Genomic DNA, 288358 nt, shown 5'->3' with positions numbered 1-288358 from the left:
CATGAGGTCAGAAACATGGACACTCCATTGCAAGATTGCACAATCGAAGAACAATGTGCAGTAGTGCGCTTTTTATGGGCAGAGGGAGTGAAACCTCTGGAAATTCACCGTCAGATATTGATTCAGTATGGACACAGCACCATGAACCAATGAACTGTTTATGAGTGGATAAACAGGTTTTAAAGTAGGAAGAACAGGTGTAACTGACAAAAGTTGTTCTGGTTGCCCATTAGAGAAAACCGAGGAATAATGGTGTCTCAATTGACTGCAAATTTGGATAACAGCTATGGATCTACACTTGCCATAATGCATGAAGACTTGGGATACAGGAAAGTCTGCACACTAGATTTAGTGTGCCCCGGTACAAAAAAGTTTGCGAGACACTGGTATAGAGGAATGGGTTAGATTGTTATGAGGTTTGATTAAGACAGTATACTTAAATAAAATCAAATAATATTTTAACAGGAAAATAAATTGCTTAATCTATCTCAAGTACCGGTACTCAATTTATCTAAAGGATCCAATATTAAATCAGAGTGATAAAACAAACAAGGGATAATAACCCTAGCAAGTAATCTGTAGTTTACTGTTGAGTGGGATTCTTACTCATTCAGATATGCTGTTATTACTCTTCTCTTCTGAGTTAAAAGGGGATAGATTCCGTACAAACGTAAGGAAGTTCTTCACCCAGAGAGTGATAGAGAACTGGAATGCTCTTCCGGAGTCTGTTATTAGGGAAAACACCCTCCAGGGATTCAAGACAAGGTTGGACAAGTTCCTGCTGAACCAGAACGAATGCAGGTAGGGCTGGTCTCAGTTAGGGCACAGGTCTTTGATCTGGGGGCCGCCGCGTGAGCAAACTGCTGGGCGCGATGGACCACTGGTCTGACCCATCAGCGGCAATTCTTATGTTCTTAAAACTTAGTTTAGAGACTAATATTGCAAGGAAATCTTAAGTGGAAAACACCTCCTATCTCAGTTACTGCTGGTCTCAAAATCAAAAACTGTTGTCTCCTTTTCTTTATCTCCCTGGAAACATTTGGATTTTATGTCCCAAAAATCCTTAGATCTATTCTGGAAAAATATCTTCAACATCCATTCTTTATCCGGTAAAAGAGCTACCATCAACAAACGTGTAGCATCAGATGCTTCCAATAAGTTTGAAATGTCTAGTGGGGTCTCATTGATTTTCACTTTCAAGTTGTTGATCTTTTTCCTTAGGAAGATAATAGACCTGAACATAGGGGGGTGGGGTATGGATTGCTCCGGTACATTTAAGATCTCTATAAAGTACCTCTTTAACATTTCTAATGGAGTAACAATAGGAATCTTTGGGAAATTCAGTATACATAAATTATTAGCTCTACTTTGGTTTTCCAATATTTCAAATTTCTTCCTTAGGAACATATTATCTGTTACCAATATTTCCTGAATTTTCTTAACTGAAGTACACTTCTCCCTCGTCATTCGTGGGGGATACGGGCAGAGCCGGACTGCGAATGGCGAAAAACCGCGATTATCCAACTCTGACCCACCCCCACCTCCCTGCCACCTTCCCGGCCTTATCTGGTGGTCTAGAGGGCTTTCGGGGCAGGAGCGATCTTCCTACGCTCCTGCCCCGTGCAGATCGCCATGAGGAAATGGCTGAAGGGAGTTCCCGACGTAGTCTTGAGAGACTATGAGAACTCACAGCAGCCATTTCCTCATGGCGATCTGCACGGGGCAGGAGCATAGGAAGATCGCTCCTGCCCCGAAAGCCCTCTAGACCACCAGGTAAGGCCGGGAAAGCGGCAGGGAGGAAAAAATATGGGTTATTTTAAAATTAAGACTGCTTTTTTTATTTTCCCCCTCCCCAGAAAAAAATCGCGATTATATGAAACCGCAAATGGAGAAACCACGAATGGGGAGGGGGAAGTGTAACCACCGTAGAAATTTTTGTAGTTCATTTTTAGTTGTTAAAGTATCTTGTTTGAAAGTAGAAAGTTCTTATGCCTGCACTTTTAGCTTCTCCCCTAGTTCATTAACTTGAGGTGCAATTGATTTTCCCAAGTTAACAACAAGATCTCACAGATCGGCCAAAGTAACCTCAGGTGGTTTAGTTGTTGTTGAAAATGTATCAAGTGGCAAAGAAGCTCTTTCAGTTTCCAGACCTACCTCAAAAACATGGGTGATTTCGTTTATCGGGTACTGCAAAATCAGGCTGCAACTGATAATGTAGAGGCAATGTGGTCAGCTCTGAAATCTACTCTACACGAAGCAACCAACCTCTATATAAAAACAGTAAGTAAACGGCAGAGGGAACAATAAACCTCAGTGGTTCTCTGCGGAGATCTTGGACCTCGTAAAAAAGAAGAAAAAAGCATTTATCTCCTGCAAACAATCAGGAAAACGAGAGACCAAAGAAGACTACCTGGCCAAGTCTAGAGCCGTCAAAACAGCAGTCAGAGAGGCCAAACTCCGGATGGAAGAGAATCTAGCAGAGAACATTAAAAAAGGGGATAAATCCTTATTCAGGTATATCAGTTACAGAAAAAGAAATACGGATGGGATTGTGCGCCTTAAGAAACCAGACGAGAACTATGTAGAATCAGACTCCGATAAAGCCGAACTACTAAATGAATACTTCTGCTCAGTCTTTACCTACGAGGCGCCAGGATCCGGTCCATAGCTACAGACAAGGGAAAGTTCGGAAGACCCGTTTCAAGATTTTGAGTTTACGTCCAGCAGCGTCTACTACGAACTTTCAAGGCTCAAAGTGAACAAAGCCATGGGACCTGACAAACTACAACCCAGGGTGCTTAGAGAGTTGAGTGATGTCCTAGTGGAACCGTTATCCGCGCTCTTCAATCTTTCCCTGAGTATAGGAAGAGTCCCATTGGACTGGAAAACAGCTAACGTCATTCCACTCCACAAAAAGAGATGCAGGACGGAGGCTGAAAACTACAGACTGGTGAGTCTCACATCAATAGTGTATAAAATTATGGAAACACTAATCAAACACAAATTAGATACGATCCTGAATGATGAGAATCTACGAGACCCCCATCAATATGGATTTACAAAGGGAAGGTCATGCCAATCCAATCTGATCAGCTTCTTTGACTGGGTAATGAAAAAGTTGGATATGGGGGAGTCCCTGGACGTCGTGTACTTGGACTTCAGTAAGGCTTTTGATAGTGTCCCCACCGCAGGTTATTGAGCAAGATGAGTTCGATGGGATTAGGAGAAATGTTAACTGCATGGGTAAAAAACTGGCTCAGTGATAGACTTCAAAGGGTGGTGGTGAACAGTACTCTCTCCGAAACATCAGAAGTGATCAGTGGAGTGTCGCAAGGTTTGGTCTTGGGTCCGATCCTATTTAATATCTTCGTAAGGGACCTGGCTCAAGGGCTCCGAGGGAAAATTGCATTATTCGCCGATGACGCCAAACTATGCAACATAGCAGGCAAAAGCACAGTGCCTGACTGCATGACGCAGGACCTACTCTTACTGGAACATTGGTCCTCAACTTGGCAACTAAGTTTTAATGCCAAAAAGTGTAAGGTCATGCACCTTGGCAACAGAAATCCATGCAGAACTTACGCCCTAAATGGTGAGACCTTAGCAAGAACTACAGCAAAACGGGACTTGGGAGTAATCATTAGCGAAGACATGAAGTCTGCCAATCAAGTGGAGAAAGCTTCATCCAAGGCTAGACAAATGAGGGGTTGTATCCGAAGAAGCTTTGTCAGCCGGAAGACCGAAGTTATAATGCCGTTGTACAGATCCATGGTGAGACCTCATCTGGAATATTATGTAAAATTCTGGAGACCGCATTATCAAAAAGATGTGCAGAGAATGGAGTCTGTTCAGCAAATGGCCACCAGGATGGTCTCAGGACTCAAGGATCTCCCGTATGAGGAAAGGCTGGGTAAGTTGCAACTATACTTACTCAAGGAGCGTAGAGAGAGGGGAGACATGATTGAGACATTCAAATATGTCACGGGCCGTATTGAGGTAGAAGAGGATATCTTTTTTCTTAAAGAACCTACGGCGACAAGAGGACATCTGTTGAAATTCAGGGGTGGGAGATTTCATAGTGACACCAGGAAGTACTTCTTCACCGAAAGGGTGGTTGATCATTGGAATAGTCTTCCACTGCAGGCAATTCAGGCCAGCAGCACGCTGGACTTTAAGAGAAAATGGGATAAGCATGTGGGATCACTTCAGGGAAGAATTTAGGGGGTGGGTCATTAGAGTGGGCAGACTTGTTGGGCCGTGGCCCTTTTCTGCCGTCATCTTCTATGTTTCTATGTTTCTATGTTATCTCTTGTCTGCCTTGGTCCACCTCCGTTAATGTTCCTTCCTCAGGCAATCTCTTAGGGGTTACCAGAATCCCTTCAGAGTCCATTAACGAGCCCTCATCGGCCTCCCGCGGCTCAAACATTGCCGCCTCGGACATGTTGAGCTCACGCGGAGAGCTTGTTCTCTGAGGCTGCGGGGGCGGTACTCTGATGTCAGGGCTCAAGGTTGCATTAAGCCCTGGGAGATCAACCATGGCATCACTCCCCACTGGCGTCTCCAGCAGGCAAAATCCTGGCAAAACTGATTCCCGTTACAGGCGCTGCATAATTTCATCAATAGCGCTGATTGAAGGTACTACCGGGCGTTGGGAGGCACTACTGACGCTCTTTCCCCTCCTTTTTGGCATAGCTTTAAGAAATTCTCGCTAGTAGAGAGAAGATTTAGCAGTATCTTTCTCAACAGCAGGCTGCCGCTGCCATCTTGGATCCTTCTCCTGGATCTTTTGGATTATTCTTCGTTTCATTAGAAAAAAAAAATCATTGCTACATCTTACTCATACTTCAGATATGCAGTAAAGCACTTGGTTCTTAAGTGTTGCCAAGACTGGGAAGAGAGAGGCTGGTGTTGCCAAGAGATGGAATGTTTTATTCATTTTCTGCTCCAGTGTTTCTTGCTCTTTTCAAGCCCAAGGCATACCTGCACACTTTCAAAAATGTGTGGCACATCAGCCTCTGCAGAGTGGGCAATGTGGATATGGGTAAGGACTCATACGATCAGAAGAGAAACCAAGGAACACACTGCAAATACCATCAGGGACTGAAAGGATCCAGAGGGCGAACTGCTGTGTGCAATGTGTGCAACAGGACCCAGGAATCCATGACCCTATATGCTGCTTTTTAATTCCTACAGTCTGAGAAGAAGAGAAACATCTGCAATTATAAATGTTCAGAAAGGAGCTCCTGCACATTTAAAAGTGATTACTGATGTTTACTCAAGATTTTTCTTCTTAGAAGGCACTATCCAGTGAATCATTTCTATTCCAGAGTTATCTTTAAACCCCTGGATTTTATATATGGCGCCCAAAGTTGTAAGCCAAACTATGGGCATACCTCCAAGATGTCTGCAAATAAATTAGATAATGAGCTCTGCAGTCTGAACCAATAATTTGGGGCTAGCAACCAACTATTGAGGTTAATTGGTATTCATTAACAACTGTGCATGCATCTGGCTATACACTATTCTATAAGATACAGCATCTTACTCCCATGGCGTGTATCTCAAAAGGGGCATGGTCATGAGCATGTTGGGGGGTGTTCAGATAAGCTGTGTATGGAATTACAAAGTGCTTCCTAACTTAAGCTCCAGCATTAACACCAGATTTTAAACAGGTGTCAGACCTGTGCCCTTTATAGAATAACCCTTAATGCTGAATTTTTTACGTGCCTAAATTAGTGTCATTTACTGAATCCAACCCAAGGTGTGTATGCGAGGAGGAGCCTCTTTATTCACTGTTCCATGTTCTCACTCTTCTCAGGAAGTCAAGATTTCAGCAGGAGCTTAGCACCTTTTCTCCATCCATTTCTCCTAAGGATTCTCGGCATCTTATCTCCCTTCACTGAAGCGGCTCACACATGCTGCTGCAAATGCCAAAATCCAACTCCAATCTGACACACTTCCTTTAGAGCAATAGTTCTTAAATATGCCCTGTTTTCTAGATCTCCATAATGACTAAGAATAGGATAAATCTGCATTTCATGCAAATTTATTTCATGCACTTCCATGGCAAATACAGTATCCCAAAAACCCAATTGACCTGTGGATCATTACCACTAGGGCTCAAATGTAAGGATTCATTCATTCTGGGGCATACCATGTAGATTGTAGAACAAATGTTACAATTATTTAATTAGTGGATTTGATAAATCTTTTTAAAATATATTGCTTTACTATGTAGTTTTCTATTTGATGTTGGGGTTTTAAAATGTGTTTCTTACCATGCAGCCTTTTCCAATTACAGCAGGAATGGTGTGGTTAGACATTTCTTTAATACATTTTGCAACAGTTATTTGTCACCAATGAATCCAGAACATCTTGTTTCAATAATCTATTGAATCTGCTGTTTCCACTGAGCTCCATTTCAACCAGTTCCATTAGCTTAAGGATTAAGGCTTGACACTTCTTTTTTGATAACTGTTGAAGTGCCTCACTGTCTCAAACTACATATCAGCTTTTAAGTGTCCTTGTAATCTTGTAGTGCATTTCATGTCATACTAATCTGATAAATAACATAATTGATTTCTTGAAACTTTCTCAGGAAAAAAAAAATGCAAACAACCATTGCAAGAAGCATTCAAGAGCTTGTGCCTGATATTTAAATTTATCTCAAAACAGCTTTTACTTGCCTTCTTTTCTTCTGTTGAGGGTGGGGGTTTTTTTTTTTCCATCTTTCAATGGTTTCAAGAAATTATGTCCTTAGGAAAATTTTGTTTTCTTCCAAAATTGTGTTTGGGAACTGCAAAATTGTGTTTGCAAAAAACATCAATTTGTCCCTATGTGTTCCGTTTGATATAACCCCCCTTTTATAAAACTATAGCGTAGTTTTTAGCGCCAGCCATGATGGTAACAGCTCTGACACTCATAGAATTCCTATGAGTGTCGTAGCTGTTACCGCCGCAGCCAGCGCTAAAAACCGCACTACAGTTTTATAAAAGGGGGGATAATTCCCCCCTTTACAAAAACCATGAAAACATTTTTTAGCGCCAGCCAGCACTCATAGAGTTTCTATGAGCGTCAGGAGCAGTGCAGAGATTTCAGCATGTCAGCTGGTGCTAAAAACTGCTTTTGCAGTTTTGAAAAGGGGGGGGGGGGTTATATTTTGAAATATTAAATTTGGTCTTTTTGAAGACTTTCCCATTAATGTCATTCTGTGCAAAGAACTTCTGTAATATCTGTTTATATCTTTAATATGACTTCCTAGTTTAACCCCCTTTAAATTTCTATGGGTTTAGGGGCCATTACCACACGGCTTTGTAGAAGAGGGGGGTAAATTTTTCTGGATTACTTAGTAAAATTTCAGAGCCAAGGAAATGGCAAAACATATGGAACTTTTTGATCCACTAGCACAAAATATGGAGTGAATTAAAGAGCTCTCAAAAAATGTATTTATATGTTTTCAAAAAGAACTCAAACACTTGTTAGTGCAAATTCATAAGAACATAAAAATAGCTTTACTGGATCAGACTAATGGTCCATCAAACCCAATAGTCCATTCTCACAATGGCCAGTCCAGGTCTCTAGTACCTGGCCAAAACCCAAGGAGTAGCAACATTCCATGCTACCAATCCAGGGCAAACAATGGCTCTCTCTTTGTCACCCCCGTCCCCTCCTTGGCTGCACAACCTTCATAGCTCACGGCTTTTGCTGGATTCAGGCCTTCCTTTCTGCTGGGTTCTGCCTTCGCAGAATTAGGAAGTAGACAGGACCCGGAAGAGAGGAAGGTCCGATGCCAGCAGACCAGCCACTGCTGGAAGAAGATCACGACGCTGGCCATCAGAGCACCCCTCACCCACCTACCCCTTGGTATGTCACTGCCCTTGAGACCAATATCAGGCACTGTTGAGAGTGGCAACTTGCTGCTGGCCAGCCTAATTGCTGGACGGCTCTCTCTGCACTTCCCTTGGCATTTAATCCTTTCACCCTCTTCTTCCCCCCATCGACATTTTTTTCCATCCCCCACCCCCATGTCTACCTTTAGATTTGTCGCAAGTTGTAGAACTTTGAAAATTCACTTAGAAAAAATAACTTGAGGTTTTTGAATTTTCTCAAATGTTCCTTCATTTCACCTGTAGAGATTGCGAGAAAATATTTTTACGAGGTTCTTGCCATTCCATTGGAAAATCTCCCTCCAATTGTTAGGGCTTATTATTTGGATATTAGGAAACCTCAAGGGGAATCTACTCCTAATGAAAAACCTAACGATAATGCTGATATGAATCTGTCTTTATTTCTGGAAAGTTCCCTTAAGGTGGTTACAGATAGACCTGGAACCGACTAACTCAATCCACCTCAACCAGACACAGGAGAACCCACACACTATTCACACACACACCAACCAAAAATGTGAAATGAAGAAAACTGTATGACAACCTACTGGCCACCAGAGCAGCAAAACTGGACAGACAACTCACCAATCTGCTGTCTTTGACAAAACCTTCAAAAAAGAAACAAAAACCCTACTCTTCAAAAAATACATATAACACAACCAGATCCATCCCAAGCTTCACCTACAATACTATCTACTCCTTAGCAAACCTAAAGTGTTCAAACTACCTCTTATGTATTTTCTAATATCATGACAATTCTTATGTAATCCGCCTTGAACCGCAAGGTAATGGCGAAATAGAAATTACTAATGTAATGTAATAGAACCACTATGATGCTGATGTTAGCCCAGGCACCTAAACACAGGAGGGGCCTAAGGCAACTGAGCCAATTCCGGTTGGCCAATGCACCTAAGGCCCCTTCTGTGGGTGGGGCTTTAGGCACCTGGGCCAATCAGGCCCTAAGGCCCACCATTCTGTGGATGGCAGGCCCGCTGGGCGGACGGACTTTGGACCCATACGTCTGTCCAACTTCTTTGAGGTAAAGGGGGGGTGTCCGGGGTGGGGGGTGTCACGGGATTGACGATTGAGGGGCTTGGGGGGCCAATCGGGAGTTGGGGGGGCACTCATTGGGGGGTTCATCATGGGCAGGAGGTCCTGGGATTCTTCCTGCCCATATCTTAGTGGGGGTAGGGGGTCGCCGGGGCAGGAGGGGTTGGGCTCCCTCCTGCCCATATCAGATCGGGGTGGGTGGGGGTTTTATCAGGACAGGAGGGGCTGGGCTCCCTCCTGCCCATATCCAATTGGGGTGGGTGAGGGCTGCATTGGTTCGGGGAGGGGGGGAGTGGATCGCAGCAGGAGAGATTGGCTATCTCTCCTGCCACGATAGCGATCTCCCCTCTATCCGAATTGCCACAAACCATATCAGGAGAGATTGGGCATCTCTCCTGCTGCGGGTTGTGGCAGTTCGGAGGTGTGCCAATTGCCATCGCGGCAGGGGAGATAAGCCATCTCTCCTGCCGCAATCGTTGCTGCGGGGTGGGGGGGAGGGGGGACGTGTGTGGATTCTGTAACCGGTGTTCTTTTTGACAGACACTGGTTACTGCATCCAGCTTTTAGGTGAAGGACTGGCTCCTCCGCCTAAAAGCTCTTGTTTTGGGCATTTGGGACTTAAGCTATTTTGATAATGTGTTGTAAGTGTAGACGTAGTGCTGGTATGGCCGTATAAACAGCTGAACGTAGGCCATTCTCAAAACAAACCTCAATATGGACATTTGTTTTGAGAATAGACATTTTCCCTGCTTCTGCTTTCAACATTTAAGGCCTAGGCCAAAAGGGGACTTAGATGGGTATTTTTTATTATGCCCCTTCACGTGTAATTATTTGATTTTTCTTTTGTGAAATTTTTCTGATCTGTTTCAAGCTATAATGCTTGTTAAACATTATAAAAGGTTATAAATAAAACATTAAAAAAAAATAATTATGATGAATGTATATCTGTCAAAAATATGTTCATAGTGTCCATTGTAAACCTTTTCCTGATCCTTGAATCTCCCACATTGTTGAAGAAAAGCTTAAATTGTTCGATATAATTGACTAATTGGGACTTTTCTGGTGAGAATATCACATTTATATGGGATGCATCTGGCTCAGTAAAAGACTGAGGCCATTTGACTGCTTGCTCACAAATCAGTTAAGTACATTTTCTTACTAGAAAATACTGAGAACTTAAGACTACATTTCTTGTTAGCAGAATATGAGAAATGCATTGTAAAATAAAATATTATTTAATAATTTAGCATTCATTATACATCTTGACTGTAACACCATGAGATGTGTTTAGGTATTGTTCTTTTCACAGGTTAATGGCAGAGCTTGAAGTGGTTCTGTAGATGAGAGGTGTTAGGATCAAAAATAACAAGTTGTCAAATGTAATGTGATCATCACACAGTGTAATCTCTGTTATCTTTTCCAAGCAGTCCCAATGCTTCCAAAAGAAAAGCTTTTGTACTAGGAAAAGCTTGCTGATATATCCTACTAAAACAAGAATCCATTTGCTTGTCATTTGTTTATCATACTTTGTCTGGCCACCTCTTCTCTGTTCCAGAAAGATTGCTGCCCTATGATCCATCCTCCGGGAAGATAAAACAATGAATTTTTGATATGCCAACCACATGGCAGACATGGAAGGTTATGGTGCCCCTGACAGATTAAGCAACTAAAAAAAAAACCCAGCATTTCATGGGAGAGATTATTTTTTTATTTTTTGCAGTATATAGACCTTTAGTAAATAGGAAAGTAAAGCGGCAATTTTGCTTACATTTTCCCTTTCAAGTTGGTCAACCTTTTTACATTTCTAATACAAAGAACAAAGGTCAGTCCAGCAAAGAGAGGTTAAATGGAGTCCCTGCTAGATACCTGTGCCAGAATATGTAATGTTGCTTATTACATTGTCTATGTGATGTGGGCAGAAATATGTCTTTCATGAAAAAATAAAAAGGCCAAATATTCAAATGATGCTGAGCACCGGACCTAGGTAACTCAGTTTTAGATACATAAATTCTGGTAAAATGTCAGCCTTACTTAGAGACATACCGGTAAATATTTTAGCCTGAAAATCATTAAACTTAACCCCCCTTTTACAAAGCTGCAGTAGAGGTTTCTACCACTGACCATCAAGGTAAATGTACATCTGCTTTTCCAATTACTGATTTAACATTGATAGAATAGCCTGTAATTGGAGCATAAGAGTCAGAATCAAAATGAGCTCTGCATGTCAATTGACATTCGGCACATTGATGTCTCTGAGATTTACATTTACAATTTTGCCTCCTTCCTGAATCATGAGTTGGAATCACCTCTATAGCTCCTGGCATCACCTGTTCACAATTTATTAAACTGTTTTGGTTACTCAATTGTAATAAATTCTCAAAAAAGATATAGCGGAACTAGAAAAGGTTCAAAGAACAACTAAAATGATAAAGGGGATGGAACTCCTCTTGTATAAAGAAAGACTAAAGAGGTTGGGGCTCCTCAGCTTGGAAAAGAGATGGCTGAGGGGAGATATGATTGAAGCCTACAAAATCCTGAGAGGTGTAGAACTGGTACAAGTGGATCGATTTATTTTTTTTTTTTTACTGCATCATGATTTACAAAGACTAGGGGACACTCAATGAAGTTATAGGAGGAAATATTTTTTCACTCAGAGAATAGTTAAGCTCTGGAATGCATTGCCAGAGGATGTGATAAGAGTGGTTAATGTAACTGGTTTAAAAAAAGGTTTGGACAAGTTCCCGGAGGAAAAGTCCATAGTCTGCTTTTGAGACAGACATGGGAGAAGCCACTGCTGGCTCTGCACCGGTAGCATGTACTACTGCTATTTGGGTTTTTGCCAGGAACTTATGACTTGGATTGGCCTTCGTGAAAACGGTATACTGTGCTAGATGGACCATTGGTCTGACCAGTAAGGCTAATTTTATGTTCTTACCCATATCTTTAACAGAAATATGGCTCTACACTTTCTATATCTAGGGGGAGGAGGGGGGAAGGGGTCCTGGATTTACACATAAAATACAATTAAAATTATTTAAAATCCCCAGAACATTTAATGCATTAGCAGCACGAAAGGGCTCTTTGGGATACACCTTCAGCATGATGCCTGAAGTGTAATGTGCCTCTTTAATAGTAGGTCACTGACATCAACAGCAGTTGACAACAGTTCCTGATGCACTCTCTCCTGATACATTCAGACCTTCAGTAGTAGATGTTATGTTCTTAAGCAGTTCTTAAGCGGTCATTTCCCTCTTAATAAGGTAGCGGGGAACATAACTATGGATCAAAGCACATATTGAAGCTAATCCATAAGCTGTTCTGAAGAAGCTCTTAGGAACTTATAGAGAGCGAAACGGAGATCTTCCGTCTGGAATTGTGGAATTGAGTGTGGGAAGTTCGTCGGGCAGTTGCTTACCCAAGTTAAGTACCACACATTTACAGCATTTAACCAGAGTGATAATTAATTCACGATAAAATTAACATCAATATAAAACATTTACTAAAAAAACAAAAAACATAAAGGCATATAGAGAAAATAAGACAGTATCCGATGATAGCTCAGTTGTGGGTCTAACGGCCATGATAAGTTCTGGCCGCTGACCTTGGGCACTTGAGGTATTTAGTCTTCGTCTCTATGTATATGTCTGTTCTACTCTTCAGTTTCATTGTTGGCTCATATTAGGAGTTTGAGTATTATTACTAATTTGATTGAGTGCATTTATGTTCTTAAGCAGGACACAGCTGTGCGAGTCTCAAAAGATAGCGAGCTATGGCACTAAATGGTACTTACCTCAGAGGAATGTTTCTCTTTAATAGTGGTTCACTGACATTGTCAGCAGTTGACAACAGTTCCCAGTGCTCACCTCTCCCGGTATGTTGGACCCTGAGTAGTAGATGATATGTTCTTCAGTATGACACAGCTGTGCATCAATAGGTAGCAGGTTAACACATACACTCTGCCCCTTCTCAATTTCCACCTGCCCTCAGCCTGTCTGCCTCTTTCAGTGTTTTTTGACTGCTGTCTCATGAGATTGGGAGTTGTAAAATCAATAGGTTTTTCATGCACTTTAACATGTTATCAGTTGTTACAAAATGTCTAAAGCCCTATCTGATGTTATGACAAACTAAAACTATTTTAACATTTTGATATCACCTCAGAAAGGCCAACACACAATTCATCCACTGCAAAACACTATGCACAAATTTGTGCAAAAAAAAAAGTTGGAATCTTACTGGGTCAGACCAATGGTCCATCTAGCACATCCCGTCTTCACGGAGGCCAATCCAAGACATAAATTCCTGGCAAAACCCCATATAGCAGCAGTCCATGCTACTGGTCCAGGGCAAGAAGTGGCTTCTCCCATGTCCCAGGATTCAAAGAACAACAAATTTATGTGTGGAAACCCCCCCCCCCCCCCCACTGTAAATATTACATCAGGTTCTAAAACAATAATGAACCACATAGAGAGAAAACAGAACAAATGAGACTGCTAAAAGATCTCTACACAGAAACTAAATGCTATCAGAATACCACACCCTGGTCACACACACAAGACACTGAAGGCCAGATTCTCAAAACTTTAATGTGGTCGGGGCGCTAGTGAGCACCGCTGTAAATGGCAGCGTAGTGATTCGGCTCCGCAGCTCAGACTACTGAAAAGTATCGAAACTCCTCTGTTAAAACTAAAATTTTATGAAACAAACCTCAGGCTTCTGTAGCTGAAGATGTCGGCATCGAAGGCAGGAAAGCGCAAGAACGCAGAGCCTGTATCTCCGCAGAAAAATGCGGCGGAAAAAGAGGAAGTGGACACGCTGCAGGCGGTAATGGCGGAATTGAGATCTCTGCGTGAATTACTGACCACCACGAATCAGAACACCGAGGACATTAAAACGGAGCTTACCTCTCTGAAAGTGGAGATGGCGGTGTGCCGCTCCCGAATAGATAAGGCCGAACAGAAAATAGAGGTAAACGAAAATAATATTAAAACGTTGCAGCGCCAATTCAAGAAGGTCGCCATCTTGGAGCAGGAGCTTGAAGATGCTCAAAATCGATCGCGTAGGAATAACCTGCGCGTATTGGGAGTCCCGGAGGCGAGAGAGGGTAGAGATACCATTGCCTTTCTACAAATGCTCCTCCCGAAGCTACTGAATATAGAATTTAAATTTGATCTGGAAATTGATCGTGCTCATCGCTCGCCGACGCACGTGCTGGACGCTCAGGCTAAATATCCAAGGCCTATCATTGCCAGGCTTCTCAGATATTCACAAGTAATGGAGATTATGAGACAAGCTAAGCTCAATCATCCTCTTAAATATGAAGGGCACACAATCCTTATTGTACCTGATTTATCCAAGCAGACGGCTACTCGAAGAAAACAACTTCTGGAGTATAGACCCAAACTGAAGCAAATCGGCGCCAAATATGGCATGTTTTATCCAGCCACTTTCCGTGTCACAGTTAACAACATCACCAAGAATTTTCACCACCCCCATGAGCTAGCTGACTTTCTTGAACTACATGCTCCAAGCAACATTGACACCACTTGAATACATGTCAAGAATCATGCTCTCTTTATATATATGGGGGTTATTCTGTGTTTAGGTGTATTTATCCTTGATACCTAAATGCATTATTGATGTGAATGGCTGTTTGCATTAATGTCCTCTAGTTCTGAGTTCTGAGTTACTTGATGCATAAAGTTAGGTTATGTAATATGCATACAGTTTTCTTACTGTTCTCTTTGACTATGTCACTGCCTTGTCTGAGCTGCGTTGAGCGGTTCGCTATCTGCCTTAGTGGCCTTACTATCCCTATGATTTATTTAGTCTTTATGTCCATTGTTATACCTTTTTTCTTTATTTGTGTTAAGACAGATACATTTCTGACTCACGTATGGTTAGCAGCACTGAATTATTACTTACTTAATATCGTTCCTCTACTATATTCTTTCACATTCCTATTTACTTTTCAGTGTGAACAGCATATATGTCATTGTAATGGACGGTTACCATTTCTGATGCCTCATGTTATTGTTCTACAGGGGTATAGGATTGTTGGATGGAAATTATTCTCTTCTTTCATTCCTACGGCACTATTTGACTCTCTCCATCATGTCCTCTTTAGACTTTGCAGGAAGGGGTTTTCTATATTCATCAGACTTGATCCATTTTCCTGCCATTACTTCAATTCACATCACAAGGATATGGATATTTTGTCAGGTCTGATAGAATTGTTAAGTTTAAGTTTGACTGTTGCCTGTCTTATGTTACAGTATGATTCCTTACTATGGGGTATAGGTATTTGATTCTCATATATCATAGGTCTTAGATATGACCCTTAAATTGTGTGCGCTAAATGTTAAGGGTCTCAATAATCCTGTCAAACTACAAAAGATTTGTGATTACATCTCAAGTCTCCAACCTGATATTGCTTTTATACAGGAAACTCATTTAACTGCAAAAGACTCTGGTAAGATATATTTCCCATGGGCACTACAGACTTTATTCTCGCCAGCTGTGGGTAAAAAAAATGGTGTCATGACTATAATTAAGCGTAGACAAGATTTGAATTTAACTTCTCATTCCACTGATATTGCAGGTAGATGGATCGTGGCGCACTTGGTAATCAATAACATTCCAATTATGTGTTTAAATATTTATGCGCCTAATGCTGACTCACCTATGTTTTTTGATGATATAGCTGAACAATTAACATTATCCTCTGGAGATTTTTATATTATAGGGGGTGATTTCAACCTTATCTTAGATCCTAAATGTGATCGTCAATCCAAAACCCAATACAAACCTTCCCGCTCTTGGCATAAGGTACAGGGCCTGATTTCACAATTCGATTTGGTTGATCCGTGGAGAGTCACACATCCAACTGTCAGTAAATACACGTACTTCTCACCTCCACACTTAACCTACTCACGTATAGACTACTTCCTTATTAGCTCTGCACTGTCCACTTATATTTCCTCTGCTGACATCAGAGAAATAGCTATTTCTGATCATGCAGCAATCCTTCTTACTTTCGCTAACATTACTAGGTCCTCGCCCTTTAAACAGTGGAGATTTAATAACTCATTGCTCTTAGACTCAGACTTTACAGACTCCATATCTTATGCAATAAAGGATTTTTTTACTATTAATAGTCCCTCCTCTACTAACTGGATTAATTTGTGGGACTCCTTTAAAGCTTATATAAGGGGGATAATCATATCAAAAGCTGCCTCGTTGAAACGTGTTAAAACAAAGGCCATTAATGATTTAGAACTACAAATTAAACAGACTGAAGAAAGACATGTCTCACACCCACACGATATTAACATCATGAATACACTCCGAAAACTAAAGATGGAATATAATCACCTCCTAAGTGAAAATGCATCCCAGCACATATTACTTAAACATGCCTCCTATTATTCGGAAAACAATCGCTGTGGTCACCAATTGGCGATGTATTTAAAAGGCAAAAACACCAAAACCTATATTGCTGCTATTTCGGATGCTAACAATTGCATTCTGACTAAGTCCGAGGACATCTTATCATGTTTTCAGGATTTCTACTCCTCCCTCTATACTTCTGAAGCCTGTAATCCTTCCGCCATACATAAATTCTTAGAAGTCCTCCCTTATACACCAATATCGCCCTCCTACCACCAAGAACTTTCTGCCCCCATCTCACGAACAGAAATTGAACTCGCCATCAATCAGCTAGCCAAGAACAAAGCTCCTGGACCGGATGGTCTTACTGCTGAATTTTACAGGGTGTTTCTGCCACAATTACTTGAACATATACACTCCTTCTTTTCTTACCTCATTCAATCAGATACTATTTCGGGTACTTTTACGGAAGCAACCATTATTGTGCTCCCCAAACCGGACAAATCTCCTCTGTTAGTTAGTAATTATAGGCCCCTATCCCTAATAAATACTGATGCTAAAATATTTGCTAAACTTATTACCAATAGGATCATCCCGTGTTTACAGACTATCATATCTCCAGATCAAACAGGCTTCCTGCCCGGACGTCTTTCTAGTGACAATACTAGATTATTGACAGATGTGCTATTTTTGGCCAAAGAATCTACAGACCCTTTACTTCTTATGGGACTAGACGCTGAAAAAGCGTTTGACCGTATGGAATGGGAGTATATGTTCCAGGTTTTGCACTGGTATGGTTTCCCGCCTAATTTCATCTCACTGATTCGTGTCTTATACTCTGCGCCTACTACTAAAATATACATTAATGATTTATACTCCACCCCATTTCACCCCACTAGGGGCACTAGACAGGGCTGCCCACTCTCCCCGTTACTGTTTAATTTAGCCTTAGAACCGTTTTTGACTGCCATACGCACTAATTCAAACATCCAAGGACTCATGACCTCATCAGTCCATGTTAAATTGTCTGCCTATGCGGACGATGTTTTACTGTATGCACAGCCGTCCTCTGTCTCTTATATCCTTCAATTGATTGCAGACTACTCGATCATTTCAGGTTATAAACTTAATCAAACTAAGACGGAAATTATGCCGATTAATTGTCCTGAAGCTAAATCTATCATTGGCAAATATGGATTTCATTGGACCCCTTCTAAAATCAAATATCTTGGCATTTTATTTGCTCCTACCATTGAGGCGACACTAGAGTATAATCTTGAACACTTATTCTCTAAGCTTAAGCTTCTGATTTCCAGATGGTCACCTTTAAAACTTACTTGGTGGGGCCGCCTAGACACTATAAAAATGATGCTTGTACCAATCATAAATTACACACTTGCCATGCTGCCTTGTATGTTACAGATGCAACAGTATAAAAAATTGGAACACATCTTGGTTTCCTTTCTTTGGAATGATAAAACGCCTAGGATTAGTTTACACAAACTTAAATGCACTAAACAACAGGGTGGAGTTAATTTTCCCAGTATATATGATTACCATGTAGCATTTCTTTTGAGGCAAAGCAAAAGATGGTTTGCCCCTACTTCCTCAGGAGCCATGCCTCTATGGATGTCTTTAGAATCAGACAATGATCCTTCACTTTTATATTATGCCCCAGGGATGTCAGGTGTCAAGAAATTGGAACAACACCCAGTGATTAATTCTACACTTACTGCTATTAGATACTATGATGCTCACACAGAATTCAAATGGGCCACATCCCTTTTAACTCCTCTTTGGAATAACCCTACTTTTAAAATACAAAATAAAATGATTTCATGGAAGTTATGGCAGGAGCATGGTATTTGGTCTGTCTCACATTTATACGATGGATCCAATTGGTTCACGTTTGATACTATTTGCAGAAAACACAATTTACCGCCATCCCAATTTTTTCGATGGCTACAGTTGACTCACTGTATCAAAAAGCTAGTAACCTCTAATAAATACACGACGAGTTTACCTTCTTTTTTAGATGCCTGTTTAACTATAGCAGACTCTGGTAAAGAGGCGTCCAAATGGTACAAATTAATTCAACTTCTCATCTATGTACCACCTACTTCGGTGAGAGATAGATGGCACGATGAATTATCCACCACTTTATCGGATTCTGAATGGTCCAATGTATGGCTTTCTGCAGGTAAGGCCCTACACTCATCTTCTATACTACAATCTGCATATTTTCTGATTCATAGGGCATACTGGACACCATATAGACTGTCTAAAATTGATCAATCTTTGAATACCTTATGCTGGTCTTGTAAGGCACATGAAGGTACCTTACGTCACATGATCCTTGAATGTCCCATGCTCAAAAATTTCTGGACATTAGTATGGTCAGATATTAGTGGTATTCTAGGAGTTAAGGAACACCTATCCTTTAAAATACTTATTGTTGGGACTAAAGACATTCGATACTCACCTGCTGATCCTAGGAGTCTACTACTGCGTGCTTTACTATTGATTGCACTTAAAGTTATATTTACTAAGTGGAAGAATTTTGCAGAAGTATCTTATGCTGAATGGTGGTCCCATTTGACTGTCATTGTTAAATATGAATCGTTATATGCACAGAAGAAGGGATCGTTAAGACGATTTCATGCTATTTGGGACCCATTACTACTTCATTGCAAACGAACAGTCTGAGGTATGCTTGGACTTATAACCCTGAATGGTGGTACCATGATACTTGATATTAGAACTGTTCTAACTTTCTCTGTATCCCAGACATATTATTTACTTAAAATGTGTTATTCATTGTACATTTGCATTTTTGCTGATAACCTACTTAATTATGCGAGTTGTTAATTTATTTGCAAGATTCAATTGTGACCTTGATCTGTCTTTTCCTTTTTCTTTTTCGTTTTATATGGACATTGGACTCTTGTTGGATACTCATCCTGTTGATACTCTTTATTTTCTGTTGTTTTTGCTTTCTTGATAACCAATAAAAAATATTGAACTGAAAAAAAACTTTAATGTGGTCACTAAACTGGTTTCCAACAGTTTAGCCTGCATGCATTTTAGTGGCAGAATATCAAAACGACTAACATTCCAAAATACATTTCCATTTCCAAATAACAAAACCATGACATCGCTCAGTTGGGCAAATATTGGCCGCAGCTTTATTTCATATTATTTTCAAACATTAATTTTCAAAACTTTTATAATCATAACTAAACTCCACACTAAACCATTTAGTATTTACCTCCAAGAGCTAATCGGTATCGACACTGGCTCCCTTATCCCAAACTTTCCCTTAACTCCCGGTGACTTAACGGTATTGTCAAGCCACCTCAACTCGTGGCGGTATCGCCCAAGAGGACATAAATACAATTCACCATTATAGGTCTTCCAATTCAATCTGCCTCTAATAAAGGCTCTGCCCTTAGCTCCCCCAACCTATTAGCTGCAACCAACGCCCTCCCCCAAATTCCCAAACCCCACCCTTCTTTCATCCTTCTCCTCGTAACATCCCAAAGCGGTGGGAGGGAGGGAAACTCGAATCCCTTTTTCTCCTCCCTTGCTCTGTCACCCGTGCTTATTTAATTTTTTACCCCCAATTTCCTTCTTTCCTTCCCCCATCTATAGCTCCACCCCTTTACTTTTCCCCCCAATCCCACAATCCCATCACCCCCCAATCAAATCATTCCCTTGTTACTATCCCCTTCACTCCTTTTTCCCCCTCCCCCCCTTTCCAACCCCTTTTTCTAATTTAAATTACAGGCTTTGATGTCGCCTACTGTTAGTGACCACCCAGATTAACTGCGTGGCCTTTTTAACATTCGGACTCATACATCAGCCATTCCAAAATACATTTCCATTTCCAAATAACAAAACCATGACATCGCTCAGTTGGACAAATATTGGCTGCAGCTTTATTTCATATTATTTTCAAACATTAATTTTCAAAACTTTTATAAACATAACCAAATTCCACACTTAACCTTTTTTATCGTGGTCTTTAACGAGCTTTCTAGCAGTCTCCAACACTGCCATGTAAATTGGCTCTTCAACATTAAAATGAGCCCTCAGGTGGATTATTAAAACTCACCGAGCCATTCTCTAAGAGTGGCGTCTGCTTTTGGTGACAAAAATCAGCAGCTGATCCAGGGGTGCCGGTACAGTGCCAACACTGTTAAATATGCATCTTGTGGCGTGTGTTTTGATAGTCGCTAATGAAAAAAAATTAAAAATTACATGGTTTACATAAATTATATATGTATATATATATATATATATATATATATATATATATTTTAGGGGAGTGGTAAAAGCATGATTCTTGAACGCGTGTAGGATACCCATGTCTTGTGTGTTTTGGGATGTGGTTCACAATAAAATTTTACACTACAAACAAATTACAAGATTTACCTGAATTATAGTAATTTTGGGAAAAGAAAGGCATGTTTTATGCACGCTTGTTAAAAGCAAATGTTGCTTCTCCCCTGCTTTTATACTGACCAATTGAAAAAGTTTGAAGCAAAATGACGAACAATGCTATATTTCTACAGCAGCCAAAATTCAGCCTTAGAAACGCTGGGCTTCTATCTGTTTTTGCAACATGAACAGTTTTGTGACCAACAGCTACAGCCACATGTGTTGCGCATGGTGACTCGTCAAAATGCGTGCAGGACATTGGCGTTCCAACAATTCCACCCTGACATTTGCGCACAGGACAAATGCACGCTGCCCCCAATGCCTTCCCATTTGCGCTCTGAGGGGGGTTGGGGGGACCCCCCAACACACTCACGCTCTTGTTGAGGGGGTGTGGGGGGAACCCCCCACTACACTTACAACTCACGGTCTCCTCCCGAAGCCTTCCTGTTTCCGCTCTTCTACTCTGAGGGGGTACCCCCCCTACAATCGCGCTGTCCTTCAGGGGGATGTTGATGCGCTCTCAATTTGAAGATTGCTGCAACTCCCACCTACACTTACAATTGTGCCTCAAAAATCCCGCTCCCTTCATGCACGCATTTGACGGAGTGGAATTGTCAGGGCACAATTGTCCTGCACGCTATTGACGGTATACCGTCGCGCACATATGATGTAAGCATATATTATGATCAAACAAGGCACCTGTTTATTGCATTGCGTTGCTTTTCCCGGCTCATGGGCACATTCATGCCTCTTTTCTTGTGTATTCTGTGCATGTGCCAACCAGCAACTCAATGCATGTAAATTTAGCAAATCTTCACTACTGTCTGCCGACCTCATTTGCATGTGTGATTTTTTAAGAATTATTCACAGTTTAAAAATTGCTACAAGAGAGCCTGCGACAGCACCCCATCGGTTTTTAACGTGGATTTTTGAGAATCCGTCCCTGACAGATCCTCAACAAATATGAAACAAAGGATCACTGATCAGATATGAAGGCAAAATGCTGAACTGGAAAATTCAAAAAGTCAATCTCAGCAAGTACATCAATATTAGAGAAATAGAAACTGAAATGCAAAATATCAGAGATATGCATTTCCAAAGCTATAATCAAATAAACAAAATTTCCAGTTCTAATGCACACTGATGGAACATGCTCAATTCCTTAACCCCTTGTAAGCATGCAATTGCAGGTTAAGTTCAAGCCAATAAAACTTAATAGGGAAACACCTCAGATGCTGCAAAGCTAACATTGCTTGAGACTTGAAAGGAGAGCTTACATTGTTCAATAGCTCCCTTTCAGCTTTCTATCACTGGAGAAAAAAATCCCTATGTTATGCTTGAAACAAAAAAAAAACAGCCCTTATCTTAACTGCCATGACTGTTACTTTCTCTTTGAGTCAGTAAGCCGATGATGGCCAGCGTTTCATGATCTACTGATCATTTCTTCAGGGCTCTGAAGTGCTATCTACACATCGATGTGTAGATTCAGTGTAGTACAGACTCGATGTGTAGATAGCACTTCAGAGCCCTGAAGAAATGATCAGTATCCTCCTTTCTTTGATTCTATTCCTGTAAAAGCAGATGTCTTTGAGTATATTGAACTCTAAGATATGCTAGTCGTATCACTTTTTTTTTCATATCCTCTTTCTAAAAATTGGTTTTGTAGAATTGCAGCCTGAGTTTTAAATTCTTTAAGTGTGGAGCAAATTCACTGTATTTACAAATACTGGCTAGTTGGTGTATTAAACTTGACTCAGCCACAGTTTCAGGGAGTCCTGCCATCTCAGCTGATTGGGGTTTCCTCTGTCATGATCAGCTGATAGCAGGTTGCAGAGTATTGTCGGGATCCCCAGCAAAAGATAGGCATCAGAAATGTAGGCCAGAGTTTTAGGCCACCTAATGCCACTTCTGGCATTGGCCACACCTACTTTGGCATTCAATGGCCTAAAGCACCTACAATTCTGGCACCTTTTATTTAGGTGGCAGTAGACATCTCAGTCTTGCCATTTCCAATAGCGTTTTTCAATTAATTTAGACATCAGTAGGGCACATGAGCCCTTATTCTTTACAAAATATGAGTGGTGGTAAGGACTCATGCGCTAATTTTTTTTTAAATAGCGACATGTGAATGTCAACATTAGCACATGGCAATTAATGCTGAAAATTGGAAATCAGCCATTTTATGGCTGTGAAAAAGTCCCATGGAAGGGTGGCTAAGGTCACTTTTTCCTGTACCTTTGTAAAAGGGCCCCTATGTGCGCATTATTTTTCAAAAATATTTTTCAGAAGAAGTGTATCATGGGTAGGGAATGGATATGGAAGCATTATTCAGGTAGTGCATTAAGATTACCATTTGCTACCTATGAGGCATCCGGGCCAATCAGAGCCTTAGGCCCCTCTCCAGTGCATCCAGGCTCTGATTGGCCCAGGTTGTATAAGGTCCCTCCTATGGGAGGGGCCTTAAACAACCTGGGCTATCACCAGCAATGGGCACATGCAAATTTAGCGAGTCTTCGCTACTCTCTGACAATCTCATTTACATGAGTGTTTTTTGGAGAATGATTCACTTTTTTAAAATTCACTACCAGAACAGCTGTGAAAGCAGCCCGTTGTTTTTTTAATACAGGTTTTTAAGAATCTATGCCTCAATGTGGATATTAGGAGGTTGTAAATACTTGTGTTAATCACTGCAGTTGCTGCTTGCTAATGACATCAGTGCACAATCTACAAATTTTAAAAAATGAAAAAGCCTTATTTTACTGATGTATTAAATACTGTAGCTTATTGTTATGATTTCAATATACAAAAAATATATTTTTGAGAATGCTTTTAAATTTTAGTCTTTGTTTCTTCTGATAGCAGCTTTTTTTCCAAATTCCCCAGATTTCTTTTGATATGCATGTATATTTTTCTTATTTAGATAGTTCCTTTGCAGAATAACTTGTAATATATGTGTATTTGTACACCACTGTTTGTGTTTGGTAGCAGTATAATAATAATTAGTAAGAGTAGGTAAAGATTCCAAGGAAGTGACAGTGCCTACCTGCAATATACCTGGTCTTGGTACATAGACATCTGATATTTAATCATCAAATTAAAGAAAATAACAGGTAGGAAAATGCTTCAGAAATAACCTTTGCTTTTTTTTCCTATGGTACTATTTTATTCTGTGTGTTCTGCATAACTGGACCTGCTTTTGCTTACAGGCATGCTTGTATTCTAATTCTTTATGCCAGGGATTTGTAAAACCTCATCACAGTATCTCCAGATGAAACTTGGAAAAGCGTCTGCAAGTGTTTTTCATTATGACTGCCTTGCACACAGCCCTGGATGACTCAAAGTTGATGAGGCAGGAAAGTCCCACTGGTGGAACCTACTCTCATTGTCTTGGCATGCAATGTCATACCTCACACATGCCTCAGTTTAATCTGTACATCCTGACAGTGTCACCGTATTAATAGTGTCCCTATGTCCTAAGTCCTTCCTGTACTGTCCTTAGAGAACATGAAACAAGAAGCCACCTAGTTACTATCCATTGCTGCTGTCTACCAGAGTCACCTGCTGTTCTGGCATCATTGTGGAAGTATGTACTGTCATATTACTGGTAGGAATGTAAGATCCATGTTTCAGATTTACACCACAGCACCCAAGCTTGAGAGAATGCTGACTTCTGGAGCCAAAGATATGCTTGGGAGCACATAAAAGCACTGTAGTCCCCAAGCTTTTTGGCACAACTTCAAGGACTCTCCCAGTGAAGAGATCTTAATGGCATACTTGTAAACTCCACAGGCCCCAGGGGCTCAAACAATAGATTATTTATGGAAGGTCTTCATTGTCAAAATAGCTTTAACATTATGCAGTCATTGGTCTCTGGATAAGAAAGAAAGTTTCTTACACTTGTTAATTGGTAGCTGAAAGCAGCTGCTGGAATTTATAAAGTTAGTAAAGAGGTAACAGAAATGTATACAAATCAGATATTTTAATCTACTATGATATTCGCAAAAACAAGAGAAGCAATAGAAAAAAAAATTAACTATAGTGAAATAGAAATATCATTCTAGATTTGTCACATTAAGAAATTACCAATAATCTATTATGCAAAATAACATCACAATCAAAATACATCTTAGAGACGCTAGATAAAGTCCTTTTGAGAATTACAAAAGGAGTATTGCATACTACTAATTCAACTAAACATTTATATAGCACTCCAAAGTGTCCAAAGCTCAGTGGAACATAATCTAGTCTACAAAAGGACACAAAGAATAGAAGGAAGTTGAGCACAGAAGAAGAATAAGGAGGAAACATGGATCTTGAAATGCTGGCATGGTTTTAGTCTACTATTTCTTATATGTCTTCTTCTTCCTCCCTTGCACCCAATAACAGATGGCTAGACTTCATATCCCAGTTAATGGTGGAATTTGGAATTTATATTAGAGGGGATATGGATCAGTCCTTGAAGGCAAACACCATTGCTATTGCTGTAAGCAGCACCAGAGGAGACACTTTTCAATCTGTGGATTTCACCATCTGGCCAGGACATGTGAACTTAGACTGTAAGCCCTCTACATAAAAGTAAAGCACCTTCAGCATACCTAAATAATAATAATAATTTTATTTTTATATACCACAATACGACAAACAGTTCAGAGCGGTTTACAGAGGGAGACTGTATACAGACAGCAACATTACCAAAAATATTTGAAATTACATTTGCATGTTAAGATTAATGACATTTATCTGGAAGTATTTTAAAGATACATCAAGGCAGGAATGCGGTCAGAGAAATTTGTCAAAGAGATAGGTTTTAATTGACTTCCTGAAAGTTTGACAGGAAAGTGCGTGTGAAATAAAGTTGGTTAAACATTTATTCCATTTGCCTGCTTGGAATGATAATGTTCTATCAAGGAATCTCTTGTATATGCAGCCCTTTGGGGATGGAAAAGCAAACAAGTAAGTACTACGTACTTACTACAAATTGTGCTTGGGAATTCGAAATGATAAGATAGATAAATTGGGGATGATCCTGTCATGGTTTTGAAGCAAAGGCAAGCAAACTTAAAAATGACCCTTGCTTCCACTGGCAGCCAGTGTAGTTTTTTGTAATACGAGCTTACATGATCCGATTTCTTGAGACCATAAATGAGACAGACTACAGCATTCTTAGTCATTTGATGGTTTTCTTAAAAGATCCCAAGTATATAATATTGCAGTAGTCTAAGATGCTTAAGATCAAAGATTGGACCAGCAATCGAAAAGATTGGACCAGAAATCAAATTAGTGTTTAAAGGTACGAAGTTTCCATAAAGTGAAAAAGCATTTTTTAACCTGAGAGTTAGTATGTTCTTCAAAAGTCAAGCTTTGGTCCAGGATGACACCAAGGATTTTGATGGTAGAATTCATTGGGTAATCTAACCCATTTAGTCTCAAAGAGGTATTCATGATCTTGTTATTTGGACTTGCCAAAAAAATCTTAGGGCTTCTTTTACGAAGGTGTGTTAGGACATTAGCGCACGGTATAGCACGATAGCACGCGTAAATGGCCGCATAGAGGCGCGCTAGGTGGTTTGTGAACTAAAGTGAGTATTAGCGCAAAGTCACCTATGCACATATAGGCGGATATAAGGGCGTGACAGAGGTGTGGTGTAGGCACGTCCAAAAAAGTAGCGCATCATATAGCATGGCTCTAATGCGTGTTTAGTACGTCTGTTTGTAACGCCACAAAAATAGGTGCAGTTAACAGTTTATTTATATCGCGCGCTGTATATAGTCACTAACGCACGTTACTGTGTGCATTGACATCACCTCATACACAACTTTCAGCCAATAAAAATAGAGAAGGAAGTAGAGTCATCCAGGAAGTGTTTGCAGTCATGTCTGTCTACAGCTATGCTGCACTACTCGCCTCGTAGGCGGGAAGAACGGCCACATCTCTTTCACATCCGAAGGCTGTTGCAAGGCCAGAGGAAAGACCAAGTGGTCAGGTTATACCGCTTCAGTTCTGCTGCCATCAGAGGGCTGTTTGATGAGCTCAGGGTGGATCTGGAGCCCCTCACTTCTAGATCATGAGCCGTCCTTGGCATCTCCAAGCTGCTCTGTGTCCTGCACTTTCTGGAGTCCGGCGGCTTTCAGCCCTCTGTGGCTGCAGTCGGAGGAATGTCTCCATCCTCATTTTCTAGGGGCCTTCACCAGGTATTCGATGCTATGATAGCCAGAGTGAGAAATTATATCTGCCTCCCTAACACCAGGGAAGCATGGGAAACCCTAGGAGCCTCGTTTCAGACTGTAGCTGGAATACCATATGTCATGGGGGCCATCGATTGTACACACGTGGCATTAGTCCTGCCCAGTGCTACGGAAGCCTGCTACCGGAACCGGAAGCACTTCCATTCCCTTAATGTCCAGGTGGTGTGCAACTCCAATATGCAGATCATGAATGTGGTGGCCAGATATCCAGGATCGACTCACGACTCATACATCCTGTGACACTCAGTCATATTCCACCAGTTTGAAGAGGGCAGGCATGGGTATGGCTGGCTCCTAGGTAAGTGTAATAGGGAAATCTTTTGTGTCTATACTCTTTAGCCCTGATTTAGGAAGCAGCACCCGGGTGCCATGCACCTGCTGTGTGTAAGGTTACCATAAGGATGGATTGAGAAATCTGGGTTTTACTTCCATTGTTTTCAATAGAAGTAAAGGCCAGATATCTCTATTTGTCCTCCTTACTTCCATTGATTTCAGTATAGGTAAAACCCAGATGTCTCAATTCCTCTTCCCTTTTTCTAGCTGTATGGCAATTGCCAGCAGGCACAGTGTCTCCACAATAATGGCTGTTTTATAAGACAGCCACCTTGAACATAGGGCCAACATTAAAACTGCTTATATTTAAGGTGGCAATCTCATGCTTACAGAGGCACATACTTAAGGGCTCCTTTGATTAGGCCAGCATAACATTTTTTTTCAGATTCAATTTTAATTTAAATTGCGTAGTCCATGTGTGTTGAGTTACTTCTAGAAAGGCATCAGCTAAATCCAGATACAAAGATAAACTGTGACAGACAGGGAATTTTGAGAGGAATAGGAGAGGCAATTTAGGGACTGAAAAAGCTGTATCAAAAATGTACTGAAGATTGAGAGACACGATTTGAATGTGGCCAGGATGGGAGCCAGACATAATGACTCAGATAGGTCATCCCAAGCATTTGGTGAAGCAAGGTGAAAGGCATGAATTTACAATCTGATGATGTAGAATGATTTAGATATTAGTAACTTACTTAAAGCAGATGGAATTTAGGGTAAAATGAAAAAATAAAACTGCAGAGTGAAGACATTTGTAAGTGAGCACAAGAATTGGAAGCAGAATAGGAGCCAATGTTATGATTTCAGAAAAGAACATATGAATTACCGGTCTAGGTCAGACCAAAGGCCCATTAAGCAGTATATAACATTCATTGGAAATTATATTTTAAAAATATATCTCTTAAATAATTATTTAATAAAGCTTATGAAACAAAAAGAATAAAAAAAGCATGAAAAGATGAATGTAAGACAATTAAAACACCACATAAAAAATAAAACTGCTTCCCATTAAACCGCTTCTTCACCTGCTATTTGCACCTCCTGTTGTTATATCTACATTCTCGGATTGATCCTTTACGCAAATTGTCTTGACCTTCTTCCCTGTACCATTTTGCCCTGATTGTACCTATTTTCGCTGACTGTCCCATTTTTTCGCCGATTGTACCACAGTTCGCTGATTGTTCCTATTTTCTCTGTTTGTACCAATTTTCTCTGGCACCTATTTTCTCTGATTGTACCTTTGTATCATTTTCGCTGATTGTCCAGCCCTTCTTCGTTGTAAATCGTCTCGAACTACTATGGCTTTGGCGGTATATAAGAAATAAAATTATTATTATTATTATTAGATATTACCTTAAAAGACAGAACTCATATCTTCAAACCTTGCCTAAATTGAACTCCAAGAGCTCAATGTGAACTGCTCAAAAGAGAGAAATTGAAAATACATACATTGCTGGCTTTAGTAACAATATTTCCTAAGCAGCACTTTATACAGTATAAAGTATATCATAGTGTCATTTAGTACAGACCTCAATGCATAAGAAAAAGAGGGATTATAGCATTTAATGTTTGCAGAGATATTAATGAAACATCTTGCAAGCATCATGTAATACATGTCTCACTGATGGTGATTTGGTAGTTGGGGCAGCCTCTGGTTATATCATGAGTCTGGGTTTGGAAATATAAAAGCATAGAGAACCCACGTGTTGTGGCTGGAGGCAAATCATTGATCACATGCATATATCCAAAAGAACAGAGCCCATGGGGTAGGGAAGGGGAAAGAGACTGCGGGCACAGAGACAAACTTTGCCCCGCGTCATTCTCTAAAAACTTGAGACTAATATCAATATGTAAAAACTTAACACATCTTAGACAACTGGCAACTGAATTCAGTGATTTAAAAAAACTACAGAATCTGCTTTTGAATTTAAATTAACTACTGCTAAATGATATCATTTGTGTCTTGTCTGCCTTTGATGTGGCAACAAGAGTCTTGTTTGCTGATCAGACTCCTACCATCTGCAATGTTCTTCCATCATATTCGTATGCCCAGCTGCTCAAGCATCTTACTGTTACTGCAGCAGATTCATCTAACGTTGCTGGCAACAAGGAATATTTTCAACATTTAATGGACACTTATTTTCCTGTTCATCCACTACACAGTTTAGGTTCTCTTCTACACCCATGCCTGAAAGACAATCCAATTACCTTCCCAGATGATGTAAAAACCTAGGCAACTGAATCTTTGTACCAAAACCAGATTGAAATGGAAGGCTCTATTTGTGATTTATAAACAGTTGTACAGAATATTCTCCCTTTTCATACTTTGATAAAAAGATTTAAATATAAAATCATATGTGTTCGAGACGTATTCAAATGAGGATAAAGTCTGTGGGGACAGGGATGGTGCCTAAGGAATAGGGATAAAACTTGTAGGGATAGGGCGGAAATGAGAACAAAACTTTGTCCCCATGTCATTCTCTAGTCATGCCTAAAGGGGAACATTCCTATGGAGCCCCTTCAGAGCACTGAGGAACAGTGGTGCAGTGGTTAGAGTACCCTGAGGTTGTGGGTTCAAATCTCACATTGCTACTTGTGACCCTGGGCAACTCACTTAATCCCCCATTGCTCCAGGCACATTAGATAGAGTGTGAGCTGACTGCGACAGATAGGGAAAAATGCTTGCATACTTAAATGTAAACCACTTAGGCTATAAGTGGTATATAAATACTAAAAATAAATAATAAGATTTTATTTTCTACATGATTTGTTTAATATGTGTAAAAAGGCTTAAATGAAGAACTAGACTTGCAAGATTGAGCATGCAGAACCCAATATACCAACACATACTAATAATGTCTTTAAGGGTGTTGGGACTCTGAACCACAAGATATTGAATGATTCCTCTAAATTTAGAAGCATCTTTAAGTCCTGGTATTAGAACTTCCTTCTACTGTTACCAAGAGTGGATCTTTTGACCTGTCTCCTATATGGGGTGGGTCTTCAACGTGAGACCTCTGGAGATGTATCTAGTAAAAGTTGTGATGAAAGGACTTTGTATAATCGTTCTATCCCTTAAGGAGTTTTGCATCCTTGAGCAGTGATTCTTCTGGTTAGAGCTATAGCCTCAGCATACTGAGGTTGTGGGTTCAAATCCTGTGCTGTTCCTTGTGACCTGGGCAAGTCACTCAATCCTCTATTGCCACAGGTACATTAGATTTTAAACCCACCAGGACAGATAGGGAAAATGCTTGAGTACCTAATTGTAAATCGCTTAGGTAACCTTGATAGTCAATATATAAATACCTAAAATAATTAAATAGGCTCCCGGTGTTCTACTTGGTCAAGATATCTCACTGAAAGATGTCTGGATGGTGGTTGCTCAGACTAAGGAACTAGTCCAAAGAACTATTTAGCCATTTATGTGATAGTTTTTCTTAAAATATTGGAGTAGTCAGCAACTCTTTTCACTGTGACTGGCTTTATGCCTGGATGTTAAATGCCAAGCCATGTTTGGGCATCAGCTTTGAATTTTGGTTATGTTCAGCTGGCCCAGCACTTAACTGGTTAAATATCAATATTCAATTTTAACCGGTTAAGTTCAACCAGTCAACAATAGGACTGCTAGTTACGCAGTCCTGTTTGACCGGCTAACTTAACCAGCTAAGAGCTAAATATTGACATTTGACCAGTTTCGGTGGCTTTAGCCAAACTCGGTCCCTGGACTGCCCATTGAATATTCAGTTTCAATTTAGGCACTTAGTCAGTGGTACTAACCAGTTAAGCAGAAACATAACAAAATGAGGCAGATAAAGACCATATGCCCTATTGTCTGTCCATCCATGCCATTAATTCTCCCTTTCACTCCCTTAGAGATCCTATGTACTTATCCCAAACATTCTTTTTTTTTTTAATCTTTATTCATTTTTAAACTTATAATAAGTGTGATAACATATCCATACAAATAACCATAAATATATTACTTAATAATCAACAATGATACATATAATATTCTCTTGTCTCTCCCCCCTCCCCACCCTTATCTATCATATAATCAATACTTATACAACATGTAACAATAAAAATACCCTCCCTCCCACCCCATAATTGAACTTGTAAATTTAAGGGAAACAAGATTTTTCTAATCATTACAATACTTTGTTAATGGCTCCCAAATATCTTGAAACATTCTTGAATTATACAGTTTTCATCTCTACCACCTCCACCAGAAGGCCATTCCATGAATTAATTACCCTTTACATAAAGAATTTCCTCAGGTTACTTCTGAGTCTATTTTCTTTCACCTTCATCCCATGCCTCATTCCAGAGCTTCTTTTTAATTGAAAGATATTTGCCTTCGGTGTATTTATGCCAGGTAGGTATTTAAACATCTCTATCATATTTCCCCCCTCCCACTTTTTTCCAAAGTACACATGTTGAGATCTTTAAGTCTGTCCACATACTTTATGACAAAGACCACTCACCACTGAATAAGTACTACTTAGTGCCACTGAATAAGTACTACTTAACATCCTAGAATATATACTGGAACATAATAAAATGAAGACAATGGAAAATCTTTTTAGGGCTAAGATTTTAAGGGGCCCTTTTAGTAAAGAACACTAAGCCCTTAGGCCTGGATTCTTTTTGCAGTGCCGATATCGTCAGTCGCCTAAAAAATGGAAATGTAAGCCAGGCCATTTCTAGTTCCTATCTTTATCATGAATCATGCCTACATAAGTACTTTATGCCATCTAATGCCACTGCTGCTGTTAACCATGCCCACAGTGGCTTTAGGCAGCCTAAAGCACCTATGGAGGTGCAATTCCAATGCAGATTTTAGATGCTAGTAAGTGCTTTAACTTTAACATTTTTCACTGTTTTAAAGTGTTTCTTAATTAACGTAGGTTCCGGTAGAATTTCCCCTTAATATGCATGTAATGTGTGCCAAAGAGCTAGCAGACAATATGTTAAATCACTTTGTGGTATTTTGTCTGTTAGCATGCAGTAATCTGTTGGTTAGCTATTTTTAAAAAATATTTTTTAGAGGGGGCATATCATGAGTGGAGACTGAGTGCTCCTGCATTATCCAGCTAGTGTATTAGGGCTTAGCGCATGGAAATGTCACGCATTAGAACATGCTAATCCAAGATGTAATCGTGCTCAAGTAAAAGGGCCCCTTAGTTATTTTGAGCATCCCAATGATCTAGTCATTATCCTTCTTGAAACATTTTAGAAAGTACCTAAAAGAAATACTGAATTTTTCTAAGCCAGAATGTTAAATATTTTCTATCCTCCAAGTAGTGCTAGGGTGAAAGATAAGGGTAAGGGGATATTAGGTCATATCACATAAGTGGATAATTTAGAATTGTCAGTTATCAGAGGTTTTTTGTTTTGCTTTTTTTTTAGAAAATTCAGAGGATGTTATTTCCACAGGTGCCACCTTCCTAGTATCTTTAGATTTTGCAAAAAATCTGAGTTGGAAAAATGTTCCATTCTTCCTCCAAACTGAAACAAAATTTGTTTTGTTGTCAGAGAATAGAGTATGGGGCTCATAATCGAAAGAGAAAAATGTCCAAAAACTGGCCTATGTCGGCACTTGGATGAACATTTCCCAAAGACGTCCAATTGCCTATAATAAAAACGTGATTTGGACGTATTTCTAAATGACCTAGGCCTTCATAGTGCTGCTGAACAACCAAAGCTAAACGGGGCGTTTCAGGAGGAGTGTCGAGGGCAGGAGTTGTTCTAAGTCACAAAAACCCACCTAATCTCACCAGATAAACACTGAAAACACATCAAACAGACCACCACACACTACCCCAGTGATCACCGACCCCTCCCCTGCCCCCATAAAAATTTTATTCACAACTTTAAAAGTCAGCCTCCAGACCATCATCACCTGGTCACCTGACATAGAAAAGCCTAGTCGTCCAGCACAGAGGCAGCTTAAGTCATCTTGGGGGTGGGTTAGGGACCCATAGAGAGGAGGACCCATGCCCATAAGCCCCTGTAATCACTGCATTGATACTGAAACATGTGCACTGCCCTATACACTCCCAAAACCCTTTTGCATTGGCATATAAGTGGCTCCTGCAGCCATAAGGGCTATTGGGGTAGTAGATAAGTGGGTCTAGGGGATTCTGGAGGTGGTTTGGGGGGCTCATCATGACCTATAAGGGAGCTGTAGGGATGAGAAGACATGGCACTCTTTTTGTGAAGTTCACAGCGGTGCCCTGTAAGATACCCCACTATTTAGGTGGCATGTCTGGATGTGCAGTCCATCACTTTGCAGACCCCTCCCACGTCCAACAGGGCTTGTTCTAGGCGTTTTGGACTTGGACAAAAAGTTGGATGAAAATGTGGTATAAGGATGGACGATTTAGTAGCTTGGACGATCAGATCGGCAGGACGTATAATTAGACGATTTTTGAAACTAAAAAAAAGTTGCACGTATCTTTCGAAAATGTGTCTTAAGCTGTTTTTTTATGTTGGACGACTTGCGAGATGGACGTAAACGGACCTTTTGATTATGCCCCTCCATACGTATATCTTTCCAGATGTAGTGAATGAAAGCTAATCAGCAGTTAAAATTTCAAGTTTTAACAGTGGGGACCACTTTTTTCTTAAATTTCCTCACAAATATTTACTTGCTCTAATAACAGGATACATATTTTTTTGCAAATTCTATGTATTTAGAATTTTTCTTGAGAGGAAAATGTAATGTTGATGTGTTTAATGATGATTCCACCTAATTTTTTGTTTTTGGCTTTCCTTTTTCCATGGTGTGTACTGGATATAATTGGTTAATGGAAGGTTTTGTTCTTTTCTTATTTCTGTGGAGATTTATACACATTTTCCTAGGATTTATGATGGTTTCTAAATCAATTAAGAAATTTTGAAAATTGCTTTGAAAATTGGTCTCTAAACTTTTTTGTGTGTTAATATCCACTTTAATGCCTCAGCCATGCTATTAAGGCAAACTTTCCTGTGTCCTTAGTGAATATTTTTGCATATACAATACAATATAGAGTAATATAATACGACTTCTTGTATCCTGCAGTTTTCTAAATGGAATCAATGCAGCTCACAGCAAAAGGATTTTACATTAATGACTTAAGGTTTAGAGATAATCAATGGATATGGCCCGAGATGAAGTCCGTGAACATCGTTTAGTAGTTACAACAGGAAAAGGGGTCTTTAACTTTTTTTCTGAAGTGACAGTATGTGGTGAGTTGCCGCAGGTGTGTAGATAGACTGTTCCAGATGTATTGTCCAATAAACTCAAAGGTGGAGTCAAGCATCTTTTTCCGACGTGCTTGCTGAGATGGTAATGGTATCTTAAAGCCCTGCATAGACCTTCAGTTGAAGAAGGTGTGTGAGACCTTAATGCTCAACATGAGACATCAGAGTTCTTTCCGTAGATAGCCTTGTAAATCATACAAGCTATCTTGTAGCAAATTCTTTATTTCACTGATAATCAATGTAGTTGAAACAGCAGAGGACTAGCCCTCTCAAAATGGCTTGAGTGAAAAATTAGCCTTGCTGCTGCGTTTTGAAGCATTTGCAGTCACTTCAGTTCCTTCTCTGTAATGCCCTAGCAGAGGAAGTTGCAATAATCTAGGTAGGGCAGTAGGACAGGTTGCACCACCTTTCTAAAGCTGTCATTGGTCAGAGCCGGCCTGATTATCCTCAGTTGTCTTATTCTGAAAAAGAACTTTTATACTAAGGATGTGATCTGGTCTTTGAAAGACAGTGAGGAGTCAAAGATGACTCCAAGCATCTTGGAGGAGTTCCTTATCATGAGCGTCTCATCTGTAGGTACTGTAGTAAGTTGTAGTCCCCAAACTAGAGTACCCTGGTCTTTTGTTTGTTGATCTTAAGGAAGTTTGTCTGAGCCCATGTACTCAGGTTGTCAGGTTATCATATTAAGTCCAGTTTTAATGGGAATGCAAAAACTTTTATAACTTGGAAGTAAAACCTTTTAGACACAAATCTACCATACTGGTCCCTGAATCACATTGTTAAGTAATTAACATAGCTCCTGTACTATTTTAGCTTGGAGGCTATTGAAAATCAGTCTGGTTTTCAGGAAACCCAAAATATGCATACTAAACTGATTATTATGCCAGATTTATGCAAATATATCTAAGAAATGTTCTCTGTGCATATCCCGAAAAACAAACTATTTTGCAACCCTCAAATATGAAGTTTATATATCTTTTCCACCCGGTTCTAGCTCCTCTGTGAGGCTCTTGTACTATTTTACGATGATAAAGCCCCTCCCCCCCTACATATGAAAGGCTGCTAAACCCACTGCAACTTATATAGGTATTTATGTACTGTAGGTTAGTGCTATTGTGAGCATTTAACAAAAATTATTTGTTTTCAGGACTTATGGCTTGTTGTATTAATAAAGTACACCTGTACTTTAACTCTTGTACAGGCTTGCATTAAAGTAATGAAAACACTCTTGTAAATGAGCTAATGGAATAAATTATATACAAACTAGACTTTAAGCCCGTTACATTAACGGTTGCTAGAATAGATGTGTCTGTCTGTCTTTCTTTCTGTCTGTCTCTCTGGCCCCCTGTCCATCTATCTTTCTTTCTCTCTCTCTCTCCTTGGCCGCTGTCTGTTTTTTTCTTTGTCTCTCTCTTTGGCCACTGTCTGTCTATCTGTCTCTCTGGCCCTCTGTCTGTTTGCCATTCTTTCTGTCTGTGTTTCTCCCTGGCCCCCTGCCTGCCTGCCTGTCTCTCTCTGTTGCACCATGCCTGCTTGTCTCTCCATGGCCCCCTTCTGTATCTCCCCCCCCTGCAGAGCAAACCAAGACATGATAGAAACTTATAAGATCATGAAGGGTATAGAGAAAGTAGAGAGGGACAGATTCTTCAGACTAGCAGGGGCAACAAAAACAAGAGGGCATCCACAAAAATTGAAAGGAGACAGATTCAGGACAAATGCTAGGGAATTCTTCTTCACTCAGAGGGTGGTGGACACCTGGAATGCGCTCCTAGAGGAGGTGGTAGGGCAGAGTATGATTCTGGGTTTCAAAATGGGATTGGATGATTTCCTGAAGGAAAAGGGGATTGAAGGGTATAGTTAGAGGGTTATTATACAGGATATTTAATGATTAGGGAATAACATGTTTTAAGAAAAAGATCACTTACGGGTTATGGACCTGGGGGGGCTGCCGTGGGAGCGGACTTCTGGGCATGATGGACCTATGGTCTGACCTGGCAGAGGCAATGCTTATGTTCTTAAGATGGCTGTCTGGCCCCCAGCACACCCCTCTCCCCCAAAGCAGACCCCTTTCTCTCTCCCCCTCCACTTCCCTGTACAGCAGTAGCAGCATTTTTCTGCTTCCTTTACATCGTGTAATTCTTACCAGCATGGGAGGACTCATTCATTTGACTAAACACCTCTTCTGACAGCCGGACGCCTCGCAGCACCTGCACCCTGTCTGCCTTGTCCAGGCTGAAGGATCCCCTCCTGCCATTGTCCTCGCCACCACCTATCAACGCCACCACACCGCAGGAGGCAAACCGCCGTGTGCGCCGCAAATTGAACATGGCCACAGAGGCACAAATCACGGAGGCAGGGATCACACCATTGTAAGTAGGCACATGCGCTTAAGGTTTTATTATAGAGGATACATTCTATATATAGCACTCAAAATTGCATATGCAAATTTGGGAACATGCCCAAAATGTGCATGCAACTTAATTGCATAATGAGCCAATTAGTGCCAATAATTGGGCACTAACAATCATTTATTGGTGCTAACTAGCAATAATTGGAATTTACATGGGCATCTTTATACGAGGGGGAGCTGAAAAGTTCTCAGCCCAACCAACCAACTTCCTAAATTCTGAGCGTTATTTTGCCACTGTAGCTGAAAAGAGTGTTATCTTATTTTATTAAGTGCCAATTTACAGAAACAAAATTCTACTTTTTGACATTGCAGAAGGATTGCGAAGACCTGCAACGTGACATAAACACGCTCGAGAAATGGGCCGCGACATGGCAAATGAGATTTAACGTGGATAAGTGTAAGGTGATGCATGTCGGTAACAAGAATCTTATATACGAATACAGGATGTCCGGTACAATACTCGGAGAGACCCCCCCAGGAAAGAGACTTGGGAGTACTGGTCGACAAGTCGATGAAGCCATCCACGCAATGTGAGGTGGCGAAAAGGGCAAACAGAATGCTAGGAATGATTAAGAAGGGGATCACGAACAGATCGGAAAAGTCATGCCACTGCACTGGGCCATGGTACGCCCCCATCTGGAATACTGCGTCCAGCACTGGTCGCCATACTTAAAGAAGGGCACGGTACTACTCAAAAGTGTCCAGATTAGGGGCAACCTTTGTTCTAAGATACCCCTGTAAGTGTGTTATGATATTTGGAGGAAATAGATATGTATTTTATGAACCACAACAGTTATCTAAGTTTATCTCAGATAGAGAGTCATCATGAGCTTCTTAGTTTTCAAGTTAGCTCAATGCAGATTGTTCAAGAGCAGTCAGATCGCCTCTTTATTATTGTCTTTTATTAATTTCCTAATTGTTTCATCTCAGTTTTTTCCTTAACTTCGTCTCCAAAATATATTGCGGACTAACAATGCTTTGTATAGTTTGATTTTCTTTAAGAATTTTGGAATGTGATCTATTTCAAACTACAGTGTATGTTTGCTTATTGACTTGTAACTATTGTCAATTATTAAAAATCAATAAATATTAAATTTAAAAAAAATAAAAAAAAAATAATGTGTGTGGCATCTCCAATACAGACATTGAAATGTTGGCATCTATGACAGTGGAAGCAGCATAGCCACGGGAGGTCTTGCTATCTCTACAGAGACAGATCTGCGTACAAAATCCAGGTAAAAAAACTCAGCCATTGTGAGAGTGAATTAAAAAAAGCGAGACATTCTACAAAAATTGTACATGCAAATGATGTCAGCGGACAGAGGGGGAGATTTGCTCAATTTACATGTGTCGGGGCGCTGACCAGCACATGCACAGAATATACAAGGAAAGAGGCGTGAATGTGCGCATGTCACTGGAAAGCAACGCAATGAAATCAGCCATAAGCAGTGTGTCAATCATAAGCATACAAGAGCTATTGGTCGAGTGGTAGGGGAGAAGCTAAGTCGACTTTTATCAATCGCACCCTGCCTTTATCAACATGCCCTGCCTTTCTCTACAAAAAAAATAATAATTCAGGTAAATCTTGTAATTGGTTTTATTAATCATGGCCCACAGCCAGAAGCACACAAGAAGAAAAGTTGATTTTTAACAAGCGCGCATGAAACATGCCTTTCTCTACAAAAAACTACTATAATTCAGGTAAATCTTGTAATTTGTTTTTTATGTAAAATTTAATCAAGACCCACAGCCAGAAATACACAAGATAAGGGTATCATACACGCACTCAAGAAGAAAAAGTTGGCTTTTAACAAGCGTGCATGAAACATGCCTGTCTCTCCCATAAACTCAAAAGAAGCGTGATCATGCTAACCTCCACTTATAAAATATATAGATACACATTTTTTTTTCAATAGCCACAGTCAAAACACAAGTGCTGGCACTGTAATGGCACCCCCGGACCAGTCGCTGCTTTTTGTCGCCAAAAGCTGGTGCCGCTCTTCAAAAATGCCTTGGCAATTTTTAAGAATCCACCGGAGGGCTCATTTCAATGTTAAATTGTGCATTTGCATGCCATTGTCGGAGACTGCTTGAAACCTCGCTAAAGACAGAGATAATCTGTCTTGATAATCCACCGCTAAAATACGTGCAGGCAAAACCACCGGAAAAAAAACAGTTTAGCGACCGCGTTAAAGTTTTGAGAATCTTGCCCTGAGAGGGTCTGGAATTAAAGGAAAGGAAAATTGTCCTGTAAAATTGGTTGCAAACATTAGACCAAAAACTAAGCTGGTGTCATGGAGAGTTAGCAGAACTCCAAAAAAGGCAGCAAAATAATGAGTTCAATTGTGCCAACAATGAAAGCAGTACAAAAACTACAGCTGTATTTCAGCCCACACAGTCTGGGATAGATACATGAGTGAAAAAGGAATGCAATAAGCCAACCCATGTTAAACCTGAAAGACATTCTCTGATGCTAGGGATTGTCAGGGGAGGGGGGGGGGGGGGTTGTTTTCTCCTGATCTTAGAGACATAGGGAGGAAGGAAGGTTTTGCCAGAAAGCAAGGGTTTGTACATACCACCTTCAACCACAAGAGAGAGCTGAAAGACAAAGAAACACCAGCTACGCTTTAAAGAAAGAGAATAGAATATAAGTCTGAACATTTTAAAAGGAGCTGGTCAAAATGATCAAATCAATGAAAATCCTGAGCCATCCTTTTGAAAATAAATAAACAAAGGTTTGATAATCCATCAGCATTTACTACAGATACATACTCCCTTCAAACCATTTGAGGTTTTATTTATTTGTTTCATATTACTAGGCAGGTTACAGTAAAACAAATATAATCCAGATACTTAAAATATCAACATGAACAAACAACCTGTACCATGGTTTCCAAAAATCTACTAGCTAAGATAAACCTATAAAAGTAAGTCTCTAAATATAGTGCAAATTTTACCAGATCAAACAACTCATATACTAATAGTAAAATAGGCCTATATAAAGTGATGTCTTTAACTGCTTTTTAAATTTGGGCAAATCAATCAAGAGTTCTAACATGTCTGGCTCTGGCAGCTTTTTCCATAATAAAGGTCCCATAATGGAGAATACTGCTTCTTTCCTATCAGCAAAACGTAGACTTGTCAATGATGGAATAACAAGCTCTCTCAAGTTATAGAGAAGGAAGAGAAATTAGAATTTCTCTGCTCAGTGCCAGCTTGAAATAAATACAATGCCAGGGAACTCTAAAAGAACCCTTGAAACATTGGAGAAAGCTCTAAATAATCTTATTAGTTATATTCTAATGCTGTCTTTTCCAAATATGCTTATGGCATGAACTGTTCCTGAGACCAGTTCCTAAAACAGCATAGGTGTAATTCTATAACTGAGCACCTACAATTGCGCATCCAGAGGGCACATAGTAAAAGCCTAGAGGGGCATAATCGAAAGGGACATCTAAATCTATTTACGTCCATCTCGTAAGTCGTCCAAAGTTAAAAAGAGCCTAAGACACATTTTCGAAAGATACATCCAACTTTTTTTTACTTTCAAAAATCGTCTAATTATATGTCCTGCCGATCTGATCATCTAAGCTACTAAATCATCTATCTTTATACCACATTTCCGTCCAACCTTCCGTCCAAGTTCAAAACGCCTAGAACAAGCCCTGTTGGACGTGGGAGGGGTCTGCAAAGTGATGGACTGCACACCCAGACATGCCACCTAAATAGTGGGGTACCTTACAGGGCACTGCTGTGAACTTCACAAAAAGGGTGCCATGGCTTCTCCTCACTACAGCTCCCTTATTTGTGACTGTGAGCCCCCATGCCACCTCCAGAATCCCCTAGACCCACTTATCTACCACCCCAATAGCCCTTATGACTGCAGGAGCCACTTATATGCCAATAAAAAAGGGTTTTGGGGGTGTATAGGGCAGTGCACATGTTTCAGTATCAATGCAGTGATTACAGGGGCTTATGGGCATGGGTCCTCCTCTCTATGGGTCCCTAATCCACCCCCAAGACGACTTAAGCTGCCTCTGTGCTGGATGACTAGGCTTTTCTATGTCAGGTGGCCAGGTGATGATGGTCTTCTAGAGGCTGAAATTTAAAGTTGTGAATAAAATGTTTATTGGGGGGAGGGGTTGGTGATAACTGGGGTAGTGTGTGGGGGTCTGTGCTATGTGTTTCAGTGCTTATCTGGTGAGTTTAGATGGGTTTTTGTGACTTAGACCATGTTTTACATGGTCTAAGTCACAACGTCCAAGTTCTGTCTAGGCTCTGTTGTTAAACTTTGGGTTATACATGCTGTATGACTAAGTCTGAGCTGGCCCACGTCCCGCCCTACTCCCACCCTCGACACGCCTCCCGAAATGCCCCGTTTAGCTTTGGAATTGAGCGGCACTATGAAGGCCTAGGTCATTTTTAAATACGTCCAAAACCCGGTTTTATTATCGGCGCTTGGACGTTTTTGAGAAATGTTCGTCCAAGTGCCGACTTAGGCCGGTTTTTGGATGTTTTTCTCTTTCGATTATGAGTCCCCTAGTCTATAATGGAATGTAGTGACTGTGACAAGCAAGCCAATGTTGCTTGTCGCTGCAGTAGAGATAATTAAGCACAATGATATATTAACCCACCTTAGCCATTTAAAAATAGAGGTTTATGTCTGGGTAAACTACATGTTCCATCTATGTGGGTGCCCAAGCATCTTCAATATTTTGGGGACCTTACGTGACCTCCCTCTCTTCCCCTCACCCAGGGCTGGAATTAAGGAGGGGGGGAAGGACAACTGCCCCCCCATTGGCCGGTATGTATCCGCCCTGTTCCAATGTTGCCCTCAGCTTCGGTCTTCTAGCTGACAAAAAACATTGTTGTTGCAGGGGACTGCCAGCTGTGGTAGTGACTATGAAGTGTTGCCTGTGGCCTCCTTCCATGCTTTCCTTCGACTGCGGTCTGACCTCAATGACGCAACTTCCTGTTTCCACCTGGGCAAATCATGGCCAAAGGAAAGCACAGAGGGAAGCTGCAGGCAACACTTCACAGTCACTACCACAGGCTCCTGCAACAAAAATGTTTTGTTGTCATCATGAAGATGACGGTAAGGGCAACGTCGGAATGGGGTAGATAGAAGGGAGAGGACATACTGGGCTGAGGAAGCCCTCTGGACCTGCTCAGTATTTTTAAATAGAATGGGGGAAGTGCCAGACTGGGGGTGGGGGAAGGAGAAAGGGAAAAACTTATGGGTTTGGAAACAGGATAGAGATAGAATGGTGGGCACTGGTCTAGAGAAAGGGAGAAGGGTGGGGTGGGGTGGAGGAAGGGGGACATATTTGAAGGGAGGATAATTGGGAAGAGAAAGGAAAAGATAGTGGACCTGCTGGTGGTGCAGAAGGAGGGAGAGATATGGGATGTGGTGTAGAGAAAGGGAGAGATGGTAGACCTGGAAAGAGAAAGGGAGAGAAGTTGGACCTGGGGATGGAAGGAAGACAGTGAGGGAGGGAGAAATGTTAAACCTGAGGGTGGAAGGGAGAGAGAGAGAGACGCAGCGTCTCTCTTTTCCCTCCATCCCATTGTTCAGCATCAAGGGTTGAAGGAAGAAGAACAGAAAAGAAAAGGAGAAATGTTGGGACCATGGGGAGAGATGGACCCATGGGAGGACAGGAGGGAAGAGATGTGGGATAAAAAGATGCAAGGGGATGGAGAGAAAAGGACAGAGATATAGCCTGACAAGGGTGGAGAGCGGGAGGGGGATTCTGGAAGTGGTGAGCCAAGTGGAAGAGATCAAAAGGGGGATGACAAGAAGATGAGTAAGAGAACAGTGAAGACAGTGGTAGTAATAGGGTGTTGATAGAAGGAAATAGGTGGTTGGGAAAGGAGTGAGATGGGAAATAGAGCTAGGGACTGAGAGGAGATGGAAAATTTATAGGCGGCTGAAAATTTAAATAGGAGAAGGGTGGGAAAGAGGATAAGATTTGAGTAGACAGAGGCAGAAAAGAAAAAAAGAGAGGAAAACTGAAAGGGAAAAATCAATGTTGGAGACAGGCAAAGTGAGGAAATGGAACAAAAGAGGAGAAAAAAAATGGACAGCAGACACTGGAAAGAGAAGATAGACAAAAAACAGAAAGAGAAACTGGGACCAAATAGATGGAAAAACAAATTGTCCAGACAACAAGGTAGAAAAAAGTGTTTTATTTAGAATGTATTAACTGGAATATGTTAGCTATAGGATATTTACATCACAAATATTTTTGTATTGTATTCAGTGGCACAGCCGCACAGCTGATTTGGGGGGGGGGGGTGAGAGGGTCTGGAGCCCATAATGAGCGGATGGGCATCAAGTTCTTCCTACCTGTATGTAAAATACTTGAGCTGGTAGAGATCCCCAAGCCCTGCCAACTGAAGACCTTTTCTTCCAGTCTGGCAACCAGAAATCTCCAAGCTTTGTGGCTAGTGGCCGTATCCTCAAGCTGCCACTGCTGTCATGCTTGCATGAAAGCCAAGTGGATGGGAGACAGCAGCAGCTCTGAAATACTGCTATGAGCTGCAGAATTTGGAAAGTTCTGGTTGCTGAATGTGAGGAGAAGGAGGAGATTGTCATCAGCTGGTAGGGTCCCTCTGAAAAGAAGATTTTGACTTTGGAAAGAGACCAAGAAGATGAGAGGAAGGGAGGGAGGAAGATGGACAGAAGAAGAGATGGGGGTCACCTTCAGCTGTTATAAGTTAGCCAAGGAGTGGCGGCAGGGAGGGAAGGGAAAGGAAAGGAAGGAGAGAGAGATGCCAGACCATGGAAGAGGAGATGCCAAGCTGTGGGCAGGAGACGAGAAATATGCTAGACCATGGAGTGGGGGGGGGAGGAGATGTCACACCACAGGAGAGGGAGAGAGAGGTAGATTTGTAAACAGGGAAGGAGGGGAAGGGGAGAGAGAGGGAGGAGATAGAAGAAATGCTTCTTATGAATAGATGGGAATAGGGAGAAGAAAGAGGGAAATAATGATACACATGGATAGATGGGAAAGAAAAGGAAGACATGGAAAAATAGATTTTGAGAAGAGAGTTGAATGTTAAAAGTTAATACCAAAGATGGATGTAGGGCAGAAAGTGAAGAAGGAGAGAAAACAGCAATTGAAAGCATAGTTAAGATCAGATAGAAAGAAGTGCATCCAGAGTCTGGGAAAAGATGGTTAGAAAAATAAAATCACCAGACAACAAAGGTAGGGAAAGCAAAGTTGCTTACCTGTAACAGGTGTTCTCCGTAGACAGCAGGGGAATGCAGCCACACTTGTTGGTGAAGTCTCTGACTGAGCCAATCGCATAGGACTTTCCCCTAGATACAGTAAGCTTTTGAGCTTACTGAGCATGTGCAGGATTGCCCTGCTTCTCGAGCCCCCTCCCCTGCTCCTGTCAGTTTTGTTCCTAGCACAAAAAAGGAGACGAGGGGATGGTGGGCAGGCAAATGTGTCTGCATTCTTCTGCTGTCTACGGAGAACACCTGTTACAGGTAAGCAACTTTGCTTTCTCCAGAGACATGCAGGGCATATGGAGCCCCACTTGTTGGTGAGTCCTAAGCTGAGTAAGCATACGGGAGGTGGAAACAGTCTATAATGCAAAGAGGTTATGTAAAACTGATTGTCCAAAGTGAACATCTTGAGCTAAACCTTGGTCTAAACAGTAGTGTTTGGTAAAAGTATGTACAGATGACCAAGTAGCTGCTTTGCAAATGTCCTGAATTGGGATGGACCATACGTTTGCAATTGAAGTTGCTGCAGCTCGCAGCCTATGGGCCCCAATGGAACCAGGAGGCTGCAGATGAACTCTTGTGTAGCAAAAATGTATGCAACGTGAAATCCAAGATGAAATTGTTCTTTTCATTGCTGGTTGACCACAGGTAGGTGAATTGCAGGAAATTAACAATTGAGATTTCCAGAGATGAAAAGTTGCTTTGAGGTACAGAAGCAGTGATCTTCTGCAATCTAAGCAATGAAGTTTTTTCCTCTGCCTCAGAGGCGTGTGGAGATGGAAAAAAGGAAGGCAATGTGGTGGTTTGGTTGAGATGGAAATCCAAAACCACCTTAGGTAAGAACTTAAGATGCATTCGTAGCTGTACTTGTTAAAATAAGGATAATACATGGCTAACGCTTGAAGCTCACTTACTCTTCTAGCTGATATGAACGCTACAAGAAAAAACAGTCTTCCAGGAAAGGAAAGTGAGAGAGGCAGAACCCAATGGTTCGGAGGGCTCTGTCATCCATTGATCTAGGACTACATTGAGGTCCCAAGATGGAGTAGAGGTCTAAGATTGTTGAGACTCATCAGGAAACATGCCATATGAGGATGCTGTAAGATTGGTTTATTGTTGACCGAGTGGTATGCTGAAATGCTGATAGATGAAATCAGAGTTAGTATGAAGCCCTGCATCAGACAAATGCAGGAGATATGTGAAGATATGGTCTAGTGGGCACTGGAGGGGTTGCAAACCGTGAACCTGAGCCTATACTGAAAAATGTTTCCATTTTGCATGATAAGATTTTCATGTAGCAGGTTGTCTTGCTGCTAGAAGAACATTTTTGACAGATTGTAAGAGCGAAAGATCAGTTAAGAGTGAGGTAAACAAGATTGGAAAAGTTTTGATAGGTGAGGGGAGGGTATTAATAAATATGAATTTTTGAGAATTTTAAGTGATGTCTATATTGTAAAATGAATAATTTACTCTGTATTTCACTTATTGTATATGTTAAAAAAATATATATATATATATATAATATATGTTATGGTAAGGGTGGGAGGGAAGGGGTTAAATTTTATGTATTACTGTTAAATATGAAAGAAATTCAACTGATGTAATTAATTTCAATTGTCAATTTATTGATACACTTGTAAGATGTAAAAATGAATAAAGATTATTAAAAAAAAAAAAAAAAGAGTGAGCTCTCAATTTCCATGCTGTGAGACTCAGACTGCGGAGATTGGGATGTAGCATCTGGCCGTTGTGTTGAGACAGAAGAGATGGATGGTCACTCAAGATTATTGGGGGTGCATCCCGTAGATCCAGAAGCAGTAGAAACCAGACTTGTCTGGGCCATCTGGCTGTAATGAGAATGAGATGTGCTTTGTCTATTAAAACTTTCTGAAGCACCTTGGAGATGAGAGGGAAGGGTGGAAATGCATAGAGCAGAGCTAGGAAAAAGTATAGCCCAGATAGAAGCTCAGCTAAGAGTTTAGAATACATGTAGGGAAACCCCCTAAGGTGGAATAGCTTTTGAAATATAGAAACAGAGAAAAATGTTATGTTAATCGGGTTTTCTATTCCACTTTTACCTATTCAATTCAAGGTCGGATTATATTACAAAAAATTGGGTCAGTTATTCAGGAAGTTACAATGCTAACATACAATGTTGCAGAAGGGTAGCATGATTTGTACACTAGGGACAGGAGCTTAAAGTTAATGCATGCTGAGAGCAGGAGCTAATTTTCTAATTTAAGCAAAGGGGGGCGGTGTCATATGGTCAAATTAAAGCGCTGAGTGAAGAAGTTTGATTGCATTGGACTGAATGAGTTGAAACCTTTTCAGAGAATTCCTGTGTATAACGAATTACAGTAGTCCAGTAGCGAGATGACTAAAACATGGGTGAGCGACTGCAGAAGATTAGTGGCTAGGAATGGCTGAACAGACCTGATATGTTGTAGTGCAAAGAACGAGGATTGAATGAGTTGATCTGTGTTTTGAAGGTCGCCTTAGTGTCAAAAATTAACCCAAGAATCCTAATTCTGTCTGAAAATGTGAGTACAGGGTTGTCTATTGACGGTGGAGATGGAGTGGTAAGTCTGGATGAAGATGGAAAATAAATGCATTCACATCTGGTGCACAGCATCAGGCAAGAGGAGTAGAAGCAGCAAGGGAGAAAAGCAGTTTTAGAAGCAAAAACGAGCAGAGGAGGGAGACAGAGGAGAGCAGGAGGCTAGGGCTGGGCGAGAGTTAGCTCCGCCCACCCCCACCGCGTCAGAGGAGTCAGCACCCGAACCCCCCATAAAAGGGGGCGGAGCCAACGGCGAACGTGGTGCACAGCATCAGGCAAGAGGAGTAGAAGCAGCAAGGGAGAAAAGCAGTTTTAGAAGCAAAAACGAGCAGAGGAGGGAGACAGAGGAGAGCAGGAGGCTAGGGGCTGGGCGAGAGTTAGCTCCGCCCACCCCCACCGCGTCAGAGGAGTCAGCACCCGAACCCCCCATAAAAGGGGGCGGAGCCAACGGCGAACGTGGTGCACAGCATCAGGCAAGAGGAGTAGAAGCAGCAAGGGAGAAAAGCAGTTTTAGAAGCAAAAACGAGCAGAGGAGGGAGACAGAGGAGAGCAGGAGGCTAGGGGCTGGGCGAGAGTTAGCTCCGCCCACCCCCACCGCGTCAGAGGAGTCAGCACCCGAACCCCCCATAAAAGGGGGCGGAGCCAACGGCGCACAGCCGTTAGGCGCGCGGCGAAGGCGAGCGGCAAAGGCGCTCGCCTTAGCGAGAGCGCCTTTGCGAAGGGCCTCAAGAAGGGCCAAGTCACTACACCCAAGAGCACAGGGAAGGACTGAAAGGTGAGGAAGTGGCAAGCAGCGCAGAAGAGACGAACACACAAGCAGCAGTAAGGTAAGGAAGAGAAAAGACAACACACACAAGAAAGCAGCAAGGCAAGAAGCAGATACAGAAGGAACAACCACACACAAGCAAAAGTTAGGCAAGGTTGTGCAAAGGCACCAGGCACAGAAAGAACAATCACACAAACAAAAGTAAGGAAAGGTAGAGCGTAGGCAGTCCATACAAAGGCAGAAGGCAGTAAAGCAAGAAGCAGGTGCAGAAGGAAGCAGGCACCGAAGGAACACGTAAACTTATCTGTTTTCTTAAAGTAGTAATCCCGATGGAAGCAGAAGGTAACCAGAAGATGAGCTTTCCAGTGTTCTGCGCGGACTGTCATATGTATGACTACCTCCCCTCGGGGAGACAGTCATACGTATGCAGTCGGTGTCAGGAGCTGAAAAGCTTGAAGAAAGAAGTCAAGCGACTTGAGGACAAGATACAGGAGCTAGAAGGACTTTACACCACGGAGGACCCTACCAGGGCATTTGAAGACTTCAGGAGTGAGAAACACATCGAGAAGGAAGTCAGGGAACTCGAGGAATTCATTGAGGAAGCATACAGGAGGAGGGTGGAAGAGAACGAACTCCAGATGAGAGATGATGCAACACCAACTTGGAAGGGGGAGCAAGAAGCAGATGACCTCAAAGAAGACACCCACAGAAGAATACCACACGAGGGGGAAGAATTGGCTAGTCGATGCCCAGAAGAAGAGAGAGCTAAGCACACCGAGGACATTGACCTGAGACCGATAAGAAAATTGAAGAAGGGAAAGTCAGCGATCCTGGTGGGAGACTCGATATTGAGGCATGTAGACAGCCACATAGCAGGAGGAAGAGAGGATCGACTGGTGACCTGCCTCCCAGGAGCGAGAACCAAGGACATCGTGGACAAAATTGAGAAGGTCTTGGAAGGAGCAGAGACGGAAGAGACCGCAGTAATGATCCACATCGGGACGAATGATGTCAGCAGGAGAGACTACAGAAGAGGCACGCTGATAGAACAGTTCAAGATTCTAGGAAGGAAACTGAAGATGAGGACCCAGAAGATAGCATTCTCAGAGATCCTACCGGTACCGAGGGCAGATGTGAAAAGGCAGGAAGAACTACAATCAATAAATGCATGGATGAGGAGATGGTGTGAGGAAGAAGGGTTCCACTTCGTGAGGAACTGGACAACGTTCTGGGGCAAGAGCAAGCTCTACAGGAGAGATGGACTGCACCTGAGCGTGGCGGGAACAAGACTTCTAGCAAACAACGTCAAGAGAGGAATAGAACAGGCTTTAAACTAAGAGAAAGGGGAAAGCCGACAGTCGACCTAGCGTCGATGATTCGGAAGAAGGTATCCCGTGAAGATACTAAGGGGAAAAAAGGCAGGGAAGAAACAAGAGACAAATTACAGGAGTCAACTAACCCAGAAGAGGAGGTTAGAAAGATTGTAGCAAAAGAGAAGACACCAAAGACTGAAGCACAGGGAAAAGAAATGAAGACAACAAAATGCCAGGATCTAAACTGCATATATACTAATGCAAGGAGTTTAAGAAACAAAATGGGGGAGCTAGAAGCCATGGCCAATGCAGAGGACATAGACATCATTGGAATCTCTGAAACGTGGTGGAATGAGGAAAACAAATGGGATACAGCACTGCCGGGGTACAAGCTCTATCGCCGGGATAGGTCAGGTCAGAAAGGAGGAGGAATAGCCCTATACGTAAAAGAAAGCATACAATCGACTAGAATGGACACAGCGGAGATGATCAACAAACTGGAATCGCTATGGGTTAAAATACCGGGTAGGAAAGGGCATGAAATAAAGATGGGCCTATACTATCGTCCACCCGGGCAAACCGGAGATAGCGATAAAGAAATGGATGCCGAGATGAAGCGAGAATGCAAAAGTGGTTACACAGTTGTTATGGGAGACTTCAACTATCCTGGGATAGACTGGAGTCTTGGAAGCTCAAGATGCGCTAGGGAGACAGAATTCCTGGAGGCTATACAAGATTGCTTCATGGAGCAGCTTGTTAGAGAACCGACGAGAGGAAATGCCACTCTGGATTTAATCCTAAATGGACTAAGGGGACCTGCAAAGGAAGTGGAAGTAGTGGGACCGTTGGGAAACAGTGATCATAATATGATCAAGTTCAAGGTTGAAGTAGGCATACCGAACGGAAAGAGAACCATAGTGACATCTTTCAACTTCAGGAAAGGAAACTATGAAGCAATGAGGGAAATGGTAAGGAAGAAACTTAGGAACACTTCCAAAAAATGGCAAACAGTAGAACATGCCTGGTCTTTTTCAAAGACACAGTGAGCGAGGCACAAAATCTGCACATCCCCAGATTCAGAAAGGGGTGCAAAAAGGGTCGAACAAAAGACCCAGTATGGATGACTAAAATAGTGAAGGAAGCGATAGGCAATAAGAAAAATTCATTCAGGGAATGGAAAAAGGACAAAACTGAAGGGAACCAGAAGGAGCACAGGAAGTATCAAAAAGAATGTCACCGTGTGGTTCGAAAAGCCAAAAGAGAGTATGAAGAGAGGCTAGCCAGGGAGGCACGAAATTTCAAACCGTTCTTCAGATATGTTAAAGGGAAACAGCCAGCTAGGGAGGAGGTAGGACCGCTGGACGAAGGAGACAGGAAGGGAGCGGTGAAGGAGGAGAAAGAAGTCGCAGAAAGACTCAACATGTTCTTCTCGTCTGTATTTACAAACGAAGACACAACCAACATACCGGAACCTGAACAAATATTCAATGGAAATCAAGCAGAAAAATTAACATCCATGGAAGTGAGCCTTGATGATGTACACAGGCAGATAGAAAAACTTAAAACTGACAAATCCCCGGGTCCGGACGGAATCCATCCCAGGGTTCTGAAGGAATTAAAGGAGGAGATAGCGGAACTACTGCAGCAAATTTGCAACCTATCCTTGAAAACAGGCATGATCCCGGAGGATTGGAAGATAGCCAATGTCACGCCCATCTTTAAAAAGGGATCAAGAGGTGACCCGGGAAACTACAGACCAGTGAGTTTGACTTCGGTTCCGGGGAAACTGACGGAAGCACTGATTAAAAAACACATCGATGAACATCTGGAAAGAAACGAACTTTTGAAAACAACCCAACATGGTTTCTGCAGGGGGAGATCGTGCCTAACGAACTTATTGCACTTCTTCGAAGGAATTAACAAACGGATGGACAGAGGAGACCCCATAGACATCATATACCTTGATTTCCAAAAAGCCTTTGACAAGGTGCCTCACGAACGTCTACTCCGGAAACTGAAGAACCATGGAGTGGACGGAGACGTACATAGATGGATCAGAAACTGGTTGGCGGGTAGGAAACAGAGGGTAGGGGTGAAGGGCCACTACTCGGACTGGATGGGGGTCACGAGTGGTGTTCCGCAGGGCTCAGTGCTCGGGCCGCTGCTATTTAATATATTCATAAATGATCTAGAAACAGGCACGAAGTGTGAGATAATAAAATTTGCGGACGATACAAAACTATTTAGTGGAGCTGGGACTAAAGAGGAATGCGAAGAATTGCAAAGGGACTTGAACAAATTGGGGGAATGGGCGGCGAGATGGCAGATGAAGTTCAACGTTGAGAAATGTAAAGTATTGCATGTTGGAAACAGAAACCCGAGGTACAACTATACGATGGGAGGGATATTATTGAATGAGAGCAACCAAGAAAGGGACTTGGGGGTAATGGTGGACATGACAATGAAGCCGACGGCACAGTGCGCAACAGCCGCTAAGAAAGCAAATAGAATGCTAGGCATAATCAAGAAGGGTATTACAACAAGGACAAAAGAAGTTATCCTGCCATTGTATCGGGCGATGGTGCGCCCGCATCTGGAATACTGCGTCCAATATTGGTCTCCGTACCTTAGGAAGGATATGGCGTTACTCGAGAGGGTTCAGAGGAGAGCGACACGCTTGATAAAAGGGATGGAAAACCTCTCATACGCTGAGAGATTGGAGAAACTGGGTCTCTTTTCCCTGGAGAAGAGGAGACTTAGAGGGGATATGATAGAGACTTATAAGATCATGAAGGGCATAGAGAGAGTAGAGAAGGACAGATTCTTCAAACTTTCGAAAAATAAAAGAACAAGAGGACACTTGGAAAAGTTGAAAGGGGACAGATTTAAAACGAATGCTAGGAAGTTCTTCTTTACCCAACGAGTGGTGGACACCTGGAATGCGCTTCCAGAGGGAGTAATAGGGCAGAGTACAGTACAGGGGTTTAAGAAAGGATTGGACAATTTCCTGCTGGAAAAGGGGATAGAGGGGTATAAATAGAGGATTACTGCACAGGTCCTGGACCTGTTGGGCCGCCGCGTGAGCGGACTGCTGGGCATGATGGACCTCAGGTCTGACCCAGCAGAGGCATTGCTTATGTTCTTATGTTATGTTCTTATGGTAGGGTTGAGTGCATGAAGATTCGCCTTTAGCCAAGATGATACTTGATTCAGACATATGTTAAGGTCATGAGAGGATATAGTGAGGTCATCAGGATCCAAAATGACTGAACCTAAAACACACAAAACAAATTGAAGAGAACAGGCAAGAGTGGTGACCCCTGAGAGGCGCCACATGGTGATCTCCAAGTATGTGATGCACTTCATTCATTCTTTATTAGGTGCCATTGATTTGTGTTCGAGTCCTAGTGACTTTATGAAACCTTTCCAATTCTGTGCCTGACACACCATAGGAGGGACCTTAGGCTCCTCCCCAGCGCATCTCAGGATGCACCGGGGGGGGGGGGGGGGGAAGGTCTGTCATTTTGAAGAGGCAGGCCTGCTGGCCGGAGGTAGGAGTTATGCTGGCCATTGTAAATAATGTAAGGGGAGTGGGGGGGGGGGGGGGTGTTGGGGCACAGGGTGGTTGTCAGGGGTTCTACGGTGGCAGCCGGATGGGGGGTGTCTGGGGGGGTTGCTTGGCGGAGGGAGGAAGTGGGCATCCCTTCTGCTGGTGGTGAGGGGTGTCACGGGGGTTTGTTTGGCAGCGGGAGGGAATGGGCATCTATCCCGCTGTTGGGGGGTGTCAGGGGTTTTGCTTAACAGCAGCAGCGGGAAGGAATGGGCATCCCTTCCGCTGCTGGGGGGTTGCTTGCTGTGGCAAAATTTTCTGGCAGGTCTGAGCTGTCAAGCCTTACTTTCCTGTCAATCCCTGAGCCAATCAGCACTCAGGCACTGACCAGAAAGTAAGGCTAGGACAGCTCAGACCTGCTGGAAAATTTTGCTTGCAAACGTAGGACAGTAAGGTTAGGGAACCACTCAACAATAATAAAAAATTGCCAGGAGTTCTTCTTTAAATATTAATGATCTCATTGCAATACATTTGCATGGCAGAATTGGAGACTGCTAGGAAGTTCAGAAAAGACCATGGTAAGCTGTTTTGATAATCCGCCACTAAACTGGCTGGAACCGGTTTAGCAAGCACATTAAAGTTTTGAGAATCTTCCCTTCTGTAATTTGTGCCCAGTTGAGCACCTCCAATCATTTTGAAAACTTAACTCCTATGCTAAAAGGTAACTGGAGAGGTAGATGGCTGTCAAGGTGTCTAATGCTCTTGTATGGACCCTGCTCCAGTATGTGTTCTGGCAGATTTTCATGAAGAATAACTGGGATATACTGCAGACATCGTTCCCTTTTCAGGGCAGGATTAACCAATAGGCCAAGTAGGCACGTGCCTAGGGCCCGAAATGGTCAGGGGGGCCTGATGTAGGAAGGCATCAACGTTTTTTCCAAACGGTGATGGGCCCATCCAGCATCGATCGGCAACGCACCCCCCCCCCCCCCGATCGGCAACGAGACCCCACCCTGATCTGCAAACCCCCCCCCCCCCCCATCGACGGAAAGTAAGACAAGCAAGCAACAGCTAAGAAAGGCAACAGGAACTGTAATTGTGCAAGCGTGCTGCTTGTCCAAAGCTTCCCTCTGATGCAGCTTCCTGTTTCTGCCTGCATGGTGGAGTGGGGCGGGGCAGGGAGCCCAGTGTACTTGTGTGCCTAGGGGCCCTTGATGAATTAATCCTGCCCTGCCCTCTTATTTCCTAGCGAAAAAACAATTAAACTAGGAACGCTGATTAATGCCCAGGCCACTGGCCTTTTCTGCCCCTAACATGAATGGTTGCAGTATAGTGTTTGGACTATACAATTAGTTTTATATTTGTCCTTAATAAATACTCAACAACATTGTGGATTCTGACTGATTTCTCCAGGCCTCCTTTCTTGTCGGTTTTTGCTTTTATTTATTTATATTATGATGTGCATAGAGCTTTTCCTGTCTCATTATTCCTCCCCACCGCCTCTTATCACCGCTGTCTAGTCCTCTTGTTGTCAAGGGCTTCTGCGAGCATCCACTCTCGGTTTTCCCAGATCACCTCAGTTCCAGTCTTCCGTTTATTGAAGTACAGTAATCTTTGTCTTTGTTTGTTAACTACAGTAAATGGAAGCTCAGTCTCGAAGGGGAAAACAAAACGCGACTGGCGGCTGAGGCGGCTTCTTCCCGCCTAATCCCTGACAGACTGCTAAAATTAGTACCAGCCACCGAGCGCTTTTAGCCCTCCATCTGGGCACTTTAATGCTTACTGAGCCTTCTTAGCTGAGGAGACAGCGGGAGAGGGCGAGAGACTGAGAGCCCTGGGGAAGAAGTGGGTGCTCGGGGCAGACGGAACTGCCGAACGTCCATCCTCCTCCCCAACGGCTTGCGCGCGACCCCAGCCCCCCTCCCCCCATTTTCTCGGCTCTCTGCCGCCTCACCCCGCCGCGCGCTGGCTCTGCCAGACCCGTTCGATTACAAAGCAGCAGAAAACTTTTCCAACTTTTTCCTCCTCTTCAGTGCACACGCAGCGCACGCAGATGTTTCTGTTTGGGGGATGGTCGCGCTTAGCGCTGCCCTGCCTGCTTCTCTTGATGGGGTTGTGCGCTTCTGGATCCAGGAGAACCATCCCACGGGAACCAGGTAAAAAACACAAAACCCCACCAACCTCTTCACCTTCGTTTTGGCCAGAGACAGTCCGGATTCTGTACTGTAGGAAGAGGAGCGAGTCGTGTGACACCACTGAGGAGTTAGAAAGATTGTTTACAACAGGGATCGAGGACCCCTCTTTATTTGCATGTTACTTTTGGCTTCTTTCGGTATTTTAATGAATGGACACACACTCACACATCACATTGCTTTTGTGAGTAAGGATCTTTCTGTAAAGTTCTGAGTGCATTTTGCAACGCCATTCTTTGATAGTGTCTTTATGAAAGAGCTTCTTCATATTTGTGCTTGAGGTGCTCCTGTCCTAACTCTTTAGTTGGTAGCGTCTATCCCAGCTGAAGCGGTATTGGCTTTTCATTAGCACAGCACTCGGGGGGGGGGGGGGGGGGGGTTGGGTTCTGTCTGTGGAGGGCATCCCTGAAATGTTCCAATTTGTCACCAGCAGTGGGAGAAAAGAGAGGAGGGGGGGGGGGGGAAAGTAGGGCAAGAGAATGTATGAAGTTAAATAGGAACCTCATCTTCATGATGTGAATCTATTGAAGAAGTAGAGGGGTTCGCTGAAAAGTTCTCAGCCCAACCAACTAATTTCCTAAATTATATGAGGGTTACTTTGTCACTGTACCCGAAAAGAGTTCTATGTGTTCTCTACATTGTTTCAGATCATTGATGGAACCATATCTATGTCAATCTCTTCTTGGTTTTCTCTCCCTCGTTTTCATCCAGCTTGTTTCTTGTAAATCAAGTTCTTTAAACACACACAAAAAGAAAAACAGACTTTATGTCAATTATCCTCTGCCATGTAGCAGATATGTAAGCAGTATTTTCCTAGCTTTGTGGTAATGAGGTAATGTAGAGTTATTGATTGTTTCAGTTTATTTAGGATACAGGTTGTGACTCCCAGTTTAAAAATCCATTCTATTCCATTTGTTTAGAGAACACAAATATGGTAAAGGATAAGATGTGCTGTGCATATTTACTGATTTGCAGCTTTGCTTAATGTTGAGTCAATATTAACATTATCTTGCACTTACAGCAGGCCAAGTAAAGACGATGGGACCTAATACACCACTTTTTCTGTGTGGTTAAGGAGATGTGACTTGATGTAAAGTGATTTACATATTTTAGATAGGTACTTATTTTTGTATCTGGGGCAATGATGTGTTAAGTGACTTGCCCAAAGTCACAGGGAATTGCAGTGGAAAATGAACTCACAACCTCAGGTGCTGAGGCATCTGCTATAACCACTAGGCCACTCTTCCACTCCATTCCACTCCAAGTAGCTTTCGTCACTAAGCACCTTGACAAATGAAAAACTTTAAGGCTTATAACAGGGATCTCAAAGTCCCTCCTTGAGGGCTGCAATCCAGTTGGGTTTTCAGGATTTCCCCAATGAATATGCATTGAAAGCAGTGCATGCACATAGATCTCATACATATTCATTGGGGAAATCCTGAAAACCCGACTGGATTGCGGCCCTCAAGGAGGGACTTTGAGACCCCTGGCTTATAACATTTCCATGTAATTTCCATCATGATGTAAAACAGAAGGAATACCATTCATTATAGTTTGTCATATTGCATACTGGCAGTGCCCTGAGCTAGCAGTAGTTGAAATACATCCAAAAATTATGCATAGAAATGTCCCTTAATTATATTCACTTAGTGCCAGGAGGATGGCAACACATGACATACCAACTGTGGTAGTCATGTGGCTAAGTTCTAAGGGTTGGGGAAAGATCTAAGTTCTAAGGGTTGGGGAAAGATCTGGTGACCTACCCCATAAAACCATCACCATGAAACTATATGGATAAGAACCAATATGCTTCAAATATGGTGTTTGACAGCATTGTTCATGTGACTGGGGAAGAGCAAAAGCGGACCCAAAGTAATCAGGACAAGGATGAAGTGAAAGGGGGGAAACCTGCATAGGAGTTCGACTGCTGATGTAGTCCATAATGAAAAGGGCTACCTGAGCTGCAAAGAATAATATACCATTGGAACATGGAACGTGAGAGGGATGAACATTGGAAAGCTGGATATTATGAAGAGGGAAATGGAAAGAATGAGCATGGTCTTAGTGGGAGTCAGTGAACTGCACTGGACTGGATCTGGGACTTCAGCTCAGATGACTATTTATTACTCAAGCAATGAGACAGAAAGGAGAAAGGGAGTTGACATTGTGGCCAACAAAAGGATTGCAAGGTGCGTACAGATCCCCCAGTATATAACTGATAGGGTCATGTTCATCTGCATCAGAGGGAAACCTCTGAATATGACCATCGGCCAAGTCTATGCATCAATAGCAGATGCATTAGAGCAGGACATTTAGGACTTCTATGCTCAGGTCTAAAGTACACTCGATAGAACCCATCTACATTATAGGCGACTTCAATGCCAAAGTTGGAGAAGGAGACCTGGGGGGCCGCCGCGGGAGCGGACTGCTGGGCATGATGGACCTATGGTCTGACTCGGCAGAGGCCATGCTTATGTGCTTATGTGCTTATGAGAGGATGCAGGAGTGGTCAGCAGGCATGGCCTAGGGGAGAGGAATGATGCTGGGGACTGCCTTGTACAATTCTGAAAAGAGAACAAGCTTAGAATCACCAATACCTTCACCCAGCTGAAGCTGCACCTCTACACCTGGACATCCCCAAATGGGCAGCATCACAACCAAATTGACATCATCTGCCAGCAAAAATGGAAGGGATCAATTTTCTCTGCAAGAAACACTACCAGGCACAGACTGTGGATCTGATCACCAACTCCTTGTAGCCAAAGTCATGGTCAAACTATGCAAGATCAAGTATTTAGACATGCAGAGGAAGTTTGATGTCAGTGAGATCCCTGTGCAGTATGCAATCGAAGTGAGAAACAGGTTCAACCTAATCAGGCAGGAAGGAGGGAGCCCAGATGAACTGTGGGCAGAGATCACAGGAATCACTGAAACTGCTCAAAAACAAGAAGCTTGTTTTGGCTCACTAACTGTTTGTCCACTTCACTTTTATTCCATAGCCTTCTGTTAATCTCCTTCATTTTACTTGATACTGTACTCTACCGACCACAATATTCTCTTCTGCCGTCTTGCTCTGAAGACCGCCACTGCCTCCACCCCCTGATTACCTCATCGGCCATCATGTTCCTTCATGTTCCAAGCAACATGAACCTTCATGTTCCAAGTAAACAGACAGCAATCCTGGCTGGGAAACCACATAAATAAAGCCAGACAGACCTACAACACATTCCGAAAATCAATTAAAACTGCCCTATTTGACCAATTTCTTGCTTAGTCAGATGACCTCTCTCAGGTATTCTTTCCCCTTTCAACCCCAATGTATTATGTAACATCTTTCTTCTCTCATATATTCTTTCCCCATGCTTCTCCAATTTACTATGTAACATCCTTCTTCTTGCATTTTGTAATTCGCTGATTGTCCAGCCTTCTTTCTATGTGAACCGCCTAGAAATCAGTTTGACTATGGCGGTATAGAAAAATTAAGTTATTATTATTATCTTTCGCAGTAATGAGAAACCTTAGATAAGTCCGAAAATTCTTTGAAAAAACACAATTTCGGCTCCTAGTACAATCTCTAATCCTAAGTATCCTAGACTACTGCAACAAACAGACTGCAGACAATGTACAAGATGCAGGCGTTGTTTATTAGTAAATGCAGTAACAAACACAACCTTATAGCCAACCAAGGGACCCGACACGGTCCGTGTTTCGAATGACACGCCTTCCTCAGGGGTCCATGGTGGTTAAGGTATAAAGCAAATTAGGAGAATGCACAAAAGGGAGAAAGAAAATCCAACGTAGTCTGCAGTAAACAACAGCAACCAGAAAACAACAAACAGACTGCAGACAATGTACAAGATGCAGGCGTTGTTTATTAGTAAATGCAGTAACATGTACAACCTTATAGCCAACCAAGGGACCCGACACGGTCCGTGTTTCGAATGACACGCCTTCCTCAGGGGTCCATGGTGGTTAAGGTATAAAGCAAACTGCGTAAAAGATAACAAACACACGCCAATCACGATCAAATGGGGTCAAGCAAGTCTTACCTTTTGTGCATTCTCCTAGACTACTGCAACATCCTCTACCTCCCCTGCCCTGCAATAATGATTAAACAATTACAGACAATTCAGAATACAGCTCTGAGACTCGTCTACTCATTGAAGAAACATGACCACATTACTGAGGCATTCATCAACTCACATTGGCTTCCAATCCAGGAAAGAATACAATTTAAATTCTACTGTATACTGTTTAAAACTATAAATGGAGACAGCCCAATCTACCTAAACGACCGCCTCATCCAAACTACCTCTACCAGGCATAGAAAAACACACACCCCATTCACTTACCCCCCAATCAAAGAAGTAAAACGGTAAAAACTATACGACGGCCTACTAGCCACTCAAGCAGCAAAAATAGATAACCAAATCTCCAACCTATTGATAACAACCCCAGACTACAAGATGTACAGAAAGGAAATAAAAATTATACTCTTCAAGAAATCCCTTAATAAAGCTTAATACCATGAATACCCCTTCTTATCATCCCCTCCCCAACCCCTGATCCTACTTATCCCTCTCTTGGAAACGAGAAGCTGCAGAACCAGCAGCTCCGCCCCTGATTACCTCATCGGTAGCCTGCATTTAAATTTAGTATTACCTGTGGCGCACGCTTACTCGCTTGTTTTGCCTCACTAACTGTTTGTCCATAGCTCACCTTTATTCTATAGCAGGGGTAGACAATTCCGGTCCTCGAGAGCCGGAGTCAGATCAGATTTTCAGGATCTCCACAATGAATATGTATGAGATGGAGTTGCATGCACTGCCTCCTTGAGATACAAATCTATCTCATGCATATTTATTGTGGATATCCTGAAAACCTGACCTGGCTCTGGCTCTCGAGGACCGGAATTGCCTACCCCTGTCCTATAGCCTTCTGTTAATCTCCTTCCTTTTACTTGACACTGTACTCTACCAACCACAATATTCTCTTCTGTGAATATTGTTTGCATTGTTAGTTCCTACCATTGTTCTAACTTTCTACATACTTTTACTTACTTTTGTTTGTGTCCTGTAATTTTGCTTATATTCCTTTGCTACTACTGCTCAAATGCTTTGCCAATATATATTTTATATGTTTGACTTATGTTTTTCTATTGTGTTTTGCCTGTTGTCTTACCTTGTGATTACTTTCTCCTTAGGCTCTCTTGCTCTAAAGACAGCTGCCGCTTACCTGATTACCTCATCGGTAGCCTGCATTTAAATCTAGTACTACCTGTGGCACGTGCCAAAGGAGCATGCTTAAGGAGCAGGTAGTGCTCCTTATTGCGCTCCTTTGTGCCCTTTAATTCTTCCTCCAACCTACAATGATACTCCATTGCCTACTCAATCTTCTTCTTTTCTTTTACCTTACCATATTCTCCTCTACCTTCACTATTTCCCCCTGTATGAGCGGTCCTATTCCTGTTCTCTGGGGACACCGGCCACTCTCTCAATCTTCTTCCTCCCCAATCACATCATGGCCTAGATCAGTGTTCTTCAACCTTTTGACACCTATGGACTGGCGGAAATAAAATAATTATTTTGTGGACCGGCACCAGTCTGCGGACCAGCAGTTGAAGAACACTGGGCTAAGTCATGCCCATCGCCACCCAATCTCCATCCCAGACCCCACCCCCATAATAGTACTAATTGTAACACCATTTTATCCATTTATTTTTCATACACACACACACACACACACACACACACACACAATATAATCATATTAACAACACATAATGGTTAACCACAAAATTAAAATACACAAAGCACACTGTATGCTTTTCAGGGACTTTGAAATCCCTGATCTAGTACATGACCTTATCCTGCAACACCAATTCCATATTCTTTGTCTCACCGAAATTTGGTTATCAGAAGGGGAGGATGCATACTTGCACCAAGTCTGTCCAAATAACTTCATTTTCAAATCTTTTTTTTCACAAATATAAGACTGGAGTTGGTATCGCCATAATCTACCACTCCTCCCTCCCACTTAACTTTGAAATATCCAACTCTGCCTGTTCATTTGCCGAGATCCTTTAATTCACCCTCTCTAATCCCTACCCTCTCCATTTTCAACTATGGTACTTACCACCTCCTGTTACCAGAGATCTATTGTCAGCCCTTCAGTCTATCATCTTTGACTTTTGTATCTCATGAAAATCTAGTTATCTTAGGCGACTTCAATCTTTACTTTGATGCCCCTAACAATCCTCGTACCTATTATATTCTCTCACTCACTTCTGACATCCTATTAACACCTCTAATTGACACTCCCACACACTCTGCTGGTCATACCAATGATATGATCTTTGCCCCAAATTCACTTTCTTCTGAATTTAAAAACCTAAAAACATTCCCCCTTCCTTGGACTGATCATTATCTAATTAGCACTAACTTGTCACAATGCATTCATGACCTCCAATCAATTCCTCAAATATATAACACCTGTGACTACAGTAAAATCACCACTAGTGGCATTACCTCTACATTAGATCTTCAAATAGATGAATTCTCCCAGCTTGCTTTTAAAGAACAATCTACAATCTGGTCCTCCAAAACCAAATTAATGCTAGACTCTCTAGCTCCTAGCCATTCTCAGACTACATCTTCCTCTTCCAAGAAAAAGCCATGGTACAATCATGACTTATCTTTAATCCGTCTTCAACTACTCTCATCAGAACGTCTGTGGAGAAAGAAACGGTCATCTTCCAAACTAAGAAAATACTAAGAACTAGCCACCTTCTATAAAAAATCATTACAGACAGCAAAAAAGAATTTTATACTAAACGCATTACACTTACCAAAAATTCATCTGCTTTATACTCCATTGTTTGTTCTCTTTCTACTTATGCCAGAAGACACACTACCAACCAAAATTGCCCCTCTGCACAAGCTCTTGCTGAACACTTTGAAGATAAACTCAAATCTGTCAATACAAAACTCAACTGCCCCTCCTCATCCCCGACCACAATTCTACACACCCCTGATCTCTCTCCCATTTAGCACCTTAGACTTTCAGTTGCCCACAATTGACAAACTGAAAAAAGTAACACACAGTCTCAATCTGCTGAACCATTTTCTTGAAAGCTTACCTCCTACTATCCTCAAAAAATACTTCTGTCTTTGGACCATCTCTATTAGACATGATCAAGAAAAGCCTATCCTCAGGCCTCATACATTCTTCATGGAAATCCGCTCTTGTTTATCTGAAACTCAAACAATTAAACATTCCAGAAAATCAAATTACTAATTATCATTGTATCACTAACTTCTCTCTCCTGGCAAAAATAACTGAGAAACTGGTATTTAATCAGCTATCCAATTTTGCAGAGAAAACTAACGCTCTTCATCCTTACCAAACAGGGTTTCGAAAAAACTATTCCACTGAATTATCTCTCGTCGGCTTGACTATCTCAATCCTCTAATACAAAGATCACCATAAATCCTCAATTCTGATCTCCCTTGATCTTACATCTGCTCTTGATATCATTGACCATTCTCTTCTCCTCAATAGACTAGAAACCATTGGCATATCAGGCACTGCCCTACAATGGTTCCACTCTTACCTGAATAATCGGTACTACAGAGTTAGTTTCAACAACTCTATCTTTTCCACAGTCACCTAAACCTTTGAGGTCCCCCAGGGCTCTATTCTCTCCCCCTTACTCTTTAATATTTTCTTGACCCCTTTACTTACTCTAGCTCAATCTATAGGCTTTACAGTTTTCACTTATGCCAGTGACATCCAACTACTTCATCCACTAAACTCCACATCCCCCAAAGAAATTTGTGAGATCAATTTCAAACTTGACCAAATTAGTTCTTGGCTCCAACAAAATAAACTTGCACTAAACATTTCTAAAACTACAGGCGTTCTTTTTCCGACCTCCACAGATGAACATCTCTGCTCCCCTATTAGCATTGATTCTTCTCCCATCCAAATGGACAGTAAAGTTAAACTTCTTGGCATTATCATGGATAAAGATCTCACATTCCATCAACAAATCAGTGCTGTAACACAAAAATGCTTTCACAAGTTACAACTCATTTGTTCTATTTCCTCCCTTCTTGACTCCCCTTCAATCAATATACTGATTCATTCCCTCGTCATCTCGATTCTGGACTACTGTAATGCTCTCTACCAAGGAATAACCCAGTAGGAAATCTGTTGCATCCAATTAATACAAAACATTGCTGTTAAACTAATCTACCATGCAAAAAAATACGATCATGTTACTCCACTCCTCTGCAAAGCTCACTGGTTGCCCATCACACACCGCTTCACCTATAAAATACTACTTCTTGCTTTCATAACAAAAATTTCCCATCAACCTGCTTTCATTGATAAACTTTTAATTCCATATGCATCTTGTAGGACCCTTCAATCCAGCAATCAAAACCTGTTTACTATCCCTTCAGTACGAGAACTCTTTTATGATACCACTCGCAAATCCATCTTCTCTGTCACAGCTCCCACACTGTGGAATGCCCTTCCCACTGATCTTCATTTAGAAAACTCTTTCATCTATAAAACGGATCATCCTTTGCATAAATCTTAAAATAAACAAAACGCTTCTTTTGAAGCGACCTCCCCAACCTAATTGTACTTCCCTTTCCTATTCTCCTCTTTATTTTCATCTTGATGTATTTATTAATCTCTCCTTCCCATTCTCTCCTAATGTACGTCAATGTGTAAATGCTTCCCTTTTTTCTTTGTTTAGATAAGTTTTTAATTTTTTAATATTTTTTATATATATTTCATTTTATTGTAAACCATTTAGATACCTGTATGATAAACGGTATATCAAAAATAAAGAAACTTGAAACTTGAAGCCAGTATGTGGTAGGAACTGGTTAACCGCAACCACCCTCCAAATCACTAATTTGAGAGAGGCAAAGGCTAAGGGTAGATTGAATGAGGCGAGGCAACTCAATGCTGATTTCCAAAGAGCAGCCAGGAAAGATAAGAACAACTTTCTGAATGCTCAATGCATGAACCTTGAAGAAGCCTATAAGAAAGGCCACACCAGTGAATCATTTGCCATGGTGAAAAAAGTGAAAAAGCCTCTCAGCACACCAATCAACCATCAAAAACTGTGATGGGAATGAAATTAGCGACCAGCAGGACATTAAGCAGAGATGGAAAGAATACACTGAGGAATTATACATCACCACCAGCACTGACTACCCTGAAGAGCTTGGGCGAGGGGGGAGGAGGTCAAGAAGAAGCAGAACCAGACTTATTGGAAAGTGAAGTGGATTGGGCACTGAGTCAGCTGTCAAACAACAAAGCACCTGGTATTAATGGGATCCCTGCAGAGCTGCTCAAACCAGTCCCAAGAACAAACACTGACAGCACTATGCCAGAAGATCTGGAGGACCTGCATATTACCAAAGGACTGGAAAAGATCAGTTTTTATCTCACTGTTGAAGAAAGGTGACGCCTGGGACAGTACCAACTATGTAACAGTTCCCCCATGCCAGCAAGATCATCCAGAGGTGCTTAGACAACATCCTTGATTGAGAACTTCCTGATGCCCAATTCCATACGCACTGAGGGACCCATGATCACATTGAAATCTTGAGGTAGATCATAGAAAAAGTGAGGGTGTACCAGAAGAAGTTCTACCTGTGCTTCATTGATTATACCAAGGCTTTTGACTGTGTTGAGCATGACAAGCTTTGAGAAGCACAGAATGAGGTATGAGTTCCAGTGCACCTGATTAGGTTAATCAGATTGATCAACTATGATCAAGAAGCTACTTCCTGATGCCCAATTCCATAAGCGCAGAGGAACCCGTGATCACATTGCAATCTTGAGGTAGATCAGGGGTGTCAAAGTCCCTCCTCGAGGGCTGCAATCCAGTCAGGTTTTCAGGATTTCCCCAATGAATATGCATGCATGCATTGCTTTCATTGTATGCTAATAGATCTCATGCATATTCATTGGGGAAATCCTGAAAATCCGACTGGATTGTGGCCCTCGAGGAGGGACTTTGACACTCTTGAGGTAGATCATAGAAAAGGTGAGGGTGTACCAGAAGAAGCTTTACCTGTGCTTCATTGATTATACCAAGGCTTTTGACTGTGTTGAGCATTACAAGCTTTAAGAAGCACAGAATGAGCTAGGAGTGCCAGCGCATCTGAGCAGGCTAATCAGATCGCTGAACTATGATTACGAAGCTACAGTGTGAACCAGGTATGGAGATACAGAATGATTTAAGATCAAAAAGGGTAGAAGATAAGGATGCGTCCTTTCTCCTATTCTTTTCAAACTCTAAGCAGAAGTAATTAAGAGGAAGCTGAATTTAGATGATTCGATTGTTGGGGTGAAAATAGGTGGAAGAACCATCAGCAATCTGGGATACGCAGATGATACTACCCTTGCTGGCAGAGAGTGAGAAGGACCTCAAGAAGTTGATCCTGAAGCTGAAAGAATAAAGCGAGAAGATGGGACTTTACCTGAACATCAAGCAGACCAAAATAATGATTACCGCAAACAAGAAAATGCACATAAAGATCAACAATGAAAAAATAGAAGTGGTTGACAGCTTTGTTTTCCTTGAGTCCCTCATTGATCACAGTGGCGGTTCGATAGCAGAGATCAAGCATCAATTAGTACTGGGGCATGCAGCCATGGTGAGCATGGACATCTCAGTCACCATCAAACAGACTGATCACTGCCTTTGTGTTCCCAATTGTAACATATGGCTAAAAGACATGGACACTCATGAAAGCAGATAGAAGAAAAATCGATGCCTTTGAGCTGTGGTGCTAGAGAAGACTTCTACAAATCCCACGGACAGATAGGATCACCAACAAAGATGTTCTTGATCCTATAAACCCATAGTTATCCCTGGAAGGAAAGATTACCAGACAGAAACGGACCTATTTTGGACATGTGATGAGAGCGAATTCACTAGAAAAGAAGGTGCTACTCAGAATGGTCAGTGACAAAAGGAAGCAGGGGAGACCAAAGGCACGTTGGATGGATATCATCAAGAATGACATGGGAATGAACATCAAGCAATTGAAAGAAGCTGTGGAAAACAGGGAAGCATGACGAGGACTGGCCTACAAAGTATCTAAGGGTTAGACACAACTGGAACTGGGACTGGGTGTAACTAATTGCATGGGTTAGGGACTGGCTTAGGGGTAGATGTCAGAGGGTAGTGGTTAACGGTACCCTCTCCGATACGATGGAGGTGATCAGCGGAGTGCTGCAGGGCTTGGTCATGGACCCGATCCTATTTAACATCTTCATAAGTGACTTGACTGAGGGGCTTCGAGGTAAAATTACATTATTCTCTGATGACGCCAAACTATGCAACATAGTAGACAAAAGCTCATCGGACGTAAACACAGTGGCCGACAAAATGCCTGACAGTATGACGCAGGACCTACTCCTGCTTGAGCATTGGTCAAAGACTTGGCAACTAAGTTTCAATGCCAAAAAATGCAAGGTCATGCACCTTGGTGGCAAAAATCCATGCAGGACTTACACCCTAAATGGCGAGATCCTAGCAGAACGCGACTTGGGTGTGATCATTAGCGAAGACATGAAGACTGCCAATCAAGTGGAGAAAGCTTCCTCCAGGGCTAGGCAAATCATGGGTTGTATCCGTAGAAGTTTCATCAGCCGTAAGCCCCAGGTTATTATGCCATTGTACAGATCCATGGTGAGACCCCATCTGGAATACTGTATGCAATTCTGGAGGCCGCATTATCAAAAGGATGTGTGGAGAGTTGAGTCGGTTCAGCGAATGGCCACCAGAATGGTTTCAGGACTCAAGGATCTCCCGTATGAGGAACGGCTGGATAAGTTGCAGCTATACTCACTTGAAGAACGCAGAGAGAGGGGAGACATGATCGAGACGTTCAAATATGTCACGGGTCGTATCGAGGTGGAAGAAGATCTCTTTTTTCTTAAAGGACCCACGGCGACAAGAGGGCATCTGTGGAAAATCAAGGGTGGGAAATTTCATGGCGATACCAGAAAATATTTCTTCACCGAAAGGGTGGTTGATCGCTGGAATAATCTTCCACAACAGGTAATTGAGGCCAGCAGCGTGCCAGATTTTAAGAAAAGATGGGATTGGCATGTCGGATCTCTTCATGGAGGTAGATAGGGGATGGGTCTTGGTGTGGGCAGACTGGTTGGGCCGTGGCCCTTTTCTGCTGTCATTTTCTATGTTTCTATGTAACTGAATGGATAGTAGTAGTAGTAGTAAATGTAGGCATGATCTTTTTGTAGTGTTTTAGATTCTGTAACATTCTGAATTCAATGTATTGTATTGTTTTCCTTTCCCTTAGTAATGACTCCATTGATTTACCCAGCACAAGGGCTAGACCAGCATGTAGTTACAGAGCTATTCCTATTTTCAGTTTTTATGAAAAGAGGCGACATTTGACTGTGGTTGTCTAGAATCATTACCATCTCCAAAGAATGATTGAACAGAACCATCACTGGAACTGACAGAACCTTTTTAATCTCCTAAAATGTATCCAATCTAGCCCAGTACCTTCTCCATTTTTAGTTTTGCTAGTGTCTTGAAACCCTCTCTTCACTAAATGGAGCAATGTTTGCTCTGTGTCTTACCATCCCAACTCTGTCGTTCTTCGTAAGTCAAATGTTTCTCCACTTCTCTTAATATGTGGCTTGGTAACGAGGAGAGTGCTAGGAAATGTCATGGTTTTATTCTGAGTATGATCAAATAGACAACGTTCATAGCATGCATGATGCTACTTGCAATGAAAAGGCCTCTCTCCATTTTAACTTATTTGTGTATGTGTTATATCAAAAATCTTGGAAAATAGAACACTGGTTGACTTTGCACAATAACAGTATGTTGATGATACTCTTTATTAATAATAATAATAATAATAATAATAAAAACAGAGTTCCAAATAACTTGCTTTGTATCTTAGCCTAATGAGGTTTATTATGTTTTGAGGCAGACAGACTGGGGCCTCCTTGTGACATACAGCTTGACTCTCTGAACTGTACAGCTTTCAGTGTACAATGGAGAATGCCAAAAGAACATGCTGGCACTATCACAGGATATACCGTAAGTGAGCAGCTGGTTTTTTGTTTTTTTTTATCAGCTTACACATTTAGCATTATTCTGTTACATCTATACAGAGGAAAGAATAACAGGACAGTTGAAACAAAGGGCAATAGGAGGTATTTAATAAGAGAATTTAAAAAGCTCCAGTGATGTAGACTAATATACTGTAGCAAATTTATCTTTTTTTTTTTTTTTTTTGCTGATGTATTTATTATATATATGCCTTATATTTTCTATTGAATATATTTTCAAAACTTTCAATAAAAAAAGTAGCAATTGACAGTTGTTAGCATTTGGTAGCTGTTTGTATGCCTGTGTAAAATGAGTTGGTGACTTTATTTAAAATATGTATTACCTGATCCTATGCCCTCTCATTGCAGAGTTTCCTTTCAAATGAAAGAAACTTGACTCATGCACATTTAAATACCTACATAATATAAATGTGCATGAATCGAGTTGAGTCTCTTTCATTTGAAAGGAAACTCTGCAATAAGAGGGCATAGGATGAAGTTAAGAGGTGATAGGCTCCAGAATAATCTGAGGAAATATTTTTTTACGGAAAGGGTGGTAGATGCATGGAACAGTCTCCCAGAAGAGGTGGTGCAAATAGAGACAGTGTCTGAATTCAAGAGGGCCTGGGATTGGCACATGGGATCTCTTGGGGAGAGAAAGAGATAATGGTTACTGTGGATGGGCAGACTAGATGGGCCATTTGGCTTTATCTGTCGTCATATTTCTAAGTAACCACAGATCTAGGCAGGGCGCAGTTGGTGATCTTGGTGCTGTACTTCAAACATTTTTGATCAGAATGAGTTGGTGACCTTATTTCTTGCTTATCATATTCATCTCTTTCTAGGTGTTTTATAGCGAGTTGGAAAACAACAAACTTACAAGACCACTATCACATGATGTTTCTCTCAGATTAGACTTACTTGATATGGTAAGTGCTTGATCTTATGCAATCAAACAGAAAAGCACAAAGGGCCTCAATGAATGGAATCAAGTCTTTATTGACTCAACATGAGCCGTGTTTTGGCACACAGTGCCTGCATCAGGAGTCAACCAAAATCTCTTATAGGCAGATATACAGTAGACGGAAAACGATGTGGTAAATAACCAAACAATAGTTTCAAGTTTATTCGGTATTTATATACCACCTATCAAGGTTTATCTAAGTGGTTTTTACAATCGGGTAGTCAAGTATTTTCCCTATCTGTCCCGATGGGCTCACAATCTATCTAGCGTACTTAGGGCTTCAGAGGACAGGGTCACAAGGAGGACAGGAGACAGGGTCACAAGGAGCAGCACGGGGTTTGAACCCACAAACCCAGGGTACTGAGGCTGTAGATCCAACCACTGTGCCACACACTAATGTGTTGAGATGCTGGATGTAAATGTTAGTGTCCCATTACATAATAATACTAATTTAAAAGTGGGGGGGAAAGGGGTATGATGTGTGAAAATATTCTTTGACTCTCCCCCACCCCTCCCAATGCCTAACTGGCTGCACTGGTGCCACTCCAAATATATCTGTCTAAAGACACCACTGGTGCAATGAAGCTACTGTGTAGTAAAAGGGCCCCAATATGCATTTATTTGTTTATTTTTACATTTCTATTCCTCACTATTCAAAGCTCTATGTGGATTACAATGGACACATGCAGCATTAATTTGAGACAATAGACAATGGACAACCAGTGAAATTTACAGTGCAGGAATCAATCCAAGATGGTTAGTATTTCCTTATATAAGAGGAGTTCCAGCCTCTTTATCATCTTGGTCACTTTTCTTTGAACCTTTTCTAGTGCAGTTATATCTTTCTTGACATAAAGAGACCAGAATTAAATGCAATACTCCAGGTGAGATTGCACCATGGAGCAATACAGAGGCATTATAATATTCTTAGTCTTGTTAACCATCCCTTTTTTAATAATTCCTAGCATCCTTGAGTATCAGGTCAAATATTTCATTATACTAGTTGTATAGACCCACCATCTTGCTATAGTAAATTACCAACAAGATACACATAATTGGAAAAAGGAGATGAGCTCATTTTAGGAGTAATTTATTAATGGTAGGCACTGACTAATGTTGTTATCACACATTATCTGCCATAGGGTTTATTTTATGCCATGGGCTCTGTGACAGACAGCATGCAATACCATTATTAGTGTGCATTAATCATTAGAAAGTGACCACCTGAATGTTCCCCAGACATTTTCACTAACATTAAATTGTTCTCCTAGCAAACTATGCATGTGTCTACAAAGAAGGGTGATTTGTGGACGTCAGGGATGTGGGTACAATTAGAAAGGTATGCCCTGTAAATATAACTTTAGTAAGAGTGGCAGGTTCAGTTGTGTCTCATAAAACACTGAGCATCATTATAAACAATGATGTTAAAAAGCAAGATTCTTGTAAGACAATTAATTTGCATATTGAGCATATTAAGCCCTCAAAGATCTGGCAGAAACAGAAGCTAAGGAGAAAGGCACCTGGCTGGAGCTGAAACAATCTTCAGTGTTGAGAGGAGTGAAAAGACAGGGCAAGAAGCTAGGTCTGTTGAACCCAGTACCTCATGCATTTATGAAAAACGTGTGGGGAGAGTGTGGTGCAGTAGTTAAAGCCTTAGCACTCAGAGGTTGAGGGTTGAAATCCACACTGCTCCTTGTGACCCTGGACTAGTCACTTAATCCCCCCATTGCCCCAGGTACAGACAGGGAAAATGTCTGAATAACTGAATAAATTCATGTAAATTGTTCTGAGCTCCCTTGGGAGAACAGTATAGAAAAATGTAATAAATAAATGACGCTCAGTAGCAACGGTCCCAAACCCTGTCCTGGAGGACCACCAGCCAGTTGGGTTTTTGTTTTAACCCTAATGAATATGAATGAGAGAGATTTGCATATAATGGAGGTGACAGGCATGCAAATCTGCTCCATGCATACTGATTAGGGCTATCCTGAAAACCTGACTGGCTGGTGGTCCTCCAGGACAGGGTTGGGAACCACTGCTCTATAGGATATATTATAGTGCAATGACCTATGCCACAGGTGTCAAAGTTGGTCCTCGAGGGCCGGAATCCAGTCGGGTTTTCAGGATTTCCCCAATGAGATCTATGTGCATGCACTGCTTTCAATGCATATTCATTGGGGAAATCCTGAAAACCCGACTGGATTACGGCCCTCGAGGAGGGACTTTGACACCCCTGACCTATGCATTCGGTGGGGCTGAAGCATACCCAGAGGCAAGCACTCAAGTTCATTAAGGTCTGTGGCTAAAATATACATCAAACCTCTCCAAAACCTTCTTTCCCAATGCACACAAATTATTAAAAGGGTTTCCTGACAGGCTTCAATAGTAGGAGGTATACTGTAATAAAGTCACAGATAAATGAAGCAGGGAGGACATTCTTATATAATTCACAGGTATTGAGCTCTCCAAATATATACAAAGGGAAAGGATAGGAAAACAATTAGGCACAGTAGGCCATATGAACAAAGTAAAATAATTGCAAAATGTATAAAAAAAAATTTCAAAAGTCTTCTCAGAGCATTGCTCCATCTCTTAAACTCATTCATCTTTCAAACCTCTTTGCAGTTATTAAAATCCTTACTTCTCTCTATTGTGCCTTATTCTTTTGTCAAGGTGGGTAGCAGCCTCTTCTCTTTATCAATCCTTCACAGTCTTATGAATACACTCCCCTCACTCTATTTTGTAGGCAAAAAGGTTCTCTATGCTCAATTACACTGTTCTCCTCAGTGCTCACTTTTTCTTAGATCAAGCAGATCTGGCAACACCCAAAACAGACTCTCAGGGTTTCAGCATTTAACATTTCACAATTCCTCATCATCCAGTACTGTTCCCGGTAAATACTATAGGCCAGCAACAGCTTCACTCTTTCTCTCTCTTCTGAGGATAAGGTTAGGATCTCTCTGATGAGCTATCCCTCTTTTTTGGCGTTCTGTGCCTCAGATGACAACTGTGGAGCAGATTGACCACCCTTGAGCTTTTTCCTTTCCCCTTAGCTCCTAGCACTAGAATAGATGAACACCAGAACAGGGTACCCACTTGTATGGTTCTACATGCATTTTTACTGCTCCATATCTGGAAGACAAGGCTCCTCCTTAAACTCGTTTTTATACATCTGTGAGGGAGTAAATGACATAGCGGCAGGTATCCCTCAGATTACTCCCTCACTGAGGTTGCAGTTTAGCCACTTATGGTGCTAACCTGCCATGTCACAGGCTGAATCAGAGGGGTGGGGCTCAAGCAAGGAAGTAGTTAAATGAGCAGAATGGATCGGAGAAGCCCTGAAAGCAGGAAAGTAGCTATAGGTGAGTCCTGCCCACCCAATCTCTCTCACAGCACGAGGATGTGGTGGCGCCTGAGCCAGGCTGCAGCACCAGTCCCACTCTGTGCAGCCCAGTGCTCTGCCTCCGATGAAGGGTGAGTCGCTGCCGCTGCCACTGCAGCCCAAGTTCTGGAGGTGGGGGACAGAAAGGGCTTGATGATGTGCTGGCTGGCTATGTTACTGCCTGAGGGAAGAGGTCTTCAGGAGTAGCTCTGAGCAAGGATCCTTCCAGGGAATGAGTGGCCCTAGCTCAGACTCTTGCATTCCTGTGTGATAAGAAGTTTTAAGTCTATGCCTCCAGGGTCATGTGATCATAAGTGAGGTAACTGAAGACTGCCAAGGTAGGCTAATTATTATTCCTTGGCTATTGGAAATGTGATTATGATAAAGGAAGATTTCCAGAAGGCTTTTGACAAAGTTCCTCATGTGAGGCTCCTGAGAAAATTAAAGAGTCATGGGATAGGAGGCAATGTTCAATTGTGGATTAAGAACTGGTTATCGGACAAAAAAACAGAGAGTAGGGTTGAATGGCCATTTTTCTCAATGGAGGAGGGTAAATAATAGTGTGCTGCAGGGATCTGTGCTGGGGCCGATGTTATATAACTTATAAATGATCTAAAAATTGGAACTATGAGCGAGGTGATTAAATTTGCAGATGAAACTAAACTGTTCAAAGTTGTTAAAACACATGTGAACTGTGGAAAGCTGCAGGAAGACCTTAGGAAATTGGAAGACAATGTGGACAAACGCAAAGTGATGCACATTGGGAAGAATAATCCAAATCATAGTTATCGGATGCTAGAGATCACCTTGGGGGTCAGCGCTCAAGAAATGGATCTGGGTGTCATCGTAGACAATACGCTGAAGCCTTCCACCCAATGTGCGGTGGTAGCCAAGAAGGCAAATAGGATGCTAGGAATTATTAGAAAAGGGATGTTTACCAAGACTAAGAATATTATAATGCTTCTGTATCACTCAATGGTGTGGCCTCACCTTGAGTATTGCATTCTGTTTTGGTCTTCTTGTCTCAAAAAAGATATAGTGGCACTAGAAAAAGTTCAAAGAAGAGCAACCAAGATGATAAAGAGGATGGAACTTCTCTTGTATGAGGACGGACTTAAAAGGTTAGGGCTCTCCAGCTTGCAAAAGAGATTGGTAAGGGGAGATATGATTGAAGTCTATAAAATCCTGAGTGGTATAGAACAGGTACAAGTGGTTCAATTTTTTTTTATTGCATCAAGATTTACAAAGACTAGGGGACACTTGATGAAGTTACAGAGTAATACTTTTAAAACCAATAGGAGGAAATATTTTTTCACTCAAAGAATAGTTAAGCTCTGGAATGCATTGCTAGATGATGTGGTAAGACCAGTGAATGTAGATGGTTTTAAAAAAGGTTTGGGCAAATTCCTAGAGGAAAAGTCCATAGTCTGCTGTTGAGACAGAAATGGGACAGTAGCATGGAATGCTGCTATTATTTGGGTTTTTAGATATTTCATAATCAATGTATATTATGATATTTTGGCATCAATATACCTTCAAACTACTTTTCTTTTTATTTAATAATATTTCTTATCCTTGTTTCTTTTTTATCACAAACCCAATTAATAAACCCTCAAGTGATGAACTAGGAGGATGAAAAGAAAAGTAGTTTGAAGGTATATTGATGCCAAAATATCATAATATAAATTGATTATAAAATATCCTTTAACCCTAGTCATTGCAATTAATTTATTCTTGGGTTGGATTTTGATTAGAAAGATCCATTTCTCTATGTTTGTAGTATTTGGGTTTTTGCCAGGTACTTATGACTTGGATTGGCCTCTGTGAAGACAGGATGCAGGGCTAGATGGACCATTGGTCTGACCCACTAAGGCTATTCTTATGTTCTTAAGAGTTTAGCCAAGCCAGAGGCAGGCTACTGTAATTGGGACTGTGTTGGTAAGACTTTAATTGGAAGTATCAATCCTGTATGGAAACAGGGTTGATTATTCTTCTTGTTTGTACATAAATAAAATGATTTTGACTTCCTACCTGCAACTTGGGTGCATGTATGCCACATGTGTGAAGTCAGACACTATCATAATGTCCCTCCAAAGTGCAGAATTTTCTGTTCGGCTACTTTCTCTGATCAGACCACCCTATTCATATTTGATTGGCATTTTTCTGGAGCAAGGGCTCAGAATGTTCTTCCTGCAAAGGCATAGGAAAGCACACGTTAACAGCCTGCTGCAATAGAATAAAGATGATTGATATTAGAAAAATTTTTTTTTTCAATAATAGTGAATTTTCTTTCAAATTTCATATACTCAGCTGCTCCCCAAACCCTGTCTGTTAAATATCAGAAAATTACAGTGGGAATGAATAGCTCCCTGACAGATTCAACTGGGGTTTGGAATATACTAGGGAAGAAATTAGCCTCATTTCCCCAAAATAAGCATTTTCTAAGAAGCAATTTTCTGCTTCTTAGGATTTATAAAACTATATTATAGCAGTGTTTACCTTGTTGGAATGTGTTTCAGCATAATGATTCCATTTAGTCTGCCATTATCTTTTTGTCTTATTTGATCTGATATTTTTTTTTTCCAGAGGCACTTTGATGGACGAGCAATCTTTGTAAGTACATTTTAGGCTTAATTCTGTTGACTTTTTTCACTCTGGCAGTATTTTGCATTACAGGAGGGGAACCTGCATTGGATGATGGGAGATGGGTGTGCTGAGGGGGGCAGCTTGAAGGAGAGAATCCTAAATGCCCCTTTCATTTGAAGGGAAGCTCCAGAACGAGAGGGCATAGGATGAAATTAAGAGGTGATAGGCTCAGCAGTCAATCAGCCAGCAGCCTCAAACGGAGCAGGAGGGCAAGAAGATCGCTCCTGCTCCGTGCACAGGCTGGCTACCAGGGGCCTGAATGGTACATGGGGGAATTGGGAGGGTGGTATGGTTGTCAATTTTGACAGGCACAGGAGGCAGAAGGGATTCCTCCTGATCCGCCCACCGTGAAGCTGCTAAGGAGTTGGGGGTGCATGGGGTTTTTATTTTATTCAGCTGGGATGAGAGACAGGGTTCCCTCATATTTTGCCCACCACTGGACCACAGGTCCCATGGCAGGCCCAGTGGAAGCCTGCAAGGTATCATGAGGGAGGGAGATGGTACAGGGCAGTGAGGGACAGAGGGAGGGGGACAGGGTGCAGAGCCTTGCAGGGAGTGAGGGGGCTGGGTGCAGAACCTGGCAGGGCAGGGAGGGAAGGGGCACTTGGAGCAGATCATGGCAGTCAACCATTTTTCTTTCTTTTTGGAGGGAAAATAGGGGTCTCGACTTATATTCGGATCGACATACTTTTAAGTATATATAGGGTACATCTCCCAAAGCTAACATATCTCAGTCAGTAAATTCAAAATAAAATGCTGAGTATACTTTTGCTGTCTGGACATTTATTTTTCCATCAAATTGGTTTCAGTTTTTCTAGCTGTCAGCCCTTAAAATGGCAGAACCTCTAGACTACTGTCTCGCAAACTTTGTTGAGCTACGTCACACTAAATGTAATGGCCGCGGCTCGAGGCATCTAGAAGTGCATGGACGTCAAAGCAATGATGTCACGTACATCACATCAGCATCCACACATGTGCGAAGGCCCTCCAGATGGGCTCTGAGCCGCCAGTGGCGGGTGCTGGAAGGGAAGACGCACAGAGAGAAGGAGAGGCACTGGCGGTGGCTGATTGCCTGCAAGATGTGCCTCTCGCTACTCCAGCCAATGGCCTCCCCTTTTTAGAGATTGACAGGAACTCGACTTGTCTCACTATTTAAAGACACAGTACCTCTTGTTCAAATATTTATGTATTTATACTGTTATTTATATTTGTATTTATACTGCTTTTTTACCATTTAAAATCCAATAAAATGTATTGAAAAAAAAATGATAAAGATAAAGACATAACACCATTGCATGCCATCATACCTTAATTAGGAAACCTGAGCTCACTATGGGGTTTCTACATGTGATGCCCCCCTCTTCCAAGTCTGATAGAGCCTTTATCTGTCACAGCTTGTAAAGATGTCAGTTCGATCAACTACTTTGCTGACATTCTTTTTAGCATATCTTAGTTAGTTCCCCCTTACTAAGATATGCTAAGAAATGGGCTTAGTGTGAGCTAATGTAGGATTTTCTTGCTTATTAAGCCATTTTTAATGCTTTCCTGAAATAGGGCTTTTTTAATTTTTCCGGTCCTATGCTAATTTTTCCATTAGTGTGCAGGACATGCAAAAAAAAAAAAAAATTTTAAATAATGTGGGAGCATCAGTGTTACTCACTTGGGGGGAAATTCTGTATAGGACGCTGGTTTCTGCAGACACCTAAGAAGTAGCTGAGAATTGCACACCAGCGTCTTATACAGAATTGCATCTGCCCTAACCGGCCCAATTCTTTAATCAGCACCCATGTCACAGGCGCCGGTTAGAGAATCGTGCCTGATCCCTTCCCATCAGCTAATCATGGCAAGGGAATCCCCCCGTGCACTCAGCCAGCAGGAGGGATTCCCAATCCCTTTCGCCGCCACCTTTGAACCCCCACCTGACACTGTCCATGATAGGAGTGATGCCCAATCCCTCCCACTGCCACCCTTGCACTCCTCCCATTACCTCCCAGTACCTTCTGTAGTTGGCCAGCTGGAGGGATGCCTGCTCCCTCTGGCTGCCAGGCCCGCCTCTTCACAATGGTGGGTCTTCCCCTTTCCAGTGCATCCTGGGAGGGACCAAAGGCCCTGGTTGGCTCAGGAGCCTAAGGCCCTCCCCATGTTAGTGGCCTGTGGTATCTGGCTAATCGGAGTCTTAGGTACTCTCAGTGCATCCCAGAATACACTGGGAAAGAGGCCTAAGACTCTGGTTGGGAGGGGCCTTAGGTGCCTGTGCCAATCAGGGCCTTAGGGCCTTCCCCTGTACATCCCAGGATGCACCAGAAAGGGGAAGATCCGCTACTGTGAAGAGGTAGGCCTGGCGGCCAGAGACAGTAGGTGTCCCTCCGGCTGACCGAACTACAGAAGGTATTGAGGGGGGTTTTGGGGTTCCGGGTGGGAGTTTCAGGTCTAGGGAGGTGCCAGGGTGGGGAGTTTGAGTCTTGGGGGTGGTGTCCTAGGTTTGGGGCAGGACCTGCTGGCAGGAAGGAGTGGGCATCCCACCTGCCTATTGTGGGTGAAGGGGATTGTTTCAGGGGCTCCAGCAGGAGGGAGTGGGCATTTCTCCTGCTGGGGGACTTCAAGGGGGGTTGGGGGTTGCAGTGGAAAAGATTGGGCATCCCACCTGCTGTGGACAGTGGCAGGGGGTTCGGAGGTGGCAGCAAGAGCGAGTGAGCATCCCTCCTGCCGGCTGACTTGTGGTAGAGTTCGGGGGTTCCCTGCTGCAGCCACTCAGCTGATCGTGGCAGAGAGATTTTCTTGTGGCTGCATCTAGTTGAAATGTAGGCCAGCATTTTAATGGCTTACATTTCAGGCACTTATCACGGCGCTAGGGAGATGCCTAGGGCCTCTTAAGCTCGCAAAAGGCCACTTTTGGGCAAACCACGCTCACGTCTAGCTTTGGGTGAGCGTAAGCATCCCTAGGTGCCTTTCTGCACTGGCAACAGACACCTATAGTGTAGGCCTGCCTCAGGGTCTTTTTTTTTAAAGAAAATGTGCATCCCGATTGGCTGGTTAGAGAGTGGTAGGATGCCTACCGCTGCCTACAATTGGGACGCCATTTATAGAATTTTCCCTTTAGTGCACACTAATTTGAATGCACTAGCTAGTTAACACTACCAGGCCTATTCACCACCTATGACATGTCCTCGCTACAATTTTTTCAGTCATAGCACCCCAGCTTTGGAACAATTTACCAATCTATCTACGTGGAGAAACCTCATTAGAAAAATTCAAAAGCACATTAAAATGCTACCTGTACAAAGATGCATTTGAGTCATAGATAGGATAATTCATCTATCATTAATCCCAGGCTCAAATATCTAATTTTACCTAGACCTTATATATAAGTCCAAACCTCCCTTATCCTCTTTTAGGCTTAGCCATATTTTTATATTCAAATATATTTTATTGAGCTCAACAAAACTAGGTAACAAGAAACCAAGCCATAACAAGCAAGCTCAGCATTTTGAATAACAAAACCCGTACCTATAAATAAGAAAACCCCCCTAAACCAACACAACCCACCCCAAAATAAATAACCCCCTCCCTCCCAGGGTCCTCCTTCCAAGTACATCTCATCCAGAGAAAATTTCTCAAAAAGCAGGTTACCAGGTAAAACAAAGGAAAACAAAATACAGAAATTCAACAATTTAGCAAGCGGCTTCGGGCCAGCGGGGTCATAGTTGTCCAGAAGAGTTCCCAAGTGCGTTGAAAGACCCGGCGTGGGAGAGAAGAAAGGTCCGACACATCTCTCCGTTCCCACATCAAAAGGGTAATCATCCGACATCGCCAAAGAGAATAATCGGGAGCTGTATCTTCAAGACAATGGGTCAAAATACATTTCAGGGCCACCAAGACAGTCCATTTCAGAAAAGCAGCAGCGCCCCTCATTCGAGGAAAAAGTGAGGAACAGTCCCAAATAATAGCAAAGGAGAACGACGAATGGAAATTTTCCAGATGTGCTCCACAAAGATAAAAACAGCATTCCAATAATCTTGAATAGCGGGGCAAGTCCAAAACATGTGTCCCAAACCCGCTTCAGGAGCTTGGCATCTCAGACAGGCTGCATTTTCACGAAGGCGGGATAAATATGCCATATTTTTTAAATATTCTTCAGTACCCTCCTGATGTTGTTTTTCCTTAAAGATTGTAGTTCACCCCTCTTCCCTTTTGTATCGCTAATTACTTGTGTTCATATATTGTATGTTTATATGTACAAATTGTTTTATTTTCTCTCTCAATTTTAAATTGTCATACATATTGAAGTATTTGATATTGCGTGTACAACAAACTTTTAATAAACTTGAAACTTAATGCTCTTTAGTTAAAGGGCTCATTGATTTGGTGGATCAACATTTTAGACAAGCAGTAGGCAACTTTCATATACAGAGGGCTGCATGAATGTCAGAACTATCCTTGGCGGGCCACAATATTATGTAAGACAAGTAAATAAAAGTGAGGAAAAGAAGGCCCTTTGGTTCTCAAAAGTAGTAGCTGAGAAGGTAAGGCATAAGAGGTTAGCTTTCATAAACTACAAAAGATCGCAGGAAGAGAAAGATAGGCAAAAATATCTGGAAAAGTTAAGAGAGGCTGGGTGTGTAGTCAGGAAAGCAAAGATGCAAATGGAAGAAAAAATAGCTGACAAGGTAAAACAGGGAGATAAGACATTTTTTCGATATATTAGTGATAGGAAGAAGTGCAAAAGTAGCACTGTGAGACTCAAAGGTAAAGGGGAAAAGTAACATAGACACTGATAAAGAAAAGGCTGAATTGCTTAACAAGTATTTCTGTTCTGTGTTCATGGCTGAAGCGCTGGGAGTGGGATCACAGAAGACAAACATGAATAGGGATGGAGGAGTGGTAGACCCTGATCGATTTTCAGAGGGTTGTGTTCATGAGGAGCTAGTTAAAATAAAAGTAGACAAAGAGATAGGGCCAGATAGTGTATATCCGAGGATGCTGAAGGAACTTAGGGAAGTTCTGGTAGCTCCACTGACTGACCTTTTCAATGAGTTTCTAGAGTCGGGAGTGATACCAGAGGACTGAAGATGGGCAGATGTGGTCCTTCTCCACAAAAGTGGAAGTAAGGAAGAAGTAGGGAAATACAGGCCGGTAGGTCTGACTTCTGTGGGAAGCAAATTAATGGAATCTCTTTTAAAACAGAGAATTGTGAAGTTTCTGGAATCCTGTGGATTACAGGATCGGAGGTAACATGGATTCACTAGAGGTAGGTCTTGTCAGACAAATCTGATCAATTATTTTGACTGAGTGACCAGAGAATTGGATAGAGGGAGTGCACTAGACGTGGTGTATTTAGATTTTAGCAAAGCCTTTGATAGTGTTCCACACAGCCGTCTAATAAATAAACTGAGTGCCCTCAGGATGGATCCCAAAGTGACGGACTGGGTCAAGAACTGGTTGAGTGGAAGGCGACAGAAGGTAATGGTCAATAGAGATTGCTCTGAGGAAAGGGATATTACCAGTGGTATGCCTCAAGGTTCTGTTCTTGGGCCTGGGCCTGTTAATATAGTAACATAGTAGATGACGGCAGATAAAGACCCGAATGGTCCATCCAGTCTGCCCAACCTGATTCAATTTAAATTTTTTAAATTTTTTCTTCTTAGCTATTTCTGGGCAAGAATCCAAAATTCTACCCGGTACTGTGCTTGGGTTCCAACTGCCGAAATCTCCGTTAAAACCTACTCCAATCCATCTAAACCCTCCCAGCCCATCCTCCCCCAAATGGCCATATACAGACACAGACCGTGCAAGTCTGCCCAGTACTGGCCTTAGTTCAATATTTACTATTATTTTCTGATTCTAGATCCTCTGTGTTCATCCCACGCTTCTTTGAACTCAGTCACTGTTTTCCTCTCCACCACCTCTCTCGGGAGCGCATTCCAGGCATCCACCACCCTCTCCGTAAAGTAGAATTTCCTAACATTGCTCTTGAATCTACCACCCCTCAACCTCAAATATGTCCTCTGATTTTACCATTTTCCTTTCTCTGGAAAAGATTTTGTTCTTTGTAACATTTTTATAAAGGTTATTACTGCAGGGCTGTCGGGTAATATTTACCTCTTTGCGGATGATACCAAAATCTGCAATAGAATAGTCATCCAGGATGGTGTGAATAACATGAAGAAAGACCTGGCGAAGCTTGAAGAATGATCTGAAATTTGGCAGCTAAAATTTAATGCAAGGTCATTCATTTGGGCTGCAAAAATCCGTGGGAACGGTACAGTTTAGCGGGTGAAGAAATTTTGTGTATGACAGAAGAGCAGGACTTGGGTGTGATTGTATGTGATGATCTTAAGGTGGCCAAACAGGTTGAAATGTTGACGGCGAAAGCTAGAAGGATGCTAGAGTGCATAGGGAGAGGTATGGCCAATAGGAAAAAGGAGATATTGATGCCTCTCTATAAGACTCTGATGAGACCTCATTTAGAATATTAAGTACAATTCTGGAGGCTGCACCTTCAAAAAGGTATAAAAAGGATAGAGTTGGTCCAGAGAAAGGTTACTAAAATGGTGTGTGGTCTTCGTTGTAAGGCATATGGGGACAGACTTAAAGATCTCAATCTGTATACTTTGGAGGAAAGGTGGAAGAGGGGAGATATGATAGAGACGTTTAAATACCTACATGGCGTAAATGCACATAAGTCGAGTCTCTTTCATTTGAAAGGAAGCTCTGGAATGAGAGGGCATAGAATGAAGTTAAGAGGTGATAGGCTCAGGAGTAAACTATGGAAATACATTTTTTACTGAAGGGGGGGTAGATGCGTGGAACAGTCTCCCAGTAGAGGTGGTGGAGACAGAGACTGTGTCTGATTTCAAGAAAGCCTGGGATAGTCACATGAGATCTCTTAGAGAGAGGAAGAGATAATGGTTACTGCGGATGGGCAGACTGGATGGTCCATTTGGCCTTTTATCTGCCATTATGTTTCTATGTAATATCAAACTGAAATGCATAGAGCTCCATAGATCTTCTGTGATAAATAAAGTAAGCATGTAACTTAAAATGATGGAAACAAACTGCTAGTGTGACAGTTCTGAAAATACCTGCAAAATACAATATTTAAAATTGCCAAAACTCTTGTCATTTTATGTATTCAAGTTCTACTGTTTATATAAAATATGGGGGAGGGGAGGGAAGTTTATAAAGCATTTTAAGAATAACTATCAGATTTTGCAAAAAGAATGCAAATTGTGACATGCACAGCACTTTGGATCAAGACTCAAGAGCACTAGATCATCCCTTGAGCTCTTTTTATTTTTTTTAATAGCATAAAGGCTGTTCTTCCTTTTTTTTAATGCCATTGAGCTTTATAACATTCTCCTCATTCTAACAGCATTACTACTACTACTATTAATTATTTCTATAGCGCTACCAGGCATACACAGTGCTGTACAGAGTCACAAAGAAGACAGTCCCTGCTTCAAAAAGCTTACAATCTAATACTCACTTGAATATGGCAATTGTGCCTTGAGGGTAAGCAGCAAAATAATGTAGGGTACAAGCATAGCAGCTAGATTGAAGACCGAACACAGCTCAGGACAATTATCCATAGGGTCAACATTGACGTGACAGCAGCTATTAATAACAACTAGCACAAATTGACTAATAGCAGAAGTATGCTAATGGTTAAGAAACAACTTCATAGTTTCCTACATTTTCAGATCAACAGGAAATGTGACCATGTCTGTGTTCTTTAGTGAGCTTACATTTTTATAAGTCCCCTTCAGTGCTGCATAAAAAACTCCAGGAAAAATGGATCAGAGATATGTGGCAGAACTCTACTACAATATGTAATTTCTCAGTCTTAAAGGCACACTTCATATTTTCCTTCTTGCCTCTAACAGGAAGTGGTCATTGGCAATTTAAAACCAGGTTCTCAGCACCGTGTCAGGGTAGGAGCCTATGACCCGGCAGGAAAAGGGCGAGCAAGTGCCCCAAGAGATGTGATGACTTTATCCCAAGGTAAAGACTTTGAAAGTGGATTTTCTGCATGATACTGATAAGCACCGTTAATTCACACTAATGAGGTTAATAGCAAGTAAACATATTACTTAAATTAAGTTCATTTTAATCATTTAGTAGCTGATGTAATAAAATAGTAGTAAAAAATCTACACTAAAACATGTAGTGCCTGATTATGGCTAGAGGGATCAGCATTTTGCTGACCAAAACAGCAGTAAAGTCAAACCTTGGATAGTGAGCAACGTGGTTTGTGAGTGTTTTGCAAGATGAGCAAAACATTTTATTAAATTTTAACTCGATAAACGAGCGTTGTAACATGGTAACATAGTAGATGACGGCAGATAAAGACCCAAATGGTCCATCCAGTCTGCCCAACCTGATTCAATTTAAATTTTTTTAAATTTTTTCTTCTTAGCTATTTCTGGGCAAGAATCCAAAGCTCTACCCGGTACTGAGCTTGGATTCCTACTGCCAAAATCTCCGTTAAAACCTACTCCAGCCCATCTACACCCTCACAGCCATTGAAGCCCTTCCCAGCCCATCCTTCTCCAAATGGCCATATACAGACACAGCTCTATAAATAGATTTAATAAAATTTAAATATAATTATAATTATTGTGAAGTGTTCAGACCAATACCCATAAATTCAGTGATCTCACCGAACTGGGGTATACTTGGGACCATCATATCACTTCTCTTGTCCCTTTGCCAGCCTCCTTCGTTTTTACAATACAATGAATCTTATTATGTATGCTTATAAGAAGATAGATTTCACTTATCTTGAAGATAACTTCAATGGGCTTGGCACCAATTTCCTTAACTTCCAGCTGCGGTGAGATTAAAGTGCATAAACCTTAAAGTGCTTTGTGCTACTTGTGCTTGCCAATGCATCCGTGCTTGCTAAAATTAGTTGACATTAAGCCCGGCCCCCCGACTCGAGTTTCGGGTCCTTCGTCAGGAGGGGTCCCTGTTAAAAACACAATTTTAATTAAAACCTAATTAAAACTTAAATTTTAAAGCGGTACTGAGTCTCTATACTTATATATGAATCCCATTCTACTTGTCACATGGACCAAACTTTATAAATCACTCTTTTACATACCTGTGAGGCTTACTACTACTGGGCTACCATCGATGAAAGAGCACGCTGAGAGTCTAACTTCTTACATGCCTTATATGTACTCCATTTTGTTTTTAGTCACTCCCCCTATTGCTATTGAAATCTAACCGGAAATGACGTATCTAGCTTACCAATGGAATTATAAGTTTAACCATTCGATTTCAGAATTAAGACCATATGGGTGCAAAGTATTTTTATTAAAGATGAGACGTTGTTCTTTTTGCAGCAAGCATTTTGTAATGTCCCCTTCATATAGGTCTATATGGATCAAAACCGTGTACTTTAATTCCTCCAGAGAGTGAGACTTTTGTAGCCAATGGGCTACCAGGGGGGCGGAGATTCTTTCTTTTCGTATATTACTTAGATGTTCTGTTATTCTTGTTTTTATTTTTCGACTGGTCTGACCAATATATGGGAGATCACAGGGGCACACTATGTAGTACACCACTCCCTGAGATTCGCAGTTAGTGCCCGTTGATAACACAAATTTTTTCTCTCTGGAGGCTGGAAACATTACTGATGATTGCTGCAAAAAGAAATAAGTCGTTCAGAAATTATTCCTTACCTCCACATAAACCATGTGGACATTGCCGTCTATGTAGTTATGTTTTGCAGCAATCATCAGTAATGTTTCCAGCCTCCAGAGAGAAAAAATTTGTGTTATCAACGGGCACTAACTGCGAATCTCAGGGAATGGTGTACTACATAGTGTGCCCCTGTGGTCTCCCATATATTGGTCAGACCAGTCGAAAAATAAAAACAAGAATAACAGAACATCTAAGTAATATACGAAAAGAAAGAATCTCCGCCCCCCTGGTAGCCCATTGGCTACAAAAGTCTCACTCTCTGGAGGAATTAAAGTACACGGTTTTGATCCATATAGACCTATATGAAGGGGACATTACAAAATGCTTGCTGCAAAAAGAACAACGTCTCATCTTTAATAAAAATACTTTGCACCCATATGGTCTTAATTCTGAAATCGAATGGTTAAACTTATAATTCCATTGGTAAGCTAGATACGTCATTTCCGGTTAGATTTCAATAGCAATAGGGGGAGTGACTAAAAACAAAATGGAGTACATATAAGGCATGTAAGAAGTTAGACTCTCAGCGTGCTCTTTCATCAATGGTAGCCCAGTAGTAGTAAGCCTCACAGGTATGTAAAAGAGTGATTTATAAAGTTTGGTCCATGTGACAAATAGAATGGGATTCATATATAAGTATAGAGACTCAGTACCGGTTTAAAATTTAAGTTTTAATTAGGTTTTAATTAAAATTGTGTTTTTAACAGGGACCCCTCCTGACGAAGGACCCGAAACTCGAGTCGGGGGACCGGGCTTAATGTCAACTAATTTTAGCAAGCACGGATGCATTGGCAAGCACAAGTAGCAAAAGCACTTTAAGGTTTATGCACTTTAATCTCACCGCAGCTGGAAGTTAAGGAAATTGGTGCCAAGCCCATTGAAGTTATCTTCAAGATAAGTGAAATCTATCTTCTTATAAGCATACATAATAAGATTCATTGTATTGTAAAAACGAAGGAGGCTGGCAAAGGGACAAGAGAAGTGATATAATGGTCCCAAGTATACCCCAGTTCGGTGAGATCACTGAATTTATGGGTATTGGTCTGAACACTTCACAATAATTATAATTATATTTAAATTTTATTAAATCTATTTATAGAGCTGTGATAAAAGTAAAAAGTGATCTAATAATCATCACAGAATAACATTGTATATCTCCCCAGTGGTTGGCATATACAGACACAGACCATGCAAGTCTGCCCAGTACTGGCCTTAGTTCAATATTTAATATTATTTTCTGATTCTAGATCCTCTGAGTTCACCCCACGCTTCTTTGGACTCAGTCACAGTTTTACTTTCCACCACCTCTCTCGGGAGCGCATTCCAGGCATCCACCACCCTCTCCGTAAAGTAGAATTTCCTAACATTGCCTTTGAATCTACCACCCCTCAACCTCAAATTATGTCCTCTGGTTTTACCATTTTCCTTTCTCTGGAAAAGATTATGTTCTACGTTAATACCCTTCAAGTATTTGAACGTTTGAATCATATCTCTCCTGTCTCTCCTTTCCTCTAGGGTATACATATTCAGAACTTCCAGTCTCTCCTCATACGTCTTCTGGCGCAAGCCTCCTATCATTTTCGTCGCCCTCCTCTGGACCACTTCAAGTCTTCTTATGTCCTTCGCCAGATACGTAACTGAACACAATACTCCAAGTGGGGCCTTACCAATGACCTGTACAGGGGCATCAACACCTTCTACTGCCTACGTCTTTCTTTATACAGCCCAGCATCCTTCTGGCAGCAGCCATTGCCTTGTCACACTGTTTTTTCGCCTTTAGATCTTCAGACACTATCACTCCAAGGTCCCTCTCCCCGTCCGTGCATATCAGCTTCTCACCTCCCAGCATATACGGTTCCTTCAGATTATTAATCCCCAAATGCATTACTCTGCATTTCTTTGCATCGAATTTTAGTTGCCAGGCATTAGACCATTCCTCTAACTTTTGCAGATCCTTTTTCATATTTTCCACTCCCTCTTCGGTGTCTACTCTGTTACAAATCTTGGTATCATCTGCAAAAAGGCACACTTTTCCTTCTAACCCTTCAGCAATGTCAATCACCAACATATTAAACAGGATTGGCCCTAGCACCGAACCCTGAGAGACTCCACTAGTCACCTTTCCTTCCTTCGAGCGACTTCCATTAACCACCACCCTCTGGCGTCTGTCCGACAGCCAGTTTCTGACCCAGTTCACCACTTTGGGTCCTAACTTCAGCCCTTCAAGTTTGTTCAACAGCCTCCTATGAGGAACTGTATCAAAGGCTTTGCTGAAATCCAAGTAAATTACATCTAGCATATGTCCTCGATCCAGCTCTCTGGTCACCCAATCAAAAAATTCAATCAGGTTCATTTGGCACGATTTACCTTTTGTAAAGCCATGTTGCCTCGGATCCTGTAACCCATTGGATTCAAGGAAGTCCACTAACCTTTATTTCAGCAACACTTCCATTATTTTTCCAACAACTGAAGTGAGGCTCACCGGCCTGTAGTCTTGCAGTACAAGCACATATTGCGCATCAAATCATCAGAACCCACAGCTGAAGCGCGCACATCTTACGCTGAGCATTGCTGAACATAATAGAAGTGTCATACTCAATTTACCCACAGTTCAAGCACGCACAACATATGCGCATCTTACACCGCGCGCAATTGAATGTAATAGAAATGTCACACCCAATTTACCCATAGCTCATGTGCTCACAGAATACAGTATTTTGTATTAAAGTTTTTGGGTTATAGAACGAATCGTTTGAGTTTCCATTATTTCCTATGGAGAAATTCGCTTAGATATACGAGTACTTTGGATTGCAAGCATGCTTCCAGAACCAAGGTTTCTTTTCTTTCTTTAAAGATTGTAGTTAATCCCCCTCACCTTCTGTACCAGTTATATATTAGTACATATATATTTTGTATTTAGTTGAATAAAACTGTTCTGTTTTGTCCCCTATTTTTAAAATGTTCTACGCATTGAAGTATTTGACATTGCATGTACAACAAACCTTAATAAAACTTGAAACTAAATCCAAAAATTCAGTACCGAGCCATGCCTGGACTTCGGCACTGAATTTTTGAGTTTAATGAACCAGCTAATGCATAGCTGGTTAAGTACAATATGCAGCACTTAACCAGGTATGGGTTACCACATAAAGATAGGACTGATTTCTATGTAGTCCTATTTATATGGTTAACCTGGCCAGTTAAGTGCTGAATACACTGCACAACAAAGTTTTTGCTTCCTGAACACTGCTGGGTGTTTCTTATAGAATTTTGGGTGCTGATCATGAATATTACATCAAAAATTACCCATCACGTACCATTTCAGAGAAATCTTCAATTTTGTCGTGATTTTTTCTTATATTTGGATGCAAACAATTTTTTCTCCCATAAGTGTCTTATCAACCAGGTATAACTGGAATATCTGTGGAGACCTCAAAGTCGTTGCTCTGTTACTAGGACTGCAGCTTGGCTATACAAAGTACTGCTGTTTCATCTGCGAATGGGACAGCCGAGACAGAGAGTCGCACTATTCTAGAAAGAACTGGCCACTCCGTAAAAAGTTAGTTCCAGGACAGAAAAATGTAGCACATGAATCGCTTGTTGACCCGACAAAGATATTTTTGCCTCCTCTTCACATTAAACTGGGACTCATGAAGAATTTTGTGAAAGCAATGAACAAGGAAGGGGAAGGTTTTCGTTATTTAAGACAGATGTTCCCAAGAATAACTGATGCCAAGATCAAAGAGGGTATTTTTGTTGGCCCCCAGATCAGACATGTTATGAGTGACAAGCGATTTGAAGATCTGTTAGTTGGGCCGGAAAAAATTGGCTGGAAAGCCTTGAAAGACGTTGTTGACAATTTTCTGGGCAATTACAGAGCCCCAAACTACATTCAGCTGGTAGACAAACTTCTCAAAGCATACAAGAGAATGAAGTGCAATATGTCACTCAAGATTCATTTCCTCCATTCACACTTGGACTTCTTCCCCGCAAATCTCGGTGCTGTGAGTGACGAGCACGGTGAAAGGTTTCATCAAGACATAGCTACGATGGAGAAACGATACCAGGGCAATTGGAATCCGTCAATGCTTGCCGACTATTGTTGGATGCTACAACGTGATGCACCAGACACTGAATATAAAAGAAACTCGGGAGCAAAACACTTTTAATTCTGTTTCATTTAGTCGCTTGTGCGAAACGTAAACTTGACTATATATTTTATTGTCAGTAAACATAAAAATGTCTATTTCTCATAGTTCTTACGTGATGCAGTAAAACCAAAACCATATTTGAGCATACCAAGTTGGTACCTGTCATAATCACCAAAAACTTTTCAGGAATCAAGACTTAACCAAAAAATTGTTGTGCAGTGATATTGGCATTTAAATGGTCTAATGCTGACTCTGCTCCTGAACATCCCCAAAATAGCTGTGTTTCAGTTTGGCACTAACTGGTTATTTTCAGCAGCACCAACTAGTTAAATTATCCCTGAACAGATGATATAATCATCAAGGAGCTATTTAAGGGCGGTTAAATTGTGTTGACTATTGACCTGGTAAATTATGTACTATCACTAATAAAATGTAAACTAACGGTATACAAAAATTCTAAAGGTGTGCTTTAACAGCAATAAAATGCATTCTAAGCTTAGCAAATCTTAGGAAAGTACACTAAAACTTCTGAGATAGATTTTCAGCCTGTGGCAGTCAATAGTTTGTAAACTTCTTAAAGCCATAGGAGATTATTACCCTCCAGTCCCAGGAACTGCAAACACGGGCTGGCAAATGGGAGAGCCATTTAACAAAGACTTTTCAACAATTCTGGCACATTTCGGTTCCCAAGTCAGCGCAGATGTAGTTAAATATCCTCTGAGACAGGGCTATTGTGAGAATATATAAAACAATGCACAAACTCAGATATTACCCAAATGTATTGTTATTGGTGCTACACTAAATACTGTAGTTCCTAGAGATATACAGTTTAAATGTATTGTTATAGGTATACCCCTGAAGTATTGTTAGAGGTACAGCTGGTATAGTCCTAAGTATATTATACTGAGGATATAGTCCTGCAGCCCTGTAACTCAAACATTGCTGCTATAGTGGCACAGTGGTTAAAGCTACAGCCTCAGCACCCTGAGGTTATGCGTTCAAACCCACACTGCTCCTTGTGACCCTGGGCAAGTCACTTAATCCCCACATTGCCCCAAGTACATTAGATAGATTGTGAGCCTGCCGGGACAGATAGGGAAAAATGCTCAAGTACCTGAATAAATTCATGTAAACCGCTCTCAGCTGCCCTGGGAGAACAGTATAGAAAATTAAATAAATAAATACCAATGCCGCAGCTTCTCTCCTATTTCTCAGCAACAAATCTCCATATCAGCATGTGTTCCTTCATTCAAGTGGTAACAGGTCAGGGCAGATATGGTGACCTGAGTCATGTCCTCCACAACAAATCCTTAGCACATAAATCCCTGAGGCCTATCTCCCTACTTGAGGCCTATCCCCTTATCCCCCCCCATCCGTACCCATAAGCCTCAAGATTTCCCTTGCAAATGTGAGATCCGTAAACAACAAAGATGTAATCCTAAGTGATCTCCTTGCAGACAAAAATTGGGATATCTTCCTACTCACCAAAACCTGGCTTAAAGACAATGACTGAGCCACTCAGGTATTAGACTTTAGCTTGCTCACGTACCAACGAAAGAGGAGAAGGTGTAGCCATCATCATCAAATCCAGCCTTAACGCTAAACGCAATAGAATGCCTCATCTTCTCTGCAGGTCACATCAGAGATCTTACCTTCACCCAGATATATGGAGCTCCCTAATCCCCTATGGCCATCCTAGATGACTTGCTATCCATCCTTGGCAAAGTGATCATCTTTGACAAAGTGGTCATCACCTACAACTATATCATCATACTTGGAGACTTTAATTTTACAGACTACCCAAATTTAACCAGATCCCCAGCAGACTTCATCATGTCACTATCAGACCTGGGCTTCTACCAAATAGTTCCCTCACAGAATCATTCTGCAGGCTATATTCTAGACCTAATCTTTATTCAGAAAGACCCATCACTCAACACAGAATCACCCAGCTTCTCCATCAAATCAGTACCCTGGTCCGGCAACCATCTGATCACATTTAACCACCTCTACACATTGAAAAAACCATAAAACATGAAGCAAGTCCAGCCTATAAAAATTTACAACAATGACGCAGTTGACCTAGGGGATCTGTCCTCAGGCCTTTCCAACCTAGCAGGAATGTTAAAACCTAACTCCAAATCCATTGATGAGGCTGCCATAGACTGGCACACCGAAGTAAAAACCCTCTACGAAGGTTTAGCACCAGTCAAAGAAATGAAATACTATCCCTACAAATTCTCTTCCCCATGGTTCACTGACAACTTGAGAACCAAGAAGAGAGAACTTATACCAGCCCAATACAGAATTCTGAATAAAAAATGTACATTGATGTTACTGAATGCAATGATTATACAGTCTGAAAAATTACAATCAAGTGCAATACATTTCTCAATTTTTTTTTCTAATAAGTAAGCTTCATTTCATTGTAATATCATTTCCCTACTACAATAATTCCCAAACATTTTTGGTTCAAGGCACCCTTAGTGTGTCAGTAATTTTTTCACCCAACCAACTGTATCATATAATTCTTTAAATCTTCAATCCTTTTTTTTAGGTCTTCAAAAGTGCCAGTATTAGCCAAGTGTTTTCAATGGCTAAAATACTGTTTTGGTACTGGCATCCTCATTAGACTCGTTTGTGTTTTCTATAAATTATTATATTAGTGCTTTAAGTGCTCCATGCTAAATCAAAGAAATTTTTACATATAAAAGCTTTAACTTATCTTTTTTTTCTTGTTTTTGCTTTGTTGCTCATATCGGGAAGGGACCTGTCATTCTGACATGTTTCGCCCATAGGCTGTATCAAGAAAAGTTCCCCCTTTTATTGTCATTATGTACCATCCCGATCAATATAAACTTCTAAACTGCATATCAGAAACTAAAAGAAATCATTATGCTTCAGAAATATTATTAGGTAAAAGTAATTCTAAAAATGATTCCAAGTCATGTATATATTCGGAGACCCATCAGAAGTGCGCAGGACTTTGGTGTGCCAACAATCCCGTGGTGACATTTGCACGCAGGACAAATGCACACTGCCGCTTCCGCCGTTCCCATTAGCCTCTTGGGGGGGGAACCCCCCACTACACTTACTACACTTAGAAGTGGTGGCGCTGCCGTGGAGGGTGTTGGGAACCCCCACTATACTGAAAACTCCTGTTCTCCTTCCCATTTTTGTTCTTTGGAAGTTTTCAGTGTAATAATAGTAGGGGGGTTCCCCACACATACCGACCTCTACGGCAGCATGAACACTTCTAAGTGTAGTGGGGGGTTCCCCCCCACACCCCCTCAGAGCACTAATGGGAATGGCAAAAACAGTGGCACGCATTTTTCCTGCACGCAAATGTCATCATGGGATTGTCAGCGCACCAAAGTCCTGCACGCTTTCGTTACGGTACCATATATTCGAATATAAGCTGAGATTTTTGAGCCAAAAAAATGACCCAATAATGGTGGTCGTGGCTTATCTTCGGGTCAACGCCCACATGCCCCCTCTGCCAAGCCTGCTGATTATGATTTTAGCATTCATTTTATACATTGTATGATATTCATATACAGTATATGTTTTTTACATTGTTTTAAATTATTTTTTTTTACTATTTTTGACAGTTACCCTGGTGCAACCTACTATTAGGCAAAACGTGGCCACATTGGACTTTGTGCTCTAACTCTGACAATAAAATTATTTTGACATTCCATACATTCTTTTGTCTTTGTGTTCCTCTTCCACTTGAGTTCTACAGATCTCAGCCCCTTGCATACATTTTACTATGGGCAGTGAAATGTTTGACATGACACTGTAGCATGCTCAGGACGTTTACCTTAATTTCAGAAATGTTTTATCTTTTCTGTTATCCTCAGTTCAGACAGTTGTTAAATTGCTGATTGGATCTTGTTGCCTTATTTTGTAGATAAATGCATGGTTCCTCTACCCCCATTACAACCTCAGGCGGTTGTTGTGTCTGATTCTGAAGTGGCAATATCCTGGGCACGAAAGGACAATGAAGGAAGCTCATCCATTGACCACTATATTGTGGAATTTATCAGGTTTGCCTGTCTAGTAGCTGCTAATTTATTTCCAATTAATCGTGTATGTGGAGGGTAATTTTATAACAGGTTACCTAGGATAAAGCAAGAATGCATTTTTTGGGCCCTATTTTATAAAGGCCCAAAAATGCTTATCAGGTTAATTCTATAAATTGGAGTGCAATGAGGGCTAGGTTCGCAAAAATTTGTGATTAAAAGTGATAGGCCACTGTCGCAGCTGTTATTGTAGTGATTTAAAAACAGCAAGTCATTCTTCAAACAACACTCATGTAAATGAAGTTAGCGGAAAGTAGCGAAGGTTTGCTAAATTTGCATGTGCCCATTAGTGCTGCCCGATTTGAATCGATTCACCGATTCACTTCGGGTGAATCTATTTAAAAACAAAAAAAATTGGCCTCCCGATTCAGTGACTGACCCTCCCCCTCGCCCCCTAAAGCAGGAGTGGCAGCTCTGCCTCTTGCTGGCCGGCCTCTGCTGCTCCTGCTTTAGAGGGCGAGGGGGGAGGGTCAGTTGGGAAGTGCTGTGGTGTCCGGCTTCCCCCATGGCCTCCTGCGCATCCATTTACCTAATTCCGGTAGTGGAGCAGCCTGCAGATCGGATCGCCAGTACTTTAGTGATCTTTGCAGGCTGCCATAGGTCTTCGGAGCTGTCTGGTCAAATCTAAAATCCATCCTGAATGAAGCATCTAGCCGCTACATAAATACGGTAAGTAAACGCCGGAGAAACAAAAAACCACAATGGTTCAACAAGGAAATTTCGGACCTCATTAAAAAGAAAAAAGAAGTATTTATCACCTACAAACATCTTGGGAAAAGGGAGGCAAAAGAAGACTATCTGGCCAGATCTAAGGCTGTCAAAAAGGCAGTCAGGGAAGCCAAACTTCGAACAGAGGAAGATCTAGCACGGAACATTAAAAAAGGGGACAAATCCTTTTTCAGGTACATTAGCGACAGAAGAGAAACAAAAATGGGATAGAACGCCTTAGGCAATCAGATGGAAACTACGCAGATTCTGATACTACCAAGGCAGAACTGCTAAACGAATACTTCTGCTCAGTATTCACCTGTGAAGCACCGGGAGCTGGTCCACAACTACAGATAAGAGACAGCCAAAATGACCTGTTTCAGGATTATGAGTTTACACCCAGTAGCGTCTACCACAAACTTTCAAGACTCAAAGTAGACAAAGCCATGGGACCAGACAATCTACACCCCAGGGTACTCAGAGAGCTGAGTGAAGTTCTGGCTGAACCACTATCCGTGCTCTTCAATCTTTCCATGCGCACGGGAAAAGTACCCCTAGACTGGAAAACAGCTAACGTAATTCCACTCCACAAAAAGGGCTGCAGAACAGAGACAGAAAATTACAGACCGGTGAGTCTTACATCCATAGTGTGCAAACTCATGGAAACACTGATCAAACAGAAACTTGACAAAACTCTAGACGAAGAAAATTTACGTGATCCACACCAACACGGATTTACCAGGGGAAGGTCCTGCCAATCTAATCTGATTGACTTCTTTGACTGGGTGACCAGTCATCTGGATGCTGGGGAGTCCCTGGACGTGATCTATTTAGACTTCAGCAAAGCTTTTGATAGCGTCCCACACCGCAGGCTGTTGAACAACTAAAATCGATGGGATTAGGGGATACATTCACTAAATGGGTAAGGGATTGGCTAGATGGTAGGCTTCAAAGGGTGATGGTAAACGGTACCCCCTCCAAAACGTCAGCAGTGACGAGTGGAGTACCTCAGGGCTCCGTCTTAGGGCCGATTCTATTCAATTTATTCATAGGAGATTTGACCAAAGGGCTTAGAGGAAAAGTATCACTGTTTGCCGACGCCGCCAAACTATGCAACATAGTAGACAAAAACAGTGTGCCTGACTTTATGACGCAGGACCTACAGCAGCTGGAACAGTGGTCATCAACTTGGCAGTTAGGCTTCAATGCTAAAAAATGTAAAGTAATGCACCTAGGCAAAAAAAATCCACACAGAACTTACACACTAAATGGTGAAACCTTGTCCAGGACTACGATGGAACGTGATTTAGGAGTGATCATTAGCAATGATATGAAGGCTGCCAATCATGTGGAGAAGGCTTCGTCCAAGGCATCCGTAGGGGTTTTGTCAGCAGAAAACCTGAAGTCATAATGCCACTGTACAGATCCATGGTGAGACCTCATCTCGAGTATTGTGTTCAATTCTGGAGACCACACTACCGGAAAGATGTGTTGAGAATTGAGTCGGTTCAGCGAATGGCTACCAGGATGGTCTTGGGGCTCAGGGAAATCACGTATGAAGAAAGGTTAAAAAAACTGCGGATGTACTCACTGGAGGAGCGAAGAGAGAGGGGGGACATGATTGAGACCTTTAAATATATCACGGGGCGTATAGAGGTGAAAGATGATATCTTCAGTCTTACAGGGCCCACGGTAACCAGAGGACACTCGCTGAAAATCAGGGGAGGGAAATTTCAAGGTGATGCTAAGAAGTACTTCTTCACCGAAAGGGTGGTCGATCATTGGAACGAGCTGCCTCAGCAGGTGATTGAGGCCAACAGCTTGTCAGATTTTAAGAGAAAATGGGATATTCAGTGGGATCTATAGGGGAGTAAGAATCAGGGAGTTGGTATGGGCAGACTCGATGGGCTGTGGCCCTTTTCTGCTGTCAATTTCTATGTTTCTATGTTTCCTCTGCCGTGGTCCCACCCCTCCTCTGATGTCAGAGGCAGGATTGCAGCAGAAGAAAGCTCCGGAGGCCGATGGTAACCTGAAAAGATCGCTAAAATACCGGCGATCCTCTCTACAGGCTGCTCCGCTGCCGGAATTAGGTAAATAGATGCAAGGGGGGTCAGGGGGGAAACACGCAGGCCTTCTGGGGGGGAGAAACAGGCCTTTGGGGGGGGTGCAGTCCTTTAGGGGGGGTCCGGTCTTTCAGGGGTGGTGGTACAGGCCTTCAGAGGCAACAGGCAGGCCTTCAGGGGTGGTGGTACAGGCCTTCAGGGGTGGGGATGCAGGCCTTCAGGGGGCAGGCTTTCAAATGGGGACAGGCCTTCAGGGGTGGTGGTACAGGACTTCAGGGTAGGGAAGGCCTTTGGGGGTGGGGGCCCTGGTATAGAAGTACACGGAAGGAGGGTGGGAAGGGGAGGTTCAAAGAGATGTGCATATGTCGGGGGAAGAAGTAATGGGTCTAAAAACAGAGGAGAGTGTGGACAATGGGATTTAGGGAGGGAAGGGAGAGAAGTTGGACACAAGGGATGGTGTGGAGGGGACGATAGAGATACTGGATAGGAGGGTAGTTGGGAAGAGAAAAGGAGAGATGGTGGACCCTGGGGTGATGAGGAAAGAGGGAGAGATGCTGGATGAAAGGGTAGTTGAGAAAAGGTGGATCTGGGGATGGAGACGAAAAAAAAGGAAATATGCCAGACCTCCGGGGGAGGGAAGGGAAACAGAAGGGGAGGACAGAGATGCCCACTTCCACCACCAAGCAATACCCCCCAACCCCCCCCCTCCCCGGCAGCAGGAGATATGCCCACTTCCACTGCCACAACCCCCCCCCCCCCCGGTGCCTCCGATGAGCTCCCTGACCCTCCCCCTTACCTTATTTATGATGGCTGCCCAGAGGATGCCTACTCCCTCTGGCCAGCAGGCCTACCTCTTCAAAATGGCAGGCCTTCCCCTCCCCAGTGCATCTTGGGATGAACCAGGGAGGGGCCTGAGGCTCTTGATTGGCCCGGGTTTGTTTAAGGCCCCTCTTATGAGAGGGGGCTTAGGTATCTGGGCCAAGCAGAGCCTTAGGCCCCTCCCCAGATGCACCGGGAGAGTACTCAGGCAATCAGTGCTCGGGTACTGATCAGAAAATAAGGAATGACAGCTCAGACCTATCAACAAATTTTGGCTACAAATGTAGCATAACGAGGTTAGAAAATCACTCAGCAATTTTAGAGAATTTCTCGGAGTGATCATTTTAATATTAATTGCTTTGTTGTACTACATTTGCATCTAGCGCACTCCCTCTATCCAATTCTCTGGTCACCCAGTCAAAGAAATTGATTAGATTTGTCTGACAAGACCTACCTCTAGTGAATCCATGTTGCCTCTGGTCCTGTAATAATAATACCGCAGGACCGTGAAGTTCTAAGTGATTTACAATAATTAAAAGATGTTACAGATTGAGTGGATTTAACAATGGTCTGCCGGTTAACATTGATTGAAAGATGCTACAAATTGAGTGGATTTAACAAAGTTAAAAGCTAGTTATTAACAGCTCTAGGGATCAGTTATTGTGGAATGAGATTGTGCAGGTTAGTTGCCTAAGTACTTTAGGAACAGTAAAACTTCCCCTTTTTTTAGATATATTTTGAATGTCTACTCTTAAATCTCTGTCCACTTCTTCCGTCTGTGAAGGAGGCCTGTATATAACACCAATGTAAATATATTCACCATTCCCTCTTTCCAAATTGATCCACAGTGCCTCTTCCATGTCCTGCAGATCCTGCAATTGTGTGGCTTTAATTTGATCTCTAGTCCTGCCTGAGAGCAACTTTCTTTAACTGAGACATCTCTGGGAGCAGAGATAAATCCTGATGTTGATGTTGGAAATTTCACATGAACTTTATAGCCCTGCCCTGCTCAAAATATGCCCAGACCATACACCCTTGCCATATGTATGCATATTTGCATTTTGGATATACATTATATATCCCTGCTTTCTAAAATCAGTGTTTAAGCATGTATGTAATATACATGTCTAAATGCCAGTTTATGCATGGTCAAATGAGAATCGGGCTTCTAAAATGACATCTAAACCTACTGATAATATGCAGTAAATGGCTTCCAGCTTTACTTAGGAAGGAAGGAAGATTAAGCCTTATATTCCAGTCTGCTTTCATTTTTCTTCAGTCTTTTTTTATCCTGTTTAACAGCCCTTCCCATATGATGTTTCCCTTCTGTAATCTTGTTTGGAGAATCAGTATCTGAGCCTTCTGTTTGAAAGTATTTGTGCTGTGGTTAGCAATGGTCAGCACAGAATGTGTTAGAAGCAATGAAGTGTCTTGGATTGTTTTATCCCCTAGAGTCAAGACCTTTGCCCATAACTTAGAAAGGAACTCTAGGGAGCTCCCACAGCCAGGAAATGCAGCTGTCTTTGGTCAGCCCAACTGGCAACTATAAAATATTGTCTGGGAAAATTACAATAATGAATTATATGTACATGTCAGAATATGATTGAGATTAGTTAGTGAACTAAATCTGACTCTTAGTTTTGCAGTAAGATTGCTAAAGAATAAAACAGGAGGTCGGTGTACAGAGGGATGGCCATCATATAACTTTAAACATGTATTTATTTTATTTTTTTTTTTTTTTATTTATTTATAAAATTTACACATTTATTGTCAAGCATATCATCTTGTACAGAAAGTGAGATCAAGAAAACATAATAATATTATTTACTCTCAAACCTGAAAGCAATTTAAAATAATAAAGAAAGTATACATCCTAACTTAATCACACACTAGTCTTCAAATTAAGATCCAAGATTAACGATAAGAGTAGATTAAATTAAAGTAAAACATTTTAACAAGAAAAATCACTTAAACTACTACTGAGAGGTGAGCTAATTATTATCACAATGGTACAGATGGTTCTACAGACTCAAGACGTTTCGCAGAAAGGAAAGTAGTCAAGTGAGCTGGATCTACAAATACATATTTCAAGGAACGGAATCTTATAACACATTTACAAGGATATCTAAGAAAAAATAAACCCCCTATTTGAGTCACTCCTGGTTTTAACATTAAGAATTCCCTTCTTCTCTTCTGAGTCTCTCTCGAGACATCAGGAAATATCTGGATATGAAACCCCAAAAAGTCCTTGGCCCTATTTTTAAAGAAAAGTTTAAGAATCCAATCCTTGTCTGGGGCCAAAGCCACAGTCAATAAGAGAGTGGCTGGAATAGCCAATTCTCTATTTGATTGCTCTAACAAAGTGGAAACGTCCAAGGGTTCTTTCTGTAGTATTCCTTCATCTTCTTTCTTTTGAGGATCCTGATTTCTTATAGGTAAATAGTAAACCTTTGTAAGAGGTGGTAAAGCATTTTCAGGTATTTTAAGAATTTCCAGAAAGTATCGCTTTATCATATCTCGTGGAGAAATTGATAATACTTTAGGAAAATTAATTAATCGCAAATTATTAATCCGAATATTGTTATCTAAAGCTTCCAATTTTCTCTGCATAATTGTATTGTCTTTAACAAATAAATCTTGGTTACTCTTAATTGTTTTTAAGTTCTTCTTTTCTTCTTGGATATCTAATTTCAGTGATACAGTCTCTTCCTTTAAAGTTTTTATCTCTTCTTTCTGGATTTGTATTTCTTTGTCCAAATTTTTTACCTGTAAGTTAAGGGCATTTCCAAAATTGGACACTAAGTCCCAGAGAGAGTCTAGAGTGACTTCAGAAGGTCTAACAGGAGAAACAAAAATTGGTTGTGTCATTAATAAGTGTTCACTCGGCTGTTTTACCTCTCCGGAGCCTTGATCCCCTTTAGCTGGAGTTGTTCCTACCGCCGGTTTTTCTAAAAGGAGTAACTCACTTTCAGCTGTCTTCAATTGCAAGCCCTCCGACATGCTGGCCTCTCGAGAGGAAAACACTTCCTCCTCCGGCGTGCTCTCCTCTCGCGGTGAGCTTGCTCCCAGCGGCAACGGCTGCAGGGGCGGTGACCTTACGTCGGGGCTCAGAGAGACTTCTAGCCCAAGGGAGTTCGCCGCGGCACTACTCTCTGCCGGCGCTCCCAGCGGGCGATTCCCCGACGAAACCTGCTCACTCATAAGACGCCTAAAAATGGCATCCACTGCAGGCAGAGGGGTCTCCGAGCGTCGGGAGGCACCACCGACGCTTCTTCCCCTTCTCTTAGGCATTTTTTTTCGAAGGTAAGCGAGACACTCGTACGCGTCTACTCAGCAGCAGCAAGCGGCAGCCACATGTATTTATTATTTATTAGCTGACTTAATGAAGAGCTTCTCCCAAGACAGTGTACAACAGGTAAAGCTTGACATAAACAACCTATATAAGCCCAAACAAGGAGATAAACTTGGAGACAGGTACATTAAATCCTAGTAACAGCAATTACATGATACAATATCAGAAATATATATATTAAAACTGCACAGTAGAACATTCATATAGCAGAAATATATTAAATATCAGCAGAATAAAAAATGATGCACCATAATAGGCAACACGCAAGAACATTCAGATACTCTAACATGGATATGCTGCTCACAATGTCAGTACAATACAATGAAACATCTGAATAGGCAGCCAAGGGCACAAGTGCAAATGCAGCTGAGACAAACAGTAAGATTAAAAAATACATTGGTATAAACAAATGAGTGGTTAAATTGAAGGCAAATTATACAGCATGTACAATTAGAAACATAGAAATATGATGGCAGATAAAGGCCAAACGGCCCATCTAGTCTGCCCATCCTCAGTAACCATTATCTCTTTCTCTGTCTGAGAGATCCCACGTGCTTATCCCACGCCCTCTTGAATTCAGACACAGTCTCTGTTTCCACCACCTCGTCCGGGAGATTGTTCCATGCATCTACCACTCTTTCTGTAAAAAAGTATTTCCTCAGTTTACTCCGGAGCCTATCACCTCTTAACTTCATTCTATGCCCTTTTATTGCAGAGTTTCCTTTCAAATGAAAGAGACTCAACTCATGCAAATTTATATTATGTAGGTATTTAAACATCTCTGTCATATCATATCTCCCATCTTTCCTCCAAAGTATACAGATTGAGATCTTTAAGGCTGTCCCCATAAGCCTTATTACGAAGACCACACACCATTTTAGTAGCCTTCCTCTGGACTGACTCCATCCTTTTTATATCTTTTTGAAGGTGCAGCCTCCAGAATTGTACAAGATGCGCAAAAATGGTCTTATTAACAAGGTGTACTCTTTGGGCTCAGGCCCCCTCCAACAATTTGGCAGTCCTACCAGCTAAGGAGTTTCCCTGCTGGAGCTAGCCCATGCTGCCTAAGCAGGGTGATCTAACGTCTGATTCCAGCACTTCTGTGTGTATTCAGTTCTGGTCTTTGAACTGAGCATGCACAGAATTGCTAGCATTGGAGGCTGGAACAACCTGCCTACTTCCTGCTTCTTGGACAACACCTGCAGGGCTCTGGCAGTGAAACTTCAGCAGGAAGGGCTTGAGCGTCTTCACTAACAAAGGTATGATTTGGAGAGGGTAGTACAGCAACAGCATCAAAGGTGGTGGAAGGAGGAGAGAGGACTGATTAAATGCTTGTTCCCCCTAGTCCAAACCCAAGACCCTCCAAAATTAAATTCTGGCTATGCCCTGAGTGTATTGTAAGCTAGTCCAGATGTGGAGTGCTTACAGATTGCTACTTATTGGGTTTCTGCCAGGTACTGTGACCTGGATTGGCCACTGTTGGAAACAGGAGACTGGGCAAGATGGACCATTGGTCTGATCCAGTATGGCTGTTCTTATGTTCTTGTGTTAAAGACTTTCACCTGCTTCCTGCAATAGAGGGAGTGAGTTCCAGAGTGGGAAAGGGCTAATCCTGAGAAAGTTCTTTGAAAGGTGTCACATCATATGAATTCCTTTGACAAGGTTACAGATAGTGAAGCTCCTTCAGTTAATCCTTGAGAAATAAGATGATAAATAAGATGGGTCCCAAAGTCCCAAACCTTTATGCTGGGGGGCCTCAAAATATCAAAGACTCCTCTTCATTTCAGCCTCAATCTGGTTCTCCTAAGGTATGGGATAGGGTAGTAAGTAAGGGTTCCAGATTGTTTATAACAGTGCTGTTCTATTCCAGCAAGGAAGTAGCCATGCTAGGCTTTAAATCTTATTTTCAATTAGTTCAATGGAAAAATATTCAGATGGAATCAGAACCAAAGCTTGCACTGATGAACCCCTATAGTTCTCCAAGGGTGCCACCAAACCTCTCTGGTAATGGCATATGAAGTTCTTGGGGCAGGTAGCCTGAAATTCATGTAAGTACTACTTTTAGGGGGGGGGGTCACATAATTCCACCAAGTGGTTGCCTCACTACATTGTTCCACTCCTAACCTGCATTATTTTACTTTGAAGATCTACAATCTCCACCCCCCTACCATTAGAGCTCTGAAGCCCAGGAGAAAATCTAGATTAGATTTTGAAGTATATATGACCACCTAGACCCTGTGACTAATGACAAGATGCTACTAATGACTGGGGAGTCAATTCAGAGCGGTTTGCATGAGCTTTAATAAAGGTGTTTCTGTACTTGAACTTCAGTAATGGTGTTACCATTCATGAGCTTCAGTATAGGTGTTACAATACATGTCCTAAATATATGTATAAGTTACATATTTATACCATCTATGTACATATACTATCATTATAGTTTCTGTATTATCATATGCTCATTTGTCTTTGTATTATTTGTGAGTTCACCCTTCGTGTTCCAAGCAGGGAATAGCCTCCTGTTTCTTATATGTTGTTATCCTCCTAAATGTTTCTTTATTTGCTAAAGTGTTCTGTGAAGAGTATCATCTTAATTCCTTTCTTGAACTTTCTGGTGTCCTTTTCTAGTTTTAATTCCTTCAGAAGGAAGTTCACCACATTGGGGCCATCACTAAGAACATTCTTTTCCTGGCGCTTTTGTATTTGAAGTCTCCGAAGGAGAGTATTTCCAGTAGGTATTCTTGGCTCAAGCTTAGGGTGCATGTTGGTTTATGGTTGTTTATTATGTTTGCTAACTATTGCGGTTCTGAAATATGAATGATTTTGTGTGTCAGCAACATGCTCTTGAATTTCACCCTGCTTTCAATCAGGAGCCAGTGTAACTCTTCCAGTAGCAGGATGGCACTCATCTGCTTCGATTTTCCCAGCAGAAATCTAGCTGCTGTGTTTTGTACTATTTGGATCTGTATGATCATGTACTTTGGAATGCCCAGGAGGATTGCATTGCAGTAGTCAAAGACTGAGAGTACCAGGGATATTACTAAGTTGGATATTGCTTGATGGGTTAGGTAGGGTTTTAGTCCTCTGACCCAGTAGAGTTTGCCATAAGCTTTTTTTCATGATGCATTGGATGTGTATTGTTATGTTGCAGTTACAGGCGGTTTATTTGTTAGGGGTCAAGCCTTGAGAAAGCTGTGTATGCGAAACATGTCGGCATCAGAATCCCTAGCCAGAGACCACTTGGTTTAAGCTAAGTATTTACTTATAACAAAAGTTAACAAAAGCTAAAAAATAAATGATTGTACTAAGTAAAAGTAAGCTCTTAAATAAGACTAAGAAGATTAGAAAATCAGATCCAGTGATGATTAGACACATAAAGCTTAAGGCAATGAGAGATATTGAGCCCTAAGTGGTGCTGCTGAGGATCTTACAAGGTTTGTGGATGTAATAGCTGAAAAATTATAGCTATTGTGGTACAAGTTTGGGTCTAGCCATACGCCTAGGTTTCTCACTCCCTCCGTGGATGATTTTATGGTGTTGCCGTTAAGAGTTCCTTGGTAACTTGGGCCATCCCACCCCCCCCCCCCCCATTTGTTAATTAGAAGTAGTTCAGTTTTTTTTTCCTTGTTGGCTACTAGTCTGCTTGTTTAGAACCAACTAAAGATTTTCTCTAGGCCTTCCTTGATTTTCTGCTTGGTCTTCACGTCCCGTTTCTTCACTGGGATGACCAGTTGGATGTCATCTGCATAGATGTAGCCTTCCCATCCTTGTTTTCTCATGAATTTCCCCAATGGTTGGAGGAAGATGTTAAACAGCATGGGTGACATGGCTGATCCCTGTGGTACTCCTATGTCAGTTTATTGCCAGTTGCTTGTAGTCCCTTGCCATTACACTCTCGTTAGTCTTGTCTCAGTGGTGACTCATCAGTCTTATCCACACAGTGGTAACATTACAAGAGGAAACAGTATCAGAGGTTAAGAAACTCTTGTCTGTGATACTGAATGACCAGTTAACCAAACTACAATCAACGGTAGCCAAAATTAAAAGGCAAGAGGTAAACTGCAGACTGCTGAGGAATGAATCCCCTGCCAAGAAGATACAGTGGAGGCTCTGGAGGCAAAAGACTGATCGGGTTGAGGACCAAGAAAATCGCGGACAAAGAAATAACATTTATTTTGTAAGTCTTCCTGAATCAGTCAAGGATCCCGAATTGTGGAAATTTGTGGAATAATGGCTGACCAAGGCTTAGGCCTTGGCCAGTATTAGTTCAAATTCTTAACTATGCAGACAAGAACAAACTTGTGAGACTTTATAAAACTAAAAGGGACCTGAATTAAAAGGGCAACAGGATATCATTCTTTCAATATTACTCTACCCAAGTATCAAAACAGAAAAAAGCAATTACACCATATTGCACAAAACTACAACACAAAAATATCAGATTTGTGTTACAATGACTTGCTAAAATCAGTTACCCATGAAAATCAGATCTTGACTTTCATGACACCGAAAGATCTTTTCTGCTTCTTGGCCCTGTTAGATTGAGGAATTTGAGAAAGAGTCCTCAGTGTATCTGGAGAGCATATTCGGGCTTTGGATATGACTGGCTTCTATTTTGTCTGCTAGAGATGTTTCCAGTAGTGGGAACATTGCTGCTGCAGATCCACTTTTTTATTTTGGAATGACAGATAACCTATTTGCACAGCCATTGCTCCGTGGGGCCCCTTGATCATACACTCTATGCCTTTGTGAAGTAATGAGGAGGAGTAATTGACATCCAATAGAATATTCTAACTTTGGATTCCAGGAGGATGAACGGGACAGAAGGGGGATCTGAGAATGAGGAGCCCCAGATGGTGCATCATTCATTATAATGGTTGATTTAACTAAACACATTAACACTGTTTTGAAGATGTGAGGAGCGGGAAGTGAGGGGGTACTGGGTGCATATGGGATTAGCTGCCTTAACTGTTTCCAGTATTGCACACTTTTCCCCCTACTATCACTCATAGTAGTCTCACTGATGTGGTCTCTGTGTGACATATGGCTCATATGTGTCTCTTATGTTCAATATATACAATGTGTATTTTGGTCTTTTAGCCACAATTCATTGTCATTGACACACATGAATACACTGTTTCTGGACATTGTGCTCTGATGGAACTAGGAACCATTTTAGGGGAGTGTGTGGCGCAGTGGTTAAAGCTACAGCCTCAGCACCCTGAGGTTGTGGGTTCAAACCTATGTTGCTCCTTGTGACCCTGGGCAAGTCACTTAATTCCCCCATTGCCCCAGGTACATTATATAGATTGTGAGCCTGTCGGCACAGATAGGGAAAAATGCTTGAGTACCTGAATAAATTCATGTAAACCGTTCTGAGCTCCCCTGGGAGAACGGTATAGAAAATTGAATAAATAAATATACTTATGGACCACTTCCCACTATCCCATGCTGCTTTTGCTCCTGACAGGTGCAATGTACTAATCTTATTAATAGTGTTTCTACTTTACTTTCTAGTCTAAGCATGGTGGGTTTGTTGATTGATTACACTGCACAACAAAGTTTTTGCTTCCTGAACACTGCTGGGTGTTTCTTATAGAATTTTGGGTGCTGATCATGAATATTACATCAAAAATTACCCATCACGTACCATTTCAGAGAAATCTTCAATTTTGTCGTGATTTTTTCTTATATTTGGATGCAAACAATTTTTTCTCCCATAAGTGTCTTATCAACAACGGTTTGTGCCGCCTGGGTATGTCCATGCATAAAATCTAGCCAGGTTGGAAGCTGTTTTATGGAAGATGACATCCTGGGCATGTCTGGGCAGGTCTGAACGAGCTTGCGCTGTCTCACCATGCTATAATGGTGGCTTCCATACACCGATCCTGCTCATTTGGTTAATATAGATAGTCCGTGTGTGTATATAGTATCAGTATAGTAAAGTATAGTAGTATAGTAGCTGTAGCAATATAACAGTAAGTAAGCTTGATGCTATAGACGTTTTGGTGTCGGGCAATATGTCTCGTCGGTGTCGTAACAGCCGCGACACATTCTGCTATATCTGTGGGGAATATACACTTACGCCTCAGAGACGTTCGATGACTGCCCTTGTAAAGAAAGCCTATCATCTGTATTTTGGCTGCAAAATAGGTGATCAAGACAAGCAATGGGCGCCTCACATTTGCTGTGCGACATGTGCTGTTAGTCTGAGAGCCTGGCTCAGAGGTACTCGAAAGACGATGCCATTTGCTGTTCCGATGATATGGCGAGAACAGAAAGACCATGTGACGGACTGTTATTTCTGTTTGACTAATGTGTCTGGTTTCTCTGCCAAAAACAAGAAGTCAATTGAATATCCTAATCTGCCTTCAGCAATGAGACCCATGCCACATGATGACAGTCTTCCAGTTCCGAAACCACCAGAGGATTGGACCTTAGACGAACCAGATGAAGAAACTGCAGTGCAGGGTTCTAACAGTGACATTGACCCGGATTTTGAACCATCCTCATCAGGCGATCCACATCTGATAACACAGTCCGAATTGAACGATTTGGTCAGAGATTTGGGTCTGTCAAAAGCAAAAGCTGAGCTGCTAGGTTCGAGACTGCAGGAATGGTGTTTGCTATCACCAGGTACGAAAATTTCTGTGTTTCGAGACCGGCATCATGATATAACCAAATTTTTTGCACAAGTCGACAGTCTCTGTTTCTGTTGTGACATTGAAGGATTGTTCTCGGTCTTTGGTTGTGATCACAACCCGGAAGAGTGGCGTCTTTTCATTGATTCGTCAATGTTAAGCCTGAAAGCTGTTCTGTTGCACAATGGCAACGTTTATCCTTCAGTACCTGTTGGCTATGCAGCACATATGAAAGAAACATATGAGAATATGGAAATGTTACTAAAGTATGTCCAGTATACCAGGTATAACTGGAATATCTGTGGAGACCTCAAAGTCGTTGCTCTGTTACTAGGACTGCAGCTTGGCTATACAAAGTACTGCTGTTTCATCTGCGAATGGGACAGCCGAGACAGAGAGTCGCACTATTCTAGAAAGAACTGGCCACTCCGTAAAAAGTTAGTTCCAGGACAGAAAAATGTAGCACATGAATCGCTTGTTGACCCGACAAAGATATTTTTGCCTCCTCTTCACATTAAACTGGGACTCATGAAGAATTTTGTGAAAGCAATGAACAAGGAAGGGGAAGGTTTTCGTTATTTAAGACAGATGTTCCCAAGAATAACTGATGCCAAGATCAAAGAGGGTATTTTTGTTGGCCCCCAGATCAGACATGTTATGAGTGACAAGCGATTTGAAGATCTGTTAGTTGGGCCGGAAAAAATTGGCTGGAAAGCCTTGAAAGACGTTGTTGACAATTTTCTGGGCAATTACAGAGCCCCAAACTACATTCAGCTGGTAGACAAACTTCTCAAAGCATACAAGAGAATGAAGTGCAATATGTCACTCAAGATTCATTTCCTCCATTCACACTTGGACTTCTTCCCCGCAAATCTCGGTGCTGTGAGTGACGAGCACGGTGAAAGGTTTCATCAAGACATAGCTACGATGGAGAAACGATACCAGGGCAATTGGAATCCGTCAATGCTTGCCGACTATTGTTGGATGCTACAACGTGATGCACCAGACACTGAATATAAAAGAAACTCGGGAGCAAAACACTTTTAATTCTGTTTCATTTAGTCGCTTGTGCGAAACGTAAACTTGACTATATATTTTATTGTCAGTAAACATAAAAATGTCTATTTCTCATAGTTCTTACGTGATGCAGTAAAACCAAAACCATATTTGAGCATACCAAGTTGGTACCTGTCATAATCACCAAAAACTTTTCAGGAATCAAGACTTAACCAAAAAATTGTTGTGCAGTGTTATGTAGAGGTGAATAACCCACTGGTTCAAGATTCATATGCCTTTCTAGAAGAAAGATTATCGAGATAAGAATCTAATCATCCCTTTAATAAAGTTGAGACATACTGTAGGGATGCCTTGAAACAATGAAAGAATCAATTTTCAATTGTTAACAAATGTCTTTATATGACACACTATTTCACAAACATCCAGTTTTTTGATGAGTTGTAGAAGAATGAAGACAGTGGGCTATGATGCACAGCTTTCACATTAACTGTTTTACCATTTCCTTCTTAATCTTAAGACTTCCTGTCACCAAACTGATTTATATTAGAGGGTATTAGCTTATGTATACCATATTAGTTCAACTCTGTTTAAAATTATACTATTAGGTTATTGTAGAAAATTGTTTCTTGTTCTGCCAATTTGACATGACCTTTTCTTACACAAAGTTACTTTGTAGAACAATCATTCCCAAATCTGTCCTGGGTGACCCCCAGTCAGTCAGGTTTTCAGAATATCTGCAATTAGATTTGCATATGATGGAGACAGTGCAAGCAAACCTAACTCATTAATATTCATTGCAGACATTCTTTGCCTGACTCAAAGTACACCTAGGTTCACAATAAACACCTGTTGCCATCAATTTTTATGCTCCTAAATTTAGAAGTTTAGTGAAATTTTGAGTATAAATTTAGGTAGTCTGTCCTAGTAGGTTTTCAAGGAGGCCAAGTTAGGAGCATAACTTTCAAAGGAGCCCTTCTCTCTAAGCTGTGTTAGATGCTAATCATGCTTAACACAGTTAAAAATGGAGTACCATAGGACATCCTAAAGTAATGTCCAAATATGAATGTGCTAATTGCAAACTAAAAAAAAAAACTGCACAAGATGCCACCTACAGAATGGGTAGTGGTAAGTACACATGCAGTAATTTTACAAAAGTGCAGTGTTCTAATATCAACATTAGCACATGGCCTTTAATACAAAAAAGGCATTTTTAGTGCTGTGGTAAAACTGGCCATAGCATGTGGGAAAAAGCTGCATAAGGCCACTTTTGCCACAACTTTGTAGGAGCATAAGTGCTATGAATATCAGGCCCCGTTTTAATCAATCAATCAATCAGTGGTCTCAAACACGCGGCCCGGGGGCCACATGCGGCCCGCCAGGTACTATTTTGAGGCCCTCGGTATGTTTATCATAATCACAAAAGTAAAATAAAACAATTTCTTGATCATATGTCTCTTTAGCTATAAATGACAATATTATTATTAAAACTTAGCCAAAAGGAAAGATTTATAAACTATTGAGTTTTATCTCATGCAAAATTGTCATTAACTGTTTTTTCTGAGACCCTCCAAGTACCTACAAATCCAAAATGTGGCCCTACAAAGGGTTTGAGTTTGAGACCACTGATCTACACCATATCCGTTTTGTAGAGATTTATGTTGCACTAAAAATCACAATAGCCTTTGTACTGTAAAGATATTGTAGTACACATGGGTTAACTGCAAAAGTTATTCCACAGCAGCTGCAAAATTTCCACTCTTAGAATGGATGTTGTGCTTTTAATGTGGGTCAAAGTTGCCATCGCACAGTAGGAATGCGGTAGAGCTGTATCTCTTAAAGTGGTATTAAGGGCTCTGGTTTGCTGCATTTACAGCTAGCTAGGAGGCAGTTCATAAAATAGGCTTACACAGAAACAAATTGAATTATCTTGCATGTTTCAGAGTTACATGCCATTATGTCTTAGCACAAAAATGAAAAGAACACATGAAAAGTTGACTGGCACAAGTTACCAGCTGTGCTTATTGTGCTTCTTGACTTTATGTCTGTTTGCCATTTTATTATGCTGTCCTGAATCTTAAATAAAGAATATTTTCCCCCACTGAAATAAGATAATGGTTGAGGTTTTCCTTTAGGCTAGTTCACTAAAAATCTTTTATTCATAGAGGCACAGACTAGTAGCAAATTCTCAGTGAATTAGGCTCTTTTGTTGTTCATATTCTAGGATGTTCATTTAAACATTTTTTTGCAGAGGGTAAAGTTTTCAAAAATAGCCTAGTGCATCCTGGGAGACTTGCTTTACATCAGTTCCAATACCATTTTATAGTACTAAAGATAAATAAAATCGGTATTTAAATTAGAATTTTCATAGATTCCTGGTAAATGCATTAATTTTGGATAGGAAAATCATTTTCTGATATTTTAAATCAGGTTGTTCCTCTGAATTAGATGACATTATACTTTCAGTTAACACATTGCTTCTGACTGTCTCTGGAAGCAATCATTCAGTTACAGTAATTTTATCAAAAGGTACCACTCCACCCTCAAAGCTGCTCAGAAAATACTCAAGAAAACCTATATATATTTTCTATGAAACAAATTGTTCAACTAAAAAATGAAATTCATTTTGTGTAGATCTACATATGCTATATATGCTTCTGTAACAAAGGCTTGTGTTTCTCAGTGCAATAAGTTACCACAAAAATAATTACACTAAGGGCAAACAAATGTATTATCAGCAAATTCAGGTAATAATGTGACTTCAGAACCACTTTGATGCAGTGTGCAAGTTTCCACAGCATCTTTGGTGGTTTATATGCCCTCTTCCATTCAGCCTTTAAGCCTTGTCATTTGAAGAGTTTTTCATTTAGCGCCATCTACTGGGCTGACCCCTGAGGAAGGCTTCTCCACAGAAGCCGAAACACGGCCTGTGTTGGGTCTGCAAAATTCACAAGACTTTTTATAAGGCTTGGTTTTGCATATTTGATATGATTTTATGTATTTGTTCCTTAAGGTTGATGTGTTCAGTCCCTTCCCCACTCCTTCTTTGGTTTACTTCAGAACCATCACCATTATTAACTGAACCAAAGCCTGTAGACAGCAGCATATTCACTACCTCTGGTGGCATGAGGTCTGGGCCTTCATTCCTAGACCTGCTGTGACACCTCAGGTGACAACCCTGACTCTGAGTCAAGTTTATGGGGATGGGCGGGGTCGGAGGAGATTACTTGTGGGGACAGGCGGAGATGAATTCAATTCCAGCGGGGACAGATTCAATTTCCAGCGGGGATGGATTTGATTCCATCAGAGACGCGTTCGGGTGGGTTTGATTTCTGTCCCTGCGCAACTCTCTACTCTGAGATGCAACAGACCATGTTTCATTTACAGTCTTCCCTCTTTCCCCTCCCCCTGCTATTGCCATGGTCACTGCTACTGCCACTGTAGCATCTCCACAGGCCTGCAGCAATAAAAAAAATATACAAAAAAAAAAATGCAGGGCCTTTGCAATTCAGGTGCTCTGCAAAGTCAAAGAACCTGCTGGTCCCACTCTCTCTATGCATACTTTTCACAACAGAGGGTGAGGAACATCAAGGCCTTTGAGGATCACCGAAGTTCCAGAGGCCTGTGTTTATCATAATTTTATTTGGCACTGTGACCAAATAAACCCTTTAAAACATGACCCTGGGCAAGTCAATAAATCCTCCATTGCTCCAGGTATGTTAGGTAGATTGGCCGAGTCTTGCAGAGCAATCCAAATGCATGCGCAGACTATCCACTTTGCCTGTAGCTGTGATCCGCGCAGGCGCTTGGTCTCCGCACAAGCTAGGTCAAAACAAAGGGGTAGGGGTGGCATAGGTACAGACATGTCCCGAAAGGAAATTGTGCAGGCAGAATGGAACAGAGCATGCTTTGCAGCCATTAATGACATAGGATATTTTTAATGTATACTTTTATCTATGGAATTTAATTAATGTAGTTTATATGGAATGGGATAGGGAAATAATTAAATGAATAAGCAAAGGGGTTTTTAAAATATATGAATGGATCAAATTTTTTTTTTTATATATATATATATATAGTGAAGAGAACTAGTAAAGAGGATGTTTGGGGGAAGAGTGGGATAGCTGGTCTGATCTTATGTCTTTAAGTTATATTATAAAGAGGGGAGGGATATGGGAGGGGGAAGGGAAGGGATTTTGTAATCTTATATATATAAATTTTAATGAATCAAGGGTAAGAGGGGATGTTTATTATTGTAATTTAAGGGAAAATAATTTTATACAGGAAAATTATAAAATGATCAAGCTTCTGTTGAAGTTCAAATGTCATAGGAATAAATATTTAAATGGAGCTTAAATTATTCTCATTAAACGTTAATGGTCTCAATCACCCAATAAAAAGAAGAAAACATTATTGTTTTTAAAACAGCAAAACATAGATATATGTTTTATTCAAGAGACCCATTTATCAGATTTAGAGTCTAAAAAGCTAGAACAGGATTGGATAAAACATTGTTTCTTTGCCCCTGCTGTGAAAAAAAAAAGCAGGTGTAGCAATATTAGTTCATAAAAAAATGTAATGCTATATTTAAATTGATTGCTGCTGATCCTGCAGGGAGATGGATACATGTAGAAATGACTATGGGAAATACTACAATGGCGCTATTCAATGTATACGTACCTAATTCGAATCAGATTGAATTTTTTAAATCTCTACATCCATTGTTATCACTGGCTGCTTCTAATTTAGTTGTGGCAGGGGATTTTAATGCTGTTATGGATCCTTTAATGGACAAAAAACCTAGCAGAATTATGAAATCATTAGGATTGGATAATTTGGTACAAAATTGTGATTTGAAAGATGTAAGGCAAATATTTCATTTAATGAACGAGAATTTTCTTTTTGTTTCCATGTACACAAATCATTTTCAAGAATAGACTATATATTTGTTTCAAATACATTAATTCAGCAAGTAACACAAGCCTCCATTGATCCAATTATTTTATCTGATCATGGTGGGGTATGGATTAAAATGAAAATAGCTGACCAAGATAATAGGCTGGTATGGAGATTTGATAATACATTGCTGTCGGAACCAAATTTTATAGAGGAAATACAGTTGAAAATAAATGATTATTTTCAAATTAATAATGTAGAAGATATCTCTATAGAAACGCTGTGGAATGCTTTTAAGGCAACCATGAGAGGTCAAATTATTTCTTTTTCGGCATACATTAAAAAGCAAATTAAAAAACAATTTAATAATTTGGAACAAGATATAAAGATAGTAGAATCAAAATTGGTTGATAAATGGGAATATTCCACATTACAAGATCTCTTGAAAGCTAAAGGAAAATATAATGAGATTTCTTCTAAAATGATAAGGAAAGATTTATTTTCCCAACAGGCATTGTATTATGCAAATTCAAATAAGGCAGGAAGACTACTGGCAAATTATTTAAAAGCAAAAAAACGAAAAACAAAAGTAGTGGCAATAAAAGATGAAAAAGGGAATTCTTTTACACAAATTGGTCCTATTTTAAAACAATTTTTACATTTTTATAAAGATTTGTATTCTTCTGAGCTTTATCTAATATAATAAAGAGCTAGCCGCGCATGCGCACTCCTATTTGCGTGTTCCGTGCATGTAGGTCTATGGCCGAAGGAGTGCGCATGCGCGAGTCCCCAGCCTTGACCGCGGCTTGAGGCGTATGCGCCAGTTAGCTGCATCGGGCGACAGGAGCGGCTTGAGGCGTATGTTCCAGTTAGCTGCATCGGGCGACAGGAGCGGCTCTGGGAGCGGATGGCGGGAGGAGGGCTCATGGTCCTGCCGCCGCTGCCGCTCCTGTTCACAGCGGCCTGCACGTCGCCGACTACCCCCTCCTGCAACAACCGCTCCCGCTCCTGTTCTTCCCCTCCCTCCAGTCACCGCTGCCATTCCTATTTAAAACGGCCTGCTGAGGTTCGCGGCCGGCTGTAGCGAACCTTGCAGGCCGCTCTCCACATGGTAGCACGTTCCCTCTGACGCGATCGCGTCAGAGGGAACATGCTACTGAGGTGAACAGCGGCCTGCGAGGTTCGCTACAGCCGGCCGCGAACCTCAGCAGGTCGTTTTAAATAGGAATGGCAGCGGTGACTGGAGGGAGGGGAAGAACGGGAGGGGAAGAGGAAAAAGAAGGGCCATGGAGAAGGCAGGAAAGGGGGCTGTTTTGGTGGGAGGGTTGTGCTGAGTGCAGATAGCAATCATGGGGGGGGAGAACAGAAAGGGGCCATGGAGCAGGTAGGCATTGCAGAACAGGGGGAGAGGGAAAGGAGGCTGCTTTGGGGGGAGGGGTGTGCTGGGGGCAGACAGCAATCAGGTGGGGGAGGAACAGAAGGGGGCCACGGAGCAGGTAGGCATTGCAGAACAGGGGGAGAGGGAAAGGGGGCTGCTTTGGCAAGCAGGGGGGCCAGGGAGACAGAAAGAAAGACGGATAGACAGGGGACCAGGGAGAGACACAGACACAAAGAATGACAGACAGCATCCAAGGAGAGAGAGACAAATAAAAAAAACCCAGACATACAGACATCTATTCTGGGCGGTGGGAGGAAGGTAGTATGGAGTGCTACTGGGAGGAGGGCTTCGAGCTGCAGAAGACTGTCCCCAAAGCCCCTGCAGAGAGTTGGGCCAACATCTCCTTCCTCACTGACACCGAAGAAGCTGCAGGCCCCGCTCCCTGTCGCGCTCTGAGCACTCACGATTGGCTGAAGGGTGTCATGCCAGTGCTGCAGGTACAGGGGGATACTTTTGTTGCAGAGGTGTGCTGGGGGTAGACAGCTTTGCTCGGGGGGGGAGGGGGAAGACACAAGGGGGTCATGGAGAGGGAAAGGGGTATGCTGGGGGCAGACAGCTTTGCTCTGGGGGGGGGCGGGGGAATGACACAAGGACACAGACACAAAGAATGACACACAGGGGGCCAGTGAGAGACAGAAAGGAAGACATTCAGGCAGCGTCCAAGGAGAGACAGCCAGCGTCTAAGGAGAGACAGCCAGTGTCCAAGGAGAGAAAAACAAATAGACAGATAGACAGCGGCCAAGGGGAGAGAGAGAAAGAAAGAAAGACAGACACACACATCTATTCTAGCACCCGTTAATGTAACGGGCTTTTAAAGAAAAGGATGGATTGGAATTTTTAAAATTAATTAAGGGACCGAAAATTCCTGAGCATATAAAAGAAAGCTTAGAAAAGCCAATATCAATAAAAGAATTGCAAGCAGCATTGAAGTCCCTTAGAGTTGGATCCGCTCCAGGTGGGGATGGTTTTACAGTAGAGTTTTGTAAATCATTTCAAATTACCCTATTACCATATTTGTTAAATTTATATCAGAATCAACTAACTAAAGGTTATATTACAAGTACCCATGGCAGAATCGTTAACTATAGTTTTGCCAAAGCCAAATAAAGATCTGAAGTAAAGGCTGCTTTCTTTACCTCATTGGAATAACTACAAGACGGCATTGTATCTTCCAAAACAGACAATATTCGTTTATTGTTAGTATACAAACTTACAGTATTACAGCAGCAGAGACATATCAGAAAAATATATTGTCAGTTCAGAATATGCAATGGAGAGAAGAACTTGCACCCATATGCTTAGCAGGGGGCTAGCAGATCCCCGTAGCATAAGTAAGTGAATCTCTCTGACTTTACCTAGAATGCACGTGTTTTTTATACAGAGAAATTCTTCCTTTGTTCCAAAAAGTACATCCCCGAATTCTGGTTATGTAATTCCCTATTGGTACATAAAATAATGTATACCTAACTCCTCCTCTCAGTCCACGCCTCTCTCACCTCCACCCCCCCTCCCCAGTAGGGGGGGGGGCCTTGCAGAAACAGAGAACTCTTAGTGAACTTTCTTTCTCCAGCGCTGAGAGCTGTAGATGCTAATTAGTGGTTTTACAATTCTGTGCATCTTCGGGATGGTGTCCTTGTATGCTGAAAGTTGGCAAAGGTGACCTTTCAACAATCCAGCTGCTTGGTTCCCATAACTTGGTTCAGAGACAGGGAGCAAATGTTTTGGTACCAAGTTCTCTCATCTCGCTACACCCACATCGTCCTGCAGGGATCCTTGCTCATTATAAAAGTTTTATGGCTTTCCAGGGTGCCTGGCATATGAAGTCATACAGCACTGATAACAGTTCAGCAGAACCTTGGAGAAATATCCTCCCAGCAGGGAATGGAGACAAAAACGTTAGCATTGCAAAGGCTGCAGGTGTTTACAGACAGCAAGGTACAGGCAGGGCCTGGCTATGGGAAAATATAGGTCTGTAGCGTCCAGCATACACAAGTGAAAATATAGGTCTGTAGTGTCCAGCATACACAAGTGAGGCCAGTATGTCCAGTTGAATCATCTGTATGTCCAGGTTATCCATGTCAGATCCCACACTGGTTTCAAATTACAGGCCTATTTCTTTAATTAATGTGGATGGAAAACTTATAGCTAAAACATTGGCTATACGTTTGGCTAAAGCTCTCCCTTTTATTATTGGAATGCACCAAACAGGATTCATTGCTCAAAGACATTCTTCTAATAATACTAGGCTGGCTTTACATATGTTAAATCTATCAAAAGCCTTAAATGATCCGGCTTTTTCTGTATTCCTAGATGCAGAGAAGGCCTTTGATCGAGTTGAATGGACCTTCATGTATCAAGCGTTGGAGTGGTTTGGCATAGGTTCAGGATTTATATGAATGGTTCAAACATTGTATAGCTCCCCTGTTGCTAAACTGTATATTAATAATAATTTTTCAGAAAGTTTTAGGTTGCAAAGGGGGGTTAGACAAGGTTATCCCTTATCTCCTCTGCTTTTTGATATTGTATTGGAACCCTTGTTATTAGCTATTCAGCAAACAGAGGAGATACAGGGTATTCCTCGTAGAGATCGGGAATATAAGGTCTCTGCTTATACGGACAGTATATTGCTCTATTTGAGAAATCCTGTGACAACCATCCCTTATTTACTTGAACTGATTGAGAAATTTGGAAAATTTTCAGGTTACAAAATAAATTGGAGTAAATCAGAAATTCTTCCACTTAATATCCACTGTACAAAAGGTTTATTTGATTCATTTCCCTTTCATTGGAGGGAAGATGGAATAAAGTATTTAGGTATTTGGATTAAAAATACGCTGGAAAAACCAATGAAAATAAATGAAAAATCTTTATTATAGAAGGTAACAGAAATGTATGAGCAATGGAATCCTTTACATCTTTCAAGGTAGGGGAGAGTCCAAACTATTAAGATGATGATCTTGCCTGTGGTTTGTTATCAGATGGGTATGTTGCCGGTTTATTTTCAAGGGTCCTTTTATAAAAAATTAAATAGCATTCTTATAAAATTTATTTGGCTGGGAAAAACTCCTAGAGTTGTTATCTCTAATGGTAAACTGCTTGAGTTTTCACAATTGCAATACAAATATGGCCTTAATAAATCAGAAAGTTTTAAATGGTTGCAATTGAAGTAGGCCATTCAGGCTGGGTTCCCTGAATGGAAAAATCTTAGCGAGCAATATAGTATGGATTTCTTATGCTTTCAGGTGGACTTCCTGGGTCATCAGGCTGCCCAATGGTATAAATTATTAACTGGACTTATTAAAAAGAAACCAAACACTGGTCTGAGAGATATTTGGGGCATAGAGATTAAACATCAAATTTCTGTGTCTAAATGGATACAAATTTGGACTTGGAGGATGAGATGTACAATGTCAGCATCTATGAGACAAACATGGTTTTTTCTGTTACATAGAGCGTTATGGACCCCTGTTCGGTTACAAAAATTGGATAGCTCTAAGTCTAATAGATATTGGCATTGTCATCTCGAAGCAGGAACTTTAGAGCATTTATTGTTCTATTGTCCATTTATTATGACCTTTTGGAAATCAATTTGGGACCAAATTAATTGTTTATTAGACAATCCAGTGGCATTGTCATATGATACTGTGTTGTTTGGTATGGCAATGAGAGCAAAAAGTCAAATTTCTTCAAATAATAACAAATTATTACTTATAATGACCGGGGCTGCCATTCAACAAATTACGTACAATTGGAAAAACTGGAGTAGACTAAACTATAATTTTTGGTGGAATTCCCTATGTCATATATATAAAATGAAAAGATATATTGCAATACAGCGAGGGTGTTTTAGAAAATTTCAAGATGTGTGGGAGCCATTAACAAAATATTGCAATAATTAAATGATTCTTTTCCCTTGATTTACAGGTTCAATTATGAGGGAGAGGGGGGGGATAATTTTATTATTTTATTGATGCATATTGTACATTGTATTTGATTATATAATAGTAAGGGTTGGGGAGGGTGGGGGTTAATAGCATTTTATGTGTACTCTTGATGACTATTTAAGTGATATATTTATGATCTATTTGTTATATTGATGCACTTATTGTACGTTTAAAAATGAATTGGAAGGATTGGAGAAGATTGAATTACAACTTTTGGTGGAACTCTCTATGCCATATCTATAAAATGGAAAGATTTATTGCATTACAAAAGGGTTATTTCAAGAAATTTCAGGATGTATGTAAACCATTAACAAAATATTGTACGGAGTAGTAGAGTTTGTTTCCCTTAAATTTATTAGTATTAATAGGGTAGGGTGGGGATATTTTATTAATATATATTTATATTATATTATACTGGATTATATGGTAGGGAGGGAGGGAAGGGGGAGGGATAAAAATTTAAGTAATGTGCAAATGATAGTTTGTAAGTGATATATTTAGTGTTAATGTGATTGAATATATGTAACACTTAATGTAATCCTAAAAATGAATAAAGAATTTACAAAAAAAAAAAAAAAATGAATAAAGAATTTAAAAAAAAAAGTAGTGGAAAATCCACTCTGAAGTTGACTCTAAGATGAAACTACTGTTTTCTTTGAACTGTTACTCAGAGAACACATGTGCTATAATATGAACCATCAGTACTGAACAGACTTAAGTGAAAGTCTGCCTGACTCCTAGGCATTAATGATAGTCATGGGGTAATGCATTTTTCTCTTATGGACATTCAGGGAAGTAGGTCAACTGCATATAAGCACTGAAGGATAGCATGCCTCTCTTCTGTGTGTCTTGAATATGGAACAATTTATATGGAGACTCCTGTGCTCTTTGTTGCTTTTTAATGGAAAATGCCTCCCTGTTTTGCTGAAACCTTGTGCAGGGGGATCTTATATAGCTATGAAATTATCCAGTTCCACAACCAAATTTTTAGTCCAGTCATAGATTTCTGGCAACCTCATTCTGAAGCACAATGCAGTAGTGATTTCAGTGAGAAGAATCACCTAAGTTCAAAACCCAAACTAGTCAAAAAGGCTTATGAACATAAGTGGCCAATCCAGGTTACAAGTGTCTGGCAGAATCCCAAATAGTAGCAAGATTCCATGCTACCGATCCCAGGGCAAGTAGTGACTTCTTTCATGTCTGTCTTATTCGCTGATGGACTTTTCCTCCAGGAACTTGTCCAAATCTTTTTTTAAACCCAGAAATGCTAACTGCTGCAACTACATCCTCTGGCAACGAGTTCCAGAGTTTAACTATTTGTTGAATGAAAAAAATATTTCCTCCTATTTTTTTCAAATGTATCACCATGCAACTTCATTGAGTGTTCCCTAGTCTTTGTACTTTTTGAAAGAGTAAATTGATTCACTTTTACCCATTCAGCACCATTCAGGAATGTATAGACTTCCAGTTTGGAACTGGGCCTTAAAGAACTACATAAAAGTAGTGTTTTAGCATTTAAGTGATAGCTTGCTCTGGTTCATTTTGTGCTTTGGAAACCAATCCTTGCTGGCACAATAGCTTTCTGAGTGTTTCCAGATTCCGCCTTGTTTTTTCCTTGATCTTTTGTGGCATCATCTCCAAATGTGTGCATACTATAACAGTAATGAACCTCACTCCTAACCCAGGGTATGTGGAATATGATTTCAGACTCTAAAAGAATTCTCCAGCGGAATTAGAAAAGGTTCAATGAAGGACAACCAAAATGATTAAGGGGATGGAATTCCTCTCATATGAGGAAAGGCTTAAGAGGATAGGGCTCTTCAGCTGGGAGAAGAGATGGCTGAATGGGGATATGATGGAAGTCTACATAGAATAGTGAGAGGAGTAGAATGAATAAATGTAAATCAGTTGTTTACTTTTACAAAAAATACAAAGACCAGGAGACACTGCATGAAATTAAAGGGTGATGCTTTTGAAATGAATAGAAAAAAATATATTTTTTTCACTCAGTGAATAGTTAAACTCGGGAACTTGTTAGCAGGGGATATGGTAACAACAGTTAGTGTATCTGAGTTTAAAAAAAAGGTTGGACCATTTCCTGGAGGAAAAGTCCATAATCTGCTATTAAAATAAACATAGGGAAGGCCACTTCTTATTCCTGGGATCGGTAGCATGGAATCTTGCTATTCTTTGGGATTCTGACCTGGATTGGCCACTGTTGAAAACAGGCTACTGGGCTAGATAGACCATTGGTCTTATTCTTATATTGCTGGGTGACATATTTACAGATTGCTACCTTTCTCCTAAGTGATTCTTGCCTTGTTTCTAATTCTCTACTAAGTTTTCAATTTTTTGACCTTCATGCAGATTGGGTCTTTGATTCATAGGATTTGCTGATATTACTACTACTACTATTTATCATTTCTATATCGCTGAAAGGCATACATTTAACAAGCGGTCTATTCTCAGAAGAGCTTACAATCTAATTTGGGCAGACAAGACAGGACATATAGGGTTGGGGAGTTTCTTGGAGAGAGAATGATAGGATGGACATAGGTATCTTACAGTGAGTTGGAGTTAGGTGTTGGAAACAGCCTTGAAAAATGGGTTTTTAGCTTGGATTTGAATACTGCTAGAGATGGAGCTTGATGTATTGACTCAGGAAGTCTATTCCAGGCATACGGTGCAGCAAGATCGAAGGGACAGAATCTGGAGTTGGCAGTGAAGGAGAAGTGTATGGATAAGAGGAACTTACCCGATGAATGGAGCCCACAGGGGGGAGCATAGGGGTAGATGAGTGAGCAGAGATATTAGGGGATTGTAGAGTGGATGCATTTGTAAGTCAGTAAGAGGAGTTTGAACTTTATATGGAAATGGATGTGGAGCCAGTGAAGTGACTTGAGGAGAGGGGTAATGTGAGCATAGCGGCTCTGGCAAAATATAAGTTGTGCAGCAGAATTTTGAATGGATTGAAGGGGGGAGAGATAGTTGAGCAGCAAATTGCAGTAGCCTAAGTGAGAGGTGATGAGAGTGTAGATAAGGGTTTTGGTTGTGTGCTCGGAAAGGAGAGGTCGGATCTTGGTGATATTGTAGAGGAAGAAGCGACAGATTTTAGCAGTTTGTTGGATCTGAGCACAGAAGGAGAGAGAGGAGAAAAAGATGGTTGCGAGCTGACAGGGCAGGGAGGAGGAAAGAGTTGTCCACAGAAACAGAGAATGGGGGGAGTGGGGAGGGGAGGTTAGGTGGAAAGATGAGGAGCTCGGTTTTAGCCATATTCAGTTTTAGGTGGCAATGTCAGACAGGCAGACTGAAATTCAGGCCTGGATTCCAAAAAGAGATGTCTGATGTGGAGAGGTAGATCTGGCAGTCATCAGCACAGAGATGATATTGAAAACCATGGAAGGAGTTCAATGCACTGAGGGAATAAGTATATATGGAGAAAAGGAGAAAATCCAAGACAGAGCCTTGAGGTACACCGATTGAGAGTGGGAAAGTAGTGGAGGAGGATCCACCTATGCAAACACTGAAAGTGTGATGGGAGAGATAGAATGAAAACCAGGAGAGAAGAGAACCCTGGAATCCCAGCAAGGACACCATATCAAGGAGTAGATGGTGATCAACAGTATCGAAGGCAGCAAATAGATTGAGAAGAACGTGGATAGAGTAAAGGCCATTTGATCTGGCCAGGAACAAGTCATTAGAGATTTTAGCAAGGGCGGTTGCCATAGAATGGAGTGGGTGAAAGCTCTAAACTCTGTCAAATTAGCACTACTTGCATATACTCCCACATGCTGAGAGAAGAATACAGAGCAACAAATTCAACAAGACTCTTTACACTAACAGGTGACCATTAATATACTGGGTCAGACCAAAGATTCATCAAGCCTGGTAACCTATTTCCAACAATGACCATTCCAAGTGACATGAATCTGCCGGAATCCCCAAAAGTAGATGGATTTCATGCTGCTTCTGCAAAAGAGAAACAATGTTTTCCCCCAAGTCTACCTTAACAATGATTTTATACTTTTTCTCCAGGAACTTGTTCACTCAACACAGCTATGCTAAATTCTTTTCCCACATTCTCTGGTAACTCTAATTATTAATGCCAGTACCTAGAAATTACAAAAAGCTACAGTATTATACTTCATAAATTTTCCTGTTAACCAGAAACAAAAGCACTGCGTACATGTAGATTTATTTATTTCAGACAAACTGGATTCACAAGGACCTACAATGCTACCTTAAGACACCTTTGTATTAACCAGCAAAAGTGGTTGCAATGTGAGAACTCTGGTGTGATCAACATAGCTCAGAGATTTTGATAACTAGCTAAGATGTGTAATTATTATACAAATATATTATAACAAATATGGAAACAGATATGAAAATGCATTTAGGTCAATTTTCAGTGACAGCAGTCAGAAATATTTTTAAAATGCTGCTCACAGCATTTAAAAAATAGATCTATTCAGCATCACTATAGTCAGTGGCATTGAATATATGTATTTGCTACAAACTGCCAACCACCATCCTTATAGCACCGATATTTGGCCACTATCCTTCCAATTCTATATTCTTGGTATATTCTTAGCATGCAAAGTTATGCATGAAATTACAAAATACTGTCAGTTATTCATGTAATTGTTCAATTAGCTGCTATTTGGCATTAACAACCGATAATTGGTGTTAGTTGACACTAATTTGCAGTAATGCGTGTAACTGCTATCCCTAATTATTCTACAAATTGTCCACTCAAAATCCAGAGCACAGAGCTAAAAGGGGCATGGGTGAGTCAGCAATGTGCCTAACACTTGTGCACTTGGGTTACAGAATATTATCAATTGTGCACCTAACTGCCAGCAGTTAGGCATGAACATTTACAACAGCTACCGAGCTAGTGTACCATATAAATTCAAATATAAACCGATCCAAATATAAACCGAGATATCATTTTCCCACAAAAAGAGGGGGAGGGGGGAGGGAGGAGGAAAGGTTGACGCGAATATAAACCGAGGTTAGAAATTTGGGTTATCATGGTGATCCAAAGAATGCTCACCCTCTTTCCCCATCAGCTATCTCATAAGTCACTAAACATAATACAAATATCTGTGATACATATATCCCAAAGCAAACATATTCACAAGGCCCCTACATAGGAAAACACAACTACAAACTTAAATGTAGATAAAAATCATTCTTAAACCTCAAGAAGTCATATGCAGTTCAACACAAGAGAAAGAGAAACAGCAGATTCTACACTTTGGGAAATAAAAAGAAAGTAATGTAAATTTACTATAAAACTGCATTTTCTGTTCATGAAATTAAAAATAATTTTTTTCCTACCTTTTTTGTCTGGCTATTTTATTCATGTTTATACCAGTTTCTAGTTTCTTCAGTCTTTTCTTAATTTTCTTTCCAGGGTCTTCAGTCTATCTGCCTATTCTATTCTTCCTGTGTTCTTCACTTCCTCTCCTACATTCACCTCTGACTTTAACCTTTTCCTTTCAGTTTCCTCCATTTATTATTCTGCATCTGTTGTGACCCACAGAGAAGGTGAGGCACTTTAGTGCGTCTAGTGCGATGGTGTCTATCAGTCTTGGGTTGAGGCTGGACTTAATGATGGTGGTTACACCTCCACTTCTAGTGTCGGTTTGTGAGCAAGCTATCGCTTGGTACCCTGGTGGACAAAGTATACCCAAGGTAGCTCCGTCATTGTCTTTAAACCAGGTTTCAGTAATTAGAAAGATGTCCCAGGTATTGTCTGCAAGGAGATCATTTAGTATAATGTCTTTGTTGTTTATGGACCTTGCATTTGCCAGTTCAATTTTGAGATTATTGGGTGTAGGTGATTGGTGGGGGGGGGAGAGGGGGAGATGGGAATAGGCCTAAGGTAGCAGGATCTGTGTGCTAAGGATTTGCTCTGGGGAAGGTGACTCAGGTCACCATATCTGCCCTGGCCTGTGATGACCAGGATGGAGGAATACATGCTGGCAAGGAAAGTAATTGGTATGAAATAAGAGAGCAGAGATTGTATCATTGGTAATATGAAAGCAGTATAATTATGAATGACTGTGGTGGCTAGGCTTGGTTTATAAAGCCTTGGTTTGTATCTCTGTCTGTTATGGTATGACTGGTGATAACCGTGTACAATAGATGGACCCTTCCAGCCTACTTCAAAGTTAATTTGTGTAAGGTTAAATTTGAGTTTGTGGTGTTTATGTAGTTAGTAGATGGGTGGGGAGTTGTTTCATTAGTATTATGCTGACCTTATATTATATCTCTCTTATTTGCACTTCAGTGCTCTTATATTTTTGGAACAGTTTCATGGTAGTCCTATTATTAATTTCAATTTGCTGTTTTTGAGTTTACCTCACACATTGTGTTTGCTTATATTTGGTCTTTTTACTACTGTTATGCTGTAACAAAATTGTAAGTTTTATGTTGAATTGTACTAGCTGTACACTGCCTTGGGTGAATCTCTTCATAAAGGAGTTAATAAAGCCAAATAAATAAACAAATAATTTGAGGTGACTTGTAGAGAATTACCTCCTATATGAATAATGATCTTATTCAGCTGTTATACAAATAGCCTAGGTATTCAACATTTATTCAACAAGCCTAGAGTAAATACATTGGAGTCAATAATCAGCGGGCAGAATTAGGCTCTGATATTAAGTGCTGGCACCTATCTGAGTATGACTATGCCTAGAATGCAACCAGGTAGGTGCAATATTCATCCTACTGCCCAGATAGCTATATATTGGATGTTCTTTTTCTGCTGATGCCCATCCCAAACCCTCCGTCCAAAAACTTCTCCCTCCTCCCTTGATCCCCCCGAGAGAGTATCCTTTCCTAGATCTTCTCACCTTCCAAGCTTCTCCCCCTCCTGATGACTCACCCATCAACCAACCTGTAGGTCCCTCAAGTATACCTTGGGTTCCCTGTTGGTCTAGATGGGGTATGGCTGTCATGACCTCTAGCCAGGGTTTGCTCAATATGTATTCATATAGGAGTTGCCAGTCCTTTTGAAAATTCCTCCACTTTGTTTTAGTATTTATGATTTTTTTTATTCTTCTGCAGACCAGAACTTGACAAAAATTGGATAGCCATTAAAGAACAGATTCAGATGGATTCCATGGTGCTTAAGGGACTCATTCCAGATACCAAGTACCAGTTTTCAGTGAAAGCAGTGAATTTCTATGGAGCCGGTCCCCGCAGCAAGCCAAGTGAGACTGTAAGGACATTCAGTAAGTGAAATGTCTTTCCTTCATTTAGATGTTGGGTTTGTGTGAAACCTTAAAATGATGTGTTTTGTAAGGACCTCAAGGTATAGAAGACATGTTTACCCTATCTGTGTCAGCTAGCTGTTAATTCTAATATTTTCAGGAGACTTATCTCTGAATTATTAACAAGATTCTCTGAGGAAAAGTCTATTTTTACGTTCCCTAGGCCATCACTAGATTTATTTTTGGATCACTGTCTTGATGGCTGTATATCATCATATAGAATTCATAAGTAGTGCACAATTCGAATAAAGAACACAAAATGTCTATTTGTCATCTGCTTATACTTCTCCAAACTGAGCAACATCTCTTCTGTACATAATTTAAAGTTAAATATGATGCAAAACAAACCTCTGCTAGGAGGTCAGGAGGACATAGAAACATGGAATTCTTAGCACAGAAAGTATCAATGGGCTAAGCAATTTGGTTTCTACTTTTAGATACAGAGCAGAATAGAAGGATGACATTTTGCAGACATCTAATTTTGTAAAGTATTGCAAAGTTTTAATATCTTCTGTGCTTTCTTTTTGGAACTAAAATGGCAAAGATCCAAACCTGAAAATCTGTATGGGGTAGTGTACAGCCTGTAAAGAAAACAGAAATAAAAATTCTTACATATGAATCAAATTTTAGCCCTGTGTTAAGAAATGTAGGGGCCCTTTTACTAAGCAGTGCTAAAAAGTAGCCTATGCAATCCATTGCATGGGTCTTTCCCGCGAGCTAAGGCTATTTACAATGCAATAGGTGTGTCATTCTTGACAAGCAGGTTATCTCCCCATGGCCACGAGCCATATGCTGAAGGAATCCACTCTGGATTTTTCTGTGATTCTCCTACTTCACTGGGAGCTCTACTGCCACCTGCAGTTTTTCCCTTGTGCACATGAGCTGGAAGGAGTGTTTCTGTTCTGTTCTCCCCTTTTTCTTATTATATTTGATGTTTTTGACTTTTATTCAATGTTTTCAGTGCTAGAAGCTTTCAACCTTCGTATTACTCTGCCTGTGTAATGAAGTAGACTACGGTCTGCAGCTGATAGGCCGATCCTTGGTGGTACCTGGTAGCCAGACTGCACAAGTGTTTTTGAAGCTTGGGGCCGTCTCCGCTTACCATCTCTCATCTACTGCTTAGCAGGAGTTTGAGCGCAGGCTGTTAGGCATCCAAAGGAGGCTCAGTGGTGTCTTGCAAGGTGCCAGCTGCATTTCTCGCCTCCCCCCTTCTGGTAGCACAACCGTCGGTCCGCAGGGGTGGGGATGTGGTCGGATACCATGTCTGGCTGGCAGCCCAAAGATCAGCGATGAAGCGGAATTTTCAGCATGAGGCAATGATTCTTCTCCTTTCCAGATACTATAAAGAGTTGAGGCAGGGTAAGGCTGTTACAGCCTATAAGGGGAATCAGATTTTTGAGGGTTCCTGCAGGTTTCCGTGTGTTCCTCCACCTGAAAAATCCTATATTTGCCATTTTTTGACTTTAGTAAGTTTGGTTTTTTAGCGATAATAGGCGTGAAAATCTTGACAATGGCCATCTTGGATTTTTAGTGATCTTTTTTCAAAGGTTCCCTGCACACCCTAAACTTCATTTTTATTGCCTCAAAACTGGTTGGGATGGAGTCCTTGGGCTCTTCCTCCCCAAATTCATGCCAGGATTGCGCAAAATTTGCACCTCAGGAGTGTCCTTGCACCACGTGCCACGCAGCATGAACCGGAGAGGTGGGAATGGCCAGCGTAATGTCTCCTCTGCATACTAAGGTAACAAAAAGGGCAACTAGCCCACTGGGGCAGCCATCTCTGTTTTCAGGGCCTGGAAATAGCGACCATTCCACACATAAGAACGTGGATGCCTGCAGCCTAAGAAATGCAAAGTAGAGTCATTACAAGGTGACTCAGTGCTCCCTGGTCCAGATGCCTTCAAAGACTTTTTGACATTTTTGTGGGAAGCTTTTCACGAGAGCCATGCTCTTCCTGCACAATCCTGCTATGCGTTGGACTTGTCTCCTCCAGGCCGCTGTTCAGGACTTGGGAGACCTCTCTCTGGGGGTTACAGATGATGATGATAATTTTACTGATCCCTTATTTCTGCGGATGCTCCTCCCATTGCAGAAGACCGGGAATGTTCGCTGTCTCTTTAGTTCCTTATTTGGCTTTAGAACCAGGGGACGATCCCATTGTTCTGTGTTTATTTAAGTCTGCTGCCTTACTGGATCTTATTTCAGATTCTCTGCATGAGTTGAATTTAGTCACTCAACCAGCTTCTTTTACCTCCTCCTCCCTTATGTGTGGAGTGAGAGTCCAGTCCTCAGCATTTCCCTGGCATCCAGATATTAACATCTTGATCTTGGAACAGTGGAATTCTCCAGAGGGGGCTTTTCAAAATAGTGAGAGCCTTGTCCTGGCTGTATCCTATGGCATACAAGTGTCAGCAACTTTTTTAGTCAGCTTAAAGTGGATTCCTTGGTCACACAGGTTACTAAGTGCACCTCCCTTCTGAGCGTAGGTGGCGTGATGCTCAAGGACATGAAGGACTGCCGAGTGGATATAGTTCTCAGGAGACTTTTTGATGCAGTGGCTTTGGGGGTCAAAGCTGCCTCAGTGGCATTCTTTCCCAAATATGGCAATGTGTGAAACAAAACTCTTCTATCCAGCCCAAATATACCACAACATCTAACACTGATGGGTACTGGATAATTAATTTTTAATATAGTTTTCTTATGTATATCTCAAGGAAGCCTCAGCCCCACCATTCCACCGCTGTATAATCTCGCAACCGCGGGAAGCATTACGTGGTGCCTCATCAATGGCCGTCCCCTTTAATGTGCTTAGAATAATTATGATAATTTATATTGTTCAATAAATATATAAGAATATAAAGTGCTTAGTACTTAGCTTTAAATCAGCTTAAAATTTGTTTCCTGGTCAGCCAAACCTGGGAGTAAGACCTGACATGTTTCGCTCAAAGAGCTGTATCAAGGGTCACCCTAAATGAAACAAACTAATTTTAGAGAAGAAGATACAGATCATCTATACATGACTTATCCTTCTCCCTCCAAAATTTATGACTGTTAATGTTATACACACTAAATCTTCTTGTACAAAAAACCTTACCGAGGTTGCCGCTGTCATCCGACTCCACTTTCAATATGTGAGAAAGATGGCGGCGGTGTTCCTACCTCTGATTTAAATACTCCCCCTAAACTTGTCATTGTAAACACCCCCTCTACCTCATTCGTTCATCCTCTCAGCCAATCACTGTCATCCACTTTATCTCACTATTGAGCCCCCTCGGTTCAAGCGTATCTAATGTAAAAATATATCGCTGTTCACTCTCATTCAATCTTACTGGATCTTTCCCACCATCCCTCCCTGTAACTTTCGCTATAACACGCCAACGTAACTCTTCAAGGGTATGTTCATGTGCCAGCCAGTGGGTCACTAAGGATGCTTGTAATATCTCATTAGCAATCCTTGACTTGTGCTCTGTAAGCCTCACTCGCACCTTCCTACTGGTGCGTCCGATGTATATAAAATTACAAGGACATACAATCACATAAATGACGTCCTCTGTAGTACAATCTGTGATCACTCTTGATCTCAAAGTGATATCTCTACCAGGCACTTCCCATATCTCCCCCGTAATGGTGCTGGAACACCACTGGCATTTCCCGCACGCATCATGGTAGCCCCCTTCTTCCTTAGTTCTAAACCCATACTTTTGGAAATTGCATTTCTGGCCCAGTGTAACCCCCCTGGTATAGGCTATTCTGGCGATGAAAATGGTAAGGGGTTTGAACCAAAAGAAGTATGAGAAGAGACTGGAAGACCTAAATATGTATACTCTGGAGGAGAGGAGGGACAGGGGAGATATGATACAGATGTTTAAATACTTGAAAGGTATTAATATAGAACCAAATCTTTTCCAGAGAAGAGAAAATGGTAACAGTAGAGGGCATAAATTGAGGTTATGGGAAGGAAGACTCAGGAGCAATATAAGAAAATTAACTTCAACCAACCGCCTAGTTAAAGGGCAAGAACACGATGATTCTACAAGTGGCAATGAAACAGATCAAATGGATAGAAAAAAGGATGTGAAGTCCACTAAATCCAAGAAATTAGCAAGAACAGTACTTAAATGTATGTACACGAATGCGAGAAGCTTAGGAAACAAAATGGGAGAACTGGAAGAATTAGCAAAAAGAAAACAACTGGATATCATAGGAATAACAGAAACACGGTGGAACGAAGAAAATGAATGGGACACGGCATTGCAAGGATATAAACTATACAGAAAAGATAGGATTGGGCAAAAAGGGGGAGGTATTGCCCTATACGTCCATGAGGAAATAGAGTCTGTTAGGGATGGAGAAACAGAAGCTAATGTTAAACTAGAGTCCCTCTGGATGAAGATTCCTGGACAAAAAGAAGCAGACACACGAATTGGCCTCTATTATCGACCCCCGGGACAGAATGAGGAAACAGACGAAGAAATTAGTCGTAGATGTAGATCAGGAAATGTAACGATCATGGGAGACTTCAACTTTCCGGGGATAAACTGGAATTTGGGAACGTCAAGCTGCGGTAGAGAGATAAAATTCCTAGAATTGATAGGAGATTGCTTCCTTGAACAAATGGTAGGAGAACCGACAAGAGGAAACTCAATCCTTGACTTGGTCATAAATGGCATTACTGGGAAGACAGCAGATGTAGAAGTTACGGCCCCGCTGGGGACAAGTGATCACAATATGATCAATTATACCATTAGCATCGGAAGGGGGAAACCAATCAAGACTAAAGCCAAGACCTTTAACTTCAAAAAAGGGAATTACAACAGCATGAGAACCATGGTTAGAAAACGGCTCAAGAAGGGCAAAGCAGAAATCCAAACAGTTGAGCAAGCATGGTCTCTACTGAAAAACATCATCACAGAAGCACAGAATATCCACATACCAAAGATATCCAAAGGAAGGCAAAAAAAGAATAAAGCTTGGTTATCCAAAGAGGTTAAGGATGCAGTAAGGGAAAAGAGGAACTCGTTTAAAAAATGGAAACGGGAAAAAACAGTGGAGGCCTGGAACTGTTACAAAATCAATCAGAAAAAGTGTCATAAAGTGGTAAGAGATGCCAAAAAAGTCTATGAAGAAAAGATAGCGCAAGAAGCCAAAAACTTCAAGCCCTTTTTTAGATATATAAAGGGAAAGAAACTAGCAAGAGAGGCAGTGGGCCCTCTCGACGACCAAGGAAGGAAAGGGTCAATCAAAGAAGACAAACAAGTAGCCGATAAGTTAAATGCATTCTTTGCCTCTGTCTTCACAAATGAGGACACTACAACAATGCCAGACACGGGGAAGATATTCACCGGAGGCATAGAGGAAAGCCTCGAAACAGTTGATGTGGAGTTGGACATGATATACTTTCAAATTGACAAACTAAAAAGTGACAAATCCCCTGGACCGGATGGAATTCACCCGAGAGTATTAAAGGAACTTAAGGTTGAAATTGGCGAACTATTGCAATCCCTAGCCAACATGTCAATTAAAACCGGGCAAATACCAGAGGACTGGAGGATAGCAAATGTCATCCCAATTTTCAAAAAAGGATCAAGAGGTGAACCAGGAAACTACAGACCTGCGAGTCTCACATCAGTTCCTGGGAAGATAATCGAAGCACTAATTAAAGACAACATTGTACAACACTTGGAAGATTATAACTTAATAAGGGCTAGTCAACATGGCTTTAGGAAAGGGAAGTCATGTTTGACAAATTTACTTCAATTCTTTGAGAAGGTGAACAAACAATTGGATAATGGAAATCCAGTGGATATAGTTTACTTGGATTTCCAGAAAGCGTTTGACAAGGTTCCGCATGCCAGGCTTATGAGAAAACTACTGAGCCATGGAATAGGAGGAGAAGTGCACAGGTGGATTGGCAAATGGCTCGAGAACAGAAGGCAGAGGGTTAGCATTAATGGGCAATTCTCAGACTGGGAGAGAGTGACCAGCGGCGTGCCCCAGGGTTCGGTTCTTGGGCCTATCTTGTTTAATATTTTTATAAACGACCTTGAAGAGGAAACAACATGCAATGTAACAAAGTTTGCAGATGATACAAAAATATGTCGGGTGGTTGGCTCTCTAGGGGACTGCGAGGATCTCCAGAAGGATCTAAACCAGCTGGAAACTTGGGCGAAAAAGTGGCAGATGAATTTTAACATAGATAAATGCAAGGTGATGCATCTAGGAAAGAAAAACAAAGAACATGAGTATAATATGTTGGGGGTGACATTAGCCAAATACGAACAAGAAAGGGATTTGGGCGTACTGATAGACAGAACCCTAAAGCCTTCGGCTCAATGTGCGGCGGCGGCGGCGAAGAAAGCAAGCAGGATGTTGGGCATGATTAAGAAGGGGATCACGAGCAGATCGGAAGAGGTCATAATGCCACTTTACAGAGCAATGGTCAGACCTCACTTGGAATACTGTGTCCAACACTGGTCTCCATACCTAAAGAAGGATATAACTCTGCTGGAGAGGGTGCAGAGGCGAGCCACGAAACTAGTCAAAGGTATGGAAAATTTGAGCTACGAAGAACGCCTCAGAAAACTGGGACTATTCACCCTCGAAAAGAGAAGATTGCGAGGGGATCTGATAGAGACTTTTAAAATATTAAAGGGATTTGATAAAATAGACCAGGAAACAGCATTACTAACATTTTCGGAGGTGACACGGACAAGGGGGTCATAGCCTGAAACTGAGTGGCAGCAGGTTTAGGACAAATGTTAGGAAGTTGTGTTTCACACAGCGAGTGGTTGGCGCTTGGAATGCTCTCCCGGAGGAGGTTGTGGTGGAGACTACTGTTCCGAGTTTCAAGCGCAAGTTGGATGCACACCTTCTTGCAAATCATATTGAGGGATACAGGAAATCCAAAAAGGAGTACTTAAATGGGCTACCGCGTGCGCGGATCGTCGGACAAGATGGACCACGGTCTGATCCGGTGAAGGCATTTCTTATGTTCTTATGTTCTTATTTTTCATGGAGAGGGTGGTAGATGCCTGGAATGCCCTCCAGAGGGAAGTGGTGGAGAGGAAAACATTGATGGAATTCCAAAAAACATGAGATAAACATAGAGGATCTCTAATTAGAAAACGAAGAATGTAAATTAAAGAGCTAAGGCTGGTATTGGACAGACTTGCATGGTCTGTGTCCTATATGTGATGATTTGGTGTAGGATTGGACAGAGGAGGGCATCAATGGGAACTCCACTAATTTGGAACATGAGGATGTTACTGGCCAGACTTTATGGTAGATATCCTGCAAACAGACTGGTTGGATAGGCTGGAGTGAGCTTGGATGGTAACTTCAGCATTTGGAACCTAGGACAATATCAAGTGGACTTTACAGTCTATGACCCAGAAATATCAAAGAAAAGACAAGTTCATTTAATCATGTATTTTTAATGGGTATAACTTATGGGCAGACTAGATGGAACGTTCAGATCTTTATCTGCCGTCATTTACTATGTTACAATGTGACACCTCAATCCTGTGTTTTCTAATGCTGGAGCGGTGTTCATTTAGCCTTATCTTCAAAAGTCTAATTGTTATTGCAACATAAATTTTGCTGCAAGGACATATGATTACATACACTTCAAAATTATTGTTGCAATTGATGAAATGTTTTAATTTATAGCTCTTAGGCCCTGATTCTCCAAAAGTGCGTCCCGATTTTAGGCAGCTGTAGGCGTCCTACAGATGTCTAATCAGCCAATCGGGATGCACGTTTTTTTTAAAAAAAATGCTCCCCAGGCAGGCCTGAAGGCGCCTCCGGGAGCCTAGGGAAACCCGCAAGACGCCTAAGCTCACCTAAGGGCCTTAGGCGGGCCTTAGGCGAACCTAGGTGGCCCTACGCGTCTCCCTAGTAGAGGAAGAAACCTTAAAATGTAGGCCAGCAAAATGCTGGTCTACATTGTAAGTAGACGCAGCCGCTATACTTATCGCGGCAAGGGATCTCTCTGCCGCTATAAGTATAGCGGGCCGCGGCCTGTCCGATCGGATGCCCCCCTCCGACACTACCGACCGCCCCCCCCAACACTACCAACCGCCCTCCCCCCCCGACATTACCGATCTCCCTCCCACCCCGACACTACCGATTGCTGGCAGGAGGGTGTCCAATCCCTCCTGCCCGAAGACGCCCCCCCCCCCCGGCGCTAACAACCTCCAAACTAACCTGTTCTTCAGGCCAGACGGTTCTTGGCCGTCCAGCCTGTAGCCCGCCTGGTCGAAATGAGGCGGGCTCGCCCCTTCCCGGCCCATCCCGCCGAAGCCTAAGGTCTGATTGGCCCAGGCTCTAGAAGCCTGGACCAATCAGGCCTTAGGCATAGCAGGTCTGCCCATCCCCACTAAGTCTAAGGTCTGATTGGCCAATCAGGCCTTAGATTAAGTGGGGATTAAGGGGGGGGACGCACTTTTGGAGAATCAGGGCCTTATTGTCTACAGCAGGGGTAGGGAACTCCGGTCCTCAAGAGCTGTATTCAGGTTTTCAGGTGTCAGGTTTTCAGGATTTCCCCAATGAATATGCTTTTAAAGCAGTGCATGCAAATAGATCTCATGCATATTCATTGGGGAAATCCTGAAAACCCAACTGGAATACGTCTCTCGAATATAAGAACATAAGAACATAAGCAGTGCCTCCGCTGGGTCAGACCAGAGGTCCATCGTGCCCAGCAGTCCGCACACGCGGTGGCCCAACAGGTCCAGGACCTGTGCAGTAATCCTCTATCTATATCCCTCTATCCCCTTTTCCAGCAGGAAATTGTCCAATCCTTTCTTGAACCCCAGTACTGTACTCTGTCCTATTACGTCCTCTGGAAGCGCATTCCAGGTGTCCACCACACGTTGGGTAAAGAAGAACTTCCTAGCATTTGTTTTGAATCTGTCCCCTTTCAACTTTTCCAAGTGCCCTCTTGTTCTTTTATTATTCGAAAGTTTGAAGAATCTGTCCCTTTCTACTCTCTCTATGCCTTTCATGATCTTGTAAGTCTCTATCATATCCCCTCTAAGTCTCCTCTTCTCAGCGTATGAAAGGTTTTCTATCCCTTTTATCAGACGTGTCGCTCTTCTCTGAACCCTCTCTAGTAACGCCATATCTTTCTTAAGGTACGGCGACCAATATTGGACGCAGTACTCCAGATGCGGACGTACCATCGCCCGATACAACGGCAGGATAACTTCTTTCGTTCTGGTTGTAATACCCTTCTTGATTATGCCTAGCATTCTATTTGCCTTCTTAGCAGCCGCTGCGCACTGTGCTGTCGGCTTCATTGCCTTGTCCACCATTACCCCCAAGTCCCTTTCTTGAGTGCTCTCCTTCAATAATATCCCTCCCATCGTATAGCTGCACCTCGGGTTTCTGCTTCCCACATGTAGTACTTTACATTTCTCAACGTTGAACTTCATCTGCCATCTCGTCGCCCATTCCTCTAGTTTGTTCAAGTCTCTTTGCAATTCTTCGCAGTCCTCTTTAGTCCGAGCTCCTCTAAATAGTTTGGTGTCGTCCGCAAATTTTATTATCTCACACTTCGTCCCTGTTTATAGATCATTTATGAATATATTAAATAGCAACGGCCCAAGCACCGAGCCCTGTGGGACACCACTCGTGACCCTCCTCCAGTCCGAGTAGTGGCCCTTCACTCCCACCCTCTGTTTCCTACCCGCCAACCAATTTCTGATCCATCTATGTACATCTCCTTCCACCCCATGGTTCTTCAGTTTCCGAAGTAGGTGTTCGTGGGGTACTTTGTCAAAGGTTTTTTGGAAGTCTAGATATATGATGTTTATGGGGTCACCTCTGTCCATTCGTTTGTTAATTCCTTCGAAGAAGTGCAATAAGTTTGTTAGGCACGATCTCCCCTTGCTGAAACCATGTTGGCTGGCTGTCAGAAGTTTGTTTCTTTCAAAATGTTCGTCGATGTTGTCTTTTATAAGTGCTTCCACCATTTTCCCTGGAACCGAGGTCAGACTCACCGGTCTGTAGTTTCCTGGGTCACCCCTTGATCCCTTTTTAAAGATGGGCGTAACATTGGCTATCTTCCAGTCCTCTGGGACTGGAGTTCCCTACCCCTGGTCTACAGGATTGACAAAGTTCTTTATTTGTAAAGTCACTGTGCAATTTTTGCAGGTGCCACATTTGAAGTGACCTACAATGCCATGGACTTTAATTTTTGTATATCTGATGGACTCAAAATGTACTTAAGGTTTTTACTATGGGAATAAGTTGTTCTCAACCTTGTGTCCTTGAATGTCTCATGTGTTTGAACCATGTTCCAATGTTTGTTTATAACCTTATCTATGATGGAACTGTGTATTGTGTTATGAAATTCTGGAAGAACTGGTCTAGGGGTTAACATATAATTGCGATGGTTGTATCTGGCTCTGGTGTATGCCCACTTGAGGTCTTGGTCCTTATATCATCTACTGGACAGGTCATTGAAGAGTAGTTTGGACTGACGTTTAAAATCAACTTCATCACTGCAAATTCTTCTGAAACATAAAAACTGTGAATATGGGAAGGCCTTGTTGGTGGGATAGAGGTATGCCACACTAGCCTAGAAAAAGAGGATGATGAAGGGGGAGCTGCTGATGTTAGGGGTGAAAAGAGAAGGGAGAGCTAGAACTGGTGGGTGGAAGGGGGCACTGCTTCTGCTGGTCAGGGGGGAGAGAGAGAGAGTTGCCACACTGGACTAGAAATGGAGGATGGTGAAGGGGGAGCTGCTGCTGAACAGGGGCAAAGAAAGTTGTTCAGAGATGTTTGGGGGTTGCATAGAAGAAAAACTACACTGGCACTGATATGGTAATCTTTGTTGTTTGTTTTAAAATTTAAGAAAAAAAGAAATCAAGTGGAAATAAAGAAGTAAATAAATGGGGGCTGGAGGGGGGGACAGGGCTAAGGGGCCCAGTGTACTTGTGTTCCTAAGGGTCCCTCGAATAATTAATCCTGCCCCGTCTACAGGGGTACTATCTGAGCTCCTTTGATGCTTCTGTCGGCAGTTACTTGTTCATTGAATGTTCAAGTATTATTATGTTTGAGCAGAACAGTTGATTGGTTTGGGAAATTTCTCATTTTTTGTCCTTACTTCACGTAATTGCTGTGGATCTCTTGCTTGCTTGAGCACTAACTGCAGGTGGCAGTAGAGCTCCCAGTGAAGTAGAAGGATCACAGAAAAAAATCTGGAGTAGATTCCTTTTGCGTATGGCTCGCTGCCATGGGGAGATAACCCACTTGTCCAAAACGACACACCTATCTACTGGAAAAGATATTATCAAGATAAGGATATAATCTCTTTATATCTTGAATATCTACTGTTGTGGGGTCAACATGATGTTTGACAACCACTGCACTACAGAATTTATTCATTTATTTATTTGCAGTATTTATATCCTGCCCATCACAAATCTATGTGGCTACAAAAAAAATCTCAGTTGAATCATTTCCTAGTTTAAAGTTAATAGGTTAATCTAGGTTATAGATGTGGAATTAAATCTGGTTTCAAAGGCTAACTCCAGTGCATGCGTTGTCTTTCTCTATAATCCTGTTTATTTCCTTACAAAATTTGAACCACATGTCTCTCCATGACACAGAGTAAAATCAACGCTAGTTCAAACTGTCCCTAATAACCAACATACATCTGCAAGTCCTTTTTGAGCTTAAAGGTTCCTTTTCTTTTTTCATTCTTTCCAATTCAACAGAAGCAGGAAATAAGAAATAATTATGCTAAATGGGTTGAGAATATCTGGGGCGAAATAACTGAAAATTATCAGAAAGAAATTAAACTGGTAAAAAGAGACATCAAGTTAAAAAATGGCTAAACTGGAGGTTCCGTTTACATAACCTCTCCCCCCCCCCCCAAAAAAAAAAAAGGTCCCAGTTCATTTATATGGAAGAAGCAGTGAAACAAGCACTTAGGAAATTGCTCCTTTCTACTACTACTACTACTACTACTACTACTATTTAACACTTCTATAGCGCTGAAGGGCTTACTGTCTCTCCCTTTTCTCCCAACATCCCAAACTGCTTCCCACCCTCCCACGGTGTCAAAAACTCAATGTTGAAGTCTCGAGATGTTTCATCTTCTGAGAGGCTTTCCGTGATATTGTGGGCGTAACCTCTCTGGACATTTGGGTCGAAGATGATTGGTGCTGTGGAGACGGATCTATCGACTCCCGTGTCGATGGTCTCCGCACTGGTGAAGCATCCACCAATGGTGTGGGTGGTGTCGAGAGCTGCACAAACTGCGTCCGCACTGGGAGAGTCAGTGTCGACAGAGGCATAATTTGCATCGGGACCAACATTTGGAAATGCTCACCTAGTTCCTCCTGAAGCAAATTATAAATTTTTTGCTTTAGGGAGAGCACCGGTACTGATGGCTTTTTCACCGGTACCACTGGTGTGACGCTCCAGTCTGGTGATGAGGATGTCGATGTCGAGGCACTCACCAAGATTGAGACCGGGCGTTTACAGTACTTTTTTAAGGTCGGCATGATTTGGCTTGATGCCAGTTTGACCCGAGTCCCAGAGAAGGTAGGGAAGGCTTCATAGCTGGCTTACCTACAGAAACAGTCTGGTATGACACCGGAGGCAGGTCAGATGGTTCTGCCAGTGTCGAAGCACGTAGTGTCATCTTGGTCGGAAGCGATGTTGACTCCTCCTCCATAGCGAAACTGGAAAGTTTGTGCTGCTGAAGAAGGCGATTCTTTAGAGTTCTTTTCTGAAGGGAAGAGAAGCGCGTACAGGTTTCCGAGCGGTGCCCCGGCCCCAAACACTCTGGCCCCATGTGTGAGAATATGCTGCCTGCTTTTCCCTGGATGACACCTATTATGATAAGTAATTGTGCTTTATCCCAGGACAAGCCAAGCAGAGGAGACAGGAATAAGAGTATTATTTACAGAGACAGAGAATGGAGGGAGAGGAGCAATTCAGTCTTGGACATGTTTAGTTTAAGATGGCCTCCAAACAAAACAAAAAAACAGACACTAAGAACGTTTAAAACCTTAAACTGACAAAGGTGCTCAGAACCAACTGAGGTGGTAAGAAAATCACAAGCGGGGACAAGCCCCTAAATGCGCTTTCCAAAATCTAACATTGCACCATCTTTTTTTCTCAGGAAAAAGGAATTATAGTGTCAAAAATGTGTAGAGTGTTCAATTATTCAGATATAAATATTTTAATTTCCAAATCGTGCAAAGTTTTGACTTAACTTAAATATAACAGAAGTAGTATCCCTGCAGTATATCCTGGTGGGTCCTGACACATTTCGCCAGTGGCTTCTTCAGAGTTTAAGATGGCAGCAGGACATCCAAGTGATAGTTGGAGGGGTAGGTAGGGTTTAGCAAGAGGTTTTTTTGATAAGCAGCTTAACCACCACATGTTTGAAAGCATTGGGAACAACTGCAGTGGAATACAACTGATAGCAGGGATAACAATATGTGATATGGTTTCAAGAAGAGGGCTGGGAATAGGCTCATAGGGGCATGTAGTAGACTTAGCTGAGGACAGATGTTGTACAGTTTCTTCCTCTGTGATTTCAGAGAAGGAAGAAAAGTCAGTGGGAGTTGAAGGAGTGTCGAGAGGGAGTGACAGGGCAAGGGGAGGTTGGTCAGGAGAGGGAGGAAGTACAGGTTCCACTTGAGATGTTAGAGTGAAGCAAGAAAGGATGGTGGGAGCTGGAAGGTCAGGAGAATGGATGGTGGAAAGGGGAGAAGGGCACTCTTGTGAATCTTATCATGGAAGAATTCAGCAATCATCTGAGGAGAGAAAGAAGGAGGGGGTGCTTTGTGAAGGGAAATTAGCATGGCAAAGAGACGGTGGGGTTTGGAAGAAAAGGAGTTAGTTAACTGGATGAAGTAATTTTGCTTAGCCAGGGTAAAAGCGGAATTAAAGTGAAGAGTTTAAATGTAAGAGTTACTGTTTCTGAAGGGTGGAACCTACAGAGCCATCAACAGTGTGACCTAGAGAGCAGCTCTGTGCCTGTATGCCACATTATTTTGGCAGGAAGTCATTTGGCTAGAAGTGGGCTAAGCAGAGAGGAAGGCCTGATGCCAGCAGAGCAGTGAGTTGTGAAGGCTGCTGCTGCAGGGAAGAAGTTCCTGGACAATGACACTGACCCTCAGAACACCCCCTGCCCCATTGGTACACCATTGGTTTGAACTCATGTTTGTGTCTGCAAACTTTCCATACATTAAGCTTGTAGCAGGTTTCATAGTCTCACTGCGTCTTGTCAGGTAGAAACCAAAGTTTTAGCCACCATTCTGTGAGATCTGCAGTTTGTCTTTGTAAATAGTGAGGTCACTGACCTGACTGGGAACAGGGAAGTCCACCTAATTTGAATTTTGGCAGGAAAGTCGGTTGGTCAGAAATTTGAATTTTGTTCTGAAAGTCAGTTGATCTCTTTTTCTATAGAATGGAAAAGTCTCTGGTGGGTTTAGAGATGTTATCCCCGTGGAGCTGGGTTAAATGTTCTCTCAGGGTTTCTGTGTCTCTCTGTGTCTTGTCATTTAGAAACTGATGTTTCAGCCACCATGCTGTGAATTTCTTCAGGGTATGCCATGAGGTATGCAGTTTGTCTTTGTAAATACTGGTTCACTGACCTGATTGGGGACAGGGCAGTCCATCAATTTGAATTTTCCATCAGAGACTTTTCCATTCTATGGAAAAAGAGACCAACTGACTTTCACAACAAAATTCAAATTTCTGACCAACTGACTTTCCCACCAAAATTCAAATTGGTAGACTGCCCTATTCCCAATCAGGACAGTGAACCCACTATTTACAAAGACAAACTACAGAACTCACAGCATACCCTGAAGAAAGCCACAGCATGGTGGCTGAAACATCGGTTTCTACCTGACAAGATGCAGCTAGACCCAAAACCTGCTATAAGCACAATGCCAGCTGCGGAAACCCTGAGAGAAAATTTCCATGTTAGTCCTGCTTGCAACTGTAGCAGATGCAGTGTAAGATAACAGCCAACAGATGGCAACGCTAGCCTTGGAATGTTGTATGCAAGACGAGCAGGAAGAATAAAGTAAATTTCACAAAAATCCTCCTCCATCTTCTTCCAAAATAGTTTGATTTGCAAATGCATGCTGTATTTAATTACATTAATATTCAAAAGATAAAACTGTAGAGAATAATTGGAGTGTTGCTAAACAAAGAAAAATTGTTGGGGTATTGTTTGTATTGTAGTATTTTTATAACTTGGATTCTAAAGCTTCTTCATTTTGATTATCAGTGCCAGCCTAATTGGGCAAAATCAGCATTAATTGACAACAGGTTTTTCTTGGCCTTTTGTTTTTTAACAGTCAACTAAGAAGCCAAGCTTTAAATGAATACATGGCTACTGAACATGAGACTGCCTATAATAATTGTCCTGATAGCTGACACAGTGGCCTATATTTACATACTGATATGCAAAGGCTTGTATCTGGTTAGCAGGTCCTTCTAACTGAATAAGTGCTGGCCAGAAAAATATACAGCAACAGTAACTGCATAGGGCCACTGAATATTCCCTCTAACTATCTCAGCACTATATAAATAATTTATAGTATAATAGGGGTGTCATTCTGAATGGATGGATAATATCCCCATGCTTGTGAGCTGTGCAGAAGGAATCCACTCCAGTTTTTTAATTCCATATTGCAGGGGAGGGGGGGAGGCAGTTAAGTGGGAGACCTGTTAGCAGTAAATTGCAGCAATCTAAGCGTGAGGTTATAAGAGTGTGGACAAGGTTCCAGGTAGTGTGCTCAGAAAGAAAGGGGTAAATTTTGGTGTTGTAGAAAATAAATTATTTCTAGTGCAATAGGTGTGTCATTCTGAATGGACAGGTAATATCCCCATGCTTGTGAGCCGTGCAGAAGAAATCCACTCCAGCTTTTGAATCCCTCCTCCTTTACTAGAGGACTCTGCTGGCCCCCCTTCAGTTTTTCTTTCTGCATGTGAGGTAGAAGGAGTCTTTCTGATCTGCTCTGTATATTTCTTTATTATTTTATGGTCTTTTTCTGTTCAACAATTTTCAACTACTTTTGGTGCTCAGAGCTCCCCTTGTTGAGGGTTAAGCTCTGCCCACATGGGGGGAGAAGTAGACTGAGGTCTGCAGCTGACAGACCTATTCCACTGTGGTACATGTTAGCCAGCCTGTTGAAAACATTTGGAGCTTGGGGGTCTATTCCCCTTGTATCATTACTTGCCTACTGCATCGTTAATGCCTTGCACCACCTTGCTTTAGGCACAGGTTTGAAACGGCAAGAGAGCAACTTGAGAGTTAAAAATTAGGTGGCAGGACAACTTCCATTCTGCACTGTCTCTTAAGAAAAGCTGTACCCGCTAATTAAGTAGAGAATGATATAGGGGAAAAAATTTGTCCCTGCAAGGTCGGTCCCCATCCCCACAAACCTTGAGCACAGGCTGTTAGGCACCCTTAGAGGGTTCAGTGGATTCCGCAGGATGCCAGCTGCATTTTGACTTCCCCCTTTCATGTCCGTGGGTCAGCGGGGGTCGAGGCTCAGTCAGATAACTGTTCAACTGGCAATCCAAAGATTCAGCATTGAAGGAGCAGTTGGTTTGAGGCAATGATTTCTTCCCCCAGATCTAGCTGCCTTTGGAGCTGAGGCAGGCTGCAGCACATTTCCAGCACAGGTCACAGTGAGTAAGGCTGTTACAACCTAGAGGAAAATCAGGGGGGTCTTTAAACCTTTTTCTTTTTTTGTAGGTTTCCCCATTGCCAAAATCCTAAAATTGCTGTTTTTTTAAAAAAAAATTCAGTTAAAGCATTTTAGAGATTTTTTTTGGTGCTAAAATGTTGCCGCCGCAGCCATCTTGGATTTCCCAATTTTATTAAAAAAAGTTCTCCAGAAGCTTCAAATTACCTCATTTTGCCTCAGAACTAGCAGGAATAGGATCCTCAAGCTCCTTTATTTCTAATTCATTCCAGATTTGCACTGGATGGGTGCCCAAAGAGTGCCATTGCACCATGTACGATGCAGCATGTGAAGGGGGAGGGGGGTGAGAGCAGCCAACTTATCCTCTCCTTTGCTTTTTAGGGCTGAAGAATGGTCAAAGGGGTCCATCAGTTGGGAGTAAATCCCTTTCAGAGCCCCAGAATGGTGGTCATTTGAAGCACATGAGCATGGAGGCTGCAACCCCAAAGAGACGCAAGCTTGAATCATCTAATGGAAACTTTTCACTGCCTGATATGGCATTTTCTTCAGAATTTGTCAATCTGATGTGGAGAGCTTATCTGGTTGGATGAGATCCCCAGGGGAAGTCTGGCAGCGCACCAGGAGACATGCTTTCTATGGCAACATGAGCAAAGTCTCAACTTATTCGATCTCAGCCTACAGAATGCTCTTGATCACACAATGAACTGGAGCGTCCTTCTCCAAGGATACCCTCAGCAGATCTCCTTTCAAGAGACAAATGTTGATCAGAAAGGGACTGGGTGATCTCATAACCAGTGTGGCAGATCGTTGACCAAAATCTCTACCTCACAGCAGACTGTGAGCCTCTAGAGGCCACAGGAGGTCTAATTTTCATGGTTTCAGGTGATTTCAACAGTACTCAGGTGGAGCTTCATCTCAGAGGTCCTTCTAGAGAGCCAGAAAGAGATTTTCAGGTCCCAGGTGAAGAAATGCCTCCTGTTCTTGTTCTGCTCCATCTTCCAAGAGAGCACAATAACGCCAGGTTCTGAGCAGTTCTCCTGAAGATAGAGGGATGGCTCTCAGAGTGTGCAGAGGCAGGGATGCAGATCTTGTCAGACCATTGGATGATGGAGATCTTTCAGAGTGATTACAAGCTCAAATTCATCTAGCCTGGTTTGTGGTCTCCCCGCAGGGCGACCAGAGAAAGCAAACAAGGACGCAGCTACAGTTCAGAGGCTGTTAGATATTCAGGCCATAGAGTATGTAGCGCCTGAAGATTTGTGTTTGGGCAGGTATTCCTTATACTTCATCGTGCCCAAGAAAGGCTCAGATGATTGGAGACCCATTCTGGGAGTGGACAATTTCCAGGCCGATTTCCTCAGCAGACAGACACTGGATCCAGCAGAAACTTTCCAGTCCATTGCTCAGTGTTGGGGTCGCCCAACATTCGATCTGATGGTGACATCAAGAAAAAAGAAGGTGGACCAATTCTCCAGTCGAATATCCAAGCCCGGAAGTGTAGGGCTGGACACTCTGGTACATATGTGGCTGAAGTGCAAGCTCTTCTATGTGTTTCATCCCTGGCTTCTGATAGGCCAGATACTCCACAGGATTGCAAGTCATCGGGGAATGATCATTCTTGTGGCTCCAGAATGGCCCTGGGGACCATGGTATAAAGACCTAGTGCATTTTCAGAGGGGCACAAGTCTCAGATTGCGAGTACAACTAGACCTTCTTTCTCAGTGACCAGTGATAATAGAATATCCAGATTGCTTTGCTCTTATGGCATGGCTCTTGAGTGCAAGGCATTAACGGTGGTCATTGCTACTCTGCTCAGAACCAAAAAGCCTACAATGGTCTCTGCTTATGCTAAGGCATGGGAAACTTTCTAGTACTGGTGCATTAAAGAGGAGGCATGGCTTTTGGATGTATCTTACAGATTTTTGGCTGCTGATCATGAAAATCATGTACTGTTTTAACAAAAAAGTACATTTTTGCAATTTCTTGTTATACTTTCAGGCTAATGCAATTAATTCTTAGCCTAATTCTTAATATAGGCCTATTGATCACATTATACCTTGCTGGATATAGTGTGGACATGTCCAGGCGTACATTCAGGGCAGGTTGCATAACATCCATGGAAATGATGCAGTCTAGGCATGTCTGGGTATACTTGTACATGGGCTTGATGGATTCTGCCTGAAAAGGCTATATAAAAGCAGTTCACATAATCTTCATTATGTATCTGTTAGTTCAAGTGTATTGTGATGCAAATCTTGGTGCAGTCAGTGACGAACATGGCGAAAGATGTTACAAGGACATTGCCATTATGGAAAAAAGATGTCAGGGCAATTGGAATCCATCAATGCTAACTGACTATTGTTGGATACTTCAACGAGATGTACCGAACACTTAGTACAAACGAAAATAAGCAGGAAAACACTTTTAGCTATGGCAAACCATCACAGAATAGCAGAAACTTTGTGCATTAAAACATGTTATAGTCAATTAAATATATCATCATGTTTCTCAAAATTCCTATGTGATAAAGTCAGTATGAAATTATATTTGTGTTTATTTTGAAGGGGTCTATCATAATCACCAGTTTGTTTTAAGGAAGCAAAACCTTTGGAAATTTTGTTGTCCAGTGTTAGCTTTTGAAGGAAACCATTCTATTTGCTTTCTTAGACACTGCTGCACACCGAGCTGAGGGTTTCAATGTATCCTCAATGATGATTCCTAGATCCTTTTCCTGGGTGGTGACTCCTAACGTGGAACCCTGCCTCACATAGCTATAGTTTGGATTCCCCTTTCCCACCGCATCACTCTGCACTTGCTCACATTAAACGTCATCTGCCATTTTGATGCCCAGTCTCACAGTCTCACAAGGTCCTTTTGCAATTTTTCACAATCCTCTTGCAATGTAATAACTTTGAACAATTTTGTGTCATTAGCGAATTTAATCTCACTAGTTATTCTGATCTCTAGATAATTGATAAATATGTTAAAAAGCAGCATTCCAAGCACAGACCCCTGGTAAACCTCACTATTTACCTTTGTCCATTGAGAATATTGACCATTTAAACCTACTTTCTGTTTTCTATCTTTCAACCAGTTCTTAATTCATAATGAGATGTTACCTCCTATCCTATGACTTTCTAATTTTAAAAATTTTGATCTCATGATTTATTGTGTGATTATCATTAGTGGGCAGAAGAGGGGCCTCTCTACACACACAAGCACACATTAGGTATCATATCTTTGCTGGTGGAGATGCTGAAGCCCTATCAGTCAAAAAAATCCACTTCCAAAGCTGCTTCCTTCCTCCTTGTACTGCCTCAGGAGCAAGGAACTGAGCAGGATACCTCACGCTTCCATTACTGGCACTCTCTTTGCATGTTCCTCCCTACCCCCAGATCTGTTATCAATCTGTACCTTCTAACCCTCCATGGTATGCAGACCTAGTATCCAGCACCTATCTCCTTTTCTTCCTTCCCTACACTCTCTCCACCCCAGATCCATTAGCTCTCGCTCTCTTTTGCCTCCCTCTTTCTGAGTCCTCCTCTCTCCCTCTCACTTCTTCCTCCACTTCCCTCTCTCTATCTTTCTCTCCCTCAGTTTGGCATCTCTCCCTATTTCCTTCTTCACTCCCCCCCTGCACAGTCCAGAATCTTTCTCTTTATACTTGACCATGCCCATGGTTCTCTCTCAATTCCCTCTGTCCCCCAAATAAACCCAGCACCTCTCCTTGACTGTGGTTTTCTCCCAATTCTCTCCCCCTCCTATATTCTATATTCTGCGGCTCTTCGTCAGGTTCCACCTGCATTTGGTGTACCTTTATAAATGCAGGCAAGTCTTTGGCTCTACAGTGCCAGCCACAGCCATACTCAAAAATAAATTCTATTTTTAGTACATTGATAGCTTAAAGACTAGTTCTTTTATAATCTTGTGATCCATTTTTAGTAAGTTGAAAAAAGGCAGAATATAAACCAAAACTAAACTAACTTAAATATTTCTACTTTTATTTTATCAGTTTTCTCATTTGCTTCTTAATGAAATGAGATGCATAAATGAGTTGGATTATAATCAGATCAACAGTGTGATGATTGAACACTGCATCAACGTTTTAAGCTTGTGTTTAAATTGGCATGGTCAGACTGTTCAGATATGGTTTCCTTTACCCAGTTTAAGATGTTGTTTATGTCAGAAGAATAATTGCATATCTGAAAACAGATCATGAGGCTTATGTACTGTATATAGTAATGTTTTTGAGAATATACTTCAGAATGCGCATGGACATAAAATTCCAGGTATCAAGCTGTTTGGGTCAATGTGTAAGGGGATGGGGGATGGAGGACACCTAACTGAGCACTATTATCTATTTGATGAAGAATTTTTGGCAAGTCCTGATTTTGGTTGAATCAAGTCCATCATGGTGAAAAGTTAAAAAAAATTCCAAAAATGAAGAAGTGTTGCAGTAGTGAACCTTGCAAAAAACAAATGTTTGTTTAATATACATATTTGGTTTCAGACACAGAAGGATCTGGAAGTGGAAGTTATGAGCATCAATATATTACAGACAACAAATCTGATGAATATGATGAATTTGGGATTGATGATTCAGACTATGACATCTACATAGAAGATGTAAGAAATTATACCTTGATTTTTTAAAATATTTGTGAACTTATGTTTGAATTTATGGCCTATTTCACAAAGCATGGACTTTCCAACTGTACTTTTGGGTTTGCTCCATTTAATTAGGCTCTGCAGTAGACAATTAAGTGGACACAGCTCAAGCAGCAGAAAGTCCTGGGTATTAACTCAGGACATCTTTTCCCTTTCATTATTTCATATAGACCTAAATCACCACCAATGCTGTCCCTTTAGAACGGTGACTTAGAACCCTCTTAAAACTCCTAGTCACCACTTATTCAGTAAAGGCTACCTCTCTCCACCAATTCTGCAAAAGGAGAGTAATTTTTCAACATCTGTTGTCCACTACTCAAAATTTCTGTAAAATAAAAATAACAAGGGCAATATTCAAAAGCATGTATGAGGTTTTTGGTGGCACTGACTGCATAAGTGCTTTCCTAAAAATATTCTCAGTAGTTGTCATATGACTTTGGCTGTTATATTCTCAAAATAGCCAAAGTTATGTGTAAGCGAAAAAGTTAATGTTGAGCAACAAAATTCAACCTCTGAACATATAATTTACAGAATAAATTTAGAAAGTTTAGGCACTATTTTACATACATAAAAGGTGAAGTCATAATATAACATAACAAGTCATCTCTATACCGCATAACTGGAAAGTTCAATGCGGTTGACAAATATTAAAAAGACAATATCAGTGAGGAAAATATCAGATGCGTAAATTGCCATAAATGTTCACAAAACAATTTGAGAAAATATAGTCTGGGTTTTTTTTAATCTTAACCCTTCAGGTAAAAATATATCTGGTATTTTGAGCTTGGATAATTGATTATTTACTTCAGTGCAAGTGATTTATTTTAATTATGTTTGCTATTGAATAAGTCCTGCCTGAAGACAGAGGCCCTTCACTGCTTTAAATTCAGGATCTCAAAACTAGTCTCTAGCTATAAGGCAAAGTTTAGGTCTAGGTGTAGAGCTCAGAGGAGGTTCTGTGGTCTGTTAATTTTTTACTTAAAGATCAGTGTCTGCTTTGTAAAAAGTATACTGGCAGGTTCCATGACTGCACCAATCCTTATAATGATGATCACATCACTGAAAGTTAATGTTCTTTACCTCCATCTACTGGTTCAGGAGCATATCCTTCTTGTCTAGACTGGTCTTGCAGAACTAAAGGAAAGGAGATTAGTGGACAAATCTATATTTCACATTATCTAATCTTTGCCTAGAGTTATAGTGACTGGGTGGGTTAGAAATCTTTTAAACAACTAAAGATGTTTAGAATTCAACAGGAAATAGATAGTGTTGGGCTCATTTAATTTTATTTATTTACTCACTCATTATTAACCCACAAAGCCAATCAAAATGGAAAACTTCAGTAACATCAATTATAAAACAAGTTGAAATGTGCTCACTTACAGTGTGACACAGTGGGGTGTGTTCCCTTTCCTCTGTTCGCAGATTGAGACATGTTTGTGTGGGGATTTTGGCTTAAATGACTATAGGGTTTGTTTGTTTGTTTGTGTGTGTGTGTATGTGTCGTGGGGTTGGGGGGCTATGAGTGTGTATGTATTTGATAGAGATGTGTATTAAGGGATGTGAATAAGAGTGCATGATGGCAGTGTGTGTAGGTAGGAAGTGCATATATATGTGACTGTGGTATGTAGGCTTCTCTTTCCCCATCCTCCTACATTCATTTCCTGTCCGTTCTACCCTTTTGCATTCTTTTGCTTCCCTGCAATACCAATGGTTCATCTAGCCCAGAATCCTATTTCCAACAGTGGCCAATCCAGGTCACAAATACCGGACAGAAACCTAAATAGCAGCAACAATTCTTTGCTACCAATTCTATGCTACCGATTCCAAGGCAGGCAGTGGCTTCCTCTTTGACTGTCTCAATAACAGACTATGGACTTTTTCTCCAGGAACTTGTCTAAACTTTTTGTAAACCCAGCTATGCTAACTGCTGTTACCACATCCTCTGGCAACAAGTTCCAGAACCTAACTATTCGTTGGGTGAAAAAATATTTCTTCCTATTTGTTTTAACTTTATTGAATGTCCCCTAGTCTTTGTAATTTTTGAAAGAGTAAAAAAATCAATTCATTTTTACCCATTCTACACCACTCAGGATTTTATAGACCTCCATCATATCCCTACATCTCTTGCCAAAATTCTGGTTCCTATGTTATTTACCAACTGTACTCATTTGAGAATCAAACCATTGTAGCTTCTACAACAGGTTCAGAGTTTAAAAAGTTTACACCTGTAGCGGGCTTTCAATTGCTCTCTTTCCCTCCTCAGTAGTTATTGCATTTTACTTTATGCTTTTATAACTCTTTAATTAGCCTCTGATGTAATCATTTCTCTTCCAAGTAAGACTGCTTCTGAACTTCAAGCAATTTTAAGTCCTCCCTCCCCCCAAAAAAGGTGGGAACTATAGCCATTTTTCAGAATGGTTCTGAATGATGAAAAAATGTACAAGAATGTATTCCATATCATTTTCTACTTTCTAACTTGTATATCTTTAATTATGGTAAAAAGTCTAGCTGGTCAGTGTGGGAAACCAAAGTCTTTCCATCTAACTTTAGCTCAAACCACTTCCTGACTTGAAGGGAGAAAAGAAGAAATTTGTGGTTGAAACCAGAATTGCAGCAGGATCATCTCTAGAAACACTTTCTACATTTACCACAACCACATCAGGTCCTGTTATTTCCTCAGTCCCAACCACAACAACACAAGCTACCACCGCTACAACTAGAACCACAAGTTCCAAGCCATTCAGAAGGAACAGTATTGTATCGCCTAAACTCTTTGATCTATCCTGTGATGAAATAATCTGCCCTGCTGACAGCTTGTGTGTCCATGATTATGATCGTGGTGGTTCTCGATGCCTTTGTAACTTGGCCAAAGGAGGAGAGACTTGCACAGAAGGTAAGATTTCTTATATCCTGACATGCATGACCTAGTTCTGCTTTTAGGCAAGATATTCCTAGTCTAATATAATCTACGAGGGGGTGCTGAAAAGTTCTCAGCTCAACCAACTTCCTAAATTCTAAGTGTTATTTTGCCACTGTAGCTGAAAAGAGTGTTATTTTGCTAAGTGCCAATTTGCAGAAACGAATTTCTATGTTTTGACATTGTTTCAGATCATTGATTTAACCATTTCTGTATCATTCTATTCTTAGTTGGATTGAGAACTTTTCAGCACCCCCTCAGATTGATGCCCCTGTATGAGACTCTGGTGAGACCTCATTTAGAATATTGTGTGCAATTCTGGAGACCACACCTTCAAAAAGATATAAACAGGATGGAGTCAGTCCAGAGGAAGGCTGCTAAAATAATCGGTGGTCTACGTCTTTAGGTGTACAGGGACAGACTCAAAGATCTCAATATGTATACTTCAGAGAAAAGGAGGGAGAGGGGAGATAGAGACATTTAAATTCCTATGTGGCATAAATACGCATAAGGCTTGTCTCTTTCATTGAAAGGAAACTCCAGTGTTAGAGAGCATGGGATGAAGTTAAGAAGTGATAGGCTCAGGAGCAATCTAAAGAAATACTTTTTTTTTTTTTTTTTTTTACAAAAAATATGGTAGATGCGTGGAATAGTCTCCTGGTAGAAATAGTGAAGACAAAGACTGCATCTGAATTCGAGAAAGCATGGGAAAGCATGTAGGATCTCTTAGGGATAATTAGTAGATGTTGCAGATGGGCAGACTGGATGGGCCATTTGGCCTTTATCTGCCATTATATTTCTGTGTTTCTATGTTTTTCTGTTGCATAATATTGAGCCTATATCTGGGTGCTTAAAAGAAAATAAGAATAGCCTTGCTGGGTCAGACCAGTGATCTTTCTAGTCCAGTATCCTATTTCCAACAGTGGACAATCTAGCTCACAAATATCTGGCAGAATCCTAAACAGTAGTAACATTCCATACACTGACAAGTGGTGGCTTTCCTCTTGCTTTTCTCAATAGCAAACTATGGACTTTTCCTCCAGGAACTTGTCCAAATTCTTGGTAAACTCAGATATGCTAATCACTGTTATCCAAGGACAAGTATGCATCATATTCTCACATGTGGGGTGATGTCATCCACACAATTCATTTTCCTTTTTTTTTTTTTTTTGCCAGTACTGAATGGAGTGCTTTAGACCTTGGTCTAGTAGCCTCCTTCTCCTCTCTGAGGAACCTCATGTTGTTGACTTTTTTCTTGGGGTTGAAGCAGTGTTGAGGATGGCCAACTCCGACCCTGAGGCCCTACTCCAGGGCTGTCAACTTCAATGTCTAGCTCTACCTCAGCTACTTCAGTGCTGCTGCCATCGGGGGAACTGTGTAAGAAAACTATGAAGCACAATTACCGTATTTTCACGCATATAACGCACGCGTTATACACGATTTTACAAACCGAGTATAACCATGCGCGTTATTAACCATGCGCGTTATATGCGTGAGTGCGTTGTACAAATTTTTTTTTACATAGTACCCTCCCTCCCCGACGTCCGATTCATCACCCCTAAGGACTGCTCGCACCCCCACCCCGAAGGACCGCTCGCACCCCCCCAGCTCCTCCCCCGCATGGTAAGCCTGACTCTGGGAAGCATAGGCCCTCAGAACAGTGCGAAAATGACATTCACGTAATTCAGCACTATGTACCAAGCCCGCAGTGCGTCTCAGGGCAGTTAACAAAAATTTGTCCCCCAAGTCCCTACCCAAGTCCCGCTGCCAGGCCTCCAGAATGCCAGGGAAAACCCTCGGCTGGCAAAGAGCCAGGATCCGGCCATGTAAAACAGAGATAGAGATCCTGGAATCAGGATCTGCAGTCAAAAAAATAATGAGCCGGGTCCCAAAATCCCCTTGCAAAGAAGTCCCCTGGAGGGAAGCCACGTAGTGACTGAGTTGACAATAAGCAAAAGGAAGTCCAATCTCAGGAACCCCCCTCCCCACTAATTCAGCACAAGGTAAGAGAGACACATCATCCCGCAGAACATGCCGCAACTGTTCCACCCCTCGAGCCCTCCAACGACCAAACACGGAAGGTCCAACCCCCGGAGGGAAAGCTAAATTCCCCACCAATGGGAGAAGTGCACTAGTATGAGAGTCCTGATTCCACAACCGAAGGATTTGATGCCACACTGTCCACAAGGGCCGAAACAAGATACTACGCCTACAGAGGCGCGGCAGTTTAGACAACGGGGCATGGAGGAGATACAAGAGATGAAGAGGATAGAAGTGATCCCGCTCCAGAGAAAGATCCGTATAAAAAGAGGTACCCAACACCCAATCACTAATATGACGAAGCAAACAGGCCTGGTTATAAACCCTGATGTCGGGCACCCCCAAACCACCCCCGTAGGCAGGCCCCACCAACAGGCACCATTTCAATTTAGGTCTGCGTCCACCCCAACAAAACCGGATCAATAGGGAGGTGAGGGAACGAATATCCCTCTGCAACAAAGAAAGGGGAAGAGTCTGAAGAACGTAAAGCCATCTCGGGAAGACAACCATACGAAATAAATGAATTCGTCCCAACAAAGACAGCGGCAACGCCTGCCATTTGGCTAGCAACAGTTTAGTATCCGCAAGGAGTTTATCTAAGTTAAGACGATACAGTTGGGCCACATCCATAGTCAGCATGATCCCCAGATATCTAAAAGAGGAGTCAGCCCAGCGCAACGGGAAACTATTCCCCCAAAACCGCCGAAGATGAACCGAGGAAGCCAGTGTCTCGGATTTCGCAAAATTCAAGACGAAGCCAGAGAAATCTCCATATTCCCGAAGGCTCTCCAACAATACGGGCAAGGAACGCTGCAGGTCCGTTAAAAAGACCAGTAGGTCATCCGCAAACGCCACCAGTTTAAAATGGGAATCTCCCAAGACCAATCCCCGAATATCCGCATTTACCTGAAGCTCCCGAAGTAGAGGGTCTAAAGAAAGCACAAACAGGAGCGGCGACAAGGGGCAGCCCTGGCGAGTCCTTCGGCAAATAGGAAACAAACCAGAGCAAGTCCCATTAACCAAAATCCTCGCCTCTGGATCACTATACAGCGCCTGGATTGCACCAAAAAAGAAGGGGCCCAAACCGTACGTCCTCAGCACCGCAAAAAGGTAACCCCACCGCACCTTATCGAACGCCTTCTCGGCATCAAAACTAATGAGCATGGCGGGGCTACCGTCCTGTCCCACCCGTTCCAATGCTAACAAGATGCGCCGGATATTCTTAGCCACCGGCCTATCCCGCACAAACCCCACCTGAGAGTCAGAGATCAGCGATGGCAAAACACGCGCCAGGCGGGTAGCCAAAAGTTTAGCCAAAAGCTTCGCCTCATAGTTCAACAATGATATAGGACGGTACGATTCAGGCAAAAGAGGGTCCTTACCAGGCTTTGGGAGAACTATGATAGACGCTAGGTTTACGTAGCGAGGGAGAAAGCCCTTAGCAACACTCAGATTATAAACCTCAGCCAACACTGGCGCTACGTCCGTCACCAACAACTTATAGAACTCACTCCGAAACCCATCCGGGCCCGGCGCCTTTCCCAACGGACTGACCCCAATCGCCCCTTCCACCTCCTCTGCGGTAATGGGAAGATCCAATACGGCAGCATCCCGCTGAGATAAACAAGGCAAATCGAGGCTGTCAAGATAAAGTTGCCCATCCAAAAGCTCAGGGCCGGGATCTGTATACACCTCAGCAAAAAACTCCCGCAATAGTTCACATATCTCCTCCGGCCGATGATGCAGCACCCCAGAAGAGCCCCGAAGAGCCGATATGCTCTCAGGTCCGCCCCTCGGATGCGCCAGGCGGGCCAACAATCGACTACTCTTGTTCGCAAACCGAAACAAATGAAACTTAAAGTACTCCCTCGTCCGCAGAGCCCGGAGATGCAACAATTCATTCAGTTCCTGCTGGACCTCCAAAAGCTGCGCTCGAAGCAGGAATGAGGGCGCCCTGCCGTACTGGCGTCTCAACACAGTCGCCTTCCGCTCTAAAGCCAGAATCCGCCTATGCTTCAGCATCGACTCCCTGGCCACATAAGAAATGACATCCCCCCGTAAAACAGCCTTAGCCGTCTCCCAGTAGAGAATGGGATCATCACGATGCTGATGATTATTAAATTGAAAATCACGCCAGCGCTGTATCAAAAACTCGTGAAAACGGGTATCCCTATACAGGTAACAGGGAAACCGCCAGGACCCTCTATTGTTCGGAGAGTCTCCCCAAGTCCACCGAAATCCCACCCAAGCATGGTCAGATATTTCAATGGGGCCCATATCAACCCCCAGTACCCGGGGAAGCAGTGCGCGAGAAATGAGGATAAAATCAATTCGGGAAAACGTCCCGTGCGCCCTGGACAAGTGGGAGTAATCCCTCTCCAACGGGTGTAGCACCCGCCACACATCAAGCAACCCCAAGGTGGATTCCAAAAGTTGACCACCCGTATAAAGTTTGGAGGTCTCTCTACCCAACGAAGCAGAGCGATCCAACTTTGGATCCGGTACCTCATTAAAGTCCCCGCCCACCAGCATCGGAACATCTCCAAACTGCAAGAGTTGATTGCAAAGCCCCCTAAAAAACCTGGCCGAAGGATTATTAGGAGCGTAGACATTGCAGAGCAAAAGGGGCCAATTATCAAGTAACACTAAGGCAACGATGTAACGCCCACTAGGGACGCGGAGCACTTTCTGGGTTTGTAGGCGAAGACCCTTACGGATCAAAATAATAACACCTCCCTTTCCCCCAACGGCAGGCACCTCCAAATAGGAACCCACCCACCAGGTACAGAGCTTGGCATGTTCCACTGAGGATAAACGGGTCTCCTGTAAAAAAGCAATAGAGGTTTTAGAACAATTCAAACGCTGCAATATTTTGGAGCGCTTAATAGGGGAGTGGATCCCCCCAACATTCCAAGAAGTTAAAGTGTATTCCAGAGCAATCCACTCAATAGACAAGTAACACAAGAAGAAAGAACCAGTATAGTGCCAGAGAAGCGTCCCAGCCACCGCTCCCCCGGCTTCTCGCCACCTCTTGCCCCAAGAATCAAGCCATACCCCTGCCACCCAGTCAATCCCCTAGCACAGAACCCCCCAACCCACCCACCCCAAAATTCCACAGAAAACTCCACCACAGAATCCCTGAAACCCTGCAAGACCCACCCCCACCCCCCAACTCCCCCCCTCCCCACCCCACTATCCCCCTCCACAACCAACCCTCACCCAATCTACACCCAAGACACCCCAAATAGGGCATCACTTCCAGGAAACCAGGTACACCTTCCCACGGGAATAATGACCAGTACCCCCCGACCCACAAACCCCAAAACACAGAGAATAGTAAAAGACATCCTCCATCAGCCAAACCCCCCAAGACACTCAGCCCACCCCTCCCCTCCCCGAACACCACAGCCACAACACCTACCCTCAAGCCCACTCACCAATCCAAATTCCCAATGCTCAAATAACCGGACAGAGCAGGAACAGACCCAAACTAACAGAAGACAACCAGGTCAACCCCCCTCCATCCTCACACACACCAACCAGGCAGTCCCTCAAGAAAACACAGAGACCCAACACAGGGGAAGAAGAGAGACACCCCCCGTCCGAACTCAAACCACAGACCAGTCCCCAGAAACGGGTCTCCTCAGTCCACAGCAGCTCCCTGCGGTGGTTCTTCAGGCATCATCTCCGTCACAAAACGCTGTGTGGCCTCCAAGGTGTCGAAATGATGAGCTCTACCCAGATGAGTCAACCTCAGGCGAGCCGGGTATTGCAGAGAAAAAGCAATGTGGCGCTGGATGAGACGGGTGCAAAGAGGTGAAAACCTGCGCCGTGCCTGAGAGACCTCCGCCGAGTAGTCCTGGAAGCAAAGAATTGGCTTGTTGTCATACAAGAGCTTCTTGCCCTGCCGCAACGCTCGCAGGACCTCCATCTTATGATGATAATTCAGGATACGGCAGATGACCACTCGAGGTCTGTCAGCATTCTCTCTCCGCTGCCCCAATCGATGCGCCCTCTCCACTCGCAAGGGGCCCGAGGAAGATGATAAAGACAAAGACTCAGGCAACCAGCGTTCCAATAGCGCCCCCAGCTCCACGTCCCGCACCGATTCAGGCAGGCCAACAAACCGAAGGTTATTACGGCGGGACCTGTTCTCCAGGTCATCCACCTTGGCACGTAACGCAGCCATAGAAACATAGAAATATAGAAATTGACGGCAGAAAAGGGCCATAGCCCATCGAGTCTGCCCATACCAATGACCCACTCTCTGATTCTTACTCTCCTAGAGATCCCACATGAATATCCCATTTTCTCTTGAAATCTAACACGCTGCTGGCCTCAATCACCCGCTGAGGCAGCTCGTTCCAATGATCTACCACCCTTTCAGTGAAGAAGTACTTCGTAGCATCACCCTGAAATTTCCCTCCCCTGATTTTCAGCGAGTGTCCTCTGGTTACCGAGGGCCCTGTAAGCCAACGCTGTAGTGTGGGCGGACAGCTCCTGGGCAAGCTGTTGGACGTGGTCCTCAGCAGCACTCACCCGCTGCTGAGTCTCCTTGACCTCTGATGTGAGGGAGGCAAAGCGCTGGTCCAACGTGTCCAGTTTATCAAGAATACGCTGCAGTTTGTCCCCCAGAGAGCTCTCCAGGGCAGCCTGAACCTCTACCGTAACTGCGGTAACCCAGGATGAGTGAGGAGCCTCCGGCGACGGGGGCGCCACGGGATCCGCCATCTTGGCCTCTGGCAGCTTACTCCGCTCCTGATCCTTCCGGACCGCCTTAGTTGCCATGGCGACCCTATCCTAGGCTCCCAGATCTTGCCATGCCACCAAGAAGCCTCCCAGCACAGAGAGAAGACCGAGCCCAAAAGCAGACTTGCAGGGGAAAAGCCCCGCTGCGTGCCGGTGGGTAGAGTCGCAGCCACACGCGTTCTGCAGTGCCACGTGTCCGCCGGGAGCCCCGGGACCGAAACTGCAGGGCTGCTATGTGTATCAGGTCTGAGTCGCGCCGCGCCTCCAGCAAACTCCCCAGCACAGGGAGAATACCGCACCCGAATCCGGCCTGCAGGAGAAGAGCCGAGCCTCGTTCCGGTGGGCAAAGTCGCAGCCGCTCTCTATCTGCGGTGCCACGTGGCCTCCGGGCGTCCCGCGACCGAAACTGCTGGGCTGCGATGTGAATGAGATTCGAGTCTCGCTGCGTCTCCAGCACACTCCTCAGTGCCGCGGGCAACCCGAACCAGAGGGAGGAAAGCAGTTTAGTTGCCGCACCGCGGTCAGGTGTAGCGGAGCTGTAGCAACACGCTGTCTACAGCGCCATGTTTCCGCCAGAAGTAAGGAGATTTAAATTCAAAGGAGCAGCATGCGCGGTATACGCGTGTACGCGCTATATAAAAATTTGTTTACATATATTTAGGTTTCCCGCGCGCTATACCCGTGTGCGATTTTTACACGGGTGCACGGTGTATGCGTGAAATTACGGTACTGTTCCCCCTCCAATGCTGCTGCTGCAACACAAGCATTTCTCCAGCAAAGAAGCAACGACCGGTTGCCTCTGCATAGGTGCATTCTGTGCCAACTACCACACAAGTGTCAGTGCCAGTTCCAGTATCTGTGCAGCAATGAGTGCAATTTGTATCACCTACTACACAACAAGCACAGCAACAAGCACATTCTATGCCACCAACCGCACAGGCTCTCTACTTCCAGCAACAGGCATCATATGTACCGACTACCATACAGGTCCCTGCTCTTCAAGATCATCTGAATATGCTGCTGTGCTAAATCCTATCAACATGCTCCTAGCCTCGACTAGAACTGAGCATGTGTGCCCAGAGAGCGGGGCAGACAGGCAGGAGAGAGTTGGGTAGGAAGAGGAGGCAGGCGAGCAGGAGAGAGTTGGGCAGAGAGGAGTCAAGAGAAAGTGAAAAAGAGTTAGAGAAAGTAGCAGAAAGTGAGGGGCAGCGGCAAGAGGTAGCACCACCCACCTCTCTGACATCATCTACAACAGATCCGGAGCTTCCCCCTTAAAAGGGGAGGGGCCAACGGCGAGTCATCCAGTGTGCCCAGAGAGCGGGGCAGACAGGCAGGAGAGAGAATCGGGCAGAGAGAAGAGGAGTCAAGAGAAAGTGAAAAAGAGAGGAACTGCCAAGAAGCACCTACAGATACACCTACAGTGAGTGAGGACCACATGGAGGACAATCACAAGAAAGGAATAGATGACACAGCAGCAGGACCTGGAAACAGCGGAGGGAACCCACAGGAAGATGAGTCCAGTGCAAGCCAACGCTGGGATGAGGAAAGATGGAAGTGCACCGAGGACACAGACCTGCAGCTAGAGAGATGGACGTACACCGAGGACACAGCCCTTCAGCTAGAGAGACAAGAGAAGATAGAGAAGACAGCAATCGTTGTGGGGGACTCCATCATCTGACAAGTCGACAGGCACATAACGGGAGGAAGAAAGGATCAGCTGGTGACCTGTGTACCAGGAGCCAAGGTGGAGGATATAGTGAGCATCAACAGGATCATTGACAATGCGGAAGGGGTAGATACGGCAGTGGTGATCCACGTTGGGACAAATGACATGAGCAACAGGAACTACAGCAGGGAAATACTGAAATACCGGTTCCAGATGCTAGGAAGGAAGCTGAAGATCAGAACACCGAAGGTAGCAGTCTCGGAGATCTTGCCGGTACCCAGGGCCAATTCGAAGAGGCAGACAGAACTGCAAGCAGTCAACGCATGGATGAGATGCTAGTGTGAGGAAGAAGGATTCCACTTCGTGCATAACTGGACAACGTTCTGGGGGAAGAGCAAGCTATACACCTCAGCAGAGATGGAACGAGGCTACTTGCAAGCAACATCAAGCGAGAAATTGAGAAGTTTTTAAACTAAGAAGAAGGGGAAAGCCGACAGTCAACCAAAAGTCGGTTCGGGAAACAGTATTCCCAGAGGATACCATGCAAGAAGATTGCAGGGAAGACTCACCGGATCATAGGCAAGATAAAAATCCCAACGGATCGAAAGGGACAGAAGCGAGGGAGACAGAAGGAGGAAGGAAGTGCAAGAAAGTAACAGGCCTCAAACTTAAGTGTATGTACACAAACACAAGGAGCCTAAGGAATAAAATGGGAGAATTGGAAGCTATAGCACAAAAAGATAACCTAGACATCATCAGCATCACGGAAACATGGTGGAACGAGGACAACGTCTGGGACACTGTGCTACCCGGATACAAGCTATACTGCAGAGACAGAATAGGACAGAAAGGTGGGGGTATTGCCCTATACATAAAAGAGGGAATGAGTCTACCAGAGAGAACACGCTGGAAATGAACAATAAGGTAGAGTCTGTATGGGCCAAAATACTGGGAACAAATGGAATGGATACAAAGATCGGCATCTACTACCGACCTCCAGAGCAGTCCGACAAGATTAAACAGACGGACAAGATTAAACACAAATGCAAGGGGGGCAACACAGTTATCATGGGCGACTTCAATTATCCGGGGATAGATTGGAACCTAGGCAACTCTAGCTGCAGTAGAGAGACCAAGTTCCTGGATGCTGTAGGTAACTTCTTCCTGGAACAACTTGTCAAGGAAAATACGAGAGGAAATGCAATTCTGGACTTAATTCTAAATGGACTATGAGGACCGGCACAAAGTATAGAAGTAGAAGGGATGCGGAGAAACAGTAATCACAACTGAACCACTTCAACCCAGACACAGAAACAAAAAATCGATCCAGAATGACTGCCATGGCACTGAACTTCCAAAAAGGGAACTACAAAGGGATGAGAGTCATGGCGAGGAAGAAGATTAGGAAAAGGATAAGCACTGTAACTACGCTAGAGCAAGCATGGTCCTTTTTAAGGACACAATCACTGAGGCGCAAAATCTATATATACCCCATATCAACAAGGGTTCCAAGAGGAAAAAGAACAAAGAACAGGCGTGGCTCACCGTAGCAGTGAAGGAAGCGATCAGAGACAAGAAAACTTCATTTAAGGAATGGAAAAGGACAAAAACGGATGAAAACTGGAAAAAGCACAAACAACATCAAAGCAAGTGCCATAAGACGGTAAGAGGGGCCAAAAAGAGACTACGAGTTAAAAATAGCCAAGGAGGCAAAATCTTTAAGCCATTCTATCGTTATGTCAAGGAGAAACGACCCGCGATGGAAGCGGTGGTGCCGTTAGATGACCATGGAATAAAGGGAGTACTAAAGGAGGACAAAGCCATCGCCGACAAACTGAACACGTTTTTTATGTCTGTATTTACCAAAGAGGATATATCCAATATACCAGAAGCCAACAGGCTATACATAGGAAATGAAGATGGGAAACTGACAGGGTCGACGGTAAGTCTAGAAGAGATATGCAGACAGATTAATAGGCTTAAAAATTATAAATCCCCGGGACTGGACGGCATCCACCTGAGGGTAATCAAGGAACTGAAAGGGGTTATAGCTGAACTGCTTCAACTAATAGCCAATCTGTTGATCAAATCAGGAAAGATTCTGGAAGACTGGAAAGTGGCGAATGTTATGCCGCTCTTCAAGAAAGGTTCGAGGGGAGATCTGGGAAACTACAGACCAGTAAGTCTGACTTTGGTACCAGGAAAGGTGGTAGAGGTGCTGATAAAGGACCGCATCATCGATCACCTTGACGGACACAAACTGATGAGGATCAGCCAGCACGGCTTCTGCAAAGGAAGATCTTGCTTGACAAACTTACTGCACTTCTTTGAGGGAGTAAAAAGGCAGAGAGACAAGGGTGACCCAGTTGACATCGTATATCTAGATTTCAGAAGGCATTCGACAAGGTCCCGCATGAACATCTACTTTGAAAAATTCCGAGCCATGGAATTGAGGGTGATATACTCACGTGGATTAAAAACTGGTTGGTGGATAGGAAACAGAGAGTGGGGGTAAATGAACAATACTCAGACTGGAAAAGCGTCACGAGTGGAGTGCCACAGGGTTCGGTGCTGGGGCCTGTGCTCTTCAACATATTTATAAATGACCTAGAAATTGGCACGATGAGTGAAGTGATTAAATTTGTGAACAATAAAAAGTTATTCAGAATAGTGAGGACACAGAAGGATTGTGAAGACTTACAATGAGACATAAACACACTTGAGGAATAGGTTGCTAAATAGCAAATGAGGTTCAACATGGATAAGGTGATGCATGTCGGAAACAAAAATTATATACACGAATACAGGATGTCCGTTGCTATACTCATAGAAAGCCCCCAGGAAAGAGACTTGGGAGTTCTTGTAGATAAGTCAATGAAACCATCCGCGCAATGTGCGGCGGCGGCGAAAAGGGCAAACAGAATGGTAGGAATGATTAAGAGGAGGATCGCAAACAGATCTGAGAAGGTTATCATACCGCTGTACTAGGCCATGGTACGCCCCGCACCTGGAATACTGCGTCCAACACTTGTCGCTGTACATGAAAAAGGACATAGTACTACTCGAAAGGGTCCAAAGAAGAGCGACAAAAATGGTTAAGGGACTGGAGGAGTTGCCATACAATGAGAGTCTAGAGAAAGTAGGTCTCTTCTCCCTTGAAAAGAGGAGACTGAGAGGGGACATGATCGAAACATTCAAGATATTGAAGGGAATTGACTTAGTAGAGAAAGAGAGATTGTTCACCCTCTCCGAGATGAAGAGAATGAGAGGGCACTCGCTAAAGTTAAAAGGGGATAGATTCCGTACAAACATAAGGAAGTTTTTCTTCACCCAGAGAGTGGTAGAAATCTGGAACGCTCTTCCAGAGGCTGTTATAGGGGAAAGCACCCTTCAGGGATTCAAGAAAAGGTTAGATAAGTTCCTGCTGGACCAGAACATAAGTAGGTAAGGCTAGACTCAAATAGGGCACTGCTAGGTACGATGGACCACTGGTCTAACCCAGCAGCGGCAAATCTTATGTTCTTATGTTCTTACAAGGCAGTCTTTCAGATTCACCTTCACTGCCTGACCAGACTCTACCACCTGCCAGCCTGTCCTTTACCAAGTTTATTAAGCAAATGGGGCAAATGCAGTCTGAAACAGAACCCACTGCAGAATTCAGAGAGGCACTCGATTATAAGGAGGTGCCAAAACAATGCCTGAAGGTTCCTCTACACAACCTTATGAAAGAGGCCTTGTTCAAAAACTGGGAATCCTCATTTTGTATACCGGTAGCTCCAAAGAGGTTAGATTTCCTGTACAAACTTCAGTTTGTCCCTGGGTTCGACAAACCACAGCTTCCACCACATCAGCCGTTAGTAGTGGAATCCTTCTTAAAGAAAACACACAACTCTAGAATATACGTTAGTGCTTTCCCAGGCAGAAAAGCCAATACGCTAGATAAGTTTGTTCGCAGGGTGTTCCAGGGCTCAGTGCTCAAGAGTAAAATCCTACACCTTCTATATAGCTTTCTACATGAAGTCTCTTGTCCAGACAATGTCCATTTATGACAAATACATTAGAGAATGACATGGGGACAAATTTCTTCCCGTCTCTGCAGGAACTCAATTTCTCTGCCCCGTCCCTGCAAGTTTTGTCACTATTCCTGTCTCTGCCCCATTCCTGTAAGCTCTGCCTTAACTACACAAGCCTCAAACACTTATGATTTTAAAGTGTTTGAGGCTTGGGCAGATGAAGACAAAGCTTGCAGGAATGGGGCAGGGGCAGGGGCAGGGACAGGAAAAGAACTCTCCGAGACGGGAAAATGAGTTCCCGCAGGGACAGGGAAAAATTTGTCCCTGTATCATTCTCTAAAGTACAAACCCTCTCAACATCTATCAGCTTATAGGCATCTCATGCATGACCTCCTGGAAAGCACAGTTAATTACCGTAACAGGTGTTTTCCAGGGACAGCAGGCAGATATTCTCACATGTGAGTGACCTCCAAGCTAACCAGAATGGGATGGTGGGAGTGTTGACCTTTTAGGAAAATAAATTTTGTAATACTGATTGGCCGAAGTGCCCATCCCATCTGGAAAAAGATTCCAGACAATAATGTGAGGTGAATGTATGAACCAAGGACCAAGTAGCAGCTTTGCAGATTTCATCAATGGGAGTAGAATGGAGGAAAGCTACTGAAGCTGCCATAGCTCTAACTTTATGAGCTGTGACCTGACTCTCCAGTTGCAGCCCTGCCTAAGCAAAACAGAATGATATGCAAGCAGCCAACCAGTTGGAAATCGTTCTCTTGGAAGCAGGATGCCCCCAACTTGTTAGGATCAAAGGAAATGAAAAGTTGAGGAGATATCCTATGCGGCTTTGTTCTGTCGAGATAATAGGTCAAAGCCCGTTTGCAATCCAGAGTGTGATGAGCCATTTCTCCTGGATGAAAATGAGGCTTAGGAAAAACACTGGAAGTATATTTGATTGATTGAGATGAAATTCAGTGATGAAATTCAGTGGTAAGCACTTTGGATGGATTCGAAGTACAACCCTGTCATGGTGGAACACTGTAAATGGTGGGTCCACCACTAGTGCTTGAAGTTCACTCTTCTGGCAGAAGTGAGAAAGATGAGGAAAACAACTTTCCAGGTAATGTACTTGACTAGCCATAGATATTGTTTCAAATGGAGGTTTAATCAACTTAGCAAGAACCACATTGAGATCCCATGCTACTGGAGGTGGTTTCAGAGGTGGTTTAACATTGAAAAGTCCTTTCATGAATCTGGAAACCAATGGCCATGATTCTGTACAGCGCTGCGTGTGTCTGGTAGTGCTATAGAAATAAGTAATAGTAGTTTTAAAACAAACCAGAGAAAATATTTTTCTTCATACAACATGTAATTAAACTCTGGAATTCATTGCCAGAGAATGTGGTAAAATCAGTTAGCTTAACAGGACTTAAAAAAAGGCTTGGATAATTTCCTAAAAGAAGTCCATAGACCATTATTGAGATGGCTTGGGGAAATCCACTGCTAATTCCTAGGATAAGCAGCATAAAATCTGTTTCTCTACTTGGGATCTAGCTAGGTATTTGAGACCTGGGTTGACTACTGTTAGAAACAGGATACTAGGCTTGATGGACCTTCGGTCTGGCCCAGTATGGCAGTTCTTATGTTCTTACCTTAGCTCTTTTTGACTGGGTTGGTAGGATCTGTAATGTGGGGTAGTTGTGTTTCGCAAATGAATTAGTGATAGACTGATCTGCTACTGAGCAGTCCTGACCTTACTGGCCAAACCTGTGGTATTGTTGGTTGAGTGGGGATGGCTATTAATGTCATGCAGTTATATAAAATAGTTTTAGCTGAGAATACAGATCAATAATCTTTAATAGAAGAGCATATTTCCCCTGGGGTTCTAACTAGCTTCAAACGCAAATATTATGGTGTAGTAACCTTTCTCCTAGTACTTTCGGTGTTACATGATGGATTAGAATGCCTGTAGGCTGAGTGTCGATCTAGCACTTTTTCATTAAATAAAATAATTTTTTGGTTTCCTTCAAAGATACTGTCAATAGATTTAGCTTCTATTTATGGTCTGAGTCAATATTCATAAACAAATTTTTATCCAAATTTAATGTACTTTTGTTGTAATACAATTATTTTTATGTTGTCACAAGTTCTGTATACTTTTATGTGCTTAGATTAAAATGTCACCCTTGTTACTCATTGTTTCTATCAGTTTACCAAAGTCATTTTTCCACTTAACACTTTGGATTACTTATTTAACATATCCCTGTACTTTTCAGAAGAAACCTTTTGACTTTAAGTGGAAAGGCAGGGATACAGATGTGCAATACTTCACTTGCAGGCCTAGACCTACATCCATTTGCACAAGCACTACCTATGTGTAGTATCTGCTAATGACTAGCAATTATATCTTTCTGATATTGTCTGTGTTGAATATGTATACTGATATAACTTTGAGCTAGCTGCTAAACAGAATGTTATATTTTTGTTTGTATTTTAGATCTGACAATTCAGTATCCCCAATTCTATGGACATTCATACATGATCTTTGAGTCATTAAAAAATTCTTATCAGATATTTCATATCACCATTGAATTCAAGGTAAGGTAAAAGAGCACATATCTGTTGCAGGTCAAAAAATTTACAAAGAATGCATTATTTTGTAGTCCTGGGGAAAGTAATTTTCATAAGTATTTTCTAAGGTAAAGCAGTGCTTCACATGCAGGAGAGGGCTTATAAGAAAAATTGCTGGTTCTTATGTAGTCAAAAGTATATATGCAGCGCATGTATGCACACAGGCAGCAATTCTGTAATTTGATGCCTACTTTACAGCATTCCAATGCATTATGAGGCATATCAGTTCTATAATGATGTCAAGGTGCCCTGATGTCATTACAGAATACTGGTACAAACTCACATTGGTGCACCTGTTTATACCAAGTAAACAGCAGATGTAGGTACGTTAGATAGATTGTGAGCCCACCAGGACAGAGAGGGAAAATGCTTGAGTACCTGATTGTAAAAAAAAAAAAAAACCGCTTAGATAACCTTGATAGGCGGTATATAAAATCCTAATAAACTTGAAACTTGATATCTAGATTTGTCATTCAACATGCACATTTGACAATATTCTATAAGATGCACACATTGATGGTTGACACTCACATCCTGCCCATGCTCCTTCCACATATATGCCTCCTTTTCAGTTGATCACTGTGCCACTTACAAATGAGCTTACAGATTAGCTCCTTGCAGGTACAAATATAAGCATATATGTTTCCTGGGATTATTTTCAAAGCTAATGTGTGTACTTTTGCTTTTGAAAATATAACAGTCTGCACACAGAAGACCTTGCATATTTTTACTCATACTTGCTGTTATTAGATTGCTCCTTTATTGTTCAGTGTACAGTTAAGTTGACCAGTCAACTCCATTTGTAAATTCTGCAGTTGATGCCGTGTTCAGCATATTTTTTGTTAAAAGTAAAAATATTTATGAGGAGGTAAACATAAAAGCAACACTAGCTAATGATTTTTCATGGATGTCAGGAATACCATCCTCATGGAAATGGTAGAAACATAAACAGTGGTGGAACTCAAAAAGACAAAGGGTAAAGACAGAGGATTCATAAAGTTCAAGAGGGTGGAATCCAAGAATATAGTATTTCTTCTCATAGCAAAAGTGGAATAAAAAACAATCTGGGGCAGGTAACCTGCATGGGAACACCAGTTGAAATCATAAACAAAAGCATGGTAGGAGGGGAGTGATAATCTAAATGAAGTGTAACCTGAATAATGTGATCAGTAGAGAAGTCCTCAAGTTGCTCAAAGATCTGATTAGCATAATCACTTATACTAAGGGCAAGCAAGCATAATATTCTTACATGTGGGTGAAACCATCCATGGAACCTGATATGGACAGTGAAAAGTATACAGTCACTTTAAATTTTTTAGGAATGCCCATTCCATGTGTGTCCCAGGGTAGAAATTAAGGAAGGGGCCCCTCTTCTACCTGCACGTCTCTCAATTTCCTCACCCACCTTTAAATGACTTCTTCACACACAAAACAGACAAACCATCACCAAATATAAAACAATGGATCACAAATTAGAAATAGAAATATGAATATCAAAGCTGAATTGGAAATCCCAAAAAGTTAAACTCGGCAAATTCTGAACTTCATTTTGAACACAGTCAGTAGCATAACCATGAGAGGGGGGTTTAAGCCCCCTCAAAATGAACATCTCTCTTGCCTTAGCTAGTGGGGATCCCCAAGCCTCACCAACTATCGGCCACCTACCTCCCCCCCTACACACACACACACTCAGGTCCAGTAACCAGAATTTTCCAAGTTCTGTAGCTGGCAGCAATATTGCATAGCTGTTGCTGTTGCTGTTGCTGCTGCCTTCCCTCCTCCCTGCCCCCGCTTGGCTTTCATTTATGCATGAAAACAGTGGCAGCTTGAGGATATTGCCATTTGCTGCAAAGGTTGGAGATTTCTGGTTGCCAGACTGGAGAAAAATTTATTCAGTTGGCGAGGCTTGTATTCGGGGCAGGATTAACCAATAGGCCCAGTAAGCATGTGCCTAGGGCCCGAAATGGTCAGGGGGGGCCCGATGAAGGAGGGCATCAACATTGTTTTTTCCAAACAACGATGGGCCTCCTCCAGCATCGATCGGTAACGCGGGCTCCCCGATTGGCAACGTGGGCCTCCCTCCGATCAGCAACGTGACCCCCCATCGACGGAAAGTAAGACAAGCAAGCAACGCAGGTAAGAAAGGCAACGGGAACTGTAATTTTGCAAGCGGTGCTGCTTACCCAAAGCTTCCCTCTGACGCAGTTTCCTGTTTCCGCCTGGGCGCATGGTGGGGTGGGGCATGACAGGGGGCCCAGAGTACTTGTGTGCCTAGGGGCCCTCGACAAATTAATCCTGCCCTGCTTGTATTTATATATTGTACTCAGGCTAAGAGAAACTTTGGTGCTTATCCACTAATTTGGGGCTCCATTCCCTCCCCCAAATCAGCTATATGACTATGCCATTGAACACAATACAAAAATAATTGTGATGCACATATCCCAAAGCTAACATATTCCAATTAATAAATTCAAAATAAAACAATTTGTTCTACCTTATTGTCTGGACATTTTGTTTTTCCATCATCTTGGTCCCAGTTTCTCTTTCTGCTTTTTGTCTATCTTCTAATTCTCTTTCTAGTGTCTGCTGTCCATTTTTCCTCCTCTTCTCTTTTGTTCTATTCCCTCCTTATGCCTATCTCCAACATATTGATTTTTCCCTTTCAGCTTTCCTAACTTTTTCTTTTCTGCCTCTGTCCACTCAAATCTTGCCCTCTTTCTCACCCTTCTTCTTTTTAAATTTTGAGCTAACTCAATTCTCCATCTCCTCTCAGTCCCTTGCTCTCCCATTTCCCATCTCACTCTTTTCCTAGCCTCCTATTTCCTTCTATCTACTCCCCATTACCACATTTTTACCACTGCACTCACTGTTCTCTCACTCATCTTGTCATCTCCCTTTTGACCTCATCCAAATGGCTCATCATTTTCAGAATACCCCTCCCTCTCTCCACAGGTCAGGCTATATCTTCCTGTCCCTTTCTCTCCATCCCCTAGCATCTTCTTATTCCAGCACTCTTCCCTTCTGCCCTCCCATGGATCTATCTCTCCTCCTCCCTCCACCCCCCCCCACCCCCGTTGTCCACCAATTTGCTCTCTCTGTTTTTTGTTCTTCTTCCCTTCCCTCTTGATGCTGAACAATGAGATGGAAGGAAAAAAAGAGATGCTGCATCTCTCCCCCCCTTCCATCCTCAGGTCCAACTTTTCTCCCTTTTTCTTCCTAACTGCCCTCATCCCATATCTCTCCCTGCCTGCCTCCCTCCCTCCCTCCCCCAGGTCCGCCATCTCTCCCTTTCTCTTCCCAACAGTCCTCCCGTCAAGTATCTTTTTTCCCAGGTTCAACTTCTCTCCCTTCAGACCATTGCCCACCATCTCTCTCTCTCCTCTGTTTATGGCCTTATAAGTTCTCCCCCCTCCCATGCCCATTCTGGCATTTCTTTTAATACTCTCCCCCTTCATACTTTAAAAAAAGTTAGTCCAGGGGCTTCCTCAGCCCAGCATGTTCTCCCTCTTCTCTCTGTGCCAGTCCGATGTTGCCCTCACCTTCTGTCTCATTGAAAATCCGCCGGCCTCAGCAATGATTCAGAAACGTTGTCTGTGATTCTCCTCACTACTTTCTATGTGCTGTGATCCACCCAGGCAGAAACAGGAAGTTGCATCATTGGGGAACAGACTGCGGCAGATGGAAAGCAGGGAGAAGAGCTGCAGGCAATGTTTCTGAATCATTGCCAAGGTCAGTGGATTTTTCAGCGAGACAGAAGGTGAGGGTGACATCAGACTGGCGCAGAAAGAAGGGGGAAGACATGCTGGCCCATGGGGGCCCCCCCCCACCCACCCAGAGCTCTGGGGCACAGGGAGCTGCCCTGTTTGCTCCCCCCTAATGCTGGCCCTGGCTGCATGCCTTTCAGGTTTTAAAGATATCCAGAGGAAATCCTAAACATCTGAGCAGCTTGCTAGCTATTTAAGGTTATAATTGCCATGTCATTCAACAACCTTTCCATCTGAGAGTTTGAATATTTAACATTTTTCATTCTATATCGTGGAAGAGTGAAGATGACTGCCACATTTTTGGTGAAGATCCTCAGTGGTCTGTTTTGATTGTGACTCGTTTTGATTTTCTACTTTTGCATGCTGTTGTGTTAATAGGCTGAAGCTGGTGATGGTTTACTGCTGTACTGTGGTGAGAATGCACATGGGCATGGCGACTTCATGTCATTGGCAGTAATTCGACGCAGTGTCCAGTTTAGGTAAGGATGAAGCATTAAAGAAATTACAATTTCACTGGCATTTATCGAAACCGTAGTATATGTCCCACACTTAATATTACCAAATGACTAATTTTTCAGGACAAGCTGATCGAATCATAATTTTACCCCACTGCATGCAGTCCTGCTTTTCTTCAGAAAAGTAGAACCATTTCATGCAGTGCAAATTCAGGACTGGATTAGCCTGTCCTGAAGAACTAGACATATCTAACATTGTCTTGTCTTTCAGAACAGTGTTTCTCAAGCCAGTCCTAGAATACTCCCTGATTTTCATGATAACCACAGTGAATATGCATATCATGAATATGCCTCCGTTGCATGCTAGGAGATATTCAGAGTGACTAAATAGAAGCAAGATATCATAACACGTTTATTCAGGAGCTACAGTATGGGCCTTAACATGCCACTTACACAGACCACAGAGGCATAAAGATACTGCAGCAACATTACAAAAGAAAATATGTACTAAACCTACTTCCTATTATTGAAGGTTATTTCTAGGTGTGAGGAGGCAGAACTAGCCTTCAAACTGAACGGAAATATGGTGTGAGCTTTTTCTAAACCTAAAGCTATTTTAAGAACATTGTTCTCTTAAACAATTCTCTATCTTATAACAAAAAAAAATTCATCCTAAAATGTCCTGCTCTAAACTTGGGAAATTTGAGGTACCATTTTGTATATCCTTGGGTCAGAAGAGACACAAATCAGATCCAACCATGCCTGAAAAATCAACACCCAAAAACTCTAATGCCTCATTAGACTTGATGTTCAAAGAGCTGCATATTCTCAAGGATTTTATGAAATTACAATTGGAAGTAATAAAAGCATTCAGAAAGTTCTAGAAATGCTTACTTCTCAGTTTTCATCTTCACAGCTGAGGCTGGAAGATTTGGAAATCGTACAAAACACTGGGAACAATCTGCTGAGCAATCCCAGAAAAATACACAATCATACTTAAGTGCTCATTACAGAATTGTGCTTAGCGGCACTTAACTTAAAACTTAGGTGCCTGTAATATATAGGCCAGGGTTTTAAAGTCCTTTAAAGAATCACACTTAGTGGCACCTATGATTTTCTCTACCCCTAAACATGCCTACTATGGTATTAGACATCGCTAGGTGCCATGCAATAAGCACTTATCTTTTGTAGAATTGTGCCTAAGAAGATAGGTGCCTATCTCCCAAATAATTTTTTTTTAATTACAAGCTTGTTAAAGCTCATTATTGAAGCCAATAGACTAATTAACCCCCTCCTTTACTAACACGTAGAGCAGGTTTTAGCATCGGCAGCAGAAGTAACTGCTCCAACGCTCATAGTAATTCTATGAGCGTCGGAGCAGTTACTGCCGCTGCTGGCGCTAAAACCCGCGCTATGCGTTAGTAAAGGAGGGGGTAAGTTAGATGCCTAACTTTAGGTGCCTCTTAAAGAATTTCCCCGTCTTCAAGATATTGAAGATTTATTAAATAAGAACAGGCATTAGAATTCTGGAAATAATTAAAGGCTTAGAAGGCACTGACATGATTGCTTTGCCCACTAATCTGCTTCCACAACTTCTTGGAGAAACTTTTATGTCTTTATTGGAAATTAAGAGAGCACACCACTTGCCTCTGAGGCCTGTATCTAATAGAAAAAAAAATGTGGCCTATCATAGCAAAAATTCTCAGATATCCTCTGTAAAGCATGTAACAGTACACTAACAGCCAGACACAAGCCCAGAAGGTAAAGGGAAATTCTTTATTAACTCAAAAAGGAAAATCCTGCACCCTGTTTCTTCACAAATAGGATTATCATATTTTTCCAGAAAAAGGAGGACAGATTGAGACATCTGGGTTTTACTTCCATTGAAAGCCCAGGCATACAAGGAACAATCTTTTGGTCCAAAAGTCCTGAGATAGGCCTGTGACTGACAGGACCCAAGAGATGGACCGTGGCTTGTAACAGCCACACCCCAAACACAGTCTTCTAACAATCTTCTTTCAGCCAGGTAACAAGATCTGGTCCTAGCCAGACCTAAGAGTCAGGTTCCCAAATATTCAACAAGAAAAGATTTGGCTTACTTCAGCCAAGCAGAATGTCTAGTGGTTGTAGTTAAGGAATATGCTGTGGCCACTTTTTCCTCCTTCTCTCTCTGGGCTTCTCTAACCTAGTTCTGGCCTGTTTCTTATTCTTCCTGGTAGCTGCTTCCCTGACTCCTCTTCCCATGTTACTTCTCCCTAAAGAGGAGTTACCTATGTTAAGGTGATTTTGACATTGTGAGGAAGTATCCAGCAAGGAGAGTAGTAACATCCTGTAGATGCCCTCACCCCCTCAGACTCTGAAAATCTTAAACTGTGTAAAAAAGGTAAAAGGTCATAGAGTTGATATATAACCTAATTCTTCATCAAGGACAGAGGATCTTCAGAGTCCCAGATCACAGACCACACCCCCAAAAAAATCAGAGTTCTTGAAAATGTGACAACTGAAAGATCTGGGAGCCTGCTATGGACTCATGTACCCTGCCCAAATCAAATGTCATGTTTTTGAGTATGTTCATTTGCCAATCAGTCTAATCTTAATTTGGCACTAAGGATTTATGGTTCATAATGAAAATTTATATTACTTTTTTTTGTTCATATAATTTTTATTAAAGAGAAAAACAGAGTACAGTCCACAATCACTAAGAATATAATAAATCATCTCGTGAATACAATGAACAAAAAGAGAACATATATTAGGAACAAGAACCAAGTAAATACCTAAGGGTACATATAGGTCATTTAATACAAATAGCAAACAAAGATCTACATGGATCCCAGGTTAGTGCAGGAACATCTATAAGGCGTTCACCACTAGCAACTGAGCAGTTCCATATAGCAAGACTCAACAATTAGGTGGAGCAATAGGAAAGAAAAGGTGACCATATTCTATTATATTTAGAGACTCTCCAATGTGACTCAGCCAAACGCTGTTCTATTCTGGCAATATAGGATACATAGTTCCACCAAGTATGAATAGATAATGCAGATGAAACCTTCCAATGTCCCAGCACCACTTTAAGGGCCAAAGCCAGGAAGATGTCCAAAAGATGGGACTGATCCTCAGTAAGGGATTCTGCAGGAGATGCAGAGTGCAGTATGATAATAGAGTAATTAGTTGTTGATGATAATGGTAAAATAGCACCAATTAAATCTCCTGCTTCAGACCAAAATGATGTTAACAATGAATACTCATATAACATGTGTGATAAAGTTCCAGGAAGTAAACTACATCTCCAGTATAACGCTGATGTTGAAGGCTAAGAAGCACTACACTTTATTGGTATCCAGAGGGCATTATGAAGAACAAAATGAAAGGCCTCTAGAATTGAAGCAGAACCCAAAGATCTATTGGTGAATGTCCAAAAATAATAATAATAACTTTATTTTTGTATACTGCAATACCACAAGCAGTTCAGAGCGGTTTACAGAGGAAGAGACTGTATACAGACAGCGATGTTACAGAAAAGGACTTTCAAATTACATTAGCATGCCAAGAATAGTCAAGATTTGCTGGAAGCATTTCAAAGTAGGAGTCAGAGAAATTTATCAAAGAGATAGGTTTTAATTGATTTCATGAAGATTTGGTAGGAGGGTGCATTTGAAATGAAGGTGGTTAGAAATTTATTCCATTTGCCTGCTTGGAATGATAGTGATCTATTAAGGAATCTCTTGTACTTACAGCCCTTCAAGGATGGAAAAGCAAACAGATAGGCATTACATGTGCAAGTGGTGCCTGAAAATTCAAAATGGTGCGACAGGTAGATTGGGGATGAACCAGTTATGGTTTTGAAGCAGAGGCAGGCAAACTTGAAAATGACCCTTGCTTCCATCGGCAGCAAGTGTAGTTTTTTGTAATACGGGCTTACATGATCATATTTTTTTAGACCATTAAATGAGACGGACGGCAGCATTCTGAATGACTCTCAATCGTTTGATGGTTTTCTTAAAGGATCCCAAGTATATAATATTGCAGTAATCTAAGATGCCATTTTTGAGGTATTACTGGTACAATCCACTGTGTTGGCCCAGTTGGACTACTGTAATTCTATTTATTTGGGTATCAAACAGGGCAGTTTAGATCGTCTCCAGTTAATACAGAATACAGCGGCCAAGTTATTTATGGGAAGAGAAAGTACGACCATGTTTCCCCATTGCTGAGAAAACTCCATTGGCTTCTTGTCCATCATAGGATACAGTTCACGTGTGCATGTGTAGTTTTCAAACTCCTTTATGGAATATTTGACTCTTTGATTCCCTTTAGTGGGAATTCCTTTAGATCCTGCTATTCAAGAATTACAACAATTCACAAATTAGCATTTCCTTCTCTGAAAGATATTAAATGCACTGGGAAGCTTAGTAAATCTTTTACTTTTAAATTGGTGAGGATTTGGAATGGACTTCCAGATTCTCTAAGACTGGTAGAGCAATTATTTCAATTTTGAAAAAGTTTAAAACCTGGTTGTTTTCACAATAGTTAATTTGATTTTAGCTGTCGTATAGTAATTTTAAGCAATTCAACATACTTTTTTCTAACTCTTTCCATCCATCTAATCTAACCAATTTCTGTTTTTATCCCACAGTTTTTACTTGTTATGTTTCATTTTTTAACGAACTGTAAACCGAGTCGAGCTCCTTAGGGAGTAGATTCGGTATATAAAATGAAGATTAGATTAGATTAGATTAAAGCAGTTTGTAAATCCTATGACCAGCATTGACAAACAAGAAGACTGCTACTATATTTAAGCTTTGTAAGAAAGTGATAAGCCATTGACATAGGATGTGGTTGGGTGACTAAACCATGCACAAAAGATATGACTGATGCAGTAGTAGTACTATAATTCTGCAAAGATGTCCCAAATAGCGTCCGCAAATAATATATCAGCTGTACATATCAAAATGACTGATTTACAGTCAGCCCATATCAGTCACTGAGCTCAGTAAAAGTATATAAACAATGATCCTTAATCAAATCCTGTATGGTCCATATACAAGCACACACCCAAGTAGGCCAAAATACCACAGCCTTATTGATAAGAATATAAATATTGCCCCAGATAAGGGCATCCAGAGAATAATATACAGATTTAGGCAAAACATGGTTCACATACTGAAGCACATGTACGGTCTCTCTCAATAGTAACCATTTAAGGAGAAAGGGAATTTTATGAATAAACATCACATTCTCAAAATTCTAAGGAGCCAATATATGACACTACATATCGGCTACATTAAAAGATGTTACCGCATGAGCCCTTACTGCCACCTATTTTGTAGGCGGTAAGGGCCCATCCGTTAACCCCACGCTAATCACTGTCATGCCCACTTTCTATTCTCAAACATACCCCCTTAGAGAAAATTAAGAAAACTTTTTTTAGTGCATTAAGTATGTGCAATACACAAGCAAATTTACCACAGGACACCAGCGCACATCCCACAGTAAGCTTTTTTTATTTTTTTCCATGAAATTTTATTGAATTTGTAAATAATACAAAAGTATATTATATAATAATAACTTTATTTTTGTATACCACCATACCCGGAAGAGTTCTAGGCGGTTCACATCAACTAAACAAGGTTACAAGTGGTTTACATCAATTGAGCGGGGTTACAAGTGGTTCAATATCAAAGTGATCAAAGTTGCCGGGGGGGGTGAGGGAAGAATGTAGAGGAGAGAGGGATTGTTTAGTTAGGAAGGGGCGTTAGGATCCTGGTCTTGGAAGAGGCGGGTTTTGAGTAGTTTTCTAAAGCCGAGGTAGTTGGGGGCCTTGAGGGCCATGGATTTAGCTTAGTGGCTTGGAAGGCGAGGGTTTTGTCGAGGAATTTTTTAGAGTGGCAAAGTTTTAGGGAGGGGTAGGCGAAGAGTTGGATTCTGCGGGAGTCCTTGGTGCTGTGATTCAGGGCGAAGTGAGGGATGATGTAGCTTGGGGATAAACCAAATACTGTTTTATAGCAGAAGCAGGCGAATTTGAATAGGACTCTGGATTCTAATGGCAATCAATGGAGTTTGTGGTAGAAAGGGGTGATGTGGTCCCATTTTTTCAGGCCGAATATATATAAGTGAGTACAAGCAATTGTGTTGAGTGAGTTCAATATAACTTATAAATAGCATCAATAGTAATGTGAAAAACTACATTTCAATTAAGGGTGAAGGAAATCTGAAATAAGAAGAGATAAGTATCATGAAGCAAATTTAAAAAAACAAAAAAATAAATTATATGATCAGAGGTTAAATAATAATTATTCTAATATGTTTTGGATATAATACCATTTATAAAAGAGGTGTAAAGTGGAATCAAGGTGATTTAAATGGGACTCAAGTTAGATTCTTATTGGTATATGAGTGTGATGTTTTAGATAATGTTATTTCATACTTATAGTTTTATAAAACAGATTGCAACCAGTAATGCACAGTGAGTATATTAGAATTTTTCCAATTAGACATTAAGGGGAAAATTCTAAAACCTGCACCCAAGTTTAGACCTTCCAATGCCTAAATTAATTGGAAAACGCTGTTAAAAACAGCAAAAATGACAATGTTGAGGCGCCTACCAGCGCCTAGCGCCTAAATAAAAGGCACAGGAATCGCTAGTTTTACTGAGCTTGGTGAGCAGTGCACACTTTTTTGAACTGTTGGTATGGATTTCTGGCTGTACAACTGTTTTCTAATTTTGGCCCAATCCAAAGCAATTTGGTTTTGGCAGCGTTCAGTTTCATTTGAATAGACAAAGCCCACAGTTGAAGTTTAGAAATGCAGCAGTCTATAATAGGGACCAGGTTGTTAAGATCAGGATCAACTTCTAATAAAATGAAAATATCATCTGCATAGGTATATATCAACTGAGTACCCCAACCACAGACCTCCCTAGGCCCACCCAAGCTCTGCCCCAGATCCCATCCCCTTTACTAATTGTAATGCAGTTTTTTTCCATTCATTTTTCATATACACACAATATGCACAGTAGATATAAATTCTCAAAGCTGACACATTTCAGTCACTATATTGAAAATAAAATCATTTTACCTACTGGCGATCCTCTGCAGGCTGCTGTAATTAGCTTTAAAGGTGAGACCGGAAGGCCAAGGGGGAAGCTGGAGGACGCTAGAGAAAGAGGGAAACATGCAGGCCTTCAGCGAATCGGGCAGTGCTGGCGCCATACTGCGTAGGGAAGTCATCTGGCAGATGCCTCTCTCCAACCTCAGTGTGCTGCGGCACACTTGGAATCTCAGGAGGCACACAGTTTGACATACACTGTACTAGATGGACACACTCTCCATTCCTGAATTATAGGACCAGATGGACATTTTCAGGGAAATTCTATAACCAGTGCCTAAAGTTCAAGTTCAATTTATTTAATATACCGCAAATATAAAACCAGAAGGCAAATCTAAGCGGTTTACAATAAAAAATTAAAAATTAAAAAAAACAAAAAACAAATTAAATAGGGTAAGAACAGAAAGAAGACAAAAGTTAATTGCCATCAGAAATGGCAGTGTTGAAGCACGTATCGTGGCTAGGTTGCAGCTCTAGGTTGCGGAATGCCAAAGTAGGCATGGCCAACGCCAGAAGTGGAATTAGATGGACTAAAGCAGCTACCTAGCCATGATTCATGGCAAGGTAGACGGGTGAAATGTAGGCCCAGAAAACCCTGGTCTACATTTCAGCCACCTATCTATACCTCCGCTAGATCCTAAAGTCAGGCCACATCAGCCATAAGTTGATCGCAGCTGAGCCAGCAATGCTCTCCTGATGACATGGCTCCAGGGAGTCCTGCTGGCTCAATTGATTGGGGGGAATACCCCTGCTAAAATCAGCTGAGCGGCTACAGCAGGGGACCCTCGACAATGGCAGGAGGGATGCATACTCCCTCCTGCCAGAACCCCCTGAACCACCCTTCGAAATTCCATGGCAGGAGGCATACCCACTCCCTCCTTCTGGAACCCCTGAAGCACCCCCCCAACCATGATAGGCAGGAGGGATGCCCACTCCCTCCTGCCTGCAGGCCTCCCACCAAACCCATAACCCACCCCAACCACCGATACCGATATCCCAATATCCCCAAACCCATGACCCCCCCCCCCCAAATGCTTAAGGATCCAGTTGGCCCAGGTGCTCAAGACCTCCCCCTGGCCTGGTCAATCAGTATATAAATCAATAAAATCAATTTCTATAGTGTTAATGAAGCAATGAAAACATATCTAGGAGCTATAATACTTGAGTCACCACTGAGCATAGGTGATTATTTTGTGTTTTTTTCACAGGTTTAATTGTGGAACTGGTGCTGCTATCATTACAAGTGAAAGCAAAATCAAACTGGGCAGCTGGCACCGTGTATCTTTATACAGAGATGGGCTCAGTGGCTGGCTCAAACTGGATGACAACACTCCAATTTCAGGAAAAGCTCTGGTAAAAAATTATCTAATCCAAATGCAGATTTGAATTATAATCAGAGTCCTTGAAAAATTATGAAAAATTTACATTAAGAGTTAAATTTGGGTTTGGTATATTTTAACTCAGGACTTTTCCATGTACTAAAGCCTAAATTTAGGGCTCCTTTTACGAAGATGCACAAGGGCCTTAACGCGCAGAATTGCGCGTGCTAGCCGCTACCGCCTCCTTTTGAGCAGACGGTAGATTTCCGGCTAGCGTGCGCTAAAACCGCTAGCGCACCTTCGTAAAAGGAGCCCTTAATGTGGTGCATTTAAGGGCTTTTTCGAGGGGAAGGGAATTTGTAGATCATGTGTTAATGCAAACAATTAACATGAAAACACTTACCTCCTATTTAGGAAGCACTAAGTATTCCCATGTTAACCGTGCATTAACCAGTTAGGACCATATTCTATATATGGGGCCCCAAAAATCAACACTGACTAGAACAGCACTTAGCACAATTCTATAAAAGGTACATACACCTTATAGAATCACGCTGAACACCAATGCTTGTCACAACTTTTAGGTACATCCATTTAGGCCAAGGAAGACCAGACCTAAATCCCTATGCCTGACTTGTATGTGCTTCAAGCGTATTTCTTAGCAGTGCACATAAATTCTAGCAATGCCTATGATTAGGGTTATCAGATTTTACTTTGGTAAAATCTGGACCCTTAGACCCGCCCCCCCAGGCCCGCCCAGTTTCACCCATCTCCTCCCTGTTATGCCTCAGCCCCGCCTCTAATCCTGCCCTAGCCCTACCCCAGCCCCACTCCCTGCTGCCTGCTCTCACAGGCAGGAGGGCATTCGTACATGCATGGATGCCCTCCTGCCTGACGTGATTTTGAGGAAGCTTTTCAAAACCCGGACAAAGTGCCAGGTTTTGAAAAGCCATACGGACCCCCGGACATGTCCTGAAAAGGAGGACATGTCCAGGGAATCCAGACATCTAATAACACTACCTACGATCCACCCATGTTTCTTCCCTGGCCACACTCCCTTTGCAGATTTGTTCACTAGAACTAGCACGCATAACTTTTAATTAGTGCCAATTAGCATCGATTACAAGGTGTTAATTATCAGTGCCAATTAGGCTTATTAAATAAGTTGTGTGTGTTCAAATTGGCTGTGGCACCAAATTTCACACACAACATAAGTCACCTTATACAAAATTTGGAGGTTAGTGCGGCGCTAATCTTATCACTCTAGCCAGATAATGCAGGAATGCTCACTCTCCATCCATGACATGCTCCTCAAAAAATATTTTGTAAAACTAGTTTCCACATTATGTAGTAAGCCTTTTCTTGTGTTTTAACCTTGCATTATAGTCCCTATGTTTATAGGCATATTCCAAGTATTTATTTAGACCCATGTGGAGGACAGTTCTATAAAGGGACACCTAACTTCAAATCAGCAAAACGGTTCAGAAGGCATTTGCAACCATGCGCAATTTAAGACAAGTCTGGAAAACTTCAACAACGAACAATTCAAACTCATAGTACAAGCACTAATCCTAGGATTCCTGGACTACTGTAACATACTTTACCTGTCATGCCCCGCCAACATGCTAAAACAATTACAAACAGTCCAAAATACAGCCCTAAGACTAATATGCTCGCTGAAAAAACGACCACATTACCTCAGCTTTCCAAGACTCACACTGACTCCCAGTACAAGCACACATACAACACAAATTCTACTGCACCCTATTCAAAGCCCTAAATGGAAATGGACCAAGCTATCTGAACAACCGCCTAATCAGGAAAAACACATCCAGACCAAGGAGAACTCAAGCACACTTTACTCACCCCCCAATCAAAGGCATGCAAAGGAAAAAAATATATAATGATCTACTAGCCACCAGAGCAGCAAAAATAGACCACCACCTCTCAAATCTGCTGATCACGATGCCCAACTACAAAACATTCAGGAAAGAACTGAAAACCATACTATTCAAAAAATTTGTCAAATGATCTAACCAAACTGTATCGACCAGTCCCAGATCCCGATGCATACTATAGCTATCAACCTTGTAATCTCCCTGGGAATGCCCAGGCTAATTTTTTGTTGTAAACCGCCTAGAACTGAAAGGTATTGGCAGGATAGAAGATATCAATGTAATGTAATATTTAAGTGCTTTCTAGCCTCTACCATTTCCTGATCATTACCTTGCCAGAAAATGAATTCACTCCCCAGGTACTCTTCCTCTTCTGCCTCCTGTGTGGATTGAAAGTTCCCTGCTTATCAGTGTGTGAGCCTCACTCAAACCTATGTGTACCTGGCCTGGGACTCGGCTCTCTTGGGCTCCCCCTGAAGTCATTCTGCAGATTGCTGAACTTCCTAAATACAGGGCATTGTTTCTGTTTTCTGGGTAAAGGTTTGCATACAACTGCTTTCTGCCTGGGCATAATTTCAACCTCTCTATCATTCATGTCATCCTGCCAAGGTTCATGCTCTGGAGTGGACCTGTCAGGACAGGCAGCTAAATCAGTCAGGGAATGTAATCTGGGCTTTTGTTTGTGCTTTTCTCACCCCAGAACTGGTTTTCTTTTGGGTTTTAAAGGGGACCAAAATGGGTGCAGAACCTGGTTGGTCACAATACTAATTTTTTTAAATCAATTATTCAATTAACTTCAATCACCATGCCATTTAAACTAATTGAATTTGAGTTAAGCATGAAATTTAGTTAAGTTTCAAGTTTATTTAAAATTTCTTATACCGCCCAATCAGCCTTCTAGGCGGTGTACAAATTCATAAAAACATAAAACAAATTTTAGCTAAAATACAAGTTTAAGCTGACATTACGTCACCAAACTGTAACTTTTAATAACTTTTGAAGACTTTTAAAGACAAAGACAAACAGGAACAAAAGGTAAAAGGCAAGAACTACAATAGTCAAAGTAAAAGAGAACAATTAAGGAAAAACCAATAGAGGGGTGTCATTAGGTGGCCTCAATTATGGTGCCTAGCGGTGCCTAACTAAGGTACCAGTTAAAGAATCAGGCTTTTAGGCCCAGATTCTCTAAAAGTGCGTCCCGATTTTAGGCAGCTGTAGGCGTCCTACAGCTGTCTAATCAGCCAATCGGGATGCACGTTTTTTTAAAAAAAATGCTCCCCAGGCAGGCCGCCTATATTGAAGGCGAGGCCCGCAAGACACCTAGGCCCTGATTCTGTATAGGACGCCCGGGAGAGGCGTCCTATTCAGAATCAGCCTAAACTAAACCCCGATTCTGTAACTGGCGTCCATGTTACAGACGCGGGTTAGAGAATCGGGTTAGATTAGACACGGCCCGCTACACTTATCGCGGCAAGGGATCTCTCTGCCGCTATAAGTATAGCGGGCCGTGGCCCCCTGACCGATCACTGGCAGGAGGGTGCCCAAACCCTCCTGCCCGAAGACGCACCCCCCTCCCCGACACTACCGACCGCCCCCCCCCGACACTACCGATGGCCCCCCCTCCCCCGACAATATCGGTCGCTGGCAGGAGGGTGCCCAATCCCTCCTGCCCGAAGACGCACCCCCCTCCCCGACACTACCGACCGCCCCCCCCCCGACATTACCGATCCCCCCCCGACAATATCGGTCGCTGGCAGGAGGGTGCCCAATCCCTCCTGCCCGAAGACGCACCCCCCCCAGCGCTAACAACCCCACTCCACCAAACCTGTTCTTACAGATGGGTCTTGCACGTCGAGCAAGCAGGCACGCCTCGTCGAAATGAGGCGGGCTCGCCTCTTCCCGGCCCATCCCGCCGAAGCCTAAGGTCTGATTGGCCCAGGCTCTAGAAGCCTAGACCAATCAGGCCTTAGGAATAGCGGGTCCGCCCATCCCTACTAAGTCTAAGGTCTGATTGGCCAATCAGGCCTTAGATTAAGACCCATCTGTAAGAACCCATCTGCAAGACCCATCTGTAAGAACAGGTTTGGTGGAGTGGGGGTTGTTAGCGATGGGGGGGGGGGTGCGTCTTCGGGCAGGAGGGATTGGGCACCCTCCTGCCAGCGACCGATATTGTCGTGGGGGGGGGATCGGTAATGTCGGGGGAGGGCGGTCGGTAGTGTCGGGGGGGGGCGGTCGGTGGTGTCGGGGGGGGGGTGCGTCTTCGGGCAGGAGGGTTTGGGCACCCTCCTGCTAGTGATCGGTCAGGGGCCACGGCCCGCTATACTTATAGCGGCAGAGAGATCCCTTGCCGCGATAAGTATAGCGGCCGCGTTTACTTACAATGTAGACCAGCATTTTGCTGGCCTACATTTTTAAGCTTCTCATCTACTAGGGAGACGCGTAGGGCCGCCTAGGTTCAGCCTAAGGCCCGCCTAAGGCCCTTAGACGAGCTTAGGCATCTTGCGGGTCTCCCTAGGCTCCCGGAGGCGCCTTCAGGCCTGCCTGGGGAGCATTTTTTTTTTTAAAACGTGCATCCCGATTGGCTGATTAGACAGCTGTAGGACGCCTACAGCTGCCTAAAATCGGGACGCACTTTTAGAGAATCTGGGCCTTAGTGTGCACTAATTCTGTTAGCATGAGCTAAGGTTTAGAAAGAAAAAGCCCCTTAATTTGTTTTTTATTTTCATATATTTGGTATTTTTATATTTATGAATTTCATTTCAGTGGTGTGAATCTTCAACATATAAGCTGACTGTTCAAGAGTTCATTTTTCATACATGATTTATTCCTTTTTTTATCCTTTTATTATTCTTATGTTCCTTTAGGGTCCTTTTACTCAAGTACATTAACTGATTTAGCACATGCTAAAAATGTTAAGAAGTTCATAGGTATAAAATAAGATTCTTAGCATTTAGCACACACTAATTGTTACAACCATACTTTAGTTCAAGGATCCCTTTGTATTTTAAGTGGTTGCCTTTTTAGCTTTCTGGACTATTTTGGGTCTGAAATCTCTGGAGTGAATGTGTTCCTCTTTTTTTGTTTTGTTTAGTTTCCTCTTAAGTTCCTTCACTGATTCTTACCATTCTTTTGACTGTGCTTAGTAGGCATCATCTGTGCTGCAGTGTGCTGAAACATGTTGGCTATTTGATTTATTCATGGACAGTTATTAAATGTATATTGTGTTGATGCTATTTGATTTTTAAGGTATTTTTGATTTTATATGTTCTATTAGTTTCATTGTTGTCACCAATATTTAGTTGTTGGCCAGCTCAGACTAGCAGCTAGATAGACCCGCCTTAAAGGCAGATCTATCTTTTGATGTTTTGTGGTAAACTTTGACTTGGCCCTGGCATTGAATATCCATGATCACTGTGGACCGTAGAAGGTAGCCAGGATGCCTCTGTGGTCTGAATATCAGGCTATTGTGCCTAGCTATTTTTACTAAATAATTTTTCATTTTTATTAACTGCTATCTGTATCCATTAATCTTTCTATATTCCCATGTTTTCTGTACAGTGGGTTGTGCCTCACTTATTTAGGTTTGTTATAAAATTATCTTCCACATGCTAAAGCTTTCCACTGCAACTTTGTAGCAATCAGATAATTGGTTGAAAATCTGGCCTAGGTATCAGGACATCACTAACACTTTAGAAGGCCCTAGTCAAACAAGGTAACATCATCAATACAGATACATTTTAAAGCTCCCACAAACAGAGACCTAAGGAGTTCTGACATCAGAAAATTGGTAGATGAGAAAGCAGTAAGAAGCACTGCTCGCTGGCTCCTCCTGCTGATTGGAGGACAATTCAACAATTCACTGCAAGTGAGACTAGAGAGACCTCTGTAGGTAGTAACATCTCTGTCTCTTTACACAAGCATGTTTTCTTTTTCTTTCTATTATTTTTTGCCAGTAGTTGACCTAGAGTTATGAGCAAAGCTATTAATTGATTAAAATATGGGGAATGGATGGATACTTGTATGCCTAAGTGGCTATGCTTGAAAGAAACCTTGGTATTTTCTTTTTTTTTCTTTTTTTCAGTGTTTAAGTAATTTTTATTATAGGAAGAATGTTATAATCCAGATTGTTTCTTTGCTCAGCTATCAATTCTGTCAATTAAAACAGTGGTGATAAGTCTGAGTTTTTCCATAGTAAATTACAAAATGAAAGAAAGGAATGCTTTAACTTTTCATACTGTGCTGAAAATGCCTTTCCCTGAGTCTAAAAACATTAATTTTGTTTTTCTATTTTTTTTTTTTAGTTTTTTTTATTAATGTTATCTAGGACTAGCGGTTCTGTTGCTAGAACTGGCATTTGCTCTGTACGTAAGCATCAATGGTTCCTTCCTTTCCTTTTTTTTGTATGTTTTATGTTTTGCAATGTTTTTGGTTTTTTTTTGCAATTTAAATTTTTCCATGTTTAGATATTTTTCTTTGGTGAAGCGAAATTCGATATTGCAGTTTTCTTTCTTTTTGAACTTTAAACAGTTGGAACACCAGTGACATTGCTAACTGCTTTTTTGAGCAGCTTCTTTAGCTTGGTGGGCTTGTAATACAGCAACAGTTTCATCAACCTTGGAGCGATGAGACTCTGGAGACTCAAGCATATGGAGGAGCTCTGAATTGTCAATTTCCAGCAACATGCCTGTTATTTTACCTGCTAAACTTATATGCATCGTTAAGACCAAACACAGGGACTCGTTGTATAAACGCTAGTCAGTAAAATAGCTATGTTATAGTGAAAAACTGACTGTAAAGTAGCAAAAACCAGTGAGGAGAAAGCGAAAAATACTTCAGTTATATGCTCAGAGAAGCGAAACTCTGAAGAGGGGGTGAAAACCTCCTCTTGGGAAAAAGAGTTTACCATCCAGTCACTGCATATACATCATAAAAAATCGCTCTCTGATCACTGTTGAAACATGTATGTTACTTGTAAACTTGTTTTGCAAAGATGGCAATGGTATTCAAAATTTCAAATGCCAAGTTTTTTCATAAAGAAGATCATCAAAGTCAAGTTAATATTACATCAGACTTAGAAGCTTCTGCACCATTAAATTTGCAAGTTAAATCCACCTGGTGCCCTCCAGGCACCGTGGATCCTCACATACAGGCCTTTGAAAATCTCATACTAAAGGATGTGGGATTTTTAGAAAGTCAGCGGTCTCCTTTACATTTCAACCTCTCTCAGTCACAGCAAAAAGCTTTGCATTCTTTAGCTATAGATAATAGCATTATTATTCGACCAGCAGACAAGGGAGGAGGAGTCGTTATTTTAGATTCTGACCAGTATGTAGCAGAAGCCCATCGTCAACTGGCTGATATCACATATTATGAAGTTTTACACCGTGATCCTACTGACGATATCCAGGATGTCATTTCTCATTGCCTAGTTCAAGGGTTGGAAATGGGGGTCATAACTGATAGGGAATATAGGTTTTTATTTTGTAAACATCCTAAAATTCCAGTTATCTATTTTGTCCCCAAAATTCACAAATCCCTTACTAACCCCCCGGGAAGACCGATAGTTTCAGGCATAGGGTCAGTATTAGAACCCCTGTCATCCTTTTTAGACCTTCACCTTAAAGACCGTGTTCCTCTAGCGCCTTCTTATGTCCTGGACTCAGCCAGCATGATTAAGTTTTTGGCTACATTCACCAATATTCCAAACAGTGCCATACTTTTCACTTTGGATATCACAGCTCTATACACAAACATTCCTCAACGTGAAGCTATAGATATTATTAGAGTTGAATTACAGGCACTAGATATCTCTGATACCAGGATAGAATTTTTAATACATCTCGCTACCATAGCGCTAGGTATGAATTACTTTCAGTTTGGAGATACTTTTTATAAGCAGGTCAAGGGCACAGCTATGGGAGCAAAAATGGCCCCGTCTATAGCCTGTCTTTACGTTTCCAAATTTGAAAAAACCTTTTTATATTCTTCAGAGCATTGGCAACATCTTGTATTTTGGAAACGATATATCGATGACATTCTGGGAGCATGGACAGGGACTTCAGAAGAATTAGATCTCTTTCTAATATGGCTCAACAGTTGTGATGTCAATTTGAAATTCACCATGACTAAAGATTGTTATCAAGTGCCTTTTTTGGACATTAACATCTTGTTGGTAAATGGCACTTTTCAGACCAGCATATATCGTAAACCTACGGACCGGAACAATCTCCTTCAATATGATAGTTTTCATCCAAGGCATCTAAGGGATAATATCCCAACGGGGCAATTTTTGAGGCTCCGACGGCTTTGCACTTCTGTGCAGGATTACATTTCTAAATCAGATGTCATGAAAGATAGGTTCCGGGAGAAAGGATATCCTGCTGCAGTCATTCACAAAGCCTACAAGAGGGGGCTGTATGCTAATCGTTCACTGCTGTTAGAATCTCATCCCAAATCAGAAGAACAATCTTTAGTATGTGTTTTACCATATTCTCAATTGTCGTTTCAAATTAAACGAACCATAAAACAACATTGGCACATTATGCAATACCACTCAGAGTTCCAAGAACTCCCTCGTTTTGCTTTTTCAAAAAATTTGAATCTGAAACAAAGATTGGTTCACTCTCAGTTTTTGAATCCAGCTACAGGAGTTGCCACTACGGGGAGTGGTCACAAGCCGTGTGGTCACTGTAAAATATGTCAGTACAGTGTCACATTACATGAACTGAGTCTTACCACTAAGAAGAAATACACTCTTATGGATTCAGATTGTAACTCAAAACAAGTGGTATACATAATACAGTGCCCGTGTGCCTTACAGTATGTGGGGTGCACGATCCGCAGTGTCAAGATCCGGATCGGGGAACACATAAGCAGAATTAAATCTGGCATACAGGAAGCTCCCCTTGTTCAACATTGGCTCCAATACCAGCATGATGTGGCTGAATTGAAATTTTCTATATTGGACATTGTAACTACTACTAGAGGGGGTGATATTGCTAAACTTTTGTGGCGTAAAGAACAAAAATGGATCTTTGAATTGAATACGCTACAACCCCATGGACTAAACAATGAGATAGAATGGGTTGCCTTTCTTTGACTCCAGCCCTTTATTCTAGCTTTTGTTTGCTTTTTCAACTTTCAACTGGCTTTATTCATAATCTGGTACAGTAACCTTTGGCGTCATCACGCTCCACAACGGAGGCCCTTCCCCCCCTCTCCCGTAGTTTAAATCGGATGAGGCGGTCAGCGTTCTCCGTTGTTTGGAGTTCTTGAAATCCGCAATTGGTATGTAAATTTTTGGCGTTTCTCCCTCGCTATTGCCAATAAGATGTTCTAGCTCTCCCACATCACAGTCTGTTTGAGTCTAGTTCTGTGGTGTGTGGTTTTGTTAAAGAATCTTTTTTGCATTTTTTGTATTTCAGATAATTGCTTGGAAAGTCATTACATTTACACAGCGTGTTTTACAGCGTGTATCTGGGTCTCCTGAAGCAGAACACGAAACGGGGCCACGTTGAGACCCCTAAGACCGCTTTGCATAAGATAAGTGTAACAGTAATCCAGCAACCAACTTGGCATTTGAAATTTTGAATACCATTGCCATCTTTGCAAAACAAGTTTACAAGTAACATACATGTTTCAACAGTGATCAGAGAGCGATTTTTTATGAAGTATATGCAGTGACTGGATGGTAAACTCTTTTTCCCAAGAGGAGGTTTTCACCCCCTCTTCAGAGTTTCGCTTCTCTGAGCATATAACTGAAGTATTTTTTGCTTTCTCCTCACTGGTTTTTGCTACTTTACAGTCAGTTTTTCACTATAACAAACTTATATGCATGGCTTGAATAAGAGGGAAGAGTCGCTCACCCAACATTTGCATTTGCTTTTGCTCTTGTGGAGGGGCGGAAGCTAACATGGAAGAAGTCAAGGGCTGCTGCATGGCAACTTGTGGCTGTGCATTGAGGTGTTGCTGAGGATTATGGACACCAGTAGCATACTTATACTGAGGAACTGTCCGTACAGCTGGTGTAGCTGCAGCTGCAGCAGCGGTGGCTGAGCGTGGCCCCATTGTCTGTGTTGATGTATTAGCAACACGTTGTGCGGACATAACTCGTGGGTCTGGGAAGAAGCTGGTCCCATGGTACTAAAGGTTGGTGGTCTGGGAGCTGCTGGACGGATTGCACCAGGCATGCTTTGGAATGGATGAGGTCTGGCACCCTGAGCAGTCCAGAAAGGACTTGGTCGGAGCTGAGCAAGTTGGCCAGTAGGATAGTATGCTGCATGGTTCTGGGTCTGTGGGATATCAGCCATGAAGTAACCGAAAAGTGGTGCTGGTTGGTTGGGGTTGATAACAGGGTTGGGTACAGCTCTCACACTTGCCATTCTTTGCATATACTGGTTTGTCAGATGGGCTTGACGCTCCTCCTTGTGTTGAGCTAGAGCTACATACAATGGCTTTGTGGCCACAATTCTACCATTCATTTCTGTGACAGCTTTGGTGTCTTCTTCAGGGGAGGAGATACATACAAACCCAAATCCTTTTCTACGACCACCTTCCATCATTGTACCAAAGGGTGAAAACTCTTTTCGCAGGCACTCATCATCTATACCATCATCGAGATTTTTCACATAAAGGTTTACACCCTGGTATCTGGTGATTCTGCCTTGCTTCATTTGTTCAAATTTACGCTTCAGTTCTGTCTGCCTTTCCATCTTTTTCTGAACTCTTCCAACATAAATCTTGGTATTTTCATATCCTTTTTGGTTGCTTCCTTGAATTACTAAAGATGTCATGCTAAAATTTTAAAAGCTATGTCTTATGCTTTAAATCTGTTTATACACTTTGCTAGTAAGAACTGAGCAGAATTGTTTCAAATTTCAATATAGTATTAGGAGCATTTTCAAAACACTAAGACGTCAAAAAAACAGCATTATATCGGCACTTGGATGTTTTTCTCGCCAAAACGTCCAAGTGATGATTTTCAAAACCCTTTTTCTGGATGTCATTTGAGGCGCTCTGTGTCCAAAACTAAAGGGGGAGGGGGAGGGGGATTTTGGAGGTGTGTTATGGGCAGGCTTAGACTAGGATGTCTTGTCGTAATAATCAAACCTTTCTCAAGATTTCCTGGACAAAACTTAGATATTGTGAGCTAGACCTGTTTTTAAAATGTCTAAGTGCTAAAAAAAAAAGTACCCAAACTGACCAGATAACCCTCCCCAGTGATTACTGACCCCCTCCCAAAACCCAAAAATCTGGATGAAACAGTACATATCTGTCTCTAGAACAGCAGCACCTGGTATGGGAAAGCCTGTTAGAGCAGCACACAGATGTCTTAAGTAGCCTGGTGAGTGGGCTAGTGAGCCACAGAGAAGAGGACCCAGGCCCATAAGCCACTCTAATCAATCAAACTTCTCAAAACACTCTCCAAGACATCCAGAAAAAGGTGAATCTAATGTCCCTGACCTAGACCACAAAGAAAGCTAAGTAAAGCTAATACATATTATATTAATGAAGTATTTTTGATAAATAAGAAAGTATTATTAATTTAAAATATAAACAAAAATTAACCTTCAGTGCGCGCTAAAAACACTAGCACACCTTAGTAAAAGGAGCCCTAAGTGGTGTTTCTGAGGATCGTTGAAACTTTCAAAGGGTGTTATAATATAAGGGATAACAAAAGAGATTACCTCTGTATTTCGGGATTATTGTTGAATAACCCCTGCACTATTAACGATAAGAGTGCTAGTTACGGTATATGATATCTCGGCCAAGAAAAATCTAGCATAAATGGGAGTCTGCATAAGGTTTCAATGCCTACCAGTGCCTAAGAATGCTTAGGCACCGGTAGGCATGATTCTATAAATGGTGCCTGGCGGATGATTGACAACTGTGCTCAGTGGCACCTACAAATTAGATACTGTTTATAGAATTAGGGTCTTAGACCTAGGCATATACCTAGTTATGCTAGGCCTTAATTTTATCCTAGCTGTAATCTAGTGTAGTACGCTTGCACCCTGTTTTAACTAGCTTCAAATATGACCCAATAATCTTGCTGTTCTGTAGTGTCATGTAACTGTAAATATTGTTTTATCCTTTTCATAGGGCCAGTACAGTAAAATAACTTTTCGGACCCCATTCTATGTTGGTGGAATCCCCACTGCATACTGGTTGCTGAGATCAATAGGAACCAACCGTGGTTTTAAAGGCTGTGTTCAATCACTGATCATCAATGGGAAGATGACTGATATGAGGCCCTGGCCTCTAGGGAAAGCTCTGAGTGGTGCAGATGTTGGTAAGTGTGAAACAACTTCAAGGCTTTGCCATATTTCCTTACAAACTAGAATAAACTTGCATTCAAAACATGAGGAGAGAAGGAGGTTGGATAATCTTAAACTGAAAGTGAATAGTTTTCAAACAGTATAAGATAAATAAGTATCATTTGTGGCTCATCTACTACTACTACTACTTATCACTTATATAGTATTGGAAAGCATATGCAGCGCTGTATATTTTGGCATATAGACATGTCAAACTGAATATGAATCTTTGTAGGTAATGATAACTTTTTTTGGACCAATAAAAGCAATGATGTAAACCACTTGTGTGGAGTTATCCGCTGATATTCAGTGGCATTTAACTGATTAGTGCTGCCAAATATCACCACAGACCACTAAAGTGAGAGCTGGCTATTTTATTGGCAGTCTGGGGTAAAGTTTGGTAAAGAATTGCTCTACTTTTCTTTTCTTTTTTTAATTGTAAACTGTCTAGAGAGTTTCTGTATTGACAACATATAAGAGTTTTTCAATTGTATTGTATTGTATTTTTATACAGTTAAGTGCTGATATATTCAGCACTGAACTGCCTAAGTTAAGTGGCCAGATCGGACTGCATAAGTTACTGCTATCTTTATGCAGTATCACTTAGGAGATTAGGTGCTGAATATTGCACTTAATTGCACAAGAGATAGCCAGCTGCATAATCCTGAATATTCAATGCTGGTGCCTGGACATGGCCAAGCATTGAATATCTGGGAATAATGTCAGCAGTGGCTATAACAAATGCTCACCATAGCATGCTGAATATCTACCCCAATGTGTTTTTCCGACCACACAGGTCCCTTCCTGAGAAGACTGCAAGGTTGAATGATTGAGTACAAATGATGACAGATAAAGACTTGAGGCTCATTATTTACTCTGTAATATATCTTTTCAAATAAGCTCTCAAATTAGTTTAAATATGTAAAGAATTAAGGTTAAAAAAGAAGACAAACTACTTCACTCGATTTTCATCAAAAGAAAAGAACATCAAAATAGTGGAGTGGGCATATAAATTTACATAATATTCAAAAAAGGTTCTTCAACAAACTTCTCAAAACACTCTCCAAGACATTAAAAAAAAAGTTAGCATAAACATCCAAGAGGCTGGCTGAAAAATAGTGTAATAATATTGGAAAGGTGGAAGACCTCAGACTCCTTTTCCCAGCTCACAATAGAGCAGCTTATGCTGATCAATTCAATGGGATATTCTGTCAATCATTGGCCTACCACCTCCTCCAAATATCAACTATATCAAAATTAATTGAATGAAAAATCATAAAAGGGTCGTAGCTTCTGATGATTAATCTCTTATGATCACTGATTTCTGGTCAGGGATCAGTGACCAGAGATCAGCAATCATAAGAGATTAATCATCAGAAGCTAAGTTTCTTTTATGATTTTTCATTCAATTAATTTTGATATAGTTGATATTTGGAGGAGGTGGTAGGCCAATGATTGACAGAATATCCCATTGAATTGATCAGCGTAAGCTGCTCTATTGTGAGTTGGGAAAAGGAGTCTGAGGTCTTCCACCATTCCAATATTATTACACTATTTTTCAGCCAACCTATTGGATGTTTATGCTAACTTTTTTTTTAATGTCTTGGAGAGTGTTTTGAGAAATTTGTTGAAGAACCTTTTTTTGAATATTATGTGAAGAGTTAAGGTATATCATTGGGTAAATGTTTAATAAACCTCCTGAGAAAGTGCACATGCATTTTTCAGCCTGCACAGACCAACTTGATGTTAAACCACTAGGTAGCTGCATAGTTCATATTTGAAAGTTGTGCTATTAGATAAATAGAGGGGCAAAATCAAAACATACGTCTAAGTCAGATTCAGACATATGGCGCTAGACGCCCAAAGTCGGCAGTGAGAAAACGCCCATTTTCCCAAAATCATCTATCTGAACGTCCAGGCTATTGTTCGTCCAGACCGCCAGAACATCTATCTTTATACCATATTTTTGACCAAAATTTTGTCCAAGTTCCAAACTCTCAGAAAAAGACCATATGAATGTGGGAGGAGCCAATCATGTAATGGACTGGCCATCCAGAAATGGCAACAGAGCAGTGTGGCACCTTAGAAGGCACTGCTGTGAATGTTCCAAAAAGGTTGCCACATGAATATCTCACCAGAACTCCCTTATAGGTTATGGTGAGTCCCCTAAAACCCATTATATCTACCTGTCTACAACCCCCATAGCCCTTATGGCTGCAGGTGGCACCTATATGATAGAGTAGGGTTTGGAGGGGTTTTGTTGGGTGCACTTGTTCTATCATAAATGTAGTGGTTAGAGTGTCTTATGGGCCTGGGTCCTTCTGTCAGTGGTTCACTAGCCCATCTCCCAGGTTATTTAAGACACTTGTGTGCAGGTCTATTAGGCTTTCCTATACCAGATATTAATGTTCTGGAGACAGGTAGGTACTTTTTTATTCTGATCTTTGTGGGTGTGTGAGAGCATCAGTGAACAATGGGGGAGTGTGTGTGGATCTTTACTTTGTCTCTGCAGTGGTTATCTGGTCACTTTGGATACCTTTTTGGCACATACCTGTTTTTACATTGTTTAACTCACAATATTTATGTTTCATCCAGGATGAAAATGTCTAGTAAAACATTCAATTATCCTTGCAGGACAACTAAGTTTAGGTTAGCTCCCATCCTACCCACATACTGCCCTAACCATTCCTCCAGATACACCCCTTTTAGCTCTGGGCACACAGCAGGATGCAGAGGCCTAAAAAATCCCGCAACATATCCAGAAAATCAGTTTGATTATTGGCAGTCGGATGACCTGTCTTTTAAGTCATCCGAGTGCCGACTTGGGTGGGTTTTTAGATGGGTTTAAGTTTTGATTTTGAGCCCCATAGAGTTCATATGTACCCTAAGACATTTCAAATAGGAGAATATGGTATGTGGCTTGAGTATATACATACATTTTTGGATATTCAGTGCAGAGCCATAGTTGGATTTCAAGTTTCAAGTTTATTCAGACTTGATATACCGCTTTTACATACCAAAGCGGTTTACAACTTTAATTTAGTGCTATATAAGTACATAACTGCATAAGCATCGCCATAATTGGACAAAATGAAGGCCCATCAAACCTAATATCCTTTTCCCCACAGTAACCAGTAACTGGCAGGATCCCAAAAGAGGAGTGTTGCTCTTAGAAGAATCATAGAGAAAGATGGCAAGCCCTGAAATGGCAAACCAGTGGAGGTGATAGAAATCAATACCGTATTTGCCGGCGTATAAGACGACTGGGCGTATAAGACGACCCCCCAACTTTTAGTTAAAATATAGAGTTTTGTTATATACTCGCCGTATAAGACTACCCCTTCTTCCGCACACCTTCTCTACCGCCCCGGGTGCAGCACAGCCGGCCAGGTCCCCTTACTTTTGTGGCACTTCCCCGACCGACCGATAACAGCCCGGGTCCGACAAACCTCCCTGCCCTTAACCGCGAATCTAAATTACCTTCTGACTACCCCTTCTTCCGCACACCTTCTCTACCGCCCCGGGTGCAGCACAGCTGCTGTAAGAAGGTAATTTAGATTCGCGGCTACAGGGCAGGGAGGATTGTCGGACCCGGGCTGTTATCGGTCGGTCGGGGAAGTGCCACAAAAGTAAGGGAACCTGGCCGGCTGTGCTGCAACCGGGGCGGGGCTGCCGGCCCTCTCCCTTGGTAGCCACTCGAACCGCGAGGCTACTCTCCTTCTCCCTACCTTCTGTGCTTGCAGCACAGAGCCGAACGGAAGTCTTCCCGACGTCAGCGCTGACGTCGGAGGGAGGGAGGGCTTTGTTTAAGCCCTCCCTCCCCTCCGACGTCAGCGCTGACGTCGGGAAGACTTCCGTTCGGCTCTGTGCTGCAAGCACAGAAGGTAGGGAGAAGAAGAGCCGCGTACATCCAGAAGACTGAGCATCCAGCCCCGCAGGAGCCCCGCGACCCTCGGAGGCGTCCCCATGGGATCCCCGCGACCCTAGGGGGCGTCCCCACGGGATCCCCGCGACCCTAGGGGCGTCCCCGTGCAGCTCTCTAAACAGTACCCCGGCGTATAAGACGACCCCTGACTTTGGGGAGGATTTTAAGGTACTGAAAAGTCGTCTTATACGCCGGCAAATACGGTACTTTAACGGATTCTGATCATATTTGGCATTGATATAGGAAACTGATGGGAAAAGGATTTTAATTTATATATTTATTAACATTCTTTATGAAGAGATACTCTCAAGATGATGTACAGCAGCTATAGCTTGACCTAAAGGGCCAAATTCTATAAACGACATCCCAATTGTAGGTGTCATAACACTGTTTAACCAGCCAATCAGGATGCACTTTTTTTTAACACCCTGAGGCAGGTCGCCTACATTGTAGGCATTTATGCGAACCTAAGGAGATGCGTAGGGCCACTTAAGCTCGCCCAAGACTATCCATGGGCGCAGTTTTACCTGGAAGTGCCCTTAGGCGAGCTTAGGTGGACCTAGGCGTCTCCCTTGGTTTGCAAAAACACAGTTTTGTCTGGCACCATCAGATCACCAGGGGGATGGGAGCAGCAGTACCATGAGCTCACTGGGATGATGGAGGCAGGGGCACTAGCAGCCCTCTGAGGGGAAGGAGATCAGCATTTCCAAGGTGGAGTGTGGTCAGGGGGAGCAGGACTGCTAAGCAGGGCTGATGTTAGACCTGCTGGGGCCCAGGGCAGAAATTAAAGAGAAGGACCCCAAATTCTTCTCCTTTTGGCCCCTCCCCAATTTCCCCACCCACCAAAGCCCTTCCATCCAGTATCGCTCTCTCTCTCCCCACTACCTCTGGGTCCACCATCTTCCCCTTTCTCTTCTCAACTGCCCTCCCATCTAGCATCTCACCCTTCTTCCTCCTACTTCCCTCTCTCCCATTGTAGGCCCACCTGTTCAAAATGGTGGGCCTTCCCCTGCCTGGTACATCTTGGGATGTACTGGGAGGAGCCTAAGGCTCTGATTGGCTCAGGTGCCTAAGTCTCCTCCCAGTGCATCCCAGGATGCACCAGGAAGGCCTGCCATTTTGAAGAGGCGGGTCTGCTGGCAAGAGAGAGTGTGAATCCTTCCTGCTGAGTCTTCTAAAAAAGATACAGGGGGATGGTTTAGGATGTTGTGAGGCCAGATGGAAGGGCACTGAGGCAGGAGGGAGTGGGCATCCCTCTTGCTAATCCCATATAAAAGTGAGGGGGACATCGTGGGGGGGGGTCCCTGAGGCAGGAGGGAGTGGGCCTCTCTCCTGCCCATTCATTTTAAATGTGGGAGGGTTCTCAGGAGGTTTGAGGGGCTCAGCCTGTTTGGGGGAGAGGTTTGGGAGCAGGGCATGGTCGGGGAGGCGGGTTATCCAGAGGGCTCAGGCTAGGAGGGAGGAATTCGGGCTCTCCCTGTTAGCTGAGCTGATCATAGCAGGGGGATTCCCCTGCCACAATCAGCTCAGTCAGCAGGGAGAGTTGCAGTGGTGCGCATGTTATTTTTTACAGGAAAGATGGGGTGGGAGGAGGAGCTGTCCCTAGCACTTGCTCAGCTATTGTGCTGTAAAAAAATAATAATAATAATAATTCCCACCATGGTATTTATACCTGTCGTGTAGGAGCTTCAAGCATCTCGTTTATCTCATTAATCTTGTTAATGTTGCCTAAATCTCGATTATCACGTTATTCTCGTTTAAAAAAACTTTAACAGCATTAAACAATGCATTAATCCCCTCTTTTACTAAGATGCGCTAGCTGATTTAGCTTGCGCTAAATGCTAACGCATCCATAGAATAGAATATATGCATTAGCGTTTAGCATGTGCTAAATCGGCTAACATGCCTTAGTAAAAGGACCCCTAATTGCGTTATTACTATGTTAAATGTTCAGCCCTAGTGGTGACAGAGGCTGAAGTGAATTCCTAGGACTGTTTTCAATAGAATAAATCATTAGTACAGGGAATTCTAGCTTTGACTGACAAAATAGGGTATTAGACATTGCTGAATGTTAGAAATTTTGCTTTTGTCCAGAAGTGTTATAGCTGATGTACTGGTGAGAATGATGAATATTTTGTTGGGAAAAATTAACTTTATATAATCTGTGTGAAATAAAATTTAACCCTAAAGTCTTTTTTACATAGGTGAATGTAGCAGAGGAGTTTGCAATGAAGCTGTCTGCCTTAATGGTGGTACCTGTACACCAAGGAGAGCTGATTCCTACCTCTGCCTTTGTCCAATTGGTTTCAGAAGTCGACACTGTGAAGAAGGTAAGAGGAATAACTTTTTAATGTATGATAACCACTGTAATAATGTTTGCTCTCAAAATATTTTTAATACCTAAACAAAACTTCAAACTAGAAGCTACTAATACTGCAAAAAAAAAAAAAAAATCATTCTCCAAACAAACAGGCAGTATATTCTCACATATGAAAGACTGAACTCTAAGGAGTTCCTTAAGAGATCAGACTTCACAGGTGACCCTTGAGGGGACGAATGCTGGCCTAGTGCCTAACTGTCAGTAAGTCTGTTTCTAAGAGAGAGGTTGTAGAGGCTCAGCATTAAAGATAGTTTTCACAGCAACCTGTGAACTACTGTCTGGAAAAGGTAGGGTTACCAGATTTTCCATCTGGATAATCCAGTCCCTCCTATACCTGCCCCCAAGCCCACCCAGGCTCAACCATCCCTGCCCCGCCACGCCCCAGTTCCACCCTGACATGCCCCCAAGCCCCGCCTCCAATCCCACCCCCACTGCCTTCTCTTGTCGGGCAGGACATCCACTCATGTGCGTATGCGATGCAATGATGCCACGCGTACATCTGCGTGCACATGACATCATCGCGTTGTTTCCGTGCATGCACAGATGCCCTTCTACATGAAGGAAAGATTTTCAAAATCCGGACAAAGTGCCGGGTTTTGAAAAGTCATTTGGACCCCCCCGTACATGTCCTCAAAAGGTGGACATTTCGGGGAAATCTGGACATCTGGCAACCCTAGGAAAAGGTAAACTTGGGTTTCTAGTTCTCTTTTTTAGTTTAGCAAAATCAGTTAGACAATAGTGTAGCCTTTAGAGTCTCTGTTAGGGTTTAATACAAAACAGTGTTTTAGCCTAGATTAGTGTTTTAGCTTGCATTTCAAGGCATAATATCAGATTTGGGCACAAATAGCTGTTGAGGAAAAGCTCTGGTGTTAATTTAATTCCCTCTCGCCCACCCCAAGGCAGAACTGTTTCATTTATAGGCTCTTCAGCCAACCAGGAACAGGGCATTACTTTGGTAGGATTTTTCTGCCCTTTCTTTATTCTTCCATGTGTAAGTACTTCTGCACTACAGCATGGCTGGGAAAAATGGAATCACCAAAGCTGCTGCTCAGATTACAACTTCTGTCTCTGTGCAGACAGAAAATGTTACCCAGGCAGAGGGAGTGGTTCCATATGCACACTGTCTTCAGCTTGAATCTCTCATGAAGGAAGTAAAAGAACTGAGATTGGAGGTGGCAAGCCTGAGAAGCATCCTTGAGAATGAGAGGTACATCATTGAAATGGTTCATGAGGCATCGAAGATTTCCAACAGTGGGGAAGAAGAGGCTGTGCTGAGGGACTCAGATTACAGAACACTGTGACTCCCCCTGCCCTAGAACTGAAGAACCGGTATGCTTTCCTGAAAGTGGAGGAGATGAGAGCATCCCAAGGAGAGAAAGGATCAAAGCTTGAAATCCCAAAAATTTGTCTCTTTGTGGATGATACCTAAATCTGCAATAGAGTAGACACTCAGGATGATGTGAACAACATGAAGAAAGACATGGTGAAGCTTAAAGATTGGTCTAAAATTTGGCAGCTAAAATGTAATGTTAAGAAATGCAAGGGCTGCAAAAACCCGAGGGAATGGTACAGTTTAGGGGGTAAAGACCATATGTGCACGACAGAAGAGCGGGATTTGGGTGTGATTGTATATGATGATCTTAAAGTGGCCAAACAGGTTGCAAAAGTTACAGCGAAAGATAGAAGGATGCTAGGATGCATAGAGCCAGTAGGAAAAAAGGAGGTATCAATGCCCCTGTGTAAGACTTTGGTGAGACCTCAATTAGAATATTGTGTACAATTCTGGAGGCCACACCTTCATAAAGGTATAAAAACGATGGAGTCGGTCCAGAGGAAGGCTACTAAAATGGTGCATAGTCTTCATCATAATGCACATGGGGACATACTTAAAGATCTCAATCTGTATACTTTGGAGGAGAGGTGGAAGATGTGAGATATGATAGAGATGTTTAAATACCTACTGGATGTAAATGCACATAAATCAAGTCTCTTTCAGTTGAAAGGAAGCTGTGGAATGAGAGGGCATAGGATGAAGTTAAGAGGTGATTAGCTCAGAAGTAATCTAAGGAAATACTTTTTTACAGAAAGGATGGTAGATGCATGAAACAGTCTCCCGGAAGAGGTGGTGGAGACAGAGACTGTGTCTGAATTCAAGAAAGCCTGGGCTAGGCAAGTGGGATCTCTTAGAGAGAGGAAGAGATAATGGTTACTGCAGATGGGCAGACTCGATGAGCTATTTGGCCTTTATCTGCCATCATGTTTCTATGTTTCTAAGTCATCCCCAGAGCCTGGTATGGACATGTATCAAAGTGCCATTTTAAAACTTTAACATAGTCCATACTGTGCATGTACCTTCCTGCCCGGCTTTGGCTTGTGGGACTTTCAGTTTTTCATTTTCCACAGAACGAAGAAGTTGTGTTTTTTCAAACACACTTATGTGCGGTAAATTTTTTTTCTCTTCAAATGCCTTCCCATACCATTTTTTTCTTCCCTTGGTGCTCTGAACTCCTCCTGTGGTTTTCAGTATCATCTCTATGCTGATTACTCCCAGCTCTACCTCTCCACACCAGATATTTCAACAGGAATCCAGACCCATGTTTCAGCCTGCCTGTCTGACATTGCTGCCTGGATGTCTCACTGCCACCTAAAATTGAACATGGCTAAGCCTAAGCTTCTTATCTTTCCACCTAAACCCACTCTCCCACCTCCCCCCGTTCCCTATTTCTGTGGACAACACTCTCATCCTCTTTGTCTTATCTGCTCTAAAAACGTATGCTTACTTACTGATTGATTTATTTATTTATTTATTTTGCAGTATTAATAGATTCTAGTTTCTGGTTTGATTTTTTTTCAGAATTTCTTTTGGGGTTTTTTGATTATTAAAATATTTTTAATAGCATCTTTATATGAAGACTAAAGGTTTATAATCCTAAGTTTTTAAAAGGTATGTAAAGCATTTATGAAATTTGTGTGACTGGTTAGTAGCTAAGTTTCAAATAACCAAAGAACCTCATTTGTGAGAGTCTCCTTATACAATGTAACTTTGAACACTTAAATTCCAAAGTGTTCCTCTTGATTATCAAAGAGAATTTCAGTAGTGGGAACTTACTGCAAGGTAAAGTATCTCACCATACTAGCCATGAGGCCATCTAAGCCCTTACCAAAGAGCATTTGCCCTATGAAGGGCAGTCTGCTTAAAATGGCTTTGAAGGCTATTTGCCCACCCATTGCTTGATCCTGTGGGCAGAAATGGCATATGCCAACACCTTGCTCATTACTCTGATGTCATATACAGCATATACCACATAATCCACCCCCTCCAGTACCATCTGGGGCAGACATCCTCCTCTCCGGCAGTACTCTGCCTTAACAGCACAGCCCTACTCCCAGTTCTCAGTTGCAGTAAAATTAGGAAATCCACTTCAAACTTCTTCCTCTCACTGCAGCCATACTAACTTTATTTATTTCAGTCAACTTTTCACACAAACAGCTCAAATTCTCACTTTTTCTACTAAATATCTCTCTTACACACAGCAGCCCTTCTGTGTCTGTTGCTCTCTATCAACTGTCTTTGAAACAAATACACTTACAGCCGTGAGACACCCAATCAGGAGAGAGCTTACATTCAGATTTAAACTCCTGGAGATTCCAATCTCTATTTTTAATGAAAAATAATATTTGATTTTTTTTTTGTTTTTGGCTTAAAATGCATCAACTAGGTCTCCAACATGTGCTGAACTGAATTCAGTTGAAATCTCCACATTTAAAGGCCCCCCAAACTTCAAAACAGGACCATTTTAAACTTCAGGAGCTCCACATAAAATCAGGACCAATTTAACACTATGGTCTTTTTCTGCCACCTCTCAGGACCTAAAAACAAATTTCCCCACATTTTTAGCATCAGGAGCGATTTTATTAATAAATATACATAACAGGTGTCAGTGCAGGTTTCCTTAAGCAGCACTGCCCAAGCATGAAAATTTGCACCATTTTTGGGCTTCCTGATTGCACTCCTCAGCTTCCCAGCATTTTCTAGGGCCAAGATTAATTATATATATGATCGCGATTTAAAATGTGAATCGCACTAGCCTCTTATAGTCCCTCTTTTTTTTCCTGGACCCTTATGCCAACAATGATTTCAATTTTAAAGATAACATGGGGCTACAACAGGTTGAATCAGTTCCAACAGAGTCCTGGAGTCATTGGGTCTGCTCTGCCTGTTTCGCGGCTGCAGGTGACATCACGGTGATATCACTGCACAGCTGCATCATCAGGCACAAATGGCAATGCACCAGGGCCTGACCCAAACCTTGGCACAGGCTTTTACTGCTGCTCTTCCCAGCCATCTCTCTTTTTCTGCGGCCTTGAACAGCCGCATTCATTGCAGATCTGGCCGCCAGATCCAACATCAGACCTGTAAATGGGTCCAGAGGACAGCTCCCCTCTGTTCTCAGCCTCCCCTTCCCCCAGGTACTTTAAATATTTTTTCCCACTGGGTAATTTAAATATAATTTACAAATTTTCTATAGTACTGTAAAGTATGGATTTATTGAACCATGCTTTTTAGGAATGTTAGGTCTTGGGTTGACCACTGTTAGAAACAAGATATTTGGCTTGATGGACCTTTGGTCTGTCCCAGTATGGCAATTCGTATATATGTAAATACTGGATAATGACAGTATATGAGATTTTTTTTTTTGCTTCATTATTTAATTATACTATGTTTTACTGTTTTCATATGTAAATCCCTTTGAGTTCTCTTTTTAGGAGAAAGGTGTTATGCAAGCCAAAAGAGAAGTATAAATAAGTGCTATAATTAATATATGTATGTTTTGTATATTTAGCTTTTGTCCTGGCCATTCCTCAGTTTAATGAATCTTTGAAATCATTTGCTGCCACACCTTGGCCCTTTGAGTCTCAGCACTATCTTTCTTTCATGGAGTTTGAAATCACATTTAATCCAACATCAGAGAGTGGAGTCATTTTATACAGCTATGACACCGAGAGTAAAGATTTCATATCCCTTACCCTGGTGGACAGCTTCATGGAATTCAGATTTGACTGTGGATCGGGAACAGCTATAATTAGGTAAACATTTTTGTTTCCTAAGATTTATTAAGTAATTTATAGATTTAAACTTTTGGTTAAACTGCTGTTATATTTCAGATACAATTCACAAAAGAAATAAAGGCACCGATCCTCCAGCCCCCTCCATAGAGAGCCCCCGCACTACACCCCTTCCCCAATATCCCTCAACACCCCTAACAGCACTGGTAACAACCCCCCCCCCCCACACACACACACACACACACACACATCACACCTGTACCTTGCACTGCAAAATCCCTCCTGCCTACAGGGCCACATGCTGCGAATGACAGGTGATGAGGGGGGTGTTACCAGTGCTGTCAAGGGTGTCGGGTGATGTGCGAGAGGGTTGCCAGTGCTGTTTGTTTGATATGTGTGTGGGGGGGTGCCAGTGCTATCGGGGGTGTCGAGGGATGTTCGGGGGAGGGGTGTAGCGCAGGGGCATTCTGTTGAGGGGGCTGGGGGATCGGTGCCCAGGAGGGAGGGAGAGAGGAATCTCTCTGCCAGTTCAGCTGATCCTAGCAGGGGGAATCCCCATCAGCTGAACCGGAAGGAATCCCCGAAACTGACTTAACTCTTGGGGATTCCCCTGCTTCAATCAGACAAGGTAGTTGGATACATCTCCAAAACTTGCTTTTGTGCGTTTTTCATGTGGACATTTTTATTTTTGAAAATGACCAAAAAAGATAGATGTCCTAATAACCAAAACTTATGCTTAGGTTATTTTCAAAAATAAAAGATAGATGTCTGACAGCTTTGAAAATGAACATTTTTCTACTGGTTTTGTGGACATCTTGCCCAAAACGTCCAATCTCAGACTTAGAGGTCCTATTGAAAATGCCCCTCATAAGGTACTGGGTGTTCATTTAAGTATGGAAACTTATATGCATTTCTCTCCCTAACAGTAGAGGGTCAAAAAAATAGACAATGAACTGGCTTGAACAGTATGCTGCAGGAGTTCATAAGAACATAAGAATAGCCTTACTGGGTCAGATCAAAGGACCATCAAACCCAGTACCCCGTTCTCATGATGGCCAATCCAGGTCACTAGTATCTAGCCAAAACCCAAAGAGTAGCAACATTCCATGCTACCGATCCAGGGCAAGCAGTGGCTTGACCCATGTCTTTCTCAATAACAGCCTATGGATTTTTCCTTCAGGAAATTGTCCAAATCCTTCTTAAAACCAGCTATGCTATCTGCTGTTACCACAACCTCTGGCAATGCGTTCCAGAGCTTAACTATTTTCTGAGTGAAAAAATATTTCCCTGTAACTTCATCGAGTGTCCCCTAGTCTTTATAATTTTTCACAGCGTGAAAAATCGATCCACTTGTACCCGTTCTACTCCTTTCAGGATTTTGTAGTCTTCAATCATATCTCTCCTCAACCGTAGCTTTTCCAAGCTAAAGAGCCTTAACCCTTTTCTTCTTTCCTCATATGAGAGGAGTTCCATCCTCTTTATCATCTTGGTCGCTCTTCTTTGAACCTTTTTTAGTACTCCCAATATGGACCCTAGTATCTGGTAACTGTGGTATGGGTTATTCTTCCCAATGTACATCACTTTGCATTTGTCCACATTAAATTCCATCTGCCACTTGAACGCCCAGTCTTCCAATTTCCTAAGGTCTGCCTGCAATTTTTCACAATCTGCATGCGTTTTAACAACTTTGAAAAGTCAAGACTGTAGAGGTGGCAGCTGGGAGATATTCATTTCTAGTCTGCTGTAGAAAAGCACAACTGGATAGACAGGATGGTCAACTAATCTAACTTTTACTGTGTTACCATCACTTGTAAATGTTGCATCTGACTTCTTTGAGGTAGGCTGGTTCCAATCACTTTCTGGTTTATTGAGTTAATTGGTGGTGAACAAATGGTATAATGTAGCAGCTTAATGTATAAACTTCACTCTGGCACAAGCAGTAAGTGGAAGATGCTGCTCACGCTGGTGAACATTTAAAGAGGTACGCAGGGGGGCAATAAGGAGGAGAGGTGCCAACGACCCCCATAAAGATGGTGCCTGGGGCGGTCTGCCCCCCTAACTATGCCACTCCATAGGGCTAACAAGGAACCTCTATATCAGAATATGTTTTGAGGAAAATAAGATGCATGAGCCATTTGGTCCACTTCCAGGAAATTCATTCAAACTGAGAATAGTATTGTTTTTATTTAAAGAATTAATTTTTATTTAAGGAATCTTGAGGTATTTACAAAAATATCCACAGTCACAGATAATTCGCAATGAGGGTAGTACATCATATATACATAGAAGTAGCAGCAACAAACATTTTCTCTACACACCAAACAGCAGAGAATATGCTATTGAGGAGACCAACTCTCTAGAACAACTCAAAAGCTAAAATCTCTGCCACGTTGAGATCAAGACAGTTGTCTCTTCTCTCAATTTATTCTTCTTATTCAGGCATATGAATTGTCAAGTGAAAACCTTCTGAATATGAAAGAAGAAAGCCATCTCTCATGAGATTGTCCTGTATCATCCACCTAGTGGACTTTGGTGCAAGTCAATACCTAAGAGATGGAAAATGGAAAAGCAAATGCATAATAAAGCTAGTGCTAACTGTTCTATTCCTCTCTGAAATAGGTAATATGTAAAAATAAAACAAAACATAAAGGAAAAAAATTAATACCTTTTTTATTGGACTAACTTTATGTAGTTTGTGATTAGCTTTCAAAGGTAACCCATTTAAAAAAGGCTAAATTATGGTTAGATTGGTAAGCAACTGGTCTTGCTTGACCAGTCACTTTTTTTGGATCGCTAAAAGCGATCACTTTTTTTTGTGCATTGGGAAGCCATGTTAGAGCATCAATCGCTCTACTACTTTAAATGGCATTTCAATATTAATGAGCTTATTTGCACGGTGAGATCAGAGAATGAGCGATTGTGCAGAAAACCAAGCGGTGAGCCGTTTTCTGTATCGGGTAGGCAAATGCAATTGTCGCTAAAGCTGTGAAAACAGGTTTGGTGACAGTTGCTGGCTTTAGTGTATCTGGGCCTGGGTTGTGACTGTTAAGGACCGAGTTTGCCCACCCCTATTTTAAATTAATCCAGTATAGCAGGTTTTGCTTTAACTGCTTGTATGTTTGGCAAGAATCCCATAGCAAACATCATAGCTTCTGATTCTTGTTTTACTCCACCAAGAGAAAATTGGTGTGGCAGCCATGTTAGAGCTAGATTCATTAACACCCCCCCCCCCCCCCAATCCGTGTCCGATCCGATCCAATCCATGGACGTGATTGCAGGCATGCCCCACACCGACCCCAGAGCGATCCTGGATAGCGATCCTGACGCATGTGCAGACCATCTTCATTGCCGGTAGATGGCCTGTGCATGATCTCCGCACAAGGATGAGCTGGAAACTTTTATTGCAGTGAAACTGGACTATTATGTTAAATGTCACTTCTTGATGTGACTTGAGTATATTGATCTTTGAAGTCCTGTGTAAGATTACTGGATTCCTTTGCGCACTTTTGCTATAAACTTTCTTTAGGAGTTGGATATGTAAAGGATTGGTCCTGGAGCTGTGGGAAGAAGTTTGCAATCCCTGTTCCCAGTAAACTTCTACAGTTTGTATGAATTGATGTCTGGTAAGAAGTTTTCCTATTGGCAACTAGCTTGGCATTCAGACTTTACGATTAATCCCCAGTGGCTGATAATTGCTTCTTCTCCTTTTCGCGAGTCCGTGCCGCCCCGACTCTTCTGCTCTCTGCCACCCTTCCCCGCAGTGCTGTCTCGCTTTAAACCCGCGGGTTAAAACCACGGGCTCATATTGCGGGGAAGGGTAGCAGAGAGCAGGAGAGTCAGGGCAACAGAAAGCAGGAGATGTACCTCAGCTGGTTGCTTATTTCAGTAGGAGAGAATGCTCAGGAGAGTCGTCAGGGACGTGAGCGACTGGTCCTCAGCTGTCACTTCTTTTTGATCGGCCAGCCCAGTCGGTATTCCTGAAATTGTTTAGTGAATCACTGCCGTCCTACTTTTGCATGCCATTCCCCTCATTTGCATGCGCGGATCAGATTGGAGGTTGATCGGCCACAAGATTAGTGAATCAGGTCGGAGGAAAATCGGGTCAGTACACAATCGCAAACACGATCGGTGGGCTTAGTGAATCTATAGTTTACTCTTAAAGATAATATGTAGAAATAAAACAAAAAGAATCCAAGTGATACCTTTTATATTAGACTAACTAGACTACTAGAGCATGGTTAGATTAGCTTTCAAAGGTAATCCTTCTTCAGATCAGAGATAAGCAAATGAACACAGTTATCAGTATAGGGGAGAGTGGGAGACAGGGAGATAAGGAAGAGTGATATGAAGGTGTAAGAGCAGTAAAAATTATGTTTTGTAATGTGAGAGAAAGCCAATGTCTTTGTTAAGTCCTGTCTAATGGGTTTCAAAATGTTTATCATTTTGATCCTCAAAGGTCTTGCATTCCTCAAGTGTCTTAAAGTTTCCTTTTTAATATTCTCACCATAAAATCATTGATGCAGAGTTCTGGTTTTCTGAAATATTATCCCATGGAGGTAATATCCTGATTGTCAATGCAATTTATAATATATCTGTGTAAATTAATCCTTGTCTTTAGCATTTGGCTTATTATTCCAATATTGCATCCTTTTCTACACTTTGTGCATTGAATGATATAAACTACATTTGAAGATGAGCATCCCTTTAAGTTGAATGTTTTTTCCATGTGGGTGGCTGTGGGGTCTTGTAAAATATGGTGACATAATTTGAAGCTAGGTTTGTTGCTGGGAAGTGTGCCATTCTCTTCCTTGTGTGTAGGGAGTGAGTTCTTTTCCAGTTTCTGTTTCAGATTGGGTGGCTGTGGAAGGCCAGCATTGGTGGAGTTGGGAATATTTTTTCAGTAATTCATCCCCCTGGAGCAGTGGCTGTAGATCTTTTATGATTTTCCTCAGTTTCTCCAGCTCTGTGTTGTATGTCACTATCAGGGGGATTCTCTCTGTGGTCTTCTTGCAATACTGAATAGGTTTTCTCTGGGTATTTCAAGGGAGGAGGCAATATTCTTGGAGATGATTTTGGAGTTGTATCCTTTTTGTTTAATAAATTCAGTCAGGTTTTGAGGTGTTTATCTCTATGTTTTGGGTCAGAGCAGATACCGTGGTATTGGGTAGCTTGGCTGTGTATGATGGAATTTTTTGTGTGTGTTTGGGATGGAAGCTGGAGTTGTGGAAAAAGCTGCATCAGTCTATAGGTTATCTGTATAAAGATCACAGTAAATGACGGCAGATAAAGACCCGAATGGTCCATCCAGTCTGCCCAAGCATACACTCTCTAATAATTTAATGATTTAATTTAAATTGTTCTTTTTCTTAGATATTTCTGGGCCAGAAACCCAGAGCTCTGCCCAGTACTGTGTCTAGGTTCCATCTACTGGAGTCTCTGACAAAGCTCACTCCAGTCCATCTAAACCATCCCAGCCCATCCTCAACTGAATACGAGACACAGACCGTGCAAGTCTGCCCAGTACTGGCTTTAGTTCAATATATACCATTATTTTCTTAGAGATCCTCTGTGTTTGTCTATATCCATTGTTGATGGAAACAGTGGAGTCTAGAAAGTTGACTTTCTCTGAGGAATAGTCCACTTTTAATTTGATATAGAATAGTATTTTATGGTGATAATATTAAAAAGAAATTTTAAGAGAATCCAGGAACACAAGACCTTTCAGATCAAAATGATAAAACATTTTGAAACCCACCAGACAGGACTTAACAAAGACATTGGCTTTCTCTTGCATTACAAAACATAATTTCTACTACTCTGACACCTTCATATCACTCCACCAAGGGAAATAAAACTCAAGAACTTGCTACGGTTAATGCTCAGGGTTTTTTTTACAAGCTCAAGGGGATTGAAACCTTTATTTAATGAGGCACTCACAGTGCAGAAATAATATGTGTTCATTAAATTCAAACAGCAGACTCCTCTGAGTATCAAAAGAACAGTATAGAAGATATGTATAAAGAGAATTTTAAGAGGACTTTGTAGAGCAGTTTAGGGATATCAATAATCAATCCTTGTTCTTTATAGGAGTGAAGAAAGTATTACCTTAGGTCAGTGGCACCAATTACATGTGTCTCGCACTGCAAAGAATGGAATCCTACAAGTAGACAGCCAAAAGTCAGTGGAGAGCATGGCTGAGGTGAGATTTCATTCATTCATTTAACAGATTTATATCTATTTTAATTCTGGTATTCATTTCAATTTCAGGATATGCTGTCCCTTGTTAAATTATTTTATGAAAATAGTAGCATAGCAATATGGCAAATATCTTACATGGCATCAACATTAAAGGCTCCAAAATAGAACCCATCCCTCCATTTTTTCTGAAACGTCATTTCAATGTCTTTGGGCCTTATATTCTACAAATTATTCAAACTAGTCTGTTTACAGCTAGAATCCCTCTTGATTGGAAACATTCTATCACATTTCCCATCATCAAAGACCCTAAAAATAATCTCGATAATTGTTCAAATTACAGATCAATAGCAAATTTCCCTTTTTTGTGTAAATTAACAGAAAAAATCGTATTTCAACAACTAACTGATTTTGTTGACAAAACTCACGTAATTCATCCGAATCAAACTGGTTTTCGCATAAACCATTCCACAGAGTACTCATTACTAGGTCTCACAACATCCATAAATTACTATCTTGATCACCACAAATCTGTTCTTCTTGTCTCATTAGATCTCGCTTCAGCATTTGACACTATTGACCACCATCTGTTACTTCATCGTCTTTCTTCTATAGGTATAACTGATCAAGCCCTCGAATGGTTTCAATCCTACTTTTCTGATCGAGCTGTAACAGTTCAATTTAATAACTCAAAATCAAAACCCTATCATACAAAATTTGGTATTCCTCAAGGTTCCATTTTATCACCATTATTATTTAATATCTATCTGTCCCCGCTCCTGACTCTCTGCCAATCAATCGGGTTCACAGTATACGCTTACGCCGATGATCTCCAACTATTGCACCCAATTGAACCAACTAATCATTCTGAGATTCAGGAAATCAATAGTAAATTAAGTAAAGTTCACGATTGGTTAAATTCTAATAAGCTTTCTTTAAGCATCTCAAAAACTAACACTCTTCTATTCCCCGGTAAAGAGGGAGCTCACCTAATCTCTCCAATTATCATCGATAACATATCACTCATAACAACCTCAACTATAAAAATCTTAGGAGTCCTTATAGACAATAAACTTACTTTCCGTCCACAAATAAGTGCTCTGGTTAAAAACTGTTTTTACAAACTAAGAATGATTCGATCATTGGCCCCTTTTCTTGACACCAGTTCTCTTAACATTTTGATTCATTCACTCATAATTTCAAAAATAGATTATTGCAATTCGCTTTTAAAAGGCATTTATCATAAAGATTTGAAACGTCTGCAGCTAATTCAAAATACGGCCATCAAGATAATTTTCAGAGCAAATAAGTATGACCATGTTACCCCTCTGCTAAAAAACGCCCACTGGTTACCAATCTCACATAGGATAACTTATAAGATAGCCCTTTTGACTTTTAAAACTATGCAGACTAATTCCCCAGCTTTCATAGATAGAGTATTAATTCCTTATGACCCACCAAGATCTTTGAGATCTATATCCCAGTCTAATCTAGTTATTCCTTCCTTAAAAATAATTGGCACACGTCGAACCTCTATTTTCTCCGTAACAGCTCCTACGATTTGGAACGCTCTCCCACTGTATCTAAAAACGGAAAATACTTTAAAAACATTCAAAAGCAACTTAAAATGTTTCCTTTTTAAGGATGCTTTTAACTAAAATTTTATCATTCCTTTTCATTTTTTTTTAAAAAGCTGATTTTAACTAAAGTTATTTTAGTCTTCCTTTTTTAATTAATTCCTGCCCTTTCGTGCTTACCCTTAATGTTTCTCTCATTTACTATAGCGATTGTATTTCTTCCCTTTTTCCTTAGTGTGTCTTTTGTTCGTTCGTCCTTAATAACCTAGTATGTGTAATAGTTCGTCTTAAAGATTTTTTAAAAGTATGTTTTATTGTAATTTATGTTTGTTGAAATGTTATTTTATCTAATGCTTTGTACAACGCTTTGCAGAATCGATAAAGCGTTTAATCAAAAAACTAATTAAACAATAAACAATAAACAATAAACAAACATAGTAATAAATTCCATCACATACCCCATTCAACCTACCCTATGACTTCTGGGAGTGATGATAGACAGAAGCTGTACCATGCAGCCACAAATCAACAAAACAATGCAGAAATCATTCACGGTCATGTGAAACTTAAGGCAAATCCGAAAATTCTTTGACAGAAAACAATTCCAGCTCATGGTCCAATCCCTAGTCCTAGGACTTCTAGACTACTGCAACATCCTCTATCTCCCCTGCCTCGCAATCATGATAAAACAACTGCAAAAAGTGCAAAACACAGCCTTGAGACTGATCTATTCGCTGAAGAAATACAACAACATCATCGCCCCATACCTCGACTCACACTGGCTCCCAATAAAAGCAAGAATACAATTCAAATTTTACTATCTATTATTTAAAGACATGAATGGAGACAGTCCAGCCTACCTGAACAATCGCCTTATCTGAACTTCCGCAACCAGGCAAAGGAGAACCCAGACACCATTCACGCACCTCCCAATCAGAGGCGTTAAACGCAAAAAAATATAAGACCACCAGCTATCCAATCTACTGATCACAACACCAGACTACAAAACTTTCAGAAAAGAAATAAAAACCCTACTATTCAAGAAATCCACTAAGACACACTAACTCCACAGGAAGCATTTCAATCCCCCAAAGTAACCCGCTCAACTATGTAACTCTTCTGGAAATGTCCAGATTACCTCTTATGTAATCCGCCTTGAACCACAAGGTAATGGCGGAATAAAACTCACTAATGTAATGTAATGTATGCATGTTATCTCCCACCTCATGCCTTCTTTAAATTGTGAAAGTCATTTAAATTTTGTTTTGAATGGGAGTAATCTGTACTTGTACTCTTTCCTCTTGCCACATAGGATCCTTTGTATTTATCCCATGCTTTTATAAATTCTTTCAATGGTTTTGTCCTCATCATCTCTCAAGAAGAGCATTTCAGACATCCACCAACCTTCCATAACTTAGCAGAGCAGAGCTGTCAAAAGCCCTTATATAAAACATTGATAGAAAATCACTGATCTATTTTTTGCCAGTTCATGAAAAGACTAACCCCCCTCTTCTACGAAACTGCAACAGCAGTTTCTAGCGCAGGGAGCCGTGCTGAATGGCCCGCGCTGCTCCCGACGCTCATAGAGTTCCTATGAGTGTCTGGAGCAGTGTGGGCCATTCAGTGCGGCTCTCTGCGCTAAAAACTACTAGCGCATTTTAATAGAAGAGGGGGTAATGGTCTGTAAAACAAAGTGTCTATTTAAAAAGAAGGAAGAGAAATCATAGAGAGATATTTTATACCATGTATGTAAACTATAAGAAGTATTACAACCAATTTTAATAGTTGTTCTTCCAAATAGCTGTTGTCTATATCGTTTTACTTATCCCTTAGGCCCTATGTTCCAAATATTTTAGGGGTTTTCTCCTTGAGCTGTAGCTTAGTTTCAGCTACTGACTAAGAAAGACATACAATAGACATCCTCCATTTTAGTATGGATACACTGACCAGGGAAAATGAATGATTCTAGAGTCTGCTTTGAACTAAGCTTTCTGGCAAAATAAAAAAACAAAGCATAAATGAAATAAGGTGACACCTTTTTTAATTAGACAATGCATTTTTTGATTAGCTTTTGAAGGTAGCCCTTCTTCTTCAGATTATAAATAAGCAAATGTTTAAAAATATCAGAATATACTATATATATGTGAAAAATAAAAAAACATTCAAATAGCAATTTCACAGGAAGAAGGAAGGAGAGAGTGGGTAAAGTAAGAAAGAGGGAGAGCTAGGTGAATAAGAGGGAAAGATGGATTGGTGATAAGAAAGTAACAAAGCAGTATAATTTAATTGTAATGTTACAAAAATCCAAGATCTTTGTTAAGTCCTGTCTAATGGGTGTCAAAATATTTTATCGTTTTGATTTCAAAGGTCTTACATTCTTGAATTGTCTTAAAAATTCCTTTTATTATTCTCAGCATAAAATCATTGATGCAGTGTTCTGGTTTTCTGAACTGTTGTCCACATCTCTTGTTGTTATACTGTGTACTGTGTAAGTACAGTATGAGTGTATGAAGAATTTAGGAAGGTTTCAGTAACTTTATTTGTGAATTTGATTTGTATCACAGGGAGCTTTCACCCAAATTAAATGTAACACAGATATTTTTATTGGTGGAGTTCCTGACTATGATCATGTTAAGAAGAACTCTGGGATCCTGACACCATTCAGTGGAAGTATTCAAGAGGTATGTTTTTCAATATACACCATTCATCTTTCTTACAGAGGAAGACTTTGAAGCCAAAAGCTTCAAAGGAAGAAGATATTTCATAATAATCTTGCTTCTCCCTCAAGCTGATGGTAGGTTTCTATCCTTTGAGCATCAGTTCTCAAAACTGCTGCCCAGTGTTCCTAGGTGTTTCTTAAAGGAGCTGGCATGCAATGTCCTAAACTGCCCCATCCCTGATGGCCCCCTTATTCACATCATAATAATAATAATAACAGTTTATATACCGCAGGACCGTGAAGTTCTATGCGGTTTACAAAGATTAAAAGATGGTACAAATTGATTGAACTTAACAGAGGTGAAAGATAGTGGTTAACAGTTCAAAGGAACCGTTATTGAAGAGAAAGAATTGTACGGGTCAGCTGTCTAGATACTTCAGAAACAGATATGTTTTTAGGCGTTTCCTAAATTCCCCATAAGTGGAAGGAATAAGCAATTGTTCTAGATCTTTACCCCATAATGCTGCTTGGTGTGAGAGAAGGTGTTGATGGTGTCTTTTGAGTTTATATCCTCTAACTGAGGGGGAAACGAAGTTCAAGTGTGTGCTTCTCTTATGTCTGTTGGCTGAGAAGGATAAAAGGTCAGTTATGTATTTAGGGGCTTGACCGTATTGTACTTTAAAGCAGAGAGGTGAACTTAAAGTTTACGTATGCCTCCATCGGTAGCCAGTGCAGTTATTGATAGTAAGGTGTCACATGATCAAACTTCTTCAGCCCGAAAATCAGTTTGACCGCTGCATTTTGTATTAATTGTAATCGTCGCATATTCTTTTGGGAAATTGCTAAATAGGCGATGTTACAGTAATCAAGTTGACTCAGTACAAGGGATTGTACCAGATTGCTAAATGCTGACATATCAAAATATGCTTTAATGGATCGAAGTTTCCAGAGAGTGAAAAAACCCCTTCTGATTAAGGAGTCTACTTGGTCTTTCATGGTTAGGCACTGATCTAGTGTTACACCCAATACTTTCATAGTAGTCTGAATAGGATAACTAAGTTTATTGATGTATAGTGGTATTTTGGTGTCAATCGGATGTGGCGAAGCTATAAAAAGTTTTGTTTTTTCTGAATTAAGTCTTAGTTTGAATTCAATCATCTTATCTAGCAGGGTTAGGGGAGGAGTGATTCCCAGTGTCACTTCTACCTCTTGCAGCTGCCAGGTTTAAAATGCCTCTGTCAACCCTTAGTAGTAGTCTTGCAGTACAACCACAAGAGATCAAGTTGCTTTATAATGTATTATCCTAGGTCAGGGGTAGGCAATTCCGGTCCTCGTGAGCCAGAGCCAGATCAGATTTTCAGGATATCAACAATAAATATGCATGAGATAGATTTGCATCTCAAGGAAGCAGTGCATGTAAATCCATCTCATACATATTCATTGTGGATATCCTGAAAACCTGGCCTGGCTCTGGCTCTCGAGGACTGGAATTGCCTACCCCTGTCCTAGGTCAAGCAGGCAGTATATTCTCGCATGTGGGTGATGTCATCCATGGAGCCAGTGCCTAAATTTAGGCATCGGAAGGCACCCTGCCAATGCCTAAGTAATTGAAACATGCAGTTAGAAATGGCTGTATTGGACATCCCTCCTGCTGGGGATGTTAGGGGGGGTGCCAGCCTGAGGGAGTGGGCATCCCTCCTGCCAGGGATGTTACGGGGGTGATGGGAGACAGTGACACCCAAAATGTGTTCCTTATGTCTAGTCTGCTCCATAATCTCAATTTGGTTGCTGTCACTGCAAAAAAAACCTTCTTCACAAAGATAGGATGTTGGAAATGGAAGCAGGCTTTTCAGTGGTTTTGTGGCAATCTCAGGATATTCTGCCTTGACTTATGGAGATTTAAAGTTGTCTCAAATGGATAGCAATCATGTGAAGGAGAATTAGCAGATGACAAGAAAAGAGAAACTGAAACCAACATGATGCAAAATAAAACATCCAGACAACAGAGGTAGAAGAAAAACATTTTATTTCAAATATTTTAAATGAAATATGGATAATAATTAACAAAAAATATTGTTTAAATTTTGACAAATAAACTTGCAGAATTTTGAATTTTTTGCACAGAATTCCATCAGGAGTAAGGGGTTTCTTATAGAAGAGACCCAGGTTGGCCTAATTTATCTTTTTCTTAAAATAAAAGCAGAGATGCCAAGTTATCTAGTTCCAGGCTGAAGATTTTGGGACAGTCCTGGATTTCTGATTACCCATCCTGGTGCACTGTAGGATTTGTGGCACTGATTTCAATGGTAAGGATCAGATATTACAAATCCCACTGTTTTGGGAGGTAAGTTCAAAACCAGGACTGGTCAAAAGTTTCCAGCCTGGATCTGGGTAACCAAGCATTTCTGGAAAAGCTATATGCTGGGGTATACCTCTGCTGGATAATAACTGCCCACTTTTGTGCAATCTGAAAAACTAACTGCCATGACCCTCAGGTTTGAAGTACTATCACCTGTTCCAAAAATACCTAATTCAGGCCATGTTTCAAAGCCTCATGTTTCTAAGACTCCAGCTCCTGGTATCCCATTCCAGAGGCTACAGCTACCATTGCTTCAGTGCCCCATGCTCTCAAGACTTCAGCTCCAGTCTAAGTTGCAGGGGATCTCATACTGCACACTTCAATTCCAGAGACTCCAACCCTGGCTGGTTTTGCTTTTACATCAGAGACTCCAGTTTCTTTAGTGCCAACCTGACCTCAAAGAATACTGCATTCCTGAATACAGCTTTTGTGACATTGAGGCTGATTCCAAATACTGCTACTATTACTACTACTACTGCATATTTCAATAGCATTACTAGACTTTGTCACTAGATTCCTGTATATATCTTAGTTGGCAGGTTGACCCCTAATGGTAGTACCACCATACTACAATTAGGGACTTTTTGATCTTGGGTAGCACACTGTACTACTACCAATACCCCAATAAGTGCTAAGGGAGATCAGCTGCCTCTTGGTGGAGGAGTGAGGAGTGAGGAGATGATATATTGCCTAATGCTGCTGCTGGAGAAGATCAAGGATAGGTTGAGTGTTGCTCTTATGGGGGTGTGGGTTGTCATGGGAAGAGTTAGCACATAAGCACATAAGCATTGCCTCTGCCGAGTCAGACCATAGGTCCATCATGCCCAGCAGTCCGCTCCCGCGACGGCCCCACAGGTCAATGACCTGTAGTGATCTATTACTCTAAAGCATTTTGTACTGTATAGTAACCCTCTAATTGTACCCCTGGATCCCCTTTTCCTTCAGGAACTCATCCAGTCCCTTTTTGAAACCCAAAGTCGTACTCTGCTCTACCACCTCCTCTGGAAGTGCATTCCAGGTGTCCACCACCCTCTGAGTGAAGAAGAACTTCCTAGCATTTGTTCTGAACCTATCTCCCTTCAATTTTTTTTTGAGTGCCCTCTAGTTTTTGTTGCCTCCACCAGTCTGAAGAATCTGTCTTTCTCTACCTTCGCTATACCCTTCATGAGTTGCCAGGAGTGGAATGTTTTTCTGTTTGGGCAGCAGTCATAGCCACTTCTTAACAAATTGCACTGAAATGAATTATTATTATTATTATTATTTTGTAATGGAAAAACCTACAAACAATTGAAAAAATGTTGTTTTTTTTAAACATATCTTTAGTGAGAATGGCAAACAGCCCAAACAAGCAAATATAGCAGCGAAATAACAAAGGCAATACAGGAGGAGCAAGAAAAACAGCAGTAATAGCAAGCAGATACATTTCAAGTTTTTCAAGTTTTATTAGGATTTTATATACCGCCTATCAAGGTTATCTAAGCGGTTTTTACAATCAGGTACTCAAGCATTTTCCCTATCTGTCCTGGTGGGCTCACAATCTATCTAACGTACCTGGGGCTATGGAGGATTAAGTGACTTGCCCAGGGTCACAAGGAGCAGCGTGGGGTTTGAACCCACAACCCCAGGGTGCTGAGGCTGTAGATCCAACCACTGCGCCTACTCACACCTAGAATGGATGCATGTAACACAAAAGTGGCAGAAATCTCTCCACATCTGTATCTCTAGTGCTCTTAAATGTAAATGTAGCTAAGGCAGAATGCCTTAAAGTATTGCTAAGACAGAAAGATCCAGGTGGCACATAGACTCACCTATGTTTTTTCTGTCTCTTCTTATAAAGATTATCCTGAATGACTATACAATCCACTTAAACAAAGGATCGCTGCAAGGAGTGAATGTGGAAAATGCTGCCCATCCCTGTGTAAATGCTCCATGTACTAATGGAGGCAGCTGCAGACCAGTGTGGGACAGCTATGAGTGTGACTGCCCCTTAGGTTATGATGGAAAGCATTGTCAGAAAGGTAAACCTCTATGTGTCTGTCAAATTTCTTCTCTCAGAAATATAATTACTTCAAAAAATAAAGACATATAGGTGTCTAAAATAAACCCTACTTATGTTGGTAGATATAGAGGCTACTGTATAAAGAAAATTAGCAAAGGTAGAAAGGGATATGAGGATGTAATTTAACATGACTTTTACTAAACCACAGTAGAGCTTCTTACCGTGGGCTGGCGAGGTAAATGCTCTGACGCTCATAGGAATTGAATGAGCATCAAAGCATTTATCTTGCCAGCCTGTAGTAAAAAGCTCTACATTGGTTTAGTAAAAGGAGCCTCTATTCTGCCCCTTGACTTCAAATAAGATATCCTATACCTAAACCGATCCAAGTTGATTCTTATCTCAATTTCTCTTTAACATTCTTTGGTGATAGATTCTAACATTACCCATGGTAAATAAGGGTTACCAAAATGGGGCAGTCCATACAAAATACCATGTGAAATGAGACAAGGACCTAAATATGTAAACCCTAGAAGAAAGGAAAGTGAAGAAATAAAACATTCAAATATCTGAAAGATATAAATCCCACACAGAAAGCAAACATTTTTCAGTGGGAAAGAAGCTGTACAGCATAAAGTTCTGATATAAGATTCCTATAGGGTAAACTCAGGAATAATATTTGGAGATATTTATTTTCAGAAAGGGTACAAGGAACAGCCTTCCAGGAACTTAAAGGAGGTAACAATATCATTTTTGCAGTTCCTTTTCCCGTTTTGTGTGATTTTAAGTTGCTTTTTTATTATTGTGAATTGCTCTAATATTGCCTGAGGAAGGGCGATATATTAAATACTATAAAACTAAAGCATATACCATAAAGATAGTAACAGAATTCAAGAAAGCATAGAATATGCATAGATAATCCTTGATTGCAAAGATTGAAAGAAAATGCCAGAGATAAACTGGGATCCATTGCATTACAAAAGAAAATATAATGAGCACACCAGATGGACCTTGTATTTTTTATCTACCATCATAATCTCTGTTTCTAACCTAAACTGACTTTAAATATAAATTTGTCAGTGGCATACTGAGGGGGTAGGGATGGGAGGGTGGCTTGCCCTGGTTGCAGACCATAAGGCAGTGTTCCAGGGCTGGTGTTGGGCTGAAGGGGCAAACAGGGCTGATGCCCTGAGCCCCACAGCTCCAGGGGGCAAACTTCACAACTCGCTGCTCTGGCTGCCATGGGGCCTTTCTCTTTGCTGGGTCCTGTCTTCACAGAAGCAGGAAGTAGGTTGGGCCAGCAGAGAAGAAGGCCTGACATCGGCAAGAGCAGCAAGTTGTGAAAGCTTCTGCTGCCAACAATGAAAGGTAAGTTTTCTGGAAGGGGGGTGGCAGAGAGAAGGCCCCAGAGAGAAAAAGAGGTATCCATCCCAGGGGAGGAAGAGAAATGCTGCACCCAATTGGGGGAGATGGAGGAGTAAGGGAGAAAGCTATCAAATTGGAGAGGAGAGGAAAAGGAAGACCAGGGAAGGGAGAGCGAAAGGCTAGAGCATGGGTAAGGGAGGGAGAAGAGATGCCAGACCAAGGAGGGAGAGGAAAAGATGGAAGGGAAGGATAGGAGAGAGATACCAGGGCATTGGGGAGTGAGGAGACAGATGCCAGACCATGGGGTAGGGTTGAAGGAAAGAAAGAAGAAGAGAGAGATGCCAGAGTATGGGGGGAGGGGTTGGAGATAGAGGAAAGAAAAAAATGGAGAGGGAATGAAACTGAAATCATGTATAAAGGAGATAAGGGACACAGGCTGGCTGGAGTCCTCCACATGTAGGTACGAGACCAACATGGGCAGCCTCCCCCAAACTCACCACCAAGGCTCAAGGCTCACCAATGGTCCTTTCAGGGGTCTGGGGTGTAATGTGAAGAGGGGGTTGGATGATGTGGGGGAGGTCAGTTCAGGAGGAAGTCTTGGGTATCATATCAGGAGGGTTGGGGACGCCAATATTGGGGTGGAGACCTGATAGAGGCATACCTGTTATCATGGAGACCAGGCACATCAGGATATACAGCTCCCCCTACAATAGGCACTTAGACATGGAACAGGTGTAAATTCCAATTGCCTATGTGAAATAGGGAGTGAGCATCTGTATTGTTTATCCTGCCCAGAGCTATCCCTGCATTGCCTACACACTCCTGCCATCTGGACATACTCAGTTTTCCCTTAACATAAATTTTTATTTATATATTGCAAAAGCTTTTCAGTTCTGTCCAATTTACAAAAGAGGTAATGTCAGTGAGCTACAACATAACTTGGCAAGAGCGGTTAACAATAGAAATTACAGTACATCCAAAAGTATCATAGGAAGGACTGCTGAATTTAGAGAAAAGGTGTGTTTTTAGGAGCTTTCTAAGTGCACGCAACAGGCTGATACTCTGACCAGTTGTTTCTGTTCTGGGTCTCTGGAGGCAGCTTGTATGATAGGAGTCTTTTAATAAATCTTTTCTGAGGGGAAGGTGAAGAATGATTGATGATGTGTGGATTGACCAGGTCCAGTGAATAGGAACTGATTAGTAAAGTACAGTAGTTGGGCACTAGGCCATGTAATGTTTTGTAAAAAAGGCAGCCAAATTTGAAGAGCAATGTAGTTTTTATAGAAATAGGCCATGTCTGAATGGCTTCTGTTCTGAAATGGCATTAAGATGTCTTGACCTCCCTAGATGTTTAAATATTGACATTTAGATGTAGGGATGTGCTTCTGAAATAAGGGCTAAAATGAGACATCTGTCTGCAACTTGTTGGTCCAAGGCTTATTTTCAGGTGTCCAAAAAAAGCATGCCAAAGCAAAGTATAGTTCAAATAATGCATTTTATTTAGAAACTGAGAATTTGAAAAACCTTTAGTCAGTACTCATGAGAAAGGCAATTTCCAGAGAGTTCAAGGAACATGTAGGCCCCTAGTGTTTTCTTTTATACATCCCATAGTTACCAGTGTCAGGGGGATATTTTTACTCCATGTACTGTAAAGGCAGAAGATATGCAGGATAAAAAATGTGTCATGATTTCAAACTACAATTACAATTACAATGCCTAATTCAGCTAGCTATGAACCCTTTCACCTCTTCTCCCCACAGAATGGGCAGAGAATTTGCCTCTGGTAAGGACCCATTTACTAGGGATGTATATCATTAGCATGCCTTGTAGTACAGGTTAACATGCTTTGGTTGGATCATGCCACCAAGTTAGCCGTTGACTCATGGCAATGCATACAGTAAGGAATCCACCCTATGATGTTTCATGACAGAGTACAGGAGTGGTTTGTCATTGCCTTCTCCTGTGGAGCATGTGTGTCCACTATGTTGCTACTGCCCAACATAGGGCCCCTCAGCTTACAGCATCTGGTATTCCCAGGCAGGACTAGCCAGGCCTGACTCTGCTTAGCTTCCAATAGTAAGAACAGGCCTAATTAGGGCGGCCAGGCTGTAGGCTTAACATGTATTAATCTCCATGAACTGATGTGTATGAAGCTGATTAACATACTTTAAGAAGTTCTACTGCATGTTTGACAATTGGGAAAAATTAATAAATGACCCAAAAACAAACCAAATTATTTTTCTTACACATGCCACCCATTTATTTGCAGAAATCCACTAGATGGCATGTCTCCTCCATTTTCAGGTTGAAATTTAGTGGGAAGAAACACTACAGCTGTCTGAGCTGGATCACATATGATTCATGTAGTCTAGAAGCAATATATTACTAAACCAAGCAGGAAAATTACTTGCCATACATATGGGCAAAAAATATAATCATCTTAAAATAAATTAATCCTCTATGTCACTAGGCACATCCTTAATATTTCCTTGCGGCTTGTGTTTCATGGGTTTGTAAGTATTTGTACAAAAATTATTGGTTATAGGTTAATAGGAGATATAAGGGGTCCTTTTACCAAGCTGTGGTAAAAAAAACAACAACAAAATGGCCATAGTACGCCCTAGCGCGGGTTTATCCTGTGCACTAAAGCCATTTTTGCTACAGTTGGAAAATGGCCAGTTTTCAATTTGTTCTTTTAATGTGTTATAAGAGCACTTACAAATTATGGGGTTCTTTTACTAAACTGTGGTAAGTGCTAGCACAAGCTTACTGCAGCTGACAAGGGTTTACCATAAAAAGTGCTCAGGCGTCCTATGATAAGTTCTCAATCAGTGCATGCTACCCATGTGCTGAAAATATTTTTTATTTAGCTTGGAGGGGGCATGCCAAAGGGCAGAGAGTGGGCATTTCTTCACTAAACAGTTAGTGCATCCACATTACCAAGTGCTAACTGACTAGCACGGGAGATCTTATTGTCTACAAAATAAGTGTTGGTACAGTAAGTGCTTCCATGGTAATTTTTTTTTTTAATAGTTGTGCGCTAATAGCAACAGATCAATTTTTATATGTCTCCTCAGATTTAGAGGAAAGTTGAACTGTCGAGTTGTATGAACGAAAAGTAGAAAAATTAATCTTTTAGTTTATAAGATTATGGAGTCCTTAGTTTATAAGACTATGGAATCTACCATCCTTACTTTCATATAAATTGAAAGGCTGCCCGGCAGGAGGCAGGAAAATGTCATGTGTACAACAGTTTTAAAAGTACAGTATAAGCAAAAGAACAAAAGCTGAATTCTGTTTTGTTTAATGCTGGCTTGATGCAGAATGTGGAAATCACTGCATGAACAGTAAGTACCATATGTGACTGTGTAGCTGAGGGGACTGCATATGCTGTAAACAGGCCATCTTCTCTCTCTAAAGCTTGTAAGTTTTGTACTGGCAAGTCTAGGATGCCTGTAATAAACTTGAAAATATTGTATCATGTATTGAAAATTCACCCAAATATGTTACTTTAAAAAATTCATCAGAAAAATATTTGTTGAGCTCAGGCCACAACACTATGGGGATCTTTTACTAAAGCATAATGCATGGACATAGAATTAGTGCATGGTAAATGCTAAAAAGCTCATTTTTTATGTGTAAGTTTCTTAGCATTTAGCACGTGTTTAATAAAAGGTACCCTATGGCATAATAATAATGACAGTTTATATACCGCAGGACCGTGAAATTCTATGCGGTTTATAATGCTTAGAAATGTTACAGATTGAGTGAATAAACAGAGTTACAGATTGAATGAACAAAGTACAGATTTAGCGACAGGTGATTTTTGCGCTCGGTTGTTAAGGACTAAGATTGAATGGGTTGGTCTCCTAAGTATTTCAGGAATAGATGTGTTTTCAGACGTTTCCTGAATTCTCCATAGGTAGTAGGCACAAGCAATTGTTCAAGGTCTTTACCCCATAATGCTGCTTGATGTGCGAGAAGATGTTGATGATGACTTTTAAATTTACAACCTCTAACCTCTATCCAAGTCTGGATCCCCCATCTTTCAGGGTCGTTTGGGTCTGGTGTGCCATGCAAATGGGAAGAAAACTCCCAGTCAATCAGGACAATGAGAGATCTGAGAGTTAGCTGAAAGATGTTGACCATGGAGGGACACAAAATAAATAGATATTTCAGAAATGTTCATTAAAAATATAAGTCAAAGGCATGAATTTTTATACAAGCTTTTTGTTTTTGAATAGCACAATGTATATTGTACATGATGAGCCTCTTTTTCTTTAAGGGATGTGCAGAGATCTCAGGGTCATCAAAAATATATGGAATAGAGAAGAAAACAAGTATTTAGCACCGCTAGATTAGGATTTATGTACTTGAATGCATCCCTCCTTTTCCACTGATGCTCAACGCAGTGACAAATTAGCATATGCAATATAATCAATAAAACATAGACAAGAAACAATAAAACAATAACTTAAATATGGCATGAAATAAGGACTGCACTATTCTTATAAATCTGAATTTGAGTTCTTTCACAGAAAGAAATGTATAAAGGAGCTTTTGAATGGTCTACTATGGAACTGTGATAAGCATAATTGCTGTTGTTAGGTGTCATCAACTTCTGCTCGAGTCCTAGCGACTTGATGATTTGTGGATCTAAAAAGAAATCGGTTTTAGTGCTATTCCAGAAAGGTGCTATTCCAGCATCATCCCCATGGTTGTTTTCAACATGCCCAGCCTTCTGATTGCAGGTCGCCCTCTTCACCTGGTTCCTTCGATCTTCCCAAACATGATTCCTTCTCCAGTGATCTCTCTCTTCTGAAAGTGTGACCAAAATAAGACAGTCATAACTTCATCATTTGGGCTTCCAGTGACATAACTGGATCGATATCTTCCAGAATTGATGTGTTAGTTCTTCTGGTGGTCCACAGCATGCCTAAAATCCTTCTCTTTCTGTCTTGTTTCCATAGGATTGCATTTGATAACTGCACTTTGGTTTATCTCTAGTAGAAGTGTTTTGTTTGTATCAAGTGGTGATCACTGGATGCTAGATGATCACCCACTGTAACTTCAGAAACACTTTCCCCATTTGTAAGCACTAAGTCCAATATGGCCCCTTCCTGCGTGGATTCCATTGCCAACTACTGGAACAGAGCTCCTTGTAAAAAATCCTGGATCTCCCTACTTTTAGAAGACCCCCGCAATAGGGATACCCCAATCAACATCTGACACATTAAAATCACCTATTAGTAATATTTTCCTTTTACAGCTATATTCTGAAGGTCTACTAATAAATCTTTGTCTACTTATTCTGTCTGTGAAGGAGTAGGGTTACCATATTTGTGAAGACAAAATAGAGGACATGTGACCCTGCCCATACTCCAACAGCCCCGCGCACACTCCACCCATTTCCTTGGTCCCCCTTCCCATCCTCTGTACCCTTTTAGGGCTTCTCTCTCCTCCCCCCAACTCCCCTTCCCCATGGGTGCTTTTCTCTCTTTCTCTCTTTCCAACCCTCATCCCCACTCCCGCGGGTGCACCTCTCTCTCCTTTTAACCTTCTCTCCTGCTGTTTCTGTCTCTCCCTTCTCATCCAGCACTACCCTACTCCATGTTCTTTTCTCTAGCACTCTCTCCTTTCCATAATGCTTCTCCAGCACTCCCTCCCTCCATGCTGTTTCTCCCTCCCTCTCTCCCTATATCCATGCTGTTTCTCCCTCCGTCTCTCCCTACATCCATGCTGTTTCTCCAGCCCTCCTTCCTATGCTGTTTCTCCAGCCCCCTCCCTCCTTGCCTTCCTTCCTTCATGCTGTTTCTCCATCCCCTCCCTCCATTTTCCCTCCATCAATGCTTTCTCCAGCCCCCTCCATGCTGTTTCTTTAGCCCCTCCCCCCTCCATGATGCTGCTTTCTAGCTCCCAACTCCCCCACTACCTCTTCCCCAGGCCAGCCACTGTAATTGAATCATCAGGCAACAGCAACAAGGTAAGCCTGCTGCCACCGGCCTGCCCCAGAAGCTGCCTCTCTGCAAGTCCCTTCTATGCAGGAACAGGAAGTCACTGCAGAGAGGCCAGTGTACCTCATTGCTGCTGCTGGCTGCCTGAAGATTCAATTACAGTGGCTGACCTGGGGAAGAGGTAGATGGGGGAGTCAGGGGCTCAGCTAAACCCAGACAGATTTCCCCATTTTTGAAAAACCGTCCAGGTGCCCATGCAATCCTCAGAGAAGAGGACATGTTCAGAATTTCTCAGAAATCTGGAAACCCTATGCAGGAGGCCTGCATAACACACCAATGTAAATACATTTCCATTCTCTCTTTCCAGATTGACCCACAGTGCCTCTTCCTTACCCTGCAGATCCTGAAATTGTGTGACTTTAATATAATCTTTAACCTGTAATGCTACTCCCCCTCCTTTTCTTCCTACCATGTCTTTTCTGAACAGATTATAGCCTAGTATAACTATATCCTAGTCATGGTTCTCTGTGATTGCCACTGTCCAAGTCAGCCTCTTCCATCACAGCCTCTAGATTCAGAACCTTGTTTCCCATCCTTCGAGCATTAGCATACTCATATACTGCTTTCCAGATATTACCGCTTTCCCTATTTGTGACTGCATGGGAATGCTCAAAATTCTTTTTTTTCCATATACTGTATTTATGAAAATAATACTGTGCATTTCTTTTGCCTCTTTTTTCACATTTTATAAAGTTAATGTTGTGCATTTCTTTTGACTTATTTAAAATTTATAAATCTATTATTTAAAATTTAAAAATCTATGAAAAGTGATGAAAAATGTGAACACAAATTTGTGGGAGTGTTTATTCAGTTTGTGCATGCAATTGCTCTAATAACTGGCATTTCAAGAAGCAATTATTGGCACTAATTAGAATTAATTACAAGTTACATGTGTAAATATAGGCATGGGATCGGCGCCTAAAATTTTACATGCGAATAAAAAAAAGCCATTTATGCCACTATTACAGAATAATGTTTAAGCTGCCATTTTTGCAGGTAAGTGTACACTTAGGGACAAATTCTATAAACGGCGTCCCAATTTTAGGCAGTGGTAGGCATCCTACCACTGTCTAACCAGCCAATTGAGATGCATGTTTTTTAGAAAAATCCTACCTGAGGCTGGCAGCCTACACTGTAGGCATTTTCACAGGTCATGGGAGATGCGTCAGGACATGTAAGCTTGCCCAAGGCTGGGTATGGGCATGGTTTTCCCAGAAGTGACCTTGGGCAAGCTTAAGCAGCCCTAAGCATTTCCTTAGGGCCTTGAAAGATGCTTGAAATGTAGGCAAACAAAAAGCTGGTCTACAATTCAAATAGACGTAGCTGCTGAGCTTATCGCTACAAGGAAATCTCCCTGCCATGATCAGCTGAGTGGCTACAGCAGGGAAGCATCCCCCCCCCCGCAAAGTTGGCCAGCAGGAGGGATGCCCACTCCCTCCCATTGCCACGCCCGAATCCTCACTTGATACTGTCCATGGCAGGAGGGATGTCCAATCCCTCCCGCTGCCACCCCCAAACCCCCACCCAACACTGCAGCAAAAGAGATGGCATCCCTACTGCCAGGGGACTTCTAGGGGGGGTTCGGGAGTGGCAACAGGAGGGATTGAGCATCCCTCCTGCCACAGAGAGTGTTGAGTGGGGGTTCAGGGGTGGCATCAGGAGGGATTGGGAATCCCTCCTGCCATGAACAGTGGCAGGGGTGTAGGGCTATGCCTGTAACACCATTGTTAGAATTTGGCCCAGTGTTGCTAAGAATCATTTTCATTTCTGTCAGCATCTTAGAATTTCATGCTACTCGTCTGTTAACCAGGCCATTTACCTAAAAGGGGTCCCCACTGCCAGAGGAATGTGAGATAAGAAATGTCCAGCATGGACCAGTGGTTGTCAGTGCCTGGCGATCTTATATCTAAGACAATTTATGATGACATTGGACCTTGAACAGATAATGCAGGATGTTTCGGTATGTGAGGAAAAACTGCATGGTAACAAGGACACCATTGATCAAAGATATCTTTTGGCGGGAGGAAGAGGATAATAAGAAGAAAGGATTTGAGTAGTCTCGGAGAGTTGATGTGGAAAAGGTAATTTCAAGTGTGTGCAGGAGAGACAATTGGCGTTGGTGTGAAGAGACTAAGCCAGCCGGGAGAAGAGTCTATGTGAGGCTCAGGTACATACCTCGGCTGCCCTGAATCAGGTTACTGGGATCAGTCGCCTTGTATCTCCTTGCACTAGTGGGAGACCTTGTTTGAGATTGTACCCTGCCAGAGAGTGTCTGGTCATCAAAGGACTAACAGCTGTTTAATCTGGCTTGCATCCTGCCCAGGACTACCAGCAGAAGGTCATATTCAGTCTGACAACCCATGACAGAGAAGACCCTGGCTCCCTGCCACTTGAGGGAAGCATCATATGGTGAAAGCCTCCACTTATTTTAGTGAGCCGGTATTTCTTCCTATAGGCTGGGGATAGATAAACTTACGACATTATTTCTGGCCTTAGGTATTCATGTGGCTTGGTGCTTAGTTCAGTAGTAAATTACTAGTTGTGTTCTTTGCTCTTAGTAACTTAGTTTCTTTGCATAATCTATATCACAGCATTATTATTTATGTATATTTTTCAGTGGTTATTGTGTTCATTAATGAATATTTACCTATGAAACTAAGCATGTAACTAAGTTGTACATTCCCTGTATACATGTGCAAGTGTGTTTTCTGTAGGGATAACCACATAATGAAGACAATTGCTTTCAGGACAGTGTGGTCATTCATTGCCTATAAGCGAATAGGAAAGCAAAAAGTTGTTCTCTGGGATTTAGTATTTGTTGCAGTGCACCCCTAGACACCCAAGCGTTTTATTATAAGTAATTATTATATAGCACTGACAAAAACTCCTACAGGGGGGGGTCGCTGCTGCTGTCACTCAGTTGATTTGGGAAGGGAGATTCCCTTGCCATGATCAGCTCTAATTGTCACCTATGTCATGGACGCCGGTTAGAGAATCGGGGTGGTTGGGCAGGGTTAGATGTCTGTCCCTTAGGCGGCTGCAGAAACTGGTGTCCTATACAGAATTTCCTCCTTACTGTATATGCATAAGTATTCTATATATTCACATGTGAAATGGGCATGTAAATTTGGGTGCCCAGATATAGAATTGGCCTTTCAGGATACCATGTCAACTTTGATGACCAATTGTTATTAACCTATTTTTCACAATTCATAATTAACACAAGTTTTCTCATTTTCCAGTCATCACTGAAGCTATTGAAATCCCCCAGTTTATGGGTCGCAGTTACCTAATTTATGATAATAGAAATATCCTTAAAAGGTAATTATTGTATGAAGACTAATTATATTTACCATTCCAGTAAATGGCTATTATGAAGTAGAGCTGAAAGGTTCTTTGTAACCAAAATATTCATATTTTTTCTGTATTCCTATAACAATTAGTGGCTACTCTTAATGAAGCACATTTTGTTGATGAGTACATTATATGTTTGTAAAATTTCCAGTTGAAAACACTGAAAAATAGGTAATTTTATAAATTTTGATAAGAGTTGGAGCATTTCTGTTACTAACACTGAGTTTTACACACAAACTCTTTCTATAATTTCTTTCTATGAGTCTTCTACATATTGTCTGATCATGGAATAGCCTGGACAATTGCCTACTTATTTATTAATATATATGCACATTTAGGGCCAGATTCTGTAAACAACGCCTTAATCAGCAGGTGCCGGCTGCATGTCAATCACGCTTGGGCATCGTTTATAGAACCACGCCTAACAGCGCTTATCAAAAAACGTAAGCACTGGTAATGTAGGTCAGGGTTTTACTGGCCTGCTTTTCAGACGCCTAAGGGCTAGATTCACAAAGCAAACCGATCGTGTACCGATCGGTTTGTAAGCCCTTTGCGACCCAATTTCCCTCTGACCTGATTCACTAACCTGTGTAGCGATCCCATCCTGATCCGTGCATGCAAATGAGGGGAATCGGCATGCAAAGCAGAAAGGAAGCAATTCACTAAAATAAAAAAAGCAACACCGATTGGGCTGGCCAATCCACAGTAAGCGACTGCTGAGCACCAGTCGCTGAGGTCCTTTCCGACTGCCCTTCCTTCTGCCGCCCTGCTTTACTGCCCCAATCTGTTCTCTGCCCTGTCTCCTGCCTGCCCCGATCTGCTCTCTGCCTTGTCTCAGCTCTGATCTCTTGCCCTTCCCCGCACGGTTTAACCCGCGGGTTTAAAGCAGGTTAAAACCACGGTCTCGCTGGGCTGTTTAAAAGTAAAAGTTTTTTTTTAAAAAGTTGCGGCTCATAGACGCATGCACAGACCATGTATCGGGATCGCTCTCTAGCGATTCGTGTGGTGTCAACGATCGTCCCCATTTGCATGTAGGCCTTTTGTGAATTTGTCGGCCTGCATGCAATTGAGCACGGATCGGACATGGAATCGGAGGCTAGTGAATCTAGCCCTAAGATCTTTAGAGCTTCATTCCTAGTGGTGCCTATATTTGTCTCCGCCCTTAAACATACCCATTTAGGTGTTAGGTGCCTACCTTTTATAGAATTGGGTAGGCACCAATCAGCCAATTAATTTTTTTCAATTATGAGCTTGTTGGGTAATTAAGGTAGCATAGAAACATAGAAGATGATGGCAGATAAGGGCCATAGCCCATTAGGTCTGCCCACTCTACTGACCCACCCCCAAGTCTACTATCCTAGGGATCCCACTCCTGGTGACAGGTTCCCTTGGCTTATCCCTCTAAGGCAGGGGTGTCCAATGTCGGTCCTCAAGGGCCGCAGTCCAGTCGGGTTTTCAGGATTTCCCCAATGAATATGCATTGAAAGCAGTGCATGCAAATAGATCTCATGCATATTCATTGAGGAAATCCTGAAAACCCGACTGGACTGCGGCCCTCGAGGACCGACATTGGACACCCCTGCTCTAAGGGATCCCACATGGGCATCCCATTTGCTCTTAAATTCTTGCACGCTGTTTGCCTCTATCACCTGCACCGGGAGCTCGTTCCAAGGATCAACCACTCTCTCGGTGAAGAAATATTTCCTGGTGTCGCCATGAAATTTCCCGCCTCTAAGTTTGAGCGGATGCCCTCTTGTGGCTGAGGGTCCTTTGAGAAAGAGAATCTCTTCTTCCATCTCGATACGGCCGGTAATATGCTTAAACGTCTCGATCATGTCTCCTCTCTCCCTACATTCCTCGAGTGAGTACAGCCGCAAATTTTTCAGCCTTTCCTCGTACGATAGATCCTTGAGCCCCGAGACCATGCTGGTGGCCATCCGTTGCACCGACTCTACTCTCAGCACATCTTTTCGGTAGTGTGGCCTCCAGAATTGCACACAGTATTCCAAATGAAGTCTCATCATGGTTCTGTATAATGGCATTATGACTTCAGGCTTCCGGCTGATGAAACTCCTGTGGATGCAACCTAACAACTGTCTTGCCTTAGATGAAGCCTTCTCCACATGATCAGCAGTTTTCATGTCTGCGCTGATGATCACTCCCAAGTCTCGTTCTGTTGAAGTTCTAGCTAAGGTCTCACCATTCAAGGTGTAAGTTCTGCACAGATTTCTGCTGCTGAGGTGCATGATCTTGCATTTCTTAGCGTTGAAGCCCAGCTGCCAGGTCGAGGACCAAAGCTCCAACAAATGTAGGTCCTGTGTCATACTATCGGGTGAATTGCCATCTCTCACTATATTGCATAGTTTGGCGGCGTCAGCGAATAATGTTATCTTACCTTGAAGCCCCTGAGTTAGGTCCCCTATGAATATGTTGAAAAGGAGCGGGCCCAAGACTGAGCCCTGCGGTACTCCACTGGTGTGACAAACGGACGTCTTTCCCAAGGTTTGCCACAGGGAAATTAAGGAAAGTATATAAACCCCAGTGCAGAAGGGCTGACCAGGTCAGTGCCCAGGACAATAAATTAGCTGACTACCTGGTCAGTGACAATGAAATGGAAATAGAACAGGAAGGCTTAGACTTACCTGAAGCAGTTCCAGAGCCAGGCAGGAAGAAGCTGCCTTGCTATTGTCCATTGCCTGTAAGGCAGAAAGCTCATAGGCAGTTTCCCCTCAGAGAAACGGCATGGGCTGAGGAAGGAATTCCCTTCCCCCATCCAAAGCCAAGGGGGAGTGGTTCTTCCCCTCAGCTTAAAGCCAGGCTCTTTAGAGAGCAGAGGGAGGAAGGAGGAGGAACAGAACGAAGCTTGGCAGCAGAGCAGAGGCAGGACGGGGCTGAGCAGTTCCTCAGCACTGACTGGGAAATGACTGAGGAACAGGCTGGTAATTTGGCCACTGAATTCTTTCCCCCAGAACCCATGGTGTTGGAGGAAAGTTGGGCTATACAGGAAAGCTGGCCAGAGGAAATGGAGAGCTGAATATCCTGGGAAAGGTCTGTGAACAGAGGTTTTGTCTTGGCTGTATTTCTCTGCTTGCTCTGTGAACTAATGACTGTGGGAGTTACTAGGGAAATAATCCTGTACTGCAATTTTACATGCTGTTTTGCTGGAATTTGGAAAGGCTACAGTAATCTCCTCTTCAGGTTATGTTCACAGCTGAACCAAACGCCAGGGTATAATGATGGCTAGTTTAAAGCCCAGAATTTCCTGACTTCCACACTCCGTGAAAGGGCCCAGCTGTAAAGATAGTGCCTTAGCAACTAACTAATTCAATTAGTCTGCCTGCCTCGTAGGGATAAGGAAATTAACCCTCTCAGGGAAAAGCCTGCTCGGGACTAGGGAGAAAGTTCAACCCAGCTAGAGAGAGTGAATGCACTGTAGGACATTACAACATATTCCTCAGTCACGAACAGGAATGCCTCTTCTGTCAAAGCTACAGGAGAAAGTTATTTGGGTTAACTGTTTCGCTGCCTAGCCTCATGGCATATTAAGGACTGTATGTGTTTTACCAATCAAGCCCAGAGCTGCTGGCTTGGTGATCAGGAATGAAATGAACTTTTTCTGTTATTTTTGTATGATGTTCATGCTACCAGGAAAACCTGGAGTGGCACAGTAATTCCACGGCCGGTGGCCGAATAAAAGCTTATGTTTTCACCAAGGCCATTCTGACAAAGTGTGATTTTTCAAAACCCTTGGAGAATAAGCTTAGTTGGGCATTTGCCAGGGACTACCAACTTGAAAGGTGACCCTAATTCTAAAGGGACCACGCCAGTAACAAGCTTCAGGTCGCTACCCGACGACTCAAGGTGTTCTCAGAGAGCGTGGGTGTGACACTGGTCACCTCCGATGTTTTAGAGAGGATACCGTTAACTACCACCCTCTGAAGTCTGCCACTCAGCCAGTCATTGACTCATGTAGTTAGTGTTTCTCCCAGCCCCATTGATTTCATCTTACTCAACAGCCTGTGATGCGGGACACTATCAAAAGCTTTGCTGAAGTCTAGGTATACGACGTCCACGGATTCTCCCAAGTCTAGCTGTTTTGTTACCCAGTCAAAGAAGCTGATGAGATTAGATTGGCAGGACCTACCCTTGGTGAACCCGTGTTGACTGGGATCCCGTAGATTCTCCTCATCCAAGATTGCGTCTAATTTACGTTTGATTAGTGTTTCCATGAGTTTGCATACTATTGATGTGAGACTCACCGGTCTTGCAGCCTCTGCCCTGCAATCCTTTTTGTGCAGTGGAACGACGTTAGCTGTTTTCCAGTCTATGGGGACTCTCCCCGAACTTAGGGAGAAATTGAAGAGTCCAGATAGCAGTTCTGCCAGGACATCACGCAGCTCACTGAGCACCCTAGGGTGTAGATTGTCCGGTCCCATGGCTTTGTTCACCTTGAGTCTTGCCAGTTCGTAGTAGACGTCGCCAGGTGTGAACTCGAAATTCTGAAACAGGTCTTCCACGCTGGGCTTTGCCTGCAACTGCGGAACGTGCCCCGGTGCCTCACAGGTGAAGACCGAGCAGAAGTATTCATTCAGTAGTTCTGCTTTATCGGAATCTGATTCTGCATAGTTCCCATCTGGTTTTCTAAGATGTACTATCCCATCTGTGTTCTTTTTCCTATCACTAATATACCTGAAGAAGGATTTGTCCCCTTTCTTCATGTTCTTTGCCAGAGTCTCTTCCACTCGAAGTTTGGCCTCCCTGACTGCCATTTTGACTGCTGCAGACCTCGCCCTATGTTCTAGTTTAGCTTCCCTAGTCTCCGTTCGTTTGTAGGAAATAAATGCTTTTTTCTTCTCCTTGACGAGGTGGGAGATTTCTGCAGAGTACCATTGGGGTTTGTTGTTTCTCCGCCGTTTGTGTACTGATTTAATGTAGAGGCTTGTCGCTTCATGTATGGTAGATTTCAGAGATGACCACATAGCTTCCACATCATCAGTCATAACTTAGTTCTGCAGTGTCCGGTGGACGAAATCTCCCATGCGTTCGAAGTCAGTGCCTCGGAAGTTGAGTACTTTTGTTTTCATCTTTGATCTAGGGAAACCTTTCCTGAGGTAGAACCACACCATGTTGTGGTCCCTGGAGGCTAGCGTATCACCTAACAGTGCCTATATTTAGGCACCTCTTATAGAATCTGACCCTTACGGTCCACCTAGAAAAAGCAGAGTACAAAATTAACATAAATAATAAAATAACACGCACCAAAAATAATAGAGCCCTTTTACCAAATTGTAGTAAAATCTGGCCTTAGCGCATGCTTACGCAGGTTATTCCTGAGCGCTAAGGCCATAGTACTGCATGGATAAATTGGTCAAGTTTTCGGGGTGGGGGGGAGTTTAATTAATGGCCATTAATTAATTTCCCATTAGTATGTGGCTGTTAGTATGTGATCCCCTACCACCACCTATTTTGAAGGCAGTAAGGTTTTAATCCGAAACTGACATTACTCACATAATTCTTGAGAACTTGGATGTATGTTGTTTCTGTTTATATGTTTGATTTTAGACCAAATGTCTTTTAGGTCAGTTGTATCATTAGCCATCATGTACTTTAAATGAATAGCAGTTAGACCAATTCTCCATTACATTACATTAGTGACTTCTATTCTGCCTGTACTTTGCAGTTCTAGACGGATTACAAAAGAGCTAACTGAACATTTCCAGGAAAGTTACAATTTTGGGTTACAAATGTGATGATATAGCTGGATATTTCCAGGAGATATTGCAAATTAGATAACAAGTTAGACAACTGGACATTTTTAGGCAATATTACAAATAATATAACAAATATGATAGCTGGACATTTCCAGGAGCATTACATTTTAGGGTACTATATTCTTGGTAGCTGTAGAGGGCATGCTCCCAAGATCAAGCATAGGGGAATATCAGACTATCAGCTTTGTTTTTGCAAGATTTAAGTGTAGCCTATTCGCTATCATCCAAGCCATCATTGACTCTAAGCAGTGATTAAGCTTGTCTATGGCTAGGGCAATGAAGAATTCAAAGGGAAAAAAAAGAACTGAATGGCATCAATGTAGAAACATAGAAACATGATGTCAGATAAAGGCCAAATGGCCATTCAGTCTGCCCATCCACAGTAACCATTATCTCCATCTCTCTCTAAGAGATCCCACATGTCTATCCCAGGCTTTCTTGAATTCAGACACAGTCTCTGACTCCACCACCTTTTCCATGCATCTACTACCCTTTCTGTAAAAAAAGTATTTCCTAGATTATGCCTGAGCCTATCACCTCTTAACTTCATCTTAGGCAGATATACCACTGGGCATTAAATTCACAAAATGTTTGATAGACCAACACCAGATCATTGGGCTGCTAGCGCATAAGTCAGAAAAGGATATTGAAACAAAATCCATCTGTTGTCAGCCAATTAAATAATACCTGAACCAAAGCACCACTGTACCTGTCAGACCAAAAATTTCTATATGCTTCAATAGGATTTGGTGATTTAATAGGATCATTGCAGATTTTATCAAACTGAACTAAGCACTATCATGAGCAGTGGTCCAAACTTTGGGCTCCTTTTATGAAGGTGCGTTAGGGCCTTAACGCGCGGAATAGTGCATGCTAAAATGCCGCGCGCTAGCCGCTACCGCCTCCTCTTGAGCAGGCGGTAGTTTTTCGGCTAGCACGCTAATCCGGTGCTGCACTAAACACGCTAGCACACCTTCATAAAAGGAGCCCTTTTTTGCATCGCATCTATGGTAGAGAAAAAGCGTCTTTGTACTCTCTGGCTTATATAAAAAGGTTATGTTCTCAGAGTCACTGGGAGAGCATTTCAAGGTTTACAGCAGGGGTGTCCAACCTTTTGTCTTCCCTGGGCTGCATTAGCCGAAAAAAATGTTTCTGGGGCCGCGCAAACGCTGCAGCAAGAAAGGGGAGGGAGCCGGCAAGACGGTAAACACCCAGGGGCAGCAGAGGAAAACACTGCATCGCCCTTGACCGGAGCCGCACAAAATACTTCACAGGGCCGCAGGTTGGACAGTCCTGGTTTACAGCATGCTTCAAAATATCACTTAAAGCAAAATTTTGGAGCAGATGGAAATAAAAGTTACAACTATTTTGAGAGACGATTACTCTGACAATTCTAAAGCAGGCAAATAAGATGGTGCCATACCATGAAGGATTCGGAAGACAGTTGTACACATCTTAAATTTACATTTCGCACGAATTGGTAACCAATGGAGTTTTTTCAAGTAAGGGGTAGCCCTATCGCATCTCTTAGCCCCCAAAATAAATTTAGCTGACATATTCTGCAGTAAAGTCAGTACAATTAAAACAATAATATTACTGATGTTTTTTTGTAAGCCATATAGGAGCTTTGATTTAGGGCAGGGGTGCCCACACTTTTTTGGCTTGCGAGCTACTTTTAAAATGACCAAGTTAAAATGATCTACCAACAATAAAATTTTAAAAAACACAAAGCACACTGTATGCAGAGAAAGTGTTAATTATCATTTATATTTGGGGTTTTTATCAGAGGTCAAGGCAGATGACTTTAAAATATGCAATGTCACCTTATTAACAACTATACAAAAATAAACAAATATACCCCTTCCCTTTTACTAAACTGCGATAGTGGTTTTTAGCACTGGAAACTGCGCTGAATGCCCTGCGCTGCTCTTGATGCTCATAGGCTCCCTGCGCTAGAAAACGCTATTGCGGTTTAGTAAAAGGGGGCCATAGTGCAAAATATAGACAGCAGATATAAATTCTCAAAATGAACACATTTTGATCACTAAACTGAAAAAAATCATTTTTCCTACCTTTTTGTCTTGTGATTTCATGGGTCTCTGGTTGTACTTCCTTCTTCTGTAAAGCCAATATTTCTTTCTTTCTGCCCTTCTTTCTCTCTTCCCCTGACCCCCTATTTATTTCTACCTTTCTTTCTCTCTCTCCCCCTGCCCCCCCAAGCCATCATGCTGCTTTCTCCACTTCCCTGATTCTTTCCCTACTCCACCCCCAAGCCACCAACGCGATTTCTCTCTGCTGCTTCCCCAAGCCAGGCCTGGCATGTACAAGCGCCGGGCCCACAAGACTTCACTTCCGATGTCAATTCTAACATCAGGGAGGAAGTTCCAGGACAGCCAGGCAGCAATTGGCTGGCCCAGAACTTCCTCTCCGACGTCAGAATCTTGGCGAGAGGGAAAATTAGAAGGCCTTGAGCATGCACAAATGCATGCTCAAGGCCCAGCAGAGGCAGGAAGTTCTTCAAGTGGCACCAGCATGTCCTATGGGCTGCGTGCCAGTACCAGACAGGGGGGGGGTATGTTTCAAGTTGTTCAGGCGGGGGGATGTTGGTTTGCGGGGGGGGTGGAGCAGCGCCGCTGGCCTCAAGGGGGGGGAATGTATCAAGCAAGTTTCCATTATTTCCTATGGGGAAACTCGCTTTGATATACGAGTATTTTGGTTTACGAGCATGCTTCTGGAACAAATTATGCTCGTAAACCAAGGTTCCACTGTATTTTAAATGAATAAAATGCTACTAGTTAACCAGGAGCACTACAGAGTTTCTTTAAAGTAAAGTAATTAACAATTATAAGTAACAACCGCTTAGTTCCTTTAGAGCCTATGATCCATTTATATTTCTTTTTGTAGACTTTCAGGATCAAGATCGAATATATTCATGAGGTTCAAGACTACAGTAAAGGATGGTTTGCTACTGTGGAGGGGAGACAGTCCCATGAAGCCTAACAGTGACTTTATCTCTCTGGGTCTGTTGAATGGAACTTTAGTATTCAGGTGACTGATGATTATTTCTTTATATGATTTTTTTTCTGGAAGCCACCAGAAGTAGCACAGCACTGGATTGCAGCAACATAATGCTAAACTGTTAAAAGCCCAATACACAAGGGAGTACTGGAGAGCTGGTTTTTAGGGAGGGGGGAGGAGGAGTGCTAGAGAGCTTGCTAACAAATGGAAGCCAGGCAGATCTGCTTCCTAAGGAGCATGCCAAAAATCAGTAAAATCTGCAAAATAGCAACTATTGTCTTATCTAAATCCATACAACAAAAAGTAGCAAATGGCTAGTATTAAAAATGGGCAAAAGAGAAAGGATGTAGCTTTGGAGTAACAAAAGGAGTCAAAGGATTCAAAAAGGAGTACCCAGCAGAACAGATATTGACTTTGAAAAAGGGAATATACGCTTTCCGTAGGATGATCACAAGAACATAAGAATTGTCACTGCTGGGCTAGACCAGTGGTCTATCGTGCCCAGCAGTCCACTCACATGGCGGCCTCCAGGTCAAAGACCAGTGCTCTAAATGAGTCCAGCCTCACCTGCGTACATTCCGGTTCAGCAGGAACTTGTCTAACTTTGTCTTGAATCCTTGGAGGGTGTTTTCCCCTATAACAGCCTCCGGAAGAGCGTTCCAGTTTTCTACCACTCTCTGGGTGAAGAACTTCCTTACGTTCGTACGGAATCTATCCCCTGTTAACTTTAGAGTGTGCCCTCTCGTTCTCTCCACCTCGGAGAGGGTGAACAACCTGTCTTTATCTACTAAGTCTGTGCGAACTATTAATAAAAGAGAATCTTGGTGCAACTAAATAAATTAGGATGGCTTCTCTTTCAGAGTAATTCTCCTTATTTCAAAGGAGCCAGGATGAATTAGAGAAAAAGACTTCCTTACTGGAAGATGCTGTGACACTGCTACGGAACAAAGTCAAAATCATTGCTGAACTGAAAAGAGGCTTTTAAAAGATGCCAATCAAAACAAGGGATTTGGATGTCATATTTCTTTTATCTTATCCCTGTAAATGTATGATTGGATTTGGAGGAACCAAATATGTATTTTTTTTCTCCCTGATCAGCTGTGCTCATTTCTAGATTTCAAAATCATTTGGAGTTAGTTTTGGGGGAAAATGTATTTAGATGGAGGCAATATTCCTCTTAATGCCTATCATTACTAATATTATGTGTGTTTAGTTTTCCCAGACTTTTGCTTCTTCTTTATCTAATGATTGTGTTCTAAGGAAGATTATACTTTTTTCTTTTTTTTTATTATTTTTCCTTTATTTGTATAATACGAATCTTGTAATATTGTATTTGGGCTCTCTTTTACTAAGCCGCGGTTTGAGATTTCTTCCGCGGCCCAGGACACTAAATGCTCCAAAGCTGCTCCGACACTCATAGGAATTCTGTGAGTGTTGGGGCAGCATCGGAGCATTTAGCACTCCAGGCCATGGTACTATGGCTTAGCAAAAGCGGGGGGGGGGGGGGGTATTTATTTATTACATTTCTATTCTGCACTATCCAAAGTTCTAGGTGGATTACAACAGATATACACAGCATTAAATGAAACAATAGACAATAAACAGTTAGTGATAATTAACAAAAATCCTGAATCAAGACGATTAGACAGTGAATGTGAAAAATTTATAAATAAATAATAATTGAGAGAAAATATGCCAATCGATATTGAAGCCCACTGTGGTCAGTGAGGTGTTTTTGGGTTTTTTTTTTAACATTGCTGGCTGCTGTGGGCTGAATTGGAGCCCGATATTCATTGCCGGGCGGCCTGGACCATATTTGAACACCCAAGTCTTGGGCAGCCACCAGAAGTTACCCAGGTACTACCAGTATTCAATGCTGTGTTCTGAACTGATTTCAAACATTCAATAAGGTTGACATTGATACCAGTGTAGATGATGTTATAGTAATCGATAAGATAACTGCAGCATAGAGCAGAGTGAAACAGGCAGAAATATCCAAACATTTACAAACTGAACAAAAAATGACAAAGAGCATTAAAACTGGACCCAATAGTGAATGCTGTCAGTTGAAGCTTAGTGTTGATCAATGTATAGTCCAAGGTATTTGAAAGATGGCAGCATAGAGAGGATAGTTCCGTCAAATTCACCTCAAATAGCCAATCTCAAACACCCCCCCCCCCCAAAAAAAAAAAATAAAAAATGCTACAGCATGAAAAGGCTGCAACTGATCAGGCTCTTCTATGAGCTAGAATCTTCAACACTTCCAAGATGATCCTCCCCTAACCAAAAGGAGTCAAATACAAATGCATATTCAATTCATTGTTCACCTACGTCGTACAAAAATAAACTGGAGCAGCCTCCCTATGGACACAACATAAGAAACTAACTACCTGGGTTTTAGAAGAAAATTGAAAATACTTTACTTTTAGACTTCCTAGGGTTCCAAGCTCTGACTTCTATAATCTTGCTTATAACAATTTTACTTCAAGCTTCCCATGTTTTGCATGCACTCTTCCTCGACTGTAAATTACCGTAATGGTTTCTTCTGTAAGCTACCCATGTTGTCTGGGCTCTTGTTTAATTGTTAATCACCTTGAACCTGTATAGGTATAGAGTGATTCACAAATCTTTTTATTTATTTATTTATTATTTTCATATTAACAAATCAAATATAAACTTGTACAGATAGCAATATAGGTACAGAATGGTACATTAACAACAAATAAAATTGAAAAGAAAAGATGTCCCCTTATTGCTCTAGTCATCAATAAATGAGATCCAAAAGGTGGATAGCGGAATAATAGAAAGAAAATACAATAACTGAAGATTAAAGAACTAATCGGGTTGATATCCAGTTGACATATACACCTCAATAACTTAGTTAATTAGGGCATTAAATTATAGCTTTATCTTTCTCCAATCGCGACGTTGAAAGGAAAGCAGTCAATTGGAAAGGTTCAAAGAGGACATACTTTTGTGAGGAATAATGAATCACACATTGCATGGATAACGTAAGAAAAAGGATGCCCTTAGTGCCAAAACCCCAGGCTTAAGTTAAAGAAATTCCTTCTATCGTCTTTGGGTATCTCTAGCTAAATCTGGGTACATTTGTACTTTTAAACCCATAAATTCTTTCTGCATATGTTTAAAGAAATTTTTCATAAGCCAATTTTTATCAGGGGACATAGCCACCGTCAATAATAATGTAGCAGGTGCAATCAGTTCCATATCGGAAAGTTCAAGTAGCGCTGTTACATTCATGTCAGGAACTGTAGGTTGCTGTCATTGGGTCTGTGATTTTCCTGTTCTCCCCAGAAATTTTTTCCAGCCGGGTGGCATGAAAAAGTAGCCGGGTGGGGCGGGATGGGGAAATTTAGTGGCTGGGAAAATTAACCCCCTCTTTTACTAAGGTGTGCTAACATTTTTAGCACGCGCAAACTCCCGTGCTACGTGGGAAAACTAACGCCAGCTCAATGCTGGCATTAGCGTCTAGCGCGCGTGGTAATTCTACGCGTGCTAAGCACACGCTAAAACCATTTTTGCAACTTAGTAAAAGGAGCCCTAAATGTGTACTATTTTTATTAGTTAATTATTATTATTTTCCAATGCTCACTATAACTTCCTTTTTTAAGGTTTGACACTTGTGCCAGAATATTTTTACTAAATTTAAGAAGCATCCAATGCTAGAAGGGAATAATTAGATATTTTCCCTCTTTCAAATGGTATAGAAGTTTAAAAAAAAGGGAAAAAGCATTAATGAAGTTATTAGGTTCAATCTAGTCATTTATTTCTGCATGAATTTAAACAACTAAAAAAAAAAAAGATAAATATAGCTCATTCAGTCATACAAGAATGGCTCTACAGCAGGAGTGCCCACACTTTTTGGGTTTGTGAGCTACTTTTAAAATAACCAAGTCAAAATGATAAACCAACAATAAAATTTTAAAAAACACAAAGCACACTGTAAGCAGAGAAAATGTTAATTATCATTTATATTCCGCGGGTTTTCAAAGAGATCAAGGCAGATGACTTTATGCAATGTCACCTCAGGAACAACTATACAAAAATAGACAAATATACCCCCTCCCTTTTTACTAAACCACAATAGCGGTTTTTAGCGCAGGGAGATGCGCTGAATGCCTTGCGCTGCTCTCGATGCTCATAGGCTTCCTGCGCTAAAAACCGCTATTGCGATTTAGTAAAAGGTGGGATCTCTTCACAAAGGGAGGTAGGGGAGGGTCATTGGTGTGGGCAGACTTGATGGGCCTTAGCCCTTATCTGCTGTCACTTTCTATGTTTCTATGTTTCTAGTGCAAAATATAGACAGCAGATATAAATTCTGAAAACAGACACATTTTGATCACTAAATTGAAAATAAAATAATTTTTCCTACCTTTTTGTCTAGTGATTTCATGAATCTCTGGTTGCACTTCCTTCTTCTGACTGTAAATCCAATATTTCTTTCTTTCTGCCACTTCCCTTTTCTTTCTCTCTCCCCCTGACTGCCTGTTTCTCTCTCCCCCTGCCCCCTTTTCATTTCTGCCTTTCTTTCTCTCTCCCCCTGCCTTTCTTTCTCTCTCTCTCTCTCTCCCCCTGCCTGTCTTTTTTTCTCTCTCCCCCTGTCCCCCCAAGCCATCACACCGATTTCTCCACGTCCCCGATTCTTTCCCTACCCCCTAACCCACCACGCCGATTTCTCTCTGCTGCTTCCTTGAGCTAGGCAGGCACGTACAAGCACCGGACTCACAAAACTTCACCTCTGACATCAATTCTAACGTCGGAGAGGAAGTTCCAGGCCAGCCAGGCAGCGATTGGCTGGCCCAGAACTACCTATCCGATGTCAGAATTGACGTCAGATGTGAAGTCTTGTGAGTCTGGCACTTGTACGCGCCTGGCCTGTCTCGGGGAGGCAGGAAGAAAAAGATTGCAAAGGCAACACAATCGACTCACATTGCCTTTGTGATCTACTGGTCGATCGCGATCGATCATTTGGGCACCCCTGCTGTTATGGTATCCTGTCCTGACCTGAGGAAAGGAGTTTAGTCCCAAAAAAACTGCCTTATTTCAATTTCCTATTTATAAACTTTAATTAATACAGTTACAATACTACTTGATTCTATGTAAAGCAACAAAAAAAAATTTTTTTCCACTTTTTGTTGTTTCTGCTTTAATTATCTTCTCTTCGCTCTCTTCTTTCTATTCAGCATTTGTCCTCGCTCCCTTCCATGCAACATCTGTCCTCTCTTTGCCCCTTCCACCCAGCCTCTGCCCTTTCTCTCTTTCTACCCCTTCCATCTACTGTCCACCCTCTCTCTGCTCCTTGCATCCACTGTCCACCCTTTCTGCCCTTTCCATCCAGTGTCCGCCCTTTCTCTATTCCATATTTCATCTTCCCTCTTTCTATGTCCCTTCAATAAACTGTATATCCTGTGCCCTTTCTCTCCTTTGTGCATGATTCATTTCTGCTTCACCCCCTCCCCTATGCTCTGGCATCTCACTCTTCTCCTTTCCTTATTTCCTTTCCACTCCACCCCTTGGTCTGGCATCTCTATCTCCTTCCCTTCTCTCCCCCATGCCTTGGCATTTCCCTCCTTCCCCTCCCCCCTTATGCGCTGACATCTCTTCCCCCCTCCATGGTCTTGCAGATCCTTTCTTTTCCCTCACTCCCATAGTCTTGGTGTCTCTTGCCTCTCCTCTCCCTTCCCTGGTCTTCCTTCTCCCTTCTCTCTCCCCAATTGGGTGCTGCTGCAGCAGCACTTCTCATCCCCCTCCCCAATTGGGTGCAGCAGCAGCTTTTCTCTTCCCCTCCCCCATTGGGTGCAACAGCTTTCGCTTTCCCCTCCCCCCAAAAAAATTGGGTGCAGCAGCAGAGTGTTTCTCTTCCCATCCCTCCCAGCTCACAAACCCGTCGGTAGAGTCGCTAGGGAAGTTGTAAGCTTCCCTCCATCGCTGACCTATCTTTCATAGGTCAGCGACGGAGGGAAGCTTATAACTTGCTGCTTTTACTTGCTTCGGGCCTTCCTTGTTGCCGGGTCCTGCCTACTTTGTTTCCTCGAAGGCAGGACCCAGCAGCGAGGAAGGCCCGAAGGAAGTAAAAGCAGTAAGTTCTAAGCTTCCCTCCGGGGCTCTATCGTGTGCATGCCGGCTTCCCTTCTCTTCTCTCCGATACTGGAAATTGCGTCCCGTGGGGGGGGAGGGAAGAGAAGGGAAGCCGGCACGCACACAATAGAGCCCTGGAGGGAAGCTTACAACTTACTGCTTTTACTTCCTTCGGGCCTTCCTCGCTGCTGGGTCCTGCCTTCGAGGAAACAAAGTAGGTAGGACCCGGCAACGAGGAAGGCCTGAAGCAAGTAAAAGCAAAAAAAAAAAAAAGGCAGGCGTCAAATAAAATTTTCGGCGGAGAGTCAGCCCGGGAAGGAGCATCGGCAGCACCAGAAGGATTCGCCGGGCAGTCATCTAAATTAGCTGGGCGGTATGCCCAGCTAAAAGGCCCTGGGGAGAACACTGCTTAAGATAAAGGACGTAGTAACTCCTCAGAAATTTCCAAAACTTCCAGGAAATATCTCTTCAATAGTTCCCTTGTAGTGTATAATGCACTCCTATGGAAATTAATCAATCTAATATTATTAGAGCGGGCTGTATTTTCCAAAGACTCTAATTTTCTTTGCAAGTTAATATTATCCTTTATCAATGTTTCTTGGATACTTTTAGAGGATTGTGTTTCTTGATTCATATTAAACAAAGAAGTTTTAGAGTCTAACATTTCCATTTGTAAGACCTTAATATCTGTCTCTTGGACTTTCATTTTTCCTTCCAAATGCTGAAACTGTGGATTAATGAATGTAGGCAGAGTAGCCACAGGTCCCAAATTGAGTCTAAAGTTACCTCCTGGGATTTCTGTACCAGCAGCAGGCAAATTATAGGCTGAAAAACCCCTCCAGTTTCAGGCTTTTCCTCCAAGTTGTTCCTTCGGGTCTTCTCGCCTCCATGCAAGTTCCCAACTTCGGAGACCAATTCTGGACCACCCTCAGATGATAGGGTGTCCAACTCAGCTCGACTTTCCTCGGTGTCTCTGGCCTCCTGGACTTGCTGAAGCTGCTGAATCCCTTCAGGCTGCTCCGTCCGCAGTGAGCTGGTGCTCTGAGGGCGTGGGGGCAGAGCCCTAGAATCGGGGCTCAGTGTAGTATCCAATCCCAAGGAGATCACCGCCGATCCACTCGCTCACGGCGTCTCCAGTGGGGGTACCTCCGATGGTGGGTGATCCACAAATCTTAGATTAGATTAGATTCTTACAAATCTAAATCCATAGCAAAGAAAAAGAATCTGTTTCTTGCAATGCGAGAGCAACTAAGCAATATTAAATAAAGTCATTAGAATTTGTTGTCCAGCAAAGATGACATTTACTGTGAATAATAAAGCTAAACAATTTGAAGAATCTGAAGGTCTATAGTTATGTTGATTCTCTTTCAGAAAACAAAAATCCCATATCTAGAAAAGCAGGAAACAAATGGAGTGTAACAGGGTGGGTCAGTGAGCTTTATGTACTGAACTGCTGACTAAAAGACTAGTTACTGATTTTTATTTGCATAGTAATTATAATAGCATCCGTGTGTTTGAGTTCTTGATTACAGTAGACTAACTGGAAAATCGGCAGATACCTGAGGAATTTAAGAAGAAATATTGTGAGTTACATAGAAACAAAGCATATGACAACAGATAAGGCCCACTAGTCTGCCCAGTTTCAGTCCTGGCATAAATGCCTGTTAATTTCTAATCTCTTCCCTTCTTTGCAGCTAGAGATCCTCTGTGTTTATCCCATGCTGACTTGAATTTTTTTTTTTTTCCACCACCTGCGACGTCAGTTCTTGTAAAGCTTGTATAATTATGGGAATTCTTGTCTGCTGGCACATGTGTTGCAACATCTATGTGTAACAATTTATCATAAAAACAGTAGTAGAATTGTGTCGCTATTGCAGTGTTGAAAATCTTCCAGAAATTTACTTCAAAATGCAATAGGCATGCAAAAATGCACCACAGTAAACCAGATCTATATTGAAATCTTGAAGATATATGCCGATATATTATGTATTAGTAACTTAAAATATAAAAGCAAAGATTTCCCCAAAACATGTATTTAAAGGAAAATACGAAGATGAAGAAAGAACTTATGAAATAATAGAGTTCAGATATGGTGTTATATTTTTGTGTTATGAGTGTGAAAATATGTGCACTGTCTTAAAAGTGACAGACTTAGCCATTATGGAGGCAGGGGTGCAGGGAGGGAGAGCAGGAGGGAGCATCCCCCTCATCCAGATTTCTATTAGCCACTGCCCATAACAGTTGCTGCTATTTCTCTTCATCCAGAAGCCAGCATAACCCACTGTCCTCCCCTTCTTATGACCATGCAGTTCGTTATTTCCCTTTCTTTCTCAATTCATCCCCCCTCCTCCGCCCCACACACACACATTCCGCATCTACTTTAAAATTTATTTCGCATGTTCTCTTTGCTGAAGTGAAATTTCTTATGGTTGCAGCAATCAACATAAGTTTCTTGCAGCCTATTGCAAAGCTTTCCTCTCAACCCTCCTGTCCCCCAACACAACTTCTGGTTTCTGCAGGGGTGGAATGGCTCAGAGTAAATTTCCAGAGATGCACTCTGGGGGAGGGAGAGACAGATGTCAGATCGCGCATGGGGGGGGGGGAGTTTCCTTTTTCCCACAATGCCTCCAACACAAAGGTGGAGCTGCTGGGAAAATATGGGACAAAATGAGGGGACTAACAAGATGGCGGCATGTAGTCTGGTCATGGTAGCATCTTACGTGCTGTAAACGTTTTTTGCCAAATTCAAAATTTTTTGCTACCAACTTTATGTATACTAAACATAAAGAAGTTGGTAAGATGGTTCTCATGACCACCCAAACACTCCTCAGCAGCAGACAACTATGTGCTTTGTTTCCAGGACTCCCACTCAAAAATCCAGAGTGGTTGTCCTGACTGCCCAGGGTGAAGGAGAACCATTGGCCTCAGGATTGTATGTTACACTTTCCCTCCAGACTGCAATCCATCACAATGTCCAATGAATTTAGCTGTTGCAGAGGGGTTTCCAGGATGGAGCTGTTGCAGAGGGAAGTCACCTGGGTGGAAGCCTTTATTGGGGGTGGGTCTACAGCTAAACCAGTCAGTGGGTTTGAGAACATTGGAAAGCAGTCAACAGTAGAGGTTGGCAGTAAGATTCCAATGGTGGTGGTGTCACTGGAGAACATTTGAGTTGCTCTCCAGAAGTTGGACTCAACGGTAGCAACATCTACTAAGGAAGTTACAACCCTTGTGGACAAGATTGACAATTTATCCCAAAATTTGGATTGAAACAAGAGTAAATTTTCAACACAGATTTCATCTCTAAAACATGAGGTAAAACTATTGCAGGATACTTCATCTGCTGTAATTAAGGATCAAATGGTAATTCATAAGATTGAACAATTAGAAAATTATAGTACTTTGGAGGTTAAAGCTTCATTGTTTTAATTTTCCAAAGTATCCTGGGACTACTCCTATCGATGCCTTTAAAAGATATTTGAGGTCTTAAAGTTTTTTTCTGACAATAGTCCTCCTTTGAATAATATTTATTATATTCCCTCAAGAATTGTGCTGGGATATCCAGGGGCAGTGTGGTTTTGGGGTAGCAGGAAAGAGCAGGGGGTGCAATAATGTCAGATGGCAAGAAAAAGCATGGGCACAGCAATGATGGGGTGGTGGGGAAGAGCACATGGTGGTGCATAGGGTGGCAATGCTGGATGCCTCCGGCCCATGTGCCAACTTCCCTGATTACACCACTGAGTGCAGAACATGTGTACAGTTAATTTATAAGAACTTGCTATAATTTATAAGAACTTGTCAAACCAAAAAAATTCATGAGGCTCATGAATGCAGATATCACATGTGAGCATCATGGTGTCCCAGGTATTTTGTACATTTAAGATGGCAAAGAGAGAGGGCTAGGGTCTGGTGATTCCATAGTAGCTCATGGTGAGTTACATTCTGGTATACTAAATTCTGTTGAAACTCTAGTGCAGTCGTTCTTAATTTTATTTTCAGTTGGCAAAGTTGATCAGCAGGAGGGATGCCCACTCCTTCCTGCTGCCCCCCTCAGAACACCACCCCCATGAATGTCAGTGGCAGAAGAGATGCCCACTCCCCCCAGCTGCCACCCCCGACCCCACCTCTGTGAATGTCCTCAACAGGAGAGATGCCCACTCCCTCCACCACCCCTGACAAATCCCCCTGCAGGAGTGATGCCCACTGCCTCCTGCCACCACCCCCTGGAACTACCCCTCCCCTCACCTGGCAACACCCCCTTCCAGAGCCTCCCTCACCTGTAGAACCCCAGCATTCCCTAATCAGTAGTCTACTATTGACACCCCCCAGCCCCTCCACACACACACCCCCATATCCCCTAAAGCCCCTGTGCCTTTTAAGATGAAATTCTGGCCAGAGGGATGCATACACCCTCTGGCCAGTAAGTCCGTCATATCAAAATGGCAGGCCTTTCTCTTCCTGATGCTTTCTGGAATGCACTAGGGAAAGGCCTAATGCTCTGATTGGCTCACATGCCTAAAGCCCCTCCCTTAGAGGGACCTTAGAACCTGGGCCAACTGGAGTCTTAGGCTTCCTTCCCAGTGCATCCTGGGAAGCAGTGGATGAGGCTTAATACTCAAATTGGCCAGATGCCTAAGGGAGGGGAGGGAGCTTAAGTATCTGGCCAATCAGAGTATTAGGCCACTCCCCCTGCCTTTCAAGATACACTGGGAAAGAGACATAAGACTTTGGTTGGCCCAGCTGCCTAAGGCCCCTCCTTAGGCATCTGGGCCAATCATAGGCACCTCCCCAGTGCATCCCAGAATCCACTGGGAAGGGGAAGGCCTGCCATCTTGGAGTGAACATAAGAATTGCCGCTGCTGGGTCAGACCAATGGTCCATCATGCCCAGCATTCCGCTCACACTGCGGCCCTTAGGTCACAGACCAGTGCCATAACTGAGACTAGCCTTACCTGTGTACGTTCTGGTTCAGCAGGAACTTGTCTAACTTTGCCTTGAATCCCTGGAGGGTGTTTTCCTACTGTCCAGAAGGTGTGTGCATCCCTCTGGCAGGACTTTCATCTTAAAAGGTACAGGAGTTGGGGGGAAGGCTGGAGGGATGTAGAAGGTGCCGGGTGTCCACAGGTGGTGGTGGGGGGGCTCTGGATGGGATGCTGCTGAGTTGAGAGGAAGTTACAAGGGAGTGGTGGCAGGAGGGAGTGGGCATCCCTCCTGCTGTGAACATTCATGGGGGGAAGGGGGGGTAGCGGGAGGGAGTGTGCATCCCTCCTGTTGGTCAACTTCACGGGGGGAGTTCAAGGGTTTGCTGCCGTAACTGCTCAGCTGATTGCAGAAGGGAGAGTTGCTTGCCTCGATCAACTGATTGCAAGGGATCAGGCGTGATTCTCTAACCAGCGCCTGGACATGGATGCTGGTTAGAGAATCGGGGTGATTAGGAAGGGTTAGCCATCTGTCCATTAGGGCAGACGCGGTTCTGTATAGGACACCAGTCTGCAATTCTCAGCCGCTTCTTAGGCGACTGCTGAGACCGGCGTTCTATATAGAATTTCTCCCTCTCTGTTTGGAAGAAAACTCAGTATGTGAAGTTTTTTCATAATAGGAACTTAGTAAGTGATCTCATAGGCCTCATAGTGTGCAGCCTCTAAAGATGAACCCTAGCATTTTCAAGAAATATCCTCCATAAAGGGAGTTTCAGATATTTTTTGAATGGAAAGTGTCATCTATTATTTTATAGAATGATATTCTCAGTATGATAATTTGTTTCTGGCAGCAAAAAGCCAGTAATACATGAAGAAAAATGTCCGCTTTTAAATCATGAAAGCAATGTCTTTATTTTCCTTTTTTTTAATATTACAGCTATAACCTTGGTAGTGGTGTAGCTTCCATTCTCTTAAATGGATCTTTCAATGATGGCAGGTGGCATAGAGTCAAGGCAGTTCGGTAAGTTTATTTTCTTGTACCTGTGGGTTATCATACTTAGCTCACAGTCTCAACACAGTTAGATTGTTCTCAGGGTGGTAGTAAGAATTGTGTAAATGATCAATCCTGCTGTCTACAGAAAACAATCCCAACTTTGTTTCCTGCCAACAAGTAGGATTGAGCCAGGTGCACAAGTGGATGACTCCCAAGCTTAGGGCTACTCAGCAATGTAATGTCTTAAGGGAAGATTCTCAAAACTTAATGGTAAAATCTCACAGGCTGCTACCAAGATCACTATTGTAACAATTTCATAAAGGCGAATCATTCTCAAAAGACCCCGCATGCAAATAAGGTTCACGGATATTCACATAGTCTCTCTAAATTTACTTGAAATGAGTCGCTGGTGGTAGCGATCAATACACCCGCATATTAAAACAAAAAACCCCAACAAATCGAAGATCGGCAGGAGAGATGCAGACTCTCTCCCACCACACTCACACAACCTCCAAACACCCACTGCTGACAGCAGGAGGGATGCCCACTCTCTTCTGTCGTGTCGCACAATCCCCTGACACTAATACCCACCCCTCACCCCGGAACAGAATAGATGCCCACTCTCTTCTGCCGCATCACACAATCCCCCGACACTACTACCCACACCCCACTTCACAGTGCGAGAGATGCCCACTCTCTCCCCCCGTGTCACACAATCCCATTGCACAATCCCCCCACACTACTACCCATCTACCACCCCACAGTGGGAGGGATTTCACACTCCCTCCTGCCATCGCCCAACCCCCGACAACTCCCTCTGTGCCTCTGATGATCCCCCCCGCTCCTCCTTATCATATTTATGAAGTCCGGCTGAAAAGACGCCTACCTGCTCCAGCTGCCAGACCCACCTCTTATAAAATGGTAGGCCTTCCCCTTCCTTGTGCATCCTGGAATGTACTGGGGAGGAATCTAAGTCTATGATTGGCCCAGAGCCTTAGACTCCTTCTTGGCAGAAACCAGGATGCACTGGGATGGAGAAGGCCTGACATTTTGTAATAGGCGGATCTGCCAGCCAGAGCAGGTAGGTGCCCTTCCGGCCAGACTTTATGAATATGGTAAGGAGGGGAAGGGGGTTGTGTGATGTGGGAGGGAGTGGGCATCTCTCCCGCTGCAGGATGGGGGTGGGTGGGTAATAGTGTTGGGGGATTGTGCGGCAGGAGGGCGTGGGCATCTCTCCCACTGTGGGATGGGGGTATGGATAGTAGTGTCGGGGGGTTGTGCAATATGGCAGGAAAGAGTGGACATCTCTCCCCCTGCAGGGTGGTAGGGGGTAAGTAGTAGTGTAGGGGGATTGTGTGACATGGTGGGAAAGATAGGGCATCTCTCCCACTTCAGCGTGGGGGTGCGTGGGTAGTAGTGTCAGGGGATTGTGTGACACTGGGAGAGAGTGGGCATGTTTCCTGCCGATCTTCAATTTGGGGTTTGTTTGTTTATTTTTTAAAATTTGAATTGGGGGGGGGGTCTGACTTGTCAACTTTACTTTCCTGTCAGTGCCTGAGCCAGTCAGTGCTCGGGTACTAATCAGAAAGTAAGGCTACAACAGCTCAGACCTGTTGTCAAATTTTGGTTTCAAATGTGGCACAGCGAGGTTAGGGAATCACTCGACAATGATAGAGAATCGCTCTGAGTGCTTATTTTAATATTAATGACCTTATTGTACTACATTTGCATGGCAGTATTGGAGATTGCTAGGAAACTTGGAAAAGACCACAGTAAGCCATTTTGATAATTCACCGCTAAAATACATGCAGGCTAAACCAGATGGAACCAGTTTAGTGAGTACGTTAAAGGCACATTTTAATTTTGAGAATCATCCCCTTAGACCTTGAAGCATCATGTGCAAGAATTGTCGGTTGATAAAGACAGATTAGCCAGCACTACTTGACCAAAAGCATGGTCCTGTGATGAAAACTGGTCTAATCAGTAGTTTATGCTTATTAACTATTTAGTATACTGTGTGCAATGAAAGTTTAAAGAGAGGATCAGTTTGCTCTCCTGTAGACTGTTGCCAATAAAGAAAATTTCAAGAAGGCTACTCACAGCTCTAATTTGACAAGATTTGATCTTAGAGCTGATAGGAATATGCACTTGTTCATTGCAAAATTGTGTCAAGAGGACAGCCGGTTTGCTAAAGTTCTTTTTGCAACTGGCCTCTCAGGTTTATTTGCATCTACTACTGTCTATTTCATCGTATCCAACACTTGGATACTCAGTAGGCCAGTCCTCACCATGCTTCCCTGTATTCCACTGTTTCTTTCAATTGCTTGATGTCCTTTCCTGTGTCATTCCTGTGCTTTCTTTTACCATTGACTATTCTACCCCCAACAAGAAAGTCCACATAAAGATCAACTATGAAGATACAGAAGTGGTTGACAGCTTCATTTTACTTGGGTCCTTTATTGATCACAGTGGCACTTCGACAGCAGAGATCAAGTGTCGATTAGCACTGGGGTATGCAGCCATGGTAAGCATGGACCAAATATGGAAGTGCAAGAACGTCTTAGTCACCATCAAAGACTGATCACTGCTATTGTGTTCCAAGTTGCGACACATGGATATTCATGAAAACAGATAGAAGAAAAATTGACACCTTTGAGCTGTGGTGCTGAAGAAGACTTCAATGAATCCCATGGACAGCTAGGATCACCAACAAAGATGTTCTTGATCACAGATCCCAGAGTTATCCTTGGAAGACAAGATTACCAGACAGAAACTGACCTATTTTAGGTGAATTCACTATTGGTATCACATGAAACAAACAGTTGACTTTCTGAATGAACATAAGATTTGCCATACTGGGACAGACCGAAGGTCCATCAAACCCAATATCCTGTTTCCAACAGTGGCCAACCCAAAGAGTTGTAACATTCCAGTTCTGTTCTAGTAGAAAACCCATTTCTATTGAGTGTCTGAATGAGGCTTCAGACAGAAGCACTCTCACTTCATTCAGATGAAAAAGGTTTACAAGCACTGGCAAAAACTTTGGATTTATACAAAGGATGATTTTATTCAGATGAAACTGGAGATGTTGTTTATATATTACCAATACCTGACGCTCACTAACTTTCCTAACTGAAATGATAGCTATGAAGAGGATTACTTTCCAAGTTAAAACTTGAAATATAAAAATTGTTGTAATTGGATAGGATCCCAAAAGACAAATTCAACATCTTTTAATTTGACTAAACATTTACATGGAAATTTCAAGTAAAAAGATGCCTCTAGGGCCAGAACTCTAACTTTTAACCTCAGAAACTCTTTCCTTCTAAATTGAGTGGTTCTAGAAACATCAGGAAAAATTCTAACCAAATCACTACAAAACTTTGTTAGCCTATTTTTGAAGTAAAGTTTCATAATTAACATTTTATCAATCTCACTCCTGCATGTTATTACCAGTGTAGATCAACTCTGAATCACATCTTGAGTATCTTCCAAAAATTCAGTTAAATTAATTTCAGTTGTGACCAGATAGTCCACCTCCTGGGCAGATTCTTTTTTTTTTTTTGAGGAATATAATAATGATTATTAATTGGAAAATTCTCCGCATTGGGCAATCCCAATATTTCTTTAAACAATTTCCTTAACAAGATGTCAGATGATAATAGATGAGTTACTGGGAAATTGACCAAGCGGAGATTTCTCGCTCTATGCATATTTTCCATTGATTCAATTTTAGCATGTATCACAGTAGAATCTTTAACAGCAGATACTGAGACAGCTTGTAATGTATTACATTGGGCTTCCATAACATTTAGTCATTTATCCAAACAGCTCAAATTGGAATCTACATTTTCTAATTTATGAGTAACAGCCTGTGAAAAATCCACCGTTTGTTTCATCGTTGATCTAAGAAACCCTTCAACCCTAGAAATACCTAACCACAAGTCTTTAAGGGTAATATCATGCGCTTCCACTGTACTTGTTTGTTCCTCCACTAAACCTGAAAAATCCAGTGCTTTAGGTATTTCAGTATAGACCAGCTTATTTATCTGAGTGGAGGACACCACTTGTTCGGTGGATATAGTAGGAGTGATATTCCTACTCTCACATGATACTAGATGAAGGGGAGGAGATTTTTAGTTGCTCGAGAACAGAAATAAGTTTAATTTTTTTTCAGTTTCATCACTAAGAAATGTGAGGAGCAATGTATCCCTTTTACAGTAAGGAATGACTCAAGGTTCGCTTGGTGAACTGAGAATTAATTTCTTATCTTTTCCTATACTTTTCTGTTGTAATGTATCATGTCTCCCCTTTTAGTGGGCTTAAAAAAGAATTATGTATGATTGATTATGTACTTTGTTCAGAGTTCCCTTTTTTTCCTTTGTATTATTGGATAATGTATTATTCAAATTATAATAAAAAATTTATTGAACTAAAAAAAAAAACTTGAAATATAGTTTTTCAAGGTTCATTAGATTTCATGAATGAAGCAAGAGCTAGATTCCCATAGTACAGGGACTTTTATAATGGAGATTGTGCATGAATTAAACCTGTCATAAAGCATGGGACCAACTGTAATTGTGAAGATGGAAGTTTATCTGTTGGTGAATAGTAAGCAGACCAGTGCACTGTTAGTAGATGTTTAAATTTCAAGATGATATAAACTGTATAGATACTGTAGAATCATTGTAGGAGGAAAACCATTAGTAGAGAACCAGATTTTAAAACTTTGTGTACTTAATAGCACTTTTTTTCCTAGTGGAATGCTTTAAAGTAGATATCAATATGTCATGGATAGGCTGAGGAATGCCAAGACCAGACACTAAAAACTTGGAACAAGTACCATACATAGACTCTCTAAGGAAGATGAATGGATGGTGGATGGTATGGATGGGCAGACTGGATGGACCATGTGGTCTTTTTCTGCCTTCGTTTTCTCTGTTTCTGTGCTCAATTACCAGGGTTTATGGTTCATTAGGTACTTGATATTCTTAATGTACAAAGTACAACAAAGCTACAAGGAAGTAATAGACAGGAACACCATAATTCATAATAGAAAAGAAGAGACCCAGCACAAGGAATCAAAAATGAGTGATGTTATACAAAATAAATGTATTCCAAAATCAGGTTTGCATTTAAATCGTTGTCAGAAAAAAACAGCTTCCAAAGTAAGTATCACTGCAAAAACACAGTTACAACACTGCTTCGCTCTGTGTGAATTTGTTCCAGCAAAATGTGAAGTGCATTTCCTTTTCTTTTGAACACAATACATTTCCCAAAGCTAACATATTTTAGTCAACAAATTCTGTTTTTTACCTTTGTTGTCTGGAGACTTATTTTTCCATAAAGTTGGTCCCAGTTTCTTTCTTCCGCTTTCCCATCTTCTGTAAATTCTTTTATGCTGTCCATTAGTTCCTCCTACTATGGTCCAGCATTTATCCCTTTCTTATCTTTCATGCCTGCCCACCAGCCCCATGCCCAACATTTCTCCTTCTATCACCCCTCTCCAGCACCATGCCACATCTCTTCCTCCATTCCCTTCACCACTATGTCCAACATTCCTCCCTCTTGCATCCATTTCAATCTGTCCCACTGTTCCCTTTCCACCACAATATTTCTCCCTCTCATCTGTACCTCACTCCCTCCCTATGACCAAAAATTTTCCTTTCTTTCATTCCTGTGTCCACAACCATCTCTTTCCCTCCCTTCCTCTCTCAAGTTCATGCCTTCTGTGTCCAAAAACACATTCCCTCCCCCACCTCAGCATCTCTTTCCCTCCCTTCTTCCATCCTCTTTCCCAAGTTCATGCCTTGTGTCCAAAATGCACTCCCTCCCCCACCTCAGCATCTCTTTCCCTCCCTTCTTCCATCCTCTTTCCCAAGTTCATGCCTTGTGTCCAAAAACATACTCCCTTTCCCCTTTTGTGTTCCGCGTTTCCCTCCCAGCCCTTATCTGCAAGCAAATTACCAGCAACTTTCTCAGCCAAATGGAGCTCGAGCCGCGAGGCTTGTCTTCTATTTCCTGCCTGCACTGCCCCAGCACACGTAGCCGTCTGGAAGTCTTCCCCGATGTCAGCGATGACGTCGGAGGGAGGGAGGGCTTTGCTCCCTCCCTCCCACCCCTGGTCGGCCCAGGCAGTCGGGCCCGGCCCACCCAGCCCACCCCAGTACCTTTACAATTGTTGGGAGCAGGAGGGGTGCCAGGTCCCTCCTGCTCCTTGGAGGCTCCGAACATCATCTTCGGGAGCAGGAGGGGTGCCCGGACCCTCCTCCTGCTCCTATGCCACTCAAAATCTTCGGGAGCAGGAAAAAAATCCTCCTGCTCTCCGGCCAGCCGCTGCCCCAATAGCAGCTTTTGGCCCTGCCCCGGCGCATCATCTGATGCATGGGGAGAGGCCTAAGGCACTGATTGGCTGAGGCACCTCATGCTGCTCCCTTTGGAGGGGACGGGGCACCTCGGCCAATCAGTGACTTCCATTGGGAGGAGTCTAGGGAAGTCCCTGATTGGCCAAAAGAATATGAGGGCAGATTGAAAAGTAATGAGATTGCCTCTATTTTTCTTTCCATGAAGTAGACGTGGCAACACTGTGCTGGTTCATGTAAAGCTCATACATCGATGTTTCTGAACCTGCAGTTGGACTGCCGTAGTCTTCATTGGAAGAGGAACTTCATTGCAAAGGGAAGAACTTCGTAGGTTTCATCATGATAAGATGAGTACGTCAGAGACGTGTGATTGAATTTTGTGTTAAACTTGGAAAAAGCAGTAATGAAACTCTTGAAATGTTACAGCAAGCATACGTGGTGAAACAATTAGCCATGCTGCAGTATTTCAGTGGTGGAAGCACTTCAAAGAGAATAACACATGACTGACAAAGCGCATTCTGGGAGACCATCCACCATGGTTGCGGATGTCAACATTGCCAAAGTTACAGAGATGTGGCAAAATGACAGAAGGGTAACTTTATGCAAACTTTCAGCTTCACTTGGCATATCATTTGAACGAGTTCAACATATTGTGACAGAGGAATTGAAAATGTGTCATCAGCGTGCCAGATGGGTACCCAAAAATCTCACAGAAAAGCAGATGCAATGCCAAGTTGAAGTATGCAAAAACACTGTTCAAAGTGAAAAATGCCATAGCTGCAGTGCTAAAAGTGATGTCACAAATCATCTACTGCACATCTTTGAAACGCTGCAAAAAAATGTATTGAATGTGAAGGACGCTACTTTGAAAAAGAAAAATGTTCAGATCCTGTGAAGTCCGATTCTGATTTAAAAAAAAACAACACAGTCTCATTACTTTTCAATCAGTTCTTGTACATACTTGTCCCTAAGAGATCCTTTTTCTAACCAATTTAGCACATGCTAAATTCTAAGATGCCTATAGGGATAAAATGGGCATCTTAGCATTTAGAACATGCTAAATCAGTTAGCACACCTTATTAAAAGGACCCCTAAGTTTAAATTTTGATCTGAACCTTTTTTTCATGTGTGCTGAATATCTTTTAATTTCCACTTCAGTGATGGTCAATCTGGAAAGCTAACTGTGGATGACTATGGAGCAAGAACAGGTAAATCACCAGGAATGATGCGACAGCTGAACATCAATGGAGATTTGTGTGTTGGTAAGTGACCACAGTTTGTGTAGGATTAGTTTTACTAGGAGAAAACATTCAAATATATAAATTCAGCACAGGTACAGCCAGTGTTCCCTCTAAGCGGGCGGGTGTTGTGAGCAAACTTTTTTCACCGTGAGCCAAAAATATCGGGCGCCAGCAAGTTATGAGCCAACTCGCCCGATTCTCCTCTCGCCGCCCTGCCATCTGCCGTACGCCTCTTCCGATTGTGCGCTGTGACGAGAAACGTGTGCGCTGCGATGTAATATTTTGTGCGCCAGCGCACGCCAGCGCAGCTTAGCGGGAACACTGGTTCAAATGGTTTTATTTATTTCCCCAAATTTATTTTTGTTATACGCATTGAAAATATTTGATATTGCGTTTAAATCAAAATCTCAATAAACTTGAAACGAGTGCCCGTGAGATTGTGGGAGGGTTAAATACTCAAAACTTAGAAGTTTTTGCTACGCCAGCTTTCTGGTATCTTTACATACAGTGGCGTACCTAGCATATGTAACATCCGGGGCCCATCATTTTTTGGCACCCCCCCCCCCATCTGTAAGAAAAACATGATTTTTAGTAACAAACCACACGTCACACATGAGTACCTAGGAAAAGGCAGCATCTTACATATTGCAGTGAGCAGTACATCAATACACCCATTGTAAAACTAAACAAGCCAGACCAGCACAGATCAATCCTACACCGTCAATCCTAACAGAAAACCATGTCTTTCGAACACACAGAACACAGAAAACACCTTCGCCTAGTAAGGAATATGTAATCACAAACTAACCCCTCCCTCTTTTACAAAACTGTAGTGTGGATTTTAGCTACAGAGGTAACAGCTCTGATGCTCATAAAATTCTGAGCATCAGAGCTGCTACCACCAAGGCTGGTGCTAAAAACGCTTCACAGTTTTGTAAAAGGGGGGATAAAATAAAAATACATAGACAAAGGTTAAATTGAACCAGCAAGAAGCTGGACTCTGCATACAATGCTTCACAGAAACAGTGACACATGTCTCCTAAAGCAATAAATAAATAGAAATTTTTTTTCTACCTTTGTCTTCTGTGGTTTCTCCTTTCCTCATCTTCTTGTAACTCTCTTCCTTCCATCCACTGTCTGCCGTCTCTCTTCCCCTATATGGCATCTTCTCTCCTTCTATGCCCCTTCCAGAAACTGTATGCCTCCCCCTTCCATCTCTCCTTTCACCCCATTGGTCTGGCATCTCTCTCCTCGCCTTCCCTCTCCCACACCTCTCCTCATAGTCTGGTATCTCCCCTTCCCTGATTCTCTGGCATCTCTCTCCTTTCCTTTTCTTCCATCTTTCGCTCCCCCTCCATGCTCTCACATCTCCCCCTTCCTTTTCCCTTAGACTGGCATACCTTCCTCCTACGCTCCAAGCCCTGGCATCTCCTTTAATTCCCTCCCTCATCTTCCTTCTCCCTCCAGCTGGGTACCGCAACACTCTTCCCTGCAGCTCTGCACTTCCCCACAATTGCCATGCTTCGGTTCCTCTTCTTCCTTCCTTCCTCCCCCCCCCTGCGGCACCATCAACTCTTACTCCCTCTAATGTCGGCCCTGCAGCTCCAGACTTCCTCGCACCTTCTCCCCTCCCCCTTTGGATCGCTATTATTTTAAATGTTATAGCCGCGGAGCTGTATCCATCAGTGGAGATGTCTAACCTCGGCCTGCCCCGGAACTCTTACTGCAACAGTGACTTCCTGTTCCTGCCTAGACGGGCGGCTGCTGCAGTAAGAGTTCCGGGGCAGGCCGAGGTTAGACATCTCCACTGATGGATACAGCTCCGCGGCTATAACATTTAAAATAATAGCGATCCAAAGGGGGAGGGGAGAAGGTGCGAGGAAGTCTGGAGCTGCAGGGCCGACATTAGAGGGAGTAAGAGTTGATGGTGCCGCAGGGTCCCGCGGGGGGGGGGGGGGGGGAGGAAGGAAGGAAGAAGAGGAACCGAAGCATGGCAATTGTGGGGAAGTGCAATCCCCCCAATGCGTCCCCTTACCTTACCGACGCGTGTGTGCGCTGTGAAGAGAAACTTTGCGCTGCGATGTAATATTTTGTGCGCGAGCGCAGGCCAACGCAGCTTAGCGGGAACACTGGGTACAGCATCAGTGGCTCTCCTCAATCTCACCCTCCCCCACAGAGCTTGTTCAGCAAGAGGAGGAGGAAGTGAATGGTTGTGAATCAGCTGCCTCCTCCTCCTCCTCTGCTGACCTAAACCTAACTGTTCATTTGAATTGCAGAACAATATGGAAGCCTACATGGTTCATATGAACAGTTGAGCCTAGGGTGACACAGAAGAAGTAGAAAGCAGACTGAGTTTAAATGGAGTGAGTACCAAATAGGGTTGGGGATCACTGGAATAGGTTAGGAAGGGAGGAAGAGAACAAGACTTAATGTCTTCCATGCGATTGAGAGGGAGCAGAAGAAAGTGAATTTGCCATGGGGATTGGGGCTCGACAGAAAAAGCTGAGACTGTGCCATGGGGATTCAAAGGGACCGAGAAAATTGAATATGCTATGGGGATAGAAAGGCAGAGAAAGCTGAGTGTGACATGAAGATTTGGGTGGGGGGGGGGATGAGGCAGAGAAAGCTGAGAGGGTGCCATGGAGATGAAGGGGTGGGGTAGAGACAGCTGTGTGCATTGGGAGTTGGGGGTGCAAAGAAAGCTGAGAATATGCCATGAAGATGGGAAGGAGGAAGAGAAAACTGATTGTGCACCATGGGAATAACAGAGGGCAGAGAAAGTTGAGATTGTGCCATAGGGGTAGAGGTAGGGCAAAGCAAACTTCAGAGTGTGCCATGAAGAATGGTGAAGGATGAGAAACAATGAAATTTGTGGATGGGAGGAGAAAGAATAAGGTGTGATTGGTGGAGAGAAAGAACAAGAGGTAGGGAGGTGTCTTGGGGAGGAAAAAAAATAAGTGGAGGTGTGTGCTTATAGAAGGAAGGATAAGTAGGGGTGTGTGCTATGAAGAGAGAGAATGAAAAATAAAGATATTGCATGCAGAAGAGTTTGAAGGCATCAGGCTGGGAGTTAGAGAGAGAGAGAGAGAGAGAGAGAGAGAGAGAAGTATAGTTGGAATGAGAGATAGAACTGGGGTAGCTGATGCCCAAGGAGGAAAAAGTCAGATGAGGAAATTCTGCACAAAAAAAAAAAAATTAAATGCAAAAGTTTTGAAATTCTATGCAAAAGTTTTGAAAATGTGGCACAGAATTTGTAATGCATTTCTGCATAATTCCCCCAGGAGTAACATATACATTTTTATATGGTGTTTGGATAAAACAGGACCCATACATAATTTCAAAATGCTTTGCAATGGTTCATACATATAGGATCCTTTTACTAAGCTGCAGTAAGCATTAACACGTGCATACTGCAGCAAAAAAGGGCTTACCGTGGGACATGTTCAGGTGTCCCACAGTAATTGCATGTGCTAGCCACATACTTAAAAGCTAGGCTTTTTTTTTTAGCTGGAGGCAGCTCATGACTTTAGAGTAGAAGTTTCAAACTCGTGGCCCATGGACCGCATGCAGCCCCGCCAGGTACTATTTTGAGGTCCTCTGTATATTACCATTGTTCTGGAACGTTGCTCGCCTCACTGCTGTAACCTCCCCAAGCGCTTTCCTGCGTCTGTACATGATTGTGAGGTGGAGTAGAGAGGAGAGGACAATCGTGCACAGACGCAGGAAAGCGCTTGCATGAGGTTACAGCAGTGAGGCGGGCAACGTTCAAGAATGCAAGGTAACCATTGGAGGCAGTGCAGCTTGTGCTTGTGTATGTAATCTCATGAACTCTCGCAAAACTCGGCACCTCTCCTGGTGGTGACTGCTTGATGTAAGATGGCGGTTGTGTCTGGTGCTGGAGGAGGTGAGAGCTGAAGGTGGTTGCGGACGTGACCACCGGACACTTAAAGCACAAGTTTTACAGGCACAAGTCGGATATTGATTCTCCCCTCTACAAAAAAAGCCTAGAGGAAAACACCAAAATCTTGTCTCTTGCAGTTGATACTTTAGAATCTAAATCACAATTTTGCATGAGGTAAAACTCTTTATCTATATATATAAAATTGGAGGTATGCATGTGTGTATGTGTGTGTGTATGTGTGTATGTGCTGCGATCACGCAAAAACGGCTTGACCGATTTGAACGAAACTTGGTATGCAGATCCCTCACTACCTGGGGTGATATGTTCTGGGGGTCTCGCGGCTCACCTGCACACGTGGGCGGAGCTACAAACAGATAAGCAGATATCACCCATTCATGTCAATGGAAAAAATGGAAAAAGCTGCCATTCTCACAGTAATTCAAAAACGGCTTGACCAATTTGAATGAAACTTGGTATGCAGATCCCTCACTACCTGGGGTGATATGTTCTGGGGGGTCTCGCGGCCCACCTGCACACGTGGGCGGAGCTACAAACAGAAAATCAGATTTCACCCATTCATGTCAATGGAAAAAATGTAAAAAGCTGCCATTCTCACAGTAATTCACAAACGGCTTGACCGATTTGAACGAAACTTGGTATGCAGATCCCTCACTACCTGGGGTGATATGTTCTGGGGGTCTCTCGGCCCACAACTCTATGTTGCTTGCTCAAGGGTGGGTTCACCCAAGAATTTATATGTTCTTGCTCCAGGAGGTGAAACTAAAATGTTGTTTATAATCACGTTTTGCGTTAGTTGTATTGTATTCATTTTGTCAAATATTTAACATTATAATTTGAATATTGCACTTTTTATTAAGCTGTAAAACAATAATTTCATTCACCACTATAAAGTATCTTTATTTGAATCCATTTACAGTGTTATTGCTATAATTAAATACCCGTGCAACGCCGGGGCATCAGCTAGTAGTTTATAAATCTTTCCTTAATTGCTTCTGATAAGTTCAGCTGTACACAGCTGAAAGCAGTACAACATGCAGAAAGTGAAAAACTATCTAAACTTTACTTTCTGCATGTTGCACTGCTTTCAGCTGTGTATAGCTGAACATATCATAAGCAATTAAGGAAAGATTTATAAACTATAATGAGCTTTACCTCATGCAAAGTTGTCATTTCTTTAATAAGACAGTAACTATTTTTTCTGCAGCCCTCCAAGTACCTACAAATCCAAAATGTGGCTCTGCAAAGGGTTTGAGTTTGAGACCGCTGCTTTAGAATAATATAGACACAAGCATAATCAAGAAAGCAGTTACAAATCATTCATAAGAAAAAAATATTAAAATAATGGTCAGTAGTATACGGAAAAAAACAATGTGATTGTGAATTAATGGCTGTTGTTAATAAAACAACACTGAAGAATTGGCTAACACACCTTGTCCTTGGAACAAAAAAGTCTAAAGGAGTAAAATAGATCTGTGAATTTGTAAATGATGGACATCAGTATGAGCCCTTGATGAATCAACGAAAACCTCTGGCTCAGGCAATATCTCAAAAGGTGACCAGCACCAGACCGTAGTCTAAATGAGAATAGCCTCATACATCATATAGTCCATACAAAATTGATAAATATATAAATCAAATAGCACTCCCAAAACAAACACAATAGACTTTTGCACCAAGGCGAAGGGGTTGTAAAGGCTAAATATATACATACATACCCTAAAGAACTACCCAATAAACAAAAACCCGCCTAATTTATGATAAATGATAAATCATTTATCGAGTGCCATTTAAAGTGCCACAGTCACACAATCATTTAATCACACTCCTTTAAAATTTGTTGTTCCAAGGACAAGGTGTGTTAGACAATTCTTCAGTGTTGTTACATTTTGATTATTATTGGCTATTATTTAATTAGGGTTACATTATTGTGCTGTTGTTAATACAAACATCAATATTATAGAATTAAAGCAAAACTGTACATGAGAAGCTCCTCCATAACCAAAGTTGATTAATCTAGTCTGACTCGCTTCTGCATAGCTGAAAAAGGATAATTACCATCCTCTAAAGCAGGGGTGCCCACACGTTTTTGGCTTGCGAGTTACTTTTAAAATGACCAAGTGAAAACGATCTACCGACAATAAAAATGCTAAACATATATTTATTTATATATATACCGAGTGTACTTTATATTTAAAATATACAGTTTATTGTTTACCTTGCATAACAGCATGAACATGTATGGCACAATACAATTCTGTGGCATTTGACACTTGATTGACATACACTACAGCCAGTCTGAGATCTCGTCTTTGGAACAGTTACAAAAAGACGAGATTTCAGACTAGCTATACTGTATGTCAATCAAGTGCTAAATGCCACAGTGGAGATGGATGATAGGCTAACAGCTATTTTTTAATGACATGTGATCTACCCACACTACCTGTACTGTATTCTGTGGCTTGTGATTCACTCGTTTTTATGTTGCGCGATAGAGTTTATTATGAAAGGCAGGGCTCTGCGATCGACTCGCTTTGCCTTTTCAATCAACCGGCAGATCGCAATCGATGTGTTGGGCACCCCTGCTCTAAAAGCTAAAGAGAAAATCTGTATGCTCTTTGAGTTCTGTGTGCTGATTCTCAGTTTTCGTCTTCTAGGTGGAATGAAGGAAATCGCACTATATACAAGCAGGCAGTACCTGAGAGGTCTGGTGGGATGTATTTCACACTTCACCCTATCCACAGACTATCATATTTCATTGGTGGAAGATGCTACTGATGGGAAAAACATTAACACCTGTGGGTCAAAATAATGACATTCAGCCTTCCAAGGCATGGAATCATGCTCTTGTTTTCGTTTTTTTGTTTCCAAGACCAAAACGCTAATATTGCACTCTGAGGCTGTCCGCTGATACGATCACATAGTTCCTAAACTATGTGGAAGAATAAACTGAAGAGAATTCGCTTGCTGGGAGCCAAGATTGAAATCTCTGTGATTGTAGATCTGTTAAAGCGAGCATGGGATACCTGTGAGGAAATGTTTTTGCTTCAACAAGGACCTAATACTGTTGCTACTCACAAAATATGTCTTTTATTATTGCATAAGCCCCTGTGAGGCACAGATTGTGGACTCTACTTTCAAAACTGCTGAGTCATATCAGATCAGGCGCTCTTTGGAAAGTAGAGTTAATCCCACTGATATAAATCAATATTCTGAAACCTGAATATGCTGCTCAAGTAATACCGTGGAGCATGGTTTACCTACCCCACCCCTCTTTTATCAAGCCGCACTGCCAAGCAGCGTGAGCTAAAAACCGAGCCGCCCTTAGGAATAGAATGAGAGGCTCGGCATTTAGCGTGGCTTGATAAAGGGGGGTAGGGGTTAATGTTTAGGAAAGGAGCATGGAATATTTAGAACTCAGTAAAGTTTGCAGTTTTTCCCCACATTACAATATTTATACTTACTAGAAAAAAATGGAATTTGGCTAGGAAAAGCATTTAACCATCCTTAATCCTCCAAAACTGTGTTTACATAGTTGAAATATTTTTTATGTTTATTCTCATTTATAAGCAATCTCTTTATAGCCATCTCTTTCTCTCTAAGCAGCCATGTGTGTTTTACAACCACAGTAGATCATGTATTGCAATAAAGAGAACTGTTAACTAGTTTATATTTGGCAGAAACCACTTGTTTTCTAAATGCTTACCTCAAAGGGAAGGGATGGCACTCATATCTTTTCCAGTAGTAGCTCATGACAAGTTTTACTCAGGTACAATAGGTTTTCCTCTCTTTAGAGAGTCTGCAATTTAGAGGGCCCTTTTAGTTAAAGAACATGTCTACCACAGAAATACATGGTGTCAGGTCAAAAGCACGCCGTGACAAAGGCGCGTGGAGGCACGCGCTGCAGAAAATTACTGTTTTTAGGGCTCAGACGGGGGGCGTGGGGGGAACCCCCCCACTTTACTTAATAGAGATCGCGCCGGCGTTGTGGGGGGCTTGGGGGGTTGTAACCCCCCACATTTTACTGAAAACTTCACTTTTTCCCTGTTTTTAGGGAAAAAGTTAAGTTTACAGTAAAATGTGGAGGGTTACAAACCCCCAAACCCCCCACAACGCCGGCGCAATCTCTATTAAGTAAACTGGGGGGGCTCCCCAACAAAAACCCCCATCGGAGCCCCTAAAAACTGTAATTTTCTGCGGCGCACACCTCCGTCTTGCGCTCAGTTGTCGGCGCGCGCTTTTGTCTTTCGCGGGGTTGTCCATGAACCGAAATACATTAATGCACTGGCATAAGAACATAAAAATTGCCGCTGTTGAGTCAGACCAGTGGTCCATCGTGCCCAGCAGTCCGCTCACGCGGCGGCCCTTAGGTCAAAGACCAGTGCCCTAACTGAGACTAGCCTTACCTGCGTACGTTCTGGTTCAGCAGGAACTTGTCTAACTTTGTCTTGAATCCCTGGAGGGCGTTTTCCCCTACGACAGACTCCGGAAGAGCGTTCCAGTTTTCTACCACCCTCTGAGTGAAAAAGAACTTCCTTATGTTCATACGGAATCTATCCCCTTTCAATTTTAGAGAGTGGGAAGCACCAGGGATGGTGGCACACCCCGCACCTTCCTCTCCGCCCCACCACTTCATCGGCAGACTTCCATAGCAAAAAGCTGCACACACAATTTAAACAATCATTTAATCTGTACAGCAGTATAATATATGTGCCAAACTTATCTTTCTGGCGTCTGGAGCAAACCACACATTCCGCTTGACCGACGATAGGCTAACTGTTTCACCTCACGGCTGCTTCAGGATTTATCTGGGACAGGACCATCACACTTCCATGCTCAGAATTTGCCCATGCATGGGCAAATTCTGAGCAAGAATGTGGGCCGGTCCTGTCCCTGATAAACTCCGATGCAGCCATGAGGCCTATCTTCGGTTTGGAGGACTGTGTGGTTTTCTCCAGACGCCAAATACTGGTAGATAAGTTAGAACATAAGAAACGCCTTCACTGGATCAGACCAAGGTCCATCTAGTCCGGCGATCCGCACACGCGGAGGCCCATTTAGGTGCTCCTTTTTGGAGACCCGGTTTTCCCGTATCCCTCAATATGATCTGCAAGAAGGTGTGCATCCAACTTGCGTTTGAAACCCAGCACAGTATTTTCTGCCACCACCTCCTCCGGGAGAGCATTCCAAGCGCCCACCACTCTCTGTGTGAAACAGAACTTCCTGACATTTGTCCTGTTTAGCACATATATTAATTATACTGTTGTACAAATTAAATGACTTTAAATTGTGCATGCAGCTTTTTGCTACGGATGTTTATCTGCTGATTAAGTGATTTACCCTTTCTATTTATAAGAAGGGTTTCCTATATAACAGGGTTCTGAGGCTTTTCCTCTGTTTAATAGCTTTATTTAACTTCCTATTTAGCTATTTGAATTCAGATTCTGATCAATGTGATATACACACAGCATTCCTGAATATAGTTGATATACATTTTGTTTTTGCTGTATGGATTGATAGTTGGTATTGAACCCCATTATTTACCCTTCTCTATTGAGAATATTGACCATTTAAACATACTCTCTGTTTTCTATCTCTCAACCAGTTCTCAATCTATCTATATATATAAAATCGGAGGTATGTATGTGTGTATGTATGTGTGTGTGTATGTGCCGCGATCACGCAAAAACGGCTTGACCGATTTGAACGAAACTTGGTATGCAGATCCCTCACTACCTGGGATGATATGTTCTGGGGGTCTCGCGGCCCACCTGCACACGTGGGCGGAGCTACAAACATAAAATCAGATTTCACCCATTCATGTCAATGGAAAAAATGTAAAAAGCTGCCATTCTCACAGTAATTCAAAAACGGCTTGACCGATTTGAACGAAACTTGGTATGCAGATCCCTCACTACCTGGGGTGATATGTTCTGGGGGTCTCGCGGCCCACCTGCACACGTGGGCGGAGCTACAAACAGAAAATCAGATTTCACCCATTCATGTCAATGGAAAAAATGTAAAAAGCTGCCATTCTCACAGTAATTCACAAACGGCTTGACCAATTTGAACAAAACTTGGTATGCAGATCTCTCACTTCCTGGGGTGATATGTTCTGGGGGTCTCGCGGCCCACAACTCTATGTTGCTTGCTCAAGGGTGGGTTCACCCAAGAATTTATATGTTCTTGCTCCAGGAGGTGAAACTAAAATTGTTGTTTATAATCACGTTTTGCGTTAGTTGTATTGTATTCATTTTGTCAAATATTTCACATTATAATTTGAATATTGTACTTTTTATTAAGCTGTAAAAAAATAATTTCATTCACCACTATAAAGTATCTTTATTTGAATCCATTTACAGTGTTATTACTATAATTAAATACCCGTGCAACGCCGGGACATCAGCTAGTCCATAATAAGAAATTACCTTTGATCCCAGAAGTCTTTCATGAGGTACTTTGTCAAATGCATTTTGAAAATCCAAATACACAGCAAAAATCAGTTAACCTTTATCCACATGTTCATTCATACCTTCAAAGAAATGAGTAGATTGGTGAGTCATGTTTTCCCTTGACTAAATCCATGTGGGCTTTCTTTCATTAATCCATGCTAATGTATATGTTCTTTCACTTTGTAAAGTCTCTACCATTTTGCCCAGCACTGACATCAGACTCATTGGTCTATAATTTCCCAGATCACCTCTGGAACCCTTTTAAAAAATCAGCATCACCTGCACTATGCAGGATTGTAAAGAAAAATTACAAATTACTAACAATAGCTCTGCAAGTTCAGTTTTCAATTCTATCAGCACTCTGGGATGTATACCATTTGGTCCAGGTGATTTGCTACTGTTCAGTTTGTCAAACTGACCCATTGCCTCTTCCAGTGTTACAGAGATTTGTTTGAGTTTCTCTGATTCATCATGTGTGAAAAGGTGTGGTGGCCATATTATTCCACTCTTCAAGGTAATATATAGAAATAAAACAAAAACATAAAGGAAAGAAAACAATATCTTTTTATTGGACTACTTAATGTAGTTTATGATTAGCTTTCAAAGGTAACCCCTTCTGCCTCATATCTGAGTCCTTAATTCAGCAGAAAACCAAGCAGATAATAACTAGACTTCCTGAGAAAGTAAAGGAAAAGGAGGATTTTTTTTTGTTTTTTTACTAGCTGAAATTAGAGTAGAAGATTGAAGGGAAAGTATTAGATTCTATGCTTAAAGCAAAATCAAGGATATACAATTCAGGCTTACTTAACACTGTAAATGGATTCAAATAAAGATACTTTATAGTGGTGAATGAAATTATTTTTTTACAGCTTAATAAAAAATACAATATTCAAATTATAATGTGAAATATTTGACAAAATGAATACAATACAACTAACGCAAAACGTGATTATAAACAACAATTTTAGTTTCACCTCCTGGAGCAAGAACATATAAATTCTTGGGTGAACCCACCCTTGAGCAAGCAACATAGAGTTGTGGGACGCGAGACCCCCAGAACATATCACCCCAGGTAGTGAGGGATCTGCATACCAAGTTTCGTTCAAATCGGTCAAGCCGTTTGTGAATTACTGTGAGAATGGCAGCTTTTTACATTTTTTCCATTGAAATGAATGGGTGAAATCTGATTTTCTGTTTGTAGCTCCGCCCACGTGTGCAGGTGGGCCGCGAGACCCCCAGAACATATCACCCCAGGTAGTGAGGGATCTGCATACCAAGTTTCGTTCAAATCGGTCAAGCCATTTTTGAATTACAGTGAGAATGGCAGCTTTTTACATTTTTTCCATTGACATGAATGGGTGAAATCTGATTTTCTGTTTGTAGCTCCGCCCACGTGTGCAGGTGGGCCGCGAGACCCCAGAACATATCACCCAAGGTAGTGAGGGATCTGCATACCAAGTTTCGTTCAAATCGGTCAAGCCGTTTTTGAATTACAGTGAGAATGGCAGCTTTTTACATTTTTTCCATTGACATGAATGAGTGAAATCTGATTTTCTGTTTGTAGCTCCGCCCACGTGTGCAGGTGGGCCGCGAGACCCCCAGAACATACCACCCCAGGTAGTGAGGGATCTGCATACCAAGTTTCGTTCAAATCGGTCAAGCCGTTTTTGAATTACTGTGAGAATGGCAGCTTTTTACATTTTTTCCATTCACATGAATGAGTGAAATCTGATTTTCTGTTTGTAACTCCGCCCACGTGTGCAGGTGGGCCGCGAGACCCTCAGAACATATCATCCCAGGTAGTGAGGGATCTGCATACCAAGTTTCGTTCAAATCGGTCAAGCCGTTTTTGCGTGATCACGGCACATACACACACACATACATACACACATACATACCTCCGATTTTATATATATAGATTGGTAGATGACTATACCAAAGTGTACATATTTAGCTATTATCGAAGTATGTTATATCTTAAGGTTCTGTTATTGGGCTTATTCTTTTTAACATTTTTACAAGCGATATTGCTGTCAGGTAAGATTTCCCTACTTCTTCCTTACTTCCACTTTTGTGGAGAGGGACCACATCCATCCATCTCCAGTCCTCCGGTACCACTCCTGACTCAAGAGAAGTATTGAAAAGATCAGCTAGAAGAGCCACCAGAACTTCCCTAAGTTCCTTTAGTACCCTCAGATGTATACCATTTAGTTTAGCTAGCTCCTCATGAACACAATCCTCTGAAATTTGATCAGGGTCTACCATGCCTCCATCCCTATATGCATTTGTCTTCTGCGGTCCTATTCCTGGTACTTCAGCTGTGAGCACAGGACAGAAATATTAAGCAGTTGAACCTTATTTTCATCAGCTTCTACATATTTCTCCCCTTCACCTTTGAGTTTCACAATGCCACTTTTGCACTTCTTCCTATCACTAATATACTGCATCTATTATATAATTGTGGGTCATCATATCTGTTTCAGAACTCCTCTGGAACTCCTCATCCTAGTGGATGATACAATCCAACCTGGCAAAAGGTACCTCTTTCCACAGTATCAAACAGACAACAGATGCAACCAATGTGGATAGGTTTCACACTTGAAATTGAGAGTAGTGTGGAATTCATTAAGGGCTTTCAGAATTTGGTCGGTCAACAAAATTATATTGATAAAATCAATCAAGCTGTGATGCATTATCTCAAAAAGCAGGGAGGAAAAGGGTTATAAGCCCTGTGTTGGAAAATTTAGGTTGTGTAACTAGATACTTTCTCTTGGAATAACTCCCAGAACACATATTTGGCAGGGGAAGAACAACCTGAGTCATGTCTTACAGCCACATGACCTAGGATGAGAATACACACACACTCTACTTTCTACATTTGCCTGAATCAGGTTTGAAACCCAGCTCTGTTATGATATATCTAGGGTTACCAGATGTCTGGATTCCCACAGACATGTCCTCCTTTTGAGGACATATCCAGGGGTCTGTCCAGGTTTTGAAAAACTTTCCTTCTGGAAGGAGGGCATCCGTGCATGCAAGGATCCGACATGATGACATCACACACATGTGCACGTGATGTCATTGTGTCATATCCACGCATGCATGGATGTCCTACCTGATGAGAGCAGGCAGTGGGGGGGAGGGGGGAGAGGGGATTGGAGACGTGGCTTGGGGCAGACTTGGGGATGAGATTGGGAACATGATGAGGTGGAACTGGAGCGTGAAGGGGCGGGGATGGGTGATACTGGACAAGTCTGGGGGCCGGGTCTAGGGGTCTGGATTTTCCAGATGGAAAATCTGGTAACCCTAGATATATCTTAGTGCATTTAGCGTTTATCAGCAGCGGTTAGAAGGAAAACCCATCTCTGCACAGCCTTTAGTTCAATTTAGGCAGAGCATGGTTCTATTGAAGCTTTCCTTTAAGCCTCCCGCTACGTCTTGTGACCTTAGTGTAGTTTTCAACCCAGGTGATGAAAATCTCCCTTTGAGCTGTTCATTACCTGTGAACTAAAGTACCTGACTGGGAAGGTCTTATATTTGGTGGTGATGGCTTCACCATGCAGAGTGATTGAGCTCCAGGCTCTAATAATTGATCCACTTTACAATAAAGTCTTTAATAACAGGGCAGTTCCATACACTCATCCTGTTTCTTCGCATGATAGTGCCAGATTTCCATCTTTATCAGTCTATTGTCCTCACAATTTTTTTTCACAGACCTCATGCCTACAAACGTGAAAGCTCACTGTGCATATCAGATTGCAACAGGGTCTTTGTATTCAATTTGGAGCAGATTAACCTTTGGAAAGTCCTCCTAATGTTTTGTTTCTTGTGACCCAAATAGGGTAACAAACACATAGGGCCAGATTCTAGAAAAACAGCAGAAAGTTAGGCAGTGGTAGCTGCCCTACTGCTGCCTAATTTAATTGGTTTAATTGTGTTTAAGTGACATGATAATTGGTTGTGCCATTAAAAACCAATTAAACCCTTGTTTAGAAAAAAAAATAGCCACTACTACGTGGCTGGTGCTTAGGTCCCTGGCAGCTATCAGCACATAGTGATGCCGCAGCCCTGGAAGTGGGCATGGTTAGGGGCTGTGCCAGATTTCAGCATCATGGCCACAATTCAGGAAGGACCCCCATGCTAAACTAAACCTTAGGTTTGTATACCGCGCCATCTCCGCAAGCGCAGAGCTCGGCACGGTTTACAGAATTAAGAGGAAAGGAACTACAATGGAAGGATATAGGAGAGGGACTAAGAAGATAAATAGGGACAAAATACTAGAGAATGGGAGGTGATTAGATTTTTGAAAAGAGCCAAGTTTTCAAGTGTTTGCGGAAGGATTGGAAGGAGCTTGAATTTCTGAGTGGGGATGAGAGGTTGTTCCAGAGTTCTGTGGTTCTAAAGGGGAGGGATGTTCCAAGTTGGCCTGGAAATGAAGGCTGGAAATGAAGGCCTGTAAAATCCTGACCTATATTTCCAGCACCTAGGGTCCTTGGGAATCGCAATTCTGGAAGTGACACCTGTTGGTGATTGACATGTGGCAGGCAGCAGGCACCCATTTTGTAGATGCCTGACGTAGTAGGAACTGCTTACAGAATCAGGGCCATATTGTTTAATTAGCTAACGGATTGTATGTCCTTCACATATGCACATGGCTTATAATGTTAGAGCTATGCAGTATAGGTAGCCCATTAGAGATCAGCCTCCAGAGAGGAAATTTGCAGATCTGTAACATGGACATCCTTTCCTACATTCATAGCCCACTACTGTTTGGAAAAGGACTCCCAATGTGACATTAGGTTTGGCCAGTGAGAGAAGGAGGGAGATGGGAAGAAGGTAAAGCATGGAAGCTCTGGAAGAATCCCTCTGGAAGAATCCCTGTAAGTCCTGACATTATTAAACCAGGTGAAGTGGGATAGGGAAAAAGACAAAGATCACTTTTCTCTTTACAGAAAAACTGCCCTCACCCCCTGCAACTGACATCTACCTTATCTATCTCTGCAGCTGATAGGAACAGTAGATTAACTGTGGAAAGATATTTCACATCATTGACTAAAGAGCATGCAAAGATGGGGAAATGCGCTGTTTTTAAGTTCAATTAGCTACTGTATCAGTAAAACTAGAGAAAAAGCAACAGGTCCTGAGGCTGTGGGTTTGTTGTGGTGCACCAAGGCCCACCCAGCCAGATACCATGAAGAGATAAACAGACCATGGTCCGAAGATATCATCTAAAGTGTCAGAAATATTTGCAGTTGGGAGGAGGTTTATTGCTCGGAAATGCATATATGGTATAGAAACAGGCATTTCGGGGAAAAGGTTAGGTCTTACGGAAAACAGGGTGAACACATAACATGACGCAGGTGAAAACAGCCAATAAAGGAATGTAACTAGGCAGTAATACATAAGGAAACTAGCCAATAAGGATGTATCATGTGATCTAGGCCAACGTGGTGTTGGCCACTAAGAAATGTATAAAAACCAGGCCTTTAGAAGGGAGAGGTCAGAACAGACATCAGAGGATCTCTAGGCCTGGAGATCACCTTCTGTTACACTATATGCTGAATGATTTATTCCTGTAAGCTGTTATTGATTGACTAAATAAATATATACTTATTGAAACCAGTATATAGCGTTCGAGGTCTCATTACCGAGGTAGGCCTGGACAGCTGCCTACATCACCAGTCAGTCCACCAGAATTTCTCTCGCAATTACATCTAACTCCATGTGCCCTAGGCCCATTTCTTTTCTATTTAAAGCTACCTATCTTCTAAAAAAAAAAAAAAATCATATCTTGCAGTCCATGGAGAACATCTACTATAGGTATCTTGATTTTTTTTTATTGCCAAAACTGTATTTGTGCTCCTAACCTTCCAGTAATTTTGGATGGCTTGCTTGCATTTTGTATAGTTTTTATTCTAGTCCTTTTTTCCTCTTTAAATAAAATAAATAAGTTAAGATGGTGGGTTGGTTTGTTTTATAAAAATTTGTTTACAGTACTGTAAAGCTTTGGGGGGGGGGTGACATCCTGAACTCATTCTCCTCCATCAGGTCTAAACTCTGACAACTTTATTAAGAGATCAGATTCCACAGGTGACTCTTGGGAGGAATGCTGGCCTAGTGCCTAACCCTCAGTAAGCCTGGTTCAAAGAGAGAGGTTGTAGAGCAGGGCTGCCCAAGTCCGGTCCTCGAGATCTACTGGCAGGCCAGGTTTTCAGGATATCCACAATGAATATGCATGAGAGAGATCTGCATACCAAGAAGGCAGTGCAGGCAAATCTCTCTCATGCATATTCATTGCGGATATCCTGAAAACCTGGCCTGCTAGTAGATCTTGAGGACCAGATTTGGGCAGCCCTGTTGTAGAGGATCTGCATTAAAGATAGTTTTCACAGCAACCTGTGAACTACTTTCTGCCCTTTCTTTTTTTTCTTCCAGGTGTAAGTACTTGACATGGTGACAAAATTCATCACCGTTCCTGTCCCTGCGGATAACCGCGGGAAGCCATCTTCATGTCATTTCTTAAGGATAGACGGAAGAATTGGAGTACGAATGGCCACAACCACTGACCCTCAAGCTTTGCTGTGAAGAATGCTGGTGTAGAAAAACTGAGATTGAAATAGACACTAGAAAATGGCATGGGATTATTTCCCGCGGTTATCCGCGGGGACGGAACGGTGATGAATTTTGCCACCGTGTCATTCTCTACTTCTGCACCACAGTATGGCTGGGAAACATCGTATCACCAAAGCTCCTGCTCTGGTTACAACTTCTGTCTCTGTGCAGACAAAAAAATGTTACCCAGGCAGAGGGAATGGTTCCATGTACAAGCTGTCTTCAGCTTGAATCCCTCATGAAGGAAGTAAAAGAATTGAGAAAGGAGGTGGCAAGATTAAGAAGCATCCACGAGAATGAGAGGTACATCAATGAAATGGTTCATGAGGTGTCAAAAATGTCCAGCAATGGAGAAGAAGAGGCTGTGCTGAGGGAAGGCAGCTGGACTCAGATTACAAACACTGCAAGATTGGTACTGTGACTCTCCCTGCCCTTGCACTGAAGAACCGGTATGCTGTCCTAGAAGTGGAGGAGATGAAAGCATCCCAAGGAGAGGAAGCCCTAAAGCTTGAGATCCCCAAAATTACTGGTTCTGTGACCACTAGGAGGCATAAGTTTCAAGTTCCAAGTTTATTAAAAGTTTGATATAAATGCAATGTCAAATATTTTCAATGCGTGTAAGTAGTGGTAGTTGGTGATTCCCTTCTCAGGGGTACAGAAGCGTCCATCTGCGGACCAGACATGATGTCATGAGAGGTATGCCATCTACCTGGTGCCAAAATCCAAGATGTTACGGAGAGCTTGCCGAGGCTCATCATGCCTGATGACTACTATCCAATGCTGCTCATCCACATTGGCACTAATGATACTACTAGGTACCCCTACAAACCTGTCAAAAGTGACTTTGTGTCTCTAGGAGAGAAGGTGAAGCAGTCAGGTGCGCAGGTGGTATTCTCGTCCATCCTCCCTGTCAAGGGTAAAGGCCAGGGCAGAGAAGCTCGCATCCTGGAGATGAATGCGTGACTACGTGCATGGTGTCATCGAGAGTGTTTTGGCTTCCTGGATCATAGGATGATTTTCCAAGGGCTGCTTAGCAGGAATGGTGTGCATCTATCAAAGAAGGGAAGAAGTGTCTTTGCTGGCATGCTGACTAATCTACTGAAGAGTGCTTTAAACTAGAAGTGATGTAGCAGGGTGATCAAATCTCCCGGGTGAGTATGAACCCTCAGGTAAGTAAATCACTGATAGGAAAAGGGGGCAATATCTGGAAAGCAGTATACAGTGGAACCTTGGTTTACGAGCATAATTAGTTCCAGAAGCATGCTCGTAAACCAAAATACTCATATATCAAAGCGAGTTTCCCCATAGGAACCAAGGGAAACTCGCTTGATTCATTCCCACCCACCCACCCGTAGGCCAGCAGCGCTGCTCTACCCCCCAAGAACTGGCATTGCTCTCCCCGCTCATGTAGGCCCCCTCACATGATCCGCCAGCCCCCTGCTCATGTTGCCCCCCTGTGTGATCCACCATCCCCCCCACCTCATAGCACCCCACCCCCCCACAATCTGGCACCCCCCACCGCGCTCACATCGCACCCTCTCCCCGCTGCAATCCCTTAGAATGGGTCCCAAAGTGACGGGTTGTGTCAAGAACTGGTTGAGTAGAAGGCGACAGAGGGTAGTGATCAATGGAGATCGCTCTGAGGAAAGGGATGTTACCAGTAGTGTGCCTCAAGGTTCTATTCTTTGGCCTGTTCTTTTTAACATTTTTATAAATGATATTGCTGAAGGGTTGTCATGTAAGATTTGCCTCTTTGCGGATGATGCCAAAATCTGCAATAGAGTATACACGCCAGATGGTATGAATAACATGAAGAAAGACCTGGTGAAGCTTGAAGAATGGTCTGAAATTTGGCAGCTAAAATTTAACGCTAAGAAATGCAAGGTCATGCATTTGGGCTGGAAAAACCAGAGGGAATGGTACAGTTTAGGGTTGAAGATCTTATGTGTACGGGACTTGGGTGTGATTGTATGTGATGATCTTAAGGTGGCCAAATAGGTTGAAAAGGTGACGGTGAAAGCTAGAAGGATGCTAGGTTGCATAGGGAGAGATATGGACAGTAAGAAAAAGGAGGTATTGGATGCCTCTGTATAAGACTCTGATGGGACCTCATTTAGAATATTGTGTACAATTCTGGAGGCTGCACCTTCAAAAAGATATAAAAAGGATGGAGTTAGTCCAGAGGAAGGCTACTAAAATGGTATGTGGTCTTCGTGTTAAGGAATATGGGGACAGACTTAAAGATCTCAATCTGTATATTTGGAGGAAAGGTGGGAGAGGGGAGATATGATAGAGATGTTTAAATATCTATGGAATGAGTGCATGAGTCAAATCTCTTTCATTTGAAAGGAAATGCTGCAATAAGAGGGCATAGGATGAAGTTAAGAGGTGATAGGCTCCGGAGTAATCTGAGGAAATTTTTTTTACAGAAAGGGTGGTAGATACATGGAACAGTCTCCCGGAAGAGGTGGTGGAGACAGAGACTGTGTATGATTTCAAGAGGGCCTGGGATAGGCACATGGGATCTCTCAGAGAGAGAGAAAGAGATAATGGTTACTGTGGATGGGCAGACTAGATGGGCCATTTGGCCTTTATCTGCTGTCATGTTCCCATATTTCTATCTGTCGTCACCTCTTCTAGTTTAAATGTCTGTCCACATATTTGAATTTTTCATTTGGGATCCTTTTTACTAGCATAGAAAGGTGTACTCTGACATTACTACTACTACTGTTATTATTTCTATAGCACTACCAGATGTACGCAGTGCTGTAAATTAAACATGCAAGATAAGGTCACTGCTCAAACGAGCTTACAATCTATGTAATTAAATAGCAGTGCTTAACAATCTTTTTATGGCTGTGACCCCATGATCACAGCTAAATAAAATTGTGTTACCCCTGGAGGTGCAGAGTAATGATGGAGAGCCCACTCAGGATGTGATCCCAAACATGGGTTTTCTGACTCCAATCAGGGTCCCGACCTACAGTTTCGGAAGCTCTGTGGTATAGCCTCTTGTTCTTTCTGCCTACATCTAAAAACCTTCTTGTTTACATCAGGTTTGGATCTCTGTTTTAAAGCTGGCTATATGATGCAGTCTTTCATCTCCTTTGGCATGAACATGCAAAAACTTTTGAAAATGCTGTAGTGTTGATTTGGGGTTTAAGTCTCTACCCAAAGTTGGAAGTGTTTTTCTACAGCAGAGGAGCTGTTTCTATCATGGCTATTTAATCCCAGATACGTGTAGATAACATAAATTATGAAATCCTCTGATTTCAGGTATAATTTGGTTTGTGTTCCAGGTAAACGAAAATTCCAGGAGGCACTTAACCTTGTTTTCTCCCTTGAATTTTGTTCCCAAGTTAATGCTTCCAATAGTGAAGTTTCACAGCAATAACAGTTTTCTTTTTCTCAGCTCATCCAACATTGCCTGGGGGAGTTCTGGTGCACTGGGTTACACCCCTCTCCTTTAATGCCTTTTCAGTTCAGATTCTATGGAGTACCATCATGTATCAAAGGCAAAGACATCTGCAGGGTATCCTCTGAGGGAGTGGGTGTCATACCCTGTGAGAATCTACTAGTATCTATTCATTTCTGGGTTGTTTGGTTCTTTGTGGGAGTGGGCAGTGAGGGGGGGAGAGTGTCTTCATTTTGTAATCTAAGAGAGGAGCTTTTTTTCAGTTAATTTGTTGCTGAGCTGTCAACTCTTTTTACCTAGCAGAGTTAGAGACAGATGGGGCAAGCTCAAATCTAGAGCTTCCCTTAGGATTAATGCAGCACAGCTTGTGCAAAGTCTAAGGTTTCCCTTCCAATTAAAGCACCACAACTATTTCATTGAATAATAGTCTTTGATTATTGGGTCTGATACAGAGCAAATATATTATTCCACCATATAAGATAATCCAGCTCAGGGGTGGGTAGGCAAGGGGTAATGCGAGAAGGATTTAAATGCCCAAAGGCTTTCAGACCATGTCTGACATCCCAAAATCTCTTATTTATGAAGTCCAATGTGGGAAAACAGAAAGTAGAGATTTTATTAAAAAGTCAATAATGAAACATTTTAGTGGTTTATCAATAGATTGTAGTATAGGAAGGCAAAAAGACAGAAATTATTAGCACACGTCTCTTTTGGAAAAACCAAGGAAATGTTAGAATGGGGTTGGGTTTTTTTTCTCTTTTCAAGCAATATGCCCCTCATTCTATAATGTGGTCCCTACATTTACACACCAAGGACTAGATTCATTAATGGTGCTGAAATAAAACCCCACATGGAGCACTGTTTTATAAATGCAGCTCCACCTTGGGCACCATTTATAAAATAGTGCTTAGAGCTAATTTCTATGCCCAATTTTGGGTGTGAGGATTTACACCAACTGAAATATTTTTTATGCTTTCATCCTCTCCCGCATGGATTGCTGCAACACATTATTCAATGGTCTAACAGCAAAAAAATCTTTCATTGCAGCCCTGCCAAATGCCCGTAGCCTAGTTTTCAGAAAGTTTGAATAGAGAAGGGGGACAAGATCTGTTTCTGTGAATTGCTGAAAATAGTTCAATCAAAAGACAAAAGAAAAAGAAAAATTGCATGATTGCTCAAAAGACCCCTGAGGCAGGCTAAGAGCTGAAACACTGACAGTGTTGGGTCTCTTTCTTCTGAAATAAAGAAATATATATCCCAGCTCTTCAAGCGTCTACACTAGGGGTATCAAAGTTCTTCCTTGAGGGCCGCAATCCAGTCGGGTTTTCAGGATTTCCCCAATGAATATGCATGATATCTATTTGCATGCACTGCTTTCAATGCATATTCATTGGGGAAATCCTGAAAACCCGACTGGATTGCGGCCTCGAGGAGGGACTTTGATATCACTGGTCTACACTCTTTATTGAGTGTTATCAGCCTAATGGACATTAGGCACTGGTCTTTGACTTAAGGGCCACCACGGGAGCAGATTGCTGGGCGCAATGGACCACTGATCTGACCCAGAAGTGGCAATTCTTATGTTCTTATTGATGTTCTTTCCTCTCACTTTAAAACCATATGCAGTATCATGTCAAGTTGGGGATATTCTCTCCCGCTGCTAGGGGGCATTTGTTGTTTGACAGTGGGCTGCTGTGTTTTATGGGGGGGGGAGGGTGGTTCTTGACGTGTTTTTTCTGCGCATGTGCCCATTGCTGTCACCAGCAATGCACACATGCAAATTTAGCAAATATTCGCTGCCGTCTGCTGACCTTATTTGATGCAGGGTTTTTTGAAAATGTCTCGCTTTTTTAGATTCGCTATTAAAATGGTTGCGTAGCAAAATTCAGTTGTGGATTAGGAATTGGTTATCAGATATAAAACAAGAGGGTAGGGTTGAATATTCATTTTTCTCAATGGAGGAGAGGAAACAGTGGAGTGCCACAGTGGTCTGTACTGGGACCAGTGCTATTTAAATTATTTATAAACGATCTGGAAATTGAAATGACGAGTGAGGTGATTAAATTTGTAGAAGACACTAAACTGTTCAAAGTTGTTAAAACGCATGCGGATTGTGAAAAATTGCAGGCGGACCATTGGAAATTGGAAGACGGCATTCAACTGGCAGATGAAATTTAATGTGGACAAATGCAAAGTAATGCACTTTGAGAAAAATAACCCACATCACAGTTACCAGAAGCTAGGGTCCACCTAGGTGTCATCGTAGACAATACAATGAAACCTTCCTCCCAATGTGAAGCGGTGGCAAGAAAAGCAAGCAGGATGCTAGGAATTATTTAAAAAGGGAGAATTAATGACTGTTATAATGCCCCTGTATCGCTCCATGGTGCAACCTAACCTGGAGTATTGTATTCAATTCTGGTCAGGTCTGAAAGAAAATTTGAGAAAGCAGGCGACGTGGAACTCCAGTACTGCTACTACACGGTTTTCAAACTGGTTGTGCAGTTTTCTTTCAATTGTTCTACTTCATATGGTTCTCGATAAGTGAGATGTTAAGCATCCCAGACCCCTGAGGAAGGAGTGGTTTTCAAAACACGGGCCATGTCAGGTCCTGTCCTCTTATAAATGAGAACCACCATTAAGACAACATTTTATTGACTTCAGTAAAGTTCCTGTACTATGTACATCTGTCCTGCAGTTTTTCCTTTTGTTACTTTATTTATTGCAAGTATTTATTCTGGTTTGCTGTGTTCTTCTAAAATGTTTAGTGAGTATAGTAGTAGAGTGACGTCAGAGGAGGGGTGGGACCGCGGCGGAGGAAAAAGCTCCGAAGCAGTGCAAAGATCGTGGGCATCGCGATCTTGCTGCAGGCTGCTTCGTTAAGGTAAACGCCGGTGCGGGGAGGCCGGGGAGGGGGGGTGAGCTGTTCTTCAGGGTGGGGGTTGGGGCGGGCAGGCCTTCAGAGGGGACAGGCCTTCAAGGGGAGGAGACAGGCCTTTGGGGGGAGCAGGCCTTCAAGGGGAGGAGACAGGCCTTCGGGGGGATGCAGGCCGGCCTTCAGGGGTGGGATGCAGGCCTTCAAGGGGGGGACAGGCCTTCAGGGGAGGGGGCCCTGGTGTAGAAGTACACGGAGGGTGGGAGGGAAGGGGGGTTCAAAGAGACAAGCATATGCCGGACTTTGGGGGAGAAGAAATAATGGTTCTGAAAATAGAGGAGAGGGAGAAAGATGATGGACCATGGGATTTAGGGATGAAAGTTACAGAAAGGGAGAGATGATGGACCTTGGGGTGGTGGGGGAGTGGGGATAGATGCTGGATGAAAGGGTAGTTAAGAAAAGGTGTATCTGTGGAGGGAGATGAAAAAAAGGAAAGATGCCAGACCTCCTGGGGAGGGAAGGGAAACGGAAGGGGAGGACAGGGATGGCAGATGGATGGTTAGCACAGAGAAAGAAGAAAGAAGGAGACCCTGGCAAGCAAGTTATCAGAAGACAACCAGAGCCTGGGACCAACAAGATTTGAATAATGATCAGGCAACAAAAGGTAGAAAAACTAATTTTATTTTCTGTTTTGTAATTACAATATGTCAGATTTGAAACGTGTATCCTGCCAGAGCTGGTGTTAGACTGCAAACGTGAGCTAGGATTTAACACAGAGAGGAAAAGTCTTTTTTGTTTGTTTATTTTATTTACACCATAGTGCCAATGTGGTTAGGAGAAGGCAAAGGGGGTGAAGAGGCTGTAAAATAAACCCACCAGGATGTTTAAAAAAAAACAAAAAAAAACACACCAAATTGGGCAGGAAAATCGAATTGAATCGAAAAACCAATTCAATAGGCTGAATCGAATTGAAATTTTTTTCCCTGAATTAGGCAGCACTAGCATCTAGTGCCATATGTCCAAATTGGTTTCTTTTGATTATGCCCCTCATTGTGTTTTGCAATAAGAGTCCTGAGGCAGGCCGTTTGGGCCAAAACACCTGAGTGTTGAGTCATCGTATAAATAAAGCAGTGCTTTAATTACCAAGCACACCTGTATTTCTGGACATCTCCGTTGTTTGTTTGCCTGCCTGCTATTTACCTGTGGAGGCGACTAGAACAGTGGTTCCCAACCCTGTCCTGGAGGCCACCAGGCCAATTGGGTTTTCAGGCTAACCCTAATGAATATGCACTGAGCAGATTTGCATGCCTGTCACTTCCATTATATGCAAAACTCTCTCATGCATATTCATTAGGGCTAGCCTGAAAACCCGATTGGCCTGGTGGTCCTCCAGGACAGGGTTGGGAACCACTGAACTAGAGAATGACATGGTGGTTGTTACCTGCAGCTAGCTGTGGGTAACCCACCGAAATGGGGAGAGAAAATAAGTGGTCCCTGTGGGAATGGTGTTAAGGCCATTCACTGCCCCGTGGAGCGGTGAATGGTCTTTTCTCCACAGTGAAGTAAGCACGGATTGCACAGTCAAGCATCCCCACCCGATTGCCGCATCACGCGTCCTGCCATCTCCCTCCCTCCACCTCACTATAGGTGCCAAATTTAATTCTTCTTCTCCCAGCGGCACACTTTCAATAAGTTGTGTGTGGCTGCTTGAGTTGTTGAATCTTCTCCTCTGTTGCAACTTCCTGTTTCCAGTTGTGTCAGAGAAGATGATTCAACAATTCAAGAAGCCACGTGTACGTGACTTATTGAAAGCATGCTGCTGGGAGAAGAAGAATTAAATTCGGCACCTAAGGTGAGGTGGAGGGAGGGAGATGGTGGGACGTGGTGATCGGGTGGGAGGGGGCTGCTGGACCACGTGATCTGTGATCACACGTGTTCCCTCATACTAGGAAGGAGGGAGTGAAAGGGAAAGTGATGCTGGGCCAAGGGGATGAAGAGGGAGAGAAATAAACCCACAGCAGAAAAGAAAGGGGAGGACAGGCAGGTGAGCCAGATGCTGGAGGCAGGGGGTAGGGGTGCGACAGAAAGAGGGAAAGAAGCTAGATGGGGTTGCAGAGAAGAGACACATTGGTGTGGAAGAGGAAAAGAGGGGAAATCTGGACACAGGAAGGTAACAGAAACAGAGGGGAAATTATGTGCATGGGGGCATAGGGACAAAGACATAAAGGGGACATACATGGGGATGGTATATGGACACAGGGGGGTCAATGCCAGATACATAGGGGAGATATTAGAAATGGGGAATATAGGAACACAGAAGTGAGATGGTTTGTGCAGATGGGATCAGATGGTTTGTGGGGACGGAACGGGGACCGAGCTCGCAGTCTCTGGCGGCTTGCACAAATTACATTGTAACATGCCACGAAGGTAAGAGGGAGGGAGGGAGATTGTCGGACTGCGCGAGGAGTGCTGAAGGGCGGTAGAAAGGAACTGATGCTGAAGGGGGTGGCAAGAGGAAAGAGTGGTGGTGGAAAGGAATGGAAGAGATGCTGAAGGGGGTGGAGAGGAACAGACACTGAAGGGAAATGTGGAAGAAAGAGTGGGGAAAAGACGCTAAAGGGAAATGGGAAACAGAGAGTGGGGAGAAGACACTGAAGGGAAATGGGGAATAGAGAGCGGGGAGAAGACGCTGGAGGGGAAGAAGACAGAGATGCCAAACTATGGAGGGAGCAGAGGGAAGAAGATGGGTGCCAGACCAATTTTTTTTTTGGGTGGGGAGGGGGGTGAAAGGAGAGGCACAGTAACAGAGCAAATGGAAGACACAGAGAGAAACAACAAAAATGTGGGGTGAAATAACTATTGCCAAAGATCATAAATAATTCATTAATCAATGCTGAAAAAGAGTGGTAGGGCTGAGCTATCATTCAAAATATAAAACTCATTTGTGGTGAGACCTCAGTAATTCATTCCCCAACTCACTATAGGGCAGCCTAAGCTGATTCATTCAGGGGATTAATTTATCAATCACCACTCACCAACCTTAATGCAAAATTTTATCGTGTTAAAACAATAAATATTATAAATATCATAAATATTCTGTACACATTATAAGTGTGGAACTTAGCTTCAAACAGCAATGAAACTTCACAATTGTGATCTCAACGGGACCCATTTCGCCCGTGGCTTCATCAGGAGATCAAGAAAAATGACTATAACTGAACATGTTCCAACCACATTTAACATCCAATGACCAATTGGCAGAAAGCTTGATGCGACCCATGTCACTATGCAATCATCCTCACTAGGACTTGTGCTCCATAACTTCTGCCCTGTAATGGCGTGCACTAAATCAGTTAGCATACCTTAATAAAAGGACCCCTAAGTATCTTAATAAAAAAATTTGGCCTGCGACTTAGCCTATTTCTTAGATTTCGGCCCCTTATGCAAATGAGTTTGACGCCCCTGCACTAGAGTGATGTAAGGCTGAGTCCCTTTCAGGAAAGAACAGGCCTAGTTTTATTTATATCAAATCATTCAACTGACCTACATTGATAACAAAATTCATGGAGAGTGATCAAAATAAAGTTTATAAAATTACTCAGAGATACCCCCAAGTCCTGCTTAAGCTAAGTGCTATTTCAGTATATACTACAACATACAGTGACTCTCAAATACATTCAAATCTTTAAGTATAAAAGTTTTTTGAAATAGAGTTAAGCAATATTCTGTGGAGTCAGTGATCAAAGTTTTTATAAAACAACAATGACTGGAAGGTGAACTCTTCACCCAAGGGAGGGTTTCAAGCCTTCCTTACAGAGTTTCGTATCTCTGAGTAATTTTATAAACTTTATTTTGATCACTCTCCATGAATTTTGTTATCAATGTAGGTCAGTTGAATGATTTGATATTATAGCCTATTTCTGACCTCAGGTCTATAATCATTATCCCTGAGCATCATAGTAAGTTTTTTCTAGTTTTATTTATGGCAGTCTAAGCAAATCAAGAATGGCAGGCAAGACCCATGTCGTGGTCTTTTGGGTGTAACATTTTCCTATTACCTATGTAATGTTTTTCCTCAATATTTCTCCCATGTTTCTTTGCATATTGTTTATATGTATTTTTAAAATGCTTAATAATAGTAATAAAAAAAAAATGACAGATAAAAATCTCACAGAAGTCACAGTTTTTAAGAGTGCCACACTAACAAGTGTTGATACTAAACTTTTCACAAGAGAGTCGTGAGGATAAGATGTCGTATAATCAGCCAGTTCAAACAACACTTTATTGGTGTATTTTCTGCAACAGCCCAAAGACTCGACACCGACAGTGTTTCAGCATCTTATCCTCACGACTCTTGTTGTGTGTGAATCCCCCGTCGTCGAGGCCTTCCCTTGGCTTCTTCTCCAGTGATACTAGATTTTGACTATGATCTAACCTAGTGTCAGGTAATTTTACTTGCAATCTGAGCTGCACCATGCACTCCATTGAAATCGGATGAAGTATAGACTTAAAATGTAAAACGAGTTGTCAGATGCAACCTTTCAAATTGCAGGGATCTCTCTTCTGCATGGAAAGCAGTTACAGCTAATTGGACAACCATCTGTTGCAAAGTTTCAGCTAGGCCCCGGCATCTATAAACTAAAGCCATACTAGGTTCTATTGTGAATGAATAAATACAGTCACACACAAGAAAAATTTAGAAAAATTGCTATATTGTAAGAAAATATATTTATTAATGCACTGCAATGATACAGTAACACTTTATTACATGCACATTTTAGACAGACATATGCTACACTTCAAGGCAGCCATTCCCAACCCAGTCCTCGGGGTACACCTAGGGCTCCTTTTCTGAGCGTTTTTAGTGCACGCTAAAGAAAAATACTAACGCAAACTCTATGGTGGCGTTAGCGTTTAGCACGTGCGGTATTGTAGCACGGCTAGCGCACCTTAGTAAAAGGAGCCCCTAGTCTTATCAGGTTTTCAGGATATCCACAATCAGAATTTGTGAGTTAGATTTGCATGCAATTGAAGCAGTGCATACCAACTATAGCTCATACACATTCATTGTGGATATCCTGAAAACCCGATGGAACTAGGTGTGTCCAAAGGACTGGGTTGAAAATAGCTGCTACAAGAGTTGCAAAAGGCAAGCAAAGTAGCCTTAAGTTTCAGGGGAAAATCAAGTTAGTATCTGTGTGTTAATGTTATAAATTCTGTATACAATGTTGCAATCAAATTTGCCAATCTAGTTCTGTAACTCACATTTCAAAGTGCAGAAATAATTCCTCCATTGATGCATTTCCTCAACAAAAATGCTAAAACAAGCCTGTGTGTCACACTTTCTAATCATACTGGCTATTTTGTGATTTTTGCTTATTTGGTATTATGAAGCAAGATATAAAGTCAACTGCTTTTCTAGCTCAGTGAAATCTTCACCGATTGCACCAAGCTTTTCTATAAAATACAAAAAAGTGTGCTCACACATTGCTCCAGTCGTCCGATTCTTCATTTCAGCGTTAACAGTGCAAATTATTAATGTTGTAACCAAATTTATTAAAAATGCAAATAAGAACTGTTTCACCAAATGAAAGGTCCTATACGCGCACTTAACATGCCAGGATTTAGTTCACATTATGTGATTTCTTTAAGGGCTCCTTTTACTAAGGTGCGCTAGCGTTTTGAGCGCACGCTAAAGATTAGCGAGCGCAAACCACGCGTTAAATGAAAAATACCAACGCAAGCTCTACCCCTGTGTGCACGGCACTGTAGCACGCGCTAAGCGTGTGCTCAAACCGCAAGCGCACCTCAGTACAAGGAGCCCTAAGCTGCCTGCAAATCATGAAACAACGCATCTCTTTTGACTGTCACAGCAAAGAACACACTTAAGATAATTTATATTTTCTGGGTAATATTTGAAATCCTTCAGCCATACACAAAACCAAAGCCACAAAAATGCACCCCCCCAAAAAAAAAAAAAACAAACCCCCAACAACAACAAACCCTCTGCTTTGCAAACATTCTAACTCATTTTAAACTGTACAACAATCTCAATGTATATTTACTGGCAAATTGGTATATTCCATACTAGATTACAACACTAAAAAATAACCATAATTCTATCAAAGATCAAAAAAGTGCTTACTCTAACAATTGTGACTTTTTTGCCTTCACATTATGCATTTCTTGAACATTTTGTAGTTCTGTAAAAAGAACAAATTGTAATGTTGCCTGTAAAATGTATTACATTAAGGAAGAAATGCAATGGATAGATACAACATATAGGTATGTTAGAACTTCAGTGATAGAATATCATCATAAATTAAAAAAAAAAAAAAAAAAAAAAGGTGGCTTCTCTCATAGCTCTAATTAGCCAATGACTCTGGTTGTAGTTATTACTGAATAGACATGGATCTGACTTCATGAACCAATGACAAAAAAAAAAAATAAAGTAATGTTATCTAGAAGGGAAGGGGGTTAAGAAGATTACCTTCCTGTGAAAAACAGTGTTTCCTCTTCTAAAATGAAAATATACAGGGCCCTCTTGGAATCAAAAGTTTAGATCAGTCAGCTCTAATGTGGACTATATTAATTGGTCTCGTGATGTGTTTATGAAATCAACCAGAGTAGCCCACTGTTTCCTATCTTTCTATTTGGGTTCTAGTACCACAATTTAATTTCTATTCCGTTTCTTACCAATATTTCTTTTAAATGCTTTTGAGTACTAATCCTGCTAAAGAATTATGCGATCCTTTTACTAAGGTGCGCTAACAGATTGAGTGCATACTAAATGCTAAAATGCCCATGGGAATATAATGGATGTCTTAGCATTTAACGCATGCTTACTCGGTTAGCACACCTTAATAAAATGACCCCTATGCAGTCTGCAAGACAAAAATCAGCCTTAGTGTTTCACCATCTGCTCCGTCTTTCGATATTACAATGAGAAAACTTAGTTGATTTTTTTTTTTTAACCACACGTAAGAACATAAGAAACGCCATACTGGGTCAGAGCAAAGGTCCATCTAACCCAATATCCTGCTTCCAACAATGGCCAAGCAAGTCACAAGTATCTATCAGGTGTCTATGCTACTTGTCTCACAATAGAGGAGAAAACGAATTACAGCGGAACCTTGGTTTACGAGCACAATTTGTTCCAGAAGCATGCTCGTAAACCAAAGTGCTCGTATATCAAAGCGAGTTTCCCCATAGGAAGTAAGGGAAACTCACTTGATTGGTTCCCCCCCACCCCCCCGAGGCCACTGGCTTGCTTCCACCCCCCCCCCCCCCCGAGAACTGGCATCACCCCCCCCCCCCCGCGAACGCCCCCCCAGAACCGGCATTGTCATCCCGCTTGCGAATGCCTCCCCCCGCGAACCGGCACTGCCTGCCCTAACACAGGCCCATTCCCTGATCTGGCACCGGCACGCAGCACCAACCCGTGCCTCGCACACCGAGCATTGACTCGATAAGTGAGTGCCCCCCCAGAACCGGCATGCCCAACCATCCGTAAACGCCCCTGAGAACCGGCATCACTCGCAAATGCCCCCCCCCAAAAAAAAAAACCTGCATTACCCCCCTGCCCAAACACAAGCCCTTATCCCGATCTGGCACCGGCACACAGCACCAACTTACAGGACGTGCCGGTGCCTGAAGATCCTGCCTCTTACCTGGGCTGGGCCTTGAGTATCTGTGCATGCTCAAGGCCATCTGGCTCCTGCTCTATCTGGGAAGAGCGGGAATCAGAAGGCTTCGAGCATGCGCAGATGCTCAAAGCCAAGCCCAGCATCTGCAGCAGCATCCATTCCTATGCATGTGGTGGCAGATTGCACATGCCAGTCTTCAGTAAGAGGGCTTCAAAATTCACCATACGAGGCGGTGCTATAAAAGTTTTCAGCCCAACCAACTTCCTAAATCTGACGTTATTTTGCCACTGTAGCTGAAGAGTTTTAATTTAGTTTTGCAAAGTGCCAATTTGCAGACTCTAATGAAATAAACTAAAATAGTAAAAATTAAAGCAAAATTTCCAATGAAAAAATGGTGAGGATGCCAACAGCCCCAGTTGATCAGATTTTATGTATGATTTACAACCGAGACTTCTCTGCACACAAATGCAAAACGGTATGCACTAAGGTCCCCTTTTACAAAGCCAGAGTAGCAATTTTCCCATGGCAACTGCACCAAAGCCCATTCAATTCATATGGGCTTCGGTGCATTTGCCACAGAATTGCTACTGCAGCTTTGTAAAAGGAGACCTGAGTGAGATCTTAATATAATGCTCCATTGCACCATTTTGGATTATTTGGAACTGTGCAAATATTTAAAGTGAATACGGTGTCAGGTCAAAAGCGCGCTGGGACAAAGGCGCGCCCAGACAATTGAGCGCAGCGCGGAGGTGCGCGCCACTCAAAATTAGTTTTTAGGGCTCCGATGGGGGTGTGTGGGGGGCCCCTTTACTTAATAGACATCGCGCCGCATTGTGGGGGGTTTGTAACCCCCCACATTTTACTGAAAACTTCACTTTTTCCCTGTTTTTAGGGAAAAAGTTAAGTTTACAGTAAAATGTGGAGGGTTACAACCCCCTAAACCCCCCATAACGCCGGTGCGATGTCTATTAAGTAAAGTGGGGGGGTTCCCCAACAAAACCCCCCGTCAGAGCCCCTAAAAACAGTAATTTTGAACGGCGCGCACCTCCACGCTGCACTCAATTGTCCGGGCGCGCCTTTGTCTTTCGCGCCGTTGTCTATGAACCGTGAATACAGTAGGAACAGATTGCTTGTTTAAAACTGCAACTCCACTTCAACTGGTTCCAGGACAATTATTCGCCACAGCCAGTTCAGCGTAGCCGTTTCAGCACTGAATCATCCCATGAAACATGCTATTAAAAAACAAACCGATCTCCCCTCTATGTGGTCTGCTGGTGGGGGGGGGGGGTGATGCTCCTCACTCCCCCCATAACTCTTCCCTCCCCCTCTTCTCCCCATCTGTGATAAGTGCTGATTCTGCATAGGGGGATAGAGGAGGGAGATATCCCCCTCCCCACCCATTCCGGCACTGAAGAACTATGGATATCTCCAAGCTGAAACCCCACACTTGTCCTTTCTGTTGTGCCCATTTTGTTACGGAAGGAAATGGAGTCGCAAAGGAAGAGTATTTAGCTGGGATTTGACACTGGAGAAGGGAGGGCTGCACAAATTCTGATGGAAGATGCTGTTCATGCCGGCGAACATTTAAACAGGTATGCAGGGGCCAGAGAGGAGAGGCACCAGTGACCCTTGCGAAGGTAGCACCCGGGGCAGTCTGCCCCCTGCCCACCCCCCTTCACTACACCAGTGTTCCCTGCACCCAATCAGAGAAGTGAGCCCTGTGGAGAGGGAGAAGCTTGCTTGTCTAAGGCAATGTTTCTCAACTCCGTCCTGGAGTACCCCCATCGCCAGTCAGGTTTTCAAGATATCCACAATGAATATGCACGAAAGACATTTGCCTGTAATGGAGGCTGTGTATGCAAATCAAGTTTATGCAAATTCAATGTGGATATTCTGACAACCTGACTGGCAAGGGGGGTCCTCCAGGACCAAGTTGAGAAAGATTGGTCTAAGGCTTCCAGTTCGTAGTCTTGTGGGACAATTCAGCACAGCTGCAATGAAACGTCCTTACGTCCTGAGATGAACTAGCCGAGATGAATCATCCCATTCTGCCTCAATTAACACAAAGAGCATCAACTTTTCAGTTGGAATTTTTTTTTTCATTTTGCAGTGTTTAAACTTGCATGTCTATTCTTTTTTTTTTTCTTTTTGATGAGCAGAAAAGCAAGACAGGACACTTCTCTTACTAGGACATGGAACCACCCTGACAACACCGATAAATGCAAACTGAAATGGTTTATATAACACCTTCACATGTCTCGAATATGCACACGGGGGGGGGGGGGATGGATTCTATAAAGGGCACTCAAACAGTTGGAAGCAGGACGCACTAAAGCACGGATCTCTCTGTGATTTTTCTAAATCTTTCATATTCATATTAAAACTCTACCAGAAACAGAGGCAAGCTAGTTTTCTGGTGCTCAACTACTTTTCTCAATTGCTTGGAGATGCCATCCTCGGGTCCCCTGAAGAAGTCATCGAAACGAGGCCACGTTGGGGCCCCTCAAACTCACATTTGAGATAAGTTTGCGTTTTTTATTAAGCACTTAATATATAAAAAAAGAACAAAAAAATTGAAAGCCCTATGCAATGATTGAATGTATGAGCCTTAAAAGGGAGCTTGTCTCCATCGGGGTTTTGATTTCTGAGCCTATGTAAAGACAATAAATCACTTATAGACTTTGAAATGTTCCTTTGTTATTCCAAGGAAAGACTAAAGATTGGACACTTTAAGCAATTGTCTTTCTCTCATTTTGAATTGACTAAGTTTTAAGATAGGCATAATTCTGTAATAGGCGCTTAAGTGTGACAGACAAGTGATAGGTGCCTATATTATAGATGTCTATCTTTATAGACACCATTTACAGAATTTCCCCCTAAATGGCTTTGTGATAATAATGGACCTCACTCCTAAGCCAAGGTATGAGAAAACTGCCTTTAATTAGTTTACTAACCACTTGTATAAATACGCTGTCACACAAATATCTTGCATAGGTATTTTAGAGAAAAACAGGGGTCTCAAATGCTCACGGCCAGAGGCTTGAGATATACTTCAAAGCCACTGACTGATGTTATGAGCTATC

At 42.1% G+C, this 288358-nt stretch overlaps 1 protein-coding gene across 3 annotated transcripts; it reads left to right on the top strand.

Annotated features, from left to right (window-relative positions):
- The first annotated feature begins 54059 nt into the window (after window positions 1–54059).
- On the top strand, window positions 54060–261945 carry EGFLAM (EGF like, fibronectin type III and laminin G domains). Of its 3 annotated transcripts, none has more exons than XM_033932625.1 (23): window positions 54060–54572; window positions 67613–67722; window positions 68579–68662; window positions 74666–74692; window positions 82609–82726; window positions 92498–92633; window positions 124625–124791; window positions 146032–146147; window positions 148767–149085; window positions 164072–164172; window positions 168348–168448; window positions 176743–176887; window positions 188850–189039; window positions 195194–195319; window positions 200214–200457; window positions 206524–206635; window positions 210773–210889; window positions 215064–215244; window positions 225844–225922; window positions 234631–234774; window positions 246697–246780; window positions 254274–254377; window positions 260933–261945. In XM_033932625.1, the coding sequence occupies exons 1-23, from the start codon at window positions 54470–54472 to the stop codon at window positions 261085–261087; spliced, it is 3063 nt and encodes a 1020-aa protein (XP_033788516.1). In that variant the 5' UTR covers window positions 54060–54469; the 3' UTR covers window positions 261088–261945. The 3 variants fall into 3 exon arrangements, with proteins under 3 accessions (XP_033788516.1, XP_033788506.1, XP_033788526.1); XM_033932615.1 differs by having other exon boundaries at window positions 54061–54572; window positions 148743–149085; XM_033932635.1 differs by having other exon boundaries at window positions 54061–54572; window positions 67609–67722; window positions 148743–149085.
- Window positions 261946–288358: the final 26413 nt, after the last annotated feature.

The sequence above is a fragment of the Geotrypetes seraphini genome, chromosome 1 (genome assembly GCF_902459505.1).
Source record: "Geotrypetes seraphini chromosome 1, aGeoSer1.1, whole genome shotgun sequence".
Lineage (NCBI taxonomy): Eukaryota > Metazoa > Chordata > Amphibia > Gymnophiona > Dermophiidae > Geotrypetes > Geotrypetes seraphini.
Note: the sequence above shows the minus strand (reverse complement) of the source record. Positions and strands in the feature narration are given on the sequence as shown.

Coding starts and splice junctions, on each gene's coding strand:
- EGFLAM (XM_033932615.1), top strand. CDS start 54,470: ATGTTTCTGTTTGGGGGATGGTCGCGCTTAGCGCTGCCCTGCCTGCTT. Junction 124,792..146,031: donor TGAGACTGTAAGGACATTCA/GTAAGTGAAATG, acceptor ATTTGGTTTCAG/ACACAGAAGGATCTGGAAGT. Junction 149,086..164,071: donor AGGAGAGACTTGCACAGAAG/GTAAGATTTCTT, acceptor TTTGTATTTTAG/ATCTGACAATTCAGTATCCC.